The sequence below is a fragment of the Haliotis rubra genome, unplaced genomic scaffold (genome assembly GCF_003918875.1).
Source record: "Haliotis rubra isolate DU_JTF1 unplaced genomic scaffold, ASM391887v1 Scf584, whole genome shotgun sequence".
Lineage (NCBI taxonomy): Eukaryota > Metazoa > Mollusca > Gastropoda > Lepetellida > Haliotidae > Haliotis > Haliotis rubra.
Genome location: NW_025767284.1, coordinates 170098 through 458455, shown reverse-complemented (window position 1 = coordinate 458455; position 288358 = coordinate 170098). Strand labels below are relative to the sequence as shown.

Genomic DNA, 288358 nt, shown 5'->3' with positions numbered 1-288358 from the left:
TCTATGTTTTCACACAACTTCGCTAAAAGAAAAAAAACTCCCACAAAACCGATCGTTACCGGTCCGACAGGGGCAGCTTAGACGCTAGACAAACTCAGACGAGTGCACGACCGACCGACTGACGGACTGATAAATCACGATTGTGAAAACAATTCGTTCTAAACCATTACCAGTGAACTGTGCGCTTGACAGAGTAGAACGATCGGTCTTTATTGCCGAGGCCGTCGATCCCGGACTCAAAGTCTCCGCCAAACACCATGCAGTGAGAGTCAAGTTTTCTTGGTGACTCAACTCTTACATCTTTTTGAATGGTCGACTTTAAAATATAGAATAAAGAAGTTTTGTTATGCACAGATGGAATGAATATCTTCTGCAATAAAAAATATCCTGAGAGCCTTACCGTTTTCAAAGTTTGATTATAAAATAGTACCCAACTTTGTCTCTGAGCAAAATATGGCTTAATTTTTAACTGTAATACATTCACTCAGTCAATCGCTCACTCTCTCACTCACTCAATGGATGTTAGAGAAGGAGAAAAATCCCCCACAAGCTTACCACTAACGCCCTAAGAGAAACAAAATGAAAAATCATTGTAGCAAAATTTTAAATTGATATTGTAGCAAAAATTGATGTTTAAAAGTGCAACGTGACAAAAAGTGAATGAAGCTCTCGAGGAATACGACCGTGGTGCCCTGGCTACGTGGCATGTGTAGGACGATATGTACCAAGGGTATTTTACACGTGTTAATCAAGAGTGAGACAAAAAGAGAAGAAGAATCATCATAACATTAATTTGAACAACTACAGAAGTATGTTATAACAGTAGGCAATGCCCAATATAGTAACAGATGTGATAAAGGGTCCGTCACACCCAGCCCCGTCAGTGGATGCTGTATCGTCAATAGAAATGTACTGCTATTTCCACCATGACGGTCGGTAGGCACTATTTCAGAGCTCCAGATATTCAGCCATATTTTCACTTGGCACAACCGTCGACTCTCAGGCGCGGTTTTTGCTTCTCCGCACGAATCAATTGCTAGTCTTCGATTTCACCGCGTACGGTTACCAATCATCTCGCTCCGTCGCACGTGCAATACAGTGACGTACTACCTTCGACCGTACAAATCGACAGCAGCAGAAGGACTTAATGGTAATTGAACTTAATTCATTTCGCTGACAGGCTGCGTTCAAATAAGGATAATGTGCCATTACCTAAATGGCCGGTATTGGATTTCTGCATGCTGTATCGGAATGCATGAGCATTCCCGTACGTTGGCGGCACTGGAACGAATGGTTAAGTGTTCGCTCTTAACCTTGGACCGGGTTCGAATCTCCCGTGCGTGCAGCTTGTGCTGATTCCAGCTGTGATGGTGTTAGAATGTTGCTCACTCACTCACTCACTCACTCACTCACTCACTCACTCACTCACTCACTCACTCACTCACTCACTCACTCACTCACTCACTCACTCACTCACTCACTCACTCACTCACTCACTCACTCACTCACTCACTTTAAAGTGGTTGAACGATTCAGTGGACATCTGTACGGAGCGGGTACTTCCATAACGTTCGACGTCCTCTGATACTATTGCTGATAATGTACTGTACGCATGCGTACATGATGCCGTGAGTGAGTATGATTTTACGCCGCATTTTTTAAAGTAGCCTAAAAGATACTCAGTGTACAGCAAACGTTGGCTCCATATATGTTCTGAACTTGTATAGTACTGGATTAGAATCAATTATATATAGACCGCTGTCACAAAGATCGAATATTGGTGAGTGCGGCGTCAAATCAGAAACAAAGGAAGCTTTGTATTTCTGGCGATATGGAACGCCTTGACCTTGACGCGCAATCACCCTTACCCACCGCCTCGTCGTTGTCACGACGACACCTCATTCTGTTAAGTGTGTCACACTCTTTTGCATTCATTAGTTTTAGTAATGTGACAATTCCGAGGTATCGGACGACCCGACGCGGACATTGCCACCTCAAGCAGCCACGTCATGGCATCAGGTGCCGGACATGGGAACTTTCACGCATTCCCCAGGAACACGTCTCACGTTGTACTTCCGTGTCAATCACCCTCCGGCTTCACACTTGACACCCAGGCGGCGAATCAATTCACCCAGTCAATGACTTCTGACCTTCACACTTTACCACAATGTGACGCGCCGCATCCATCAATCAATCGGTGTGGACCGGTCGGGCAGATCAAGCGTCAAAACCACAGCTGCAGCCGGTTGATTGTTTCAGTAAGATGAAGATGAATGATGCTGGCATGGACGTCTACAGATTCACCCGTGTAAATAAAAAACAGATTTAATTGGTAAATAATTCCGCAGTAAAACACTCCACGGTGTTGTGGATGTGGTGTCGTGCGTACCTGGAGGCAGAGCGTAGTTGCTGATGCCGTTTCAACTGTATCACTGCAGTCAGATGTACTGCAGGAACCCGTTGAGATCCGGGCTTGGATTGATCTTCAGCGGCCCATGCTTGTCCTGTGAGGCGTATGGGGTGGTCTTTCTTGCTGACTTGGGTGAGTGAGTGAATGAGTGACTTTGGTTTTACGCCGCATTTAAGCAATATTCCAGCAATATCACGAGTTGGACACCAGAAATGGGCTTCACACATTGCACCCATGTGGGTAATCGATCTCGGGTCTTCGGCGTGACGAGCGAACACTTTAACCACTAGGCTACCCACTAGCCCCGACTTGGTCGAAACATATCATCGTGTCGTAGCTGCATAGTTCGACGTTCGCGATGCTAATCAAGCGATTGTCACGTCCAAACTCGCTGTCAAATAGCTGCAATATTGCTGACATGAACCTCACGGCGGAAACCAACCAACCAACACAGCAACCAAACAAACACGGGCCAATGGTGGTCAATATGCTGAGCCATGCCCGCCTCTGCAACCCAGTGTGCGGGAGAAAGGACACAGGCCCGGGATCGGAGTAAGATCAAATGCCGACGAAACAATCGATTTTACTTATATACATATTGAGGATGATATATTTTTTCCATAGATCACTCAGTGAGTGATTAAGCGATCAAGCAATACTTGTTTTAAAAAGGTTAACATAAAATATCAATCCCAGTTTTTCAAAATGGAGATATGAATGAAATACCTGAATGGCATTATAAGTGGAATGCATAATAAAAGCAAGATTTATGGATGTCAAAGTTTTTATTGTGAATAACACCTTATTAAGCTGAAAAGGTGTTATTCAAAATATAGAAGTTGACATCAATAATCTTGCTTTCAATACAGCCAGGGACAACAACTTGAAGAACGACGCTAGATTTTACGTGCGCTTTCACATTTGTAAAGGTGTCGTGTATTCTCACATGGGTACGATTTCTGGTGTCCCCCGCCGTGATATTACTGGAATATTCAAGCGGCGTAAAACCATACTCACTTATTCACTTGATATTCCTACACAGCAGATTAGTCATTAACATTGATCATTAATGAGTCGACAATTCGGGAGGTAGTCCACCAGTAGAATTCCTTCGGAACCACACAACATCGAAGCAATTCAAACGTGTCCACATTTGTGGACTCAGTCAAATGAGTGAATATGGTTTTACGCCGCTTAAATATTCTAGCAACATCACGGCAGGGGACACCAGATATAGGCTTCACACATTGTACCCATGTGGGAAATCGAACCCGGGTCTTTGGCGTGACGTGCGAACGCTTTAACCACTAGGCTACTCCACTATATTTCACGCTGATGGCTGAATTGAATTAAGTTCTTTTTGATGGTCGACTGACAAGCCAGATACTACGCCAACGAAGGCGGATACCCTGTCCAACACAGGAGTACTGACAGTGACCACAGCGATGTTCGTTGTGTGGTCAAAGGTGTTTTTCTGAAAGTCATGTCACCTTGAAGATCCGGGTTAGAATTGATCTTCAGTAACTCAGGCGACTAACGGGATCGGGTGGTCAGGCTTGCTGACTTGGTTGAGACATGTCATCGTATCCCAATTGCGTAGATCGATACTCATGTTGTTGATTACTGGACTGTCCGGTCCAGACTCGATTATTTACTGACCGCCGCCATACAGACGGAATGTTGCCGAACGCGGCGTAAAACTAAACTCACTCACTAACCGAGGTTCATGTAGTGGATTGACAAAAACTGTATTGGTACGGGCAGAACTTAGACATGGCCTTCCGTGACAATAGCGGGTGTCTTCTCTTATTGCCTGCAGTATATTTTGCCTACAGTGTTGTCGAATATAACTTGATGGTTCAGAGAATCCAATAGCAACACCTTCAACCCTATACCGCACTGAACGTATCCACGCAATGTCACTGTCAATGAACAAGGACTAATTTTAGACTTGTAGCCTTGTAGTTTGTTTTATATATATGAACATTATAAAAGATGGATAACAAATATTTAACACTTCTCACAATGTAAATTCCAAGATTTGATCCCCAAACAATCTTATTACACACACACACACATATATATAGTTGATAATGACAAACATTTGACATTTGTAATATCCTCACAATGAAAATAATGAATTCATTTTTATTTAAAGTATTTATCATTGTAAAAGTCTTATAATACTTGTAATACTTGACGCTGGTAAATATACACAAAGGCAAAAGTTAGTGTGATTGACTTGAAGTTTGATATGTGAACTACCAACTGATAGTTTTATTATGAGACTTTTTAATATTGCAAGAAAATCATTCCACAATATTAATAGGATTGCAAATGGCATATTTTAAACTTTCTGGCGGACACATGCTAATGAGCTCGAGGTCACAGTGAGAGAACGGTCAAAATGAAATTCACACAGTTAATAACGTGTATGTCCACCATGAGCATTGATGCATGCTTGACACCTGCGCCACATCCTTCTACGTGGTGGTTAGTGGGTGGTCCGACGTTGTCATGGTGATTCCATGTGCCAGGGAGGAATCATACTGCATCATCCACCCAATTGGTAAATTTTTAATGACTGAAGGGGATAGCTTGGGGAAGATTTGGCGTTTCGTCCACGGCATCGATCCAGGTGCCTTGTACAAGACCCAGCGGCACCAAAGATAAAAAGTCTCACCCAACGGTTCACTTCTGGATCCTCCTGGTAGAAATGTGTCATGGCTAGTCTGTGGACCTTCTTCTATATATGGCCGGGGTTTAGTGGAAGAAGCATCCACCTACATCAGTTTTAGGAAAGATCTCTTGGGCAGCACTGACGGATGCAACTTGAAAGTCCTTTTGGATAAGTTCGAGACTGAGGGCAAGTCCACTATCACTCATGTCAGCTTCCTTCAGTTTCCGCAATAGGTGCGCATATATAGCCTGGCTGCGGTCACATGACGCTAATTTCCGGTCAGGTGACATCTAATCACATGTACCCCAAATTGAAATGGTAGAAATGGATCAGCTTGTGCACAGAGCAGTCATACAGTTTTTGGTCGTCGAGGGCCACCCCGTGAAGCACATTGAAGAGCGATTAATAGCAGTATGACTACTGAGTCCCATGCGGTACTGGGAAACTAGCGACATGTGCTTGTCAATATTACGTTTATGTGAATGATATATACCATTTTGCTATACCACTCGGTTGTTTTTATGATGCATATATCAGAAGTATTTTAAGCTCAAAACTGTTCGATAGCCCCTCGTGGCGGGTTGTATATTGGAGGAATAAGTAAAACATGGTGCATGCCTTACAGATTTTCTAACTCGCGAAACCCAAGAGTGCTGCATGAAGCATAACCAGGACAAACTGGGGTTCGAACCAAGAATCAAAGATTGCTGGCATGCAAAGGGGATGCCAAGGTCACCAGGGTACGCATGTGCAGGAGTTATGCCAAGGGGATGCCAAGGGGATGCCAGGGTCACCAGGGTACGCGTGTGCAGGAGTTATGCCAAGGGGATGCCAAGGGGGTGCCAAGGTCACCAGGGTACGCATGTGCAGGAGCTATGCCAAGGGGATGCCAAGGGGATGCCAAGGTCACCAGGGTACGCGTGTGCAGGGGTTATGCCAAGGGGATGCCAAGGGGATGCCTAGGTCACCAGGGTACGCGTGTGCAGGAGTTGTGTGTATCTATTGTCTGGTGCTCAGTCAATTTCAGTCGCGCCCCGGTGTTCCGCCATTTTGTATAGCTTCTTCTCGCCACAAACCGAGACTGAAGGGTTTGTGCCGGTCCGTCTAGACAGTCACGCGTCACAAACACTGTGTGTGTGAGTAAGGGATAGAACGGGTTGAATGTACATATGCTCCTGTTTACAAACACTGTGTGTGAGAGTGAAGGGTAGAACGGCTGGAATGTACATATACTCCTGTTCACAAACCCTGCAATGAGGGAGACAAAGAAAGCGGGGGTAAAATCTCGAATTTTTATCGCTGTTTCTTACTGCTTAATACCTACATGAAACAACATCTACGGCGTCGTGCACTCTACCGCTACACACAGATCTCAGGTTATCCCAGGGACTCAACATAAGCCAGTCCTAATATAGCATTCTCAAGCTTTCGGCACTTGTTTCAAGCTGGGGACTCCCACTTTTATAGTTTTAATAAAGTATCGTTTCGATTTTGAAAAGTTGAACAAATGATGATATGTCTACCTGATGGTCAGTATGGTGATAGGTGGGCCTGTGCATAGAGCCGAGGTCACAACTCAGGTGAAGTTAAGCAACGCTGGTTGCGATGAGTCCTTGGATGGGTGACCGTGTTTGGCAGCTTGACTCGTGTGAGTGTCTTGGACTTCAGTCCTGCCCCACAGTGAAGCACACGTGGCACGTGTGGCCTCGTCTTAGGGAAGTTAGTTTGTTCATAATTGGCTCTGTTCACCCAGCAGTGAATGGGTACCCGGTGGTATAAGTCATATGGTTGTAAACCTTGTAGCGCCTCATAGTCAGCTTGGGTTAACCGGACTAATAATGTCTCAGCGCTTTGAGCATGCACCAACTAGTGCGTGGATACAGGCGCTTTAATGTCCATGATTGTTATTAGGTTTTACATGTTAAAAATACATTATTTTTCTTCGCTACTAACTGTCTTGTGTTTGCGCTTAGAGCATGGCCAAGTGTTGTGGGGTCAAGGGCATTAGAAATGATCTACATTATTATGTTTTACAGATTAAAGATGAAAATGCAGCAGTGAGGGTTCGGGTGATGCTGGCACAGTCAGGCTGGTTAGAATCATCATCAGCTCAGGGCCTACACGCAGCCCAGAATGGGACTTCTCCCAGGAAACGCTGCCTAGTCGAACCCACCAAGAACTTTCCGGAAAATATGTAGACTCCCCAACACTGCAGCCTTCTACATTACCCAGAGTGTTATAAGAGCTGTACTCCTCGTGGAGAACCTGGGCACTCTCCTGATCTGTGGTATCTGTGTCTGACGACAGTGCACTTGGAATGCAATCGAGACATTTCAAAGGCTAGGCCAGCATATTTAGCATATCCTGAATCTTGCCAAGGAGTCTTGTCAAAAGGGACAACAAATTCAATGATATAAATAAATTCACTGGGTTTATTAGAAAGGACCAGATCAGGTTTGTTGGCTGGAATTCTTCAAAGACTGTATATGGGCCTATTCCAAAGAAGTTTAAAAGCATCATTTTCCATGACGCCCTGGGCATGTTCAGGGAGGTACCATGGATGGACCTCGGAGTCAAAGCCACAGGCATGAGAAAGACGATAGTAGAAGCAGCGAGCCATGCCATCATGTCGTTTAAGATATGCTGTTTGTGCCAAGAAAGGGCATCCACATCCAAGTGTTATTATTGCTTGAGTGAAGTTTCCACTGCCAATGGGAAGTTTCTTCCTTGGAAAAAAACACGCCACTGAACCGACAACGATTATTTTACATAAATCAGTCTTGAAGCCCGTGTATGTCGTTTGGCATACCTCGTGTTAACCTTTTCGAGTTTTCAAGATTAGAAAACACATTCCGACTGTCACGTTTCCCATGTGGTAAGCGACACTCTGATGAAAGGTCGTCGTGGTGTGACCTGTAATCCAAGCCGTCAGATCTTTGTTCAGCGGTAGTGAGAGCACAGAAGTGAATGTAATTAGATTGTTTTGTCACCAACTTGCAGATGGGGTACCACTGAAACAGATGTCCAATTAGTTGTACATTGCCTTCAAACCGAAGAACTTGATTTCATTTGTATGACCCAGGAAGGTAAAATATAAAGACGGGCGTGAAACAAGGGGTTGCGGTATTTCTGACTCGTGTAAAGAAATTCAAACTTAAGAAAGAAGAAAGTCCGTTTATATTTTCCAATAGAGTCAGGTGCGAATATGCCTATGCTAAAGTCAGCATGTTTAGTTTAGAGTTTTCTAAAAGATATCAGGGACAATACAAAATAAGTTGCGGGGATAAAACACCCAATTGTTCAGGTGGTGTCCAAAATGTCCATTCATGGCCTAATAAGACGAAGCTGTCTCAGCACAACGTCTTCAGTTACTTAACATGGGTGTGCAGTCATCGTGGTATTTAATGACTGGATCAAATCTATTTGCCCAATAACCACCAGAAGCGTATCAAAAACAGTATTTAATACATCACTCTTGGTCATCCCCTTTTGGAACGGTCACGAGTCGAATTGAAGCGGTTGAGTCAATGTCATAATCGAGATATGGTGCTATGGTGGACGTTCAAGTGTCTTGCAATGACAGACTGGAAATCCCCTGCTTCCAAACGTCCAATTGCGGTATTTCGGTCAGTCGCATTCAATCTTTTCATTTTTTATCTCCGTTTACGTCGTAAATTTCGTAATGAAATGATGAATTTGGTTTGGCCTCTACAGTCGATGTCTCTACTCATGTGCCCCGACACATTGCACGTGCATTACATGTAAAGCTTTTTTCTGCATGCACTTTTCATGCATCGTTTTCATTTTTTATGACAACTGTTTACAAACACATTTTGGGATGCGTTTGCGCGCAATACACAACAACCACGACACGAATAAACGGATTCAATCATAGGAGTTGTCTTAATGCGATTGCTCTCAAAATATATCTAAGCGAACTGCTGAAAACGCCAATGTGTTTCTTTATTTTAAAGAGTGTATTAGTAGTATACAGTAAATGAATTGGATAGCCAAGCATTTTAGCTTAAATGTAAACGGCATTAAGAAGTGTCTATGTCGGATTAAGTTGTAGAAATTATATTGTCATGCGCAACGCTTTCCTCATTAATCTGTTTTGACCACCTCCCTGTTTCAGATGACAAATTACGATCGTAGGTATGTCAACCATTGTACATAATATCGGGCTAAAACAGTTTTTGAAATTGTAGACACCTTCATGATGAAGGCTGGTATAACATGTTGATAATCTGTACCTTTAAGGTGTCACTTTACTACGACTGTCCGACTCGTAGGCCCGTCTTCACAAACAATAATAGTCACCTTACTCCGGGTCTACAGTTACAACGGACATCGACAAGAATGGGCGTGCACTGAGACCTAGGTCATGTCTTATTATGTCAATAAAAGAGCGTTCGGAACGTCCGTACTTGGGAGCTGTGTTACCATCGTTACCAAAAATGATGTATACCCTGTATTCATAATCGTTATATATCCATTCCTCACTGTATGTGTCACGTCCTTGGGCTCAATCACGTGTTCTGTCAACATATAAACATATTAAAGACACTCCCATACTCGAAAACTATCATCTCATCCTAGCTTATATTTACTCTCTTATTTTGAAAAACAGAACATCTCCCGGTAGAAACTGATCGTTTGCTTGGTATTGCAAGGTAAAACAGGACATGAACTTTGCAATTCACCAGCAATAGGTGATGAATTTTATTATTTACTTACATGTGAAGCACTTACAGACATTAGATTGAAATATTTACCAACCAGACATACGTACTTCCCCATTTCGTCAACATTTAAGACAATATTTAGTAGCAGAAATTCAAAACAAATAAGAAATCTATCCAAATATTTAATAGTATTAGATACACCCACAGGGAACAACTGTTAAACCTGTACTATTTCAGTTTGTCCTTTCTATAGACAACAAATCATTTAATAGCTCTTGATTGGTGGTACTATTATGTTTCATTTTGAACTGTTCTACCTGTCATTTATGTCATGTTTGTTTATATTTATTTATATGAATGATGTTTGAATTTCTCTTGTGCCACCAATGTGGTTATTTGAGGATAAATTGAACTTGAACTTGGGAGCAATATGGAGTGAGTGAGTGAGTTAAGTTTTACGCCGCACTCAGCAAAATTCCAGCTACGTGGCGGCGGTCTGTAAATAATCGAGTCTGAACCAGACAACCCAGTGATCAACAGCATGAGCATCGATCTGCACAAATGGAAACCGATGACATGTGTCATGGGTTACTGAAGATCAATGTTCTAACTCGGACCTTCACGGACCTTCTGTATAAGTCTGGAGCCTTTGGTCAGTTCACCTATCAGCCGAATCAAACATTTGCACATTATAGGAAATTACCATTTATTAAGAAACATGTCTTTGTGATCGTCATTGGTCAGGGAACAAATCTTTCAATATCTGTTTAACCAGTTTGAAGCATCTCAGATCCTCATTCACATGGGTAATTTGATTTATGTGTATATTTATACTAACACAGTGAACGCATTTGTTTGAGAACGCTTGAACCTGTCAGCTACTCCCGTTCTTGTGCAGTCAGAGGATTCGAACCTGGTAACATAGCGTAATACCCACGTTAGCCAACCTCTAGACATTACAACCCCTGTAGGGGGTGGGATAGTCTTATGGTTAAAGCGTTCACTGATCACGCTGAAGTTTCGGGTTGATTCCCGACATTGGTACAATGGGCCCATTTTTAGATGTCCCCCGCCTTGATGTTGCTGAAATATTGCTAAAAGCGGTGTAAAACTCACTCACTCACTCACTCACTGCCTTTTTAGCCTTGGTGTTATAAGCGATTTGTTTCTGTGTGAGCAGTCGAACAGGGACGTGACGGACGAACACCTTTAGCTTGATCTTGACGCAAGCCTGTATCAGATGGCAGAGAGCGTATCAGCATCGTCAGGAAACAGATTGGTCTGTTCGCTGGTCCTTTGTCGACGAAGACGTGACTTTACACGTCTCAATTCTATAGAGCAAAATGTGTCGTACACGTTGTCGATTCCACAGTCGTCATTGATCCTCTCACGCTTCCCGTGCCCTCCCACTTAATCCCCCTTCCTTCTGCCGCCAAACGATCCATACAATCACGCCAAGAATATTCCTGGCTTGATTCGCGAATTACACCCCCGCTAAACTCCCATTCAAGTTGAAAACCCCTGACACAAGTTCGATCCTGACGTTCGGAGATAAAAGGACGCTAGAGAACGCGTTAGGTTGTTAGATAACTGCACCACGTGACTGCAGAGGCAATAACGCCATCTCCGTCAAAGACGTGAGGGATAAATGCGGAATATCCTTGTGGCATTTCAGTTTCAGTCCTATAAAAAACGTCCATCGTGATTAACACGCTGTGATGCTGAGCAGCATGAAATATAGACACCCCTATCCTGAGGGGTCCGTCAAAAAGCGTGCATCGCTGAAGACCATCTATCACGGGGTCTCTCCACGCTGTGTATCATTAAACGGACATTTTTCACGAACAGCACAAGACATTTAGGGCCCCAGAGCCTGTATCTGGAACACAGAAACTATACGATATCTAAATTTCTATAACCGTGAGTTTTTCTTGGAGTAATGCAGTCTCCTTGGTGTAATCAGGTTATTTAGACTTATCCCGGTAGTTGAAAGGCGGTTTGTAAATAAATCATGAGACAAAATGAAATGAACATATAACCAGTGATCCATGCCATCAACATTTTAGAAACCAAATCACGGCAAGGGATGTCACGATAATCATGGCAATATGCATGTTCCGTATTCACAACTCTAGTTTTGAAACAAATACGTGATTGTTCACGAAACAGTCAATAAGGTCACAAAACACGATGGCTATTATTTTTGCGATTTGTTTATTGGTTGTATGACGCAACACCTAATGCGGTCTGTATTATATTTGAACCTTGACCAGACAAACCCGTGTTTGACTATATGAACATCGATTTGAATAAAATGGCATGTATAAACATCAATCAAGTCGGAGACCCTGACCGCCCGATCCTGTGAATCGCCTGGTGAAGACTGGCGCAAACCCCCATCTTCACGGTTTTACTGTTATGGAGAGGATGTTGTAGCTGATAGCTATTGACCTAGTTTTAGACGGTAGAAACACTATTAATGACCTAGTTTTAGTTAATAGCATCAGGGACCATTTGTCCTACATCCTGAGTTTTCTTAATCAATCGTCAGATGCTGGTATTTCTGTTCCACTCAAATTACCTTTTCGTCATTTAATCATTACATGCAATCTCCATGCGGCACCACAGGGATCGTGCAAGTCACGTGACATGGGACCCACTGTAACAGAGAAGCTGTTGGATTGTTGAATGTAGTTGCACTGTGGCTCGAAATACCTTTAGTCCTATTGCAGGTTGACATAAGTAAATGCAACATTGTTATGAAGTTGCATTACCCTGACTCATTGTTCACAATGGCTGTTATGAAGTTATGTTAACCTACGTCAGTTGACATAATGGCGGTTATGAAGTTATGTTAACCTACGTCAGTTGAGACATGGTTGTTATGAAGTTATGTTAACCTACGTCAGTTGACACAATGGCGGTTATGAAGTTATGTTAACCTACGTCAGTTGAGACATTGTTGTTTTGAAGTTATATTATCATACGTCAGTTGAGACATTGTTGTTTTGAAGTTATGTTAACCTACGTCAGTTGAGGCATTGTTCTTTTGAAGTGATATTAACCTTCATCTGTTGATAGGGCTGTGTATTGCCCCAAATTTCGTGTTGCGATATATTGCAATACACTCTTCTGTATTGCGATACGTATTGCAATATATTGTGAAAGAACAGTATTGAGATCTGTCCACTTGGTAATATTCTTTTACCTTCAAATTGAATCACACTATATGTGAGTAACCATTGTGCATTGTATAGCTTCTTTCAAAGTGAAAAAAAGGAAAATCCAGAACATTCTTCTGTTTATATTATTATTTTAAAACAGCAGGGATCGACACTCACTAAAAACATTAACTGGCCTTCCGGGCTAGTGGATTTTGTGTGTCACTAGTCCTCGCCAAAAATTACTAGCCCTACGCTTCACTATAAAAAGCTTTCAACAAGTCTTTCTTTAATTGTAACTGATGTCCAAAGGAAAGTTAAAGCAGATAAATGTATGATTTCTGAAGTTGTTCAAAGCTTAGGACCTGCTTTTGAGAAACATCTGTCTGCAAATGTCTTTGTCCTCGTACATGGCACAGCTAGTAACTGGGCACTATTAGAACGTAGGGAACGGGAGGGTTGTTGGCACTGGATCAGTTCGTTGATGTATGATGGGCCAATACCGTGAAAAGCTTTGTATACAAGCACAAGAATCTTAAATTCTATCCGTTTGACTATTGGGAGCCAATGCAGATGCATCAGAACTGGAGTTATGTGCTCATATTTGCCGGTTCGAGAGATAACTCTAGCAGCTAAATTTTGTACCCGCTGTAATTTTGCAATTCGTTGTTTTGGTAACCCAACCAAGAGAGCATTGCAATAATCCAGACGGGACAACACGTATGCCTGGATGAGTGATGCAGCCACACATGTGTTTATATACTTCCTTATTAGAGCAATGTTCCTGATATGGAAGTATGCTTGTTTGCAGATTTGGCTGATATGGTCTTCAAGTGAAAAAACAGAGTCCTGAATTACTCCCAGATTGCGAGCCTTTTACTTGGTTCTATGATACTGTCACCAATTTTGAAAGCCGGCAGTGAGAGATGTCTTAAATTGGATTTTTGACTGAAAATGAGGAGCTCTGTCTTGTCATCATTAAGCTTCAAAAAGTTGATAGCCATCCATTCACGGATATCGGAAACACATTTAGATATGACAGCAAAGGAGAATTCAACTGATGGTTTACTTATTGGTCTATAAGATATGTACAATTGGGTGTCATCTGTATACAGATGGAATTGCAGATTATATTTTCGAATGACATCCCCAAGAGGTGAAGTGTACATAGTGAACAGGATCGGACCGAGGACTGATCCCTGTGGAACTCCGAAGAGCAGTTCTTCTTTCTTTCATGTTGTACCATCAATGTGAACGGATTGGTGCCGTCCAGAGATATAGGATTCAATCCAAGATATAGCTTTGTCGGTGATACCAGGTCTCTTTCCCAATGTATGAAGAAGCACTCTGTGGTCGATGGTATCAAAAGCGGAGGAAAGATCTAATAACACAAGAATGGCAGCTCCATCATTCTCTACTGATTGTAGAATGTCGTTTTGAACCCGGACCAATGCAGTCTCGATGCTATGGCCTCGTTTATAGGCTGACTGCATCACCTCGTGACATCTGTTGAGGGTCATGTGATCATAAAGTCTCTTCGCCACACATCGCTCGATTAGTTTTGAAATGAAGGGCAAGTTCGATACTGGCCGATAGTTCTTCATCACTTCAGGGTCGAGCTGAGATTTCTTTAGCAAAGGAGTTACAAGTGTTTCTTTTTTTGGTGGTACAAAACACTCATCAAAAGATTGATTTATGACATGAGTGAGAATTGGAATGACAGACTCTTGGCATTCCTTGAGAATGTGAGTTGACATTGGATCGAGAGCACATGACTTGGGTGGACTCTTCATTATTAGTTGTCTGACTTCTTCTGCTGATGTGGGGCAAAAGCATGTGAGGAATGAAGAACCATTGAATAGCACTTCTGTTGATGTAAAGTTCCTGTTGCTTGCATCAATGTTCAGCAGACATGAACGTATTGTCCTAATCTTCTCAGTGAAGAAATCTGAGAATTGATTCACCATTGTATCCAGTGACTTAGTGCTTGGCAGAGATCTTGTCTTTTGTTTGAAGAGAAGTTGATTAGAAATGTGAAATATCTCTCTCTGACACCCTGCGTTTTCCAAAGCAGCATTGTAATGGCTGGACTTAGCCTGGTGAATAAGCTCATTCACTTGGTTTCTCTGGGCAGCATGCATCTGCTTGTGGACAGTGAGTCCAGTTTGTCGCATCTGCTTCTCAAGCTTCCGAAGCTTGCATCACGGATTTGGTCGTTGTACCATTGTTTGTTCATGTGGGTGAACTGTTACAAGGCGTTTGATTAAGGAGCATGTGAATCTAGGGTTCTGGTCACTGATTGATTAAACAAGTCAACAAATTCACTGACTGTCATGTCCTGATATCCAGTGAAAGAGGCTTCAAGGTCAGACTTAAAATCAGTCCTGTCTATCCCTTTTAATTTTCTGAAGGATAGTTCCCTTCTCTTCCTCATGGGGACAAACACACTGGCAGTAAAAAGAACTGCGAAGTGGTCAGATTTGACGGAAAAGTCTGTTTTTATATTCCTTACATGAAGGTCATCACGCGAAATAACCAAGTCCAGAGTATGACCTCCAATATGGGTAGGCTCCACTACGTGCTGGATCAGGTCACGTGACTCAAGCACCTTCAGGAACTTCTGCGATTCTCTGTCAGTTGCATCACTGACATGGTAGTTAAAATCTCCACAAATGATTAACTTTCCTGGCAGAGTGGTCAATTGATCTAATAGCGTGTCAAACTCACTGAGGAAACATGACTGTCCAGTTCCTTGTGGCAGCCTAGGGGTCTATACACGACTGTGAGTATTGTACATTGTCCATCAGAACTCAATTTCACAGAAAGTGTTTCATAAGAAGTCTGGTCGTTACAGATACTGACTGTAGAACACTTTATGACATCACTGCAAATAACAGCTACACCTCCACCTCGTCTCTTTTCTAGCGACGTGAGAAACATAACCCTATAATAACATAGAAGCCTAGGTTTATCAAGGAAAATACCAGCTCGTGAAACTTTATTGCTATGTCAAACACCATTTAAATCTTTTAGGTCTAATCCAACTGTTGATAAATTCCAAAGGTATGTTTATCATATTATTCAAATAATACAACTTCAACTTAAATAAATTCATTTCTAGTAGCAATACAAATTTACACACTTAAAATGCCCATTATAAACCACGAAGGAGACGTAAACTCCCGCTATTTTTGATTAATTTGTAAGATGCCTTAATATCCTCTTGCCTATTTCTTTTATTTTTTCATTTTTACGTAATCAGAAAACTATTCTAAAAAGATTAATTAAATAATATGTATAGTCGCCTATTTCCCGATAACAGTGGCTTTTCATCCGGTAACATGACACAACATTGGGAAATGCCTCCCGTTTTCGAAGCTCCGTATGAACAACACTCTAGAAGATTCATTTGATGGTGGGTATTGTTCCAAAGCTCTAACCATCAATAATATCACAGTAACCTTGCCAGGAGTATTATCGCAGTTGTAAGAAGCGATATTATTGGATGAAGATTGGTTTCTAATGATGCTTTTTCGCCACAGTCTGCTATAAGGTTCGTTATTGGTAAAAATCATGCTCGTAAGCCAATCATATTTCTTAAAACGAAGCTGCGCAGCTACTAACAACTATTTGAGACCCCGATTAGTTTTATATTACTCAATTAGAAGGATATTCTACAATAACAGTCGATTAGGAACACATTTCGTTTCACCTACATTTTCCCGCATGTGCAGAACTAATGAAATCTGTCAGATCTGGAGGAAAAGCATGTGCTTCGCAGCACAGGGGTCGTATTAATATACAAATTAAATTAATTAAAACAACAAACAAGACTAACATCTGGCAGTTTGATGTGTTCACTTTTTTTACGAGTCGCTTGTTCACTCGAGCTCACAAGTTCACAGACAGGTAGGTGCCTTCTTGAAGGACCATGGTTATCCCACTTGAGGTCTTCGGACGGCGTAGTCACGGTAACAGTTCCTGTAGTCGGTGGCGTACTGGTCGTATCTGTGTGAGACGTCACCTTCCTCGACTTCCTTTGTACGACACTGTCCACTTTAGCCGTCAGTTGTTCAGAGGTTCTCTAAACATAATTCAACACATTTTTGTGTAACTTTCAACTTTGATAAATACAGTATGCCCTACTCCTTTAGTTAGTGAGTGAGTTTAGTTTACGCCGCACTCAGCAATATTCCAGCTATATGGCGGCAGTCTGTAAATAGTCGAGTCTGAACCAGGCAACCCAGTGATCAACAGCATGAGCATCGACCGGCGCAATTGGGAACCAATGAGATGTATCAACCAAGCCAGCGAGTCTGACCACCCGATCCTGTTAGTACTTTAGAGCATAATAAACCAGATTCATGTAATATTAAGGTTAACAAACCATCTATAAAGTTAATGAATCGTGATACAAGTTTGACTCCTCGCTAAGAATCAACTGTGCAGTCTACGTACGCACGTGATAATTTGAACTCCGTCGTGACGTCATCAGTAGAGGCGTAGTTAGTATTTTTTATAAGGTGTCAAACACGTACCTTATAACAACGGATAGCTGATGAGTTGTGTCCAGTTCGCTCGCAGAGCAACTGTTCGTCAAGTCCGGCATCGTAAAGTCGAGTTGCTGTGGTCGCTCTAAGCGAATGTTTGGTATAGAAACCACTGAAGCCTGCAACCTTGCAAAGACGGCTGATGGTTTGGGTGAGAGTGTGCACGCCAATTGGGACGTCAGCAAACCAGACATCTGTCTTAGGCTACCGAAGTGGTCGTAGATAAAACGCCTGGCAAGTACCATTACGTGGCCTGAAAGTGCAGACAAATTGTTTGCTAATGGGTATACAATATTTGTTTAAATAAGGTCAAGGTCGCGACAGATTCCGCTGCAGATAAGGGCAGTGCAAATATCAAAGATGCATGCATGTATTTACCCAAGCAATCATGTCTTAATATTTATATTATACTATATTTATATCAGTGTTCAATATCAGTTATCCATATATATACTGAACGTCATTGAAACGCACCACCTGTATTAGTTTGGATTTCCAAGTGCATAAATGAGCAATCGGTGTAAATTTTACATACTTTTGTAGTCCAATGATTGGTAAAGAAAAAGAAACAAGAACCAATCCAGCAAAACTATGAAGTTTTAATTCAGCTGACCATGAATGAAAGATGGAGTCATATTAGAGAAAGTCAGTAACGTGTATGACCACCGTTAGCAGCAACACAAGCTGTGCAACGTCTCCCTCGTTGAACTAATAAGTCTCTGAATAATGTTTTGAGGCAATGCATTCCACTCTTGTTGCAAGGCATTCTCAAGTTCCTCAAGGTTCTGATCTGTGGGCGACGTGAGAAGCGTTGGCCGATGTAATCCCACAAGTGTTCAATGGGAGACAAATCTGGTGACAATGTAGGCCATGGAAGTAGAGGAATGTTGTTGTTTGCCAGTAACTGTGTTGCAACACGTGCAGTGTGCGCTCCAACATCGTCCTGCTGGAATTTGGGCAGATCTTGATGTTGGTTAAAGAAGGGAACGACGTTGTTCTGAAGAATGGTGTCACGGTAGTAAAGGGCATTCACTCTGCCACGACAAACTACCAGAGCGGTTTTGTGATGATAAATGATTTTGATGTTGGTTAAAGAAGGAACGACGTTGTTCTGAAGAATGGTGTCACGGTAGTAAGGGCATTCACTCTGCCACGACAAACTACCAGAGCGGTTTTGTGATGATAAATGATCTTCCCCACACCATAATGCTGCCTCAACCCCACCGATCTGTTTGCACACCACAGCCCTGATGGTAACGTTCTCCCCCGTCGACGCCATACCCATAGACGCCCGTCAGCATTTCGCAAGTGAAAACGAGAATCGTCGGAGAACACAACACCATGCCAACGTTGTAACAACCACAAACGATGCTGTTCAGCCCACCGTCGGCGTTCACGGCGATGTCTATAAGTCAGGATGGGTCCAACATAAGGGGCGTCGACACCGTAATCCTGCCGCACGGAGACGGCGTCGGACGGTGGAAGCACTGATCAAACCACGTCGGCCTTGAACAGCGTTGGCGGTTCTGGCAGCCGGCAACGTACGATCCCGAATATGACGCCGAACAATGTCTCGATCTTGGCGAGGGGTGGTAACACGTGCCTGGTCTGGACGTTGGCGGTCCCTGATGGTTCCTGTTTATTGGTACCTGTTGGCAAGTCTTATGATGGTGGAATGATGGAAACCAAATCGTCTGGCAATAATCCTGCTTGACGTGCCAACCTGCAACATGCCCAACGCCCGTTCTCGTTCCTCTGATGACAATCTTGGCATTGCAAAATAAACTTTACTTGCGGAGGTACAGCTTTTTTTGCCGACAGTCATTTATACCCCTAATCAGCATGTTTTAAGCATGCAATTTGTGCTTTTCGTGTGTGTTGTGCATGAATTTTGTTGTTGTCATGTGATGTGTTCCATGATGTGTTCGGGCAATCCGTTCTTTACTGTACAGCATTATTTATTGTCTTTTTGTGGTATTTTTCACTCTATTCATTTTCACTCTATTTCACAATCCTATTACCATATTTCAAAATTTACAGGTGGTGCGTTTTCATTGATGTTCAGTATATATTGCAAATGAATAGATCGCTAAAATTAATTGTAAGTGACATATTCATGATATCTTACCTTAGATTCAAGTACATTTCGTATAGACGAACCAAACATCTCTCTGGCCGCTCGTTGTTCTGAGACACCTTCACTACTTTACGTTCGCACTTCCGGTGTTTAAGGCCGCCCCTGTTGGTCTTGGACATGTCCTCGGTGTAAACTAGGAACTTGGACCCTTTATTCACGTTTTTCATTACCTTAAGTTGGGATGTTTCGCCTAACCGCAAAAAATCGATGCTCGTCTCCTGCTCTGAAAATTAAGGCCAATCAAATAGATTAAGGTGTCACTGAGCTGTTGCGGAGAATCGCTTCCTAAAAGAGATCTCGCCCGCAAAATATCCTCTTCTTCCTCTGTCGCTTTGTGATTCCTATGCCCTGTCTAACCGATGCTTTCATTTTGGCATCTTGTATGTTTCTCAGGCCTTCGTAACGGTGCTCAGTAAAGAAGTTTAACGGGATACCATTTCTCCGGATATAGTACTGTAAAGAAGGGAGAATCTCGTACAGAGAGTTCCCGCGGCACTCTGTCCCGTTCTGCTTTCGAACCTCGGTAACAAATATGATTAAAGTTCGATTCAGATCGGATTCATTTCTCGCCAAAGTCAAAAGGTCATGCTATTTAGGAGTTGGGGAATTGTTTTTGTCTTTCTTCACACCAAGAACTGAACAGACGCACTGCCCACATACTCTTGTTTTCAGTTTTTGTCGAAAATGCAGACTTGCTTAGTGTCTCTAACTGACTACCTGGCATTGGAGTTCCGAAACGAAACGTTTCAAGAGCATTGTTTCCTTTATCGGGGTCTTGTGCACGGGGGATTGAATTAATGGGGTCAGACTGCAACTTGTTTTCAATTCTTGACTGGCTAGGAAACGTTCAGTTTCAGATGAATTTTGACCCTCTCCTAAAACATAATTCTCGTTTTCAAATTCCTTCAAAGTAATATCATCGATGTTTGATTTATCCAAATTGATTAAAGTCTCAAATTCATCATTGATTGCAAAATCACCAAGTGTAATGTTATACCGGTCTTGGGTCAAAAACAGATCATCATCAGAATCCATTGTTTACGCTGACAGTGGTGACGAGAAGGTAGTTTCCGTTGTGATTTTCCTTTTTATACGTCACAAGCTGTAGATTATAGCAGCACGAGTATTTATAACGGGTGCGTTTTTCAGAATGTTTAAGTACGTTTGACATCAGTACGTGTTTTGGTGTCCAGTGTCACTGTACATTAGTTCCACACGTGAATGCAATGGTGACTTCGTTTTAAGTTGGAGAAAGTCTTAAATCCGTCGATTATTTTCGCTCGTGAAGCCCGTTCTCGGCCTTAGTTATATTAACCTACGACAGTTGACACAATGATGGTTATGAAGCTATATTAACCTACGTCAGTTGACACAATGGCTGTTATGAAGCTATATTAACCTACGTCAGTTGACACAATGGCTGTTATGAAGCTATATTAACCTACGACAGTTGACACAATGGCTGTTATGAAGCTATATTAACCTACGTCAGTTAACACAATGGCTATTATGAACTTAATAACCTACGTCAGTTGAGACATTGTTGTTATGAAGCTATATTAACCTACGTCAGTTGACACAATGGCTGTTATGAACTTACCCAGATAGTAGCACAACGCCGTTGAGCCAACGTTGGACCAACCATTGCAATAAGTTGGGCCAACGTCAGAATCCACCGTTGGGCCAACGTCTTTTTGCCCAGCTGTCCAACGTTGGCTCAACGTCGCACTCATAATATGTTGGGCCAACGTTGGCAATATGACATTATTCCACTGATGTCCCAACGTTGGGCCAACCTATCAAATAGCAAGAGCATCACCTGTAATCCCCACACACATACAGAATCGTGCCATAAGTGAGGGAACAGTCATGTAATTTCCATATAATTACATGTTAATTTGGTGTAGCATAAATAATTTTATGAATTCAATTCTGGTTGGATCAATGTGAATTTTTGCAGGTAGATTTGAAATCATCCCAGCCCAAAGTGCATAATTTCAATTCAATTATCTGACTAGTAGTTATTCAATTACATCATATTTACCAACATATATGTATGTACGTTTTGTAAAGGCCATGCCCCATAGACAGCCATGTTAAATGATTATATACAACAATGCATATGTTTTGTTGCATTATTGTCAATCGAAATTGAAACGGAAACTCAGATGATTCCTCACAAACATGCAAAGTTTTATGAAGATTCTCTGAAAATTAAATTCATTAAAACTATTTATTCTACACCAAATTAATATGGAAATGTCACCTTTGTTAACTTATGGCACTATACTGTACATATTTCACTTATCCACTCCTGTAACGTTTGTGCTTGTTTATAACAACACTTGTACGTAGATTCTCTCCACAATCTCATTAAAAGCAGATCTTAGACTGGCTCCCAAGGTTCGCTACACAAGATCTGAGGAAGCTTGTATGTGCAGGGTTGTCCGCATGAACACTGTACAGGAAATGATACTAGCTTAGATAACATTTGTATGTTATAAAAAAGTATATCTTTGATTGGTCAGATTACAAGTTTTGCTGGACAAACTACCCTTCTCGAGTTTGCTCAGTATCTTGTGTAGCAAACCAAAGAATTGCAAAGAATATCAGCATCACTCAGCCACTGTATTTCAGTTTGTCTTTTGATGATTGACAACAAAAGTAAAACATGTTTACACAAATTTATTTAAATCACAGCATTATTATCATCATCATCATCATCATCATCATCAGAAGTGTCCATCAGCTGAGACAGTGCCTGTTTTTTTGCCGCGAGTTCCCTCTCTTTCTCTGAAAACAGAGAGACATGTTATGGTATACTATCCAAAATAAGATTTTGAAAACGTAAACGCTTGAAATTGTATTAAGTAACTTCTGTAGAGTCAGGTTTACAGTAGAAATTTGGGAAGTTCAACACACAGTTTGATTTGAATGCTTTCTCTTATGATGACTATTAAGAAATGATATTTGGTGAATTATTCAATTTCAATTTGCATATAATCGAACTACACATCCGATGTACTGCCTGGTCACTGATCTCACTGCAGGGTGCAAAAGCTATACAAAGGCTGAGAAATATGTACCTTTTTGCTTGTCTGCACGCTTCTTGCGCCCTCCAGCCTTGTCTGCTGCATACTTCAGCCAGTTCTTAATATGGATTTCAGTAGCTGATTCCGTGCAGCCGGAAATCTTTGATGCATCTGAATAAAAAAATAAACTTATATAAACAGACAAGACACTGTTATACAAGACAACAAGAAACCCTTATGAAAGATTTTCTTGAATACATAGAGAATCTATTTATCATCCAATATCATTCTTCATTAACTTCGAACGGAAAATATTAATCTTTGAGCACTACACTATACCAGGGGTGGAAATAAATTTAAAATTGCTAGTGTACTCCGGCACAGTTGCACATGTAAAATCACTTGCCCTGATAATTTTTCCACTATACAGGCCTATTTTCTTGTTGATTTCTTAAATAAACAGCATAAGTAACACTGGAAAGTCAAGTACAGCATGATACACATATCTGCTTGCTCGACAGAAAAAACACTGGACTCTGACGTCAGGCAATGGGTTATTTCCATCCCTGCCTTGGCCTCTTCAGAAATGAGGTCACAGCACTACAGCTTTCGCAACACTGACATCAAAAGATTTAGGCTCAGTTCCTTTTCATCTAGTCGATACCTTTGATTATTCTTGCCAGCGAAGTGCTGGCAGGTCCCATCTTGTGGCCCCTCCCTTTCCAATTAAAGGAAGCTGCCAGGCTTGGAGTAAAGAGGGTAGACATTATTCTGTCTACAACCTCTCTTGCCGTGATTCCACCCAAACTACCAATATGACGGACCTATATTAAAAACACTACAAATTAATGTGTGTATAGCAATAAAGTCACTTAAACTGATGTAAAACATGACACTCAAGTAACGGCATTGTATCAGTGCTACACATTATTATTCAAGTATATGGTTATGGCTTGGTGACTATGCTTTTTGGATGCAAAACAAAAACTTTTTCACTTTGATTGAAATGTTGTTAATTGACAAATCTTTCACTTTACAAAACCCATGACATTTATATGCAAACATAGGACCAGGGGCCTATTTATAAAAATTCTAAGAAAATTCTTAATTTTGCTCTAAGATCTACAAAAAAAATATCTTAGCTAAAAGTAACTCTTAAGAATTATTCATAAAGGGTCTAAGTGTAACTTTTAACTAAGAATGGGAGTACAGTCTTAAGAAAATACTAAGTGTTGTTGTCAAGGGAAATCCGGGAATTCCCTGAGGTTATTAATAGCTCATGTAATGTCGATGGCGGCGCTTGCGCTGACATTTAAGAAGAGTTGAATAGCAGACCGAACCGAGTTCAGTTTGTTTACGTTCAGTTACCGGAAGAGGAGCTTCCTGGCAAAAACATTGATTGAAAAGGTAGGTAAATCAAGTAATTTTAATCCAAAAATGTGTTTATAAATAAATCTATATATGTAAAATGTTTTATAAATGTGACTTAAGAAATTCTTAACACTTAAGTGTAAATATCATGGAATTCTAAGAATTTCCTTCATTTAAGAATTCTTAACAATTCTAACAATTTTTATAAATACAGCCCCAGATTGATGTGAGCACATCATCGAAATCTTGAGAAACACTAACAATTTATATCTGTCTTCATGCCAATTTTAAGAAATGTAAACTATTGCAAACAAACACTGTCTTTAGTATTTATTCTTTCAAAGTGTTAGAAAAGCAACCACAAGCACTCTAAGAAAGAGTATAAGAAAAGCGAAAGGGACCATAACCCCGCCACCTTTCAGCAAGTGCACAGGAAACATTAGGTGAATATGGGATAGATGCATATAATCGAACTACACATACACAAGAAGCAGACAGTGCAAAAGGACTCTATGTTAAGGAAAAGTATTCAAATACCTGGATTGATCATAACCTGAAACATTTCGTGGATAAAACAAAACATTCTAAATATGTAAGGACACTGAAATACTACAAACAGGATACTACATATTTCAGGAGTTTATTTGATATTAACAATTCCATGCCCAATGCTCATAACAAAACAAACCCAATCTATTCAAGAAAACCAATTTGTTTAGATTAACTTGCATAAGTGTACTATTGACTATAACATTTTCATAAAATGTATTACGTCCATACTTCCCCCTGAGCGCTACCATTTTTTTGAAAGAGCTACAAAAAAAGAACAACTAAACATTTACTTACCAGTATTGCTTCACTCTCCCTTTCAGATAGCTTTTCTTCAACCTGTGCGAAATCATCCCCAGTTCTCATTGGGAGATGAAAGTTCTCCCGTACAAGATCTGGAGACAAGACCGCACTTTGCTTGGCATGAAGGCTCTTTAGGATCAGCGTATTTTGCCTGACTTGCTCCTGCACCTCACTCACTTTTTCAAGTAATTTTTTCAGTCTGCAAAGTAAGAAAATAAACATACTAACTATACAGAAACAACCCTGATGTCCCATGAAACTTTAGTTAAACTGGTCATGTAACCTAAATATAATATCATCTTAGCACAAACATCTTTACACAATTTATTTCGTATTAAATGCAACAATTTAACGATGATCGTGAATAGAGTGTTTTAAAAGTCATCTTACATGTTTTCATTGGCCATGGTTGCAGAACTGTGAACAAAGAAGTAGAGATAATCACAATACATAACAGAGTCTGTTTTGTTATCATATCCTCAGTGTAAATTTCGTATTAGTGATTGTATTATAGTTACTAGTTAACCAAGTGAAATCTTTATTATTCTAAAAAGTTATAATTTTAAACAAAAATGAATTTAAAATTACATAGAAAAGTATTCATTTACATAAGCACAACAATACAATCAAGTCTCTTTCTGTATTATCATCATTCCTTACCTGGTTGATGGCTTTGGTGATACCGGTAGGCTGTTTGTGTTATATGCAGGTGGCTCAGTGTAACTGGAAAAGAATACAAATCTAACCATGAAAAATTGTTGGACTGCATATTTTTTTTCATAGAAGGAGTGAAGTGTATTAATAATTGTATGCCTCTGCATTGCCAGCAAGCAAATAGTTGATGTTGGACAGGTAAAACTGTTTCCATTGCACAAGTAGAAATAAAGATAAAAACATTGGATGAAAAAACAACAACTAATCTTTAAAAATGTGTATGTCATGGGTCATCCATGGAAATATATATATATATATGCAAATTCAAATGTTTCTACAAAGAGAAAGCAACTAGTTATTGTACAGGAACATAGTAACTAGTGATCTCATCAGTAATTTAGTTAAGTAAAAATGTGTTTCACAACAATGAAAAATTACTAATGTGCAAAATATAAAGAGATGTTTCACACATATTTACCTGAGTTGCTGCCTTGGATGGATTACTGGAAAGGCCGGAACAGAGGGTGGCGAGATCTCAATAGTTCTACTTGAACTAACAACAACAAAGTAATATTCTAAACACACTTGCATTGCAATAATCTCACAAACATGGTTTTGCTCAGGAGATAAACATACTATGTTTCACAAAATGACATTTACATTAAAATATCAGAAAATTCTGTAAGTCAACAAGATGAAATGACAGAATATAACATCATTTTAGAGACTAAATCCAACATTTACAACCATTTCAATTTCAACCAATTTCCTCATGCACCTATGTGTAAGTGTTGCAATTAGTACAAACAGAAAAAAATTCAAACATAATACCCTTTCTTTGACTTCTGAAAAGTCTCACTTGAGGCAGGCCCCTCAGAATCAGATGATGTGATTTGCCTTTAGAAAAATATTGTGCAGCTGAGAACACAATGAAGCATGACTTCCTTTAGCTAAATTATCAGTTAAGCATGTTAGCCAGATTTAATTCAAGCTCAGCACATAGACATTTTCAACTCAAGCACATTTTGTCTTACTATTTACATGCTTGTAATTAATAACATGATCATAATACTACAGCAATAAATTTCATGGCACTGTGACCATGGTGACATACTCAGTTTGTGATCTTTTCTTGCCACGTTCATGTCTAGGCTCATCAACTTCAGCTTCTACCTCAAAGTCACTATCGATGGTAACAGGTTTCCGCCGCCTGAAACAGAAAATTTAGAATTTAAAATTCTGTTGCCAACTTTACCTGGATACTGAATACGTAATATAATGTAAATTGTAACAGTTCTCTGCATCTGATAAATCTAAAAAAAATATGATTGTTTAAAAACTGCAATATTTTACAACTCCAGTCTTCAAACCATATGAGTTTAACTAAATAGTTACCGTTTTTTATCCTCATCTGTAGTGGCAAGATCACTGACACCATCAGCTGCTTTTTTTAATGTCTTCCTTGCTTGAGAAAAGTCATCTGTGAAAAAACAGGAACAGATGACTTAAAACAACACTGCATGTGAAACAGGAAAAGGACAATATTCTTTTACCACAGATTTATACTAAAGCAGTGTCCAATTTTGGACCAAACATCAAGAGGGGGTTTGCCATACACCAAGATTTTTAATGAGAGGAGATTTTCATAATGTTCATGATACTTTCAAGTGAATCACGCGTCCGAGATTGGACACTGTTACAGTAACTTGCCCATGACAGTTTCTAAATTGTAAAACCATAGACATCACAGTCCTGATTAGAAACCCAAACATTTTTCTGTGAATAACTTAATCATACTTAATGTCATGAAGTTAACAATTTACATCATGTATAATATATTTCAAATGCATATCAAACCCTTTTCCTTCAGCAGTATCACATCATAGCTGTCCCATTCAGGGTCGGGCACTTCTTGTTGTTCTATGGCTCTCATCATTTGCTTTCCTTTGTATGGAGGCCAGTAACATTTGCTCTTGTCTTTACCATACAGCCAACATTTTGGCACTGCTTCAACTTCATTTTTCTCGGTGAATAGTACCACTGCATACATTTCCTATAAACTGAACAGCACATAGCATTCCTATGATAACTAAAGAGATCTAACTAAAGAGATAACTTGAAACAACATATTTTCATATTCAAACTGTTAATAATATACAGACATTAATAAACATTCAGGTTTTAAATCTAATGCATGTTCAGTTGAGTTGTCTAATACTACTTCCTAGAGACAATATTATAAACAAGTATTCTAAGTTAACAGTTCTCTAACAAATTTGAGCCTCACAGTCAGTGAAAACACAAATGCAGTATAACAGCATTGGAGTGAGTGAGTTAATATTTAACGTCACATCGGCAATATTTCAGCCATATTGTGACGAGGACATTTGATATTGAAATGAAATATATGTATATTATAAAACACCTGTCGACGAAGGACAGTAAAACAACTAGAATATCACAATTACCACTAAAACTAGTATGGAGAGATAATACTGAAAGCACTATTTGGACAATACAATATAAAAACAAGCTATAGATCACCAAGACTACAGCATTGGAAGTGAAACATATCCTGACTCAAAAGGCATCAGTACAGCTTTGGTAGATATGCTTTCTGGATTAATTTGTTTTAATCGACCTCATAGTTTTTAACAACAGATATTTTAAGGTATTTAGAATCACATGGATACTGAAAGAAGGATTCTACTTGCTCTTTGTATTCCTGACAAACAAGTTTTCGGTGGTTGTTGTGTACCAAAATATTCTTAATGACATATGTTTTGTCACCAACAATGATAGCATTGTCAGGTGCTTTACGGGATAGAAGGTAAGCATTCATTACAATCTGTTCATACTGATCACATGATGAAGCAATATCCTCAGGAATGGGACCTTTTTGGTGCTTTTTTCTGCAGTAAATGTTTGGTGACATTTTTGGAGTTTTCAGAACACCTTTTCTTTCATCCATACGCCGTATAGCCTGTTCAAGTGGCAAGTTGGGTTTGCGGATGAGTTTTTTTATTTTTTGCAAGAAATTTTCAAAAGGAAAGCCGGAGAAATTGTGAAGTGTGCCAAACAACCTACACTGAGAAGCAAGGTGAGTTATTCCATGGATGTTGTAAATGACTGCTTGTTGTCCATAAATGTCACTTACATTCTGTACAAAGACTTTCAGCAACTGCTCTGCATATTCATTAAACAAGTAACAAAACTGTTCACTTGACAGAATCCTGATGCTTACAAACAACAATAAAAAGTTATTGTAGAGAGCTTGTGAAATCTTGCCACGGAGGGCAACTGGGCCAGTATACAACAGAAACGTCCTAAACTCTGTAGCTTTCCATCTTTCAACTTCTGTGAGAGGCCTGCCCTTCCGTATGAACTCGCGCGGCAAAAATCTGCCCAAATTCACAATAGTTTCTGAAATCAGTTTTTTTGCATTACCTCCAATACGCACATGTAGTGGACCACTGGTGAGCAGTACAGTTATTTTCTTAACAACACCTAAGCATACTATATGCATATAGTCATGTGGGAATTGAGTCACTAGACCTATGTTGAGTTGAGATAATACAGATTTATCAAGTTGATGTCCTGTTTCAAGGTACTGCATATCATCAAAAGCAACATCAGCTCTTGCTGGAGCATCAACTTCTGGAAAAGTCATCCTTCTGTCTCTATAAACACCGTGCTGTACACAAAAATCGCACCCCTCGTATCCACAATGGCCTTTTGTTTTCTTTGCAAAGGCACGTGCTGGTGCATCGCAGACAAAATTGAGAATTGTCACACTATAGGTCTTTCCATTCAGTTTGACTCCATTACATTCAATGTCTTTCATTTCATCAACAAATCTTGTCAAAAACTCATTGGAATCTTTTGGTTTTGATTTTCCCACCCACAATGCCACAACAAAGGGTTCTGGTTCCACTTCTTCCTTGATTAATGCCAAAATAGGCCAAAATCCCTCTGTGCTACTCTTAAATAGAGGCAGACCATCAATATTTATCTGTAAGGTAAGTGTGTCACATCCATCAGGATTTAACTGATCCAATTTTGATTTAAGGGTATTAGCCAGTCCAAAATAGTGAAATTTTCCACCAGATACCTCCTCTATGTCAAAATACCGTTTTGTTCCTAACAGTGTACGACTGTCTTTTGGCAAAGATGGAAAAAATGGCCTCAAGATATCCAGCAGTTTATTAGTGTGACACTAAGGTGTCCCACTATCAAGCACCCACTGCTTCAATTTCTCCCTAATGTCGAGCTCTCCATCAGAGTCATGCTCTGAGCTGCTAACACTGGTTTCTCTAAAACTGTCACCATCTTCATCACCATCACCACCTTCATCGTCAGTGTTCATGTGGATATTCCCTCCTTGACAATGTTTATCAAATTCAGAGACATCTTCATGATAATAAATCTCATTATTGGGAACATTCTCGCTGTCGGGTGTACTTTCATAATGTGCAAGTATACGAGCCGTTTGAGATGATGCTCTGCGTCTGATTGTTTTTTGACTAACAATCTTATCCATTTTTCACCTGTGAACAGGGTTAACAAATCATAGTCAATGCATGTCCGGAGGAGACTGTCACGCGTACTCTTCCCTTACCCCTCCATAGAATTAAAAACAAGCAGCTCACATGGTCAAGCTACATCACATGCAACTGGCAAATAGATTTTAATTTGAAGATGTTTATGTATATGGTTGCTCCTAAAAGAATGTTACGGACTGGTGCATAGACCCCATTTTAATACCCCCGAGGGAAAATAACAAACCAAAAAACTAATGCATTAAATGCCAAAAGGGCAATAGAAAAAGGTTCAACGACCTAATAAAACATGTTATGACTGAATAAAAATATTTACTCAAATTAATTTATAAACATGCACTTGTTAGTCTTGTGATAAATTCCCGTTTACTCTATATTTGTCGAAGAAGCAGATCTAAGCTTGTAGATGTTTGTTTAATGAATATAGTGTATATGACACTGTTTAGAGATCATGTTATCATCTAGTCAGAATGGTAAATGTCAGTTGATAAACTCCAGTGTTGTTATACTCAACAAAATACCTTCAGGACAACCCCAATATTCAATAATTAAGTATTATATGGATCGTAACATTACATACTTCAATATTGAAAATTGGGTGGGTACTTCAGTATTTTTGTTTAGCATATTTACCTGAGGCAGAGATAAAAAGAATGTTTAAAACTCTAGTGGCCACAAGTTTAGTTAGTTCAGCCAGCTGATAAGCACACAAAGTTTAGCTGGCTGAACTTAGGTTCAGTTAACATTCATAATCCACATAACCAGATTGTAATCTAACTTGAGCAAAATTATTTTTCAACTCATCATTATAATTAATGATAAACAACTGAGCAAGTAATAAATTCCTAACGATCAATGTTGACTTGCAACGGTCAGCTGATAGAAAGGTAATCATGTCAATATTTTCAGGCTTTCCAAGGGAAGCAACTCTGCTCTCTGGTTGTAGTTGAAAGAAGTTGTGCTAATGAGATTTCAAAACCCCTACCTCAGGTTTAGTGAATAATATGCCGAATGGTACTATTACCCGACAAATATAAGTTATGCATATCCATATACTATACATACGTGGGACCCTATTCTCGCGGTGCTTAATTTCAAAGAAAAAAATCATCGGAAAACAACATCTTGGACAGGAACAGAGTGCCCTAATTTCGCGGTAACGGTATTCAGTGATACCCAAGACAACAACAAATCTTCAAAACATAGCTTCAAAATCGACATTTTCAAGAAGTATATCGAATTTAGAATATCATAAAAGTAATAAAATGGTAAGGTGGTATGAATTGTTGCTGTTTCAGTACTCTGAAAAAAGTTGCCGTTCTCGCCATAATATAATCTACCGGACCATTTTTCAATAGTCTTTTACAACTCACCAAACGATTCAAATTATGTTTTGATTGCATTTCCTCTATTAAATATCTTTGTTAGAAGATACAATATTGATTTGTAGTTCGATGTTTACATGTCACTACCGATAGAATATGGATACATCTCGAGAATAGGAGAGTGAATACTCACTTGCCCGCCACGTCGTCTGCTACGTCGTCTGCTAACAATTTCGCGCGTCCAATTTCGCGCCTAAAGCCAGTTCCTTTTTACAGCGCCCTCTGGTTAGGGAAGATAAACCACTATCATGCTGACCGCGGACCGCTAGTGGCAAACGCTCCGGTTGAAAATTAAAGTTTGAGGCTAGGCGGTATAAATAAATTAAATCATAGTACTTTTTAACTTTAAATATTCATCGTATGTAACCCTGTATACATATCAAATTAAATGTATTTTCATTTTTTAGATATATATCAACTATAGTAAGTACGTAAGGCGCATGAAAGCATGCACATAATTAATTACGATCAACAAAATATGGCAAAGGAAAGTACCGAGCTTGGTAGTATGGTCTGGCACATTTCCTGAAAAGGGATGTAGAATCTATCACATATATGTGTACAGTTTGCGTACGTGTGCATGACAAACCCTGAATACGGTGGCGTGCCAACGTCGAGCCACTGTTGCAAGTGCCACCCTTCAGCCGACCGATTGCCGTGACAATAAGCCAACGTCGGCCCAACGGTTTTTGCCGACTTTACTTATACCGACGTCGGCCCAACGAAGCTGTGTTATCTGGGTAATAACCTACGTCAGTTGAGACATTGTTGTTATGAAGCTATATTAACCTACGTCAGTTGACACAATGGCTGTTATGAAGTTAATAACCTACGTCAGTTGAGACATTGTTGTTATGAAGTTATATTAACCTACGTCAGTTGACACAATGGCTGTTATGAAGTTAATAACCTACGTCAGTTGAGACATTGTTGTTATGAAGTTATATTAACCTACGTCAGTTGACACAATGGTTGTTATGAAGTTATTAACCTACGTCAGTTGAGACATTGTTGTTATGAAGCTTTATTAACCTATGACAGCTGACACTATGGTTGTTATGAAGCTATATTAACCTACGTCAGTTGACGCAGTGGTTGTTATGGAGTTATATTGACCTACGTCAGTTGACGCAATGTTTGTTATGAAGCTATATTAACCTAAGTCAGTTGACACAATGGTTTTTATGGAGTTATGTTAACCCACGTCTGTTAATATAACGTGATAAAGCTGTATCATCGCACTAGATGACACACGGCTAATGTGCTGCAATCTTCATATGCATGCAGTTGTTACTGGAAACTCTATCACGATCTCAGTTTGAGTTAAGTTTTAAAGGCTAATTCATACCCTATCGTCGGCCTCTTCCGATTTCCGTTTCCACGTCACGTGCCAATCAAAACCAAGCGTCTCCTGTAATTATACCTACACGTAACCACAGCCAGGGGTCGTACACACCATAGTCCTGATGGAAGTCTGGAAACAAGGAACCCGCATGACGTTTCCATTTCCACTAGTGTTAATAGTCTTCAAGCGACCAGCACACACTTGGGCTATGTTAGAGTACAACATAATTAAAGTTTTCGATCTTTCTGTCGAGCTATTAACGTTAATCAAAGGCTCTCGGGTCGTCAATGTCAGGGATGAGAGCTCTCTGTGGGCGACTGATGCCGACTATAGTGTTCTTGGGGTTGAAAGTCGGATTGTACAGAAAGGCCAGCATGTCACTCAAAGCACGTCAGCAACGCCTCTAAGAATCAGCTTTCAACCGGGACGTCTTCACGGTTTTTTGGATAAGAAAATCAGTTTCAGTGGCATGGTGTAGTTGGGTGGGTAGTTTGATTCTTGGATGTTTGATTCCCCACATGCAGGAAAACATATGGCGCCCACTAAGGCCACTTGGTTTGTTCAGATGAGGCGCTTGTGGACATCCATAGACGGTCTCGAAAGAACATCGAGTGCACGACAAAGCATTGACTGGTTCGATAATGTTTTAGAGTATGGATTTATTATTATTCAATCCATCTTGTCCACCAGGTTTACTAAATGTCACACCCGCCATTCATCTACTTTCTGACGTTCTTTAATACAGCATGTCCTCCCGAACCTTTTGTCTGAGCTTAAGCTTTTCTTCAATACACTCTGTCCACCTAATGTTTTAATCTCAACTTCTACGTTTCGATTTTATTCAATACAATACAACCGACCCGAAGTAACCTACTGTCTTAACTTCTGCTTTTCGATTTTCTACAATATGATCTGTCCGTTTCAGCTTTATGTCAGCCTGCTTTTTTTTAAGCCCAACTTAAGCTTTTTTCTGTTTCTTCCATACAATCATACATCCCAACGTCTACTGTGTGGCTTAACTATAGTACAACCAGAAATTATTGAGAATTTAAAGACTGTAAATTTTTTTTCACTCATTACTCACGTATTAAATGTGAATATTAGCAGAACATAACTACAGATTCAAAGACAGGTGAACAGTTAGTATTTTGTCAAGTCACCATGGGCAGCAATGCAGGCTTCAATGCGGCGGGGCATACTACTGATCAAAGAAGTTAGAAAGTCGTGGGCCATGCTGTCTAAATATCGGACCACCTCTTCTTTCATTTCAGCAATATTTGTCAGATTTGTCTTATTGACACTTTTCCCAAACATTTTCTATTGGATTTAGGTCAGGGCTATAGCTTGGCCAATCTAATAATGTCACATTTGGGTCCGAAACCAGGCCTGTGAATGCTATGAACGATGTTTTGGGTCGTTGTCCTACTGGAAAATCCAAACATTTCCATAGAACACGTGAGCGGATGGAAGTAAATGTCCCTCGAGAATATCTGTGTACCGCTCACTGTTCATATTCCCTTCAAATACACAGAGGGGGCGTTGCCCCTAACACAGATATGCCACCCCGCACGTTAAGTTTTGGGACTGTACTTTGGGCGCTGATACAAAGGTTTTTCAATTTGTTTGGTCCAGAATTTCAGTGTAGAAACAAGAATACCAAGCCGCCTCCTGTCACCGACAGTTTCTGGGCCTACCTGCGCCTCCCTGGTGCTCAATGCCATATCCATTTGCAATATCTTTCGAAACACGATAAACAGTGGACAAAGGGATGCCTGTTCTACTTGAAATCACTTTAGCTGATCTGATGGCCTTGTTATAATACTCTAAAATCAACTTCCTCTTCTCTAAATCATCCATACTGAGGATCACTGAAAATGTCTGCTAGCTAACTCTTCACAAACTAATGAAAAAGGATTAACGGAGTTGTCTCTCTTGAATGAAACCAAGCACTTGATAGCTGGTCAAGGTTGTTTATACTAGAAATCCAATTAAACATATTCCTAAAATTCTCAATAATCTCAGGTCACACTATACAACCATACAGCAATATAACCTCACCATAATTTATCCCAAGTGTTACCTTTTCAAAATGTCCCATATAACCTTGTCCGTCACATATTTATGCCATCTTAAACAAAACTCGTCATTATTCAACCCATGGGACATTTCCTATCCCTTAGTCGTTCCAATCCGCAACTTACAACATAAAGGTACTAGACAGCATGGGCAGCTCCACCACCCGCATCTACGTCGACAACGTTCAACAAATAGATGACAAAGCAATTACCACACAGACATCGCAGTTGTGTACATTCTTCATCAGCTGAAATACTATTATTCACTGAAACTGTAAGTCGGTAAGGAGATATCCTATGACCCCTGTTTTCGTGAGGTCTGCAACTTGAGCTGGCCTTTATATATTAGACAGCAGGGATAACAGCTCTAATCACGTTATTCTCGCGCCGCTACGAGACGTCAGAGCGAGATTCTGCTGTAAGGGGATACAACTGCTTATTACAGGGAGACGAAAATGTATTTAGAGCTCTGGACATGGCTGGATATTTATAAAGGATTCACCACATCCTGAACTGGACATCACAAACAAAGGTATCAGTTCCTGTTCCGTCGGATGCTGTCATTAGTGGGTGTATGTACTCTTTGACTGCACAGCCATATGATGTACCGTCAACGGCGATGCTGTCTGTCCACACACACACGCACCTGCTTCCCGAGAGTCCTAATGGTAATAATTAAAAGACAATACAATCAATCCAGCTGACAGTAAAGACGTTTTCACATAAGGATCCACGGTCGGTTTAGCCGACTATTAATTTTAAGGCGAAATAACGATACACGGTTCCTGACAAAGATGTGAATCTGGTTATTTATACATGAGATTATTTACTATCGAGGATGGGGCTCCGTCCTCACATATGTCCGGATACTTGCATTTATATAAAGGCCGGAACTACTCTCTTATACATGCAGGGACAATTCTCCGTCCTTGCGAGGGACGATAGGATAGCCTCGTGGGGAATACAAATAATAATAATAATAATAATGTGGTTTTGTATCCCGCTAGATTCCATACACTCGTGTAATCTCAAAGCGGCACATAGTTCAAAAGTCATAGTGTTCACGGAATATGAAGGTCTTTAGTCGGAATGTGAAAGAGTCAAATGAAGGAGGGAGTTTATATGTTTAGAGTCAGATTGTTCCAGAGTCTTGGGGCATATACATAGAATATCACCAAAGCTTGTGAAGTTGAATTGAGGGCTATCACGGGGTAACGACTCAAACCCTGTTTCCATTCCCGGCACAAGGTGTGACCCATCGAAAGTTGCTTAACTGACACGTAAACCAATGCCAACTCACCCACCCCAACCGAATACAAGCTTTTCATATCAGTTTAAAACAATTTCCTCTTGAACACAATTAGCCATACCGGTGTAAACAACTAAATCGATGACAACATCTTGTTTTTGTGCCTGTTGTGACGTTTAGACGTAGTTTATTATTGTGATTAGCTTTCGATGTAAACGTGATAAGGTCTTGTGGGGATAACGCTGTTCTACAGTTATTAGGACGACCCAGAGGATACCAAAGCGTAGAACTATTTTGTGTTGATTCCCAAGTTGATACTAAATTAACAGCGAACTATCGATGTATGAAACCAACAAAAAAAACTCAAAGAAATGTACGGTAATTAACAATCGTATTCTAAAATGAACTAAGATCACACTTCAAATACAAATTAATACAAAAATATCACTATTGAAGTACAAATTAGTGTGGCAGTACACATTCAAAGGCGATACTATTCAACAGCAGTGACTATGGCAATAAAGACATATGAGTAATGCAGAGAACAAGAGTAAAAGAATCATTTCTAGTAACTTAAACTTTGGATGTAGCGATCTTAATGGTCACAGGTTTGACCGTTTTGTTCATTATGTTTCACTGTGTAATGGTCGATATAGCAATGAAGAAGTCTCCACTATATATCTTCTTATGTTTAAAATTATCTATTTAAGATCAAACAGATCCTGTTACACAGATTGCTCTGAATACTGCATTGTATTGTAATTTTAACTTGTCGGAAGATATCTATTTGAAAGACATGTAAACTGTACATGAATTGTTCCCGCTGAGTAAGCTGCTTTGTTTTTATTAATTATGGTTATGCATAACCCGTTACTTAGTGTGTACTATATATATTCCATGATTACACAGTGCCATTTAGAAAGTGGTCAAATGTAACATATGTTATATTTGGGATTACACTTTCTTAGTAAAGTACAGATTCTAGTACTTTTGGGTTGAGCGCCATCCGGGATTCGAACCCACATCCTAAGAGTCAGGCACCTAACCGCCAGCACACAAAGTCAGCCGCCTAACCCGCTCAGCCACGCGACTTCCAGAGTGTATATATGTGTAAATATTGCTGTATATACACTAATCGCCAAAAGATACGTTACCCTCCTACCTTTATGAATTACTTAAACACAAAGATATGTTAGAAGGTATTAGTTTGCAAGAAAGCTTAACAAAACAGCTTTATGCAAATCACAAAAAAAAGTCTCAAATGCATTCATATTTAGGTGAAATTCATCTTTTTCAGAAGAGTTAATTTTTCCTATTTTCGACCATGCCGAAATAAACCAATAACAGCGATCTAGATGTCCAAACGAAAGGTTGAAATACAATTCTGCTTTGAGACAAAAATAAAACATTTAAAGTCACCATTTTGCAACTTTTAAAAAAAACCCTGTTGTGCTGTTGAGTGTGTAAAATTATAAAAGAATCATTCCTATAATTTCACTCTGTTAAAACATTTTCTGCTGATTTCATTTAGTGAAAACAAGTACAACGTGTCTTTGATATTGTGGAAAAGTGTTTAGGAACACCTAAAATTACCTTTGTTAACATTTTTTCCCTGCAAAGTAACATTTTTCCATTTTCTGTTTACATATAGCAATATCAATCGCCAAAACGCAGCAATATTCAAGCAGTATTTCCCTCAATTTTACATTTAGAATGATTCTATAGGGTATGAAGAGAGACTAGAATGCATGATATGATACACAAGTACGAGTAATATGCCACGATTAACAGCTAAAGAGAGAGAAAGAGCCATTGGGATGGAGCAGATGGAGTCGACATACAATGCTGTTGTCAACGCCCTTGGATGCCTCCTGGTTATAAGATTTATTCAGCGCTACAGAAAGACTGGGGTCACCGTAGGCAGACCAAAGAGCGGACATCTACGCATCACAATGCTGCAGAAAGTTTCATCCTTACTTGAGTACATTTTAAGAAATTCATTAAGGAAGGAGGGTAGCGTTTCTTTTGGCGTTTAGTGTTTGTAGATAAGTCTGTTTGTATCTACTTATCCGCAAGCAATTGTTCTACAAACAATTCATGTTATACTGGAAATGACGTTTAGAAAAAATAACTGACTTTGCCTCTTGGCCAATCCATTTTTGTAAATAAAGCTAAATTTATACCAAATACAGGTTTGTTCAGTTTTATCATGACTAACCCTGAAAAAGCAAAAGAACCAGATTGAATTACGTACAGATTTCCGTCAGCTTCCCATAACGACTACATTTGCATTCATTAAATGGATGGTGTGCTTGACGTGTGTAGTAACTCAATAGACATTGAATTTTTAACATCGTAACCCCACTTTATCGTACTAACTTCTTTATAGTAACTCCGCTAAGGCGCCACCTACAGTACGACCAGGCGCCACCTGGTGTCACGTTTAATAATTAGGACAGCGCCATTGATGTCGGAAAATTAGCATTGTTCACAAAATGTAAATCCAGTTTTATATATGGTGTATTTCCGTGACATAATTATCCTTATCTCTTTCTATAGATGTATAACTACAGCAGTGATACGTTGAACGTTTTCCTTAAAATAGGGAGATCGATGGCCCTGTTTGAATGATAAGTTTGATTCGTTCTTGGGATTTGGCCAAATATTGAAATAAAAACTGACGAAAACGAACTAAGTATTTTTTAAGAATATCGATAGGAATAGTCTTCCGTATATCACCGAAACTCAAGCCGTCTTGATGTAGCTAACTTTTAAAATGCACCCACTTAGAATTTTTCTTCCTTTCTTCCAAATTGCAAATTCAATATTTAGATAAGGTGATCGATGACCCTGTATGAATGATCAGTTTGATTCACCATTTGGTGTTGTTCAAATATAGAAATAAAAACTGGCGAAAACAAACCAGGTATACGTATTAATTAAGAGAATGGATACAAACATTCTTTTAAGCATCACCAAAACTCAAGTAGTTCTCTTATATTATTGACTTTTACAAAACACCCACAAAGAAGTTTTCTTGCTTTTTCCCAATTTGCTAATTTAATGTTTAAATTGTGTACCCTGGCTCCCTTCAAATGGAGGTCGTTTGTTAGTTGTTTTCCATCAACATTCTCCATTTTCTGGAGATAAAGTGCTGGTCTATGATGTAATAAATACTTGCAAATGAATATATAATACACACATATGCGTGGTACTCCAAGGGGAAGGTCACGACATTAAACGTCGTCATCGCGTGGTACTCCAAGGTGAAGGTCACGACATTAAACGTCATCGCGTGGTACCCCAAGGGGAAGGTCACGACATTAAACGTTGTCATCGCGTGGTACCCCAAGAGGAAGGTCACGACATTAAACGTCGTCATCGCGTGGTACCCCATGGGGAAGGTCACGACATTAAACGTTGTCATCGCGTGGTACCCCAAGAGGAAGGTCACGACATTAAACGTCGTCATCGCGTGGTACTCCATGGGGAAGGTCACGAGATTAAACGTCGTCGGACCCCAAGGTGAAGGTCACGACATTAAACGTCGTCATCGCGTGGTACCCCAAGGTGAAGGTCACGAGATTAAACGTGGTGCAGTCTAAATATACTGGCACTATTTCCACATTGAACGTGATGCACGGCTGGAAGCACGTATGAGATTCGAACTGTGGACAATTTTCATCTGTAGCCGAACGCCAACTGCATAGAGCCCAGATTCATGACATCGAGTCTTGGGTACGATATATTTTGGCCCGATCATTAATCTTGACAGGTTCCGATGAACATAAACGTTGTTTCAGTGTTTGATGATAAGCGGTTTTTAAGTGGAGAGAATGTACGATCAGTTGAGACCCAAATATCATTCGCAGACTGCAAAATCGGTTTCATCTCGGTCAGTTCCTAATATTACACACGTGTAAACGCAGCTCAAGGCAAACACAGTTAATGGTTCAATATTTCATACCTGTGTTACAAACATGTCTACATCTAGCTAACGATGAACACAATTCACGTGTCACAGCTGCGTCGCACACATGTGTCCAGCCACTTCAAGGTGAACTTTTGTTTCATACCTGTGTCACGAACCCACGTGTAGCAAGCACACAGTAAACACCAGTCAAGGACAGACTTCAGTGCGTCGTGCCAAATTTCATTAATCCCCGGAACGTCAGTTTAGAACTCTCTGAGAAAACCCAATCAAATCCAAATGAAATATGAGTCCATGGGAAGTAACTGCCAATTTACGGATGGTGTATAATGAATGATAATCCACACTGGTCAGACGCCAAATTTCATACACAACAACTCAGCTGTTACCCAAGAATGTTGTCATGCTCCTTTGTGGAAATTGGATTAAGTACGACACTGCTTTGTTTGTGCACGTGTTCTTTTTCACGTGTCTTGAGACAAATGCATATCAACATGATATTGTTAAAGAACATCACGAACATTGTTACACACAAGTTAAAGATAAATATATTTGCTAAAAATACAAGCATTCATGAAAGATAATATCGACCTGATTGTCCACCGAAAGAAGTAGAAGGCAAAGCCAACAAACATTATCCAGATACTGTCAAGAGCTATGTCAAAAGTGCAACATAGGGTCGGTTATTAATGCCTTGCTTGCTATATTTGGTGATGATATATTCAAGTTAAACATCTTGTAGCATTCAAGGTTGCACGTAATGGAATATGTCGAATGATGCCATGAAGCGTAGCGAATGATATAACTAGGCCAACCTTCCGACGTTCTGACTTTCATAGTTTTGTTAAAAATGGATATTGATTAAATTATATATATTCGAAATTTACACACATATTTTTTTCTACACAAATTAAATACGCCTTTGGTCAGTGTCAGTGACTCCAAATGGCGCCAGTACTTATAACATAATGCACCGGACAAACAATATCAGTGGCAAAATGAAATCCGCTGGAATTCTCTAATGGGCTGCACTGTCCTGTATCCCCTAGATTAAGTAAGAGTCTAAGCGCAACAATAAAAACTTATATCTATTTATTCTCACTCGCCTGACTGTAATGTACTCTAACAAGTATCTATACACTTCCTGTTCTGTCAAATCACATCATCTAATGAACCGAATTAGAACTGAAAATGCAATGAAAAAATGGAAATTCAATTAGAAATGCAAGCTATTTCTTGGACGTGGGCACCAAGGATTCCTGAAAGCCTACACCATTCTTCATGTGCCTGGTCTTGGAGGTGGACACTTCTGTTTCCATATTTAAACAATTAACCACATTTTTCTTTATGGCATCATCTATCAGCAGATTTTTCTCATTAGAATAAGAAAGATATTAATACATACACCACCACAATTCTCAGAGGATTATTTATGATGCCACTAACAACACAAGTGAGTGAGTTTAGTTTTGCGCCGCTTTTTAGTAATATTCCAGCAATATCACGCCGGGAGACACCATACATGGGTTTCACACATTACAGTATGACCAGAAGTTATTGAGAATGTTAGGAATATGTTTAATTGGATTTCTAGTATACACAACCTTGACCAGCTATCACGTGCTTGGTTTCATTCAAGAGAGACAAGTCCGTTAATCTTTTTTCATTAGTTTGTGAAGAGTTATCCCCCTTTGTTTACTTGCTAGCAGACGACATTTTCAGTAATTCTCAGTATGGATGATTTAGAGAAGAGGAAGTTGATTTTAGAGTATTATAACAAGGACATCAGATCAGCTAAAGTGATTTCAAGTAGAACAGGCATCCATTTGTCCACTCTTTATCATGTTTTGAAAAATATTGCAAATGGATATGGCATTGAGCACCAGGGAGGCGCAGGTAGGCCCAGAAAATTGAATGTCGGTGACAGGAGGCGGCTTGGTATTCTTGTTTCTAAAAACAAACGAAGGAGTTTAGAAAACTTAAGGCTGGATATGATTGATAGAGGAACTGTGGCTGTCTGTAAGGAGACAATTAGAACTGAGCTGCATGCAATGGGTGGGCAGAAAAGTCGAGAAATTCCATCACCGATCATGAAACCTGAACAAAAGGAGCGAAGGTTGAACTGGTGCTTACAGCATAGAAATTATAACTGGGACAATGTGATTTTCTCAGATGAAAGTTCTGTGTGGCTGTTTCCTAATACACTGAAATTCCGGACCAAACAAATTGAAAAACCTTTGTATCAGAGCCCAAAATACAGTCCGAAACTTAACGTGCGGGGTGGCATATCTGTGTTAGGAGCAACGCCCCTCTGTGTATTTGAAGGGAATATGAACAGTGAGCGGTAAACACATAAAACATCGTTCAAAGCATTCACAGGCCTGGTTTCGGACCCAAAATATGACATTATTAGATTGGCCAAGCTATAGCCCTGATCTACATCCAATAGAAAATGTTTGGGGACTTATGAAGGAAAGTGTCAATAAGACAAATCTGACAAATATTGCTGAAATGAAAGAAGAGGTGGTCCGATATTGGGACAGCATGGACCACGACTTTCTAACTTCTTTGATCAGTAGTATGCCCCGCCGCATTGAAGCCTGCATTGCTGCCCATGGTGACTTGAAACAATACCAACTGTTCACCTGTCTTTGAATCTTGAGTTATGTTCTGCTAATATTCACATTTAATACGTGAGTAATGAGTGAAAAAAATATGAAAAATTACAATCTTTAAATTCTCAATAATTTCTGGTTGTACTGTATAAACAAATTTGCATTGTATGGTGTTGTTTATTGCTTGAAGGACCCATGTTTCTAAATGTTATTGGCCCTCCTGTTTTTTTTGGTAGGTGTATTAACAAGTGTTTTTTGAAACAGCAGTGGTGGAGACAAGCCCATGCAATATACGAAACATTTCCATTTCTAACCGTTGGGAAAATATCGTTTTTCCTTTTCTTGTGAGAAAGTATCAATTTCATCATTAAGTCGCGCGTCTCTCACGTTGCCCACACAACTTTGCATCACATTACGTCATATCATTGCTTCGACGATAATTGATTAAGTAAATTAGTATTTATTTGTGATATCATTGTCACACAGACCATGTTACCGGTGAATGGAACACCGGGTGTCATGCCATCAACAGTCAGGATGTAAGAACAAGTTTACATACCCGTCACAAAAACATCGCACCAAGAACAAACACGCGCATGTCCTTTCTTGTTATTTATAGCCAGTCAGATCGCTGGCCTTTTTTCAGATATCATCGATTTCTGTGTTCTGACGTGTGTTGTTTGCGCACACAATTCAATAAACGTAAAACATACGATAGTTGTCAATCTGGCACGATATCGAAAAATGACGATATTTTGGACTTCTAAAGACACTACCTCTCCAAATACAGCTTCGATTTGTGTACATGTCTCATTTGTAGCTAAATGTATTCACTGCAAATAAGAACACAATCCGACTTGGGACCGTACATATTGTAGCTACTTAGTTTTGCATTACACGCCACTGTCAGCTCGAACCCCATGGAGAAGGACACCCCTCAGTAGTTGATATTTCGACCAAGGACTAGTGACTGAGAGGTAGCTGGAGTTCTACTTACATTAGATCACATTGTGGGATATTCCCCTGCTTCTAATGCTTTACTTCCGATGACTAAGCGAGAAAAGGGAAACGTACGAACTTACACTCTTTCCTTTAGCTGAAACATGTGTTATACACCAATCAATATGTGTTAAAATATGGAGTTAAGGAGGAATCTAACACTGTTTTTTTTTGCTACAAATAAGGAAATCGTAATCAGTATGACACACATACGAGTGCTAAAATGTCTCTGTTAGGCATCACGGTTTTCAACTTTGAGCTGTCCTTTCTGACAATACGCTGATCACCACAGGTGTCGAATAATGTCAATAATCTTCAGCCATGAGGTCGTTCCTAGTCTGTCGTCATTCCAACTACACGTCTCATTAAGAATGGAATGACGTCAACTGTGCCGCTCGCATGACGTAAACAATGCTCTGATAATCTGATCAATTGCACGTGCGATGGTTATCAGCAAACCGTGTTGATAAATATAGACTATAAAGGCAGTTATATGACGAAAATTATGCAATATTTCCTACAAAATACTACAACGTCATGAAAATGGGTACTTTAACAGTTGTACATGATATGGTTAAAGAACATCACTAACATTGTTACACACAAGTTATAGATAAATATATTTGCTCAAAATATAAGCATTTATGCAAGATAATACATATTCTTTATACATAATCTCCCAACACGATCACGCTTATGAACAATTTCAGCTGTGCTCCTAAAGGGTAGATTTAATATTTACTACCATCTTTTGTGTGTTTATATTAAGCTTCACGTCCATCTTCGAAAATTAATATAGGTATTGTTTCTTTAAAGAACATTACTAACATTGTTACATACCCGTTTAAGAGTTATTTAGGTGCTCAAATATAAACAGGGGCGGTTGGATAGCTTAGTGGTTAAAGATCTCGCTCGTCACGCCAAAGACCCGTGTTCGATTCCCCACATGGGTACAATGTGTGAAGCCATATCTGGTGTTCCCCGTCGTGATATTGCTGGAATGTTGCTAAAAGCTGCGTAAACCCAAACCCACTTATTCAATCAAACATAAATATATGACAAGAAAATATACAAGCGTACACAATAATGGGACAGCGCAATGACAATAGACAGAAACAACGTCTTGCTGTGGCGGAAATAAATGCTGTGGGTTGCCCTGAGCAGTTTCCCTAGAGTGACCCCAGCTTAAGGGTAACTTTACCAACATCATTAGGAGATACCTACATGTACGACATACCTGTTAGCAGATGTGTCCACTCTTCACAACAAACATGAGGGTTTGGTTTTACAATGGGTTAAATGTATGAAACCACGTCCACCGTGTTGTTGCTGGAAAAGCACTAAAAGGCATAAAATAGTATCCATCAAATAAACACGGTTCGAACGAAAAAGCAATCACGAAATGCATTTAAAGGAATAAATAACAGTAAAAGATAAAACATAACTGCAATATTAACTCCAAATGCATGTTAATGTCGCCATTATGTTGGACTCGCATTGAGAAGCAATTCAACGTAAAGTTTTAGTTTCTTGTCAACACCGTTGCTATCTTGGCTCATTCAATATGGTGGACGGTAGTTGTATTAAGTAGCAGCGGATTAATCTTGACACTCAAAGCAAGGACTGTTTACTCCCAACAGCTCGACTACCAAAACCCAGCCCAGTTTATCCGATACAGTGACGTCCTAATTACAACCTAGCATGCCCACGAGGGGGACTCCAGCCGTGCTTCACACGCACCTCCTTCCAATTTGGATAATTGTTAAGAGAAGATATGTCTGTTTCATCTGAGACTTATTTAGTCCCGTCAATCTCTCATTCCTCACCCCAGGCTTAGAATCCTTGAGGGTGCGGATTGCATGGTTTCTGTGTGTTGTTTGAAAACCACGGTGATCGGTCGCTAACGGCAGAACATATTGAAGTTCCTCTGGTCAACGTCATACCATTTCTGTATGATTGATGCTGACTTTGAATCAACGATTCATTATCTTCAACTACACCTACACGAGCAATTGTTCCACGTCGAACATCCAGTTCAGTGTCAAGCCACTCTTAGTCCACAAGTGTATGTTAAATGTGTTCTTGGTCGGGTTTCACATCATGTAATGACAGCAAGTAATTTGTCGTCCGCGAGGTGCGAGCGGTTTGCTCCACAGTTGTTTCTTCCTTTGATCTTCATGCTGATCATTTCATGAAATCTCGCCCTGCAGGAAATCACAGCCGTCGGTCAAACAAATTGTTCCAATATCGATAAGGCAACATATTTATTGGTTCTTGTGTTCTTCATGCAGAACGATTATTACATGTTTATGTTCATGAACAACGTATTGCTAAACTTGTGACAATGATGCTAACTTTGCTGGAGACATTCATGATGATTACATGACACATCCACCAGGTTCGCTACATCAGTTAGATCATTAATACCAGATGCATCATCTATATCCATTAGATGGTGCCAGTACAACACAAGTGGGTAAATATATATGTTGATGTAACACAATAGGAAACTAGACATGTAATGCATATGCGAGACAATGACACGCTCTGATTGTCCACCGAAAGAAGTAGAAGGCAAAGCCAACAATCATCAAGATACTGTCAAGAGCTATGTCAAAAGTGCAACTTAGGGTCGGTATTTAATGCCTTGCTTGCTATATTTGGTTTTGATATATTCAGATTAAACATCTTGTAGCATTCAAGGTTGCACATAATGGAATATGTCGAATGATGCCACGAAGCGTAGCGAATGGTATAACTAGGCCAACCTTCCGACGTTCTGACTTTCATAGTTTTGTTAAAAATGGATATTGATTAAATTATATATATTCGAAATTTGCACACATCATTTTTCTACACAAATTAAATACGCCTTTGGTCAGTGCCAGTGACTCCAAATGGCGCCAATACTTATAACATAATGCACCGGACAAACAATATCAGTGGCAAAATGAAATCCACTGGAATTCTCTAATTGGCTGTACTGTCCTGTATCCTCGAGATTATGTAGGAGTACAAACGCAACAATAAAAATTATGTCTATTTATTCTCACTGTCCGGACTGTAATGTACTCTAACTTGTATCTGACTGACTGACTGACTGACTGAGTTTGGTTTTACGCCGCTTTTAGCAATATTCCAGCAGCATCACGGCGGGGGACACCAGAAATGGGCTTGACACATTGTACCCATGTGGGGATTCCAACCCGGGTCTTCGGCGTGACGAACCAACGCTTTAACCATTAGGCTACTCCACCGCCCCAACTTGTATCTATACACTTCCTGTTCTGTCAAATCACATCATCTAATGCACCGAATTAGAACTGAAAATGCAATGAAAAAATGGAATTAGAATCAGAAATGCAAGCCATTTTTTGGACGTGGGCACCAAAGATTCCTGAAAGCCTAAAACCATTCTTCATGTGCCTGGTCTTGGAGGTGGACACTTCTGTTTCCATATTTAAACAATTAAAACCATTTTTCTTAATGGCATCATCTATCAGCAGATTTTTCTCATTAGAATAGAAAAGATATTAATACATCTGCCACCACAGTTCTCAGAGGATTATTTATGATGCCACTAACAACACAAGTGAGTGAGTTTAGTTTTGCGCCGCTTTTAGTAATATTCCAGCAATATCAGGCTGGGAGACACCATACATGGGCTTCACACAGTATAAACAAATTTGCATTGCATGGTGTTCTCTATTGCTTGAAGGACTCATGTTTCTAAATGTTATTGACCCTCCTGTGGTTTTTGGGAGGTGTATTAATAAGCGTTTCTTGAAACAGCAGTGGTGGAGACAAGCCCATACAATTTATGAAACATTTCCATTTCTAACCGTTGGGAAAGGATCGTTTTTCCTTTTCTTGTGAGAAAGTATCAATCTCATCATTAAGTCGCGCGTCTCTCACGTTGCCCACACAACTTTGCATCACATTACGTCATATCATTGCTTCGTCAATGATTGATTAAGTAAATTAGTATTTATTTGTGATATCATTGTCACAAAGACCATGTTACCGGTGAATGGAACACCGGGTGTCATACCATCAACAGTCAGGATGTGAGAACAAGTTTACATACCCGTCACAAAAACATCACGCCAAGAACAAACACGTACATGTCCTTTCTTGTTATTTATAGCCAGTCAGATCGCTGGCCTCTTTTCAGATACCATCGATTTCTGTGTTCTGACGTGTGTTGTTTGCGCACACAATTCAATAAACGTAAAACATACGTTAGTTGTCAATCTGGCACGATATCGAAAAATGACGATATTTTGGACTTCTAAAGACACTACCTCTCCAAATACAGCTTCGATTTGTGTACATGTCTCATTTGTAGCTAAATGTATTCACTGCCAATAAGAACACAATCCGACTTGGGACCGTACATGGTGTAGCTACTTAGTTTTGCGTTACACGCCACTGTCAGCTCGAACCCCATGGAGACGGACACCCCTCAGTAGTTGATGTTTCGACCAGGTACTGGTGACCGAGAGGTAGCTGGAGTTCTACTTACATTAGATCACATTGTGGGATATTCCCCTGCTTCTAATGCTTTACTTCCGATGACTAAGCGAGAAAAGGGAAAACGTACGAACTTACACTCTTTCCTTTAGCTGAAACATGTGTTATACACCAATCAATATGTGTTAAAATATGGAGTTAAGGAGGAATCTAACACTGTTTTTTTGCTAAAAATAAGGAAATCGTTATATCACGTTATCAGTATGACATACATGCGAGTGCTGAATGTCTTTGTTAGGCATCACGGTTTTCAATTTCAGCTGTCCTTTCTGACAATACGCTGATCACGACAGGTGTCGAATAATGTCAATAATCTTCAGCCATGAGGTCGTTCCTAGTCTGTCGTCATTCCAACTACACGTCTCATTAAGAATGGAATGACGTCAACTGTACAGCCCGGATGACGAAAACAATGCTCTGATAATCTGATCAATTGCACGTGCGATGTTTATCAGCAAACCGTGTTGGTAAATATAGACTATAAAGGCAGTTATATGACGAAAATTATGCAATATTTCCTTCAAAATACTACAACATCATGAAAATGGGTACTTTAACAGTTGTACATGATATGGTTAAAGAACATCACTAACATTGTTTCACACAAGTTATAGATAAATATATTTGCTCAAAATAAAAGCATTTATGCAAGATAATACATATTCTTTATACATAATCTCCCAAAACGATCACGCTTATGAACAATTTCAGCTGTGCTCCTAAAGGATAGATTTAATATTTACCATTACTGCTATTTCATGAAAACTACCATCTTTTGTGTGTTAATATTGAGTTTCACGTCCCTCTTCGAAAATTAATATAGGTTTTATTTCTTTTAAGAACATTACGAACATTGTTACACACCCGTTTAAGAGTTATTTAGTTGCTGAAATATAAACAGGGGCAGTGGGGTAGCGTAGTGATTAAAGAGCTCGCTCGTCACGCCTAAGACCCGTGTTTGATTCCCCACATGGGTACAATGTGTGAAGTCCGTTTCTGGTGTCCCCCGCTGTGATATTGCTACAATATTAATATTGCTAAAAGCTGCATAAAACCCAACTCACTCACTCAATCAAATATAAATATTCGACACGAAAATATAAAAGCGTACACAATAATAGGACAGCACAATGACAATAGACAGAAACAACGTCTTGCTGTGGCGGAAATAAGTGCTGTGGGTTGCCCTGAGCAGTTTCCCTAGAGTGACCCCAGCTTTAAGGTAACTTTAACAACATCATTAGGAGATACCTACATGTACGACATACCTGTTAGCAGATGTGTCCACTCTTCACAACAAACATGAGGGTTTGGTTTTACAATGGGTTAAATGTATGAAACCACGTCCACCGTGTTGTTGCTGGAAAAGCACTAAAAGGCATAAAATAGTATCCATCAAATAAACACGGTTCGAACGAAAAAGCAATCACGAAATGCATTTAAAGGAATAAATAACAGTAAAAGATAAAACATAACTGCAATATTAACTCCAAAGACATGTGAATGTCGCAATAATGTTGGACTCGCATTGAGAAGCAATTCAACGTAAAGTTTCAGTTTCATGTCAACACCGTTCCTATCTTGGCTCATTCAATATGGTGGACGGTAGTTGTATTAAGTAGCAGCGGATTAATCTTGACACTCAAAGCAAGGACTGTTTACTCCCAACAGCTCGACTACCAAAACCCAGCCCAGTTTATCCGGTACAGTGACGTCCCAATTACAACCCAGCATGCCCACGAGGGGGACTCCAGCCGTGCTTCACACGCACCTCCTTCCAATTTGGATAATTGTTAGAGAAGATATGTCTGTTTCATCTGAGACTTATTTAGTCCCGTCAATCTCTCATTCCTCACCCCAGGCTTAGAATCCTTGAGGGTGCGGATTGCATGGTTTCTGTGTGTTGTTTGAAAACCACGGTGATCGGTCGCTAACGGCAGAACATATTGAAGTTCCTCTGATCAACGTCATACCATTTCTGTATGATTGATGCTGACTTTGAATCAACGATTCATTATCTTCAACTACACCTACACGAGCAATTGTTCCACGTCGAACATCCAGTTCAGTGTCGAACCACTCTTAGTCCACAAGTGTATGTTAAATGTATTGTTCTTGGTCGGGTTTCACATCATGTAATGACAGCAAGCGTTCTGTCATCCGCGAGGTGCGAGCGTTTTGCTCCACAGTTGTTTCTTCCTTTGATCTTCATGCTGATCATTTCATGAAATCTCGCCCTGCAGGAAATCACAGCCGTCGGTCAAACAAATTGTTCCAATATCGATAAGGCAACATATTTATTGGTTCTTGTGTTCTTCATGCAGCACGATTATTACATGTTTATGTCCACGAACAACGTATTGCTAAACTTGTGACAATAATGACAACTGTGTTGGAGACATTCATGATGATTAAATGTCACACCCACCAGGTTCGCTACATCATTTAGATCATTAATACCAGATACATCATCTATATCCATTAGATGGTGCCAGTACAACACAAGTGGGTAAATATATATGTTGATGTAACACAATAGGAAACTAAACATGTAATACATGCGAGACAATGATACGTTCTGATTGTCCACCGAAACAGATTCCATTTGGCGTAGAAGGCAAAACAGCTTAGATATATAGGGGAGATTTCGTTGGCTATGGCATCTATATGAATGGATCTTTAGAAATCAGTAATAACACCGGCAGTTTTGTGAATGGATCATTAGAAATCAGTACACCGGCTGCTTTGTGAATGGATCATTAGAAATCAGTAACAACACCAACTGTGTTGTGAATGGATCATTAGAAATCAGTAACAACACCAGCTGTGTTGTGAATGGATCATTAGAAATCAGTAATAACACCGGCAGTTTTGTGAATGGATCATTAGAAATCAGTAACAACACCGGCTGTGTTGTGAATGGATCATTAGAAATCAGAACAACAACACCATTAGCTGTGTTGTGAATGGATCATTAGAAATCAGTAACAACACCAGCTGTGTTGTGAATGGATCATTAGAAATCAGTAACAACACCAGCTGTGTTGTGAATGGATCATTAGAAATCAGTAACAACACCAGCTGTGTTGTGAATGGATCATTAGAAATCAGTAACAACACCAGCTGTGTTGTGAATGGATCATTAGAAATCAGATACAACACCAGCTGTGTTGTGAATGGATCATTAGAAATCAGTAACAACACCAGCTGTGTTGTGAATGGATCATTAGAAATCAGTAACAACACCAGCAGTTTTGTGAATGGATCATTAGAAATCAGTAACAACACCAGCTGTGTTTGTGAATGGATCATTAGAAATCAGATACAACACCAGGCTGTGTTGTGAATGGATCATTAGAAATCAGAAACAACACCAGCTGTGTTGTGAATGGATCATTAGAAATCAGATACAACACCAGCTGTGTTGTGAATGGATCATTAGAAATCAGATACAACACCAGCTGTGTTGTGAATGGATCATTAGAAATCAGTAACAACACCAGCTGTGTTGTGAATGGATCATTAGAAATCAGTAACAACACCAGCTGTGTTGTGAATGGATCATTAGAAATCAGTAACAACACCAGCTGTGTTGTGAATGGATCATTAGAAATCAGTAACAACACCAGCTGTGTTGTGAATGGATCATTAGAAATCAGTAACAACACCAGCTACAACACAACACCGGCTGTGTTGTGAATGGATCATTAGAAATCAGTAACAACACCAGCTAACAACACCAGCTGTGTTGTGAATGGATCATTAGAAATCAGATACAACACCGGCTGTGTTGTGAATGGATCATTAGAAATCAGATACAACACCAGCTGTGTTGTGAATGTGAATGGATCATTAGAAATCAGTAACAACACCAGCTGTGTTGTGAATGAATGGATCATTAGAAATCAGTAACAACACCAGCTGTGTTGTGAATGGATCATTAGAAATCAGTAACAACACCAGCTGTGTTGTGAATGGATCATTAGAAATCAGTAACAACACCAGCTGTGTTGTGAATGGATCATTAGAAATCAGTAACAACACCAGCTGTGTTGTGAATGGATCATTAGAAATCAGTAACAACACCGGCTGTGTTGTGAATGGATCATTAGAAATCAGTAACAACACCAGCTGTGTTGTGAATGGATCATTAGAAATCAGATACAACACCAGCTGTGTTGTGAATGGATCATTAGAAATCAGATACAACACCAGCTGTGTTGTGAATGGATCATTAGAAATCAGATACAACACCAGCTGTGTTGTGAATGGATCATTAGAAATCAGTAACAACACCAGCTGTGTTGTGAATGGATCATTAGAAATCAGATACAACACCAACTGTGTTGTGAATGGATCATTAGAAATCAGTAACAACACCAACTGTGTTGTGAATGGATCATTAGAAATCAGTAACAACACCAGCTGTGTTGTGAATGGATCATTAGAAATCAGTAACAACACCAGCTGTGTTGTGAATGGATCATTAGAAATCAGTAACAACACCGGCTGTGTTGTGAATGGATCATTAGAAATCAGTAACAACACCAACTGTGTTGTGAATGGATCATTAGAAATCAGTAACAACACCAACTGTGTTGTGAATGGATCATTAGAAATCAGTAACAACACCAGCTGTGTTGTGAATGGATCATTAGAAATCAGTAACAACACCAGCTGTGTTGTGAATGGATCCAGTAACAACACCGGCTGTGTTGTGAATGGATCATTAGAAATCAGTAACAACACCAGCTGTGTTGTGAATGGATCATTAGAAATCAGTAACAACACCGGCTGAATGGATCATTAGAAATCAGTAACAACACCGGCTGTGTTGTGAATGGATCATTAGAAATCAGTAACAATGGATCATTAGAAATCATCAGTAGAAATCACGTGGCAGTTTCCTTTTTGTGACACCAGTTCTATTATTGAATCATTGTTATTTTGTTCTATTTTAGGGGATGGGGTTAGGAACAAATTATTCAGCCGGCAATATGACATTTAAAATTGTCAGTGATTATCGCTAAAATGGATAGAATTATCATTAAAACGCCCGAATGTTATCAGAAATGAGAGGACCACTATAACTTGATAATGCCCCCAAATTGCTTGACGACGGGTCATTATCATGCCCGTCGTTAGGTGACGTCATAAGGAGCTCAGCTCTTGATGTTCAATAACCTACGGCTCGTTTGAACTTGGGCTCAATATTGACGATATTTGTGACTCACATTCGTTACATGTATATGTGCCATTATGCACCTTTTTGCCGGTACCAACCTTAACAATTGTACCATAAATTACAACATACGGCAATGAACATCGGCTGGAGCTCTAACGTGAACATTGAAAACATTGGTGGCTGGTAGTATGAGCAAATGTCAAGGTCATATGTCAATAGTGACGTCTTCTGTTCTATGACGTTTCCATATTTGTAAAAGGTGTGTCTGTGACCTCCGTCATTTGTTCTGAGCAGTAAATGCTGCAAAGCCCTTGTTTGTTTCTCATTCTATTAAAAACTCTATCCATTTTAGCTATACTAACGGTAACGCTATTTTTCAGGGCATTATCATCTGCAGGAGCAATTGGCCTTGTCAACTGCCTCCTTCCTCGGGGCAGTTAATGAAAGACCTCGGTCTTCTACAAATGATAATGCCCTGAAAAATAGCGTTACCCTTACATTATTCCCACTGAAGGATTCTAACATAAAGACCGTATATTTGTTGATTGGTTCTGATAGCTGCATCATAACATCATTATTACAATATTCCAGAAATATCGGTGAATGGGTACACCAAGGCTTCATTGCAAGAACAAACGTGTCGACTGCCCAAATGAAAAGGTGGGTGTCACCCTAGCCAGTCTTACCTCTTTGTCTCAATGGTCTGTATGTAAATATTATCAAAACACATCATCTCATATTCTGAAAGAGGAAAGTTTGTCTAAATTGTTTTTTAGATGCTATTGAACACCATGTGTTTGTTCCACCTCCACTTAAGGGATGGGTCTGCTTAAGTTAGCAAAGCGAACAATAATTATCCAGATAGTGTCAAGAGCTATGTCAATAGTTCAATATTGTCCCTCATTCAGCATATCATAGGTTTGGTTTTTAATGCCTTGCTTGCTATGTTTGGTGTTGATATATTTAGATTAAAAACCTTGCAGTATAAAAGACTACACAAGACGGAATATGTCGAATGTTACCAGGAGGCGTAGTTTATGGCATAACTAGGTCAACTAACTGGGCTAACCTTTCGACGTTCTCATTCTGAGTTTTTAAATATTGATATAGATGAAATTATATATATTCGAAATTTTCATGCATATTTTGTACACATTATTTTCCAACACAAATTGAAAACATCTTTGGTCAGAGACAGTGACTCCAAATGGCGCCAATCTTTATAATATCATGTACCGGACAAACATTATCAGTGGCAAAATGAAATCCACTGGAATTCTCTAATTGGCTGTACTGTCCTGTATCCTCTAGATTATGTAAGATAAAGAATTCAACTATAAAAATATATATCTATTGATTCTCACTCTCCTGACTGTGATCTGTTCTAACATATATTTATACACTTCCTGTTCTGTCAAATCCACGTCATCTAATGCACCGAATTAGAACTGAAAATGCAAAACAAAATGGAAATTCAATTAGAAATGCAAGCCATTTCTTGGACGTGGGCACCAAGGATTTCTGAAAGCCTACACCATTCTTCATGTGCCTGGTCTTGGAGGTGGACACTTCTGTTTCCATATTTGAACAATTAAACACATGTTTCTTTATGGCATCATCTATCAGCAGATTTTTCTCATTAGAATAGGACAGAGAGTAATACATCTGCCACCACAATTCTCCGAGGATTATTTATGATGCTACTATCAACACAAGTGAGTGAGTTTAGTTTTGCGCCGCTTTTAGTAATATGCCAGCAATATCAAGGCAGGGTACTCCAGCATTGGACTCCACATATTATACACTTGTTGCGAATCGAACCCGGGTCTTTGGCGTGACGGTTACCCCACTGAGCCTAACACCACGCGACCATGGTGTAATTCTACAAACGGTTTCTACACTTCTTCATCATTTACGCATCATCAGTGCTGCAGTTACATCACGGCGTGTCAGTTACACGGGAGGAAATCCCGGAGTCAGGGCGGCCTCTGACTCTGACCACACAGGTGGAACCCACGAGCAAGGTTGTTTTCCTGACCAACCCAGACGCATATAAGGGACGTTCCGGTTTTCAAGCTTGTGAAATGCTGGGACCATCACAATGTAACACATTACCAGATATTACATTGGATACAACTTGCGATGTTAGTTTTTGTTCTTTATTGCTTTCAAGATGAGTCTGCCCATGTTTCAAAGTGCCATTGGCCTTCCCGTTTATCTTGGAGGGGGACTACAAACAAGTATTTCTGAAAACACCAGTGGTGGAGTGAGTGAGTATGGTTTTACGCCGCTTTTAGCAATATTCCAACAATATCACGGCGGGGGACACCAAAAATGGGTCTCACACATGGTGCCATGGGGGAATCGAACCCGGGTCTTCGGCGTGACGAGCGGACGCCTTAACCACTAGGCTACCCCACCGCCCCCTAGTGGTGAAGGCAACCCCATGCCATTTATGAACATTTCCATTATAAAACGTTGGGAAAATATAGTTTTTCCTTCTCTTGTGAGAAAGTATCAATTTCATCATTAATTCGCGTCTCTTACACTGCTCACACAAAATTGCAACCCATTACCTTATATCGTTGCTCTGACAAGAATTGTTTATGTAAAGTACTACAAACTTTTATATCGTTGCCACACAGAATGGACCACCCGGTGTCATATAAGAACCAGTTGGGTTGTCAGAACAAGTTAACATACCGGCCACAAAAACATCGCGCCAAGAACAAAAACATGCATGTTTTTTTTATTGTTATGTTTTACAGATTTAAGATAGTATGCAGCAGAGAGGGTTCGGGTGATCCTGGTTTTTATTATTATTATTATTATTATTATTATTATTATTATTATTATTATTATATATATATTTATTTCCACTTTATGTTTTACATGTTTTATATATGATGCTTTCCAGACATTGATAGGTTCTATTTCATGTTAAAATTCTATACATTGTTTTTTTATTATCATGTATAGCCAGTCAGATAGCTGGGTGTGTCAAGGCCAAGGTCGTTTATGGTGAACGGGGCACAGCCATGGAATTCAGCTGTCAATCTGGCACGATATCGAAAAGCGTACGATATTTTGGGCGTCTAAAGACATTACCTCTCCAAATACTGCTTCGACTTACGTACATGTCTCATTTGTAGCTGAATGTATTCACATCAGAAAAGTGCATCGTCTTTGTAGCACGCTATACGAGTTGGAACTGTACATATTATAGCTACTTAGTATTGCGTTACAGGCCCCTGTCAGCTCGAATCGCCTGGAAAAGGACACCCCTCAGTAGTTCATATTTCGACCAGGGACTATAGACTGAGAGGTAGTTTGAGTTCTGCGTACATTAGATCCCATTATGGGATATTCCCCTGCTTTTAATGCTTTACTTCAGACGACTACACGAGAAAAGAGAAAAGTACAAACTTACACTCTTCTTTCAGCTGAAACCTGTGTCATAGACCTATCAATATGTGTTAAATATGGAGTTATCGAGGAATCTAACACCGGGAGATTTTTTTGCTGAAATTGCACGTGCGATTTTTATTAGCAAACCATGTTGGTAAATATAGACTATAAACGCAGTAATATGACGAAAACGACATTTCCGACAAAATACTACAATACCATGTATAGGTACTCTAACACTTGTACATATTAATTTATGAATTAACAGCTCCATGCTGCATATATGACTGACTGAGTTTGGTTTTACGCCGCTTTCAGCAATAGTCCAGAAACATCACGGCGGGGGACACCAGAAATGGGCTTCACACATTGTGCCCATGTGGAGATTCGAACCCGGGTCTTCGGCGTGACGAGCCAACGCTTTAACCATTAGGCTACCCCACCGCCCCTGCAAATATGAACACAAGTCACCATACATGTATGTGCAGACGTCTCTAAAAAAGATTTCTTATGTTCAAGAATGGTCTCACATTCATTTAATCACATCATGGTTTATTATCGGGTGTTTTTCCCTGTTCAAAGGCGGTACCTTCCAGTTTCAGTTTGATGTGTATTTCGTATTTTTTTATCGTTAGGTTTCATCTTTCCTGCTGTTCGTTAACATTCTACAACAAAACAACTGTAGGCATCCCAGGAGGAAAATGAATGTTGGTCTTACAACCAAGACATATTTCAGCTGGGTTCATGTTGACAAGAACGCGAACTTGTTATGAGCCCTTACAATAAACCTCATCCTCGTAGTCAACCACCAGTGTCTTAAAAATGATCCACATGTCTTCCTGGGAGTAATTGTCTGGCTCAAATTGTAAGAAGTACCGTATGTGTGGTCGGCAAGACAGAATGAGTTCGAGTGGTGTTTGGCTGGCAATAGTGGATAGTGGATACATGGTCATTACATATGAGCTGGATTGGTACGGTGTCGTACTCTATGGGTTAACACGTTCGGAAATCACGCCTAAGACCCGGGGCCAATTGTCCACATGTGTGCAATTTATGAAGGCATTCTCTTGGGTACAATGTGTGAAGCATATTTCTGGTGTTCCCCGCAGGTATATTGGTGGATTACTCGCCAGTGGAAGATACTGCAGTGTAATACCGCTAGACGTATGACGTCATAGTGGTTTACGGTTACGACGTCACAATACTAATACCCCTGTCACAGTGGCATTAGGCCTTGCTTGACTTGCGGAAAGCTGAGAGTCATCACACTGTAGGCAGTTTCTATCAATTTATTTTGGAGAGCAATATACCGAATACTAAAATCGCTTCCGTGAAATACCATTTATATTAAACTATAATTATAATAATAATAATAGGCCATTTATATAGCGCCTTTCCACTCACTTTCGCTCATTTGATACCAAATCATTAACTCGTTTAATAAAAATGGTATTACACGGAAGGTCGTTTAGTATCCTCTATGTATTACTGGTGAAAGCTGCGCAAACCCTCACTCACTCACCTTTAGCATGTTTAGTGAACAAATACTGCCTGCAGCGATGCTAAGTTGCTGCGCTGCTGGGGGTTTGGGCAGCCAAAGCACTACCTTATCTTAATTCCTTGGTAAGGGAGTCTGCTTGAAGTCAGGTATACATATTCACCAGGCCATATGGTTGTTGCTGTGACACATTAAACACTGGTTCTTCGAATGATTGTGATGTTATACACCTAACCGATAAACTTTAGACTAACGCCTAGCCTCTGAATATGTGTGATTTTGATAGAAGCAAACACTTTCTTTTAAATTGAAATGAACCAGAATGAGAAGGGAGATTCAGACCTGAAAATGAGGAAAACTAGACTTGCTTCTTTTTAGGATTTAGCATTGCAGAAAATGATGGGCAGGTGGGAAAATAATGCAGGGATAGGCAGACTAGTGAAACGTGTCCTGTCACCAAGAATCCCTTAGCGTGTGGCTTGGCTAGAGAAGACATCCGTGAAAGAGATATCAGTAATATCATCTATGTCCAAGTCTGTGATAACAAGCTTAGAACAATCAGGCTCTTCCTTCAATATTGCCGCCTCCGTGGTGTGGTGGTTAGAGCGTCCGCCCGGAGAGCGGAAGGTCGCGGGTTCGATCCCCGACCGCGTCATACCAAAAGACGTTAAAATATGGTACTTGTTGGTCCCTGCCTGGCGCTCGGCATTAATGGGTACAACAAAGACTGGTCGGCTCGGAGTCAGTATAATGTGTCTGAGTGGGGTATTCATGCTTCACTGCGGCATGGTATCTCAGTGGGCTAGCACTATAAAACCAGCTTCAGTCTGGGCTAGTACAAGCAGCCGCACATACACATACACACGCATGCACGTCGTCATATGAGAGAAATATTCTCAAGCACGACGTAAAACCCAATTTCATCTCACCTCACCTCCTTCAATGTTACAGTGAATCTAGTTTCGCCGACAACTTTTAGGTCATTATTAATACGGGAGGGGGGAATTTGGGGTGAGGGAGTTGAGAATGGGGATTCAATGGGAAGTTCGATGAAGAAAATGAAGCGGAATTATGAGTGCGATAATGAAAGCTTACACTTTCAAAGTATGCCGACAGACATAACATGAACATTTTAACATCATGCAGTAAAATGACCATTTATATGGGTCACGATAGCTTGTAACGGGATTTGAATAAAAGAGGGTTTGGGTGGTGGTTTGGGTGGGGTGGCATTGATGAATGGTACATAAACTGGTTCGGCCGGCAAAATGTGCAACAATACAAATACCAATGCCAGACAGATCCCAGTCATATCTGACACGTTTTTCAGAAGAGAGGAGTCTTGGTCCTATTGAGCGATCTGGTAGGGGAACTCTAATCACTGCAGCTAGATCATGATTCCTGTCTGGCGGTGGAATTCCGGAACAAATTATCAGAAAAGGATTGCAAGGTGTTTCTTTCCCTTGGACGAGCGTGGAGTCCATTTCTGAGCTGATCATGTGACGCACTTGTTCAGAAACGCCGGTATCAAGGAAGTCATAATATTATCATAATTACCATATGACCGAGATCTGTCACGTGGTTGTACTTGTCCATTCTTCACGTGCGTCACGTGCAGCTAGCTTTGGTGGCAAGTTTACTGGTCAGTCAGCAACAATTGCCTGCAGAATAAATCGATTTCCACGACCATGTGGTTATGCCAAGACAAAGTCCAGTGAGATTCTAAAAGCAAACAATTCAAGATTATCTATTCACATCGTAAAGATTTTTTCTCCGGTACGAAAACGTACATATTTTTTTTTACTTATACTCCAATTAATTTTTTGTTCTGAAATGGCCACAAAATATACTGAGTCAAAAAAGAAACTTCACAAATTGTAATTTGAAAAATAATGAATAATTTTTCTCTGATGATACATCTATGTATCCGAAATGGGATCCCTTTCTTTCGACTCTAGAAAAACGTTAGCAAAACCCACCCAAACCCATCCATTCGTCGTGCAAATGACGTTAGTGCCAAATCAGGTTTTGCAAGTGCAGTCGATCACGTGATCTTCGCATCGAAGTTTTCTTCATATGCACGTGTTTGCATTGGCCTCAAGAATTGAAAAAACACTTTTAAACCACAGTTCTAACGGTTCTTGAAATGCCACGATTGTCAAATGTGCAACGTGAACGTGCCGTTGGCATGTTGCAAGCGGGAAGATCAGTTATTGACGTCGCAAGAGCAATGGGATGCAGCCGTCGTACGGCGTATGACTTGCGAGGTCGTCTACAACAAACTGGCACCACTTCTGATCGCCCAAGGTCGGGTCGTCCACGTGTGACGTCACGAGCAGAAGACCGTCAAATCGTCCTACGTCACCTACGTGACAGATTTCTGCCGGCTACACGAACCAGGGCTGAGATGTTTAGAGGTCGACTGTCCTCACAGACCATTCGAAATCGGTTGCGGGCTGCCAATCTCCATTCTCGACGTCCATATCGTGGGCCAAAATTGACGCCGTTTCATCAACGTCAACGTCTGCTGTGGGGCCAACGTCACCTCCGATGGACTCAGAGAGACTGGAATCGAGTCGTCTTTAGCGATGAATCCAGGTTTACCCTCAGATTCGCGGACGGCAGGCATAGAGTCTGGAGACGACGTCGTGAACGGTATGCCCAATGTTGTGTACAGGAAGTCGACAGATTCGGGGGCGGAAGTTGCATGGTGTGGGGTGCTTTCTGTGGGAACAACCGTTCCCGACTTCTGGTCATCCGTGGAAACCTCACAGCTGCTGCTTACCGCGACCAGGTGCTCACCCCTGAACTCGTTCCTTTCATGGCGGCTCATGGCCCAGGTCTACAGTTCCAGCATGATAATACTCGGCCGCATACCGCGATGTTGACACGAAATTTCCTTCACAACGCTGGAATCAACGTCATGGACTGGCCATCGAGGTCCCCTGACCTGAATCCAATAGAGCACGTTTGGGATGCACTTGGGAGAAGGCTTCGTGGTCTTAGGAACCAACCTCAGAATTTGCAGGAACTTGGCGCTGCCTTGCAAGAGCAATGGCGCAGAATCCCCAACCACGTGTTCACAAGCATCAGGCAGTCGATGAGGAGACGGTGTTTGGCAGTGGTGAATGCGCGGGGCGGCCATACACGATATTGAACTGAGAAATTTCGCATTTTTATTCTTGTGACTTGACATTCTGTATACCCATGTTTTGGAACGTTGTGAATGGATCATTAGAAATCAGATACAACACCGGCTGTGTTGTGAATGGATCATTAGAAATCAGTAACAACACCAGCTGTGTTGTGAATGGATCATTAGAAATCAGTAACAACACCAGCTGTGTTGTGAATGGATCATTAGAAATCAGTAACAACACCAGCTGTGTTGTGAATGGATCATTAGAAATCAGTAACAACACCAGCTGTGTTGTGAATGGATCTTTAGAAATCAGTCACAACACCGGCTGTGTTGTGAATGGATCATTAGAAATCAGTAACAACACCAGCTGTGTTGTGAATGGATCATTAGAAATCAGTAACAACACCGGCTGTGTTGTGAATGGATCATTAGAAAACAGTAACAACACCGGCTGTGTTGTGAATGGATCTTTAGAAATCAGTAACAACACCGGCTGTGTTGTGAATGGATCATTAGAAATCAGTAACAACACCAGCTGTGTTGTGAATGGATCATTAGAAATCAGTAACAACACCAGCAGTTTTGTGAATGGATCATTAGAAATCAGTAACAACACCAGCTGTGTTGTGAATGGATCATTAGAAATCAGATACAACACCGGCTGTGTTGTGAATGGATCATTAGAAATCAGTAACAACACCAACTGTGTTGTGAATGGATCATTAGAAATCAGTAACAACACCAACTGTGTTGTGAATGGATCATTAGAAATCAGATACAACACCAGCTGTGTTGTGAATGGATCATTAGAAATCAGTAACAACACCGGCTGTGTTGTGAATGGATCATTAGAAATCAGTAACAACACCGGCTGTGTTGTGAATGGATCATTAGAAATCAGTAACAGCACCGGCTGTGTTGTGAATGGATCATTAGAAATCAGTAACAACACCGGCTTGTTTCTATGGCAACAGGAATACGTGCAGTTTCCTTTTACATGTATTTTATTTTGTTCTATTATTTGAATCATTGTATTTTAGGGGATGGGGTTAGGAACAAATTATTCAGCCGGCAATATGACATTTAAAATTGTCAGTGATTATCGCTAAAATGGATAGAATTATCATTAAAACGCCCGAATGTTATCAGAAATGAGAGGACCACTATAACTTGATAATGCCCCCAAATTGCTTGACGACGGGTCATTATCATGCCCGTCGTTAGGTGACGTCATAAGGAGCTCAGCTCTTGATGTTCAATAACCTACGGCTCGTTTGAACTTGGGCTCAATATTGACGATATTTGTGACTCACATTCGTTACATGTATATGTGCCATTATGCACCTTTTTGCCGGTACCAACCTTAACAATTGTACCATAAATTACAACATACAGCAATGAAAACATCGGCTGGAGCTCTAACGTGAACATTGAAAACATTGGTGGCTGGTAGTATGAGCAAATGTCAAGGTCATATGTCAATAGTGACGTCTTCTGTTCTATGACGTTTCCATATTTGTAAAAGGTGTGTCTGTGACCTCCGTCATTTGTTCTGAGCAGTAAATGCTGCAAAGCCCTTGTTTGTTTCTCATTCTATTAAAAACTCTATCCATTTTAGCTATACTAACGGTAACGCTATTTTTCAGGGCATTATCATCTGCAGGAGCAATTGGCCTTGTCAACTGCCTCCTTCCTCGGGCAGTTAATGAAAGACCTCGGTCTTCTACAAATGATAATGCCCTGAAAAATAGCGTTACCCTTACATTATTCCCACTGAAGGATTCTAACATAAAGACCGTATATTTGTTGATTGGTTCTGATAGCTGCATCATAACATCATTATTACAATATTCCAGAAATATCGGTGAATGGGTACACCAAGGCTTCATTGCAAGAACAAACGTGTCGACTGCCCAAATGAAAAGGTGGGTGTCACCCTAGCCAGTCTTACCTCTTTGTCTCAATGGTCTGTATGTAAATATTATCAAAACACATCATCTCATATTCTGAAAGAGGAAAGTTTGTCTAAATTGTTTTTTAGATGCTATTGAACACCATGTGTTTGTTCCACCTCCACTTAAGGGATGGGTCTGCTTAAGTTAGCAAAGCGAACAATAATTATCCAGATAGTGTCAAGAGCTATGTCAATAGTTCAATATTGTCCCTCATTCAGCATATCATAGGTTTGGTTTTTAATGCCTTGCTTGCTATGTTTGGTGTTGATATATTTAGATTAAAAACCTTGCAGTATAAAAGACTACACAAGACGGAATATGTCGAATGTTACCAGGAGGCGTAGTTTATGGCATAACTAGGTCAACTAACTGGGCTAACCTTTCGACGTTCTCATTCTGAGTTTTTTTAAATATTGATATAGATGAAATTATATATATTCGAAATTTTCATGCATATTTTGTACACATTATTTTCCAACACAAATTGAAAACATCTTTGGTCAGAGACAGTGACTCCAAATGGCGCCAATCTTTATAATATCATGTACCGGACAAACATTATCAGTGGCAAAATGAAATCCACTGGAATTCTCTAATTGGCTGTACTGTCCTGTATCCTCTAGATTATGTAAGATAAAGAATTCAACTATAAAAATATATATCTATTGATTCTCACTCTCCTGACTGTGATCTGTTCTAACATATATTTATACACTTCCTGTTCTGTCAAATCCACGTCATCTAATGCACCGAATTAGAACTGAAAATGCAAAACAAAATGGAAATTCAATTAGAAATGCAAGCCATTTCTTGGACGTGGGCACCAAGGATTTCTGAAAGCCTACACCATTCTTCATGTGCCTGGTCTTGGAGGTGGACACTTCTGTTTCCATATTTGAACAATTAAACACATGTTTCTTTATGGCATCATCTATCAGCAGATTTTTCTCATTAGAATAGGACAGAGAGTAATACATCTGCCACCACAATTCTCCGAGGATTATTTATGATGCTACTATCAACACAAGTGAGTGAGTTTAGTTTTGCGCCGCTTTTAGTAATATGCCAGCAATATCAAGGCAGGGTACTCCAGCATTGGACTCCACATATTATACACTTGTTGCGAATCGAACCCGGGTCTTTGGCGTGACGGTTACCCCACTGAGCCTAACACCACGCGACCATGGTGTAATTCTACAAACGGTTTCTACACTTCTTCATCATTTACGCATCATCAGTGCTGCAGTTACATCACGGCGTGTCAGTTACACGGGAGGAAATCCCGGAGTCAGGGCGGCCTCTGACTCTGACCACACAGGTGGAACCCACGAGCAAGGTTGTTTTCCTGACCAACCCAGACGCATATAAGGGACGTTCCGGTTTTCAAGCTTGTGAAATGCTGGGACCATCACAATGTAACACATTACCAGATATTACATTGGATACAACTTGCGATGTTAGTTTTTGTTCTTTATTGCTTTCAAGATGAGTCTGCCCATGTTTCAAAGTGCCATTGGCCTTCCCGTTTATCTTGGAGAGGGGGACTACAAACAAGTATTTCTGAAAACACCAGTGGTGGAGTGAGTGAGTATGGTTTTACGCCGCTTTTAGCAATATTCCAACAATATCACGGCGGGGGACACCAAAAATGGGTCTCACACATGGTGCCATGGGGGAATCGAACCCGGGTCTTCGGCGTGACGAGCGGACGCCTTAACCACTAGGCTACCCCACCGCCCCCTAGTGGTGAAGGCAACCCCATGCCATTTATGAACATTTCCATTATAAAACGTTGGGAAAATATAGTTTTTCCTTCTCTTGTGAGAAAGTATCAATTTCATCATTAATTCGCGTCTCTTACACTGCTCACACAAAATTGCAACCCATTACCTTATATCGTTGCTCTGACAAGAATTGTTTATGTAAAGTACTACAAACTTTTATATCGTTGCCACACAGAATGGACCACCCGGTGTCATATAAGAACCAGTTGGGTTGTCAGAACAAGTTAACATACCGGCCACAAAAACATCGCGCCAAGAACAAAAACATGCATGTTTTTTTTATTGTTATGTTTTACAGATTTAAGATAGTATGCAGCAGAGAGTGTTCGGGTGATCCTGGTTTTTATTATTATTATTATTATTATTATTATTATTATTATTATTATATATATATTTATTTCCACTTTATGTTTTACATGTTTTATATATGATGCTTTCCAGACATTGATAGGTTCTATTTCATGTTAAAATTCTATACATTGTTTTTTTATTATCATGTATAGCCAGTCAGATAGCTGGGTGTGTCAAGGCCAAGGTCGTTTATGGTGAACGGGGCACAGCCATGGAATTGCTGAATGAAATTACGTACTCTCATACGTCGCTGGAAGAATGATGATGACCGAGCTGACAGATACCATCGATTTTTCGAGTTCTGTGTTTGTGCACACAATTCAATGAACATGAAAGACGGTACGTCAGCTGTCAATCTGGCACGAAATCGAAAAACGTACGATATTTTGGGCGTCTAAAGACATTACCTCTCCAAATACTGCTTCGATTTACGTACATGTCTCATTTGTAGCTGAATGTATTCACTTCAGAAAAGTGCATCGTCTTTGTAGCACGCTATACGAGTTGGAACTGTACATATTGTAACTAGTTAGTATTGCGTTACAGGCCCCTGTCAGCTCGAATCGCCTGGAAAAGGACACCCCTCAGTAGTTCATTTTTCGACCAGGGACTATAGACTGAGAGGTAGCTTTTTTAGTTCTGCGTACTATAGATCACATTATGGGATATTCCCGTGCTTATAGTGCTTTACTTCAGACGACAACACGAGAAAAGAGAAAAGTACAAACTTACACTCTTCTTTCAGCTGAAACCTGTGTCATAGACCTATCAATATGTGTTACATATGGAGTTATGGAGGAATCTAACAATCTGATTAATTGCACGTGCGATTTTTATCAGCGAACCGTGTTGGTAAATAAAGACTATAAACGCAGTAGTATTACGTAAACGACATTTCCTACAAAATACTACAATACCATGAATAGGTACTCTAACAGTTGTGGGGCGGTGGGGTAGCCTAGTGGTTAAAGCGTTGGCTCGTCACGCCGAAGACCCGGGTTCGAATCCCCACATGGGTACAATGTGTGAAGCCCATTTCTGGTGTTCCCCAGCCGTGATGTAGCTGGAATATTGCTAAAAGCGGCGTAAAACCATACTCAGTAAGACCATCAGTCTAACAGTTGTACATATTAATTCATTAATTAACAGCTCCATGCTGCAAATATGAACACAAGTCACCATACATGTATGTGCAGACGTCTCTAAAAAAAATTTCTTATGTTCAAGAATGGTCTCACATTCATTTAATCACATCATGGTTTATTATCGGGTGTTTTTCCCTGTTCAAAGGCGGTACCTTCCAGTTTCAGTTTGATGTGTATTTCGTATTTTTTTATCGTTAGGTTTCATCTTTCCTGCTGTTCGTTAACATTCTACAACAAAACAACTGTAGGCATCCCAGGAGGAAAATGAATGTTGGTCTTACAACCAAGACATATTTCAGCTGGGTTCATGTTGACAAGAACGCGAACTTGCTATGAGCCCTTACAATAAACCTCATCCTCGTAGTCAACCACCAGTGTCTTAAAAATGATCCACATGTCTTCCTGGGAGTAATTGTCTGGCTCAAATTGTAAGAAGTACCGTATGTGTGGTCGGCAAGACAGAATGAGTTCGACTAGTGTTTGGCTGGCAATAGTAGATAGTGGATACATGGTCATTACATATGAGCTGGATTGGTACGGTGGTGTCGTACTCTATGGGTTAACACGTTCGGAAATCACGCCTAAGACCCGGGCCAATTGTCCACATGGGTGCAATTTATGAAGGCATTCTCTTGGGTACAATGTGTGAAGCATATTTCTGGTGTTCCCCGCAGGTATATTGGTGGATTACTCGCCAGTGGAAGATACTGCAGTGTAATACCGCTAGACGTATGACGTCATAGTGGTTTACGGTTACGACGTCACAATACTAATACCTCTGTCACAGTGGCATTAGGCCTTGCTTGACTTGCGGAAAGCTGAGAGTCATCACACTGTAGGCAGTTTCTATCAATTTATTTTGGAGAGCAATATACCGAATACTAAACTCGCTTCCGTGAAATACCATTTATATTAAACTATAATAATAATAATAATAATAGGCCATTTATATAGCGCCTTTCCACTCACTTTCGCTCATTTGATACCAAATCATTAACTCGTTTAATAAAAATGGTATTACACGGAAGGTCGTTTAGTATCCTCTATGTATTACTGGTGAAAGCTGCGCAAACCCTCACTCACTCACCTTTAGCATGTTTAGTGAACAAATACTGCCTGCAGCGATGCTAAGTTGCTGCGCTGCTGGGGGTTTGGGCAGCCAAAGCACTACCTTATCTTAATTCCTTGGTAAGGGAGTCTGCTTGAAGTCAGGTATACATATTCACCAGGCCATATGGTTGTTGCTGTGACACATTAAACACTGGTCCTTCGAATGATTGTGATGCTATGCACCTAACCGATAAACTTTAGACTAACGCCTGGTCTCCGAATATGTGTGATTTTGATAGAAGCAAACACTTTCTTTTAAATTAAAAGGAAACCGGAATGAGAAGGGAGATTCAGACCTGAAAATGAGGAAATCTAGACTTGCTTCTTTTTATGATTTAGCATTGCAGAAAAAAGGTGGGCAGGTGGGAAAATAATGCAGGGACTGATAGACGGACTAGGGAAACGTGTCCTGTCACCAAGAATCCCTTAGCGTGTGGCTTGGGTAGAGAAGACATCCGTGAAAGAGATATCAGTAATATCACCAATGTCCAAGTCTGTGATAACAAGCTTAGAACAATCAGGCTCTTCCTTCAATATTGCCGCCTCCGTGGTGTAGTGGTTAGAGCGTCCGCCCGGAGAGCGGAAGGTCGCGGGTTCGATCCCCGACCGCGTCATACCAAAAGACGTTAAAATATGGTACTTGTTGGTCCCTGCCTGGCGCTCGGCATTAATGGGTACAACAAGGACTGGTCGGCTCGGAGTCAGTATAATGTGTATGAGTGGGGTATTCATGCTTCACTGCGGCATGGTATCTCAATGGGCTAGCACAATAAAACCAGCTTCAGTCTGGGCTAGTACAAGCAGCCGCACATACACATACACACGCATGCACGTCGTCATATGAGAGAAATATTCTCAAGCACGACGTAAAACCCAATTTCACCTCACCTCACTTCCTCCAATGTTACAGTGAATCTAGTTTCGCCGACAACTTGTAGGTCATTATTAAAACGGGAGGGGGAATTTGGGGTGAGGGAGTTGAGAATGGGGATTCAATGGGAAGTTCGATGAAGAAAATAAGGCGGAATTATGAGTGCGATAATGAAAGTTTACACTTTCAAAGTATGCCAACAGACATAACATGAACATTTTAACATTATGCAGTAAAATGACCATTTATAGGGGTCACGATAGCTTGTAACGGGATTTGAATAAAAGAGGGTTTGGGTGGTGGTTTGGGTGGGGTGTCATTGATGAATGGTACATAAACTGGTCCGGCCGGCAAAATGTGCAACAATACAAATACCAAAGCCAGACAGATCCCAGTCATATCTGACACGTTTTTCAGAAGAGAGGAGTCTTGGTCCTATTGAGCGATCTGGTAGGGGAACTCTAATCACTGCAGCTAGATCATGATTCCTGTCTGGCGGTGGAATTCCGGGACAAATTATCAGAAAAGGATTGCAAGGTGTTTCTTTCCCTTGGACGAGCGTGAAATCCATTTCTGAGCTGATCATTTGACGCACTTGTTCAGAAACGCCGGTATCAAGGAAGTCATAATATTATCATAATTACCATATGACCGAGATCTGTCACGTGGTTGTACTTGTCCATTCTTCACGTGCGTCACGTGCAGCTAGCTTTGGTGGCAGGTTTACTGGTCAGTCAGCAACAATTGCATGCAGAATAAATCGATTTCCACGACCATGTGGTTATGCCAAGACAAAGTCCAGTGAGATTCTAAAAGCAAACAATTCAAGATTATCTATTCACATCGTAAAAAAAAATTCTCCGGTAAGAAAACGTACATATTTTTTTTTACTTATACTCCAATTAATTTTTTGTTCTGAAATGGCCACAAAATATAGTGAGTCAAAAAAGAAACTTCACAAAATGTAATTTGAAAAATAATGAATAATTTTTCTCTGATGATACATCTATGTATCCGAAATGGGATCCCTATCTTTCGACTAGAAAAACGTTAGCAAAACCCACCCAAACCCATCCATTCGTCGTGCAAATGACGTTAGTGCCAAATCAGGTTTTGCAAGTGCAGTCGATCACGTGATCTTCGCATCGAAGTTTTCTTCATATGCACGTGTTTGCATTGGCCTCAAGAATTGAAAAAACACTTTTAAACCACAGTTCTAACGGTACTTGAAATGCCACCATTGTCAAATGTGCAACGTGAACGTGCCGTTGGCATGTTGCAAGCGGGAAGATCAGTTATTGACGTCGCAAGAGCAATGGGATGCAGCCGTCGTACTGTGGATGACTTGCGAGGTCATCTACAACAAACTGGCACCACTTCTGATCGCCCAAGGTCGGGTCGTCCACGTGTGACGTCACGAGCAGAAGACCGTCAAATCGTCCTACGTCACCTACGTGACAGATTTCTGCCGGCTACACGAACCAGGGCTGAGATGTTTAGAGGTCGACTGTCCTCACAGACCATTCGAAATCGGTTGCGGGCTGCAAATCTCCATTCTCGACGTCCATATCGTGGGCCAATATTGACGCCGTTTCATCAACGTCAACGTCTGCTGTAGACCCAACGTCACCTCCGATGGACCCAGAGAGACTGGAATCGAGTCGTCTTTAGCAATGAATCCAGGTTTACCCTCAGATTCGCGGACGGCAGGCATAGAGTCTGGAGACGACGTCGTGAACGGTATGCCCAGTGTTGTGTACAGGAAGTCGACAGATTCGGGGGCGGAAGTTGCATGGTGTGGGGTGCTTTCTGTGGGAACAACCGTTCCCGACTTCTGGTCATCCGTGGAAACCTCACAGCTGCTGCTTACCGCGACCAGGTGCTCACCCCTGAACTCGTTCCTTTCATGGCGGCTCATGGCCCAGGTCTACAGTTCCAGCATGATAATGCTCGGCCGCATACCGCGATGTTGACACGAAATTTCCTTCACAACGCTGGAATCAACGTCATGGACTGGCCATCGAGGTCCCCTGACCTTAATCCAATACAGCACGTTTGGGATGCACTTGGGAGAAGGCTTCGTGGTGTAAGGAACCAACCTGAGAATTTGCAGGAACTTGGCGCTGCCTTGCAAGAGCAATGGCGCAGAATCCCCAACCACGTGTTCACAAGCATCAGGCAGTCGATGAGGAGACGGTGTTTGGCAGTGGTGAATGCGCGGGGCGGCCATACACGATATTGAACTGAGAAATTTCGCATTTTTATTCTTGTGACTTGACATTCTGTATACCCATGTTTTGGAACGGCTGTGTAGCCTAATGGAACTGATTATGGCACTGTCAGTGTATCGAGTACATCACACAGATCTCAGCAATGAAATAATAACAATTTAACCATCTTACCATCTCTTGTTCTTTTATAGTGCCCTGAAGACAGAATGTGAAGTTTCTTTTTTGACTCAGTATCCTTCCTCGACCGTCAGTGGAGTACGCAATCGGCAACAGATAACAGGAATATAAGAACACTTCTCGAGGGATTGCTGGCTAGATTAAACACCCTGCTGCTTGTGGATAAAGGTGACTAAACGGACACTCTCCACTAAATTACCCACGTTTTAAGGGTATTATTAACTTTCCAAAGATTTGCATAATTTGTCACAATTTTTCATGAGTACAACTGAACGTAGGAGTACTATGTTGCGACGATCTAAGCAATATCGTGGCGAGGGACACTCTTAATGAAGATCGAACCCGAGTCGTATGCGCATAGGGCAAACACGTTTCCCACTCGCCCAGCCGACTTACTCAAGAGTACGACTAAGTTTCGACACAATGATGAACATGATATCAATATATTTTGTTACTGAATCATAATATTCTCACCGGGAATGATGTTTGATGTTAACGAGTTTACATATTTGTCTAAACATTCGTCTGCTCGTTTGTTGTTTGACGATGCACTCAGCAATATTCCAATTATACAGCAGCGATCTGTAAATAATCCAGTCTGGACATGAAAATTGACGCAAGTTGAATACGATGGCGAGTGTCAACCAGATCAGCGTGTCTGTCTACCCGATCCCCGTAAGTTGCCTCTTGGGTTGCGGAAGACCAATTCTAACCCGGATCTTCACGGCTAATGGCGTGGAAATAGTGACAGTCAGTTGTATTCTTCTATTTTACGAATAAGATAATGTATACAGCGCGTCGTTGAAATGTGTGCTTTTATAGTCCAGTAATATCACGACGGTGGACACCAGGATCTGATTTCTCAGAAGAGAGTTTTTACTCAAATTTCAACCTGAGTGTAACAAATTGAAACAGTTGAGTTTCTAACTCAGTTGCTCTTCTAAGACCAAACTGCCAGGCAAACTCAAGCAACCTATCTACTAAACTCGAGTAAACCTATCTACTAAACTCAAGTAACCTATCTACTAAACTCAAGTAACCTATCTACTAAACTCAAGTAACCTATCTACTAAACTCACGTAACTTATCTACTAAACTCACGTAACCTATCTACTAAACTCACGTAACCTATCTACTAAACTCAAGTAACCTATCTACTAAACTCAAGTAACCTATCTACCAAACTCAAGTAACCTATCTACCAAACTCAAGTAACCTATCTACCAAACTCAAGTAACCTATCTACCAAACTCAAGTAACCTATCTACTAAACTCAAGTAACCTATCTAACAAACTCAGATTGTCTAATAAGTTTTAGTTCAATATCATTTCAGAAGTGGGTTTAACACATTGTACCTATGTTGATCTTTTAATAGCCGAGTACATATTTCATAATCCTAACGCATAAGCAGACTATATGTTATTCAAGCAGACGTTACATCAATGCATTGTGCTGAACTGTCGTCTCTGGTGACCTCATGACCCTAATTGCATATTTACGGTACCTTAATTATACGTTTAAAGGATCGGTTTGCATATCAATAATAGGATTAACATGGCCTATACAAATACTGACACAATGTGTACAATCCAGGACATATGTACACGTGAATAATTCATGTGTCTCTTCGTTTTGGGGGGATTTTTTTTTTTTTGGTGTGTTTTTGCTATTAATAATTAGCGAGAGTGCTTGTATACATGGACTTTTCATCTAAATAGTCAGTTAAAGCTGCATGTAAATATTTTAATATTTTATCAATTTTCGTCAAGATTTGTTAAAAATGATTGAATCTACTCGTGTTGTATTATCATTCGTGAAATGTTAACATATAAACATGATGGCGATTTGTTCTTGTCTCCTTAACCAAAGCATTAATCCATAAAATGCGATGACAGCTATATTCTTGAAGATTATTCCATGAAAGAGTTCAAAAAGGTGTAACAGAAATCGAAAGTAACAGCTTCACCGACAAGCTATCATTACGCCTATGAACGCTCCCAACGAAAATCTAGTCTTTAACTACCCCTGGCTACCGTAAGGGTCGACTAACGGGATCAATGGTCAGGCTCCTTGGCGTGGTTGATCCATGCAATTGCGTCACAGTTGTATAGATGGAACCACGTGATGTCAAGATTACAAACCCGATTATCTTTACCCTCGTCATAATAAACAGACGTTGTTACGCATAGAAAACGGCGCTATGCGGCTGACACGATACACATTAGTCGGAAACATTTTCTGAAGTGTTATTGCCCAAACAAGCCGAGCAAAGGCAATTAAAGATTTTACAATTACTTTTATTAATCTTAACCCAGAAAAGGCCTTCAAAATGTTTCATCTCGGTCATGTTGAACATACACGGTTTGAGATAACATTAAATATCTCTCGATTATCTGCCGGAACAGATTATATCGGCAAAATCATTCTGGAGAATATGAATAAATCACTGAAACTCATCAGTGACACCAGGTGTCCATGAAAACGGTAGATATGTTTGTGGTATCAGGCTTTTTGGTTGTAATGATTTCAGTTAGGCATATATGACAAAAATCGATCATAGAGGTATTCTCAGGAAATCGCCTGATGACTGTTCCATGCCACGACCAGACCATGATGACCATAGTTGTTGGAACAGTGTAATGCAATGTGGTCACCCTGTTTACTTCGACACCTTCCTTTGTCATCAATGACCATATGACCTCATTCATCAATGACTGCTGGTGGTATAGTTTCAGGGCGTCTTCGACCAAAATCCTTATAATCTAACCAACGGCAGGTTTTTTCCCTTCATGTTCCACATAGGTTCTTCGAACAATCGAGGTGGTTATTGCGACTCCACATGCTGTACACCACAGGGAGGTGAAACGGCAGGTAATAAATTACGAACGTATCGAATGTTTAAGGATGTGTATCGCTGTGAAAGTTAGGTGAGTATGCCCCGTTCTTACCGCTCTGCCTTCTCCAAATTCAGATCAGGTACTGCTCCTCTGCATTTGGAAACCGGCAGATATACAAATGTGGATGTGAATGAGAGGGTATGTTTTCAGTGCAGTGAGAGTGTTGAGGATGAAAGACACGTTCTGTTGTATTGCCCTATGTATGATGATTTGCGTGAAGGTTTATATGAAAATGTCTGTTTTAGCTATCGCAACTTCTTAGATCTCTGTAATGATGATAAATTAGTTTTACTTTTTAAACACCATGTATATTTCAGTGCCAAAACCTTCTTTCATACCTTGCAAAGAAGAAAACATATTTTATTCGGATGGAATTTATACTGTATATAACCATATCATTATTTATTTTTAGTGTTATAATGAATTAACACATTAGTCTTTCATAACACTTAAAGGGTGGCTCACCTATATGTTATATTTTATAAGTATATCTATATATGTATTGTATGTGAGGTGAGACTGAAATAAAATATCTGTCTGTCTGTCTTCTCTTTTTGCCGGCACTTTAATTGGCTATAAGCGGATTAGGAGTAACAGTACAGTGCTTGCACAATTATAGTCTGTTCGAGTAAGTGGAGTTCACTCACCACCAAGTTCACTCACTGACCACTGGTGTTGGGAATTGGTTAAAATCTTATAATTGATGATTGGTTCATTACAACCGATCAATCATCGAAAATAGTTGGTTAGCGTTATTTATCAAATTGTCCTGGTTATGTTTGTTAATGTACGCAAAATAAAGAAAAAAACATGTAGTTCTTTCGGTTGTTTTGGCAAATTTCATGTCTTTAAAGGATGACTAATATGTTAGAAATATGAAGTGCTTATGAAGCGCAACAAACAAAACCAACCTTGTGATAAATATTGTCAATGCAAACAAGTGTTCCAAAATTGTTTGTGTTCGATTATGACAAAATGTGATCGATTGCTTAGTCATTTAGTCATTACGACCAAACTTCGATTATTTCAATCAATTGGACCACCACTACTGACCACACTGAACACAGTTCATAATGATTAGTGAACTCACTCATTATTTCCTGGTGTGATCTAAAATAAAGATAACTACATCTGAAATTTAACACATATATATGTATTTGTTGATGACATTTGCAATAAAATCTTAAAATTACAAATTGCAATATTGTGTATTTGTTGGTCTTACATGCAATATTAGTAAAATTTAAAAATGTCACGATATTTGTGAACTGATTCATATTCATGTATTTATTTACTTGCGGGTGTTATATGCAGCAGTGTGATAAACTTTACCGTTTCTCCTTATTTGCTGGCATACTTGCATTTCTACCACTGACTGTAGCCTTAATCGCCATGGTTCTAAGGATTAGTACGGTCCGCTGATTTTAATCCCTATACAATACCTGCAGGGTACACCCCCACAGGGACGTCGTTACGCCGTTACAACGCTGTTTACATAATACGTTTGTTAAACATCATTAAACTGTGAACATTACACCTGTGGTATAACTGCAGATTGCACATTTGGCGGGGTTAACACGACCTCGAGGTTGTCATTAGAGAGGTAGTCACAAAATAATCGATTGATTATGTGTTTAGTAGCGCCTGTTTCCCCTGAGATTTATATATCTGTGTGTGTGTGTGTGTGTGTGTGTGTGTGTGTGTGTGTGTGTAAATAATAATACTAATAAGAAGTCTTATAATGCGCTAATTTCCACGCAACAAAGCATGCTCTAAACGCTAACACCCTGATTATTATTACCCCGGATAACCCAAGCTGCCTGTTAGGCGCTAGAAGGTTATAGTCACATGACTTTATCCACCGGGTACCCATTTTCTGCTAGGTGAACAGAGGCAATTTTGAACAAACTCACTTGCCTATGGTGAGACTACATGTATCACATGTGCTTCGTTGTGGGTCAGGACGGAAGTCCTAGAAACTCTCAGGAGTCAAGCTGTCAAACACGGTCACCCATCCAAAGACTGTCCTAGCTCGCTGTTGCTTAACTTCAACTGATTCGTGACCTGAGCTCTGTGCACAGGACCACACGCCACCACGTGTGTGTCCCCGTGTGTGTCTGCATGTTTCCGTTTCTATCTCTTACACAAAATAATCACATTACACGAAGAAATTAAAGAATACGTATCTCTCTCTCTCTCTCTCTCTCTCTCTCTCTCTCTCTCTCTCTCTCTCTCTCTCTCTCTCTCTCTCTCTCTCTCTCTCTCTCTCTCTCTGTGTGTGTGTGTGTGTGTGTGTGTGTGTGTGTGTGTGTGTGTGTGTGTGTGTGTGTGTGTGTGTGTTGTGATATTGGGGAAAAGAAAATAAGCCAGACATCGTTACACAAAATATATTGGGGAAAAGACTATGAAACAGATATCGTTAAACATACTCATTTTTGTAAGTTACCAAATAACTACTAGCATGGCGTTGTAACTTGTGTTAGTTGGGGATGTCGCCACTGCGTGCGTTATTTTATTCATATCACAGCTGCCTGGCCAAATATGAGAGACTATGCGAAAGATCAATATTGTTTTAACGAACTAAGACGTAAATAGTTCCGACACACGACTATAGGATTCTGGCACGCCCAAGGAACCCATTAATGCAAAGTGGAAAAGCTATATTGAAGAATATATTTTTTGCGCAATGGTTTATTTCAGTTGGTTAGCCTTATCTATATTAATTTCACGATAAGCGAAAAGAACAGTATTGCAGAGCAAAAGAAATGTAAAAACTTCTACCATGATGTGAAACCGAGCACATGACATCAAAATAAGAAACACCTACACACCTCAGACTTGGCGTCAGGATCAGGTTCTCCTTGTTGCTTCATGTCATTATACCCAAATGGCGTAGTTATAAGGTGCTCATGACGTCAATCATCGGATTGTCTAGTCCAGAATAGATTATTTGCAGGCTGTCGTCATGTAGCTGGAATATTGCTGAATGCGGCGTCGTGCAGTCAACTAACAAACACATAATGCAATCTTAAAAAAATAGAAGAAACCCATAAGCCATTTTAGAAGATTTTTTGCGTTAGTTTAAGATCAATTATTTCATGTACATTGTAATTTCAATGGTGAAAAGGTGCAACTTCTATAGACAAAGACTTCGCCAACACCAGCAGCCTTTATTGTTGTGTTTCTGTTTGCCTGAGCCCACAAGATGTCGTCAAAGTCAGTGATTTGTATGGCCACCATTGGCAGCAATTACTGCTCGGCACCGTCTCGACACAGACAGAATAAGTCGACAAAAATCGTTCTTGCGGAATTCTTCCGCACTTTTCCTGCAACTCGATGCCCGCTTGTGGAAGTGTCTTAGGCGTGTTTTGACGTTGACGTACATGCCGGTGGAGTTCATTCCATAGGTGTTCTATCGGGTTAAGATCGGGTAATCGGGAAGGCCGTGGCAATACACTGAGGTTAGAAATGGCAAGGTAGCGGACCGTGACGCGTGCTGAATGAATTAGTGTTGTCCTACTAGAACAACTCCCTCTTTTTTTTTCTATTTTTGGAAGCATGTGACGTGCAAGGATTTCGTTGATGTACCGATTTGCTGTCAAATTCTCCTGAACCTCCACTAAATCAGATCTTTTGTGTGCTGTATATTACACCCCACACCATGACACTGTCACCACCGAATATGTCGGCCTGTCGAATGCAATTAGTGGTAAAATGTTATTTTGTTCATTTCATGGGTGGTAACTCTTAGACGGCCGCATCTCGGGCGATCTTGGTCTGCAGGAAACAATCCCAAAGGCGATATATGGTGCTCTGATGAACGCTGTAATGTCGGGCAACTGCAGACTGCGACCCCCCAGCTTCAAGGCCGTCCATGGCGATGTGTCGATTGGCGACCCTGAGTCGTGGCATGGTGATTTCCTCTTTTCCAGTCAAACACAAATGACGAAATTAAACACAACGTTTACCTTTGTATAGTGATCGATACTGCATGCTTTTCCGCTTACTTGATCGATACTGCATGCTTCTCCGCTTACTTACACGTGCATTTTGTTGGGGACGTTTTGGCAAATATGTATTTCTTCAAACGCTTCTACAACAAAGGGAAAAGTAAAAAAAAATCTTGTTTTGGTGCTGAAGTTGTTTACAATGCCACAAAGATGACGTTTTGGAAAAAAATAGCATACGTCTATTCTTTTTGCCGCAGCTGCACGATTCCAGTATCTCAAAATCACATATGCGTTTCTTTTCTTGAAGAGTGTATTGAACAAATCGCATACTTTCTTCATGAAAGCGTCTTGTGAACTGTGTAGAATGTTCCACCAGTGTACTGAGTGAGTGAGTGAGTTTAGTTTTACGCCGCACTCAGCAATATCCCAGCTATATGACGGCGGTCTGTAAATAATCGAGTCTGGACCAGACAATCCAGTGATCAACAGCATGAGCATCGATCTGCGCAATTTGGAACCGATGGCATGTGTCAACCAAGTCAGCGAAACTGACCACCCGATCCCGTTAGTCGCCTCTTACGACAAGCATAGTCGCCTTTTATGGCAAGCACATGGGTTGCTATTCTACCCCGGATCTTCACGGGACACCAGTGTAGTGGGGAGGTGGGGTAGCCTATTGGTTATCGCTCGTCACGCTGAAGGCCCGGGTTCGATTCCCCACATGGGTACAATGTGTGAATCCCATTTCTGGTGTCCCCCGCCGTGCTGCTGCTGGAATATAGCTAAAAGCGGCGTAAAACCCAACTCACTCACTCACTCCACCAGGGTAGTGCGGGTGTTTTTGGTGTCATCGGTCTTTTAGCCGGTGAAATCACCCACCCCGGTATTAAGGTCTTGTCTGTATCTGTCTATGACTGTTGCCGCCAAACATCTCAACTCGACTTGTTAAGGCAGCTCAAATCAATAACTGTAAGTTGATCGGTCATCAGCCCAATTGCTATAAGAGAATTGTGTGTAGCTTTCCACTTCCCATGTAGCCTGGGAAAACAGAAGTACAAGAAGTGACGTTACTTTGTCGTCTGCCATGCACTGGAAGGCACGCGACGTATAAAAAGGCGGGAAATCGTTTAACGAGGACCACCTCCCTTGCGCGAGCGCGGCACGAGGCACGCCGGCCGATAGAGTGAAGGAGACCAGATCCCGGAACTACTGGACAAGTCAGTGTCTGTTTGGAGCGACGGAGAACACCACGAAGAGAAGGGCTTCCGCGGGCAGGACATCAGAGAGTAGAGGACAACCGAGGACAGAGGAGAGGACCGGACAGTATCAGCCGCTAAGACAAATACACCCAGACTTTTCTGTGACTTTACCTACACCCGTGTTGACATCACAATCATCATCATCATCATGAGAGCGACTCTTTCCCTACTTATAACTATATGTGTACAACTTCCCGCCGGTCTAACGATACCTGTCAAGGTGAGTCAGCTTCTTTTTATATTATTTTGAAGGTTTACTTTGAAGTTGTGCTTTCCATGGAAACTGGTTTACAGTTTGACGAACTGGTGTCGATAAATGGAATAATAATGTTTTAAAAAGTGCAGCCGTGTTCACCGTTGAGACTTGTAAGATATTGATGTTAGGAAAGAATGTACAGTCGGAAAATCGAAACTAGACGTTCGCCATATTGACGTTGCAGTATTGTCTCATTAGTGATGAAAATTGATTTAGCTTAACGAAATACACTCACATTCACGTAAAAAATAAATAAATCTTCAATTACGGAATTATATAGATGACCATAGTGCGAGCTGATCGTTCGATGATTCAGCATTGTACAGAAACCACTTTGTTACTATCACCGATAAGATAGTGAATCGCGTTTTTTAAGGAGTCACCTTTTTGTATAACCTTATCTACCGTCGTGTGTGCGTATTTGTGCTTGCGTGTGCGCTTAGAAATTGAATGTAATCTACACAGTGATTCAACCGCTCGGAGTCGAGGTCCGGGCTCTGGTTTAGTTCAACAATTTCACAAGCAAGATTAATACGGCCGATAAAGCCAAACACTGGGTATTATCCACAGTTCACCATTACGAGTAACTCTGGGAAATATCGAGACACACGAGCTGTCACTGAGGAAGCCACCATTGACCATCGATGAAGTTTTACCAAAGTCACACGTAGTGAGCGTTATCACAGACAGACTTTATTGTGCAAGCCATGTTGGCCTCTGGTCATACGTATGATATTATAAAATTTAATACATTTTTAGGTGGTGAGGTTAACGATCGACAAATACATTAATTGTTATTTCTTAACTGAAAAGTTTGATATACATATTTACTTAATGAACGCTGAATATTAGTATTTTCTAAAGATAATAATTGTATGCATTAATAAACGGAATAATTTTTACAATAATATGTATTTAAATGAATACATCTCAAATGAGAGTATAGTGGACTTTGAAGTAAAAAGTGAAATTCATCTTCTAATTCTTGAGAATTACAATTTTTACACGATCATTTATCCCTGGGGATTTTCTGCTATTATAACTACCTGCTTCAATTGGTAATGTATGGGATGATAGCCTTAACTTACTTATTGCATATCTGTACGTGTTTAAAATTAAAAACATTAACAGGATACATTTCAAAACCAAATATTTCCTGAAATTGTTTATATAACTGATAGGTAGTAGAATGTCTAATATCACAGCTAATGTGGAGTTGATGGTGTTGAAGATTGAGCAGCACCGGTGACGTCGAGAACACCTGCAGGTGTCCAACACCTTTGTTCGTCATCTTAGGTGTCAAGTGATATCAGTCCGCCATCTTGTGTATTCTTGTTATTTACATGAATGGAAGGGAAAAAAGTAACAGATTGTAAAATTTTATGTCTCACTCATTACGTCTAAATCTGACTTCTATCCGAGATTTATCATTCCACTGACGTGGCAGTGGGTGTAGGAATGGAGATATTTCTGAACCATTGATTTATGATGTGTGAAAAGGTTCTGATTTTTGTGTGAAATATTGTGTCGATCGTGGGCATGATAACCCATTTTGTCATTCATGTCAAAGGAATATATCCAACATACGGAGACGCGTTTATGAACACCCAGGCAATATGTTGGCCCAATACGTGAGCCCCATGACGTCAGATTTGTAAACCTGTAAGCCCAGTTAGTAAGTCCATTGTTTAGTTCTATTGATTGTATGTGGCGGATTCATTAAATCTACCCACATTAGTGTTTAATTGAAGGGATGCCGCTGTGCATAGCTCAGATGTGAATCAAATGATTTTATATATGTTCTCACACCCGGCGCCACACAGTGCCACTGAAAGGGACCACAGCAGTTGTGGAATATATAGAGGATATTATATGAGTGCCTACATGTCATACTATGTTTACGACACCCGTGCCCAAATATTGGTATATCCCTCACTCTCGCTCGGGAAATACCAACATTTGGGCACGGGTGTCGTAAACATAGTATGATATAGGCACGAATATAATATTCTATTTATTACCGAAGTGGTCAAATTGAGGAAAATAAACCAAAATCTACTTTCAAACATAGGCTGCAGGCTACCCGCCGTCGCCGCATGTAGAACGCAACGTCATAGAAGAAACGAGACGTCATAGCATTGTTCATGACGTCACGTCACCACGCAAACTGATATTTTGCCCAAGGGCATCGTATAAAAAATATGAACCCTGATATTTTCGCCGACGTAAGTAAGAAATGATTATACACTCAGTCGTGCGATAATTTGTAGAACGACAAGTGCGATCGGGCAATCAGGGCTCACTACTTGACATTCTGCTATGAGTTATGGGGAGGGCAGGTTAAATGGGAGTGTCTACCCGGAAAAGAATGAGTTCACCGCCAAACCACACGCTCTACCCACCCGGTCACCCGACCCACCCAGTAATACTCAGAGATAAGAATGGGATCTCTTGAAGCACCTGAGGCGAACATTTGTTCAAACAAAATGTCAAGTTGTTTTCGCCAACAGATCTACGTGGTTATATCGTCAAGTCGGGTGGACACGCTTTCATGCTGGAATGTTGTCCAAATACGAGGACGTTAAAAGATGGTAATTATTGCTGCCCTGCCTGTCACTCGGCGTCAAAGGCATTAAATAGGAACGAGGAAAATGCCAGAAATGGCCTTCGTTATGGCCGATTTAACTTGTGTTGAATTTGAGCTTGGTTTGTATTCTCTCGACACATATTTTAACTACAAATGTCGGCATAGTGAGAGATTGGTAAGCATATAACATGGCTTCACAGTGAGATTGAACTAAAACAGCCGACCAGATATGTACAAGCAGCTTCAGACGCGTTAATGAAAAGCAATCTTAAATCCAAAGTTAAACCTCATCTCACCTTTTTCGTTTTAAGCATTATGGACATGGCCGCCGGGTTACGGCAAAACTGGCGAGAAACTGCCTTATTTCTTCCTTGCTTACAGTACAATGAGGTGTCCTTGCAAAAGCAATTTAGACGGCGATGCTTTTTGGGTTTACATAATACATGTTTTTTAATTTAAATTAAAACGGGGCTAGAATGAATCGGTGTAAATGTAGATATTTAATTACTTGCACTAAGCAATGTTTAATTTGCATGTATTTCCGTTGGTAACCTTTTTCACATACGTGAATCAAAGAACACAAACATTTCTAAAGATACCTCTACCACGCACGGAAGTAATATTATCTAGTTGAAGGACGCCAAACACGCACACGTAATCGCTTCTAGTGAAGTTTATGAAGTAAAGATAGAAAGATATTAAAAAGTAGCAGGAAACGAATCCATGGGATCATTTCTAAATGCTGTTCCTGGTTTGGGTTCATCGTCGCTTTAAACAATAAGTTGGAGGACTGCGCCAATTGATGACGCTTTCATATTGGGGGAAACCAACAAGAACTGTGGTGATCACCGATCACAGTCACCGATCAGATCCTGGCCATGCAACGCGAACCACGACGGCGTAAACCCGACAGATTACTGTGTGACTCTTACGTCCACCTGGGTGATGGAGTAGCCCAGTGGTTGAAGCGTTCCCTCATCACGCCGAAGACCCGGGTTCCATTCCCCACATGCACAATGTGTGAAGCCCATTTCTGGTGTCCCCCCGCCGTGATGTTGCTGGAATATTGCTAAAAGCGGCGTTAAACCATACTCACTTACTCATGTACGCACGCGCGCGCACACACACACGCGCGCACGCACACACGCACACGCATACGCACACGCACACGCGCACACCAATAACTAGGCGTCTTTACTTAGGTTGCTAAGAAGCAACAGAGGCATGACCATCTCGTGCCATGCTGTCGTTCTCATATAGCTTACAGTTGTTGGATTGTTTGTTGGTTAACACCACGTTCTGCCAGCTGTAAAATGACTGTCTGTAAGTAATCGAACCTGGGCCAGTCAGTAACGAGTAACGCGTCGCTTGGGGCAACAGAGTTACGATCGCCCGCTTTCAACCAAGCCACCCAGTCTGACCACCCAATCCACCGAGTCGTCCTTTTGATCACCGTATGCACTGTTTAATGGGATAGATTCCAACCCGGAATCACCACGAGGCCTACTGCTGCCATACCAGTAAGGTCTTGGAAGGGAAGTTAGAAGTGATACACATAACCAGGGGACATGTATGGATGTCAAACTGAGGAACTCTCCGTTTCGGAGAATATTGTTACTCCTCCGTCGTATAAAGAAGCTGGCATCCACACCCAACAACCTACACCCAAACCCCACAACCCACAACCCACAACCCACAAGCCACAATCCACAATCCACAACCAAACCCCACACCCCACATGCCACACCCACACCAGACCCCACACACCTCCGCATCGTCTCTAACATCGGGTAAAACGTCCTCTGTTGGCCAGACATGCACTGATTCTTCGAGGTATGCTTCTGAAATGTTCAACTGATGCCATATTGACTCATGTTTTTGTTCTAATCGTCAATGAGAACAGCACTGGTTTCATTGAGAGTGTTTGACGTTCCAGCTCTGTTCATTAGGTGAAAGGTCAGGACTTTGGTGTTGTATTGTTGAAGGAATTGAGTTCAATATCCTGGCAAGTTGCATATGTCCACGTGCATCACGAAAGGTGAAACGTTGCACGACATGCTGACGTAGCGACTACTGCAATGATGTCGTCCCGATTGCATTGCCTTGTCACTCTAATGGACAATATGGAGTGTAGTTCGACGGTCATTGTGATACCACTATACTATTATGGTCCGGTACCAAAAACAACCAGATACGTCCATAAGGCGGCCAGTTAGACGTCCTCAAACTCAATGGCAGTCAAGAGGGAACCATGATCCGTCAGAAAACCTGACCTGAGCCAAGAATCATTCCTCCAAATGCTGACGTTCCCCACACATCTGATTCAATTGGCGTGCCGTATTAAGTTGTGTTGTAACCTGCCCAGACGATGGCATGTCTTCATATACCAGCTGCTTGTTGAAGTAGGTTCCCCATCTGAGTGGCAGTTTGCAACCGATTTCTTAATTCCACCTATCTGACCTGTCTATCCGAGACCGCTGTTGATGCCATTCGGCGTCCAGAAGGGTGTCGACCCTTGACATTACGTGTTTCTTGGCAATCGGTAGGTTGAGAAACATGCAGCATTAAAGCAACAATATTCTGACACGTACTTAAAAGCAACTTATCTTTGACACGTAAACACATTGCAAACGTCAAAAAGATCAGTTGCTTTCTCAGTTGCTTTGGTTCCAAGAAAAGGTTCCTAGAGTCCGCTCACAAACCGAGTATAGCATGCAATCGCATGCGCGTGCTGTCCGAGATGTCTCATCGCTGTCACTGTGTTTGGGAGCTTCATTTCTTCCGACATTTTCTTGGCACATGAACCACTTACATACTTACTGCATGGCTACCAAGAAACCAAAGTTCCCCTACATTTCTTGCAATGTATAAATCATGTCATATGTTATATATGAAGGTATTGTTTTAGTGTCAATCAAATGTGCACGAATATTGTTGGATTCAGTTTGTCATTGTCAAAAGCAGTGATTGCATTTCTGAAGAATAGTCTCATATTTCAACACGTGGTTGGAAACGAATATATTCACGTATCCGCCTGACGTTGATCTGTGTTTTTTTGACAAAAAATAGAGGTACACTGCGCCCACGAGTTTCGAGACAAGGGGGTGTGAATATCAGAGGTTCCTTAACGTCAAAAGAGATCCTTGCCACCTCATTACACCGGTGATAATCCATTTTCAAATCGACAATAATTTCACAAATCGCAATTATTTCTTGATACGATTTTATTATGTTATTTGAATTAGATACGATTCTAGTGGTTCCACAAACCAATGATACGATTCTAAATGGTTTTTTGAAGTAATAATACGAGCTCAGAGGGTATGTGTGCATGGTTTACGTTGTCATTAGCTGGACATTGTTCCCATGCAGGGAATCGAACCCAAGCACACCGTGGCTGAGTCGAGCGAACGCCTAAACTACAAGGCTACCCAGTCGTCCTTCGAAGCATATACAATTATAGCATTATCGCATAAAACATGGGAGGTACCTGACTAATGCTCACGTGTATAGTAGCGATGGGATAGCCAAGTGGTTAAAGGGTTCGCTCGCCACGGCAAAAACCCGGGTTCGATTCCCCAGATAGATAAAATGGCGTCGCCGCTCTTGGTGCGCGGGGACGGTGGGATAGCCTAGTGGTTAAAGCGTCTCTCGTCACGCTGGAGACCCAGGTTCGATTCCCCACATGGGTACAATGTGTGAAGCCCATTTCTAGTGTCCCCCGCCGTGATATCGCTGGAAAATTGCTGAAAACGGCGTAAAACCATACACACACATTCACTCGTGCATATATATATATATATTTGATAAGATTATTTCATGGACTAAACATCCGTGCAGATCCGGGTTAGAATTGATCTTCAGTAACACATGCTTGTCTTGTACGGGTGGTCAGCCTCGCTGACTTGGTTGAGAGATGCCATCGTATCCCAATTGCGTAGATCGATGCTAATAATGTTGTTGATCACTGGATTGTCTGGTCCAGACTCTATTATTTTACAGACCGCCACCATATAGCTATAATATTGCTGAGTGTGGCGTAAAACTAAAATCAGGGGAGTACACGATATTTATTGAAATACTGTTGAAGGAAACTTCAAACAAGAATTCTATCACTCGACCACTGTTACCAGTGGGCAACGTTAACAGGAAGGTAACGATTGCAGTTGTTAGCAACAACATGTATTATTGTCGGGTTCGGAGTGTAGTCACCACAAAATGTGGCTGAAACGTTCTGAGCCGAACTATGATGGACCATATTCCAACATGATCACATCTCAACCCTCTCCCGAGGTCCCCACTTATACCAAAGTTGAGAAATTCGCTGGAAGCAAATGGTCCAATGGTGTAGAAGACTTTCTCCAGATGATATCTTTGCTCCTTCACGACAGGCATTCAGTTAGGAACATTTGCAGAATTCTTGCAGAAAGTTTTGAAAGAGGGAATTTTAATTGCGCGAAAAGTTTAGAAAATGTCCCCCTGAGACATGTGGGTTTGAATCTAAAAACGAATTAGAATCTGTACTTTACTGGATATAGTATACCCCAGATATAGCCTATGTTGCATGTCCACATGACTGAGTTTGGTTTAACGCCGCTTTTAGCAATATTCCAGCAACATCACGGCGGGGGACACCAGAAATGGGCTTCACACATTGTACCCCTGTGGGGATTCGAACCCGGGATCTTCGGCGTGACGAGCTAACGCTTTAACCACTGGGCTACCCCACCGCCCCCGCATGTCCACATGAGTTGGTGTTTCTAGTTGTGAGATTCTGATGAGAAAACATTAGTCAAGTTTGTCTATTGTCGACATCACGTCAGTGACTGCAGTGTTCGTGTATCAACACAGCCTGTGGGTGGGGGAAGTATTTACTTAATTCAAACACTATACTATACTCCTTTTGTAGGAAAGATCAAACTTGTTTTGCCGACCCTCGTATCCCTGCGATCAGGAGGCGATTGAGTACAGACCTCGAGCGCCCCCACATACACAGATAATACAGCTCTGGTTTGAATGAAAAACCATTTGTCACCACGTGCACACTTAGTCTTGTACTAACACTTCAGGCAGATGAGTACTTGCAGCAATACACGATGTAGCTATAGTCGAACAACCCACTGACGATGTGTGATACATTTAACAAAGTCTTAAATCATGCTTTTAATGATGCGACGCTCCAATAAAAACGCGGAAAGTATTGTTTCCGTACAAAACAGATCATCACTGCTATCAATGAAGCAATATGTTATAAAGTTGTGCAATCAAACCTTATTCCCACGCGTTTCGTTCAGACGAATGGATATAGTTAACGCTTACGTGTGTGACGTGTGTTGCCGGGCCCACGGTGTGTCAAATTAACATTTAAACCTCCAAAGTACTCATTTGAACTCCATTGGATGGCGATGAGAAATATTTCAGCTGCAGATATCATAGGGTCACCTCTTTGACGACCTGACAGCTTCAAATGGGAGACATTCCCGAACTGATTCAGATCTTCATCCTGTTTGGGAAACTCTCAAATACTTTGCCGACAAAGAAAGAATCAGGGCAAAATGGAAAACCAAATCACCATAATAAAATCATGTTATACTGAAGGGAAGCAACTCTGCATATGGAGTTATGGTGCCGTGGAAGACTGTGTGGTGGTGGTGGTGGTGGTGGTGGTGGAATTGGGTTTAACGTCGTGCTTGAGAATATTTCGCTCATATGACGACGTGCATGCGTGTGTATGTGTATGAATACCCCACTCAGACACATTATACTGACTCCGAGCCGACCAGTCCTTGTTGTACTCATTAATGCCGAGCGCCAGGCATAGACCAACGTGTTTTGGTATGACGCGGTCGGGGATCGAACCCGCGACCTTCCGCACCCCGGGCGGACGCTCAAACCACTACACCACGGAGGCGGTCGTGGAAGACTGTGTAACCACGATGGTATGACCATGATGAGTTTATTTACTCATATATAGTGCAAGCTGCTATCAAAATTACCAAATTTAGCACAACAGCAGTGCTAAATCATACTGGTGAGGGTGGCACACGACTGTTGAGGACATATGTATCATGATATTGGATTCGAACATACCACCGTCGAATCGTGTAACGGCAATTTGATAACGACTCCTAGCACAAGACGTGTTGAGCGCCCGGAAGCAAACTCACTCACACTTTCTGTTCAGTGCCTACAGCCCAAGTTAATTACGTTACTATATCAACCCACCTACACCGTCATTCTAACACCGAAATTCGCGACGTCTCTTCGTTAGTGCTCCAGGTGATCCAGGATCCAGGAGAGTCAATCCAGCAGTCATCTAGAGAACATAGTCTATGTCCAGTCGACCTTCACCTGCTGTCTTTGGTCACATACTTAGTCAATATATTTTGTTTTCTATGACATTCAAGCCTTTGAAAGAAGTTAACTGATCGTGATAGTCACGCACTGTCAATATAATTTGTTTGTTATAACACGTGATCATGCAATGCTGACGTCATCAGAAGGGTAGGTTACAAAATGTGGGTCATGCTGTCTCCTCCCGTGACAACCGTGACAGTTGACACGGTGTTCAATATCACGCTGTACATCATCGGTGAAGGAGGAGGATGTTCATTATCATGAAGTATTGGTCATACAATCCCGGCTGTCATATATTTGATAGACTCATAGATAAAAATAATACAGATTGGGTAAAAATGATGTATTTATCCACATTTTTGTAATACAGCGAAAGCGTTATGGATATAAACCTTTCTGTTTGATGATTGATACACCCACCACCAGATAGATAGCTAAAACGTGTTTTACAATTGCTGCACAAGTGATATCTAGAATGATACATCCTCTATTTCTGTCAACAATGACCTTCTAGAGAAACTGTTGCTTGTCATCTGAGTTAGTGAGTTTAGTTTTGCGCCGCTTTTAGCAATATCCCAGCAATATCACGGCGGGGGACACCAGAAATGGGCTTCACACATTGTACCCATGTGGGGAATCGAACCCGGTCTTCGGTGTGATGAGTGAACGCTTTATCCACTAGGCTACCTCAACACCCGCTTGACCTTAGTCCTGCTTCAACCTGATCCAGTGATCATCAGTTCGTTGTGTAGACGTGCCAGAATCCTACGATCGTTGGCTCATTATCTGTATGCACCCTTACAGCCAGCCACCAGCAACATCTGAGGTCGTCTCCAAGTCGTCACATCCGGTACACCAGTCCGGAACATTGGTCGCCCACTCAAACTCAAAGACGAGCGGGCTCTGAAGGAATCAAACGTCAGCTTTCTTAAAAAATGTGACTTCATTTCTTTTCTGGATCGATTCGATCACGGACATATCTGTCAAAGAAAATCGCCTAAACATAAACAACCTAATTCCATAGTAACCATTTTGGCCATCACAAACGACAGGATAAACATTTTTAGAACAACATAATTGTATGGCATTTTTTGTTGTTGTCAGAATTTCATACCCAGGGGTATAATTAAGAATTGGGTTTGGATTTTCGTGTGGTTCCCTACGTTAGTGAATTTGCAGTATTCTCTGTTTACCTGGAACTGATATCCGTGGGTTAGAATCCAAGATTTGGCTTGCAAAAATCTTCTCGTCTTGACAGCAAGACACCCACACTCGTAGGTAGCAGCAAAGTTCGCTGAAACCTCAACATAATTTGCAATTCCACGTCATCAAGCAGCCATGCTATTACCTGACTGAAATACTACCCTCACTCACTCATTCCACCCGTCGTTAAATGTACATGATGTTGGAATCCTCGCATTTGAATCGGAAGCGATACATCATGACAATGCCATCCTTTGAGAAGGTGAAGGTCATTCATGACGCGTGACTAGTCTCACATTACCACCGAGGCCTTGATTACTGATTGTTAGTGAGAGGCCTTGATTACTGATTGTGCTCGTAAATCACCGTAGTTACACAGTCAAAGATTTCTGACATATTCATCGACAAACGGAATACATAAGCGCAACAAATACATGGCATTGAACTTAATGAGAAGCCATCATCCGTTTATGAGTGTATACATCACAAATATGACCAACACATGCTCAGATGATATCAACTTCTCTTCAAGGGGATCCTAACGGATCTCTTCCTGCTGTATCAGGGACGCTCCATCAATCATGTTTGATGTATGGACGTTATAATGAATCTCTTTGTATATCCCATTTCCCTGTATTATTATTTTCCGAATATTAAATAAGCGCTTCTGATTGTCAAAGTGATCCTTTCTTGCCGGTCTTGATTCACCACTGTTGTTTCCGAGGTCAGTTTATGTAGAGATGAACAGCATCATATTATCACCCATGGCAATGGCTTTCAGTGGTTCGGTCGGTATTCAAAGGTTTTTTTACAAGGGTCAGCTCTGTATGCTTCCAGCTGATCGTTTAATTTTGTAAACTCGTTAGATCAGGTCGGATATTGGAATGCCACTTCCGTAGGGGCTTACTATATCCATTGAAAAGGAGCTGGTTGATTTACATGAAAGGAAAAATTGATGGCTGTTTGTTGTAAATGGGCGAGTTCTGTAACACTGCACGCCACTCTTTAGAAGTGTAATTGTGTGTGTTATTTGTCAGTGTAGGTTAGTCAGGACAGGTTTAACTTCGAGTCCCGTGAAGATCCGGGTGGTCAGGCTCGCTGACTCGGCTGACACATGTCATCGTATCCCAATTATGTAGATAGATGCTCATGCTGTTGATCACTGGATTGTCTGGTCCAGACTCGAATAATTACAGACCGCCAATACATAGCTGGAATATTACTGAGTGCAGCGTAAAACCACATTCACTCTCTGTAACTTTGAATGTTACATGTCACTCGTTTTATTGATGGGTCTTCGTCATAAGCGGGTGAGCTCTGTTACAAAATCACACTCAGAGCGTCAAAGTTTGACCCCATCTCCCCAGTACTGAAAGAGCTCCATTGGTTGCCAGTTTCATTCCGCATTGACTATAAAATAATGTTGTATGCATTCAAGTGTTTTCACAAAATTTGCTCCACCATACCTCACTGAACTATTCAACATCTATTGTCCTCCGATACCTCTGAGGTCAAGAAAGCCAAGACTTTTCACTATTCCAAAATTTCAGACCTCAACTTTTGGCAAGAGAACATTCAAATATGCAGCTGCAGAAAAATGGAACTGTCTACCAGAAAATCTTAAATCTGCCTCTTCACTTGAATCTTTCAATTCACAATTAAAGACTGTTCTCTTGTCCCAGGTTTTCCTTCCCTTGCTAAGCGCACAGAGCATAGGACTGTGAATGATGCGCTATCTATATTCATGAATTATTATTATATTCTATATAGGCACCTCTTATATACCGCCATGTAATACAACACGATATTTCATTATCTCACACACTTTATAATAGATATTCTATGTAGGCACCTCTCACATGTAGCCAAACAATGCCACGTTATCCGGTCTGTTCCACTATTTGCCCCTGATTGACGACTGGAATTCCCATATTGTCGTGGCAGGAAGTCTTTGAGTAAGTAGGCCCTGGAACGGTTATTGAATCCTCCAAGTTGATATTTGTTTAATATCTCATTGAAAGCACATGGCTCGTTAAGAAGGCTAAGGAACGGGTTTAACGACGCTTGTAGTTCCGCTGCTGAAACACATCGGTATGGATTACCTGAGTTAGAGCTGGCAGGCCGATGACAATACAATGAATGTATTGACAAATTAGACAAGGCATGTCCCGAAGAGAGAAGATGCGTCGGAGGTTTGTTTGCGTTAGACTTATCTAACACTTAGTGCCGCCTAAAGCTGGCAACATGTAACGTCACTCAACGTCGTGCGACTACAACGACGAAAGCAGCCCGTATGTGTTTAAAGTCATTCAGCGTGTGTGTGTTTAACCGATTCCCCGCGGCTCTACAGCACGGGCGAGTCATTGTCGGACGGGCTGGCTGAGGGGCTATTTAATGCTATCGACATACTGTGAATAAGATAGAGGCTTATAGCCACCCCCGCCTGTGTCAGGCCCGATGACCGACAAGGCTCATCTTTTTTCTATATCTGGACAAATGGCTGCGCGACATTAGATGGGGAAGTAGCGCTGTTTGAAATACAATCGGATATAACGGCGTTTCTCTTGACTGGCAGCACATTTTTATAAGTGCTTTTAGTCATTTAAAGGATATATACCGATTTGTGGTCCACAAATAGGAATGAGATTTGTTGGTGGGGTTCTGTTGGTGCTATGGCCATATAAGGATGTTCTACGTAGTATGATGATGACCTCTTGTCTTATTACAGCGATTGTTGGTTATTATATTTCTATATCTAAACCTGCAACAGGTGTTTGTAATCCGGGAGTCGTGGCTAAACTATTGCACTTATCGTTGTTATTCCCCATAAAAATCCAGCGAAATATTGCAAATATTCCATGGATGGTGAGTCATCGACTGTGGGTTGTAGATGGTGAGTTATCGATTGTGGGTTGTAGATGGTGAGTTATCCATTGTGGGTTGTAGATGGTGAGTTATCCATTGTGGGTTGTAGATGGAGAGTTATCCATTGTGGGTTGTAGATTGTGAGTTATCCATTGTGGGTTGTAGATGGAGAGTTATCGATTGTGGGTTGTAGATGGTGAGTTATCCATTGTGGGTTGTAGATGGTGAGTTATCCATTGTGGGTTGTAGATGGAGAGTTATCCATTGTGGGTTGTAGATGGAGAGTTATCCATTGTGGGTTGTAGATGGAGAGTTATCCATTGTGGGTTGTAGATGGTGAGTTATCGATTGTGGGTTGTAGATGGCGAGTTATCGATTGTGGGTTGTAGATGGCGAGTTATCCATTGTGGGTTGTAGATGGTGAGTTATCATTTGTGGGTTGTAGATGGTGATTTATCCATTGTGGGTTGAAGATGATGAGTTATCCATTGTGGGTTGTAGATGGAGAGTTATCGATTGTGGGTTGTAGATTGTGAGTTATCCATTGTGGGTTGTAGATGGTGAGTTATCCATTGTGGGTTGTAGATGGTGAGTTATCCATTGTGGTTTGTAGATGGTGAGTTATCTATTGTGGGTTGTAGAAGGTGAGTTATCCATTGTGGGTTGTGGATGGTGAGTTATCCATTGTGGGTTGTAGATTGTGAGTTATCGATTGTGGGTTGTAGATGGTGAGTTATCCATTGTGGGTTGTAGATGGTGAGTTATCCATTGTGGGTTGTAGATGGTGAGTTATCCATTGTGGTTTGTAGATGGTGAGTTATCTATTGTGGGTTGTAGAAGGTGAGTTATCCATTGTGGGTTGTGGATGGTGAGTTATCCATTGTGGGTTGTAGATTGTGAGTTATCTATTGTGGGTTGTAGAAGGTGAGTTATCCATTGTGGGTTGTGGATGGTGAGTTATCCATTGTGGGTTGTAGATTGTGTGTTGTACATGGTGAGCTACCGACCATAGGTTGTATATGGTTATCTGTCGATGGTGGGCTGTAGATGGTGTGATGTAGTTCTGAGCTATCGACAGAGGGATGTCGGTTGTGAGTTATGGTTGGTGGGTTGTAGATGGTGCGTTGTCAATGGTGGGGTGTGCATGGTGAGATATCGATATTCGGTTGTAGAAGGTGGGCGGTAGACGATGAATTTTTCGATGATGGGTTACAGCTTGGGGGTTTGTTCAATTGGGAGATGCAATAAAGGAGTTGTCGTGAGGAGCTGTGATAGTAGCGGGTTGTAGAAGGGTAGTCGTGAGATTAACAGTCCGCAATTAGATAACTATCACGCAGCGCCCCAATCCAAGTCGATCACAGGAACATATAAAGACTATATTTGATTGGATTAATAACGTTTATGTTTCAGCTTTGACTGCTATATTGAATGTTCGCGATATGGTCACACTAGCCATCGCACACTCTCTCTCACCAGAGTGGACATTCGTGTTACATATCTCCTCAACATCAAATGTCTTTGAAGTCGTTTTGCTTTCTTGTCCTTGACCTGGGTCACTGTCCAAGGTCAACGACAATGCGGACTATCTGAGGACTGTGTTGGTTTGATATTGTGGCTGTCTCAGGTCGTTATGTTGTCAGTGACAGGGTTCGCAGAAATTTCCTTTCCTCTGTATTGCTTCTGAGATTACTTATGATCCGCTTCAGATGATAATGCTTCAGATGATAAAGCTTCAGATGATAATGTTTCAGATGATAATGCTTCAGATGATACTGCTTCAGATGATAAAGCTTCAGATGATAATGTTTCAGATGATAATGCTTCAGGTGATAATGCTTCAGATGATAAAGCTTCAGATGATAATGCTTCAGATGATAAAGCTTCAGATGATAATGTTTCAGATGATAATGCTTCAGATGATAATGCTTCAGATGATAAAGCTTCATATGAAATGTTTCAGATGATAATGCTTCAGATGATAATGCTTCAGATGATAAAGCTTCAGATGATAATGTTTCAGATGATAATGCTTCAGATGATAATGCTTCAGATGATAAAGCTTCAGATGATAATGCTTCAGAGAATAATGCTTCAGATGATAATGTTTCAGATGATAATGCTTCAGATGATAAAGCTTCAGATGATAAAGCTTCAGATGATAATGCTTCAGATGATAATGCTTCAGATGATAATGCTTCAGATGATAATGCTTCAGATAATAATGCTTCAGATGATGATGCTTCAGATACATAATGATGTTATTCAATCAGTGTTTTGTTATTTTATTTTGGCTTTGGTACTTCTTGGAGTTCACAAGATGTAGGTGATACGGAAATGTGGTAGTGTATGTTTACTGAAAGAATTAACAACTATTCTATGCAAGAGTGACATTCTTCCCTTGTTAACAACTGCTCTATGCAAGAGTGACTTTCTTCCCTTGTTAACAACTGTCCTATGCAAGGGTGACTTTCTTCCCTTGTTAACAACTGTTCTATGCAAGGAGTGACTTTCTTCCCTTGTTAACAACTGTTCTATGCAAGAGTGACATTCTTCCCTTGTTAACAACTGTCCTATGCAAGAGTGACTTTCTTCCCTTGTTAACAACTGTTCTATGCAAGGAGTGACTTTCTTCCCTTGTTAACAGCTGTCCTATGCAAGAGTGACTTTCTTCCCTTGTTAACAACTGTTCTATGCAAGAGTGACATTCTTCCCTTGTTAACAACTGTTCTATGCAAGGAGTGACTTTCTTCCCTTGTTAACAACTGTTCTATGCAAGAGTGACATTCTTCCCTTGTTAACAACTGTTCTATGCAAGAGTGACTTTCTTCCCTTGTTAACAACTGTCCTATGCAAGAGTTACATTCTTCCCTTGATGTTCCTTCGCTGTCTTTCCATAATTCTCATAAATCTATGTTGACTTGTGAAATATAATTATCATTGAATATAGTAATACGTTAAACCGGCTGTTCACATCATTTAGATCAAGATGTAATGCACTAGGTATTAAATATATTGACTCTTGTACTGATGATTTTGTGTTATCTAAACACTGTAAACGTATTGAGGATGAAATCCATATTGTTTATACTTGTAACGCTATGAGGACATGTGTCGACGTTTTAACGGCCATGGATATTATTATTCTGTTAGCGTTGTTATGTGAATGAATGAGTGAGTGAGTTAATACTTATCGTCACATTGTTATGTGAAAATAGTTACTCAAATCACTATTGTACCACCTTGTACGATGGCTGTTATGGCCTTTATATAAAATGAACCCGGCTTATTATTATTATTATTCAATCTTATCCACATCTAGTCCCATCTACTTCTGTTAAGCTCTAACTCTTCACTAGTCTACATCTAGTCTTGTCTATATCTGTTCTGGTCCATGGCTAGTCTAGTCTAGTTTACACCTTCTCTGGGCTATACAGTCCCATCTACTTCCGATCAGCGCTACCTCTTTTCTGGTCAACATCTAGTCCCATCTACGTCTGATCAGCACTACCGCTTTTCTGGTCTACATCTAAACCCATCTACTTCCGATCAGCTCTACCTCTTTCCTGGTCTACATCTAGTCCCATCTACTTCCGATCAGCTCTACCTCTTTCCTGGTCTACATCTAGTCCCATCTACTTCCGATCAGCTCTACTTTTTTTCTGATCTATGTCTAGTCCCATCTACTTCCGATCAGCTCTACCTCTTTCCTGGTCTACATCTAGTCCCATCTACTTCCGATCAGCTCTACCTCTTTCCTGGTCTACATCTAGTCCCATCTACTTCCGATCAGCTCTACCTTTTTTCTGATCTATGTCTAGTCCCATCTACTTCTGTTCAGCTCTACTTATTTTCTAGTCTACATCTAGTCTTGCCAATATCTGTTCTGGCCCATGTCTAGTCTGGTCTAGTCTAGTTTACACCTTGTCTGGGCTATATCTAATCTAGTATACATGCACGCCTTGTTTGGTATATGTTCATTGTCAACGTTTAGTCTTTACGTCGATTATGGCTTCGCCAAATCTGGTCTATATCTATTTAGGTTTTATATCGGGTTCAGTCAGTAACTAGTGATGGTTTAAGCTATTCCAATATGTAACGACAAACAACCTAAGCAAACTGCTTCCTCAACGAAGTACATATTAAGGTATTTCATGCATCAACGATATTGTCGACATGGCCTTTCCCAGCATCTCATGTTATGTCCCTTGTTGAGAAACAAATGGTCACATAGCCATAAATCAGACGTCATTGTATTGACGAGTCGTTTAATTCTCGGACCTATGCCGAAAGGAAAGAAAGCAATTCCTGTTCCTGAAAGCAATAATCCCTGAACTGTGCCGCTGCTACCGATGTCAGTCGCTGTCGTGTCTGGGAAGTTGAGAACACGCCAAGGGGCCGTAACTAGTGGTGGTCCAATTGATTGAAATAATCGAAGATTGGTCGTAATGACTAAACGACCAAGCAATCGATCACATTTTCTCATAATCGAACACAAACAATTTTGGAACACTTGTTTGCATTGACAATATTTATCACAAGGTTGGTTTTGTTTGTTGCATTTCATAAGCACTACAAGCTCGTTCCAAGTCATGATTAAAATTTATCTTGACGACTCCAGGAAATTTATGTTCCTAACATATTAGTCATCCTTTAAAGACATGAAATTTGCCAAAACAACCGAAAGAACTACATGTTTTTTTCTTTATTTTGTGTATATTAACAAACATAACCAGGACAATTTGAATAACGCTAACCAACTATTTTCGATGATTGATCGGTTGTAATGAACCAATCATCAATTATAAGATTTTAACCAATTCCCAACACTAGCCGTAACCCAACCAAGGGCAGATAACTCTATGGATCATCGTTCAAGTCGAGAGTTGTGGTAACGGGAACAAATTTATCAGATCGCGTGCGTTACGTGGTGTCCAAGCTGCCTTGCCCCAGTCAGTCACGTCAACTTAGACACTTCGCTGAGACGACGCTAACGTAATTTGTGGTTTCGTCGCTCAGAGCTTGTGATATGGTGCGATCAGTGTCGTTATGTGCGATCTCGCGAGACCATATCATATATGCGGCATAGTTTCTTTCGCGTCACTATATAAATCATTTAACTCATTGATCTATTCGTCCAATGAAATTACAACTTGCATCGAATTACCATCACAATATCCCCGGAGGGTGTCTAAATATGGAATGTCAAAACGTCACGGTCAGTCAGTGCCAGACGCGCTAACGTCCCGTGAGAGTAGAGATGGGAAAGTATCGGTTAAATATCCGAATAAGCTCCTCTTTCTACGGAATCAAAAATGACGATGATGATAATGCTGATGAACATGCTGATGATGATGGTGGCGATGATGACGATGATGATTATTATGATGATGATGATGATGATGATGATGACGACGACGACGACGACGACGACGATGATGATAATGATGATGATGGAATATTTTCCAAATATTGGAAATGAGATAATTGGTATTTAAACAAGATAGATAGTATATTTAACGGGACAGGAACAAGCACATTCGTCTTTGTTTTTGTTGTCTGAATATTCCCCTCGTAGCATCCCCACACCCACCAACATCAGTGGTCATTCCCTTTATCCCCATTCCCCAACCCCGTCATTTCAAACCAAAACAACCCGCCTCCACCCCAAACACTCTCGAATCCACCCCGGCCCTACACCGCCCTCACTCCCAGCTCAGGTCACAAATCACTGGAGGTTAAGCAACGTGAAGAAGCGTGAAGAGCCCTTGGGTGGGTGACCGTGTTTGGCAGCTTGAATCCTGAGAGTTTCTAGCGCTTTAGTCCTCAGTCCTGACCTACACTGAGGCACATGTGATACGTGTGATCTCACCTTAGTCAGCTGAGTTTGTTCAAACTTGCCTCTGTTCACCAGGAGAAAATGGGTACCCGGTGGGATATGTCATGTGACTATGTGTAACCTTTTAGCGCCTCACAGGGGTAATGATTGTCTGCCTTATGAGCATGGTGTCGGTGTGGATTTAGCGCAATATAAATGGACTAATTATACTGAACATCATTGAAAACGCACCAGTCTAAAATTGTCCAATTTTTTAATCAAGATGGATTTCAGGATGACAATGATCAATGAATATAACTAACATGAAGTCGAAGGGCATGTCTACTTGAAAAAATGCTTTAGAAACAAATTCCTGTCCACAGTATGACTCTTAATTCCAAAATGCATCAACATGCAGCCACGCCATGAAAAAAGCGCGAAATTCATTCTGAAATCATACTGACTGTGACATTAAAAGCAGGTGTATGAGGAAACGATTCTCACTGCTTCACTAACGATTGTGAAACGAGGACAGAGATGCCGAGGTTAACACCTCACGAAAGAGAACATGCACTAAGCATGATTCAGGTTGGCACCAGCAGCAGGGATATTGCTCGACAACTTGGACTTGGCCACTCCACCATCGTTAGGCTTCATAGACGACATCAGTAGACAGGCAGCACCCGTGACCTTCAGTGACCTTGGCAACAACGTGTTACGACGCTCCATCAGGATCGCCATATTGACCTTGTCCATGTCAGTGATTGAACACTGCAGACTGCCAGGACTGCTGCACTAGTTCAAGGTTGACGTGGGGGTCATCAGCACTGACTCCATGCGACGCCGTCTACACGCTACAGGGCTCCATGCTCGACGTACTTACGTTGGACCAATTCTGACTGACAGACACCGTAATAAGCGTATACAATGAGCTAGCAGGCATTTCAGTAAAGGTTACAACAATGGCCTGGTGTGGTAGTCACTGACGAGTCACGTCTTCATCTACGTAATGCTGACGGCCGATTATGTGTTTGGCGTAGACGTGGTGAGCGTTATGCTGATGAGTGTGTAGTTCAGACAGACCGTTGGGGGGGTGGAAGTGTCATGGTCTGGGGTGGAATAAATTACAATCACAGGACTGCCTTCATGTCTGTCAAGGGAGGGTTAATGCCCTTTATTACCGTGAGCAGATTCTTCAGAATCACATCGTATCTGTCTTCAATCACCACCAAGATGTCCATACTTTTTCAACAGGACAACGCACGGGCAGACACAACAAGACTTTCCATGCAGTATCTGACCCAGCAACACATCCAGGTTATTCATTGGCTAGCACAGTCGCCATATGTATCCCCCATGGAGCACTTGTGGGACGAAATTGGTCAAAGTCTTTCGCGGCGAAAACATCCGGGAACTTGAGGCTGCACTACTGCAGAAGTGGAGTGCCATCCTTCAGAACTCAATTCGGACGCTTATTGACTCAATGAGGAGACGCTGAACTGCATGTGTCAATGCAAATGGCGGTCACACGCGATATCGATTTGACCCCACGTGTGTTTGATCCTTTCTGACTGTGGAACATTTCAATGAATGAGCGTCTTTTCTGTGTTGTTTTTATGTCAGTCGTCCATCTTTTCTTATCCACTCAAAAAAATATCAATTCCTTACACGTGCTTTTCACAATCTGAACCTTTATAAGTGGTGCGTTTTCAATGATGTTCAGTGTATTATTATATACTATCTTCCAATACCCCAACCCCGACCTGCGCATGGCATGAGGCGACGTCCTTTACACTGATGTTGACGTTGCTGTCCACGCTTCCACGACATCATTGTCCGCTATCCCGCTCAAAGGTCAAATCTGTACGACATGCGCTGTTGTCAGACCCTTGAGTACATCACTGACGTAAATTACTTACCTGTATAACAGTGTTGTTCTTGCAAAGAAGTCATGCATGATGTCTAACGACGTCAGTCACGAATATGTTAGTGTTTAGATGGCTGATATGATTGTTTCTGATGTCAGAGGAATATCGTCTTGTTGGGTTAGTATGGAGAGATAACTGAATTACTGAGTGATCGGTGTGTTGAGACCATTGTTCTCACGTGAGCCCGGTGTATAGAACATATTGATTTCTGGAAGTGCTGAGTGACTGAGATCTTCGTCCACCAGCGAGTCGAGTAGAGATTATATTTTGTAGTTTAGTCAATTGGTCGGTATATCCAGGTGTATGACCTCCAGAGAGTCCAGTAAATTGAGTATACTGTATACCAGTTGGGTCGGTATAGAGAGATTGCCAAAGTGCTGTGTGGCCGGTATATCGAGGTGTATGACCTCCAGGGGGTCCAGTAAATAGAGTATATTGTACACCAGTTGGGTCGGTATGGAGAGATTGCCGAAGTGCTGTGTGGCCGGTATATGGAGGTGAATGACCTCCAGAGAGTCCAGTAAATAGAGTATATTGTACATCAATTGTGTCGTTATGGAGAGATTGCCGAAGTGCTGAGTGGCCGGTAAAACGAGGTGTATGACCTCCAGAGAGTCCAGTAAATAGAGTATATTGTACACCAGTTTGGTCAGTATGGAGAGATTGCCGAAGTGCTGTGTGGCCGGTATATGGAGGTGTATGACCTCCAGGGGGTCCAGTAAATAGAGTATATTGTACACCAGTTGGTTCGGTATGGAGAGATTGCCGAAGTGCTGTGTGGCGGATATATCGAGGTGTATGACCTCCAGAGAGTCCAGTAAATAGAGTATATTGTACACCAGTTGGGTCGGTATGGAGAGATTGCCGAAGTGCTGTGTGGCCGGTATAATGAGGTGTATGACCTCCAAATAATTCAGTAAATAGAGTATATTGTACACCAGTTTGGTCGGTATGGAGAGATTGCCGAAGTGATGAGTGGCCGGTAAAACGAGGAGTATGACCTCCAAATAGTCCAGTAAATAGAGTATATTGTACACCAGTTGGGTCGGTATGGAGAGATTGCCGAAGTGCTGTGTGGCCGGTATAGCGAGGTGTATGACCTCCAGGGGGTCCAGTTAATAGAGTATATTGTACACCAGTTGGGTCAGTATGGAGAGATTCTCGAAGTGCTGTGTGGCCGCCACGATCTTTGTCATGCACCAGAAAGTCGAGTATATTGTTTACCATTAACTTTGCTATTTAGGTCGGTATAGAGGGTTTGGCGAAGTACAGAGCGGCCCTATAACCAGGTCTTCGACTTGGAGTCCATCCTATACGAAACGTATGATGTTCATGAAGTACAGGCCATTAACAACTAATTAACTGATAAGACTCTGAAAAACACTTAGCGTTTGTGAGTCAGCGTCATCTCAAACAACATAGTCAGCATTTATCTTCTTCTTCTAAATCAGTCTCTGGTATATTGTTCGCATTTAAGACACTATGTATAGCGTATAATTCCCTGGAATCACCAAAAAACATAATTGACTTTCTACTTTGGACACCAGTAAGTTGAATTAATTGAGATTTCGTGATTAGTTAGAAGATCCCATTGCAAATATATCTGTTTCTGCTAACATTCCGTGTTTCCACTGACTCTGTTTACCTCCTACAGACGTACACGGAGATAATTAAAGTGGTGTGTGTCCTTCAGGAACATGATTGTAGAAATCTGTAACTGGTCTGATTATTTACACACAGCACTGTTTTACAAAAAAAAAAAAGTTTTGATAAAAGAGTAAGAAATCCGCTTTTCGTACAGGTTGGAGTTTTGCACACCTTTGAACAACGGAGATTGTAAACTGCGCGTGGCTCTGTACCGTGATTGTCAACATAGACAATGAAAACGATACATATGCTGGCACTATATCACAGAAATATACCTTATAAACATCAATTTACAGTGTTTTATGTAGGCTTAGGTTGTGCATATATTGAATCAATGGAGTTTCCATTAATCGATAGTGTTTCCATACAATAGTTATACGTTGGGATTGAAAACTGAATCTGTAAAGCAAGGATATCTCCAATATTTGCTCTGTCTCTTCACAAAGAAATGTGTGGAAATCAATCGTCTCAACGGCAACCTAATGTCGGCGATCAACGGCTATCAAATGTTCTTGATAACGGAAAGCTATGAAAAGCAGTAACGGAGTCTGAATTTGTTTGATGGTGTTAGGAAAGTCACAATTCACATTTAACTATGGTGTAGGAGGAATGTTTGAACAGAAGTGTTAACAGTCAAACCAGTCGATCGTCAAGCATCAAAGAAATCAAACTCGTGTCCCAGTATGACGAGAGCTGTTCAGTCAGGATGTTTCAACACCTATAACAGCCCTCGTTGTCATCACGATAACAATGAGGCTATACAGGATCCGGTTTAACATGGAACGTGAATGGGTTATATTTGAATACTTAGTGAAGTATTAACGACCAGAATCAATTAACCGCTGGTGTTGTAATCTCTCTGTATCTCTGTAGGATACCCTCGTTGTAACAAGTCGTGTGTGTGTGTTGGGGGGGGATAAAGTCGAAGTGGGGTTGGGGGACGGCTAGTTTGACGTCAGCATTTTTCTGTTATTGCAAGGAGCTCAATTACGTTTTACTACATAAGGGGTTTTCAAAAAAAATTGTTTATCAAAATACTGAACTCTGTATTGGACCGCTTTAACATAAGCTGATTCGTTTTCTTACTACAATGCGAGGCGTATGTAATTTGTTTCGGTACAACTGGAGTTCGATTTTTGGTAACTTACGGCCAAAAAAACATTGCTTAGTTTCAGATCAGGTTGGTTTAAATACAACACAAGTAACATTGATACATTGGAACCGATTCTTAAGAAGGAATACATAGGTCATCATGATAGAAATACGTAAGTACAGATTACCATGACGCCACTATATGATGGGCAGAAATGGATTCTTAGGACAGGGATTCATATGTACGGCTTCATAAGACAGGCTTACATAGGTACGCACTGTAAATCACGTAATTTTTGCGAGCATGCTATTTTTTGTGCAAAAACGTCTGTTGGTCGCGTCTCGCAAAAAATATCGTGACGCACACACTTCCCGATTTACAGTATTTATGAAGATAAGATTGCATATAGGTACGGATTCTTAAGACAGGATTATGTAGGTACGGATTCTTACGAATGGTTTCATAGGTACTGGTTCTTAAGATAGGGTTATACAGGTACGGATTCTTTAGATAGAGTTATACAGGTACGGATTCTTAAGATAGGGTTACGTGGGTACGTATTATCAAGGTAGGATTACGTAGTAAGGCGTAATCTAAATAGCAATACAGATCCTTAAGACGAAATTAGGTACGGATTCTTAAGATAGGATACCATAGGTACGGATTCCTATGCAGAATGCTGACGCGGAATGTGGGAGTGAAATGGACCCAGGAGGAAATACATTGTCTTGCTCTATACTTATGCATCTGCGGCAAACTGAATTGCTACATGAAGCTGCCGTATTCGCAAACGAAGCACATCCTGAAAGAGTCATTATAGGAATATGCGTCAGACAGAATTATCACCAATTCAAAGCCAAGGAGAAAGTTTTCCTATACTGATATAGAAACCTGGGAAATGCAAGCAACTCTGTCTTGATACAGATCTAAAGTTCAATACGTCAACACATCAACAACCTACAAGACCGTACTTTGAGTTGGGGCGGTGGCGTAGCCTAGTGGTTAAAGCATTCGCTCGTCACGCCGAAGACCCTGGTTCGATTCCCCACATGGGTGCAATGTGAGAAACCCATTTCTGGTGTCCCCCGCCGTGATATTGCTGGAACATTGCTAAAGCGGCGTAAAACTAAAACTCGCTCACTCATTAAGTGAGTGAGTGAGTGAGTGAGTGAGTGAGTGAGTGAGTGAGTGAGTGAGTGAGTGAGTGAGTGAGTGAGTGAGTGAGTGACATGCTTACACCATCACAGCTGGAAACAGAAGTTGTACGCACGTGAGATTCGAACCCGGTCCAAACTCAAGAGCGAACACTTTAACCACTCGGTCATGTGACGCCATCTTAGGAGAACACTCATGCAGTCCGATACAGCATGCAGAAATCCAATACCCGTCACTTAGGTAAAGGCACATTACCTGTCAGCGAAATGAATTAAGTTCAATTACCATCAAGTCCTTCTGCTGCTGTCGATTTGCACGGTCGAAGGTAGTACGTCACTGTATCGAACGTGCGAGTGAGTGAGTGAGTGAGTGAGTGAGTGAGTGAGTGGATTTAGTTTCTCTTTCAACTGAACTTGGGATATGGTAAATTACGGAATATCTGTGGCATTTGACTCTTGCCCTAACCAACTCAATATGACGTTATACCGGCCGTTAACCCAACCCTCCCATACAGACTGTCGTTCTCAAGTGTGGAGTTCCGTTTTACAACATATACAACGAGGCTTATGAGACCCGGTGACGGACCCACATGTTCGGCTGTGGATGGAGACGGGACTCTTATGTTTCATATCAACATTAATGGACATTTAGCTATGCTGAGCCACGCTCCCTGTATTACCTTTGATGAATGTGCAGGATGTATACAGTTACAATTTAGACATGATGAATCACAGCAGCGTAAGACCATGCATCGAGTCGGATGTTCTCTTCCGTGTATCGCTTCCACCACTAACAGTAAGTTGGAAGCGGTGACCAAACTCACGCGCAGCTACCCTGCCCTCTTTTGACCTTCCGCTGTGAAGGATAGTTCTTGGTTTATGATGATTCTGGGTAATTGCTGGATACTCACAGATATCAACCGGCGAACGTTGGAACGTTTCAGAAGCTATCATAGCGCTGTGGTTAACGCAACTCATATACGTTAGTAGAGACCGTATCGGTATAAGGTCTGTGACGTTGGCAAGGGATTACGGTTATCGTAGCGCTGAGATCACCTGTGCAACAGGCCCCTGTTGGGTAGCCAAGTGGAGGAGGCGTTGACACACTGAAACCACGGTTCTATTCTCCAAAAGCATCAAATATATGCAGTTCGGTCTCCGATATGAACATACTTAAAATTAATTCAGCTTCGAACTCATCCCACACTAGAAAATATGTGCAACCTGATTTCCTTTTTATTGGAAGATTAACACTACGGATCAAAGCATCTGCTAACACAATATTTTATTTTTACATTTAAATTTCAAAAAGAAGCTTTAAAGAAAGACATAAATACAGGGTGCATCGCGACAACAAGTAGAGAGCTTATGATGTTTTCATCTTATGGTGATTGAGATCGTACTTCATAGTTAGGTTGCACCTGTCAGTTGTGGCTTTGCCAACACACTTTCAATCCAGAGCGATGGTGTATTCGGATCCCTGTATTCAGATCCCTGAAATACATATCATACATCTCACACAGACCCGCCGGACACATACCAGCAGCTGTGATCGATCTGGACTGACAACGGTAATAGAGGCACAGTGGAACATCCTGCTTGTCTATTTCCAATGGTGTGCGTTGGACAGGGTCCGGGGTAAAAAATGTCGATATCACCTGTGTATGACAGCCCTCACAAGTGAGGTGTTGAAAACAATATCCTGACCGGGATAGTGCCTGCATTCCTTCCCTTGACGGAAGTAGGACGTGAAGCTGTTGGGGCCATGCAATGATAGGGATTTCGGATGCGATTGCCTAGCACTTTGTCCTCCGTCGTGGGGTAGCCCAATGGTTAGGGTGGTGTCTCGTTAAGCCTTGTATACGCATATACATCGAAACGGATTTATCTCCTATTTCTTGGGTCAGTGGGTAGCCTGGTGATTAAAGCGTTCGCCCGTCACGCCGAAGACACGAATTCGATTCCACTATGAATACAATGTGTGAAGCTCATTCCTGGTGTCCATCGCCGTGATATTGCTAGAATTGTTAAAAGAGGGGTAAAATCATATTCACTCACCCCCAAGTGGAAGTAACCACTCAAAAAACTATGCGAAATCAGTGCAGTAGAGTAGTCCTTACCAAATTAACGCCAGCAGAGTAAGTTTTTAGAGACAGTTTACCACAAAATCTATTTTGAGGTTTAAAGTAGTATTAGATTAATGTACTTTCGTAGCAATAGAATTACGGCTACTATTGGATAAACACCAGTTCGGCGTCCCCGCCTGGAAATTGCTGGATTACTGCTAAGAGCCGCAAAACACTTTATTCACTCACTCACACACCGACTCACTTGAAAAATCCTTACGATGTAACGTAAAGAGTTTATTAGGGTCAGTGTCAAGAAGTTGTGATATGGAGACAACAGAATTCACAACAGGACAAGGAGCTATGCGAATTCTGAAATTTGAAGAAAGAATTCAGCAATATGGAATGAAACGTCCAAACGTAATGAAAAGATATCATTTTATTTCAACTGGTTTAATGTGCTACATGTGACAATATTAACTTGAAAATAAATAAAGACTTGGTTTGATTTGATATTTTGTATATAAAACGCGTGTAGCGCGCAAAAGACGAATTTCACATAAATAGGGTTTTTTCCCTAGGAGGAGTAGAGGAGAATAATTTAAAATTTCCAAATATATATTAGTTTTATTGGATATTTCTCTCTTGTTGTAGTTGCGTGATAATAATGATAATAATGATCTAACTGGTAACACATTACAACCAGTTGGGAGTTTGACAGTAGATGTTAATATCACCAACTGTCTGGAAGGAAAAGTGGATGAGTGAGTAATGTTTTACGCCGCTTTTAGCAATATTCCAGCAATATCACGGCGGGGGACACCAGAAATGGGTTTCACGCATTGCAAGTACAAGTAGTTAACCATGACGTCGCTGAGGTGGTGCGTTGCTGAAGGGGAGCGGTGATGATTCCTACACGGTGGTGATTGACGTTGTCGTCCTGAAAGACGTAACATCGAACAACACAACCAAGGGAGACACTAGGTTGTCCCGATACTACATACCTGTCCTTACACCTTGGTAACAGTGATACCACATCTCGCTCTTCTGGCATGCGGTTCCAGGTTGACAATGACACCACATCTCGCTCTTCTGGCATGCGGTTCCAGGTTGACAGTGACACCACATCTCGCTCTTCTGGCATGCGGTTCCAGGTTGACAGTGACACCACATCTCGCTCTTCTGGCATGCGGTTCCAGGTTGACAGTGACACCACATCTCGCTCTTCTGGCATGCGGTTCCAGGTTGACAGTGACACCACATCTCGCTCTTCTGGCATGTGGTTCCAGGTTGACAGTGACACCACATCTCGCTCTTCTGGCATGTGGTTCCAGGTTTACATTGGTTTGGCGTTCATTAGGACGTCACCAGATCACACCTGTGACGGAAGTGCTAAATACCAACGATTATTTCCCTTGTTTCAAGGTTGTGTACACCGTTGGCGTATCTGGGCAACATGACGTCTTGAATGGCCGTTGAGTATAGAGTAGAGATTCATGTGGACGATTTCTACTACCCTGGGTCCCCATTCACAAAGCGTTCGTAACGCTACGAAATTCGTAAGCTAATGGTAAACTATAGAATTACGACAGGTCTTTACGCTACGAAGCTTTGTGGATCGGCACCCTGACCCGTAACTCGTACTCCAGGAGTTTGAAGAATAGTTGCAGGAACTTGATTCGCAGTTTGAACTCTATTTAATGGGGTCGGGTCTCGGCTTAATCGATCCTGTACCTCTGTCATTGACTTGGGACATCCTTGGGACATCCTTGGGACATTTATTTTGTTGGTGCCTGTTCTTTTGTCTTCTTAAGGCAAACATCGAAACATCGAACACTTTGGCAACTGCACGCTGTCACCTGCGAGAGTCCAGCATGCTGATAGCTCTGAGACGTTCTGCAGATGCACAGAAAATGAAATCATGAAATCAGTTCAATCACAACTGTGCGTCTTTCTTTCAATTTGGCTGTTTTAATGAAACGAAAGTTATGGTAACTTTTGAATAAATACTTGTTTTGATTTGGTTTGGTTTTTTTGCAAAACAGCTTGCAAGCCACACACATGTCGTCAATATAATTATTGGTCATCTTAAAATGAGTCTTTTATATCATCAAAGTGTAGTCGGTGCACGGATATATACCGACTCTGTAAGATTGATATAAATAATGGCCCACAGAGATTAATCGACCTTTCTTAAAAGTGTCGAAATTAGGAATGACAACCAACTCAGATTTTGTTTGTTTGTTTGTTGTTTCACGCCACACAATATTCCAGCTATATGGCGGCTGTCTGTTCATAATCGAGCCTGGACCAGACCATCCGGTGATCAAAATCATAAGCATCGATCTACACAATTGGGATGAGATGACATGTGTCAACCAAGTCAGCCAGCCAGACCACCTGAGCCCGCGAGTCACCTCTTACGACAAGCATGGGTGGCTGACGACCAATTCTAACCCGGATCTTCACGGGAGACAAGCATGGGGGGGCTGACGACCAATTCTAACCCGGATCTTCACGGGTCCCAACTCAGAAGCGCGGCTACTGCATGCGTGGAGTGAGTGAGTTTAGTTTTACGCCGCTTTTAGCAATATTCCAGCAATATCACGACGGGGGACACCAGGAATGGACTTAACACATTGTGCCCATGTTGGGAATCGAACCCGGGTTTTCGGCGTGACGAGCGAACGCCTTAACCACTAGGCTACCCCACCGCCCCACTGCATGCGTGGAAGCGAATAGATGTGCTTTGATGAAAGGTTTTACCGAAAGTTTTACAAAAACATTCCTGTATAGGACATCAGTCGTCAACACGTGAAGCCATGACATCAACGTTAATGTCCCATGATCCGCACGGTTTCAGTACAGCAAGTTCAACCTTGAATCTTTTTTTGTAATCGATTATTTCACCATAACACACTTCACATTTATTGATATGAAATTATATAGTTTGTGTGCTGCTTGTTGGACATTACGCTGTTCGACCACAGTGTCATATAACCAGCACACGGGCGAGTCACTTAAGCATCGTCTTGCAGTAACTCTAGGGTGTTGTTACTGATGAAGTCGTGATGGAGGATGGCAGTTACAGACGCAACAGGTAGTTACCTCATTTGACATCGTCAACTTAATGAAGCCTGCCTTTATTGAATCTTTTTCAGCAGCTTGATAATATATGTCTTCAGCATATATTTTTGACGTCAGCCTCGGTCATTCGGAGTAGGTGAGGCTGTTTGAAACGGGGACATTTGCTGTTAATTCTTAGTGATTGGAAAAAAAATGTAACTGTATTATTGTAATTTTAGGTCAAGGACGCAACACTAGAAAATTAGTCACGCGATATTGATGTGATACGTAAGTCACGTTATAACACGGATGTTAGCGTCAGGGAGTGAATGTGCTTTTACGCCGCATTAACCACCATCCTAGTGGTTAAAGCGTTCGCTCGTCACGACCCGGCTTGCCATAAGCGATTGCGTTTGGGTCAGAAACTGATCCCACTACCTCTTGGCATAGAGCTGGTTCCTGTTTGAAACAAAGAATCCATCATTTTGTTCAAGTTTGGAGGGAATGTGGGGTAGCCTAGTGGTTAAAGTGTTCGCTCGTCACGTTGATCACCCGGGTTCGATTCCCCACATGGGTACAATGTGTGAAGCCCATTTCTGGTTTCCCCCGATACGATATTGCTGGAATATTGCTAAAAGCGGCGTAAAACTAAACTCACTCACTCACTCACTCATATACATTGTGGTGAATCAAACCAGAACATTCTCCCATCCCACCGACCCTATCAGTGAGTGAGTGAGTTTGAACAGTTTCCATTGCTAAAAACGGGGCGTCAGCTTACTGTGCCCAGTGGACAATCCCCATCAATACTCGAGTCTGGACCAGATGAAAAACATGTACAACCATTCTCTCCATATCGGTGTCGTACTGGGGGTGATAGTTGTAACAATGAGAATATTTATAAAGTATCTTTTCCTGTGCTTCGTTGTGGGGGCAGGATTGAAGTCCAAGAAATTCTCAAGAGTCAAGCTGTTTTAGTTACCGACCAACCAACAGCCTCAAGTTAGGAAATGGTATCCTTTGGCATATATCCAAGAGGGGCAAATAATCCGCTGTGACGCGTTTCGAAAAGGTTATTCTGTTAAAGATATTGACATTCTAAGAAAGAAAATTCAAGGTTAAGCGTATGAAATGTCCACCACACTAAGATACTTCACCGAAGACAACCTATTGTTCTGGTAACGGAATACGATCATATTGTTATGTCATGAACAATTGACCAATCAACAAAAGACAATCCCTAAAATGTACAACCGCAAAAATCGGAAAGTTGGCTCTTTGATTCGACCATTAAGGGTAATATCCGTGACTGTGATAGCAGTATATTTGGCAGATCCACCCACAGACCTCCAGTACCGATGGGGCGGTGGGGTAGCCTAATGGTTAAAGCGTTGGCTCGTCACGCCGAAGACCCGGGTTCGAATCCCCACATTGGTACAATGTGTTAAGCCCATTTCTGGTGTCCCCCGCCGTGATGTTGCTGGAATATTGCTAAAAAGCGGCGTAAAACCAAACTCAGTCAGTCAGTCCAGTACCGACAACACATCGGGCTGTGTCTGCCAACAGAGGTATTCCCATGAGGCCAGGGAGAAAAGGGCATCGATTGTCAGTCCAGTTAGTCCAAGTATCGACAGATAGCACCACAACTGTGCCACTGGGTATCCTCTCGGTGGTAAAGGTCTCCGACCAGCTTCACCTTAAACTTCCTTCCCACGTGAATCTGACCATCTCGATTATCTAGTGTGGTGGTTTCTTTCTGTTCTGATAAATATCTTTGAGCCATTGGCCTCCATAGTATCAGTTCGGAAATGACATCACCATCTACATCGCACTTACCTCTTGGACAGCACAGAGAATATTTGTTTTGTTGTCGTGTTACGCCGCGTTCAGCAATATTCCAGCAATATGATATGTGGATATCCGAGTCTGGATCAGACTATCCAGTGACTGGTATCATGTGCATCGATCTACGCAACTGCGATACGATGACGTGTCAAGCAAGTCAGCGAGCCTGACCACCTGTTCACGTTAGTCGCTTCTTGCAACAAGCACCTGTTCCTGGAGATCAATTCCAACCCGGATCTTCACGGGTCTCTCCCCAACTATTGTGGGCCTGCAGGCGGATAATCACGGGTCTCTCCCCAACTATTGTGGGCCTGCAGGCGGATCTTCACGGGTCTCTCAACTATTCTGGGCTCTACGGGTCTCTCCCCAACTATTGTGGGCCTGCAGGCGGATAATCACGGGTCTCTCCCCAGCTATTGTGGGCCTGCAGGCGGATAATCACGGGTCTCTCCCCAACTATTGTGGGCCTGCAGGCGGATAATCACGGGTCTCTCCCCAACTATTGTGGGCCTGCAGGCGGATCTTCACGGGTCTCTCCCCAACTATTGTGGGCCTGCAGGTGGATAATCACGGGTCTTCGCGGGTTGTAGTCGACGATTGCTGTCAGTGACGAGCCTGATATTAGAATACATGAAGAACGTTAGCAAACTTATTCAAAGTACTTATAATAGAATATTGTACGTTATACGATGTTGAATACAGACACGAATGCACTTAATGGTTTTCCATGCCTTCGTGTCAGATTGTTATTATCTGATTGGTGCATGGGATTTCAATAGACACACAACTTAATTATATCACATGGAACTGTGGTTATCAGTCTCTAATTTGAGTACCGATCAAAAAGAGTACCGATCAAGCAATTAAGATAAATGCGCTCTATCACGGGAAATATATACTTGTCCAGTAGTGTAAAACCTGTTGCGGCAAACGTTAACCTCAACTGCAACTAGTGATCCTACTACAACTACAACTACAACTACAACTTCCTCTACAACAGTTCAGGGAATGTCACATCGACGGAAAGGGTGGGGCTTGAGTCCTGGTGTAAAGCACTTCAGACTTGGTGCTGTCTTTGTGGTTAACGAGAGAACATTCGGAGCAGATCAGGCTGTGAAACGGAAGCAATAACTAGATTAAAGAGACCAGGAACAATTATTGCTCCAGAAAATGACAAAACCCTGGAGTTATTGTGCACTTACAAGCCGGGCAAATATATCAGAGGACTTTCAATATTACCACGACAACTGGAGATAAAATTTGTTTATTAATTCTGTCATTAAAACATAGTTCGGATGAACCTCCTCAATCATGAGTTATTTGAGACACGGTCCCATTTTAATCAGGTGTTTGACACGGACGTGGTGCCATTCAGCGGGAGAAGCCATTGACACCTGCAGAAGAGGTTGTGTCAGGCGAGTTTTCTAATCAGCCAAGGGTCGTGAAGGCTATTCTATAATTCACAATAGTGCCGAGCGATTCTTTCAGACAACAATATCAGATGTCTTTATCTCGAAATGAATAAAACTGTTTCCGAATGCAAAAACTATAAAACAAGGATGTATCGTCGTGGATCTTGATCTGCCCTTCGAACTGGCATACACACATAGGGTTTGGATCTTATAAAAGTTTCCTATCCGTATGATCCAAATTTTCAAATAGAGAATGGTAAAGCAATATATTCCTGGTTGGTTCAGGAACATACACGTTTTACCTTCTGATTGGAGGGTCAAGGTTACCCAAAGTTCATCGGACGTGACCTGAAGTAGACGAGTGAGTAAAGTTACGTACAGGAGTAAGAATTCTGATCGTACGGAGATATATTCAAACACACGCGTGTTTGCAGACTGACAATAAGCATTATGGAAAACAATGCTGAGTGTGGCTCATAAAGCTTACTGACACGCCTGCATGGTCCGCGGATAGAGTGTTTCCCCGGCGTGAGGCACTTCGGGGTTCGATCCTCGACCGAGTCAAACAAACTATAGCTGAAGGCTCTTCTTGTGACCCTTATTAGTGTTTGGCGTTAAGGGACAAAACAGAACTCGTCAGATCGGAATCTGGATACTGTATCTGAACTGCAGCGTGGTATTTCAGAGTGCTGGCACTCTATAATCTGCGTTAGCACATATACATACAGGCTGCTCTGCAAGTGTAATAATCCCAAACTCGTTTGCCTCAATTTCAGCCAACCTCGCCTTTAAGCACGTTTAGCAATATTTAAGCCCACCTCGCCTTTAAGCACGTTTAGCAATATTTAAGCCCACCTCGCCTTTAAGCACGTTTAGCAATATTTCAGCATCATGGCGGTGAGAAACACCAGAAATTTCATCACAGAATATTTCCATACAGGGAACCGAACATTGGCATTGAGGGTAACGAGCGAACGCTTTAACCGCTAAGCTCCACAACGCCAAATTGAAGCTTCCTAATGGGGGGCTGATCCTACTCAAGAGGGGATCTGGGTTAGTTTTTTGCCCTGCAATAGCAACTCGTGTATATTAACTATGGATATGTTTGAAGGGTTTGTATGAATGTTAAATAGTTTTAAGCATGTTCTTCGGCTTAAGTTCACATGATCTGCCAGTCGTGTTATTTTTGTTAAATTAATTTCCTTAAAGATGTAGCTGTTAGTAGATGCATATTCCTGGACAGAAATCCGCCCTCATGTATTTACTCCAAGAACGACCGACACTTATCCCGTTATCGAACTCCGTGACTTGAATTCTAACAAGGCTCATATTCGTTTGCGACAGAGAGCCAAACTTCTCCATCTCGGCATTTGGCATTATTCCGTCCACGTCCACGGGTTTACCTAGGGATCCCTACTCCACCTCCGCAAAACAGACAGGGGCTTGAACCGCAAATCTACGTCTTTAACTCTGGGGTCAAATGTCTGTTGATACCAGAACACGTCCGAAAACCGTCAATACATTGTCAGAAAACCTTTTGCTAAAATATTGGATGGTTGATGAGAGTGGCTAGGGGATGGGGAGGAGCTGGGACGGAGGGGTTGGTATTCACCGACTTGGGGGGATACAGGAAAGAAAGGGTGATCTTACAATCAAATGTGTCTCGAAAGCAGAAATCGTGTTCTTGTCAACTTGTCAACGATGCCGGCGGAGAGCGTGGGAGGCCGGATGTGACGTCACGGTTTTCAGGAAAGAAGGAATGACGAAGTACGTCCTTCCTGAAAAGAGAGAATAATTGTTTGGTTTGGCTTCAGGGCTGATGTTGATAGAGCTTCTGTGTATTTTATGGGGCCTCGTACACTGAGGGAAATAAAACACTTCATTGCAAGTATCCTTGACGTTTCATGTTCCTTTTGAAGGCGGCCATTAGTGAAATATAACAGTGTCGTTGACGAGGTGATTGCTGCCTCCTATACAATGTCATGTGTGTTTTCACCGACAGGAAAATGAGGAAGGTGTAATGAAGTCGTGTAAGTTGTGCCTCACGTGCTCTCTTCTGCCTTGGGACACAACTGGTATTGCTCCTGAAGAAAACTGCTGATGTGGTTCTGTTGGTTTTTCAGAATTCTTTTGCGCAGTGTTTATTATGCGGAAATTGCATTAGGCACATGGTTTTACACATGACTAAAAGAGCGGATGCCGTTCACCATGTTGAGAGTGATATCTAAGGACAAAGGACGGAAGCCGTAACAATGTCTGACACGTTGTCAGGAATAACATTACAGGAGCCTCCAACAAAACTATCCCATTGATGGTGCTAAACCAAATATTGTGTTATCCTAATGGTGGTGTCTATTCAAATATTGTCCCGTCTGTGGTGCTTTATCCCGTAAGTGGCGTCTCACCGAACACTCACTAATACCATGGAGGTATCTAACCAAGTACTGCGTAATACCACAGCCAGTGTCTAACTAAATACTACCATTCAAGTAGGCTGTGTCGATCCAAATACTATCATACTAGTAGACTGTGTCTAATTAAAAACTACCTTGCTACCAGTAGGCTGTGTCTGATCAAATACTACCATACCATGAGGCCATGTCTGATCAAATACTACCATTTCAGTAGGCCATGTCTGATCAAATACTACCATACCATGAGGCCATGTCTGATCAAATACTACCATTCCTGTAGGCCATGTCTGATCAAATACTACCATACCAGTAGGCCATGTCTGATCAAATAATACCATACCAGTAGGCCATGTCTGATCAAATACTACCATACCAGTAGGCCATGTCTGATCAAATACTACCATTCCTGTAGGCCATGTCTGATCAAATACTACCATACCAGTAGGCCATGTCTGATCAAATACTACCATACCATGAGGCCATGTCTGATCAAATACTACCATTCCTGTAGGCCATGTCTGATCAAATACTACCATACCAGTAGGCCATGTCTGATCAAATAATACCATACCAGTAGGCCATGTCTGATCAAATACTACCATACCATGAGGCCATGTCTGATCAAATACTACCATACCAGTAGGCCAGGTCTGATCAAATAATACCATACCAGTAGGCCATGTCTGATCAAATAATACCATACCAGTAGGCCATGTCTGATCAAATAATACCATACCAGTAGGCCATGTCTGATCAAATACTACCATACCAGTAGGCCATGTCTGATCAAATAATACCATACCAGTAGGCCATGTCTGATCAAATAATACCATACCAGTAGGCCATGTCTGATCAAATACTACCATAACAGTAGGCCATGTCTGATCAAATAATACCATACCAGTAGGCCATGTCTGATCAAATAATACCATACCAGGAGGCCATGTCTGATCAAATAATACCATACCAGTAGGCCATGTCTGATCAAATACTACCATTCCTGTTGGCCATGTCTGATCAAATACTACCATAACAGTAGGCCATGTCTGATCAAATAATACCATACCAGTAGGCCATGTCTGATCAAATACTACCATTCCTGTAGGCCATGTCTGATCAAATAATACCATACCAGTAGGCCATGTCTGATCAAATAATACCATACCAGTAGGCCATGTCTGATCAAATAATACCATACCAGTAGGCCATGTCTGATCAAATACTACCATAACAGTAGGCCATGTCTGATCAAATAATACCATACCAGTAGGCCATGTCTGATCAAATACTACCATTCCAGTAGGCCATGTCTGATCAAATAATACCATACCAGTAGGCCATGTCTGATCAAATACTACCATTCCTGTAGGCCATGTCTGACCAAATACTACCATAACAGTAGGCCATGTCTGATCAAATAATACCATACCAGTTGGCCATGTCTGATCAAATACTACCATTCCTGTAGGCCATGTCTGACCAAATACTACCATACCAGTAGGTCATGTCTGATCAAATACTACCATACCAGTTGGCCATGTCTGATCAAATACTACCATAACAGTAGGCCATGTCTGATCAAATACTACCATACCAGTAGGCCATGTCTGATCAAATAATACCATACCAGTAGGCCAGGTCTGATCAAATAATACCATACCAGTAGGCCAGGTCTGATCAAATACTACCATTCCAGTAGGCCATGTCTGATCAAATACTACCATAACAGTAGGTCATGTCTGATCAAATACTACCATAACAGTAGGTCATGTCTGATCAAATACTACCATAACAGTAGGTCATGTCTGATCAAATACTACCATAACAGTAGGTCATGTCTGATCAAATACTACCATAACAGTAGGTCATGTCTGATCAAATAATACCATACCAGTAGGCCAGGTCTGATCAAATACTACCATAACAGTAGGCCATGTCTGACCAAATACTACCATACCAGTAGGCCATGTCTGATCAAATAATACCATACCAGTAGGCCATGTCTGATCAAATAATACCATACCAGTAGGTCATGTCTGATCAAATACTACCATACCATGAGGCCATGTCTGATCAAATACTACCATACCAGTAGGCCATGTCTGACCAAATACTACCATACCAGTAGGCCATGTCTGATCAAATACTACCATAACAGTAGGGTGTGTCTAAATAAGAACTACCCTGCTAGTTGGTTGTGTCTAACCAAATACTACCATACCAGTAGGCCATGTCTGATCAAATACTACCATAACAGTAGGGTGTGTCTAAATAAGAACTACCCTGCTAGTTGGTTGTGTCTAACCAAATACTACCATTCCTGTAGGCCATGTCTTATCAAATACTACCATACCAGTAGGTCATGTCTGATCAAATACTACCATGCCAGTAGTTCATGTCTGATCAAATACTACCTTAACAGTAGGCTGTGTCTAAATAAGAACTACCCTGCTAGTTGGTTGTGTCTAACCAAATACTACCATACCAGTAGGCCATGTCTGATCAAATACTACCATACCAGTAGGCCATGTCTGATCAAATACTACCATAACAGTAGGCCATGTCTGATCAAATACTACCATAACAGTAGGCTGTGTCTAACTAAGAACTACCCTGCTAGTTGGTTGTGGCTAACCAAATACTACCATTCAAGTAGGTTGTGTCTACCCAAATATCCGGTGTCTAACCTATTTCTGCGTTATCCCATGGGATATGTCTCACCAGACTCATTGATATCAGACAGGTGGCACTAACCAAAGGCCAAACACCTTATTCAGTGTCTGGCCAATATTGCATTATCCCACAGGTGTTCCACACCTCTAATGAAATACTGTGTGTTCCCCATATGCGGTGCCTCGTGTTATCACCGACGTCTGCCCGCGGCTGGTGCCTTACCATATGTGGCGTTGTCCCTGAAGTCGTGTCTTGGACGCTGTTGCGTTAATAACCAGGTCTATTTAGTAGCTTCCCCGACTTGTGGATATCCATATGTCTCACTAAAACCGGTATGTGACTGACAGGAGCATGTCCATAAGTGAGTGAATATGCTTTTACGCCGCTTTTAGCAATATTCCAGCAATTTCATAGTTTGGACACCAGAAATGGGCTTCACACATTGTACACATGTAGGGAATCGAACCCGGGTCTTCAGCGTGACGAACGGAATTAACCATTAGGCTACCCCACCGCCCCTCCTGTTCATGATGTCTGACTGACTGAGTTTGGTTTTACGCCGCTTTTAGCAATATTCCAGCAACATCACGGCGGGGGACACCAGAAATGGGCTTCACACATTGTGCCCATGCGGGGAATCGAACCCGGGTCTTCGGCGTGACGAGCCAACGCTTTAACAACTAGGCTACCTTACCGCCCTGTTCATGATGTGGAACTGCACACTGTCGTCGTCGTACCAGATATGATACCATGGTGTGTGACTACATATATTGTACAAGGAGTAAAATGCAACCTTGCATCGCATTATATCAATATGCCGACCATACCTCACAGGTGTCGAACCGCATACCAATTATGTACTTATTCCACAGGAGTGGGTCTTGTTGTAAGAGGCGACTAACGGGATCGGGTGGTCAGGTTCGCTGACTAGGTTGACTCGTGTCATTGTATCCGATTTGCGTAGATCGATGCTCATTCCGTTGATCACTGGATTGTCTGGTCCAAACTCGATTATTTACTCTTTAAATTTAAATCTATATAGCTGGAATATTGGTGAGTGTGGCATAAAACATCAAAGCAACCAACCAATTAACCAACCATCGGAGCGGTTTCATCGTGTATCGTTCTGTCTCTCATACGGCGTTTCTAGCATTGACGTATTATTATTATCATTATTATTTTGGTGCGTGTTACTTTGGCAATTAATTAACCTACAAGTGTCTACAATCTAAGTGAGTAAAGGGCATATATACTGGACAAAAATAGTTAGGGATATATGTAAATTTTGAAATTATGAATAATGATGTATTTATTCATTGACACATTGATAAAGTATCCCTCATAAAAATACCAATATCCCTAACTTATTTATGTAACTCTAGTATATGTTGAGTACTACAATATGTAGTGCTATTTAACAGGTGCGCCTCACCAAACTGTTCGCTTCTCTGTACTTGTCGCACACAAAGTAAACTATAAGCAGCGCAGTGACTGCGACTACTACAACGGTGACGTCTCCCACAGGATGACAGCAGAGGGATGTAGGTGGACGTCGGCTGGACATTGTGACGTCCCCTGTCATCCATGGCGTTACGTGATAGCACGCCTCTGTCCCGGACATGGTCATTAGACGGGAACTAAGCACGGGTATCTCTATCCTTGTTGACAGCCGCGTGTCCCTCTGACAATCAGTGGCCATATTTGATCCCTGGTGCTGTCTAACCCCGCTGTCTTGCGACTTGCACTGTATCCGGCCCTGACAGTGCCTCTCCAAGTACGTCATGTCTGTCGGCTGACTTTACTGTGTGTGTAGGGTGTCAAGTAACAGCAGTTTATAGTGTGGTTTCCAGAACACCGCGTCGTTGTTCATGAAGACTTCGGGAAGGATCTTCAGCATCTCGTTATGTGTGTCGCTCTGTCAATGTGAAAGTGATCTCAGTGAAAGTGATTTCGGTGGATGAGAAAAAAGCATGTTAGAAGTATCGCACTGAATGGGACAGCAGGAGTATGAGTGAGTGTGAAAGGGCTAACAGTGAAGGTGAAAGGGCTAACAGTGAATGTGAAAGAGCTATTGAGTCAATGTGAAAGGACTAATAGTGAATGTGAAAGGGCTAAAAGTGAATGTGAAATGTTAACAGTGAATGTGAAAGGGCTAAAAGTGAATGTGAAAGGGCTAACAGTGAATGTGAAGGGGCTAACAGTGAATGTAAGTTTTGGTCAGGCGGGCATATTTTACATCTAACCAGCCCTGTGGTCTGGCATAAAGTTTTCGGAGTTTCATACCCTGGTGAAAGGGGTAACAGTGAATGTGAAAGGGGTAACAGTGAATATGAGAGAACTAACAGTGAATGTGAAAAGGCAAACAGTGAATGTAAAAGGTGCATCAAAGAATGTGAAACTGGTAACAAACAATATTGGTTGGCCACGTGGTAATATTGATGGGCCACGTGGTAACATTGAAGGGCCACGTGGTAACATTGAAGGGCTGGCAGTGAATGGGACAGGGGCAGGAGAGAACATAAAATGGCAACTCGAATGTGGAAACTAAATTTCCAGTGAGCAATTATTTAAATTTATATTCTTTAGACGTATGACTTTAAGATTTGTATTTCCATTGGAACCGATTATTTGTTTAAAAGGCACCCAAAATCAATCGAACCTGCTAAGTATAGGAAATTGTAGTGCTCGGTCCCAAATCATCAAAGTTTGAACTTGTAAACCACGCGATGGTCAAGGTGGTCAAGACAAGACAATTAGTGTCCAAAAGCCTAAGATTCAGATTACACTGAAACTGCATTTATCAGACCGGTAATAATTAGTAATAATGACCACGAATCTCAACCTTTGCTGACAATAATCTTGTCTGATTAAGTCCAACACATATTGGAACGAGCCACATGTGACACGCCATTAGAGGACGAGCCCTTACGGCGGACGCAGTGCAGGTGGAAGTCACGTGTCTGTCCCAGCTCAAGTTCCGCTTATGCTATTGACTGGGCTCCTTGTTTACGATTGGATGTGGGTGGCAGTGGACTTCCACCCGCTGGTCAAGGTTATTTACTTAATCCGCCTCAACCCATAGCTCCATGTTGTATGATATAAACTTGTCCCATTCGTAGTATCTAAATATGGTCAATGTGATTGGCTGATTGGCGACGATAATCCTCTATGCAACGCGTTCACTAATGAACAGGTGCAGGTCAATCCAGTAACGCAATGAGGTCAATCTAAGCTCTGCCTTATCATGGGCTCTATCGACCCTCCAAACTGAACTGAGTGAGTGAATTTAGTTTGACGCATCTTTTAACAATATTCCAGCAAAGTTCCGGCGGGGGACACCAGGAATGAGCTTCACACATTGAACCCATGTGGGGAATGGAACCAGATTCTTCGGCGTGACGAGCTTTAACCGCTTGGGTACCCCACCGCCCCTGAAAACTTAATCAAAATGATGGGTCCTTTGTTTCAAACAGGAACCATCTATATGCCAAGAGGTAGTGGGCAGAATCACTTTTCTGACCCAACCGCACTCACTTTGCCATGTCTCGAAAGACTCGAATCAAAGCGGTAATGGGGCTATGACGTCGCGTCCTAAATTGACGCACGAATATAGGGGTCTGTGACAGTACATGAGTGAGTTTAGTTTTACGCCACACTCAGCAATGTTCCAACTGCATGGCGGAAGAGTATATTGGTTAATCAAATGTTAGTCTTCATTGATAAACGTCCATATATTTTAACAAAATATCAACCGCTGCAAATGGTTCTGCAGGAGCCGATTTTGTTCCAGATTTCAGGTTATCTGAAGGCAATCGTTGAAATCGGTAGTCGGGTATGTACATATCTAAGGGTTGTTTCGTTCACGTGTTTTCTAGACTTTTCATGCCTGAAAACTTAATTTGTATTGTCACTAGAGGGCAGTTATCTCTGAGATTGGCACCTGGTGGTCTGGACTGATTACTTTGTCTAAATCCAGTGGACTAGAATCCAGACTACTAGTGCCAATACCGAGACAGAAACATATACATGGGAGACAGTGTGTGGTAATGTTTAGTGTCGACTGTGCGGATGTTTAGTGTGCAGGTAAGTGTGGATGTTTAGTGTGACAGGGAAGTCTGGATGTTTAGTGTCGACCGTGCGGATGTTTAGTGTGTACATGGAAGTGTGGATGTTTAGTGTGACAGGGAAGTCTGGATGTTTAGTTTGAACAGGAAAGCCTGGATGTTTAGTTTTGGACAGGAAAGTCTGGATGTTTAGTGTGGATAGGAAGTCTGGATGTTTAGTGTCGACCGTGCGGATGTTTAGTGTGTACATGGAAGTGTGGATGTTTAGTGTGACAGGGAAGTCTGGATGTTTAGTTTGGACAGGAAAGCCTGGATGTTTAGTTTGGACAGGGAAGTCTGGATTTTGTGTGGACAGGAAGTCTGGATGTTTAGTGTCGACTGTGCGGATGTTTAGTGTGTACATGGAAGTGTGGATGTTTAGTGTGACAGGGAAGTCTGGATGTTTAGTTTTGGACAGGGAAGTCTGGATGTTTAGTGTGGACAGAAAGTCTGGATGTTTAGTTTGGACAGGGAAGTCTGGGTGTTTAGTGTGTACAGGGAAGTCTGGATGTTTAGTGTGACAGGGAAGTCTGGATGTTTAGTTTGGACAGGAAGTCTGGATGTTTAGTTTGGACAGGGAAGTCTGGATGTTTAGTTTGGACAGGGAAGTCTGGATGTTTAGTGTGGACAGGAAGTCTGGATGTTTAGTTTGGACAGGGAAGTGTGGATGTTTAGTGTGTACAGGGAAGTCTGGATGTTTAGTGTGGACAGGGAAGTCTGGATATTTAGTGTGGACAGGAAGTCTGGATGTTTTGTTTGGACAGGGAAGTCTGGATGTTTAGTGTGGACAGGAAGTCTGGATGTTTAGTGTGTGACAGGGAAGTCTGGGTATTTAGTGTGGACAGGAAGTCTGGATATTTAGTGTGAAGAGGGAAGTTTGAATTTTTAGTATGGACAGGAAGTCTGGATATTTAGTTTGGACAGGGAAGTCTGGGTGTTTAGTGTGTACAGGGAAGTCTGGATGTTTAGTGTGGACAGGAAGTCTGGGTGTTTAGTGTGGACAGGAAGTCTGGATGTTTAGCTGGACAGGGAAGTCTGGGTGTTTAGTGTGTACAGGACAGTCTGGGTGTTTAGTGTGGACAGGAAGTCTGGATGTTTAGTGTGGACAGGAAGTCTGGATGTTTAGCTGGACAGGGAAGTCTGGGTATTTAGTGTGGACAGGAAGTCTGGATATTTAGCTGGACAGGGAAGTCTGGGTATTTAATGTGGACAGGAAGTCTGGATATTTAGTGTGGACAGGAAGTCTGGATATTTAGTGTGGACACGGAAGTCTCGATGTTTAGTGTGTACAGGGAAGTCTCGATGTTTAGTGTGGACAGGGAAGTCTCGATGTTTAGTGTGTACAGGGAAGTCTCGATGTTTACCGTGTACAGGGAAGTCTTGGTGTTTAGTGTGGACAGGGAAGTCTATGTTTAGTGTGGACAGGAAAATCTGGATGTTTAGTGTGGACAGAGATATATGGATGTTTAGTGTGGACATGGAAGTATGGATGTTTAGTGGGCGGATAAACAAGCAAGGAAAGTTGTATTGCCGCAGACGGTGAAGACCTGGACTTCCGGTAATGTTCTCTCTCCACACTTGATATCTCAATGTGACTAAAGACATAAGACAGACAGACAGAATTTATTCAGTTTTCAGACATACACACAGACAGAATTTGTTCAATTTGTACGGTCTCAGGCCCTTAGAACATACATAGGAATTTGGGTACAGATTTATGCATGCATAATAGCAATTGCAATCTGTCTGTAAAGACATCATGTAAAATCTAGTCGGAAGGAAATTGTCGTCGCTACTCTCTGAAGATCAATCAGTGAAATTCGTGTCCAGAAGTCACGGCAGAGCTGCGGGTTAAATTTGTACTATTTGCCCAACGACTTCTCGTAAATCTGATTATAGATCGTCGGACCGTCACCTGTCAGCACTAAATGTCGCTACACTATTCTTCAAACAGCTGTCGGTGAAAATAGCGCTTTGTCAGCACTTATCGGCGATGGTTGGGCAGTAAACTTGTGTTACATGAAGTTATGGTACGCCTAATTCACGGAAATTGTTGTCGAAGGCGTTAGTCCATGTTAAAGCGTCGTATGTCGGGTTTGCGTTGTTGGTCGTTATAATTGGAACACGTCGCACCAGATGAGACGTGAACTCCTTGCCGCGCCGCTGTGAGACTCTGTATCACCGCTTGGTTCCCAGTGCAGTCACTTCTCATGTCAGTCGTGGAGGTTGGTTGGCTGGCTCGTTGGTTGCTAGGTTGGTTGGTGGGTTGGTTGGTTGTTAAACGCCGCACTCAGCAATATTCCAGCTATATGGCGGTGGTCTTCAAATAATCGAGCCTGAACCAGACAATCCATTGATCAACAGCATGAGCATCGACCTATGCAACTGGGATACGATGACATGTGTCTACCAAGTCAGCGAGCCTGACCACGCGATCCCGTTAGTCGCCTCTTACGACAATTACGGGTTACTGAAGACCAATTCTTACCTGGATCCGTGGGGGGTCCGTAGATTTGCAGTTGTGACAAGAGGCTGCCAAACATAAGAGTTTTACGTGGCTTTAAGCATATTCCAGCAATATTACGACGTGGACTCCAGAAATTGGTTTCACTCATTGTCCTCATGTGGGGGATCGAACCCGGGTCTTCGACGTGACGATCACATGCTTTAAGAGCATGACAAGGCTACCTCACTGGGTAAGTGAGAATGGTTTAAGCCGGTTTCGGCAGTAGTGTAGCAATATCAAGGCGGGGTACACAAGGAACAGGCTCTTCTGATATTTGAAATCGAACCGGGTCTTCAGTGTAACGGCGAACGCGTAAAATGGTAACAGTTCACTCCCAGGATACTGCAATGTGATAACAATGCCCTCGCATAATACACGTAGTGCTGTAATGTGGCGACAGTGTTACTCCCAGGATATTGTAAGCATGCGGGATAGTGAAGTTACGAGATCGGGTTTGACTTGGCTTCACAGTAGAAGCCAAGCATTTTTATAGCTCTTTTACTCAATGACATCGAGGGTAGTTATTGGAATCTACGGAGTTGCAAACAAGGTGTTGTACAGAAAAGAGATGTATAATTCATCGGACATTTTAGAGACAGTACACGGAGGCCTTTCAAACCACAGGGGCCACCCCGTCTACTTTCTTTAAAATATACAAGTTAATGGTAATTTAATGGGGGTTTTCAAACACCACCTTGTCTGCTGGCTTAAATATAAGCAATTTGTGGTAATTTAAAGTTGTTCAAACACCACCCCGTCTACTTTCTTGAAACTAAACAAGTTGTGGTAATTTAAAGTTGTTCAAACACCACCCCGTCTACTTTCTTTGAAACTAAACAAGTTGTTGTAATTTAAAGAGTTGTGAAAACACATCACTATCTGCTGGCTCAAGTTTCACGGCGTTTTCCTCTGCACGGTTTCCAACTTACTCTACACACTGACAACCTCTCAACTGTACACTCTCACGACAGACTAGCCAGGTCAGAAATGTTTCTTGGCAGTAGAGGAGCGGATACTAAGCTGATTATCCGCCTGCAGGCCCACATTGGGGGGAATTTTCACGAGGAGAGTTTCACGTGACCCCTCCCACTCATTGGCGAACTGCACATTTGATGCGAAGCTGAATGTATTAAAATTATAATTTGAAAATCATTTGTTCAGATTTAATAGCAATTGATAGCAATGATGTGACAATGTGGATAAATTACATGTTTCTCTCACCGAGCTGTGACAAAGTCTGCTGATGTGGTATTGAACAAAAACCACATATTTCTGGTAAAAGAACTAGTGCAGGTACTTGAAATAGTGTGGGCGAATTACTGTTTTAATTTTTTTTCTGTCAGTTTGTAGCATCAGCATGATGCGGGTTCTGCCATCCGTATGTGAGTGTTTTTACCCGCTTTTCGCAACATTCCAGGAACATCCCGGCGGGGGACACCAGAAATGGCCATGGGCTTCACATATTGTACCCATGAAGAGAATCAAACCCGGGTCTTCGGAGTGACGAACGAACTCTTCACCATTAGGCTACCGTACCCCTCGCATTTATGCTTTTCACCTGTAATTATTTTCTTACAGTCGAGTTCACTACCTTCGTTCGTTGTTTGACGCGACTGTTAGGGGCGACAAATACACATCACCTACTTCGTTGATTTTGTTTCTGAGGTAAACTGGGGCCGGTGGGGTAGCCTAGTGGAACACCAGGTTCGATTCCCCATATGGGTACAATGTGAAACCCATTTTGGTGTCCCCGTGTGCGATATTACTGGAATATTGCTAAAAGTGGCGTAAAACTCATACTCCACTCACTCTAAGGTAAACTGATGTATAAAGGGCGTACACACAGGGTGCTTTGGGACTATTGTCCCCAAACACAATGGCAAATATTTTGAATGATGTTTTGATAGTAGTTGCAAACATTGTGTGCGTATTACCAATTTCCCAAAGAAATAGAACTCGGTTATCACGTTTCTTGGTCTTCCCCCGGGCTTCCTGGTCTTGGACGATCCTTTACTTCAGGGGCGATGGTTAAAGCGTTCGCTTGTCACGCCGAAGATACGGATTAGATTCCCCACATGGGCACAATGTGTGAAGCCCATTTCTGGTGTTCCCCGCCGTGATATTGCTGGGATATTGCTAAAAGCTAAACTCACTCACTGATGTGTATGATAGGTTTACTTCCTCTACACTGGTACACGTGTATGATAGATCTACTTCCTGTAGACAAACGAAGAAGCACAATACTTGTACTTTCTGTACACAAGCAGACATCAAGTCAGTTCCCTGTACGAAGGTTCTTGTCAGCACACACAAGCACAGACTGTGTTTGTACAGGGAAGTCTATGTTTAGTGTGGATAGGAAAATCTGGATGTTTAGTGTGTACTGGAACTTCTGGATGGTTAGTGTGGACATGGAAGTATGGATGTTTAGTGGGCGGATAAACAAGCAAGGAAAGTTGTATTGCCGCAGACGGTGAAGACCTGGACTTCCGGTAATGTTCTCTCTCCTCACTTGATATCTCAATGTGACTAAAGACATAAGACAGACAGACAGAATTTATTCAGTTTTCAGACATACACACAGACAGAATTTGTTCAATTTTGTACGGTCTCAGGCCCTTAGAACATACATAGAATTTGGGTACAGATTTATGCATGCATAATAGCAATTGCAATCTGTCTGTAAAGACATCATGTAAATCTAGTCGGAAGGAAATTGTCGTCGCTACTCTCTGAAGATCAATCAGTGAAATTCGTGTCCAGAAGTCACGGCAGAGCTGCGGTTAAATTTGTACTATTTGCCCAACTTCGTAAAGCCTGATTATAGATCGTCGGACCGTCACCTGTCAGCACTAAATGTCGCTACACTATTCTTCAAACAGCTGTCGGTGAAAATAGCGCTTTGTCAGCACTTATCGGCGATGGTTGGGCAGTAAACTTGTGTTACATGAAGTTATGGTACGCCTAATTCACGGAAATTGTTGTCGAAGGCGTTAGTCCATGTTAAAGCCGTCGTATGTCGGGTTTGCGTTGTTGGTCGTTATAATTGGAACACGTCGCACCAGATGAGACGTGAACTCCTTGCCGCGCCGCTGTGAGACTCTGTATCACTGCTTGGTTCACCAGGTGCAGTCACTTCTCATGTCAGTCGTGGAGGTTGGTTGGCTGACTCGTTGGTTGCTTAAGGTTGGTTGGTGGGTTGGTTGGTTGTTAAACGCCGCACTCAGCAATATTCCAGCTATATGGCGGTGGTCTTCAAATAATCGAGCCTGAACCAGACAATCCATTGATCAACAGCATGAGCATCGACCTATGCAACTGGGATACGATGACATGTGTCTACCAAGTCAGCGAGCCTGACCACGCGATCCCGTTAGTCGCCTCTTACGACAATTACGGGTTACTGAAGACCAATTCTTACCTGGATCCGTGGGGTCCGTAGATTTGCAGTTGTGACAAGAGGCTGCCAAACATAAGAGTTTTTACGTGGCTTTAAGCAATATTCCAGCAATATTACGACGTGGACTCCAGAAATTGGTTTCACTCATTGTCCTCATGTGGGGGATCGAACCCGGGTCTTCGACGTGACGATCACATGCTTTAAGAGCATGACAAGGCTACCTCACTGGGTAAGTGAGAATGGTTTAAAGCCGGTTTCGGCAGTAGTGTAGCAATATCAAGGCGGGTACACAAGGAACAGGCTCTTCTGATATTTGAAATCGAACCGGGTCTTCAGTGTAACGGCGAACGCGTAAAATGGTAACAGTTCACTCCCAGGATACTGCAATGTGATAACAATGCCCTCGCATAATACACGTAGTGCTGTAATGTGGCGACAGTGTTACTCCCAGGATATTGTAAGCATGCGGGATAGTGAAGTTACGAGATCGGGTTTGACTTGGCTTCACAGCAGAAGCCAAGCATTTTTATAGCTCTTTTACTCAATGACATCGAGGCAGTTATTGGAATCTACGGAGTTGCAAACAAGGTGTTGTACGAAAGAGATGTATAATTCATCGGACATTTTAGAGACAGTACACGGAGGCCTTTCAAACACCAGGGGCCACCCCGTCTACTTTCTTTAAAATATACAAGTTGTGGTAATTTAATGGGGGGTTTTCAAACACCACCTTGTCTGCTGGCTTAAATATAAGCAATTTGTGGTAATTTAAAGTTGTTCAAACACCACCCCGTCTACTTTCTTGAAACTAAACAAGTTGTGGTAATTTAAAGTTGTTCAAACACCATCTTGTCTGCTGGCTCAAGTTTCACGGCGTTTTCCTTTCTGAAAGTTCACTATTACTCTAATTACACACTGACAACCTCTCAACTGTACACAAGGCACTCACGACAGACTAGCCAGGTCAGAAATGTTTCTTGGCAGTAGAGGAGCGGATACTAAGCTGATTATCCGCCTGCAGGCCCACATTGGGGGGAATTTTCACGAGGAGAGTTTCACGTGACCCCTCCCACTCATTGGCGAACTGCACATTTGATGCGAAGCTGAATGTATTAAAATTATAATTTGAAAATCATTTGTTCAGATTTAATAGCAATTGATAGCAATGATGTGACAATGTGGATAAATTACATGTTTCTCTCACCGAGCTGTGACAAAGTCTGCTGATGTGGTATTGAACAAAAACCACATATTTCTGGTAAAAGAACTAGTGCAGGTACTTGAAATAGTGTGGGCGAATTACTGTTTTAATTTTTTTTCTGTCAGTTTGTAGCATCAGCATGATGCGGGTTCTGCCATCCGTATGTGAGTGTTTTTACCGCTTTTACAACATTCCAGGAACATCCCGGCGGGGGACACCAGAAATGGCCATGGGCTTCACATATTGTACCCATGAAGAGAATCAAACCCGGGTCTTCGGAGTGACGAACGAACTCTTCACCATTAGGCTACCGTACCCCTCGCATTTATGCTTTTCACCTGTAATTATTTTCTTACAGTCGAGTTCACTACCTTCGTTCGTTGTTTGACGCGACTGTTAGGGCGACAAATACACATCACCTACTTCGTTGATTTTGTTTCTGAGGTAAGCTGGGGCCGGTGGGGTAGCCTAGTGGAACACCGGGTTCGATTCCCCATATGGGTACAATGTGTGAAGCCCATTTTGGTGTCCCCGTCGTGATATTACTGAATATTGCTAAAAGTGGCGTAAAACCATACTCACTCACTCTAAGGTAAACTGATGTATAAAAGGGCGTACACAGGGTGCTTTGGGACTATTGTCCCCAAACACAATGGCAAATATTTTGAATGATGTTTTGATAGTAGTTGCAAACATTGTGTGCGCGATTACCAATTTCCCAAAGAAATAGAACTTCGGTTATCACGTTTCTTGGTCTTCCCGGGCTTCCTGGTCTTGGACGATCCTTTACTTCAGGGCGATGGTTAAAGCGTTAAGCTTGTCACGCCGAAGATACGGATTAGATTCCCCACATGGGCACAATGTGTGAAGCCCATTTCTGGTGTTCCCCGCCGTGATATTGCTGGGATATTGCTAAAAGCTAAACTCACTCACTGATGTGTATGATAGGTTTACTTCCTCTACACTGGTACACGTGTATGATAGATCTACTTCCTGTAGACAAACGAAGAAGCACAATACTTGTACTTTCTGTACACAAGCAGACATCAAGTCAGTTCCCTGTACGAAGGTTCTTGTCAGCACACACAAGCACAGACTGTGTTTGTACAGGGAAGTCTATGTTTAGTGTGGATAGGAAAATCTGGATGTTTAGTGTGTACTGGAACTTCTGGATGGTTAGTGTGGACATGGAAGTATGGATGTTTAGTGGGCGGATAAACAAGCAAGGAAAGTTGTATTGCCGCAGACGGTGAAGACCTGGACTTCCGGTAATGTTCTCTCTCCTCACTTGATATCTCAATGTGACTAAAGACATAAGACAGACAGACAGAATTTATTCAGTTTTCAGACATACACACAGACAGAATTTGTTCAATTTGTACGGTCTCAGGCCCTTAGAACATACATAGGAATTTGGGTACAGATTTATGCATGCATAATAGCAATTGCAATCTGTCTGTAAAGACATCATGTAAATCTAGTCGGAAGGAAATTGTCGTCGCTACTCTCTGAAGATCAATCAGTGAAATTCGTGTCCAGAAGTCACGGCAGAGCTGCGGGTTAAATTTGTACTATTTGCCCAACGACTTCTCGTAAACCTGATTATAGATCGTCGGACCGTCACCTGTCAGCACTAAATGTCGCTACACTATTCTTCAAACAGCTGTCGGTGAAAATAGCGCTTTGTCAGCACTTATCGGCGATGGTTGGGCAGTAAACTTGTGTTACATGAAGTTATGGTACGCCTAATTCACGGAAATTGTTGTCGAAGGCGTTAGTCCATGTTAAAGCGTCGTATGTCGGGTTTGCGTTGTTGGTCGTTATAATTGGAACACGTCGCACCAGATGAGACGTGAACTCCTTGCCGCGCCGCTGTGAGACTCTGTATCACTGCTTGGTTCACCAGGTGCAGTCACTTCTCATGTCAGTCGTGGAGGTTGGTTGGCTGGCTCGTTGGTTGCTAGGTTGGTTGGTGGGTTGGTTGGTTGTTAAACGCCGCACTCAGCAATATTCCAGCTATATGGCGGTGGTCTTCAAATAATCGAGCCTGAACCAGACAATCCATTGATCAACAGCATGAGCATCGACCTATGCAACTGGGATACGATGACATGTGTCTACCAAGTCAGCGAGCCTGACCACGCGATCCCGTTAGTCGCCTCTTACGACAATTACGGGTTACTGAAGACCAATTCTTACCTGGATCCGTGGGGGTCCGTAGATTTGCAGTTGTGACAAGAGGCTGCCAAACATAAGAGTTTTACGTGGCTTTAAGCAATATTCCAGCAATATTACGACGTGGACTCCAGAAATTGGTTTCACTCATTGTCCTCATGTGGGGGATCGAACCCGGGTCTTCGACGTGACGATCACATGCTTTAAGAGCATGACAAGGCTACCTCACTGGGTAAGTGAGAATGGTTTAAGCCGGTTTCGGCAGTAGTGTAGCAATATCAAGGCGGGGTACACAAGGAACAGGCTCTTCTGATATTTGAAATCGAACCGGGTCTTCAGTGTAACGGCGAACGCGTAAAATGGTAACAGTTCACTCCCAGGATACTGCAATGTGATAACAATGCCCTCGCATAATACACGTAGTGCTGTAATGTGGCGACAGTGTTACTCCCAGGATATTGTAAGCATGCGGGATAGTGAAGTTACGAGATCGGGTTTGACTTGGCTTCACAGCAGAAGCCAAGCATTTTTATAGCTCTTTTACTCAATGACATCGAGGCAGTTATTGGAATCTACGGAGTTGCAAACAAGGTGTTGTACGAAAGAGATGTATAATTCATCGGACATTTTAGAGACAGTACACGGAGGCCTTTCAAACACCAGGGGCCACCCCGTCTACTTTCTTTAAAATATACAAGTTGTGGTAATTTAATGGGGGGTTTTCAAACACCACCTTGTCTGCTGGCTTAAATATAAGCAATTTGTGGTAATTTAAAGTTGTTCAAACACCACCCCGTCTACTTTCTTGAAACTAAACAAGTTGTGGTAATTAAAAGTTGTTCAAACACCACCCCGTCTACTTTCTTGAAACTAAACAAGTTGTGGTAATTTAAAGTTGTTCAAACACCATCTTGTCTGCTGGCTCAAGTTTCACGGCGTTTTCCTTTCTGAAAGTTCACTATTACTCTAATTACACACTGACAACCTCTCAACTGTACACAAGGCACTCACGACAGACTAGCCAGGTCAGAAATGTTTCTTGGCAGTAGAGGAGCGGATACTAAGCTGATTATCCGCCTGCAGGCCCACATTGGGGGGAATTTTCACGAGGAGAGTTTCACGTGACCCCTCCCACTCATTGGCGAACTGCACATTTGATGCGAAGCTGAATGTATTAAAATTATAATTTGAAAATCATTTGTTCAGATTTAATAGCAATTGATAGCAATGATGTGACAATGTGGATAAATTACATGTTTCTCTCACCGAGCTGTGACAAAGTCTGCTGATGTGGTACTGAACAAAAACCACATATTTCTGGTAAAAGAACTAGTGCAGGTACTTGAAATAGTGTGGGCGAATTACTGTTTTAATTTTTTTTCTGTCAGTTTGTAGCATCAGCATGATGCGGGTTCTGCCATCTGTATGTGAGTGTTTTTACCCGCTTTTCGCAACATTCCAGGAACATCCCGGCGGGGGACACCAGAAATGGCCATGGGCTTCACATATTGTACCCATGAAGAGAATCAAACCCGGGTCTTCGGAGTGACGAACGAACTCTTAACCATTAGGCTACCGTACCCCTCGCATCATGCTTTTCACCTGTAATTATTTTCTTACAGTCGAGTTCACTACCTTCGTTCGTTGTTTGACGCGACTGTTAGGGGCGACAAATACACATCACCTACTTCGTTGATTTTGTTTCTGAGGTAAACTGGGGCCGGTGGGGTAGCCTAGTGGAACACCCGGGTTCGATTCCCCATATGGGTACAATGTGTGAAGCCCATTTTTGGTGTCCCCCGTCGTGATATTACTGGAATATTGCTAAAAGTGGCGTAAAACCATACTCACTCACTCTAAGGTAAACTGATGTATAAAAGGGCGTACACACAGGGTGCTTTGGGACTATTGTCCCCAAACACAATGGCAAATATTTTGAATGATGTTTTGATAGTAGTTGCAAACATTGTGTGCGTATTACCAATTTCCCAAAGAAATAGAACTCGGTTATCACGTTTCTTGGTCTTCCCCCGGGCTTCCTGGTCTTGGACGATCCTTTACTTCAGGGGCGATGGTTAAAGCGTTCGCTTGTCACGCCGAAGATACGGATTAGATTCCCCACATGGGCACAATGTGTGAAGCCCATTTCTGGTGTTCCCCGCCGTGATATTGCTGGGATATTGCTAAAAGCTAAACTCACTCACTGATGTGTATGATAGGTTTACTTCCTCTACACTGGTACACGTGTATGATAGATCTACTTCCTGTAGACAAACGAAGAAGCACAATACTTGTACTTTCTGTACACAAGCAGACATCAAGTCAGTTCCCTGTACGAAGGTTCTTGTCAGCACACACAAGCACAGACTGTGTTTGTTCTACTTCCCGTACCGAAGATAACCTGTACTCTGTACTTGTTGACTCAGCAATACTACAAGACTGGTCCGTGCATCAACAAACTCTAATCTTTTCTCACTAAAAACAACTTTCGTGAGACCAAAGCTTCCAGCCACTCCGCCGGGCTGGTAATAAGCAGATGAACCAATCACCTGGGTAATGACAGACCCAGCCCCAATGCACTGGAATGAGCTCCCCTTTAATATTAAAGTGGAGAGTGTGCAGGCTGATTTAATTCGCCAGTTCCACCTCAAGTACCAAGAGACGGTTTGTGTCAACAATTGGACGGAAGGTTATTATAGCAATAGTTTAGTTCCAATTATTTGTCTGTTAGCACAAATACATGTCGTCGGGATAATAATATTTCAACGTTTCAAGCACCAGATTGAACAAGTTGTACACATTTTCAGGAAGCATGTTTCTCTAAGATAGCGCCAGGCTATCGATTCCTTAACATGGTGGAATACAGTGGTGCACATTAATTCCACAAAACCTTATTCAAACTGCATTTAACTTTAGTTTAAAGGGTATCCACTGAGACATACACAATCCTCTCCTTGTAGCTATTCCGCATTGGCCGGAACGGAGTGGACCAACCACACTGTCGACAGAAATGTCCCACCAGCTGCCGGATAGGCACGTTCTTTTTTCCGGATTCTGCAGAACCCATGGTTTTCATACGGCTGCGTTCCATCTGTTTTACCCCATGACAGTATTGAATAGGCTCTGGCGTCCCATGCACGGTGGTTGGTTGAGGGTGTGTTCTCGTATCTGGAAGGCGTGAAAGGTTGCTAACAATATTGATCACTGTTCGCCTGGCGTTAACTATCTGGAATATAGCTGGGGGCGACGTTTTACAACAAACAGATACACAAACACTCACGTCCACACACATACGAGCTGTCGATCCATGACCTGCGGGACGGTAGGGGAGCCTAGTGTCACGGCGAAGACTCGGGTTCGATTCCACACATAGGCACAATGTGTGAAACCCATTTCTGGTGTTTCCTGCCGTGGTATTGCTCGATTGTTTAAAATCTAAACTCACTCACTCTATGACCTTCATTGCACCCTGGTCAACACTAGTTGCAGTTACTCCTGGTCATTGTAACAGTCAACGCTTACATATATCATGTACAGAGACAGATAAGCTTTTGTCGGATAAGTGGTGGTGCGTGGTCCTGTGCTCAAAGCTCAGGTCACAAATCGGTGAAGTTAAGCAGCGTCGAGCGCGGAGAGTTCTTGGATGGGTGACCGTGTTTGGCAGCTTAACTCCTGAGAGTTTCGAGGACTTGAGTCCAGACCCACAACGAAGCACATGTGACACATGTGGTCTCACCTTAGGCAAGTGAGTTTATTCAAAATGGTCTTTGTTCACCCTGCAGCAAAATGGGTACCCGGTGGCAAAAGTCATATGACTATAACCTTCTAGCGCCTAACAGGCAGCTTGGGTTATCCGGGGTAATAATGTGCTGTGCCTTGATTGTTAGCGCTATGAGCATACCTAGTGTTGAGTTTGGCGCTATATAAATGGACACATTATTTTATTATTATTAGTTACAATCCTTGGTTTCTTCCGGTAAGGTGACACGGGACTAGGTTTCCCTGCTGATAACCACTCCGTGGTGACTTGATGTTTTCTTCCACCCAACATGGACGTCATCACCTTACAGTACAGTCACAGACTGCCTCTCTTCTCGCGTGACACGAGATATTGACAAATGTAAAACCGAGATGAAATTTGTCAGAAACGAACTTTGACTAATGAACTGACTGAGCTGTGAGGTGATGTACAGTTCAACATGGTGTTATTAACTTATGTAGCAACAGACATGCACGTTCGTGTGTTACTGCTGTAGTTAGGACACATGTCGGTGTATAGTGGAATGTATACTCTCACGGAAACAAACAAGGCCATGTATTCACTCAAGTCCACACTGCTGCGGGCGAGTCTCAGTGACGCACGGGAGGTCAATGTTCTCAGGCGCAGGAGGGTGGATTTCCGGGACGATTAAACATAATCAAAACTCATTCTGTCAAGTATTTTGTTTCCAACACACATAAACGCAAGCAATACAGTACATTCGTATGATTCAGAAACGGATATCTCAGCGGCTCTACTGGCCATCACCTTGCTCGTATTACTACTGCCCAGAGACATGACCAGTAGTTAATTATTTGAAGAAGGTCAAGTGTGATTGTGGACTTCAAATGCCCTTCTCTGGTGTCCCTTGACCACTTAGTGTTGGCGGTTTAAGCCAGGGATTTCAGCTCATCTCAGTCGTCCCGACGTACCCTCCGGCTCCATACATATGAGGCCTCGTCTGTCATCTTATGAATAGGTGAGGCGGTATCTGTGCTCTTATGAATCGATGAGACCCCGTTTGTGCTCTTATGAATAAGTGAGACCGCACCTGTGCTCTTATGAATAGATGAGGCGGTGTATGTGCTCTTATGAATCGGTGAGACAGCGTCTGTGCTCTTATGAATCGATGAGAACGCGTCTGTGATCTTATGAAAAGGCGAGACCGCGTCTCTGCTCTTATGAATCGATGAGACCTCGTTTGTGCTCTTATGAATAGGTGAGACCGCACCTGTGCTCTTATGAATAGGTGAGGCGGTGTCTGTGCTCTTATGAATCGTTGAGACCGCGTCTTTGCTCTTATGGATATGTGAGGCGGTGCCTGTGCTCTCACGAATCGGTGAGACCGCGTCTGTGATCTTATGAATAGGTGAGGCGGAATCTGTGCTCTTATGGATCGGTGAGATCGCGTCTTTGCTCTTATGAATCGGTGAGACCGCATCTGTGCTCCTATGAATCGGTGAGACAGAGTCTGTGCTCTTATGAATAGGTGAGACCGCGTCTGAGCTCTTATGTATAGGTGAGACCGCGTCTGTGCTCTTATGAATAGAGAGCGGAAGGTCGCGGGTTCGATCCCCGACCGCGTCATACCAAAAGACGTTAAAATATGGTACTTGTTGGTCCCTGTCTGGCGCTCGGCATTAATGGGTACAACAAGGACTGGTCGGCTCGGAGTCTGAATGTCTGAGTGGGGTATTCATGCTTCACTGCGGCATGGTATCTCGGTGGGCTAGCACTATAAAACCAGCTTAAGCCTGGACTAGCATAAGCAGCCGCACATACACATACACACGCATGCACGTCGTCATATGAGCGAAATATTCTCAAGCACGACGTTAAACCCAATTTCACCTCACCTCACCTCTTATGAATAGGTGAGACCCCGTCTGTGCTCTTATGAATAGGTGGGGCGGTGTCAATCGGTCAATCAGTGGGAGTTGTATACATGTATACCCCACACAGACATAGTGTAGTGACTCCGAGTCAATCAGTGGGAGTTGTATACATGTATACCACACACAGACATAGCGTAGTGACTCCGAGTCGATCAGTGGGAGTTGTATACATGTATACCCCACACAGACATAGTGTAGTGACTCCGAGTCGATCAGTGGGAGTTGTATACATGTATACCCCACACAGACATAGTGTAGTGACTCCGGGTCAATCAGTCCATGTTCAATCCCTTACTACCGAGCTCCAGGCATGGGAACAAAAAGTATCATTTCTTTCAAATCTTGGTATGACACGACCGGGGAATCAAACACCGGCCTTCAGCTATCTGGCAGATGTTCTGTCTTCTAGGTCACAGTGTATAGTGGTGTTTCATATACTATATCCGATTTCTTCATGTGACCGACTGTCTTTAAGTGTCTTCATAGTGTAGTGACTCCGAGTCGATCAGTGGGAGTTGTATACATGTATACCCCACACAGACATAGTGTAGTGACTCCGAGTCGATCAGTGGGAGTTGTATACATGTATACCCCACACAGACATAGTGTAGTGACTCCGAGTCGATCAGTGGGAGTTGTATACATGTATACCCCACACAGACATAGTGTAGTGACTCCGAGTCGATCAGTGGGAGTTGTATACATGTATACCCCACACAGACATAGCGTAGTGACTCCGAGTCGATCAGTGGGAGTTGTATACATAGTATACTCCCACAGTGGGAGTTGTATACATGTATACCCCACACAGACATAGTGTAGTGACTCCGAGTCGATCAGTGGGAGTTGTATACATGTATACCCCACACAGACATAGTGTAGTGACTCCGAGTCGATCAGTGGGAGTTGTATACATGTATACCCCACACAGAGAGTTGTATACATAGTGTAGTGACTCCGAGTCGATCAGTGGGAGTTGTATACATGTATACCACACACAGACATAGTGTAGTGACTCCGAGTCGATCAGTGGGAGTTGTATACATGTATACCACACACAGACATAGTGTAGTGACTCCGGGTCAATCAGTCCATGTTCAATCCCTTACTACCGAGCTCCAGGCATGGGAACAAAAAGTATCATTTCTTTCAAATCTTGGTATGACACGACCGGGGAATCAAACACCGGCCTTCAGCTATCTGGCAGATGTTCTGTCTTCTAGGTCACAGTGTATAGTGGTGTTTCATATACTATATCCGATTTCTTCATGTGACCGACTGTCTTTAAATCATGTAGTCTGTGTGAGGTGTTCGTTCTGGGTCACCTGGCCGATTGCATGTCGTCGGGTCGGCTGCTCACGTTATCACTCACTGGTTTAACCAAACTATCTCGGAGTTCCCATATGCACCCGGGACGGTGGAGTAGCCTAGTGGTTAATACGACCGCTCGTCCCGCCGAAAACCCGGGTTCGATTCCCCACATGGGTTCAATGTCCCCATTTCTTGTAACCCCGCCGTGGTATTGCTAAAAGCGGCTTAAAACCTTACTCTTTCATCCACTTTATAGGCACATTAAAATCCTATCATTGCGGTTTCGAATCTGGCAGATTGAGGGCCAGACAGGCCTGACTCCGACAAATGTACTCTCATGCTAGGGGCTACCATTTGCTGTTTGAGGTGGCGGACGCTGCGCTGCTGTTGGCTTTTGGACAAAAATGTCAATTTGTTCCAGAATATGCAACATTTCTCTGGGCTAGTTTTCTAAGTTTGTCAGCATCATAGGTCGTGGGTTTCAACACCGGCTTTCCTCCTCCAACACTCCAGAATATCCTAGAACTTGAAATTATGGTTTGTTTTGTCTTGTTAATCTTGGCAGAGGTAAAATATACATTTCAGAAAGATCAAGCGCTTCTTCACTCACTCACTCGCTCACTCACTCAACCAGTCTCACTCACTCACTCAACCACTCACTCAATCAATCACTCAACCAGTCAACAGTTAACTCAACCACTTAACCACCTACTAACTCTTTCAGTATCAACAGACTGTCGTGACACAGATGACTTCAACATTAATTAATGTTTCTTTTTCATCTGGAAAATTTACAGCACCAGTAGTTATCGGACAAAACAGGAAGCTGTAACAACATGCTTTTTCCTTTTATTGTCTTTAATATTTTTCACTACACGGCCATTAGGTGAGGATTATCAACTCCTGTATCTCCTGGTTCAGCTTGTCACTCAGCCAGTCACATCAATTTCACCCTGTTAGTTAAGGCAATGTAAACTCCCAAACGTTCCCCATCAATTACAATATAACAAACAGTGCTCAAAGCATTAAACAGACTTTTTGGGGTTTTATTGTAATTTCTATACACCACAAGCATAGTGGAACGGAAACATGTTAAATGCCAAACAAATATATTTTTTTCCAAATGGGGTATAAAACATGCCCACGTGTAATAACAGAGCTTGTTTATTGCACGTGCGCTTGTAGCGGGTTAGCCAGTTTAGTGGTGCAGAGTTACAGACCTGGAACTCAAGCACCAGCAATCAAACCACGATTCCATGTCTTCTCATCCTTGGTGATTTAATTACACGTAAACAAGCACTTTTATACAAAACAACACCGGCTTGGGGGAAATATGTGGTTGATTCACAAAAACTTTCAGTCTTTGCGTCACGTAGAGTTCTCATCGATCTGATCACCCTCGGCTCCGAGGTCAGCCTCTCCCGAAGGTAATTGATTGATTAATCCAGCTATTTGTAACTTCAGTCAAACACCGAATGCCGTTCAATAAGACAGAGTGTAAAGATCACTGAAGCGAACTCACCCTTGGAAAAGACATTTGGTAAATTTAAAAACGTGCGTTTAATGATACGCCCACGCGACAGCACGGGGGTAAAACACTCCGACTGGGGTTAAAGAGAGAGGTGACGGGGAAACTTTTATTGACGACAGCCAGTTGGTCTTACTGTGAGAACCCGAGAATAAAATGAACACCGAAATACGCGAACAAGTGAGAGGGTCAGCGAGGATCAAGCGAGACAGTGATTAAGTGAGTGACAGTGTATGAGTGAGTGAGTACAGCCATGTCGAAATGCAACACTATTCAATACGATCTATTTGTGATTAAGGTTTCTAAAGTGAGCAAGCAATGCAGATTTAACATGGTGAAGTTGTTTTAAATTTCTGAAGATGAATTACAAATCTTCTGCAGGACGAAGAACCACGATATTAAGAAAGATGTCTGAATGTACAATAGCTTGCTAACATGTTAACACTGTACATGTTGTTCTGTAGTAAACTCGTTTAATTATCTTACAAAATAGGGAATAATCCATTTTAGGGTTATATTATTTGGGAACCAAGTTGTATGATTGTTTATGGATTTAGAAAATGATATTCCATTCACAACGTTTGATGAATTTTGTGAAAATACGTCAATTTCCTCCAAACGTTTTTCATGAACTGCACGTGAACTGCGAAGCGTGTCAGCGTGTTGCTATATATTTCAGTGATAAAAAAACAATCTGAAAGTTGTTCTGATATGATATTGTTTTAGAACTCAATTGTACGGGATTTTAGTACATTCGGCGTCTATCACGACACAAACGGCTAGTGCAACCGGCAATGTTGGAAGTTGGAAAAAGACAAGAGCACGAGCTCTGAACGTTTCACAGTCAGTAGTTTGCAGAATACGTTCACAATATCGACAGACAAATGACGTTGAAGACGGACGTCGATCTGGTTTCGTTTCATCGGAACGATGAATAGTTTTGAATAGCCCATATGTGTAATAGCATTGAATGACTGCCCTCAGGAGGAAGTTTCCATTACCTGGCCGCGTTGTCCTTCCAAATCATAGATCCTGACTAGTACGCAGACACAGACACAGACACGCACACGCATACGCACGCGCGCGCACACACACACAGTACCACATATGTTTTTGACTATGTTGGTACTACACATTGGGTAACCAGTCACTGCTATTCGATTTACTCACCGAATAGTTGACGCTCTGCTGAGATCCACGTGTATGAGACAAACTCTTGTTTCAACATCTTTCCGAAATGTACATTTTATATCTGACTGGATTAGCAAGACAAAACATAATTTCAACTCTGAGAACACCAATTCATGTTCCAGTGTATTCTGGAATGAGTGATTGGGTGAGTGAAAGAGTGAGTGAGTGAAAGAGTGAGTGAGTGAAAGGGTGTGTGAGTTTAGTTTTTAGCATTTAGCAATATCCCAGCAATATTACGGCGAGGGACGCCAGAAATGGGCTTCACACACTATATCCAAGTGGGGAATCGAACCATCATCTTCGGTGTGATGATTGAACGCTTTAACCACTAGACTACCCCACCGCCCCCGAGTGAGTGAGTTACTTTAGTTTTACGCCGGTTTTAACAATATTCCAGCAATATTACGGCGAGGGACGCCAGAAATGGGCTTCACACACTATATCCAAGTGGGGAATCGAACCATCATCTTCGGTGTGATGATTGAACGCTTTAATCACTAGACTACCCCACCGCCCCCGAGTGAGTGCGTGACTTTAGTTTTACGCCGCTTTTAACAATATCCCAGCAATATTACGGCGAGGGACGCCAGAAATGGGCTTCACACACTATATCCAAGTGGGGAATCGAACCATCATCTTCGGTGTGATGATTGAACGCTTTAACCACTAGACTACCCCACCGCCCCCGAGTGAGTGAGTGACCTTAGTTTTACGCCGCTTTTAACAATATTCCAGCAATAGTACGGCAGGGGACACCAGAAATGGGGGGGAGGGGGGGGGGGGGGCAACTGAGAGAAAGATACCTGCAACCATATTACTTTACATACCCAAATTTAACTAAATTTCATTATTGTTACCAAAATAACACGAATGGTAAAGTTCTGCAGGATTTAGCTATGTTCATTTATCATGCCTCCATGTACAGATTAAACATACTTACAACATGCGTCTGCAATCCAGCTGGATGAGCTTTTACAATTCTATTTATATTTTTATACTATGTCTGATTGTATATTTAATGTACTATAGGCCTGTGACCTTATTAAGAACTGAAATAAACATAACATAATAACACTAACAGAACTGGACTTCACACATTGTACCCATGTGGGGAATCGAGCCATCGTCTTCGGCGTGATGATCGAACGTTTTAACCACTAGACTACCCCAACGCCTCTGAGTGAGTGAGTGAGTTTAACGCTGCTTTCAACAGCTTCGATTCACGCCATGACGTGTCAGCTTAATGCCGACGAAAGCGTGACGTGATGAACGGCTACGCTGCGGAAGAACCCGGATTTACTCTTCGTAAAACAAACAGAACTATGACGATCCCTCTTCCACCCAGACATATAATGGTGGCCCTAAAGACATACGAGCCGTGCTTCATTACAGCCCCAGTCGCCCCTGGCCTAACTCCTCTGTAAGGCAATACACATCTCCACCAAAGGGGCTTCGTAATCGAGCTTATATGATGTTGACAAGACGTTTCTATCAGAGCAACGTTGGTGTTTGACGTCGTGGTTGACGACGTTCGCGGTAGGATTAGCTCAACAAACAACAATTAATCGCAGTATGTTTGAAGACGACTTTGGCCCAAAACAAATCTCCTTAAGGCATTCACAACGCATCCTGAGTTTCAAGAATTTCTCCATTATCAAAGACAATTGATGACGAGTCACGCCGTCCCTGTCAGCCACGTGCACGGTCCACGCACTTTCATCCCTTCCTGTCCACAATGGTCAGCTTATTTCCGTATCTTGAGATCACGCATGCTAGCGCGTTAAGTGCCGTTCCAAAACCACGCCACAGATGGTAAACCTCTGGCTTGCTGCTTGAAATGAGCAGTTTGCGACATCTTACGTGACGTCATTACAACTGGGTTTTGTTTACAGTCAGCTGTTTTGTGTATACTGGTGTGATCGTTTTAAAAATCCGACTTTACAGCAAATCCCGGCGCCCTAGGCTTCTGGGACACTCGCTCCTACTCTACCACAGGGAGATGGGACCATGTTTCTTGTCAAATGTTTTCTGTCTTAAACACGAGGACCCAAAGAAAATATCAATTTTCCCCACTCTTACAAAATGCATATCATTGTTTGTTATACTCTCCAATGTATATCATTGCTTGATCAACATTTCCAAATGTATATCATTGTTTAGCCACCCTCTTCAAATGTATATCATTGGTTGTCATACTCTCCAAATGTATATCATTGGTTCATTTGGTTGTCATACTGTCCAATGTCATTGTTTAGTCAGCATCTCCACATTAATATCACTTTCCCCAACCTCTTAAGATGTATATCATTGTCTAGTCAGCATCTCCACATTAATATCACCTTCCCCAACCTCTTAAGATGTATATCATTGTCTAGTCAGCATCTCCACATTAATATCACTTTCCCCAACCTCTTAAGATGTATATCATTGTTGAGTCAGCATCTCCACATTAATATCACTTTCCCCACCCTCTTAAGATGTATATCATTGTCTAGTCAGCATCTCCACATTAATATCACTTTCCCCAACCTCTTAAGATGTATATCATTGTCTAGTCAGCATTTCCACATTAATATCACCTTCCCCAACCTCTTAAGATGTATATCATTGTTGAGTCAGCATCTCCACATTAATATCACTTTCCCCAACCTCTTAAGATGTATATCATTGTCTAGTCAGCATCTCCACATTAATATCACTTTCCCCAACCTCTTAAGATGTATATCATTGTCTAGTCAGCATCTCCACATTAATATCACTTTCCCCAACCTCTTAAGATGTATATCATTGTCTAGTCAGCATCTCCACATTAATATCACTTTCCCCAACCTCTTAAGATCATTGTTGAGTCAGCATCTCCACATTAATATCACTTTCCCCAACCTCTTAAGATGTATATCATTGTCTAGTCAGCATCTCCACATTAATATCACCTTCCCCAACCTCTTAAGATGTATACCATTGTCTAGTCAGCATTTCCACATTAATATCACTTTCCCCAACCTCTTAAGATGTATATCATTGTCTAGTCAGCATCTCCACATTAATATCACTTTCCCCAACCTCTTAAGATGTATATCATTGTCTAGTCAGCATCTCCACATTAATATCACTTTCCCCAACCTCTTAAGATGTATATCATTGTTGAGTCAGCATCTCCACATTAATATCACTTTCCCCACCCTCTTAAAGAACCACTAAACTTTGTTTTTGGTTACTCTTTTAACCATTACATATGAAAGATTTGTGGTTAGTCTTATGCGGAACGCCAAATTTATTCTTTAAAAACTTGTGGTTAATTAATACCGAGCGATTAAAAGTGGCCAAAAAGTCGCCTGCTTCCCTCTCGCCCGCCAACGAAACCACAGACAGGTTACGTAACTCTGTCGCCAGAGCACTGCAGTGACGTCATATGAGGAACGATTTTCAGTTAGTTGTATAGAAAATGTGTAGCACGCTCATCATTTTGATGATTTCTCGACATCAACGATGACATGCCGAATCGTTGCTTTGTCGTCAATTGCTCCTAGGGGTCGGGCGATGGTGTCCCCATGCACAGATTTCCACAGGACCCCGCAGTTCGTGCTAAATCGGTTATGTTTGTGAGTGCGAAGCGAGCGTTGTGGAAGCCTGAAACGATATCTTACTTGTGTTCAGATCGCTTCACTGAAGTTAAAGAATCAAAACTACTTACTAGTTGTTGTAAAATATGCATATGATTGATGACCATAAAGATTTTCTATGACACAACTTGTAACATAACGATTTCTTCCTCGGAAGTGAGGTTGTGGTCGAAGTAACAATAATATTGTAAGTAGTATTATATTGACACCCACCTCGCTGCCAGGAGAGAAATTGTTATGTTATACGCTATGTCATGCAAAATCCTATTGGCCATCAATAAAATACATATTTTACTACCAGTAGAAAGTAGTTTTGATTTTGTAACTCGGTGAAAACAAACCTAAATACCATGTATCCTCAGACTGGCGGATGTTCCCGACAGGGCGCCGCCATTTTTAAAAATAAAAAAATCTGTTAGAATTAATGAGATTATAGTTTGTTTTCATCAAGTTAGATAATCAAGACTACTTTCTACTCGTAGTTAAATATGTATTGGAATCATAACCAAACGGATTTTGCATGACACAACTTATAACATAACGATTTCTTCCACGGAAGCGAGGTGGGGGTCGAAGTCACAATACTGCGCGATAAATTTCTTGCTACATTCCCATGGTTAATGTCCACTCACCAGTATGTAGATACTAGTCAATGTGCGTCTTTATATTTGGTCTTATAATCCTAATTAGTCTATTATCATACTTGTATGCATTTTGAAACTAAATAAAAAGCAGACGATCTGCTGATACTTATAGTGAATTTATAACAGAACTGTAATATCTAGACATTTTATAGTTTGCCAATGTGAATCATAATTCGCACACACACCCTAGTGCATGTTGTCTGACTCATTACACTTCACGGCGAAAACAATGATTCTGTTGAATGCTACGACAAATGAATAAAATCAAAATGCAACTATTAAAATTAAAACAGATTAAAGTTATAGGAACAATATCAGGCCATTACCTGGTTCGAGGAATGTATCCATCAATATCCACAAAACTGTTCCAAATGATGTGTCTTTTAACAGTTTAATATACGAAAAAGTGATAAATCTTTTCAGGTATTGGTGTATAGTCTCATTGGTCACCCAAGATAGCACACCTGGCAACTAATTGCATAATGTCCGCCTTTCTTTAAAAACAGTAATTTAGTTAGCCAATAATCGGCAATCAATCAATGTATTGCCGGTTAATCCTTTGAAAGAAGGACGTTGTTTTTACGCAGACACCGACACGGCAGAGTGTATTCAGTATAGATTAGTAAATCTACATACATAAACACTACCTTTTGACAATTCCGCTGTGTAAGATAAAAGTAATTAATCAATCAGCGTGTTATCGGTTAATCCTTTGATCGATGTTTATAATGTTGAATATTTACTCCAGACACAAGAAATGCCAAATGGGAACCTTTGTCGGGTAATCTAAGTGTGTTACCTCTAATTATACCTGTTATAAATTCATTAACTGACCATCAAGTGAATGATGACAAATAACATGTGTAGGTTTATACCACCTAACACGGGTTACAACAAGGGAGTATTAATTGCTGTATTGCATGTGAAAACTTATGGGCCGACACTGTTTTGAGAATACAAACATATTTTTACATGACATGATTAAATATCGAGGTAAAAACACAGAAATGGGATCGATTTGGATCAGTCATTATACAAATAGGGCCTAACGACACCAATCGATTTTGACAGAATCGTCTATGAAAACAAGTTGTAACTCAGAAACTAGGCAAAGCAGGAGACAAAATTAAATGACAGTAGATTGTGAGAACATATAGCTTTTATTTTCCACAACAATTGTCACGATTTCAGGTTTATACAAGCCTGTAAACAAGATAATTTAACCCCTAAAATGTAGATGAATTCTGCATCGGCCCTCAAAGCTATTCCTCATATGACGTCACAGACGCGCGCCGCTCTGATTGGTTGAAATTTCGTTCGCGGGTGAGAATTGTGCACTGTTGTCAAAAAGGTCGATTTAAGTCAATTAAAGGTCGAAATGAGTAGTTTTAATGACGGGGTTTCATTTATAACGATGCCAGTTAGTGATTTATGTATTTGTACCCCCTAGGGTTTATGTGACCTTTAAGATGTATATCATTGTTGAGTCAGCATCTCCACATTAATATCACTTTCCCCAACCTCTTAAGATGTATATCATTGTCTAGTCAGCATCTCCACATTAATATCACTTTCCCCAACCTCTTAAGATGTATACCATTGTCTAGTCAGCATTTCCACATTAATATCACGTTCCCCAACCTCTTAAGATGTATATCATTGTCTAGTCAGCATCTCCACATTAATATCACTTTCCCCATCCTCTTAAGATGTATATCATTGTCTAGTCAGCATCTCCACATTAATATCACTTTCCCCAACCTCTTAAGATGTATATCATTGTCTAGTCAGCATCTCCACATTAATATCACTTTCCCCAACCTCTTAAGATGTATATCATTGTTGTGTCAGCATCTCCACATTAATATCACTTTCCCCAACCTCTTAAGATGTATATCATTGTCTAGTCAGCATCTCCACATTAATATCACTTTCCCCAACCTCTTAAGATGTATATCATTGTCTAGTCAGCATCTCCACATTAATATCACTTTCCCCAACCTCTTAAGATGTATATCATTGTCTAGTCAGCATTTCCACATTAATATCACCTTCCCCAACCTCTTAAGATGTATATCATTGTCTAGTCAGCATTTCCACATTAATATCACCTTCCCCAACCTCTTAAGATGTATCTCATTGTTGAGTCAGCATCTCCACATTAATATCACTTTCCCCACCCTCTTAAGATGTATATCATTGTCTAGTCAGCATCTCCACATTAATATCACTTTCCCCAACCTCTTAAGATGTATATCATTGTCTAGTCAGCATCTCCACATTAATATCACTTTCCCCAACCTCTTAAGATGTATATCATTGTCTAGTCAGCATCTCCACATTAATATCACTTTCCCCAACCTCTTAAGATGTATATCATTGTCTAGTCAGCATCTCCACATTAATATCACTTTCCCAACCTCTTAAGATGTATATCATTGTTGAGTCAGCATCTCCACATTAATATCACTTTCCCCACCCTCTTAAGATGTATATCATTGTTGTGTCAGCATCTCCACATTAATATCACTTTCCCCAACCTCTTAAGATGTATATCATTGTCTAGTCAGCATCTCCACATTAATATCACTTTCCTCAACCTCTTAAGATGTATATCATTGTCTAGTCAGCATCTCCACATTAATATCACTTTCCCCAACCACTTAAGATGTATATCATTGTCTAGTGAGCATTTCCACATTAATATCAGGTTCCCCAACCTCTTAAGATGTATATCATTGTCTAGTCAGCATTTCCACATTAATATCACCTTCCCCAACCTCTTAAGATGTATATCATTGTTGAGTCAGCATCTCCACATTAATATCACTTTCCCCAACCTCTTAAGATGTATATCATTGTCTAGTCAGCATCTCCACATTAATATCACTTTCCCCAACCTCTTAAGATGTATATCATTGTCTAGTCAGCATCTCCACATTAATATCACTTTCCCCAACCTCTTAAGATGTATATCATTGTTGAGTCAGCATCTCCACATTAATATCACTTTCCCCACCCTCTTAAGATGTATATCATTGTTGTGTCAGCATCTCCACATTAATATCACTTTCCCCAACCTCTTAAGATGTATATCATTGTCTAGTCAGCATCTCCACATTAATATCACTTTCCTCAACCTCTTAAGATGTATATCATTGTCTAGTCAGCATCTCCACATTAATATCACTTTCCCCAACCTCTTAAGATGTATATCATTGTCTAGTGAGCATTTCCACATTAATATCAGGTTCCCCAACCTCTTAAGATGTATATCATTGTCTAGTCAGCATTTCCACATTAATATCACCTTCCCCAACCTCTTAAGATGTATATCATTGTTGAGTCAGCATCTCCACATTAATATCACTTTCCCCAACCTCTTAAGATGTATATCATTGTCTAGTCAGCATCTCCACATTAATATCACTTTCCCCAACCTCTTAAGATGTATATCATTGTCTAGTCAGCATCTCCACATTAATATCACTTTCCCCAACCTCTTAAGATGTATATCATTGTCTAGTCAGCATCTCCACATTAATATCACTTTCCCCAACCTCTTAAGATGTATATCATTGTCTAGTCAGCATCTCCACATTAATATCACTTTCCCCAACATCTTAAGATGTATCTCATTGTTGAGTCAGCATCTCCACATTAATATCACTTTCCCCAACCTCTTAAGATGTATATCATTGTTGAGTCAGCATCTCCACATTAATATCACTTTCCCCAACCTCTTAAGATGTATATCATTGTCTAGTCAGCATCTCCACATTAATATCACTTTCCCCAACCTCTTAAGATGTATATCATTGTCTAGTCAGCATCTCCACATTAATATCACTTTCCCCAACCTCTTAAGATGTATATCATTGTCTAGTCAGCATCTCCACATTAATATCACTTTCCCCAACCTCTTAAGATGTATATCATTGTCTAGTCAGCAGCATCTCCACATTAATATCACTTTCCCCAACCTCTTAAGATGTATATCATTGTCTAGTCAGCATCTCCACATTAATATCACTTTCCCCACCCTCTTAAGATGTATATCATTGTCTAGTCAGCATCTCCACATTAATATCACTTTCCCCAACCTCTTAAGATGTATATCATTGTCTAGTCAGCATCTCCACATTAATATCACTTTCCCCAACCTCTTAAGATGTATATCATTGTCTAGTCAGCATTTCCACATTAATATCACTTTCCCAACCTCTTAAGATGTATATCATTGTCTAGTCAGCATCTCCACATTAATATCACTTTCCCCAACCTCTTAAGATGTATATCATTGTCTGAGTCAGCATCTCCACATTAATATCACTTTCCCCAACCTCTTAAGATGTATATCATTGTCTAGTCAGCATCTCCACATTAATATCACTTTCCCCAACCTCTTAAGATGTATATCATTGTTGTGTCAGCATCTCCACATTAATATCACTTTCCCCAACCTCTTAAGATGTATATCATTGTTGAGTCAGCATCTCCATATTAATATCACTTTCCCCAACCTCTTAAGATGTATATCATTGTCTAGTCAGCATCTCCACATTAATATCACTTTCCCCAACCTCTTAAGATGTATATCATTGTTGAGTCAGCATCTCCACATTAATATCACTTTCCCCAACCTCTTAAGATGTATATCATTGTTGAGTCAGCATCTCCACATTAATATCACTTTCCCCAACCTCTTAAGATGTATATCATTGTCTAGTCAGCATCTCCACATTAATATCACCTTCCCCAACCTCTTAAGATGTATATCATTGTCTAGTCAGCATTTCCACATTAATATCACCTTCCCCAACCTCTTAAGATGTATCTCATTGTTGAGTCAGCATCTCCACATTAATATCACTTTCCCCAACCTCTTAAGATGTATATCATTGTCTAGTCAGCATCTCCACATTAATATCACCTTCCCCAACCTCTTAAGATGTATATCATTGTTGAGTCAGCATCTCCACATTAATATCACTTTCCCCAACCTCTTAAGATGTATATCATTGTCTAGTCAGCATCTCCACATTAATATCACTTTCCTCAACCTCTTAAGATGTATATCATTGTCTAGTCAGCATCTCCACATTAATATCACTTTCCCCAACCTCTTAAGATGTATATCATTGTCTAGTCAGCATCTCCACATTAATATCACCTTCCCCAACCTCTTAAGATGTATATCATTGTCTGAGTCAGCATTTCCACATTAATATCACCTTCCCAACCTCTTAAGATGTATCTCATTGTTGAGTCAGCATCTCCACATTAATATCACTTTCCCCAACCCTCTTAAGATGTATATCATTGTCTAGTCAGCATCTCCACATTAATATCACTTTCCCCAACCTCTTAAGATGTATATCATTGTCTAGTCAGCATCTCCACATTAATATCACTTTCCCCAACCTCTTAAGATGTATATCATTGTCTAGTCAGCATCTCCACATTAATATCACTTTCCCCAACCTCTTAAGATGTATATCATTGTCTAGTCAGCATCTCCACATTAATATCACTTTCCCCAACCTCTTAAGATGTATCTCATTGTTGAGTCAGCATCTCCACATTAATATCACTTTCCCCACCCTCTTAAGATGTATATCATTGTTGAGTCAGCATCTCCACATTAATATCACTTTCCCCAACCTCTTAAGATGTATATCATTGTCTAGTCAGCATCTGCACATTAATATCACTTTCCCCAACCTCTTAAGATGTATATCATTGTCTAGTCAGCATCTCCACATTAATATCACTTTCCCCAACCTCTTAAGATGTATATCATTGTCTAGTCAGCATCTCCACATTAATATCACTTTCCCCAACCTCTTAAGATGTATATCATTGTCTAGTCAGCATCTCCACATTAATATCACTTTCCCCAACATCTTAAGATGTATATCATTGTTGAGTCAGCATCTCCACATTAATATCACTTTCCCCACCCTCTTAAGATGTATATCATTGTTGAGTCAGCATCTCCACATTAATATCACTTTCCCCAACCTCTTAAGATGTATATAATTGTCTAGTCAGCATCTCCACATTAATATCACTTTCCCCAACCTCTTAAGATGTATATCATTGTCTAGTCAGCATTTCCACATTAATATCACGTTCCCCAACCTCTTAAGATGTATATCATTGTCTAGTCAGCATCTCCACATTAATATCACTTTCCCCATCCTCTTAAGATGTATATCATTGTCTAGTCAGCATCTCCACATTAATATCACTTTCCCCAACCTCTTAAGATGTATATCATTGTCTAGTCAGCATCTCCACATTAATATCACTTTCCCCATCCTCTTAAGATGTATATCATTGTTTAGTCAGCATCTCCACATTAATATCACTTTCCCCAACCTCTTAAGATGTATATCATTGTTGAGTCAGCATCTCCATATTAATATCACTTTCCCCAACCTCTTAAGATGTATATCATTGTCTAGTCAGCATCTCCACATTAATATCACTTTCCCCAACCTCTTAAGATGTATATCATTGTTGAGTCAGCATCTCCACATTAATATCACTTTCCCCAACCTCTTAAGATGTATATCATTGTTGTGTCAGCATCTCCACATTAATATCACTTTCCCCAACCTCTTAAGATGTATATCATTGTTGAGTCAGCATCTCCATATTAATATCACTTTCCCCAACCTCTTAAGATGTATATCATTGTCTAGTCAGCATCTCCACATTAATATCACTTTCCCCAACCTCTTAAGATGTATATCATTGTCTAGTCAGCATCTCCACATTAATATCACTTTCCCCATCCTCTTAAGATGTATATCATTGTTGTGTCAGCATCTCCACATTAATATCACTTTCCCCAACCTCTTAAGATGTATATCATTGTTGAGTCAGCATCTCCATATTAATATCACTTTCCCCAACCTCTTAAGATGTATATCATTGTCTAGTCAGCATCTCCACATTAATATCACTTTCCCCAACCTCTTAAGATGTATATCATTGTTGAGTCAGCATCTCCACATTAATATCACTTTCCCCAACCTCTTAAGATGTATATCATTGTTGAGTCAGCATCTCCACATTAATATCACTTTCCCCAACCTCTTAAGATGTATATCATTGTCTAGTCAGCATCTCCACATTGATATCACTTTCCCCACCCTCTTAAGATGTATATCATTGTCTAGTCAGCATCTCCACATTAATATCACTTTCCCCAACCTCTTAAGATGTATATCATTGTTGAGTCAGCATCTCCACATTAATATCACTTTCCCCAACCTCTTAAGATGTATATCATTGTTGAGTCAGCATCTCCACATTAATATCACTTTCCCCAACCTCTTAAGATGTATATCATTGTCTAGTCAGCATCTCCACATTAATATCACTTTCCCCACCCTCTTAAGATGTATATCATTGTCTAGTCAGCATCTCCACATTAATATCACTTTCCCCACCCTCTTAAGATATATATCATTGTCTAGTCAGCATCTCCACATTAATATCACCTTCCCCAACCTCTTAAGATGTAGGCGACTATCTTGTCGTAAGAGGCTACTAACGGGATCGGGTGGTCAGTTTCGCTGACTTGGTTGTCACATGTCATCGGTTCCCAATTGCGCAGATTGATGCTCATGCTGTTGATCACTGGATTTTCTGGTCCAGACTCGATTATTTACAGACCGCCGCCATATAGCTGGAATATTGCTGAGTGCGGCGTAAAACTAAACTCACTCACTCACTCACTCTTAAGATGTATATCATTGTCTAGTCAGCATCTCCACATTAATATCACTTTCCCCAACCTCTTAAGATGTATATCATTGTCTAGTCAGCATTTCCACATTAATATCACGTTCCCCAACCTCTTAAGATGTATATCATTGTCTAGTCAGCATTTCCACATTAATATCACCTTCCCCAACCTCTTAAGATGTATATCATTGTTGAGTCAGCATCTCCACATTAATATCACTTTCCCCACCCTCTTAAGATGTATATCATTGTCTAGTCAGCATCTCCACATTAATATCACTTTCCCCAACCTCTTAAGATGTATATCATTGTTGAGTCAGCATCTCCACATTAATATCACTTTCCCCAACCTCTTAAGATGTATATCATTGTCTAGTCAGCATCTCCACATTAATATCACTTTCCCCAACCTCTTAAGATGTATATCATTGTCTAGTCAGCATCTCCACATTAATATCACTTTCCCCAACCTCTTAAGATGTATATCATTGTCTAGTCACCTTCTTCAAATGAATATTCAGTTGGTGGGGTGACAGAAGTATGACAAACATTGTCAGACTGTGATGAGTTATGACAAAAAACATGGAAGTGGTACACAAGCACTGGGGAGGGTGAGTGAACCTACATGTATAATCCCTCTACAAGCCGCACCCTGAAGATGTTGAACACCATCATGTTTCATGCATCTGTTAAATCTGCTGACGTTGTCATGTCCGTTTACCGATCACTGGATTGTCTGGTCCAGACTCGATTAGCTGGAATATTGCTGAGTGCGGCGTAACACTAAACTCACTCACTCATGTCCGTTTACCATATGGTGGCGACTAGTATTAATCAGTCACACAATTGTGGAAGTTACACAATTGAATCGGAAACTGAAACAAAGATGTAAAAAATATTCCCGATGTAGGTGAGTTCGGCATCTAGTTAGTGACATGTAACCGCCAAAACGGGTCGTTAAGATGAACGCCGTTGTCAGGAACAGCCTGCCTCATCTTCCACGATGTGTCGATACGACGGGGAATTCCGGACACTAACACAAATTGAAGTTTGAACGACTCGTTATTACTGGTCCACTCCTACTGATTTGTCTGTCCTCACACGAGATGCTGACAAGTGATCCCTGGCGGCCTAACGTCAGTTAGATCTGGTCTCTTCTTGACAGCCACGTGGTCTTAGAACAGTATGTGGTACGGTGGGAGTCGTGAGTGTCAGAAACATACAGAAGTATTACACCTGAACACACGTGAAATCGTCTACAGGAATTTTAATAATTTACGTGAATGACGCAGGTGCTGCGAGGTGACTTTAACATCGTGCGTGTGTGCGTGCGTGCGTGTGGACGCTTGTACTCGTCCGGACTCTGCAAGGGCATTTTAATACCAATGTGAGTTAGATTCTGTCGAGAAACACGAGTTTCGGTGTACATACTTACTTCTTTATCAGGTTAAGGGAGCACATGACTAAAGTTGAAAATGGATACCCTTCCCTTAACCGATCGCTATTGTTTTCCTTTTGATCTATCAAGTTACAGCCCATTTGGCTCAAAAGCGGACTGATGAATTGCAATCGAAACTCGAAAACTAATAAACATATTACACTCAATGAAACTCTGATCATAAGCAAAACATCAGACCAACTCGTGAGTGTTGTTGAAGAAGTTATTTAACAAACTATCATTAAAATATTGACACAGTTCACTATTTATTACGAGGGAGGGGTGCAAAGAGACGCAAACTTTGTCATATAAACCCCGCCTGTCTTATTATCAGTTCATTAAAAACAATGGTCAGGTTATGGGTAATGCTTCATCTTATATGGGTCATGTTTCCCAGCTAAACAAATGTAGCTAATTCAATGACACTCACTCACTCACTCACTCACTCACTCACTCACTCACTCACTCACTCACTCACTCACTCACTCAACACTCACTCACTCACTCACTCACTCACTCACTCACTCACTCACTCACTCACTCACTCACTCACTCACTCACTCACTCACTCACTCACTCACTCACTCACTCACTCACTCACTCACTCACTCACTCACTCACTCACTCACTCACTCACTCACTCACTCACTCACTCACTCACTCACTCACTCACTCACTCACTCACTCACTCACTCGAAATCCATTCATCAGTCTAGCGGTCTTTCCAGTCCAGTGTTTCCATGGCCATGACCCGACACTCCCAGTGACTATTACGTGATAGTAATGAAACGGAAGTAATCATGAAGTGAAGTTCAAAGACTACACTGATCTTCAAAGAATGTCGTGTGATGCTTAATAATCCCTTTGTAAACAAGGAACCAAATACGGACAGTAAGGAGCAAGACACTTTGATTTGTTCCGGACACTGGCGTTCCGTGTCTAATTCCGATCATTGTGGTCTCGCGATATTTCACCCTATCTACGTGACGGAATTTGAAATTGGTATAGTTGAAGACAAAGTGATGCTTTACTATTGTTCCGTGGTACTATAATCAAAAGTTACAGAAGAATGATTATATGAGCGACCTGGTTATCTTTACAAGTCAAAACACTGATTACACAACAGTCACCTTTCCTGCTGACTGGGTTCCGTCCTATGGCGCAACTAGTCCAGAATTTGAAACCAACTGTTTCAACTGGATATTAATCAGTATTATTTGATACATCTAATCACTTGTATATTGCAACACTACGCTCATTCTAAACCTTACAAACACGTCGTGCAGCGCACTCTTTCGTACAGCGTGCTCTGACAAACGGAAATCTGGAAATCGTCGAAATCTCAAAACGAGGCTCGGCCGCTAGAAACGTTTGGCGGTCTGGTGCGGACTTGATATTATGTCAATCACATTGTGCGTTACAAAAATACGCTTAAAAAAGCGCAAAGAACACATAACAGGTGTAAACAGTGAGCTAGATGAACTGTGAATCATTGTACGACCTCTTCAAAACAGGGGCTGTCTGTGACGTCTTAGTTAACGACATGCTGTCTGAACCTCGTCATAAAATATAGAAATACGATTTTTTTTTCAATTTTAAAATTAAAATTATCTGTAAATACCATTGTCTCATTAAACAAGAAAGTGGAATTCAGTGTAACCATAGTTGTTTGTAGTGTCTCTTTTTCACTTTCACACGAGAAACTTCGGATTGGCTGAAAAGTAGGTCATCGTCTGAATTGGTTAATGAGACTCGTGTTTACCTTTGCTTAACAGCAGTTTTTTAGGGTTATGTAATTATCAGTATATCAGTATGATGTTATCAAAGTTATCATAGTAAACCAAGACATCGTGGGATATTATCACACACCAGACTGTGAAAATGGGAACAGTGACGCAGACACCGAACACACTCGTTTTAATCGCAGAACTTTAACTAAGAAGAATTAAGGTGCGGTTCTTTGTTTTGGATAATTAGTTCTGGCGTCCAACCTCGCGTCTCTGAAGGCATGTAACACGTGTTGCCGTAGCGATAGGGAAGACAAATGTAAGTTTCATACAGAATTCGTACTGAACATGCAAACCCAAGTCGTCAGTGTATCGTCCTTGTGTGGTACTGGGGCGATGTGGCAGCCTAGTGGTTGAAGCGTTCTTTCGTCACTCCGAAGATCCTGATTCGATTCCCCTCATGGGTACAATGTGTGAAGCCCATTTCTGGTGTCCCCCGCCGTGATATTTGCTGGAATATTGCTAAAAGCGGCGTCCAACCTCACTCACTCTTCATACCTCGGCTAAACGTGTAAGGACTATACCAGCACATTTAACTTACATTATAAAACATTCAGCTAAAGCAACTTCAGTGCAGGGCCTGCTGCTCGCCCTGAATAACTATGTAACTAGACTTCAGGCTGAAGTCCTTCATGCGTACAACTTGGCATAAGCGCGGTATTTCAACATTTAAATGTTTGTCATCACAGTGAGAGTCCTAAGTCTAAGGTAATACAAACTGAACCTATCAATCAAAATGTAATCGCAGTTGTAACACTTGTTACTTTTGATCACTTTGTAGGTTTTGTGTTTTCAGAGATGAATATCGTACATAGAGCAGATTTAAAGGAACACTGTCTCTGGTTGAAATGGGTTTCGTGTTAGTGAAACACGTCCTACCACAGTGCAAGCATTACCAACAGCACAGAATGGTGTTCTGGAGCTCACTGGACACAAACACACACCTGACATTACAAACACTCCTCACCCCACTAAAACACTCCAACCTTCAAAGCATTGATCATATTTCTTATCCAAACTATCATTTAACCAACTAGTGATAACATAAAAAATACAAAAAGACACAAAAGCAAACAAAACAAATACCAACCAAACCACCCCGTAGTTCATAACCCTACAACCTCTGTCAAGTTTCCGAATTCAAACTTCATACCAATTTAATTGTGCAACTCTAACGCCCCCTTCAGGTTGCCATATCTTTCGATCAAACACTAAATGGCCTGGAGGGCTCGTTGAGAAAAAAGCATTATGTCGGAAAGCGTACTTTAAATATCGGAATCGTCGTCGTCGTCATCATCATCAGCAGCAGCAGCATCGAGGCACCCTGATAGCACATGTTCATAGCAAGTCCTGTGATACAATTAGACAAACAGGTGCTTGGCAGGTGCGTGTCCCGTCGTTCAAACAGGGTTGTGTTTATCCACCCACTCAACGTAAATGACGAGAAGCTGCATCAGCGTAACGCTTAGCGGTTGCAATTACCCCGCGCCAATATCTTAAACACGGGCTTAATTCCAACAGCTTGATCTAACCTTGTAACTAAACAAGGAAGTGGGTATAATCCTCTTGTAAAGGGGGTGATCCATTATAAAGATTCCACGGAAAGGAAAATAAGCTTCTTGGATATCATTTAGGGAAGTACGTTATTCTGACTAGAACATAGCCATGGGCCAAGTTACACTCTGCTACAAGAATAGTCAAACTAGAGACAATGGCAGATTGCGTGTTACCTGGTTAACGGTTGCGGGCGGGTTAGTTACAGGGATGTTTCTTGGATATTACATAATGGGGATTATCGGGCTATGTAAGTTACTTACCTTACACAGTCTGTCTCGAGACCATGACACTGACTTTAGTGTTAACGTTAGCGCGATCACTCACTCCTCTTGAGTGGAGTCACGTCCCAAAATATTCCAAGTAAATTTAAACTTACCAGATTTTTAGACGAGGTAATATTTATGATGTAAATGATGGCTAAATCGCCAGCAGATGAAAGAATGATGCAAATCCAACTGTGTTCGATTTTCCAGAAATAATGTCAATATTGAAGAATGTTTTGTGGTAAAATATAATACGCCATGTTCTTCGTAGTTCTCGGCGCTTAATACTCGGTAGTTATCCAATGCTGTTGCCTTACACTCTAGTGTTACACTGATGCTGAAATAAAATGTTTTGTTTCACAAGTGTTTGTGTTACACCTTCATCAGCTGGCGTCCAGCTGCTACAGAACAGACAGACAGACAGGCAGAGAGAGAGACAGGCAGAGAGAGAGAGAGGCAGACAGACAGGCAGACAGACAGATAGATAGATTGTATTCCGGGCTGTTTAAGAAGGGATAACTGTGTCTTCAAATGCAGGAATCCATCAGTGGGTCCACAACACTTTATTCTGGATTCAATATGTATAAATACATTACGTTATCACAAGGGCTAGGCGGCATGATTTGGAGGCGATGGTCAGCCAACCTGCCTAGCCGCTGTCTCAGGGTCAAGTCCCGACTAACACAAAGCATTCTCAATTTATCCCTAAGGGTCGAATGCTGATCAGACTGTCACGTGTCGTTTTTACGACAGATGTGAGGCCAGCCTGCAGTATCCGGCACCTCATCCACAATGTCATGCATAGTGGCCAACCAGCCTTTGTCTAACTTTGATTATATGCAGCTAATGACTCTGTGATGGTGGCCATGGTGACAATGGTCAAGCTGCATTGATTTCATTTCAATTGACAGCATGGTCATTACTTAGAGAGATATTCAATTGCATAACTCAAGGAATATCATAAATATCCCTGATAAACACTGTTCCAAAATGCCTACGACAATTGTTTATTAAAGTCTCACCTCAATATAAAATAGATACAGTACAAAGAAAGCAATAAAATAACAACTATTGGTATAGACTAGTGTTTGGAATTGGTTAAAATCTTATAATTAATGATTGGTTCATTACAACCGATCAATCATCAAAATAGTTGGTTAGCGTTATTTATCAAATTGTCCTGGTTATGTTTATTAATATACACAAAATAAAGAACAAAACATGTAGTTCTTTTGGTTGTTTTCGCAAATTTCATGTCTTTAAAGGATGACTAATAAGTTAGGAACATTAATTTCCTGGAGTCTTCAAGATAAATTTTAATCATGACTTGGAACGAGCTTGTAGTGCTTATGAAACGCAACAAACAAAACCAACCTTGTGATAAATATTGTCAATGCAAACAAGTGTTCCAAAATTGTTTGTGTTCGATTATGACAAAATGTGATCGATTGCTTGGTCGTTTAGTCATTACGACCAATCTTCGATTATTTCAATCAATTGGACCACCACTAGTATACACTTGTCTTGACCAGCGTGAAATGTCAACTAACACCTCCTATTACACTTAGCAAGTCACTATACTACAGTCGCAGCGGCCCCAAATTACCCACGGTCACGCCTACCCCGACTAGCGTGTACCCAGACTAGCGCGTACTGTCCAATAATACCTACTCTTGTGAAGAGCAACGCATATTGTTACAGAGCTCATACGTTACACCCACTGTTACACACACACCGATTGTAACTGTGTTTCCGGGGACATTGCGGACTCATCACTTTACTACAGTCACAGCGGTCCCATATTACCCACGGTCACGCCTACCCCGACTAGTGTGTATTGTCCAATAATACTTACTCTTGTGAAGAGCAACGCATATTGTTACAGAGCTCATACGTTTACACCGACTGTAACTGTGTTTCCGGGACATTGCTGACTCATCACTTTCGGACAAGTCACTAAGCTTCCTTCATCCAAGGAAACGTGAGAGCTTTAATTGTACAACTAGCGCCGAGTGACCCTTGGGGATTTTGTTGGACGTCATTGACTGGAATCAATCCCTAATCTAAGTGTAATCAATGCCGAATCATTGCATCGTTCATACTCTCACCGGACACGGCAATTTGGGATAAATTAGGCTCTAACGTCGGTTGTCCGGAACACTGGTTTGAGACAATGTCGAGACGCTCCCTTTATGAACATATATATAGTACGGAGTATGGAGGCAGGACACTGGTGTGAGACAATGTCGAGTCGCTCTCTTTATGACCATATATATAGTATGGAGTATGGAGGTTGAAAAGAAATTCATAGCGTGTTTCACTACATAAACCTGGCAATTTGCATAATTTGTTGCACTTTTACAGATGATATGGCTTCATTTGGAGTCTTCCGGTCACACATGTACTTGCACACGTCAACTGAAACTGCTTGTAGGAGGATTTTGACAAATGTTATGGATAATAATTTCTTCTATTTCGTGAGTGCGACGCGTCGATACAGATTCTTGTACGTTGTCAAGCAGGAATGTAATATGAAGTGGAATGGACGTATATATACTGCATGTGACAAAGAAAACAACATTATTAACAAAATTAGCTTGGCAGTAAGTCGCTAAAGCCTGTGAGTTAACAAACGGGAAAGGGGTGCAAGACAGGCATATACAAATCAAAGGGGTAGTACTGAAAGGTGGAGATCTTTATACAGTTGATTTGTATCATAAGCGGATGGATTGAAATATCCTTGATCTCGGTTGATGGTTGGCTTTTGGCGTTTGAAGTGAATGGCCTCGGTGGGTTTGATTGCTCGCAAGAATGGTGAGGTCAGGCCAGTTTATTTGGTGATTGGGATATGTTTTGATGTGATTAGAGATGACTGATTTGCTGTGAAGTGGTAACGGGACAGTGATGTTCTCTCACTCGGGCGTTGTTAGGTCGGGATGATTCTCCTAAGTAGCTCTGTCCACAATCACAGGTGATTGTATAAATGAGTATGACACTTTTCGGGTTGTTGTTGGCGGTTGGGGATTTTTCTTCCGTTAGCATAGAGAAGGTTGTTGAGACCTGAGGATGAGTAGAAGGTAGTATCTATGCCTGCTTGTTGTTTTAAGAGTTCATCTTTCAATGGCATTTTAAAAGTTGGGAAGTACAATATGGACCAACTTTATGGACAACAACTTGTTTTATGGTTTTATTAGTTGTATTGTTGTATTTATTGTTGTATGTAGCACGCAATAGCAACAAATGATACTGATCTTCAATGAATCAATGATTGTGACCGTAATAGCGATATGTACAGTTTATTGCAACATTGTTGTAGTGTTTCAATTTTAAGCTTATGACAACACATTCGAATCATTGTCGAAGATTTCCAAATGTGGCTTCACCGTGGGCATTGGGTGTCAGCCCAGCTGTCACTGTCGAGTCTCTGGTTAAGAGCCTTGTTGGTCATTTTCGACCTTCCCTGAGTTGTGTCCCCGAGCCTGGGAACCGTGAAGACCTGGGCTAGAATTGGTCTTCAGTAACCCATGCTTGTCGTAAGAGGCGACAAACGGGATCGGGTGGTCAGACTCGCTGACTTGGTTGCGTAGATCGATGCTCATGATGGTGGTAGCTGGATTGTCTGGTCCACACTCGATTATTTACAGACCGCCGCCATATACAGTAGTTAGCCATATAGAGTGAGTCATCACAAGTGAAATTTCCATGGCGTAAATGTTAATTGACTGTTGCAAGAATAAATTTCATAAATTGAGTAGAAGTCATTTTATTCTGATATTTTGCAAACATCTTTGAAATCATCTTCAGCTACGTGTACATAATTTTCTTTCATCTTTCCGTTGATTAGTTATCGAATGGCACCTGATTATGCATCAAAGGACAACTTTATTTTAATCTATCCCATAGACGGCCATGTTAAACCTGATTGGTATGTCTAATATATGTTGTTTAAATAGTTGCAGTTTTCTTAATAATCATCAGAAAATTGAATGGGGATTATGTATATGTAGCTGAGATGATTCCCAAGCTGGTAGATAAGCATTGAAAGCAATTCGACCGAAACTAAATCTATGAAAATTATTCTTGCAAGAGTTAATTAACATGCAGGCCTATGGGAATTCCACTAATGATGACTCACTTATGGCTACTGTAGCTTGAATATTGCTGAGTGCGGCGTTAAACAACAAACCAACCAGCCAACCACCCGAGCCTGGATAGTGCCTGTGAACCCGGTTGGTGTCTGTTGATGTGGGTAATGTCTCTGGATGTTGGCAGTGTTTGTAAGTCATGCATGTGACCTACGGACCCACTCACTCACTCACATACACTATTATGGAATTATGTTCATCGTTTCCTGATACAAGTGTTCAGGTCTGAGTGTGAGATCCGTTAGGTTCCAAGTAAGGTTTTGTCACCACCAGCCTACGCTTTCATACAATTCAAAAACTACTGAATGTTGCACTCACATACAACACTGGAAGGAGAAACCGACACGTGACTCGCACATGGACTGCAAGGTCAGCGGTGGAATTGTTTGCTGCATGTGTAAATAAATACGCACGGCTGTGGCGCAACTTTAACCAACAGCTGACATGGATATTTTAAGACGCTTCACATGCTATACGCGTTTCTACAAGACGATCACCTATCGTTTAGTGGGAACTGTTTATGTTTGAGTCTGCTCAGATATCCAGGAAATGATAGTAGTGGTAAGTCTGGACATTGGACAACTCTATTTTGTAAGAGCACGGACCAAAATATCAAGGGCCGTCGTGAGATCGAACAAATAACATATTCCCGTGAGACCATGTCACGACATACGATCAAACAGACCATGAACACATTGTGCATTAGTGGTGGTCCAATTGATTGAAATAATCGAAGATTGGTCGTAATGACTAAAAGGCGGAGCAATCGATCACATTTGTCATAATCGAACACAAACAATTTTGGAACACTTGCTTGCATTGACAATATTTGTCACAAGGTTGGTTTTGTTTGTTGCGTTTCATAAGCACTACAAGCTCGTTCCAAGTCATGATTAACATTTATCTTGAAGACTCCAGGAAATTTATGTTCCTAACATATTAGTCATCATTTAAAGACATGAAATTTGCGAAAACAACCAAAAGAACTACATGTTTTTTTCTTTATTTTGTGTACATTAACAAACATAACCAGGACAATTTGATAAATAACGCTAACCAATTATTTTCGATGACTGATCGGTTGTAATGAACCAATCATCAATTATAACATTTTAACCAATCCCGAACACTACTGTTCATATCAGAGCTTTTCGTGATTACTTACAGTAATAGTGCTACCGAGTCACGGGATTTTCTGGTCCGTCACTTGATTCTCTGATTTAATAATGTAATAATGATATTTATATAGGGATACTTCCACATCACTGGGAAACATGCTTAAAGCGCATCATAATATATATACAATATACAATATAGACAACTAGTGGTAACGCATCCTCGATAATCTCCAGGGTATACTATAGTGGAAAGTTATCGTAACATATACCCAGGGCCTAGATTTTCGAAGGTCTGTTAGCGCTAAGATAGTCGTAAGTGCCATACATTAACATTAACTTATGACTCTCTTTGCGCTAAGAGAGCTTCGAAAATCTGGGCCCTGGAGATTATCGAGGATAGTGGTAACGTTGATTTGTTAACAGACCGTTGTCGCCAGGGAACTGTCACGTACATATGTATGGACTGTGTGTGAGTGACGGGTACCATAGGTAGCGCAGGTTATGCTCACCCGAACACCCAGACACCCGGTGTCGTCACTGATTTTCACATAACTTTTGCCGTTATTTGGCTTTTTCGCTCATGGTGTCTGCGGATAATCACCACTGGTTACTCTCTGGCGTTGACATTTTATATGATCTCCGTTGAGTGATGTCTATGGATGATTGCTCATGTATACAAACGATGTTGTTTATTTTCAGAGAGGTGATTTACTGAAGAGACAGTCCGAGACACCAGATGATGGACAACTTGGTAAGTTCAACAAACAGAACCGAGCCAACTAACAAACTCATACACAACCCTGACGCACACCAGAAAATGCATGCTCGCGGAGAAATAATCATTTTTCGTGTATTTTTGCCCGACGGTAACACTCTATTGTCCTAAATGTTTCTGATCATAACTTTTTAACGGATAAAGTGTACAAAACGTTTGGATATTTACTTTCTAGCCAATTAACGAGTGAAAATGATATTATAAAATCCATAGTTTCATTGGGGCAGACTGAGGCCTGGAGTTCGAATCTTCATGTGGGTACACATTGCTAAGCGCTCATCTGGTGATCCTCCTCTCTACCCTAACACACACACACACAAACACACACACACACACACACACACACACAATCACACACACACACACAATCACACACACAATCACAATCACACACACAATCACAATCACATACACAATCACACACACACAATCACACAAACACACACAATCACACACACAATCACACACCACTCACTCACTCACTCACTCACTCACTCACTCACTCTTCTCGTTGCTAGGTTGCATCAGTATGAAGCGGGCTGCCGGGGAGTACTTCTACGTGTCTGACGGGTCAAGCGAGGTGTGCGGGATGTACATGCTCGGCCAGCCGGACACTCTCCTGCAGATTGAGTTCACCCAGTTCACCATTGAGTGTGAGACCGGGGGTCTCGTGGCGGTGAGTACCAATGGTAGACATTCGGGACTTTTCGACTCTTTCCGGAGCAAGACAGCATATTGCGGAAAGAGAGTGATAAGACGAATATCTGACAGTCAGCAACAATCCAAACAGAACCATTCAGTTCTTGGTTAAAGGATTTTGGTTATGAAACTCCAGATTCGATATCGTGTTTGACAAGGTGTTCATATCATTATATTCCTAAGTAACTATAACAGCCTTAATCCCAGCACTGAATACCTGACAATGTGGACAATTATAAGTTTACAATTTGTTGTACAGTCCTGTCTCGGGTCTATGAATACAATACATTGGTTCAAAACACTGTATGTTGTAGAACATATTCTCAGGTTTAAACTATCCGCGAATAGCTGCAAACCTGCTTATGCGGCTTTAAGCAACATTTACTTACTCATTCTCAGGTTTAGCAACACGCAAAATACCCCTGTGCACCGAGGATGGGTGTCACGTTGCTTCTGCTGCCTTGCTGTGCAGCATACATGGCCTTGCTGATGTTTAGAACAAGGAACTGAAAACAACTGTGTCACTTACGCTTCTGTTTTTGGTATCAATGCCATTGCGATTCTGAAACTCTTCGGGTTCATGCAAATGTCTTGTAATGTGACATCATCTTGGATTTTTCTGACACCAACTAATGCAAATTGGGAAAGAATATTAATTCTGGTAATATTATTGTGATAGCTGACACTGACAGCGACATCCGGCGGCTTTTGATTCGACGTATGGAAACCACATGGCGTCGTTGTCATTGAATCAATAAATCACTTGCCAAATATAACATGATTTATTCGCAAGAACAGGGTGGTTAGCCGACTTTCATGTTTCAGTTTGGCATCATTTTCTGTTATGATACATAATTAATGGTTGGAACAATATTGAAGTCACGCTGCAATTCGCTGTACAGAGTTTCATCTCTTCGGCGTAACAGAATTCTGCCATCTTAGATTTTTGGGCCCCGAATATCTGGTCTGAAATTCTGCATGGATTCGCCTTGATCATGTTTCTACGGTTTTTCAGCACCATGAACGTGGGATTCACCAGTGTGTTAAACGCCCACAATCTGCATCCTTCAGGCTCCCCTCTCATGTAAAACTAACATGCTGTGGTATAACTAGAATATTGCCACCTACAAACACGGATCTGTCAATCAGCTACATGCATGAAGATCATTTCTTGTGCACATGATTAGATGATATTGCACGGACTGAGACTGGTAGTGGGACAATGCCCTGTTGTATTTGACACGTGATCTGGTTTAAATTCATTTCCATGCATACTCAGAGACAATTTTACAACGGCAATCTTAAGCTTGTGGATGAATTTTTGGATTTGAACAAGAGAATGTGGGTGTTAGAATGTTCGTAGGAACGCAACCAAGCATTTGTTGTTCGAATTGCAAAAAACTCCAACAAATAATCAATCTTGTTGCGTGGCTTATTTGCATTTGCCAGGTGTGGTGTTTTCATTGAATGTTGGGCGTTACCATACCTCGAAACATACGAGTCAGTCATTTTAAATTACAACTGGTGGACCTTGTGGTGTATGTTACAGCTGGTGGACGGTTGGGAGCTGCAGTCGGAGTTCTTCCCCAACATCCAGGACACGGGGGATACGTTCGAGGCACGATACAAGACATTCTGCGGGGTCAACTCACCGGCGCAAGTTTACGTGGCGTCGCAGAACGTGGCTCTCATCCAGTTCCGGGTCCCTGAGGCAGGTCAGGGCTTCCGGGTACGAATGAGCTACCTCCACAACCCTCAACGTGAGTGCTTCCGTCGTCTACATCGTCTCCAGCAACACTACTGTTTATATACATGTACTAGTATTACCTACTACATGGCGCTGCACTATACTATACCATAACGTCATCTTCATGTTGCTGATATATTGAAATACAGAGGATGGAATGTTAAACTGTCGCTCACTCGGTAGTGGTAGTACTAGTGGTAGTGGTAGTAGTGGTAGTGGTAGTACTAGTGGTAGTGGTAGTAGAAGTGGTAGTGGTAGTAGTAGTAATGGTAGTAGCAGTAGTGGTAGTAGTAGTAGTGGTAGTGGTAGTGGTAGTAGTAGTAGTAGTAGTGGTGGTAGTGGTAGTTGTAGTAGTCGTAGTAGTGGTAGTAGTAGTGGTAGTAGTAGTGGTAGTGGTAGTAGTAGTAGTAGTAGTAGTAGTAGTGGTAGTGGTAGTGGTAGTGGTAGTAGTAGTACCAGTAGTAGTAGTGGTAGTGGTAGTGGTAGTAGTAGTAGAACCAGTAGCAGTAGCAGCAGTAGTAGTAGTTGTAGTAGTAGTAGTAGTGGTAGTAGCAGCAGTAGTAGTAGTAGTGGCAGTAGCAGAAAATACAGCAGTAATAGCAAAATATGCATATGCACCAACATTATTTTTAAATTAGTAGCATTTACAGTAACTTCATTTTCATCATCATCATCATCATTAACGTTAATACTACTTTCATTACAGCGTGTAATGTGATGTTGATGCCGACTGCTGGGGTGGTGACGCTCAAGAACTACGGCGAGAGACGTAACTGCACCGCTTCAATCATCTACCCCGAGAACATCCTCATGCTGTCCGTCGACATCGGCGTCACGTCCCGGGGTACCACGGTCGCCACCGAGAGCGGCCTGTCTGTCAGAGTGAGTGTCCACACCCACAAAACCCTTTCATGATGCCACACCCATCTAGGGGTTCGGGTGACCTGTATCCTTGTATATATGGAAACACTAGCAGCTCTGTATGTTAAAACACATCTATCGAGAGTTAACAGTAGCGGATACACGAGAGCCATGTGTTTAATCCAGTTATCTCCCTTTCAGTGCCACAACGAGGCTGGTGCTGATTACGTGGAGTATCTCTATGGTAACGGTCTGGACGTCAGCTACATGGGACGGAAGAGAGCTTTTTGTGGACTCCGATCAAAAGCAGGTAAGCGGAGAATCTATACAGGGATTCAATTTATGAAGCCGTGAAAGAATTTTCATTTTCCACTTCCACTATCCTCTGACTGCGGAATCCTACAGCTCAGGGCTCAGTACAATAATCTCATGTACACTTTCTCCATCACCTGACAGTGGAAATATCCAAGAATCTTCCAGTCCCTAATCTGTAATCATCTCTTATATCCATTATCCCCAACTGCATATCGCCAGAATACTTTCCACAACTCCGATTGCCATGTCCCCCCCCCCTCTCCCCCCCCACACACATCGGATACTGAACACCAAAGTCAGCTCTCATGCCCAATTTTCCATCTCCAAGTTAACATCCTTCATTCCTCCCTTGAATTCAAGACCTCCACTCCATGACCATGAAATCGCAGTCGAGAAAATCTTGCTTCATCAGCTCCAATCGCCAGCTTCACATCAGGCAGCTTGTTACTGCAACTATTCATTACGTAAAAAAGTAATTTAATGTATTTTAATATTTAAATTATTTGGACGGTAGGTTGAACAAATATATCCATACGAGTGATTGTATAGAATTTCTTAAGTGATTTCGACAAGTAGTTTACTGGTTTGAGAACGTTTAAATGTCAGAAATATATCACCGTTCTGTTTACTTGAAACAGATCCTTAACGGCGGTGGTATGACAAGATGTCATTGTCAGTGTTTCTCACATTTTTTTATCTTTCAGATTATTCATTAACCCCAGTTCATAATTTATTCATATTTATAAAACCAGGTGTAGAAATAGTGTTTTGCTAAAGCTAAAATGAAAATAACACCCAGTGCACCGAGAATATACCGAGGAGCCTGTATTCCCGCTTGTATTAACAGCACACAACAAATGACGGTTTATGTATTTTCTCTACACCGGGATGTCTTTATTCCACATTGTCCTTGTACACCACGCACAGGGCACAACTCAGATAGCATTAAGTAACGTTGGTGGCGTGGAGTAGGTGCATGGATTATCGCTAACAGCAGAACGATTCCTGAGCCTTTCTAGGGCTTTCTAGGGGTGTGTCCCCTCAGTGACGTGACCTCGACTTAAGTTCAGTTTCCTAATTGGTCTTCAGCAACCCATGCTTGTCGTATATATAAGAGGCGACAAATGGGTTCGGGTAGCCAGTCTCGCTGACTTGGTTGACGCGTCATCGTAGTCCCACTTGCGTACATTGATGCTCATGCTGTTTATCACTGGATTGTCCGGTCCTGACTCGATTATTTACAGACCGCCGCCTTATAGCTAGAATATTGCTGAGTGCGGCGTAAACAACAAACCAACCAATCTTGTCTGGAAATGGGTAGAATAAGATGTCAATGCAACTGGAACCTTCAAGCAGCTTTGGCTGTCTCATCCCCATGGAGCTGAGAAGGAAACTCGAGTGTAAACGGATCCATTAGCCGAATGATGATGATGATGATGATGATGATGATGAGTTTTATTATAATTATTATTCAGACCGGCGCAGTGTGACCCTGGGCTGCCAGAACTCTGCCGTGAGACTCGTGTCTAGTGGCCTTTACTACAACTCCATCACATTCTCGCTCTCCAAACCGACGGCCGAGGAGATCGCCGCCTTCAGCCCTCAGTGTTAATATGTCAGGTAGGTTCACAGACTACGCCGGTTTTACTCCGCCTCGGAAACCGTTTCATTTCAGTGAGGTCTGCCATCTTGACTTGAGAGGAATAAACTAAACGTCTTTACGTTAGCACTTTTCTAACACATGAACACGGGCCGGATGTGGTGCTCACAACCAGTATACCTGTTCAGGGACAATCTTAAATTGTTTGATCGGTATTTTAAAAGTTGGTGAGTCAATAATATAGCATGCAACTTTGTGGATGACAACTTCTTGTTTATTTCATAGGGTGACGTTTTGGTGCAGATGCTTACACCGTTATAGAACTAAAAGTGAAGTTCTCTTCTATATAAGTCGTATCCTTCATTTTTTTAATCTTAGGTTTCTATCACACTTAATTTCTGAAAAACATGAACATAGGCGATCGTGCTTCATAGAAATGGAGGTCTAGTCTTTGTGGTCACGACTATGGGCAATGTTTGGAATATATGGATCGGTAGTTCAAATAACACATTCGAAAAAATATTTATCTGCCGGTAAAATACCTGCGTTTTGGTAATACCAACATTGAAAACATCAGCGGCCTAACGTGCAACATAGCTGAATTGCTGTTGAAAAACTGTATTTTATATTGCTTTCCGTGTTTCCTTTATAAAATTCTACAATTTGATAGATTATACATACATGTACATAACTTAACACCTCCTTAACACTTCCCTCTAAAAAAAGTAAAGCTATATTCGGTCAGGGCGCACTCTAAAACTTGATTCTTCTGCCAACCTCAAAGGGTAAGGTAAACTTACGTTGGCTGCGATTGGACGATTCAAAACATAGCAGCCATTGGTCCATGCTATCGAACGAATAGAAATAGCGCACTAAATTATCCCTACAATGAAGCAATTAACATCAGACTCAGAACATCGCAGTAAGTCACAGTTGTACCCCAAAAGTAAGATGAAGTGGTGACATGTCTCCAGCTTTATTTACCTTGGTAATTAAGACCGCTGCGCGAGCACGTCAATAACCAGCTCGTGACCCGGTATAAAGAATCAGGTCAGTGAGACAGCCTGCAGGATGCCCTATCAATGTTCATCCGGAATGGTTCGTTCTCAGGAGCCCTCCGGAAACAATCTCACAAAAAAATGTCAAATATTCTGTTCCGTTAAGCGTGAGAAATCATAAAATATCTCATGTTTACAAGAAAATTAAAGCAATGTGAAAGTACTTACGGGTTTGATTATGCCAACCCCACACTTTAGTGAATCCACGAATACAATTCTATTATTCACTTTTCGTCTCTCGACCACTTGACAGTGTTACCAAATATAGCATGTAAACTGGTTGATATGGAGTTAAATTACTGAATCAATGTTACAATCACACGCATACAAGCAGATTTCTATTCACCGTTAGTCTTTTCACTGTTGAATCTGGCACTGATTATATTTGCGTCCTTTCATCATTGCTGTGTCTTGCATATCGTCTAAATACTGTGTAACTATAGGGTTGATGGGCTCAGGTATCAGCAATATATATATTATAGATTTTAGTTGTCAGCCGTAGTGCCATTGCTGGAGTGCAGTGTAAAACCATGCTCTCCAACACTGTATTAACCGCAATCAAACAGTATGTAGACTTATTACTCACCCGTTGAATATGCCACTGTTTAATAAATCTACAATGTTATTACACGTTGTGTAATAACATCGCGTGATGCCGGGTGTATGACGTCATAATAGTTTGCAATTATGACGTCACAACGCAAATATCTCTGTCACAATGGTATAAGACCTTTCTTGGCTCGCGGAAAGCTGAGAGCCACCACACTCCAGGCAGTTTCTATCAATTTATGTTGGAAAGTAATAAACAGAATACTAAACTCGCTTCCATGAAATATCATTTTTATTAAACTCGTGAATCATTTGGTATCAAACGAACGAAAGCGTTTAATAAAAATGGTATTACACGGAAGATCGTTTAGTATCCTCTATATCTGAAGTGTTATCGACTGGTACGGCTGTGCATTCTAAATTCATCGAGTACAACATTCTTCCTCGTTTCTGTTTCAGAGTCGCTATGTGTTGGCTTCTACATCAGCCGATCTACCAAAAGGAAGTCATACTTTACCGTCCTTGAACCCATTTCACTAGGTGACCTTGACCCTTGGGTCACGTGATTTAAGTGGACGAATGAAGTGATACTATCTGTAAAACTGTCTGATGAGTGTTAAGAACAGTGGCCCCTACAATGCTAATACGATGAAGACCGACATTGACGTGAGTACAAATGGATGATTATTCCTGCACAAGGGATGTCACTTGGATTCTTCTAATCGGCATCATACAGCTCTCACAACGTTTTGACGTCATAAACAGGGGTCAGTGAAATACTCCATGCACTGATGACGTGTGCAAAGCATTATGACGTCAAAATCACCACGACTGTGACGTCACAATAGATTGCTGTAAAATGGACTTATTCTTGTTGTACGATCAGACACATATTGTCTTCTCTGTAGTGTGTTGGCTCACAGTGTTGGGAGTACTTTAATTGTCATTACAATAACAAAATTCGTATCGTTTTCAACTTCGGAGTGCACTGACTGCTAGATTCTAATTATCACGCTCATTTCGTGTCTACTACAACATTGTGTAAACGTCATATAAATATATACATATCGTCAGTAATATTAACTGTGTATCATTGGGAGTCGACTCTGCCCAACAGCCCCCGATGTCATTGTACATTGTACTTCATACTGAACGGAATAAAGTGGATTGTACAAACGTCTCATTCTTGTATTCCTCCGACAGGCAAATGTAGAACCAGCCGACATTTCATGTTCATCAGACGAATTCATTTCAGGAAATCGAGGGATCGAGTCATGCACTAAAGGACCAACAACATTACCAAATTCACACTCATATTGCTTCAATTAAAGGATGGATGATGGATGAATGATGGATGGATGGATGATGGATGGATGGATGGACGTGCCAGACAGTTTGGGCGAAACGGTATATGCCTTCGGTTCGGTATACCGTAATGCAATCAAAAAAATTGGTATTTTAGTTTTTCTTTCCGTCATTTCTATCTTGCCATAAACTGACTGGTTTGTTCATTCAAAATAACAAAGATCATGGTTATTTTTCCATGTTATTAAATAACGTAAGGGTTGGCTCTTGTTGTTAATTTTCTGCATTATGATAATATGTCATATACTAAACTGAAACGGACCGAACCGAAACCGACCGAACCGAAACGGACCGAACCATAACGGACCGACCCGTAACGGACCGAACCGAAACGGACCGAACCGTAACGGACCGACCCGTAACGGACCGAACCATAACGGACCGACCCGTAACGGACCGAACCGAAACGGACCGAACCGTAGGCCTTGTACCGCAATACCGACAGTACCGTGGTAACAGCGTACCGGTTCACCCCTACAGACAGTGTAGTTTACATGGTAGGTCGTATTGTGTTGCGCTGACTTTACCACTGTGTGACCGAGTAGCTGCTCTGGTTAGGAATGAACCGTTTAAAAGTTTGTTTATTTTATTGTAAAATGTTACAAATTATGTAAATAATGTTGGCATGTGTTTGTGTTTACCTGTTCATAATCCATCTGTGTTCTTCTTGTCATAAGCACAAATACTAGGGGCACTTGAGTCATGGCTTCTTCTCTGTGAAACAACTCTTGATTAGGGTGAAACAACCCCTAATATGGGATGAATTGACCTTGTTTGGAATTGGGATGAAACGACACGGGTGAGACGACCCGGGTGAAATTTGGGGTCAAACGCCCCGGAACCATGTGGCAATGCAGAGAACGCACTGAACCTGTTGGGCAGGTTCAACCATAGCGTGGCTGGGTTTCCTGACACTTAACACGAACATAGCATCCTTCCATCCTGGAGCAAGTATACCGAGCTTGACGTAAACATAAAATGAAACAAGCGTTGTTAAATTTGAATACGTCTATTTAATCATCCCTCATTACCGTAAAAGTTGTGTATTTGAAAGTATTTTTTGTTTGTTTTGTTTTAAATCAAATTATATTGACAATGATAGAACTATGCTAAATGTATTCTACGAATGTAAAATACGCGACAGTATAGCTCACATTATAACTACGATAAATTAGGAACAATTTTGCCGAGACTTAGTGCGTAGTCCGGATTATGGAGAAGACCGGATTACAAAGTGTCCGGATTTGACAGATTCCACTGTATATAATATTCCTTAAGGAATGTTCCACTGAAACTCAAACATTCGTCAATTCAACAGATAGGTATAGTTCCTTTAGACACTCAGTTTAAAGGGGAAGTGTACACGATAAAATCACATTTATTCCTATGTGAAACAAAATGAAATATTTTATTATTTTATATCAATGTTTGAAATTATACACTAATTTTTCTTACAATGAAAGTATAACCCTCAAAATAAGTGCTGAAATGTTATGCCATCATGCTGTCCTTGTTTGCCGAGCTAAACAGGTCAGAGTTACCGCCCTTTGATTATGACGTAATTGGTGCCACTTGATTTTAGTCTGGTCCCCTGTCTAGTCCCAAATCAAAATACTGAAATTAATCACGTGAGAAAAGTTTGTGAAAATACGAAAGAAGCACAAGAACTGAAAATGTAAGCAGCAGGACAGTTTGATCGTGTGTATTTTCATTCATAACCTCACGTCAATGACAATACCAAGCGACATTTTCAAAATGGCGTGTTCACTGACACGAGTACGGCGGATTTTTCAACGGGAAATTTCGTTGTTTCAAGCAACGTATATACATAACTGTGATATGTAAGTAGTCAGAAATATTCTGACAACCTGCTGGTTCATATTTTCTTACTGTTTTCATGTGACCGAGGGAAATAGTCAGAATTGAGGAGAACTTCCATCGTCGGTGTGCGTGAATTTTCATGTCATGGCGTCACACTCTCAGAAACTATAATATGTTGTGATGAATCTCGGAAATCATTGGAATACACCTATTTTATTTAACGATCGCTTGCTAGAATACCTTTCCCGTACATGGTCTAAAACTAATGAGCAAGTGTATGCAACAAAAGTAGGCGAACAGATACACAGGCGTACAGAGTGAAATCTGAATTCGACTTTGTTTACATTTCAAACAAGTGGTCCTTTCCCAGTGCGGCATCTGATATATTTCGTTAGATTTCACTGAAACACTTGGTATTGGTGACAAAGACCATTTGACATTTTATTTTGAACTGTATGAGGAATTCAGGAATATGTGTAAGAGTACGTGTGACGTGATTTTATAAACACTCTTCAGTATGGCTGAAAATTCACTTTGACGTTAATTGTGTGTATTTCGTAATGTGTCAAATCTGGCCAGATTTACGATGCATGTAATTTTCAGTATATTTGCCTTACAATGAGCGGATGAAGTCATAGAAAACCGAATTTCAAACCGAATTAAAAACTGTCAATTGCATTTTTCTTCGTGATGTATTTGGATATGGTATCGATAGGTGGGAAGAGTGGAAGAGGTGGGGCATATATTGTACGATTTATGTAGGAATTAAGTAACAGACGTAGAATGCCGACACGTTCACCGATGGCAAGCTAGATGTAGTGCATAAACGTTTTAGTTTTTGTGAAAAACGATACTGTTGAAAGACGACCGACTCAGGTTGAATGTTGTACAATTTGGTTACGTGGTAACACTGTTTGTACAATGTATACGTTTTTTCAAACTGCAACGTCATCACAGCGTGGAACTGACCACATAGCCAACTGACGGCCAGGCAACAGCTGGATTAAAACAGTAGCCTGCGCATCGAGACACTAGAACCACACCTATACCTGCACCACGTGAAATGGGTCTAACAACGTCATACGTTTATCGGTCTGGCACCAATGACGTCATTTCCAAGGGACATAAGCCGAGGTGTGTTTATTGTGGACACTGAACTCTCGGTTATTGTGGAAAATTTGAATCGATATAACGCAAAAAATAGATTAGTTACTTCTGACATATGCACGGGTCTGGATATAAAACTACTTGACAAACACTTTTTATGATGAAAAAGTGCAAGACAAAAAGGTTAATTGTCGTGTACACCTTCCCTTTAATATTGTCACAGTTGTTATCAATAGAGTTCGGTATTGACTGAACGTGATGATATCGTTGCTATGCAACTAATCCAAGCGCCAATAGGGATCTATGTAATCACTGACGTCACACCGACAGCTGAAAGATAAGCTCCTTATGAATTGCGAGTGATGATCAAACTGCCGATGCAAAAGCTCTGTACACATGCGCATCGCCTAGATGATAGCACTTTATTTAGATCAACTCTTAATCTGTCATTTTCTTTCAATTATGGGATAATCTTCCCAGACACAGCTGTTAGATGTGAGGTAAATATGTTGGTATCTAACGTCCTCGGCTTATTTTCGTTATTTTTGCAAACTATTTCCTTATTAAGCAGGAGCCGGGGTTTTTGGACTGTATTGTTTACGGAGTTTATTTTAAAAATATATCATCCGTGTTTAGTGAAGTAAAACCATCATTGGTCTTTAAATACATAGACAGTGATTGCTGCCCCTGAAGAGAGGATGTTGATGATGATGATGATGATGATGATGACGATGATGATGATGGGATATTTCTATAGCGCACATATCCACGCAACTAGTACATGCTCAAGGCGTTGTGACGTAACAGTAGATGTCTCGGACGTGAAACCGTAGGAGCAGGGCTTTTTATAACCTTTCTGCTTATTCCTTTAATGCAAGTAGTATATATTGATAAAACACGGACTTAACCCAAAGATCTGACTGTTGTCGTCAGATAAAGGATCGTCAGGTTTTCGCCACAGCGACCTTGAACGAGAAAAAAACGGAAAATAGGTTCTCACGGGCATTGAGTGAGAGTGTGAGTTAGTGAGTGAGTGAGTGAGTATGGTATTTTAGCTTTATTCGAGCAATTTCACAGCGAGAGACACCATAAAAGGATTTCACACATTGTTACCATGTCGGGAATCGAACCAGGCACTTCGTCTTGGCGAGCGAACGATTGAACCATAGGCTACCCCTCTGCCCCTCATTAAACTGAAAGGTTATCTCATTCTGTTTTACGCTATATCTGTCAGTGCTCGTATCAAAGATTCAGAGACCCCAACAACAACTAAACTAGCCGAATATGAAACAAACACATTTCTGGTGTCCATCGTCGTGATATTGCTGGAATATTGCTAAAAAGCGGCGTAAACCCAAATCACTCACTCACTCTTAAAAACTGTACAAAACCTCTCCAACGTTACAGTAATTGATATATGACTATCTCAGTAACGCTGTCGGAAGAAAGTAAAATCAAATCAAAAAGTCAGACTTATACCAGTCAGACGAGATGTCCATCTGGACGGACCGATATAAGAAACACGAGAAACGTCTACAACAACTACCACGAGAGACGCCAGCCATGTTGGGACGTAAGCACAAGCAAGTGAGACGCCCATATTGACAGACCGATACAAAACCCACGAGAGACGCCAGTCATGTTGGGACGTAAGAACAAGCAAGTGAGACGCCCATATTGACAGACCGATACAAAACCCACGAGAGACGCCAGTCATGTTGGGACGTAAGAACAAGCAAGTGAGACGCCCATATTGATAGACCGATACAAAACCCACGAGAGACGTCAGTCATGTTGGGACGTAAGAACAAGCAAGTGAGACGCCCTTATTGACAGACCAAGCAAGTGAGACGCCCATATTGACAGACCGATACAAAACCCACGAGAGACGTCAGTCATGTTGGGACGTAAGAACAAGCAAGTGAGACGCCCATATTGACAGACCGATACAAAACCCACGAGAGACGTCAGTCATGTTGGGACGTAAGAACAAGCAAGTGAGACGCCAATATTGACAGACCGATACAAAACCCACGAGAGACGTCAGTCATGTTGGGACGTAAGAACAAGCAAGTGAGACGCCCTTATTGACAGACCAAGCAAGTGAGACGCCCATATTGACAGACCGATACAAAACCCACGAGAGACGTCATTCTTGTCACACCAATGCAACCATGTTAGAGCCCGGTCTTATCAGGACAAAACACCCACGAGAGATACCAGTCGTATTACCCATATGGGAAAGAGGCCACATGGTAGTATTTTTCCTGTAAGTCCCTGGGGAGGCTACACCTTTTGGTGAACGTTGATTGGCTGCTTCAGAAAATTAACGATTTCATTGGTTAAAAACAATATGCCGGAACTACTTAATTCATCTTCTCAATTCATTCATGTGTTACACTCAAACTCTCATGTACACGAGAATAAGAAATATAATTACTCAATAAACTCAGTTGTGTTTACTTATAAGTACATCACCGTAAACACTTGGAACAAACCGAAACATGAGTCTCATTAACCTATTCTGACAATGACCTACTTTCCAGCCGATCCGAATTTTCACGTGTGAAAATGAAAAAAGACTTCACAAACAACTATGGTTACACTGAATTCTACTTCCTTGTTTCATAATAAAATGGTACATGTATTTACAAATAAATATTAATTTTAAACTTTAATAACATCGTATTTCTATATTTTATGGCGAGGTGTAGGCAGTATGACCTTAACTAAGCCGTCACAGACTGCCCATGAGGTCGTAAAATGATTCACAATGCATCTGGCTGACTGGTTACACCCTATTATATTTTTTTTTGCGCTTATTCAGTGTAGTTCTGTAACGCAAAAAGCGATTGATATAATATCAATTCCGTACCAGACCGCCAAACTTTTCTAGCGACAGGGCCTCGTTTGGAGATTTCCACGATTTCCAGGTTTCCGTTTGTCAGAGCTCTTTGTACCACAGAACACGCTGCACGACGTGACATATTTGCAAGGATTAGAAGGAGCGTAGTGTTGCAATATACAAGTGCTTAGATGTATGTCAGGAATAAACTCCTCAGACTCGCCAATATTCGCGCGGCTGGTTGAGTCCGAGGCCGTTAGGCCAAGGACCCACCCAGCCGCGCGAATATTGGCGAGTCTGAGGAGTTTATTGCGCTTAAACCTAAAATCATACATATTGGCGCCCTAGTTTCATAACTCTTGCACCCGAACACAGCAATATTAATATTGGCGTCCTACATCTGGGTAGCACGGCATGCACGATACACACGCTATTAACACGCTCTACCGTGCACGTGGCAGCGTATTGGAGGGATACAAAACAAACGAAATATTTTACTGCATCCACTTCACCAGATGTTTTCAATCATGTCAGGCGAATGTGGGTCTTTATGTGATGTCTTTGTCACTCAAAATTAATACATTTTCCGAAGCAATTGAATGGAAGTATTTCGAGTGTCAATTTTGATATCACTCTGCAAGGGGACAGAAATCATGTAGAAACAGTTGGGAATAGTTCTTCAGACAAAACCCACGAGAGACGCCAGTCATGTTGGGACGTAAGAACAAGCAAGTGAGACGCCCATATTGTCAGACCGATACAAAACCCATGAGAGACGCCTGTCATGTTGGGACGTAAGAACAAGCAAGTGAGACGCCCATATTGACAGACCGATACAAAACCCACGAGAGACGCCAGTCATGTTGGGACGTAAGAACAAGTAAGTGAGACTCCCATATTGTCAGACCCATGCATGTCGTAAGAGCAAAGCCAAAACCTAGAACGGGAATTTGACCAAATGAAAAGTTCAGCAGATGATGAACTGATGCTTGCTTCTCAGCAGATAGAAAAAGAAAGTGAACAAACAACTAACAAACGTTTTGGCAACCCTCTCTCAGTTTCTGAATATCAAAGCTTGGAAAATCTCGCAAAAAACAAAAATACAGAAAAGAACATCAGTGGGCAGTGCGGGTTTTCGATTCCTGGCAACGTGAAAGGGATGGGTTTGAATCCCAGTTAGGCAGCAGATTATTAAATAGGTATTTCTGATGAAGATCTGAATAGGACGCTGAGTCTGTTTGTCACAGCAGTAAGGAACCAAAGGAGTGAGTGAGTTTAGTTTTACGCCGCACTCAGCAATATTCCAGCTATATGGCGGCGGTCTGTAAATAATCGCGTCTGGACCTGACAATCCAGTGATCAACAGCATGAACATCGATCTGCGCAATTGGGAACCGATGACATGTGTCAACCAAGTCAGCGAGCCTGACCACCCGATCACGTTAGTCGCCTCTTACAACAAGCATGGGTTACTAACCTAACTAATATTCTAACCCGGACCTTCACGGGTAAGGAACCAAAAGGGAGGTCAACAAGGGCAACATAGTTCACGAGATTTCGATGAGAGATTCTTGCGCCAAAGTGGTCGAGATGTTAACCTAACCACCGACTTTGCTTTTAGGGGTTTAAGAACCATTTTAGACGCTAAAATGTAATCACTGGCACAGTCTGGTTTTGGCATGCGTAGAAGGCTAGGAAAGCTAGCGTCATCACACCACAGGAGGAGGATGCATTGTGGGAGTCGGGTTTGCTTGGGGATGACACCCCGGAGAAAATTGCTTGAAACCGCTTTTTTTTTAATGGGCCGTTGTCTATATAGACTTGACCAAAAGTACATGTCATTGAGGTGAGTGAATAATATGGTGATTACTTAAAATCTTAAAATTAAAAAAAAAATGAAATTCATATCTTTTTAAAAAATAGTTTGTTTAAAAAAAACATGACGACGGCTACAGTGCAGCCTGTATGCAATGTATGTACAACTTGACTGCCGGCCAGTGGGTTGTGATGACTGGGGAATCGAACCCGCGCGGCAGGCACTTTAACCACTAGGCTACCCCACCGCCCATAGACGTAATTAATAAGTGAGGTAGCCTAGTGGTTACAGTGCTTGCGGAGCGGGTTCGATTCCCCGCAAAGGCATAATGTGTAAAGCCCATGCGTTGGGTCCCCCACCGTTATACTGCTGCAATTCAAGTGCTAAAACGGTACACTTCGTTGTGGAACGTAATGGTGCTAAAGTGACATTTGACAAGAAATAAATGGATGAAAACATTGAGTTTGTTTCTGTATTTCAGTAATGGGGGTATTACTGTTTGGATTCAGCGTTAGGACCGGGTCAGTAATAGGGCGCCAGTATTTGAAAGTAGGGCGCCAATAATACACGCGATAAAGTCGCCAATATACGAAGCTAGGTTGCCAATAAACGAAAGATACGGGCTTCCCATTCCATCCTTATTGGAGGGATATGTTGTGTAATTAAGGCAATTTTAGGTTTAACAAATAATACTGATTAATATTTATGTATCCGGTTAAATGAATTGGTCTCAAAATTCTGGACTGGTTATTGTACTAAGTTGCGCAAAAGGACGGGACCCAGTCAACAGAAAACGAGACTGTTGTTTCATCAATGTTTTGACTTGATAACAGTTCCAGAAAAACAAAAAACTCAATGTTGCAAAAGATAATACAATATGTCTGCTTGAAATCGTATGAAACCTAAGAACATAAACGTTATTGGTGATGTCACACCTTGTGACGTCACGTTCCTCTGTTGTCGATGTAAACAAACATGACGTCTTCGTTATCGCCAATAAATGTGAATGACAAAGTGAAGGTTGATGGCAGCATATTGGGAAGAGTTGTAGACATTGTTCAGCCACTGAACATGTTCAGTGTATTTGTTGTGAGGACTGAACAAGGTGAGACGTAACTGCCCAGGTTTCCCATACGTGTTGCGCCTGCGACTGTCACGTCTCGCCTCCAAACGAACTACTCACACACAAATTTGATAAAATACGGTTTTGTTTGGAATTATCAATACACAGTTCAAGCATTCAAGTACAGAAAACACATTTGTATTATTATTTAAGAAACTATCCAGTTGAGAAAACACGTTTCTTAGGGACTATTTAGTCTTGCGTAATACACCCGATTAAGATAGCGGTAATATTATAATTTGATGAAATTCTTGGAAATGAAGCCGCATGGCGCTTGGGGATATTGGGATTCCCCACATCGCGGATTTCCTTAGAGAGAAACTGCTGTTTTCATTTTACAGTTTTTTAGATCGAAAACTGAGATGGGTAATAAAAACAATAACCAACTCGTGACGGGGAATGACAGATTATCTTTCCCTCGTTATATAAATTATTTAACAATTATTCTCTCGCCAAGGCTCGTTATATTAATTATGTAATTAATATAACTCTGGAAAGATAATCTGTCATTCCCCGTCACGATTTAGTTATTGTCTAATTATGGACCATACAAACACAAGAGGCGTCAGACCAATACAACCTTGTTAGACGTCAGTCCGGTAACACTAATAAATCCTTATAGACGCCGCTTTCCTTAATGATGGCAGTTATTAAAGGACATATTAGATGATTTTGTTTCGATAAAAATACTATTCCAAGCAGAATATTATATTTGTACACAATATTCTCGTTCCATCATAGGTAAGGTTGTCGTCACAGCTGACACGATGAAGCCCATCGGCAATGTCACAATTCCTCCACGATGTCCAGTGTGTGACTATCGGCAATACAGTCCCGGGTTTCCAGGAACGTTATAGAATAGAGTATATATATAGTTATAGTATATTCAAACCCCTTGAGTAATGACAATCACGAATGGAAACAATCTGCTAATTTAGCTTCTTTGGATGAAACCAAGAGTAGGTGGAATATGGATCACTTTTAAATATAAACGGTGATTCTCAATCTGTTGATCCATTTTTGGAATCAGAAAAAAATATCTGTTATCTATGTTAAAAATCGATGTTTTTGGCTACAAGGAACGTGCATTTAAACACCTCAAGCTCAATTCGACCATGCATCCCAATACGCCTTTATAGAATAGGAAGTGGCAACATGTGTGCGAGAGATCTTGATTAAACTTCAATAAACACCAGCAGCCTGTGGTTTCGTGTACACAAGCAAGTTTCAAGGGGCGGCGGTGCGTTAATGACTCACTACCAACTGGTAAATCAGGACCCGGTTGTATCAAACTTTAATGAAGCATTAACGTGCCATTAAACGTTCATTAACTAATGTGTCATTAAATTCTGTTGTACCAAGGTTTTAATGACGTCGTGTTGTCATTAGCGCGTCATTAACATAATGAAGGTTCTGGGGTATCATTAGGGCGTCATTACGCCTTTCTTGAAAAGTGAAGGTTGCGTCAGAATTTCATTTGCGCAGCATTCGATCTACCTACAGCTAAAATAGTAAACAGAAATATAGAATCTCAAATTACCTATCCCATAATGTAAACTCAAGTACAAATACTTAGGCTGTTTGAATAATAGACACTGCTATATGTTATCCCGAATTTTGTTATGCGTTAAAATCAGTAAATGTTTCCGCTTTTTATCGTGCATTGATAAAATTACTGTGCTACTATCTGTACGGAAAGTGTAAACGAACAAAATATTGTCTGATATCTGAACGACATAAGTATATATTAAATTAGTTTGTGTGCTTGTATATATTAACGTTATACACACAATCTTAAAACCTACTCGCAATATGTGTTGAAAATGGATTTTCCTCTATGACTTCAACGACAATAAAAAGGTCATACGCTTATAAAGATAAGGGGGCTTCACTCCGCTATGCTTAACACCAAGTCATTGTAACTCTTGGAGAGAATTTGCTGTGGATAAGGACACAATATTTTCGTGATGTTTCGAATTCGTTCACGGAATTATCGAAAACAATTATAGTCAAAACATTTGTGACAAACTCGAATATGGGCAATGATTATACGCCATGGTTTTGTCAATTCAATGAACAAGACAATTCCTTTAAAAGTGCGTGCATTTACATTTCATGAAATAAATAAATCATTGTCATCAATATTGTCAGTTTTAATAAGGTTAAAAATACTAAATGCTGATAATGAAATTAGTTTCATGAAAACATATCTGAATGATACGCAAATTATACATCAATACTAAAAGTGTAATCCGCAGGACAGTGTGATTGTGTTTACTCTTATTCAACCGATTTTCACCTCAAAGACATTGCCAAATATGTTCTACAATGTTGATGACCGATGACCGATTTCTCATGAAATGGCGGCTTCGTGGATGTGGGTGGCCACGATAGTGTATAATGTAAGTAATGGGGAACATTCTGACTATCTGCGTATGGTTATTTGTTTTTTATTGTTTTCATTGACAGAACTGAACTGCCGACTAGTGTTTCGACTCATACTTGACAACGAAAACGTATGGTGTCGACAATTATGTCGTCAAAAACAATTCTTTAAGTCAACATGCAGTTCAAAATGGATGTTGTCTTCAGTTCATTTCCACCCTCTCATATGATGAGATAACATGATCAGCATCGACCTACGCAATAGAGTAGCGATATACCACAGCCTAGTCATCGAGCACCTGATCTGATGGCCGCATCCACGTCGAAATCCTTCTATGTCTGTCAGGTATGGTCGGTATACTGTGTCCGTGTGGTTTATGTATGTTAAACTCTATCTCAGGGGACTGGCGCTTTAGATTCGTTTTCTAAAACAAGTCTCAAATTAGATTGAACAACCACACGCACGTGTTTGTTCGTGTCTAACATGCGTTGTCCTGCACACGCGCAGCCACCTTTCATCTCACGCGTCAATGGCCAATCTTCATTGACAGAAGCGTACGTACAATATTCACAAACTCTGTCATTTTCGATCAAATTGGTTTCTGGAATGCGTGTGTGGTGTTCCTGATGTATCACTGCGGCCAGTAAATTAAATGAGTTTGGACCTGACAATCCAGTGATTCAAGCTATGGACAACGATCCACAACGTCAGGGTTTGTTGTCACGCCGTCAGCCACGGTACCGAGTAGTTTTAACCCGGATTCTCCACAGAACGGTTTTTTTGTCAATATTGGTATTATTTGACGGCTACTGCTGGCAACCAGAAAGGCAACTCAAAGTGTGGACTCCAATGTCAACTGGAAATCAGTCAGTCTGTAAATATATCCCGGTGTGAAACCAAAAAACCAAGACACAGTGATATAATTGACAGTTGTACTCAGTATAAATCAATACACGTGTACCACGATGGCAGCACAGATACATAGGAAGTATAACATATAGCCAGTGATTGTAGCAGGAAAGACAGTGATGAAGACATAGACCTCACTACAGCAAAGGTCGAAGTTAAAAGTAAGCCTGGGTTGGATATCCAGGGTGATCTTCGCACAACTGTTTGTCTTCCATAAATTATCCCAACAGACTCTCTGAACAAGTTCAGGACATAGCCAAGGTACCTATCAGAACGAGTTCAGGACATAGCCAAGGTACCTATCAGAACGAGTTCAGAACGTAGCCAAGGTACCTATCAGAACGATTCCAGGACATAGCCAAGGTACCTATCAGAACGAGTCCAGGACGTAGCCAAGGCACTTATCAGAACGAGTCCAGGACATAGTCAAGGTACCTATCAGAACGAGTCTAGGACATAACCAAGGTACCTATCAGAACGAGTCCAGGACATAGCCAAGGTACCTATCAGAACGAGTCCAAGACATAGTCAAGGTACCTATCAGAACGAGTCCAGGACATAGCCAAGGTACCTATCAGAACGAGTCCAAGACATAGCCAAGGTACCTATCAGAACGAGTCCAGGACATAGCCAAGGTACCTATCAGAACGAGTCCAAGACATAGTCAAGGTACCTATCAGAACGAGTCCAGGACATAGTCAAGGTACCTATCAGAACGAGTCCAGGACATAGTCAAGGTACCTATCAGAACGAGTCCAGGACAAAGCCAAGGTACCTATCAGAACGAGTTCAGGACATAGTCAAGGTACCTATCAGAACGAGTCCAAGACATAGTCAAGGTACCTATCAGAACGAGTCCAGGACATAGTCAAGGTACCTATCAGAACGAGTCCAAGACATAGTCAAGGTACCTATCAGAACGAGTCCAGGACATAGCCAAGGAACTTATCAAAACGAGTCCAGGACATAGCCAAGGTACCTATCAGAACGAGTCCAGGACATAGTCAAGGTACCTATCAGAACGAGTTCAGGACAAAGCCAAGGTACCTATCAGAACGAGTCCAGGACATGGCCAAGGTACCTATCAGAACGAGTCCAGGACATAGCAAAGGAACTTATCAGAATGAGTCCAGGACATAGCCAAGGTACCTATCAGAACGAGTCCAGGACATAGTCAAGGTACCTATCAGAACGAGTCCAGGACATAGCCAAGGTACCTATCAGAACGAGTCCAGGACATAGCCAAGGTACCTATCAGAACGAGTCCAGGACATAGCCAAGGTACCTATCAGAACGAGTCCAGGGCATAGTCATGGTACCTATCAGAACGAGTCCAGGACATAGTCAAGGTACCTATCAGAACGAGTCCAGGACATAGCCAAGGTACCTATCGGAACGAGTCCAGGACAAAGCCAAGGTACCTATCAGAACGAGTCCAGGACATAGTCAAGGTACCTATCAGAACGAGTCCAGGACATAGTCAAGGTACCTATCAGAACGAGTCCAGGACATAGCCAATGTACCTATCAGAACGTGTCCAGGACATAGCCAAGGTACCTATCAGAACGAGTCCGAAACACATTCTAGGTACCTGTCCGAAGGAGTCCGGAACATAACTAAAATACCTGTCTGAACGAGTCCAGAACATACCTTAGGTGTCTGTTTGATGGCGTTCAGACCATAGCACATTGGGAAAGATATTCATTCTGGAATGGCGCTATAAAAGTTATTATTATTATTATTATTATTACATAACCTTGATACCTGTCTGAACGAGTCCAGAAGATAGCCTTGGTACCCGTCTGAACGAGTCCAGAACATTGCCTAAGTACCTGTCTGAACGAGTCCAGAACATATCCTTGGTACCTGTCCTAACCCATCCGTATCGCCAACAAAATACTGCCAAGTGTCCCACAGAACACCCCAAAAAAATACCTGTCTGTACGCCTCAAGAACACAATACGACCTCTGAACTGTCACTAAGCTCTGGACGCTTCCCAGCACCAGCTATCGACCTCTCTGAATGCCTCGTAAACACATCCCATATACCTGCACAGAACACCACCAAGCTAACTGACTGAACTTCATGAAAGCACTTCGTAGTTCCCAAGTCACCGACGGAAACGCCCTAAGAACACATTCCACGTGTAATACTCTCCTGCCCAAGAACACTTCTATCTACCGCTCTGAACGCGCCAGGCTGACTCTTAGCTATTCATTTTAAGTTCCAATAAACCTCAAGCGAACTATCTGGATGCTCCCAGTTAAATCTGCGCTACCTGCCTGAGCGCACACAGAAACATTACCTATTCAGTCGAAAACTTTCTGTTAACCTCCTGTCAAACTATATAGACATTTCCGCAAAACACTGAGCCACCGGTCTGAACAATCTGAAAAGTCTGAACTATTCCAGAACATTCATTGCACAGTTTTAATCATTCTAACAGGTGTCTAAAATGGCGGGAGGTATGTCTGACAATTACCAGTACACCTGATGATCTCAATGTACAACACAAATACTTGACAACTGTTTGAATACCTGTCCAGCCTCAGAAAGAAAAATGCCTTCATAACCTATAAGTCCCCATTGCAGTGTTGCTTCAACTGGATGGAACCGGTCCCCGTTTCGAAAGAGAGGCACTGCATCCCAGTAAAGAGTAAACGATATTTTACGAGCGTTCTATTTAACTGCTGTAAATCACTTCTTTACATCGGGTTTCAACTGAAGTGTGAGAGAGTCTGAAATCATCAGCCTAGAAATTGTGGGGTTTTTTATAAATTGTTGGATGTAAGCCAAGCTCAGTCATTTGAATGATAAACACAAGACCCAAGTGTGGCATTTATCTACTCAGCTCACTGAAATGATCACTGCTCCGACATAAAACCCCACTGTGTATGAAACCTCAGCCTTTACAGTAACAAGTCCAATGGGAAGCATCATCATATCTTCTCAAATCAGTCAGTTAGTGCAATTTCAGTCCAACATTTGAAATACATTGCAGCTGAAATGTCTTACAATGATTTCTGTCAGACTAAGACCAAAGTTTGAAAATCGCAATTATAAATCGATTTCACGGGCATACAAATAAGATTTGGGAAAATATGCTCTTCTGTGAATGAAAACGATTTTTAGCGTGACCCGGTTTAACTTTCATATCATCAAAATTAAATCGAGTTCTGTTTCAATGAACGACGTTATGCTAATGTACATTCCGAAAGCTCCTTACAATTCTTTACATAGAGGCTTGGAAATCTAAATCCACTGGCAATGTGTCGACCTGTAGTTTATCAGTACAGTACAGATACAGACGCTTCAATACACATTCTTACTGAAATGTGTATAGGTTTTACAGAATCTCTCTATATCCAACTCCCTCTAAGCTGGCACTTTCTGCATACCATACTAACTATAGCCGACCCTTCAGTATACCGACCTGATCGAGAACAAACACTCTCTGTATACCAACTACCCTGTAAACAGAAAGCTTCAGTATACCGACCTGATCGAGAACAAACACTCTCTGTATACCAACTACCCTGTAAACAGAAAGATTCTGTATACCGACTTTACTGAAAGGCAATACCTCATGTATACCAACCGCATTGTAAAACGACAATTTATAGATAAGGGTTTTCCGTAAGCGGATTCCTTATGTAACCAAACCTAACTGTTAACTGGAAGTGTTTATACCTGCTTCCATGACTCATTCCTTACTATTAACTAATTTCTATATTACGGCCACTCTATAAACCAACACTTATCATCATCTTTGAATCAAGGCAATGGTATATTTAGATTTCATTTTACTGGTTAAGCTGAAAGTCAGAAACCTATTTTTTTCATTTTGACGGAGGTTGGACATTGTACGTGGGGGCTCCCTGTAACGATCTGACATATATAGTACCACTGTCTAGATACGGTGGTCTGAGAGTAAACTGACACTAAAGTATACTCCGGGTTTACATAATCTCTCTACACCAGCTTTATTGTGTACCATCTCTTTCTTTATGGCAGCCTGACACCTTCTGTATACCACCTTCACTGTAATCGAACTCCACACACTCTGAATACCGACCTCTCTGTAAAACGATACCTTCTATTTAAGAGCTTGTATCAACGATAAATATAAACTAAAAGTATTTGAATACCTCTCTGCAGGAAAAACCTGCCTGCCCGACCGCCCGGGACGCGTTATTTTCAACTCAGACTGCCAGATTCTCAATTTACTGGCCCGAAAGTTAGACAAGAATATTAGTATGTTTTTGTGGGCAGGTCAGGGGTGGCAAGTTTCACATCTAACCACCCCTGTGGTCTGGCTGAAATGTTTGGGAGTTTAATACCCACCTTGCTCTCTGCCGCTGTCTGTCTGTCAGTTTAGTGTTTGTCTGTCTGTCTGTCTGTCTGTCTGTCTGTCTGTCTCTCTCTCTCTCTCTCTCTCTCTCTCTCTCTCTCTCTCTCTCTCTCTCTCACCCAACAATTCTCTTTCTCTCTCTCCCAACAATTTCAGTAAAACGGCTTTTCCCAACTCTTACGTTTATCATAGCACTGCCATAAAGGCAAAAGTAATTTTAGACGTAATTATACTCTTTCTTCTCTAGCGATGTTACAGTATTGTCACAATAATGCACACAATGTATTATGGCTTGTGTACACTTTTCACATATGTTTCCATTATAACGAAGGATCACATCCCATAACCATGGAAACAGTGTCCTCGGTTACAATCTCCTCTGAATGTACATCCTGTTGCCAGCAGATGACGTCATCCGTTGTCATGTCAACTGTATTAAACACATTAACTGCTAAGAACTGGTCCGGTGTTCAATTTCTGTCACTTCCCGTTCTCGGCCGGTAGGTAATCGTGTGGATTAATAGCCAGTGAAAGTAGTGTGCGTGTGCGTGTGCGTGTGCGTGTGCGTGTGCGTGTGCGTGTGTGCACGTCTGTATCATGTGTATGTAAAGGAGGCGGTGATGGGATTGGGTTGAATATAAAGAGGAGACAGTAGCATTAACGACATAGAGCAGAGATAAGAGTGTAAGATAGCAAATTGGGGGCCATTAACACGACCGAATCCTCATGCGTGGGGTAATATCAGCGTTATTGATCACTCACTAATGAGGGTGATGGTCACTCCAATTATGGTAGGTAGATGATAGCAGACCAGGAACAGGGTAATGTCCACTAAAATATCTGCCAGCTGGCATCGTACTCACATGGACCTTCACTATGGAACCTGCTACGGCTCTAACGCCCCCTACCCCACCATTTCACTCTTTCTACTGTATAACCACTTTCTGTCTGTCTCTTTGTTTTGCGCCATGGTATTACGTTCGCACTCTCTCTACCTCTATTGTCTCTCTATAGACTCGGTCTTCGATGCATCAGCTTTATATACGGTGCAGTTAATGTTTCTACTCCTTAACGGAGCTCGTGGACAGAGGCCCCAAATCATGGTTTACGAACAGTAAAGATGGAAAACCAAGCTTCGCCTTCTAGCTGCTTGTAATTGGGGGCTGATTCAGCCATTTTACAAGTATTGCACATTTTCACAATGTTTCGTGACAGTAGGGGTAGGTTCATTTTCACAAAATACATGGCAATTTATTGTTGTAGTTCTTTCGGCCATTTACTTTTAAATTTGTGGATACGGTTGGTGTACTTGGACATATACTCTTCAATAGATATAATGTCCTTAAGGGTTTTCGAAAAAATTTCAATGTTCAATATATTGTTTTTTAAAGTCGTGATATAAATGTATCTTTTAGCTGCTAGAAGAGTGTGATTAAGGAACTTGCGTCCGGTATCAATACCCAACAGTATCTCAAAAATTGAAAAGTTTTCATCGATATTACATGTTCTATGTATGTACTGTTTCAGATTATTCCAAAACTCTTTCACACCTGTACAGGCAACAAAGACATGGATTATTCAGACTGGTTCAGACTTGCAAAAGGAGCAAACATTGCTGTCTACCAAATTCATTCTTAGCCATTTTTTGTGTAAACACACAGTTATAAATAATATATTGAAAATCCAGAAGCTTTGTTTCCTTGGTACATTTTCTGTAGGTTGTGAACATATTTTTCCAAGGGGTATCTATGTTAATATGATTTTCCCATTTAGAGCAGGGCTTCCGCAAATGATTCTCTGGCAGTTTACATAATACGTCGTAGAAGTTCGACAACCTTTCACAGGAGAGATCAACCTCTTTCTCAGGAGAGATCAACCTAAGAGCAGATATATGTAAGGTCAAATTTGCGTAGTTTTGATTCATATTATTTCATGTATCTCTCCAGGATTTCGGAATATTGTGTTTAAGGTGTCAGAAATCTAGGAATGAACCTCTAACTTCATACCTACTTTTAAATTCTTCAAAGGAGAGCAGTCCATTTGAGTTACAGAGGTCTTTTATAAAATGGACATCTTTAGCATATCAGTTTCTTATTAAAAACGAGGACTGTTTAAATTGATGATTCAGCCAAAGTGGTTCAGCTAGAAAATTATCTGAGTTGTTCTGATTAGTGGTGAAATTTGATCTGTACCTTTTCCAAGCAGTGAAAGCATCTTTCCAAAATGGATTTAAAACAGTTGAGAAACTGTCAATATTTGCTCCAAGGGTAATTAAATCTTGAACAGGTACGTTGATAGTTTACTGAAGGTTATTTTACGATAGCTTCTTTTAATAGTTAGAGAGTTAGAGAGTCTACAAAGGTTTTAACATCAGTCATTCTTAAGCCACCTCCACTGAAGTCCCTCAACAAATATTCCCTTTTAATCTTATCTGGTTTATCATTCCATATTAAATTGAAACAGATTCTCTCTATTTCCATATTAAATGATTTGGGAGGGTACGGTAAAGCCGAGAATACATGTACCAAAGTAGAGAGAGCTAATGTTTTTACAACAGTTGCAGTTTACAACAGCCAACTATTGTTAAGTGCCTTTTTCTCCAGTTTCCTAGCAGATTCCGGATTGTCTAAAGTTGCCATCATTCCGGTCTAAAGTTGCCATCATACCAGTCTAAAGTTGCCATCATTCCGGTCTAAAGTTGCCATCATTCCGGTCTAAAGTTGCCATCATACCAGTCTAAAGTTGCCATCATACCGGTCTAAAGTTGCCATCATTCCGGTCTAAAGTTGCCATCATACCAGTCTAAAGTTAATTGTGGAAATAGTCTGATACTGCTGCCAGCCATTTCACCTATCCAAATTGTCTTTGTTTTTTTCTATATTAATTTCTAAACCAGACATTTTGTAAAATGGTGTTAGTGTATCTATGGAGGCTTTAAGACTAAGCTCAGATCCGTCTGGGGAAAGTTGAGTATCGTCAGCATATTGTCCCAACTTCTACTCTTTGTTATGCAGATTAATTCCTTTAACACCTACACTATTTCTAATCATTATACCTAAAATGTCAGCTACAAACAAGAAGAGATATTGGGAAATGGGGTCCCCCTGCCTACATCCTCTTAAATTTGGAAATAAATTAGGTAAATGTCCATTTTGGATAACACAAGAAGATAGATTTTGGGTTAAAATAGATATCCATTTCAATATGAATGGTCCGAAGCCAAATTGTTTCAAGACTAGAGTCACAAGGTTTTTAGATATATCAAAAGGTTTTTCAAAGTCTATTAAAACTAGAAGACCATTTTTCCTTTGAAGTTTTGACTCAAATAGAACATCATACAGTAATCTTATGTTTTCAGTAATACACCTTCCTGGTATAAAACCTGTTTGATTATCATGTATTAGTTGGTCTAGTGGGTTTGTTTTCAATCTATTGCTTATACATGAGCTTATTATTTTGTAAATCGAGTTCAGCAATGAAATAGGGCGCCAGCTTTTAAAAATATTTTCTGTCTTTTCCTTGTTTTGGGATACAGGTAATGACGTCCATGTTCATAGTTAAAGTTCATTGAATTTTCGTAAATGCTTGTTTGATGTGCCTATAGATCGGTCAATACTCCGTGTTTCCTTAGTCTAGATGTATGGTGTCGTCCCAGACAGGCGGTAGTAAAGACGTTCCCACAAACCCATTCCATAGTCCAATCACTCTCACTTCTCTGGCAAACTTCATTCATTCACAATGAAATATTATTTGCATGTTGTTCTGACGCGGTCGAACGTAAAGATTGGAGAAACAGATACACTGCAGTGTTGGCGACTGCTCATTCTAAATTCAATTTATCTATGAATGTCTGAGTGACTGAGACTGTAGAGTTTATCACTGTGGATCATCATCATGGACGACTCTTCTCTGCACCAACGCCGACATCTGTAGCTTCCATGCACTGAATTCCCAAATCATCACTGGCCCTGTGAAGTCATATTGTCGAAGGTAAGTGTAAGTGTAGAATTCTTACCGATTGGGTTTGAGCTCTACACTGGCCCTGATTGCGTGCCCTAGTTATCTAGCATTGCATCTTGGTGTGTGGGTTCACCAGCTAGAATGTCTGCATGGCTTCGGACTTTCATGTCACACGCCAGTACTGAAGTACTGTTCCAAGCGGCATTACACCCTCTCAGTAACCCACTAAGCCGCTTCTAATATTTATGTTTACCCACAGAGCTTTTTATAATTCATCACTGGTCCGCGTGGTCAGGGAATACTGGTTTATAGACTTCAATGTGATACCCACAGAGCTAAGACACATCTCTGGAGTTTGAAACAGATACCTTTGTTTCGTTAACACAGTGACCTAACAGAAACCATTCCCATGTGGTGATGAACATGTACATCTAGATAAGGGCGGTATGTCGGTGTGTGGAGCAGGCCACGCTTGAGCAATGTTCTGTGAGGCTGACTGTAGATAAAAGCTGACCTGTCCTCCCCCTCCTAGGACAACTGAAGATCTAAACTTACACAGTCTCATTCCATTACTGCTGCGGTTATTTACGAGACCCATCATGCAAGTTCACGTTTTTAAGCCGCCAATTGAAATACAATCGATTTCCACTCACTGTGAGCATTGTCCTATCCGGGGATCCTGTCCAGATTGGAGTGTGGGCGGTCTGTACCCCTTGGATGTTTGTGCCCAGGAGATTTTTCACGTTTAGGAAGTGTTTATGAGCAGGTGTTTAACTTTGTTTTCGGACGTTGAGAGAAGCGGCAGATCTTAAGGGTGGGTCTTTGGAGGATGTTGGGTGTTTGCTTTTAGATTGGTTCGTTGTGGAGCGAGGGCGTTCGCCTTTAGGTTAGGTGGTTGAGGGAATGTTCGCCTTTAGTGTGGTCTGGGTGATGATATCAGGTGTTCGCCTTCAGGGTATGGTTCTGGTTGAGAAACAGGATTTTCGCTAATTCGGTTGTGCTTGGAGGAAAGAGTGGGTGATCGTCTATCGTGTGTTGATGGAGCGAAGAATGTTTTTCAAAGTGTGCGGTAATGGAGAGCCCATTTTCGCCTTTACAATGTCGTTAGGCCACCGAATGATAATCTTCATCAATATGGTTTGGTTGAATGGAAATGGAGGATCGCTGGGAGGGAGAAAGGGTGCTCGCCTTTAGGTTGTTAAAAGCGATAGAGATTTTTGAAAAAACACGGTTTGTTCACAATGAAGGAGGAAATTACAGTTCTTGACATTTTCTTTAACTGCGCGGATCGAGAAACAATGTGTCATCCAAATTATGAGAAGGTACATCTGAGGGGAAATGATAAATTATTGAGAGTGTGTTTGTCAGTTGCATTGAGGGAAGACTGACTGTTTTCATACCAAAGAGAGTCAGACGAAGGTGACTGCTGATTTTTAGATGTGTTTCTGATTCTGTGGCCCTGAGGGTTAGGGATAATACGAGGTTTGCCGAAAGAAATATGCTTGTTTCCAATGAATGTGGATTTGTGCAGACGGAATACATTGGGTAATATCATGTTATGGAAGATGTTGCGTCTGGATGGAGACTTTGTGGGGAATCTGGGGCTTTGAGAGACAAGCTAGGGGATGAGTGTGTCTGGTCTGGTAGAAAGATTAATTAATCTGTGCTGACACAATTGAATTGAAGGTTCTGTGCATGTGTTGCGAACATGCACGTGTGTGTTAAGATATGAACCACGGACCTTTGCTTCAGTGCTAGGAGCACCTCACCTACATGAGTAGGAACGTTAACTATACCGCCAGGATCACAAATTAGGTTTCACGTGATGAGCCCAGAAACCATGGCGTCATGCTGAAAAATGAAATCTCGAACCCAAAGCTCAAACGATTCTCTACTAACGGGCAGAAAGTATTCACTCGAAAGTATGATATTTTTGTGATCAGGAAGGGTGAGTTAATTTCGAGGGCACGGGGGTGACACCCGTAGGTGTTGGTGCAGAGTCATCTCGGCTGTGAACCAGAATGATCCGCCCACAACATCTCACTCGGGCAATTCTGATGGAAAATTCAATTTAAAATCATCAATCATCAACACTGCACTGTATTTGTTTCTGAAGTTTCGCATTGTTCAAGCAGAAGCCTAAGCACCTTACATACTATACATGGATGAAGTTTGCCAGAGAAACGTGTGTTTGGACAATTATCGTTCTATCTATTATGTCACTTTCTGTACAAGGATATAGGCATTGCCTGATAAAGACAACTGTTTCAAAATCAGTCAGATATCAAATATATCAATAAGACCAAGTCAGATTTCACACCTTCATATACAAGTCACTTGTCACGTGACGTAAATGCAAGAGACTGCAAGCACTCCTTCCGGTCCATGAGCCATCTTGATCCGGCAACTTCCGGCCAGTGATCAGTCCATTTGAAAACCAGGCTCTAATTGAGCGGTGATAAAGATAAGATCGATGAGCGCTCGGCGGCGTCCAGAAGGCATCATTGAATTCAAGTGAAAAAATTAGTTCTGAACATATCGCTCTCTGTGGTGAGATTATACTACCCACGCCAATCTTACACTTCCATCATGCTTTTATAGGGAGTTTGTTTTTTTCGCATTTCAGGTTAAGGTCTGTGTCAATATGGTAAGGAATCCTCGTCTTTGTTAGTTTCAGGTGCTCCCTAAGATCTTACAGCTGACTGAAGATTCTATGAGTGGACACACACGAGTTACAACCGATTTCCGATATGTTTCAATACCACTCTGTGGTCCTGAATGTTCTAAGTTGGATTTTCTGCTCAAGATGAAACCAAGCTCAGTGCTGCTGTTCCAAGGGCCAATCCAGCTGTGACGAAGACTGGGCAGTCACAGAATGGTGTTCCTTATGATGCTCTCCGCTTGGAGAAGGAAGTTAAAATCACCGAGATCCGTTTGATAAACTGTTGCTAACGAGGAATTCTATTAATTCTTGGTGTTGCTGAAAGCTTACTTTTCTGTCTCATACGATTGTTTATAGTTTTGTGAAACAATGAGTAGTTCTGTGCAAGTTTTATGTTTTTTCCCACACTGGTGTTCTACAGTACCAATCCAGCTGTGAGGGGGATGGGGTGTGTGTGTGTGTGTGTGTGGAGGGCAGTTCCAGAATGGTGTTCCTTAAGGATGTGTTGTCGCAGGAATCGAGGTTTCGGCTTTATCACATGCCCTCAACCCCACAAGCAACTAAATGACCCAGCTTTACAAACAGACAATTATGCCAAAATATAGATTATGTATGAATGTTACAAATACAATAAAAAAGGGTAAAATGTACATTAACAAGATATTTTCACTACACTTTTTAAGAATATTATGACAGGTTTTTGGAGATAAAAACGATACATCTGGACAAGCTAGAATAAAACATCCTCCGGATATACAATTTTCTTTTTATAAAAGACTTATGCATTTAGATAAAAGTTGCAATCGCCCGTCACCATACAAAGGGCAGTGCAATAAAACATGACGACCTTATTGCTGTGAAAACTATGCTTGCATATCTAACCCGTTGACATTGCACTTACAACCAACTAGGAACATTTTTCACATTAATTTTTCAAAAACCATAAATGATCCTTTTATTATACGGTTAAATAAGATATACTCTTTGAGTTCTGAATGTTCAATATTGCTAACTTCAGATATTTTCACATGAAAATCAAACGTCGTAAAATTAAATACCAGGTGTAGGTTCGTTTATCGTATGATAAGATGTATATGTTTAGGTATACAAATTGACAAGAAACAAACAAACAAAAAATACAAGAAAAAATGCAAGATAGCGTGTAAAGTACCAGGTGAATATACCATACATTATGTAAGTTAGAATGCAAATCAAACCAAATGTACGTTGTCATTATGTTGTCAAATATTGTTTGACTTATTCATCTTATTCCTCAATTATTTCGTCAGTATTCACAGTATCCCAGAAACTGTGATATCGTATAACTAGCATCTTGGCAACGAGCGAAAAGGACAGGTGCAAAACGACATGTAAAAAGTGTACCTTTCGTTATCATGGTATTCCGTGACATTTTGTGATGTCCAGAACATTTTACATTTTAACAGAGATTTAAACGCAGTAATATTTTTGCCTTTAGATCAAAACGGTGGACTTACCATCGATTACAGCGGCCATTACTCAGTCATCATTACATAATATGTTCAGTGTGTTACTGTAGAAGAGGCTCCAAGCCTAATGTGAATAATGAAGACATGTAAGGAAGAGACGGTCGGCGTTTGACGTACTTGCCATTTGCTTGGAGTTGTCCTCGACATGCAATTTCCGCCCATCACATAGTCAATGTTGTGATCTTTTTACACAGGCTAATGTCGCCACATATCTGGGATCAGAGAACACTTTGCTTTAAAAACTTCAGCTGAAGACAGAAGAAATTTGAGGATGCAGCGACGTCATGCACGTTTGGGTCGCTCTTACGACGAAAACGACGCAGAAGCCACCAACGTTTTCCTCTCGGAAATCTGCGCATGACGAGACAATGATGGGGAGTTTGCAGAGGGTTATATTCAACACGAGGATCTAACAACCAAGAGCTGCCAGACAACGGTTTAGTGCATAGTGATGTTGGCTAACGAGAAGCCTCCACTACATGGGGCATTTCTGTATGAAATTAGTCTACAATTGAAATTGGAACATAATTTCTTAAATTTATTGTCGTTCTGCTCACAATGACGTGTACGCATGGAAGCTGCTTCCGGCCAGGCCTCTCTCTCACAATGACGTGTACACATGGAAGCTGCCGGTGAAGCCTCTGTCTCACAATGACGTGTACACATGGAAGCTGCCGCCGTTCAATCCTCTCTCTCACAATGACGTGTACACGTGGAAGCTGCCGACGGCCAGGCCTCTCTCTCACAATGACGTGTACACATGGAAGCTGCCGCCGTTCAATCCTCTCTCTCACAATGACGTGTACACAATGAAGCTGCCGCCGGTCAAGCTTCTCTCTCACAATGACGTGTACACATGGAAGCTGCCGCCGGCCAAGCCTCTCTCTCACAATGACGTGTACACATGGAAGCTGCCGCCGTTCAATCCTCTCTCTCACAATGACGTGTACACATGGAAGCTGCCGCCGGCCAGACTTCTCTCTCACAATGACGTGTACACATGGAAGCTGCCGCCGGTCAAGCCTCTCTCTCACAATGACGTGTACACATGGAAGCTGCCGCCGGTAAAGCCTCTCTCACAATGACGTGTACACATGGAAGCTGCCGCCGGCCAAGCCTCTCTCTCACAATGACGTGTACACATGGAAGCTGCCGCCGTTCAATCCTCTCTCTCACAATGACGTGTACACATGGAAGCTGCCGCCGGCCAAGCCTCTCTCTCACAATGACGTGTACACATGGAAGCTGCCGCCGGTCAAGCCTCTCTCTCACAATGACGTGTACACATGGAAGCTGCCGCCGGTCAAGCCTCTCTCTCACAATGACGTGTACACATGGAAGCTGCCGCCGGCCAGACTTCTCTCACAATGACGTGTACACATGGAAGCTGCTGTCGGTCAAGCCTCTCTCTCACAATGACGTGTACACATGGAAGCTGCTGCCGGTCAAGCCTCTCTCTCACAATGACGTGTACACATGGAAGCAGCCGCCGGTCAAGCCTCTCTCTCACAATGACGTGTACACATGGAAGCAGCTGCCGGTCAAGCCTCTCTCTCACAATGACGTGTACACATGGAAGCTGCCGCCGGTAAAGCCTCTCTCACAATGACGTGTACACATGGAAGCTGCCGCCGGTCAAGCCTCTCTCTCACAATGACGTGTACACATGGAAGCTGCCGCCGGTCAAGCCTCTCTCTCACAATGACGTGTACACATGGAAGCAGCCGCCGGTCAAGCCTCTCTCTCACAATGACGTGTACACATGGAAGCTGCCGCCGGTCAAGCCTCTCTCTCACAATGACGTGTACACATGGAAGCAGCCGCCGGTCAAGCCTCTCTCTCACAATGACGTGTACACATGGAAGCTGCAGCCGGTAAAGCCTCTCTCACAATCACGTCTACATTACGGAAGCTGCCGCCGGTCAAGCTTCTCTCTCACAATCAACACACGGAAGCTGCCGCCGGTCAAGTCTCTCACAATGACGTATGGAAGCTGCCGCCGGTCTAAGCCTCTCTCTCACAATGACGTGTACACAATGAAGCTGCTGTCGGTCAAGCCTCTCTCTCACAATGACGTGTACACATGGAAGCAGCCGCCGGTCAAGCTTCTCTCTCACAATCACGTGTACACATGGAAGCTGCCGCAGGTAAAGCCTCTCTCTCACAATGACGTCTACACAATGAAGCTGCTGTCGGTCAAGCCTCTCTCTCACAATGACGTGTACACAAGGAAGCTGCCGCCGGTCAAGCTTCTCTCTCACAATCACGTGTACACATGGAAGCTGCCGCCGGTCAAGCCTCTCTCTCACAATGACGTGTACACAATGAAGCTGCTGCCGGTCAAGCCTCTCTCTCACAATGACGTGTACACATGGAAGCTGCCGCCGGTCAAGCCTCTCTCTCACAATGACGTGTACACATGGAAGCTGCTGCCGGTCAAGCCTCTCTCTCACAATGACGTGTACACATGGAAGCTGCCGCCGGTCAAGCCTCTCTCTCACAATGACGTGTAGACAATGAAGCTGCCGCCGGTAAAGCCTCCCTCTCACAATCACGTGTACACAATGAAGCTGTCGCCGGTCAAGCCCCTCTCTCACAATGACGTGTACACATGGAAGCTGCCGCCGGTCAAGCCTCTCTCACAATGACGTGTACACATGGAAGCTGCTGCCGGTCAAGCCTCTCTCTCACAATGACGTGTACACATGGAAGCTGCCGCCGGTCAAGCCTCTCTCACAATGACGTGTACACATGGAAGCAGCCGCCGGTAAAGCCTCTCTCTCACAATGACGTATACACATGGAAGCTGCCGCCGTCAAGCCTCTCTCACAATGACGTACACATGGAAGCTGCCGCCGGTAAAGCCTCTCTCTCACAATGACGTATACACATGGAAGCTGCTGCCGGTCAAGCCTCTCTCTCACAATGACGTATACACATGGAAGCTGCCGCCGGTCTAGCCTCTCTCACAATGACGTGTACACATGCAAGCTGCTGCCGGACAAGCCTCTCTCTCACAATGACGTGTACACATGCAAGCAGCCGCCGGTCAAGCCTCTCTCTCACAATGGCGTGTACACATGGAAGCTGCTGCCGGTCAAGCCTCTCTCTCACAATGACGTGTACACATGGAAGCAGCCGCTGGTCAAGCCTCTCTCACACAATGACGTGTACACATGGAAGCTGCTGTCGGTCAAGCCTCTCTCACAATGACGTGTACACAATGAATCTGCCACCGGTCAAGCCTCTCTCTCACAATCACGTGTACACATGGAAGCTGCCGCCGGTCAAGCCTCTCTCTCACAATGACGTGTACACATGGAAGCTGCCGCCGGTCAAGCCTCTCTCTCACAATCACGTGTACACATGGAAGCTGCCGCCGGTCAAGCCTCTCTCTCACAATCACGTGTACACATGGAAGCTGCCGCCGGTCAAGCCTCTCTCTCACAATCACGTGTACACATGCATGGAAGCTGCCGCCGGTCAAGCCTCTCTCTCACAATCACGTGTACACATGCATGAAGCTGCCGCCGGTCAAGCCTCTCTCTCACAATCACGTGTACACATGGAAGCTGCCGCCGGTCAAGCCTCTCTCACAATCACGTACACATGCATGGAAGCTGCCGCCGGTCGCCTCTCTCACAATGACGTGTACACATGGAAGCTGCTGCCGGTCAAGCTTCTCTCTCACAATGACGTGTACACATGGAAGCTGCCGCCGGTCAAGCTTCTCTCTCACAATCACGTGTACACATGGAAGCTGCCGCCGGTCAAGCCTCTCTCTCACAATGACGTGTACACATGGAAGCTGCCGCCGGTCAAGCCTCTCTCTCACAATCACGTGTACACAATGAAGCTGCCGCCGGTCAAGCCTCTCTCTCACAATGACGTGTACACAATGAAGCTGCCGCCGGTCAAGCCTCTCTCTCACAATGACGTGTACACATGGAAGCTGCTGCCGGTCAAGCCTCTCTCTCACAATGACGTGTACACATGGAAGCTGCCGCCGGTCAAGCCTCTCTCTCACAATGACGTGTACACATGGAAGCTGCCGCCGGTAAAGCCTCTCTCTCACAATGACGTGTACACATGGAAGCTGCCGCCGGTCAAGCCTCTCTCTCACAATGGAATGGAAGCAGCCGCCGGTAAAGCCTCTCTCTCACAATGACGTGTACACATGGAAGCAGCCGCCGGTCAAGCCTCTCTCACAATGACGTGTACACATGGAAGCTGCCGCCGGTCAAGCCTCTCTCTCACAATGACGTATACACATGGAAGCTGCTGCCGGTCAAGCCTCTCTCTCACAATGACGTGTACATGGAAGCTGCCGCCGGTCAAGCCTCTCTCTCACAATGACGTGTACACATGGAAGCAGCCGCCGGTCAAGCCTCTCTCTCACAATGACGTGTACATGGAAGCAGCCGCCGGTCAAGCCTCTCTCACAATGACGTGTACATGGAAGCTGCCGCCGGTCAAGCCTCTCTCACAATGACGTGTACACATGCAAGCCGCCGGCCGCCTCTCTCACAATGACGTGTACACATGGAAGCTGCCGCCGGTCAAGCCTCTCTCACAATCACGTGTACACATGGAAGCAGCCGCCGGGCAAGCCTCTCTCTCACAATGACGTGTACATGGAAGCTGCCGCCGGCTAAGCCTCTCTCTCACAATGACGTGTACACATGGAAGCCGCCGCCGGTAAAGCCTCTCTTCACAATCACGTATACACATGGAAGCTGCTGCCGGTCGCCTCTCTCTCACAATGACGTATACACATGGAAGCTGCCGCCGGTCTAGCCTCTCTCTCACAATCACGTGTACACATGAAAGCTGCTGCCGGTCAAGCCTCTCTCTCACAATGACGTGTACACATGGAAGCTGCAGCCGGTCAAGCCTCTCTCTCACAATGACGTGTACACATGGAAGCTGCCGCCGGTCAAGCCTCTCTCTCACAATGACGTATACACATGGAAGCTGCTGTCGGTCAAGCCTCTCTCTCACAATCACGTGTACACAATGAAGCTGCCGCCGGTCAAGCCTCTCTCTCACAATCACGTGTACACATGGAAGCTGCCGCCGGTCAAGCCTCTCTCTCACAATGACGTGTACATGCATGGAAGCTGCCGCCGGTCAAGCCTCTCTCTCACAATCACGTGTACACATGCATGGAAGCTGCCGCCGGTCAAGCCTCTCTCTCACAATCACGTGTACACATGCATGGAAGCTGCCGCCGGTCAAGCCTCTCTCTCACAATCACGTGTACACATGCATGGAAGCTGCCGCCGGTCAAGCCTCTCTCACAATCACGTGTACATGCATGGAAGCTGCCGCCGGTCAAGCCTCTCTCTCACAATCACGTGTACATGCATGGAAGCTGCCGCCGGTCAAGACCTCTCTCTCACAATCACGTGTACACACGCATGGAAGCTGCCGCCGGTCAAGCCTCTCTCACAATCACGTGTACACACGCATGGAAGCTGCCGCCGGTCAAGCCTCTCTCACAATGACGTGTACACACGGCATGGAAGCTGCCGCCGGTCAAGCCTCTCTCTCACAATGACGTGTACACACGCATGGAAGCTGCCGCCGGTCAAGCCTCTCTCTCAATGACGTATACACATGGAAGCTGCCGCCGGTCGCCTCTCTCACAATCACGTGTACACAATGGAAGCTGCCGCCGGTCAAGCCTCTCTCACAATCACGTGTACACACGCATGGAAGCTGCCGCCGGTCAAGCCTTCTCTCTCACAATGACGTGTACACATGCATGGAAGCTGCCGCCGGTCAAGCCTCTCTCTCTCACAATCACGTGTACATGCATGGAAGCTGCCGCCGGTCAAGCCTCTCTCAAATCACGTGTACACATGCATGGAAGCTGCCGCCGGTCAAGCCTCTCTCACAATCACGTGTACATGCATGGAAGCTGCCGCCGGTCAAGCCTCTCTCCACAATCACGTGTACACATGCATGGAAGCTGCCGCCGGTCAAGCCTCTCTCACAATCACGTGTACACATGGAAGCTGCCGCCGGTCAGGCCTCTCTCACAATCACGTGTACACATGCATGGAAGCTGCCGCCGGTCAAGCCTCTCTCTCACAATCACGTGTACACATGCATGGAAGCTGCCGCCGGTCAAGCCTCTCTCACAATCACGTGTACACAATGAAGCTGCCGCCGGTCAAGCCTCTCTCTCACAATCACGTGTACACAATGAAGCTGCCGCCGGTCAAGCCTCTCTCTCACAATCACGTGTACACATGGAAGCTGCCGCCGGTCAAGCCTCTCTCACAATGACGTGTACATGGAAGCTGCCGCCGCTGCCGCCGGTCAAGCCTCCGCCGGTCTCTCACAATCACGTGTACACAATGAAGCTGCTGCCGGTCGGCCTCTCTCTCACAATGACGTGTACACATGGAAGCTGCCGCCGGTCAAGCCTCTCTCACAATGACGTGTACACATGGAAGCTGCCGCCGGTCAAGCCTCTCTCACAATCACGTATACACATGGAAGCTGCTGCCGGTCGCCTCTCTCACAATGACGTGTACACATGGGAGCTGCTGCCGGTCAAGCCTCTCTCTCACAATCACGTGTACACATGGAAGCTGCCGCCGGTCAAGCCTCTCTCACAATCACGTGTACATGGAAGCTGCCGCCGGTCAAGCCTCTCTCTCACAATGACGTGTACACATGGAAGCTGCCGCCGGTCAAGCCTCTCTCTCTCACAATGACGTGTACACATGGAAGCTGCCGCCGGTCAAGCCTCTCTCACAATCACGTGTACACATGATGCTGCTGCCGGTCAAGCCTCTCTCTCACAATGACGTGTACACATGGAAGCTGCCGCCGGTCAAGCCTCTCTCACAATGACGTGTACACATGCATGGAAGCTGCCGCCGGTCAAGCCTCTCTCACAATCACGTGTACACATGCATGGAAGCTGCCGCCGGTCAAGCCTCTCTCACAATCACGTGTACATGCATGAATCTGCCGCCGGTCAAGCCTCTCTCACAATCACGTGTACACATGGAAGCTGCCGCCGGTCAAGCCTCTCTCACAATGACGTGTACACATGCATGGAAGCTGCCGCCGGTCAAGCCTCTCTCTCACAATCACGTGTACACATGCATGGAAGCTGCCGCCGGTCAAGCCTCTCTCTCACAATCACGTGTACACATGCATGGAAGCTGCCGCCGGTCAAGCCTCTCACAATCACGTGTACATGCATGGAAGCTGCCGCCGGTCAAGCCTCTCTCTCACAATCACGTGTACACATGCATGGAAGCTGCCGCCGGTCAAGCCTCTCTCTCACAATCACGTGTACACATCGCGTACATGGAAGCTGCCGCCGGTCAAGCCTCTCTCACAATCACGTGTACACATGCATGGAAGCTGCCGCCGGTCAAGCCTCTCTCTCACAATCACGTGTACATGCATGGAAGCTGCCGCCGGTCAAGCCTCTCTCTCACAATCACGTGTACACATGAAGCTGCCGCCGGTCAAGCCTCTCTCTCACAATGACGTGTACATGGAAGCTGCCGCCGGTCAAGCCTCTCTCACAATGACGTGTACATGCATGGAAGCTGCCGCCGGTCAAGCCTCTCTCTCACAATCACGTGTACACATGGAAGCTGCCGCCGGTCGTTTCTCTCTCTCACAATCACGTGTACACAATGAAGCTGCCGCCGGTCAAGCCTCTCTCACAATGACGTGTACACATGGAAGCTGCCGCCGGTCAAGCCTCTCTCTCACAATGGCGTGTACATGGAAGCTGCCGCCGGTCAAGCCTCTCTCACAATCACGTGTACACATGGAAGCTGCCGCCGGTCAAAGCCTCTCTCTCACACAATGACGTGCCGCCGGTACAGCATGGAAGGAAGCAGCCGGTCAAGCTCTCTCACAATGACGTGTACACATGGAAGCTGCCGCCGGTCAAGCCTCTCTCTCACAATGACGTGTACACATGGAAGCTGCCGCCGGTCAAGCCTCTCTCTCACAATGACGTGTACACATGGAAGCTGCCGCCGGTCAAGCCTCTCTCTCACAATGACGTGTACACATGGAAGCTGCCGCCGGTCAAGCCTCTCTCTCACAATGTCTCTGTCTCTAATAAATAAATGTTCTAACTGTCTCTTCATTAATTTATTGCTCTCTCCCTTTATTGAAATTATCTGTCTTTGTATCGAATTAACGCTCTCTTTCTATTTCTGTCTCTTTTTAATAAACACTCTCTCTGTCGCTTTCCCTTTGTCGTTTCTCTCGCCCTCCTTTGAATACATATTCTCTGCATTTCTCTCTATACCTAAGAATTATATCTCTGTCGATGTCTGTCGCGTATGAATAGGTTGTGGAATGAACACTCCTATCTATCAGCTGGGAGTTCAATGCCCTTCATTACATTTCTGTTGCACTTAAAAGGGGCAATTTCTATTATTATTACAAAATAATATTTGTTTTGAAGACATGTGAGTCGACTTACAGCTAATGCAATGAGAAAGATACAACACACTTGAGTGAAGACTTAACTTTACCATCACTCAGATATTGTTGATTGATGTATTGATCATGATATGTTTCTGTGTTCGTCTCCAGACCGGGTTAGAATTGGTCTTCAGCAACCGATGCTTGTCTTAAGAGGCGACTAACGGGATCTGGTGGTCAGGCTCCTGACTTGATTCACACGTCATCGTATCCCAATTACGTAGATCGATGTTCATTTTGTTGATCACTGGAATGTCTGATCCAGACTCGATTATTTCCAGACTGCCGCCCTATAGTTGGAATATTGCGGCGTAAAATTAAACTCACTGACTCGACTCCAGGTCACCTGGCAATGCTGTGTTGTTGTACATCGGGGGACGCAGTATGGCAACTGTTGTTGGTTCACTTTGCAGATTTCTACAACAATTAAACATTTTGATCTATATCTGGACCATTGTTTCTCCACCATAAGAGTGTTCGTGAATGGATAGAGGAACAAAGAGACGGACAGATGAACGGATGACAAAATAATGCATGCACAAACCAAATATCGAAATACATGCATAAAAAATGAATGAGCCAAACAACAATTGCATGAACGCGTGTGAGAAAATATGAACGGAGGAATGAACGAAATACACGAAATAAACGAATCAATCAGTGAATAGATGAAAAAAAGATAAAGAATGAATCATTAATCACTGCATCGATCACTGAATCAATAAATAAATCAAAAGGTAAATATATCAATGAATACATAAATGCATGAAATCAATACCCATTATGACAATCAAAAATGAATGAACGAACAAAACAAACCAAATAATCAACAAACGAATGAATGAAAGTATACAGGAACTAACAACTTACTGAGTAAACAAGAATGTTTTCTGTGAAGTGGGGAAAATGTTGAAAATGCCTGCTTTACAACACGTGAAGATCCGGGATAGATTTGATCTTCAATAACCCATGCTTGTTGCAAAAGGCGACTAACAGGTTCGGGTGGTCAGGCTCACTTACTTGGTTGACACATGTGATCGCATCCCAGTTGCGTAGAATGATGCTCATGATGTTGATCACTGGATTGTCTGATCCAGACTCGATTATTTACAGACCGCCGCCATATTGCTGGAATATTGCTGAGTCCGGCGTCAAACAACCAACAACCAACCTATACTACGTGACACCATACGTCCACATTGGCATACATCTACATAAAGTAAATATATGAACAGTTTCTAGTTTCTAATACGACCATGTGCTCTGCTACATTGAGTATAGTTGGAGTCAATTTATCAACTGACGTCATCCTATCGTTATTTATGAGGTTTCTTCTTTGAGCAATTTGGACTCAATTACGTTGAAAGCCATGACTTTAAATATGTATATGGAGGTAATGCTTCGCTAGTAAGAGGGGTAATTATTCAAGGCCATAGGTCTTATTTAGAATCCTAAATAAGAGATTTTAGTTTTGAACTATATCAACTGATTCGCATCTAAACGTTAATTTTGACTGGTTAAAAGCCATATCATAACGTGAACCGAATCTGAAACAACATACTATTGAAACGTAATATTTACCCTCGTAGCCAGCGGCACAGGTGATAGAGTGGGTATTGGACAGATGGTTTGTGAAAGCCAGGGTCTTCCACTAGAGGCGGTAAGTCGAACATTATTGGAACAGAATTTGAACGTCGTGAGTGAGTGAGTGAGTGCGTGAGCGCGTCCGTGAGTGAGTGAGTTAGTTTAGGTTTACGCAGCAATATTCCAGCTATATGACAGCGTTCTGTAACAAGAAAATAGATACATTATTTTGGTCTCAGGCAGACCAGTTCATATGTGGAACACACCCGAGTCTTTGCCGTTTTGACAAAGCCATCCAAACACCCCGGATTCTTGGACTGGGCACAAAGAGATGCGTTGACCGATATCACAGTGAGGATTATCTGAAATTCACTTCTAACATAAATATATTTCTCAGACGTGACAAGTGAACAAGACCACATGTTCCACTCAAGGAGGATGGGAAATACCTTTCCTCTTGAAACATGCCACACCTCTGTCGATACATCATCAGCATCAGTGAGTTGCATTGGAACCCAGGTAATTAAGCAAATAGTTTGTTTAATTGTATTAGCACCAGTGTAAACTAAAGATGAATCTAAATGCACTTACACTCTGATGGAAGTTTCCCGTCAAGAAAAACCATGCCTGTTTCAGACAGCTCGGCATGGGTGTTGGATACTGGTGATGGATGTAACCTCTGGCCAACTCCTGTCTCATCATGTACTGATTGCCGGGATCTGAAATGTTGTGTCCTCCACGTGCTGATTCCTATTGTGCTACTCCAACATCGACGTGGACGTGAAAGCGATCCCAGAGCGTCGTAAGATGATGTCGATGCATCCTCAAAATTCATCTAATTACAAAATGTATTTTTAAAGTAATGTGTTCTCAAACCCCAACCCTTTGGCTACAATTGTCCGGATCAAAAAATGTACAAGATTGTCAGCGTGGTGGAAATTACATGTCGCGGACAACTTAAAGCATGCGTCAATTACCTCAAATGCCGACTGTATCTTCGCTAGCATTGCATTAATGTTGTTCATTGTTCAAACTTGGCTTGCGAGCCTCTGCTACAATAACATCCTGTCTGTAATGACGGCTGGATAATGGCCGGTGTAATCGATGGTGTGGTGACATCCTGTACTCAACCGCATCGCGTGCTTTAATCTGAAAGTGAAAAATGGCTACATTTCCGGTTCTGTCGAAATAAAGGCATACTGTTGTAAAATGTTCTAAATATCATTGGAGGTCTTGGAAAACCATGAGGATTAAAAGAGGTACACATTTTTATGGATTTTTTTTCAGTTATTTTGTTCCTTCGCTGCAAAGTTAACCTGTCCCAATTTTCTTAATGTTGCATATATACATGGATGAAACGAAATCTGGACTGATTAATGTTGCATATAAACATGGATGAAACCAATCTGGACTGATTAATGTTGCATATAAATATGAATGAAACCAAATCTGGACTGATTAATGTTGCATATATACATGAATGAAACCAAATCTGGACTGATTAATGTTGCATATATACATGAATGAAACCAAATCTGGACTGATTAATGTTGCATATATACATGAATGAAACCAAATCTGGACTGATTAATGTTGCTCAGTGATAATACAAATTACAGGTGACAAGAGAAATATGCTATCTTTCATTTGCATTCCATTATCATATATTTAATGACACATTTACTTAGGTTCATACAACCCAACCAGGTTTTTATAATTCTATTGCCCCAAAACATTTATGTATTGAGTGATGAGAAAACGGAGCAAATATTTCCACAATTAAAATTAATGTAAAACGTTTAGAAAATTGATAAAGATCTGAAAAATATCTTCCTAGTTGACTGTAAATGTGACGTCAATGGGTCAAACATGCATGCAAGGTCTCGGCAATGTGACATGAGTCGCCAAATACATATAGCTATAAGGAGGGAGTGAGGTTAGTTTTACGCCGCACGCAGCAATATTCCAGCTATATGGCGGCGGTCTGTAAATAATCGACTCTGGACCAGACAATCCAGTGATCAACAGCATAGGTACTCAATGAAGTTCAATGTGAACATTTTTATCTTGTTTGTTGTTTAACGTTACACACTGACACATGACTGCGGTTCTTAAATTATTAAGTCGCGACCAGACAATGAGCATCGATCTGCGCAACTGGAAACCGATGACATGTGTCAACTAAGCCAGTGTGCCTGACCACCCTATCCCGTTAGTCGTCTATTACGAGAAGCATGAGTTACTGAAGATCAATTCAAACCCGGATCTTCCCGGGTCAGTTGTAAGGAGGAAATCCTTCCCTGATGGTCAACATGACGTGTTTTTTCTGACTCGGAGAACTTTTGTGATAAAATGTGAACATCGTTGACTGTAAGTACACATCATTGAGTAACACCATTCTGTAACTGTCCCACCTCCGTCAGAGCTGGCTTAGCAATGTGGAACACCAACGTGGAAGAAAATATAAACCGTGCACAGACCACCTAGTTTTCCAGAACACCCATTAACTCTCATTTACGAGAGTAAAGGACGCTTTCCGACGCATTGAGATTTGATATTAAAGTACTATCGGAAATAGAATTGTTTTTTGGTTTTTTTCACACCTATATCTACAATTTAGGCAGTAAATATGTGAAAGTGTGAAATATCTGTTCAACTAAGTTCGGCCTAAGTACAGTCTCAGTGGCAGGGAGAGATGAAAGGTACAAACAGGACTTTGCTTAGGAGAGATTAGTGCAAAAAATAGCAATGCGGTTACCAAAGCGATTTATTTGGAACAGACCATGGCTTCATGCAAATTAGTGTGCGGTGATATTGTGTCACAAAGGACACTTTTTAAATACCCATTTTGAAATTAGACTGAAACTATTAAGGATTTAGGTACCATGGAGTCTCACTATCACCATAAAAGCAAACAGTTAGGAGAGGTCTTCTCAAATGCAAATCCAGAAAGGGGGTCGCAGGCGGATGTTGGGGTCGGGCTGGGGGGATAGAGATATCAGCTAAGATAAAATCCTTGAGGGGAATTAAACTGGGGAACTAAACGGCGTGTCATAACAATTTATAAATAATACCCAATCCTGTCGATCTTGAAGCAGTCATGCCACCTATATATTTTGAGACATTTAATACGATGGCTAATTTAATCCTTTCTGTTGGTATCTCAACATAAACTTTATTTAAGAAAGACACGTAAGATGTTAATTAATAGATGAGGCATATTCAACACACATGAAAAAGCATAGAATATCTTTGAGACGAACGTACCTCTTGTGCCTGTGGGCACCACATGCATTTCATGCCAGGTGAGTCGACGGTCCGTCGTCATACCTGGCTGAGCGACCTAATTGCCATCTATAGTCTGATCTATTGCCCGTTTTTACGAGTAAACATGTTTTTTTCTGGATATCGTATTACGATTCCAACTGAACGCCAAGTTAGGCCCATGTGGGTTATTTCGACATATGATACTTGCAATTGTGTAAATTTTAGGTATACAGAGTAACAGCCTAAAAACTTTTATTTTCCTATTTCCGACAGTACATTAGCATCAGTAGATGAAACTCATCCATTTCAGAGCCCGTCCACAAATCTAACTAACTGAACAAGTGTTTACAGAATGGAATTGAAACACATCGCAGTTTGTTTGTCAGTCATTTTGGTTTGTTTATTAACGAGTGCCGGTACAAATGTATATTTTTTTATTTATATGGTTTAAAAGTCACGCAAATGCAATTATATGACCTACAAGGATCCTCAAAGGAAATACATCATCACGAAAATAACCGATCATGGTCACGGAAATTGCCGATTGTATCGGATGGACTGGTTGTGAGAAGTGTACCGCAATATATCGTATTTGTTCGAATTGCAATATATCGGTAAACCGGTACTGTCGCCCATCCCTACAACTGACATTCACGGAATGTACGGATTCTGAATTCAATAAAGCCAGCGACGCCGCCCAGCGTCCAAGAAATGCATCAATCTGTCTATGATCACCGCCTCATTTCGTGGCTGTGTAGGAGCCTGATCGACTGATGACTGGCCGGAAGTTGCCTGATCAAGATGGTCCGGAAGTAGACCATGCGGTTTCGTGCATCGACGTCACGAGAAAGTAACTTTTGAATGAAGGAGGGAGTGTGAAATTAGACGAAGTCATATTGATCTGCGTGATATCTCAGGACTGCTTTCCAGTTGAAAATGAAACTCTGTTGTCTAGATCGAGGAGAGCTTATATCCCTAAAATGAAATTGCAAATGTTTCTTTGATATTATTATTTCTCCTGCGTTTATGATGTCATCATTCAAAAACGAAGAAGGCATGTTTGAGTTCATTCTTAAAAGAATCGGGGATGATGTTGCCAAGTCCATCCTTTAACTCTAATCTGTTAATGACGTTGAAGGATTAGGTAAAATAGGGACTATGAAACATGCAGAAGATCGGTTAATGACGACGAAGGATGAGGTCAATTGAGGACTATGAAACATGACAGAAGATCTGTTAATGACGTTGAAGGGACGGGTCAAATAGGGACTATGAAACATGGCAGAAGATCTGTTAATGACTTTGAAGGATGAGGTCAAATAGGGACTATGATACATGACAGACGATCTGTTAATGATGTTGAAGGAGAGGGTCAAATAGGGACTATGAAACAGGGCAGAAGATCTGTTAATGATGTTGAAGGAGGGGGTCAAATAGGGACTACGAAACATGGCAGAAGATCTGTTAATGATGTTGAAGGAGGGGGTCAAATAGGGACTACGAAACATGGCAGAAGATCTGTTAATGATGTTGAAGGAGAGGGTCAAATAGGGACTACGAAACATGGCAGAAGATCTGTTAATGACGTTGAAGGAGGGGTCAAATAGGGACTCAAATAGGGACTATGAAACAGGGCAGAAGATCTGTTAATGATGTTGAAGGAGAGGGTCAAATAGGGACTATGAAACATGGCAGAAGATCTGTTAATGATGTTGAAGGAGGGGGTCAAATAGGGACTACGAAACATGGCAGAAGATCTGTTAATGATGTTGAAGGAGGGGGTCAAATAGGGACTATGAAACATGGCAGAAGATCTGTTAATGACGTTGAAGGAGGGGGTCAAATAGGGACTATGAAACAGGGCAGAAGATCTGTTAATGATGTTGAAGGAGGGGGTCAAATAGGGACTATAAAACATGGCAGAAGATCTGTTAATGACGTTGAAGGAGAGGGTGAAATAGGGACTATGAAACATGGCAGAAGATCTGTTAATGACGTTGAAGGAGGGGGTCAAATAGGGACTATGAAACATGGCAGAAGATCTGTTAATGATGTTGAAGGAGAGGGTCAAATAGGGACTATGAAACATGGCAGAAGATCTGTTAATGACGTTGAAGGAGGGGGTCAAATAGGGACTATGAAACATGGCAGAAGTTCTGCTAATGATGTTGAAGGATGGGCTTACAAATGCACGCGCACCTGAAGGCCTACTGATGGTTTGAATAATGGATATTGAAACAAATACACCCCTTTAATTATTTTGGTGATGTATATATGCAGGCAAATTGTCTTCTGTGCAGGGTTTGTTTTTCTATTTCTTAGTCATAGCCTGTGTTTCGGTTTAAGGAAACGTAATGGCAAAGGGAAATGCCAGTCAAATGTCATGGAATCAATTTCACTGTGAGGATATTTCCACTGGACATCAGTCCTCTGATAATACGTAGATCAATAACACCCACGTCACATTTCACACTCCGTCCTTCATATATGCCTCTGGTCACGTGACGAGAATGCAAGAGACTGCATTCAATACTTCCGGTCTATGGGGCCATCTTGATTCTGTGATATCCGGCCAGCAATCAGTCCATTAGTAAACCAGGCTCCAATTGAGCGACGAAAGGAGGTGGTGATATTATAGACATCGATGCATTTCTCGGTAGCTTGGTGGAGTGTGGATGGCGTCACTGAATTCAGGAGAAAGTCAGTTGGCATTACTAGCAAACACTGCGCTGCTGAATAGCTTTATAACATCTCTCTCAGTGGAGACATTAAGCTACACTGGCTCATTCTTACAACAGTATCATCTTTTTATTGAAAGCATTGGGGTTTTCGCATTTCATGGTAAATGAAGGTTTGGTCTGTGTCAACATGGTCCACTTCACAAAATGAATACTGGCATTGTGTTTTGCTTGCGCTTCCTCAGAGTTTACGAGAGTAATAGTAATAGAAATAGTCCGCTTATATGACGCTCATATCCAGGCACATCACCTGCTCATGGCGCTACGTACATTACTATCCCAGGTCATAGGACACTATCGTGCTTTTCGATACTTTTCAACTCCATGGGGAGTTAGGCGCAATGTTAGGCGCAATGAACTAAACACTCACATTGCCAGCCACATCCTCACAGGTACCCGTGTTACAGCTGGGTGAACTGAGACAATGTGGATCTAAGTATCTTGTCCAAGGATACTACGCAAATGTGCCCACCTCAGGACCCGAACCTAGGTGCCTCCACCGCGGATCAAACCCGGGCCTTCAGCGTGGTAGGCAGAAGCCTTACCACTGCACTATTGGGCTCCACGTCATATAACAGGCATAGAATCGTTTTAGCCTCAGTCAGTATGTAAATGTTTTGGTGAACGATCTAGTGGTATCCAACTATGTTTTAGTAAACACATCATATAGAGAGCAAGTTAGAATGCAAAGGAAAGAAATTGCACAATTATGCTGTGTATTGTAACCATGAAACAATAATCTGGGTAGATTTGATATAGTACAATACATAGTACAGAAACAGTGATAGCTCAGCGTCTTAGTATCTGGGCAAAACAGATGAAAGACGACAGGTATAACACATGTGTACCTCTTTTAATGTTGTGGGTTTTCCACAACCTTCTGTGATGTTCAGAGCACTTTAAAACGGTCTGCTTATTTCAATGGAACCAGACACGCGTTTTCACTTTCAGATTAAAGCACACGATGTGGTGGAGTAAAGAGGATGTCACCATACCATCGATTACACCGGCCATTATCCAGCCATCATTACAGACAGGGGCTCAATGTGTTAGTGTAGTATCGGCTCGCAAAATAAACCTCAACTATAGAAATATGAAAGTAACGCTAGTGAAGAATCACTTGGCGTTTGAGGTAATTGACGCATGCTTGAAGTTGTCCACGACACGTAATTTCCTCCAGTCACGCAGACAATCTTGTACTCTTTTTGATCCGATCTAATGCAGCCACAGCGATGAGTTTTTAAGAATACATGCGCTACTTTTGTAATTAGAAGGTGTTTGAAGCTGCAACGATACAAGCTGCGTTCGCTCTACGACCACAACCACGACCACCTTGACGGTGGCGTAAGAAGATGAATGTGAGCATATGGAAGACACGAGCTTTCTGATCTCTGTATGCAATACATGATGGGACATAAAGAAGCTTTGAGGAGTTCGTAAGAGCTTATAACAAGGTATCATACCGACGACATTGTCTGGCAGTCGGTTTTGGTGTTTCTTAAGAAAGAAACCGCCATTCCAGACTGCATTTATCTTACATGCATTCATCGGTCCTGACAAGATGTTTGATGCTGTTTGAATGTGACAGCACTCAACCTATACCCGTTGGAAGACAGACAGGTGGTCACGCACGGTGACATGGTCTATAAATGTCACAGTGTCCCTACTGCGTGAAATTTGATGTCAGCGTGCAAATGTCAGTCACTAAAATTGTCTGGTCAAGTCTCCATTTTTTCGAGACACAGCTAGAATATTGCAGAGTGCAGGGTGTAAAACATCCAAGGAAAGCTTATTGACCAAGCGTTTAAATTTAATACAAACGATATACGGATTTTAAAGGTTTCAAGCTTCCCTCAAATTCCCTGTGGCTGAAACTGACCAGAATGGCATCTTAACATTTCATACCAAGATGGCTGTGATTGGTAATTCATCACTGCTAAAGATCAACTGCATAAGAGTGAGACCAGTCTTCATCTTGAAGCTTACTGCCAATCTGTCTCAAGTCAATTCAATCAGGACGCACATTGTACATGTTTACTGCGTGTTTATAAATCAATCCATCAGGCTTTGTGTCCACGGACGAGCCTTTCTTTAAATCGGCAGTAAATGAGCCAGTTCTGTTCCTGCTTGACGCATCATCTCCCTTTGTCTTGCCCTATCATATGGTACCAGTCTTGTCCCAAGAGATCTGATGATGAGGTTGAAGAATGAAACTTCATCATCGTTTTGTTGATTGGTTGTCAGATGAACTCGAGAATATCAGAAGACCTGTTATTGATGGTACGGGACGAACATATGTGGTGATCTGTTCTATTGCTCAAGTCGGTCTACAAAACATTGTCTAATCGGCTTTTTAGAGATTAAATTAATCAATAATCATTTGTTATTATATTACTATTCACAAGCGACAAATGCTGCAAACCCCCACCCCCAACCCCTATATTATCAATACGATTCCATTCGGTTGACAAACGTTGCCCTTTTACATTTTCGATTTAAGAAAAACATCAAGAAGAAATCGCTAAGAAACTGTCACGGAATCATCTGCATCAATATATATACTTTACTATGAGGATTTAGGCTTCGCTCAGGCAAGATGATGGAAGTCAGAATTTCACCTGAACATCGGTCCTGTGATATTACGTAGATCAATATAACTCCCGCCTACACTCAAAATTCACTTGTCACGTGACGTGGACTCACGTGATTGCATTCAATACTTCCGGTCCATGGGCCATCTTGATCAGGCAACTTCCGGCTAGTAATCAGTACATTACCGACAGGCGCCAATGAAATGAGGCGGTGATCGATGTATTTCTCGGTTGCTTGGCGGCGCGTCGAAGGCATTACTAATTCCAGTTCAGTCAACTTCACCACAGAACTCCAGCTTTCTGAATTCTGAATTGTCTGAACACATCGCTCTTCGTGGGGATATTGAGTTACCCACGCTCATTCTTACACTTGTATTACTTCTTTTTCCTATGTCAACAAAATCATTTCACTAAACGAAATCCATTTTTTGTTGGTTGTCAATGCTCCCCGAGATCATACATCTGACAGGACATTAATTTTTTACGAGACTCAATGAGTGGACACACATGAGTGAAGAAAGCGCTCTGCTATATAATATTTTAATGGCACTCTGTATCTGCAGGAAGAATTCTGGTTAAATACCTGATATTTGCAGACAGCACTTACTGAGCTGTTGATGAACTAATGCTCAGAAACAAATATCAAATCTCAATAATATTGAAAGTTTACTTTTCCATTGTAAATGAGCGTTACTAAGTGTTTTCTGTCACACTGAGCACTTCGGTGCAAGATTTATATTTTCTCCCCAACTGCTGCTAATCCAGCTGGAGTACGCGGCCGTTACAATAACGTGTTGCTGTGTGTATTCCCAGTCATCGATTTCCAGGGTTTATCACAGAGTGAATGGGTGAGTTTAGTTTTACGCCGCACTCAGCAATATTCAAGCTACATAGCGGCAACCTGTAAATAATAGAGTTTGGACCAGACAATTCAGTGATCAACAGCATTAGCATCGACCTACGCGATCTCGTCACGCTGAATACCCGGGTTCAATTCCCAACATTTGTACAATGTGTGAAGCCCATTTCTGGTGTTCCCCAACGTGATATTACTGTAATATTGCTAAAAACTGCGGATAACCATAATCACTCACTCACTCCTTCACCCTTATGAATCTATGGCGACTCATGTCCCCTTGATGTACACCATTTACAGTCAACTAGGAATATATGTCAGTACAGTTATCCTTGTTTATAAACGCGTCGCATCAATGTTTATTCTAAACCTTAATACAGTGTAGATGTACAAACATGTAGATGAAAATTGGACTTGAAAATCAAAGATGTAATAAAATAAGGTATATCTATGTTTGGTGTCGGTCAAAGTATAATTATTGGTTTTGGTCAATAGAGCGGAAGGTATGAACCCAAGCAAATTGTTGTCACCTGTAATTTTACATTTGCTTCACGTATTATTACTGTGAAGCTATCAGGGAAACCGAAAGATGAGCATCTGGGCAACGAGGGAACAAAACAGATGAAAAAAGAGGGTACCACGTTTAAGCCTCAGGGTATTCCATGACCTTCAGTGGTGTTCAGAACAGTTTACAGCGGTTTGCCTCCACATCGACACAACCGGAAACGCCGCCATTTTTTCGCTTTTAGATTAAAGTACTCGATGCAGTGAAGTAAAGAAGACGTCACTATACCATCGATTATACTGGCCATTATCCAGCCGTTATTACAGGCAGTTGTTCAATGTGCTATTGTAGCTGCGGCTTGAAAGCTAAATCAAAAGAATGAGTATCATCAGTGCAATGTAAGCGAAGATACGCTCAGCGTTTGACGTAATTGCCATATGCTTGAAGTTGTCAGCGACACGTAATTTCGACCAATAACACAGACAATCTTGTACTCTTTTTGATCCGGCTCTTGCAGCCACAGGGCTGGAATTAGAGAACACATTACTTTGAAAACTACATTTGTAATTAGAAGAAATCTGAGTCTGCAGCCATGTCATCTTAGTTTGGATCGCTCTCACGACGACGGCAACGTTGAAGCAGCGCAATGGAAATGAGCACGTGGGAGACACGAACCTTGTGATCTCGGCAATCAGAGCATGATGAGACATGGAGTTGGCCAGGGGGTACATCCATCACCAGTAACCAACGTCCATGCCAAGCTGGCTGAAACAGGCATGTTTGCTGATGATGTTTGTTGACTGGGAAACTTCTACTAGAGAGGACTTGCATTTTGATCAGTCTTTTCTGTAGATAGGTGCCAATACAATTAAACAAGCTATAATTTGTTTGATTACGTGGGTTCAAATGTTACTCACTGGTGCTGATGAGGTATCCACAAAGGTGTGGCATGTTTCTAGTGGAAAGGTATTTCCACGTCCTATGCCAACCTGCAATGTACACCCACTGACAAGATACAGAGACTTCTACATCAACTGATGCTAAAATGTGCCCCAGTTTTAACCAAATCTGACCATTAAATGGTTTTGTGGGAACGTCCTTACTACCACCAGTCTGAGACGACATCATGTTACTTGGCCCGGAATATTGCCGAATATATCGCTGATACTGGAACTGCAATACAGGAGCTGACAAATCGACACAAATAAAACACCTCAGACTCATGACAGGCATGAGATTACCACCCGAGCACGTCGCTGTCGGTTGGAATAGACAAACGTATAGAGAGACAATAAAGGAAACGAGGGTGCAGAGATTAGAGCAATAATTCAGGAATATTACTTTTTGATGTGTTTGTTTTAAACATTTGTGCGCGCTTTGAGCATGCCCCTTTGTGGTATGGATTATTGCGCAATATAAGTACCCTTATTATTATTATTATTATTAAAGAGATATAGGGACAGAAAAGGTGTTTACTTAGTAGAGTAGGTGAGGTGAAATTGGGTTTAACGTCGTGCTTGAGAATGTTTCGCTCATACATGTATGGCGACGTGCATGGGTGTGTATGTGCGGCTGCTTGTACTAGCCCAGACTGAAGCTGGTGTTATAGAACTAGCCCACTGAGATACCATGCCGCAGTGAAGCATGAATACCCCATTCAGACACGTTATACTGACTCCGAGACGACCAGTCCTTGTTGTACCCATTAATGCCGAGCCCCAGGCAGGGACCAACAAGTACCATATTTTAACGTCTTTTGGTATGACGCGGTCGGGGATCGAACCCGCGACCTTCCACTCTCCGGGCGGACACTCTAACACTACACCACGGAGGCGGTCACTTAATAGAGTAGGGGCCGAGAAAAACACCTGAGCTGTAGTAGGTTCCACGAGTAAAGGTCCATGTGAGCACGATGCCAGCTGGTAGATATTTAAGTGGACATTACCCTGTTCCTGGTCTGCTATCATCTACCTACCATAATTGGAAGTGACCATCACCCTCATTAGTGAGTGATCAATAACGCTGATAATACCCCACGCATGAGGATTGGGTGGTGTTAATGGCTTCCAATTTGCTATCTTACACAGTTATCTCTACTCTCTGTCGTTAATGCCACTGTGCCTTCCCACAACTCATGCTGCCCACCCTGCCCCCATCAACCTACTCTACACACACGCACACACGCACACGGACGCACACACACACACAGACTCACACGCACACATGCATACAAAAATTACACCAACTAGGGCTATAATATCCGCTAACACTCACATTCTTCTACTTCGCAAGCACGTCCACGAGATGGGTTTTGGCTGCTTTCATTGCCTATATATATCGGAAAGATGTAATGCCTTCGTGATAATGGCGACACACGTGAAACGGTTATCATAATAAACATTGCATAGACTGGCAACGAAATCTGAATGGTCATGTCTAAAAATATTGAATGTAATTATTAAAACATTTTATGGATTTGATTAGATAGATATCAAGTAGTGTTGTGGTACACAATGACAGCAATTACAAAATTGTTAGAGAACAGAAAACGTATTATAGAGAGATGTGACTGTAGAGAATTCTGCCATTACAGCGTGAAATACATGAATTTGATTGGACTATCAATAAAATTAGAAACTATCAATCTGGATTGAAAATGCATCTGCTTTTATGACCGCTTCACTGCCGCACGAATATTCAAACTCAATAATCATGTATATAAACGAACATTAATTAGCTTATCGAAAACCCGTGTACAATCACATCACATTCAGTCCCATATCTTCCTCCACTGGCACTTCAAATTTCAACCTTGTCCAAAATGTAAAAACTGACAGGTCCACCTCTTTCCAATTGGCAATATGCTACGTACCTGTCAACAACTGCTTGGGAGGAATTTCCTTTGACATGAAATGTAGTGAATTCAGTAGGTGCTGAATACATGAAGGATGGAGTGAAATCTGACCTGGTCTTACACAATAGCACATGCTACTGGAAATCTTGAATCCGTGATCTCGATTAATTATAGAAAATATCCTCACAGTGAAATTCTATGCAATTCCTTGACATGTGATTGACATTTTCCGAAGCAAAGATAAGCCACAACTAGTAAATACAATAAACCCGGAAGCGAAGTTCCTCTGAAATCTTCAGACCGTTGTGAAATGTTCATCACAGAAGGCTGTGGAAAACCCATAACAGTTAAAGAGGTACACATACTTTATACCTCTCGTGTTTCATCTCTGTTTTGTCTTCTAGCTGCCCAGATTCTAAGATGCTACGCTGTCACAGTGTCTGTTCTATGCATTCTACTAAATCAAATCTATACGGATTATTGCTTCACGGTGACAATACACATTACATGCAACAGTACGACTGTGCATTTTCTTTCCCTTGCATTCTAAGTTACTATCTATATGAGATGTTTACTGAAACATAACCCGTGAAGGTCCGGGTTAGAATGAACCTTCAGTAACCCATGCTTGTCGTAAGAGGCGACTAACGGGATCGGGTGGTCAGGCTCGCTGGCATGGTTGACACATGTCATCGGTTCCCAATTGCGCAGATCGATGCTCATGCTGTTGATCACTAGATTGTCTGGTCCGGACTCGATTATTTACAGACCGCCACCACATAGCTGGACTATTGCTGAGTGCGGCGTAAAACTGAACTCACTCACTCACTCACTGAAACATAGATGGATACCACCACATGATTGACCAAAACATTTATATACTGACTGAGGCTGAAACGAGTATGTAGCTGATCTCTTCATATTTTTGTTGTTCAATTGCAAATATTCTAAGCGATATTGTCCAGTCAATATTCAATGAGTATGTCTTCACAGTGTTGGATGTTTAACAGAAAATGACGTACAAATTTAGTTGTTGTTTTTTAATATGTGAAAACAATAGCTACTGTAAAAGAAGTGTTAAGCAATGTTTTCACATTAATAAAACACGAGTCACCTTAATATCAATAAGGAGAACATCTTTCACTCACGTGTAGCTACTCACTGACATACTCGCATCAAATACTCTTGTCTATTCTGGGAGACAGCCCCCTTATGGAAGTAGTGAGCAGCAACTTCACCATTAAAGCTGACTGTAAAGCAGGGTCATTTAGTCGGTAGTTGGGACATTGATTACCTCTGTGATAAAGCCGAAACCTTGTTGTCTGTAACTACACATCATTAAGCAACACTATTATGTGACAGGCAGGTTTCGTTACAACTAAATTAGCACCTTGGAAAACCAGTGCGTGAGAAAACATAAAGGTTGCACCGAGCTACCTGTGTACCAGAAGCCAAACATTACATCTCATGTAATAATCTTTCAGCAGCACTGAGGTTTGATATTTGTTTGATTTGTAAATCAGACGCAGCTCAGTAATGCCTCGTCTTCAAATGTCACTCATGTCACTCAAACCTTATCAAGCAAATACACAGTGGTACTGAAACATATGGGAGTTCACTCATGTGTGTCCTCTCGTAAAAGCTTCGGAAGCACAGGCAAATAACAAGGATTCATTTTGCATGTTGACATAGCCCAAACCTTCATTTACCATACAATTCGAAAACCCAACACTTTCAATAAAAAGATGAAAGTATCGTAAAAATGAGTCTGTTCAGCTCAGCTTTTCCACTGACAGTGATGTTATAAGACAATTCAGCAGCGGAGTGTTTGCTAGCAATGCAAACTGACTTTCTGCACCTGAACTGAATGACGCCATCCAAACTCCACCAAGCGACCGAGTAATGCATCGATCTCTTTATTATCACCACCTCCTTTTGTCGCTCTATTGGAGCCTGGTTTACTAATGGACTGAATACTGACCGGATATCGGTGACCAGTGACGTATATAGAGAATACTACACGAGGTCTCATAACATACGAATTATACGAAACGACTGTCCTTCCTATGGTATATGACAGAGCGAAAGCGAGGTCAGAAACCATAGGAAGGTCACGAGTTTCGTAAAAATCGTATGTTATGAGACCGAAAGGTGGTATTTTTTCATTACCCACGTCTTACATGCTTTAAAGTGACAAAATAGCGTATGTTTCTTATTTGTTTGGTTTCAAACCGAAACCGGTTTCATAAAGAGGTTGCGGAAGAATGTTTTTCTTTAATACACTTTTTGCATGACGTCACACTGTAATGACCTCACTACGCCTTGCTCGTCTGCCCCCTGGGTAACCGACGTCACGATGCACGTCAGTTGTCATCGCCTCGTACAGCCTCCTACATTAAACTACTCCGTAGCACCCCGTTTCTTAGTTTGCAGTTGCTTCACTCGGCTAACATCACTGGTGGAAACTTTGCGTTTATGTTTTTCGACGCATATAATGTCTCAGTTCGACTCACAATTAAACTGCGATACGCAATGTTTACATTCCCACAATGCATATAAGTTGTAGAATGAATGACTTCACGTGTTTGTTATGAATGAACAAATAGTTCCGTCACAACGTGACCTAACTGAGAGGTCATCGGTTATCCAATCAAATCGTTAGAATCTCAGGTCAAGTCGTTACGACACAGATCAACGCGATACGACACTCGTGTGACGTACGAGATTAGTATGCAACTACCCATACGTTGACCACGTGAGTAAAGAATATGAAAGACGGAGTGTGAAATGTGACGTGGTTGTTATTGATCTACATAATATCAGAGGACTGATGTCAAGTGGAAATTGAGGGAAATTCCATGACATTTGACTGGCATTTTTCTTTCCCTTTAGGTTTTCCAAAAGCCGAAGCACAGATAGAAAATGGAATAAAGACTGTAAAAAACCCAATGTACCTGTACATTTACATCAGCAAAATAGTTAAATATTGTATTTGTTCCAGTGTCCACCATTGAAAGTCATCAATAACCATTCAGATACGTTTCAAGCTCTTGAAACATGTTTCACAGTCCCTCTTTGACTTCCATGAACCTGTTTCATGGTGATAATACGGACGTACTCCACGAACAGTGTGAATGATGTAATCTGTTGTTGCTACTGACATAGGGTTCTGTTTTGCTCAAACAGATGGACGACACACAAACGAATATGCCTAAGCTGCGGAAACAACACGCGCGCATATGTCCTGATTGAAAACACCGAAACATAGTGGATATAAGGACCTTTCTACTTTAAAGGAGGTCGACGTACACCGTGACCCTCTGTATATCATACACGTCATACATTGTCCTTTATGAGGTTTCTACTTCGGGCATGTACTTGAACCCAATCAAGTTAAAAGCCAGGAACGACTTTAAAGATGTAAAGGACGTATTACTGTGCATGTAAGACTAGTTCTGAGATTATATTTCAATCAATAAGGACATTAGATGATATTTAGAGTCACAAAGACCAGATTTTACGATTGAACTATGTCATTTAATTCGCATCTGATGTGTATTTTAACTGTAACTGTAACAATGTAATGCAATGTTATTCAGTATTGAAAGCCAATGTTTCCCTTTCGAGACACTGAAGCAGGTGATGGATTCAGTGGGCAGGTGGCCAACTGGGAGCGATAAGTTAAAAAGTTACCGTTTTTGGTCTCTTGGGACCCTTCGGCACTCGGTTGTACCTTTTCACGTATCCCAGTTCAGGTCATCATATACCAACCAAGACTTCCTTCTCAGTCCTGTACCTTTTCTTAAACGCTCTGTGTTGGGTGATAGAAGTATACCGCTACACTCTGTGTACGTGAAGGAAAGACTGACTCCGATGTCTTGCTGCCTCACAAGGTTGTGGTCTCAGTGTTGGGCAAAGGGCTCTGAATCAGCTCCCGTCCTACAGCTCCACTGTAAGTGATATATCGGACAATATTTCGTGTTTGCTTAGTCTAGATATATGGTGTCGTCCCAGACAGGCGGTAGTAAAGACGTTTCCACAAACCCATTCCATAGTCCAATCACTCGCTCCTCTGGCAAACTTCATTCATTCCGAATAAAGTATTATTTGTTGGGTGCTCTGAGGAGTTAAGTCTTTAGAAACAGATACAGTGCAGTGTTGGTGACAGCTGGTTCTAAATTGAAATCTCCAATGGACTTGGGAGAGAGAAGGTGGTGAGGTTATCACTCTGGATCATCATTGTAGTGGTGTGTAACCTAACCGCTGTGAAACTCCATTCCAGTCTGGAACAGTGTCTGACGGTATATATTCCTTTGAGCGTGTGTTTGGTTTCAATTTATCTGACTGTGTTACAATGTTTTTTGGTTCAGCAACTGAAACGTACTTTGTCATCTTGACAGCGTACTTAATCTTCGTCGTGTGGGTAAGGTACTCGACACTGACGCAATGGTTGTGGTTCAAGTTTTGCACCGTCACAATGCATCGTTCACTGACATTTTCTGAATCTTCATTTCAACACTCATCTCAGATTTTACATACAGACGAGAAACAAAGAGAACTTCAGTAAAGACCGAAAGAATGCAAAGTCGACCCCAACGTCCTTCATGGATAATCTTCAATATATTTACCGATTTACTGATCCTGTGATTGGCATCATGACCAATGTTCATCACTATCGCTGCACAATGACAAGAATGCCAGACCCATTCAGATATAGGCGCCTGTTTTCACAACACTGATTCCTGGAAAAATAATATGAATATTTGGTTCAGTATTGGTCACCAACAACTCATACCTGCTCTCAGAGGCGACTAACGGGCTTTATGCATGTCAGTGTAACCCAGTAGCTAACGATGTCAGTCACTGAATTGTACTGTCCAGTTTTATTATTTCGGGATAGCTGTCATATAACTGGAATATTGCTAAGTGTGGGGAGTATAAAAACACAAAAACATCAGCATAAAAATACTTGTTGACCAGCCTTAGTACAAATGATATACAGACCCACATGGGTTTATTAACAAATGTTTTCTGTTTCTGAAACTGAATAAACTGAACTTGATCAGACCTTGACATCTAATAACAAAATGGATTACGAATGCCAGTTAAGCACAGCCAGATATTACATCATGTATTGTCAACATGAGTGAGACCAACGCTTCATCGTTAGGCTCAATGTGAACTTCGTTCAAGGCAGTTGAATCTTGACGCACATTTAAGTATTTACGGAGAATATATCCCTCCATCTATCAGGCTTTGTGTCCGGGGAAGTGCTTTTCTTTAAATCAGCAGTAAAACCAGACATTGCTGTCCCTTCTTGAAGCATCTTCTCTCTGTGGGGGAGTTTCAGTCTTGTTGAAAGATGAACTCAAAACATGTCAGGATATCTGTTAAATAGGTCAGCGGATGGACCTTGAAAGATATGTAAAGATCTGTTCATTTCTTGAAATCAGTCGATCCATTGGAGTGGAGACATTATATGGGAAGGTCTGTTGAAGGGTCCGCAACACAATGTCAACGTTACAAGAAAATTTTGATTTGTTGTGATTATTCTACTTCTTTTTTCCATATGCCACAAAAAAAACCAGACGCGGCCTATTTCTATTTTGATTTATGGCAACATGAACGCAGGTAAAATTGCCAATAACATATCACACATTCAATTTGCAATGTCATTTTGAGAATACAAGCTCGCCTCGATCAAGACAACACAAGTTCATTTTTCAATTGGAAATCAGTGATATCATGCAGAGAAATATGACTTCATCTGGTTTCACACTCCCTCCTCCAAATGTTACTTGTCTCACGACGTGCATGCACGAGACTGCATTTACTACTACAGGTCTGTGGACCATCAGACAACTTCCGGCCAGTAACCAGGACCCTCTAGAGCCTTGAAATGAGATGGTGATAATAACAGACAGATGCATTTCTCGGCCGCTTGGCAACGTAGTAGATTAAAGTCAGTCGGCATGACCAGTGACACCTATATTGCTGAATCGTCGTTTATTCACTATTATCACGCTTTTAGTGAAACTGTGGTGGCAATCGGAAAAGCATGATCTTTGTGAACATAGACGTGTTTGTTGGTTTTAGGTGCTCCCCAATGTCTCATAGTTGACTGGAGATTCAATGAGCGGACACACATGACTGACAAGCAAACTGCCATATGTTTCAATATCATTCTGTAAACACTGAAAAATCCAGGTTATGTTAGTGAGACATACAGACGAGCACTTACGACTGGGCTGAATTTGATTTACTGATGCGATGTCGAAACAAATATCAAATCGCAATACTACTAAAAGCTTCCTTCACTTTCATTTCGTAAATGAGAGCCAATGGGTGTCTTCTTGAACACTAAGTAGTCTGTGCAAGGTTTATATTTTCACTGGTGTTCCACAGTGCTAAGCCACCGAGCGGAGTGATTGAGTGAGTGAGTTAAAACGTAACATTACACTGGCACTATTTCAGCCTTATAGTGACCTGATGGAGCGGCACAGTTACAGAATGTTTTTTATTAATGACGTGTATTTACAGTCAACGATGCTAACGTTTTATCACAGAGGATCTCTCTAAATAGAAACCTTTAAGTAAAAGGCTACACGTCATGTTGACCTTGAGTGGAAGATATCCTCCTTTGGACTACATGTCGCCACAAAAGCTGGAAGATTGCTGATTGGGCGTAAAGCAATATTTATACATACATTTGACTACCTGGATATGGAGACTCATGCCACATTGCTCATGATCATGAAGTATTGCTTTGAAAGGATTTAAGGTTTTTAACTGTGAAAATTATAACTTGGTGGATGCACGTTTGTAGACGAAATTTGCAATTGAAAATCCATTTGAAACATGCCACGATATACAAAGAGCTTTAGTTCAATCTGCTCATCATTCAGTGCATCAATGTTTAAGGTCAATACAATTGGTAAAATCAAGGACCAGAAGGTATTAACCTAAATAAACTTTTAACTAAATATATCTATACATCTTATATATGTATATTCCTGAGGTCATCTGAAATTTGTAGTTTCACCATGAAACAATAATGAGTATTGATTTGATATCATAAATTCTGTAAATACAACAGGGCAGAAAAGGTGACAGCTTATGATGAGAGCAGCGAGAGGAAAACAGGTGAAAAAGTGTACTTCTTTTAATCCTCGGGGTTTTCCGTGACCTTCTGTGATGTTCAGAACTTTTTACAACGGTGTTTTTGTTTCGACAGAACCGGAAACGCCGCCATTTTTTTCGTTTTTAAATTAAAGCACGCGATGCGTTGGAGTAAAGAGGACGTCACCACACTATCGATTACACAGGCCATTATCCAGCCATCATTACAGACAGGGGCTAAATGTGTTATTGTAGCAGAGGCTCGCAACCTTAATCTGAACAATGAACAACATTAATGCAATGTTAGCGAAGATACACTCAGCGTTTGACGTAATTGTCGCATGCTTGAAGTTGTCCACGACACGTAATTTCCGCCAATCAGGCAGGCAATTTTGTACATTTTTTGTCCCAGCTCTTGCTGCCAAAGGGCTGGGATTACAGAACACATTACTTTGATAACTACATTTGTAATTAGATGAAATCTGAGGCTACATCCACGTCATTTTAGTTGGAATCGCCATAACGACGACTGCAACGTTGGAACAGCACAATGGAAATGAGCACGTGGAAGATGCGAACTTTCCGATCTCGACAATTAGTGCATGGTGAGACATGGAGTTGGCTAGAGGTTACATCCACCACCGTATACAAAGTCCACGCCAAGCTGTGTGACATATGTTGCTAATGGTGAGACTTTATTTTACACTGCTACCAATACAATTTGAACACGTTTTTCTTATTCATTTATTTCAATTTGTTAATTACTCGGCTTCAAATGCAGCTCATTAATGCTCAAGAGGTGGCATATTTCAAGAGAAAAGATATTTATTGAAGAGGTTATGCTGAGACAGAAACCAGAAAGCTCTGTCAATTTCTTTGGACTGAGGTTAGATGCTTCCTCTGCCGATCTGCAGTGTAATCTTCCACTGCCCAGACACCCGGGCTTCAAGGTAACTTGTGCTTAAATATCAAAATGTTTTAGTTAATTATCTATGCCCGATTCACTCGAATCTGGCTATGACATAAGTTGGTGGGGACGTCTGTACTACTTCCAGTCTGGGACAACAAAATACCTTGATACGAAATATTATAAGTAGTTCACTGGTCTCGAGGGGGATATAGGACCAACCCATGGGCCCAGGGACCAGTGAACAACGTATTTATCTTAACTGTTTGAAGCACGGGTGTCGGATCATAGTATAGAGCATCAGACGACAAGACGACAAGAAAAAAAACAAATTTAGAGTTATCTCCCTTCCATCGATTTGCATTCGCAAAACATCGGTAATTTCCTACATTATTACGTGATTCAATGTTATTCGAGATAAAGAATTACTACTACCAAGTACCAAATGAGTTCGGCATTCCCAGCGGGGTACATAGAACATGTTACTCGCTTGTAAGCTTGTATTATTTTCAATCAGAACACGACATTTATGTGTATTTCAAGATAATGCCCGATGTATTGCTGATACTGGAACTGCAGAACAGGTGCTGATTGAGTTCACTCTACGCGACACAAATAGAATACCCAAAAATTTACGAAAACGTTTGTCTTGTATTGTTTTGTTTCTGTTTAATGCCACAGTCAGGAGGTTCAGGAGCAAACAATCCAGAAGACACAAAGAGCATCGATCCTTGCAGCTGGGATATCAGGGTGACTGACCATCCGATCCCGTTAGTTGTTTCTTGCGACAGGTTAGGGCTGCTGAAGGTCAGTTCTATCCTGGATAGTCGTCGACCCTGGCTGCTCAGTGACCCACTACTCCCCTACTCATTCTCCGGGGATGAACATTAGTTTCAGTAAGAAACAGCATGCATATGTGATATGTTTGCAGGTTCGGATGACGTCACGGATTTTAAACTGATGCGAATCAGTTATAGAGTTTAAAGGTAAAATCACTTATTTAGAATTCAAAATGAGACATGTTCTTCTTGGAATAATTAAAACCACAATGCAGGTCTCACACGCAAGGTATCGCCGCTCTATACATATTCAGGGACGTTTGTAAATTTACTCGAACTATGCTCATTCTAGTGAAGAACAGTGTCTTCCTATAAACTGGTTTCATGTTGGCCATGTGTAGGTTCTTTTAATCTAGACTTGAGGGTGTACTGTAGGTTTTCAACGTTATAGTATGCCTCTGTTCACAGAAAACATTGTTTCTGCATATTTGGTTGTTCGTGAATACTTTCATTCATTCGTAACGCCTCCGTGGTGTAGTGGTTAGAGCGTCTGCCCGGAGAGCGGAAGGTCGCGGGTTCGATCCCCGGCCGCGTCATACCAAAAAGACGTTAAAATGTGTTATTTGTTGGTCCCTGCGTGGCGCTCGGCATTTATGGGTACTACAAGGACTGGCCGGCTCGGAGTCAGTATAATGTGTCTGAGTGGGGTATTCATGTTTCACTGCGGCATTGTATCTCAGTGGGCTAGCACTATAAAACCAGCTTAAGTCTGGGCTAGTGCAAGCAGCTGCACATACACATACACACGCATGTGCTATCGTACTTTTCGATACTTTTCAACTCCCTGGGGATCATACAGCCAGGCGCAATGTTAGGCGCAATGAACTAAACACTCACATTGCCAGCCACATCCTCACAGGTACCCGTTTTACAGCTGGGTGAACTGAGACAATGTGTATCTAAGTATCTTGCCCAAGGACACTACGCAAATGGGCCCACCTCAGGACCCGAACCTAGGTGCCTCCACCGGGGATCAAACCCGGGCCTTCAGCGTGGTAGGCAGACGCCTTACCACTGCACTATTGCGCTCCACTCTTTACCTTTAGAAATCAAACTATGTGAATCTCTCTCAACTTTCAAGTCAAAAGATAAAACTCACCTGTTTCAAAGTGCCTATGACTGACTCTTTTACTCAATTCTTTTCAGCGCATTGAGCATTCATAAGTGTGTGGACATTTGCGCTTTATAAGTGACATTATTATTATTATTATTATTATTATTATTATTATTATTTTTATCTATGTTTCAGTAAACACATCAAATAGAGAGCAAGTTAGAATGCAATGGAAAGTAATTGCACAATTATGCTGTGTATTGTCACCATGAACGATAATCTGGGTAGATTTGATATAGTACAATACATAGAACAGAAACAGTGATAGGTTAGTGTCTTAGTATCTGGGCAAAACAGATGAAAGACGACAGGTATAAAACATGTGTACCTCTTTTAATGTTGTGGGTCTTCCACAACCTTCTGTGATATTCAGAGCACATTTAAAACGGTCTGCTTATTTCAATGGAACCAGACACGCGTTTTCACTTTCAGATTAAAGCACACGATGTGGTGGAGTAAAGAAGATGTCACCATACCATCGATTACACCGGCCATTATCCAGCCATCATTACAGACAGGGGCTCAATGTGTTAGTGTAGTATCGGCTCGCAAAATAAACCTGAACTATAGAAATATGAAAGTAACGCTAGTGAAGAATCACTTGGCGTTTGAGGTAATTGACGCATGCTTGAAGTTGTCCACGACACGTAATTTCCGCCAGTCACGCAGACAATCTTGTACTCTTTTTGATCCGATCTAATGCAGCCACAGCGATGAGTTTTTAAGAATACATGCACTACTTTTGTAATTAGAAGGTGTTTGAAGCTGCAACGATACAAGCTGCGTTCGCTCTACGACCACAACCACGACCACCTTGACGGTGGCGTAAGAAGATGAATGTGAGCATATGGAAGACACGAGCTTTCTGATCTCTGTATGCAATACATGATGGGACAAAAAGAAGCTTTGAGGAGTTCGTAAGAGCTTATAACAAGGACCCATACCGACGACATTGTCTGGCAGTCGGTTTTGGTGTTTCTTAAGAAAGAAACCGCCATTCCAGACTGCATTTATCTTACATGCATTCATCGGTCCTGACAAGATGCTTGATGCTGTTTGAATGTGACAGCACTCAACCTATACCCGTCGGAAAACAGACAGGTGGTCACGCATGGTGACATGGTCTATAAATGTCACAGTGTCCCTACTGCGTGAAATTTGATGTCAGCCTGCAAATGTCAGTCACTAAAATTGTCTGGTCAAGTCTCCATTTTTTCGAGACATAGCTAGACTATTGCTGAGTGCAGGGTGTAAAACACAGAAGTAAACTTTAAGTATAAACCCTGGTTAAGTCTCCATTCTTTCCAGACTTAACTAGAATATTGCTGAGTGCAGGGTGTAAAACACAGAAGGAAAGTATAAACTCTGGTCAGGTCTCCATTGTTTCGAGACATAGCTAGAATATTGCTGAGTGCAGGGTGTAAAACATCCAAGGAAAACTTATTGACCAAGCGTTTAATACAAACGATATACGGATTTTAAAGGTTTCAAGCTTCCCACAAATTCCCTGTGGCTGAAACTGACAAGAATGGCATCTTAACATTTCATACCAAGATGGCTGTGATTGGTAATTCATCACTGCTAAAGATCAACTGCATATGAGTGAGACCAGGCTTCATCGTGAAGCTTACTGCCAATCTGTCTCAAGTCAATTCAATCAGGACGCACATTGTACATGTTTACTGCGTGTTTATAAATCAATCCATCAGGCTTTGTGTCCACGGAAGAGCCTTTCTTTAAATCGGCAGTAAATGAGCCAGTTCTGTTCCTCCTTGACGCATCATCTCCCTTTGTCTTGCCCTATCATAAGGTACCAGTCTTGTCCCAAGAGATCTGATGATGAGGTTGAAGAATGAAACTTCATCATCGTTTTGTTGATTGGTTGTCAGATGAACTCGAGAATATCAGAAGACCTGTTATTAATGGTACGGGACGAACATATGTGGTGATCTGTTCAATTGCTCAAGTCGGTCTACAAAACAATGTCTAATCGGCTTTTTAGAGATTAAATTAATCAATAATCATTTATTATTATATTACTATTCACAAGCGACAAATGCTGCAAACCCCCACCCCCAACCCCTATTTTATCAATACGATTCCATTCGGTTGACAAACGTGGCCCTTTTACATTTTCGATCTATGAAAAACATCAAGAAGAAATCGCTAAGAAACTGTCACGGAATCATCTGCATCAATGTATATACTTTACTATGAGGATTTAGGCTTCGCTCAGGCAAGATGATGGAAGTCAGAATTTCACCTGAACATTGGTCCTGTGATATTACGTAGATCAATATAAGTCCCGCCTACACTCAAAATTCACCTGTCACGTGACGTGGACTCACGTGATTGCATTCAATACTTCCGGTCCGTGGGCCATCTTGATCAGGCAACTTCCGGCTAGTAATCAGTACATTACCGACAGGCGCCAATGAAATGAGGCGGTGATCGATGTATTTCTCGGTCGCTTGGCGGCGCGTCGAAGGCATTACTAATTCCAGTTTTATAAAACGTCAGTCAACTTCACCACAGAACTCCAGCTTTCTGAATTCTGAATTGTCTGAACACATCGCTCTTCGTGGGGATATTGAGTTACCCACGCTCATTCTTACACTTGTATTACTTTTTTTCCCTATGTCAACAAAATCATTTCACTAAACGAATGCCATTGTTTGTTGGTTGTCAATGCTCCCCGAGATCTTACATCTGACAGGACATTAAATTTGTACGAGACTCAATGAGTGGACACACATGAGTGAAGCACGCACTCTGCTATGTAATATTTTAATGGCACTCTGTATCTGCAGGAAGAATTCTTGCTAAATACCTGATATTTGCAGACAGCATTTACTGGGCTGTTGATGAACTAATGCTCAGAAACAAATATCAAATCTCAATAATATTGAAAGTTTACTTTTCCATTGTAAATGAGCGTTACTAAGTGTTTTCTGTCACACTAAGCACTTCGGTGCAAGATTTATATTTTCTCCCCAACTGTTGCTAATCCAGCTGGAGTACGCGGCCGTTACAATAACGTGTTGCTCTGTGTATTCCCAGTCATCGATTTCCAGGGTTTATCACAGAGTGAATGGCTGAGTTTAGTTTTACGCAATATTCCAGCTACATGGCGGCGTCCTGTAAATAATAGAGTTTGGACCAGACAATTCAGTGATCAACAGCATTAGCATCGACCTACGCGATCTCGTCACGCTGAATACCCTGGTTCAATTCCCAACATTTGTACAATGTGTGAAGCCCATTTCTGGTGTTCCCCAACGTGATATTACTGTAATATTGCTCAAACCGGCGGATAACCATAATCACTCACTCACTCCTTCACCCTAATGAATCTATGGCGACTCATGTCCCCTTGATGTACAACATTTACAGTCAACTAGGAATATTTGTCAGTACAGTTATCCTTGTTTATATCGCGTCGCATCAATGTTTATTCTAAACCTTAATACCGTGTAGATGTACAAACATGTAGATGAAAACTGGACTTGAAAATCAAAGATGTAATAAAATAAGGTATATCTATGTTTGGTGTCGGTCAAAGTATAATTATTGGTTTTGGTCAATAGAATTCCTGAATACCAGGAGCTGAAGGTATGAACCCAAGCACATTTTTCAGTAAATCTATCATTTAAGTTTGAAAGCACATTTTGTTGTCACCTGTACTTTACTTTTGCTTCACGTATTATTACTGTGAAACTATCAGGGGAAACCGAAAGATGAGCATCTGCGCAACGAGGGAACAAGACAGATGAAAGAGAGTGTACCACGTTTCAGCCTCAGGGTATTCCATGACCTTCAGTGGTGTTCAGAACAGTTTACAGCGGTTTGCCTCCTCATCGACACAAACGGAAACGCCGCCATTTTTTCGCTTTTAGATTAAAGTACTCGATGCAGTGAAGTAAAGAAGACGTCACTATACCATCGATTACACAGCCATTATTACAGGCAGTTGTTCAATGTGCTATTGTAGCTGCGGCTTGAAAGCTAAATCTAAAGAATGAGTATCATCAGTGCAATGTTAGCAAAGATACGCTCAGCGTTTGACGTAATTGCCATATGCTTGAAGTTGTCAGCGACACGTAATATCCACCAATAACGCAGACAATCTTGTACTCTTTTTGATCCGGCTCTTGCAGCCAAAGCGCTGGAATTAGAGAACACATTACTTTGAAAACTACATTTGTAATTAGAAGAAATCTGAGTCTGCAGCCATGTCATCTTAGGTTGGATCGCTCTCACGATGACGGCAACGTTGAAGCAGCGCAATGGAAATGAGCACGTGGGAGACACGAACCTTGTGATCTCGGCAATCAGAGCATGATGAGACATGGAGATGGCCAGGGGGTACATCCATCACCAGTAACCAACGTCCATGCCAAGCTGGCTAAAACAGGCATGTTTGCTGATGATGCTTGTTGACTGGGAAACTTCTACTAGAGAGGACGTGCATTTTGATCAGTCTTTTGTTTACATAGGTGCCAATACAAATAAACAAGCTATAATTTGTTTGATTACGTGGGTTCAAATGTAACTCAGTGGTGCTGATGAGGTATCGACAAAGGTGTGGTATGTTTCTAGTGGAAAGGTATTTCCACGTCCAATGCCAACCTGCAATGTACACCCACTGTCCAGATACAGAGACGTCTACATCAACTGATGCTAAAATGTGCCCCAGTTTTAACCAAATGTGACCATGAAACGGTTTTGTGGGAACGTCCTTACTACCACCAGTCTGAGACGACATCATGTTACTTGGCCCGGAATATTGCCGAATATATCGCTGATACTCAAACTGCAAAACAGGAGCTGACAAATCGACACAAATAAAACACCTCAGACTCATGACAGGCATGAGATTACAACTGAGCACGTCGCTGTCGGTTGGAATAGACAAACGTATAAAGAGACAATAAAGGAAACGAGGGTGCAGAGATTAGAGCAATAATTCAGGAATATGACTTTTTGATGTGTTTGTTTTAAACATTTGTGCGCGCTTTGAGCATGCCCCTTTGTGGTATGGATTATTGCGCAATATAAGTACCCTTATTATTATTATTATTAAAGAGATATAGGGACAGAAAAGGTGTTTACTTAGTAGAGTAGGTGAGGTGAAATTGGGTTTAACGTCGTGCTTGAGAATATTTCGCTCATACATGTATGACGACGTGCATGAGTGTGTATGTGCGGCTGCTTGTACTAGCCCAGACTGAAGCTGGTGTTATAGTGCCAGCCCAATGAGATACCATGCCGCAGTGAAGCATGAATACCCCATTCAGACACATTATACTGACTCCGACCCGACCAGTCCTTGTTGTACCCATTAATGCCGAGCGCCAGACAGGGACCAACAAGTACCATATTTTAACGTCTTTTGGTATGACGCGGTCGGGTATCGAACCCGCGACCTTCCCCTCTCAGACGCTCTAACCACTACACCACGGAGGCGGTCACTTAATAGAGAAGGGGCCGAGAAAAATACCTGAGCTGTAGCAGGTTCAACGAGTAAAGGTCAATGTGAGCACGATGCCAGCTGGCAGATATTTTAGTGGACATTACCCTGTTCCTGGTCTGCTATCATCTACCTTCCATAATTGGAGTGACCATCACCCTCATTACCAAGTGATCAATAACGCTGATATTACCCCACGCATGAGGATTGGGTGGTGTTAATGGCTTCCAATTTGCTATCTTACACAGTTATCTCTGCTCTCTGTCGTTAATGCCACTGTGCCTTCCCACAACTCATGCTGCCCACCCTTCCCCCATCAACCTACTCTACACACACACACAAATACACACACGCACAAACGCATACGCACGCACACACGCATACAACAAATTATGTGGGGCTATAATATCCGCTAACACTCACATCCTTCTACTTCGAAAGCACGTCCACGAAATGTGCTTGGGCTGCTTTCATTGCCTATATATATCGGAAAGATGTAATGCCTTCGTGATAATGGCGACACACGTGAAACAGTTATCAGAATAAACATGGCATGGACTGGCAAGGGAATCTGAATGGTCATGTCTAAAAATATTGAATGTAATTATTAAAATCTTTGATGGATTTGATAGATTGATATCAAGTAGTGTTGTGGTACACAATGACAGCAATTAAATAATTGTTAGAGAACAGAAAACGTATTATAGAGAGAGGTGACTATAGAGAATTCTGCCATTACAGCGTGAAATACATGAATTTGATTGGACTATCAATAAAATTAAAAACTATCAATCTTGATTGAAAATGCATCGGATTTTATGACCGCTAATCTGATGCACCAATATTCAAACTCAATAATCATGTATATGCCCAAACATAAACAAACAATAATTAGCTTATCGAAAAGCCGTCTACAATCACATCACATTCAGTCCCGTATCTTCCTCCACTGGCGCTTCAAATTTCAACCTTGCCCAAAATGTAAAAACAGGTCCACCTCTTTCCAATAGGCAATATGCTACGTAACTGTCAACAAATGCTTGGGAGAAATTTTCTCTGACATGATATGTAGTGAATTCAGTAGGTGCTGAATACATGAAGGATGGAGTGAAATCTGACCTGGCCTTACACAATAGCACATGCTACTGGAAATCTTGAATCCGTGGTCTCGATTAATTATAGAACATAGCCTCACAGGGAAATTCTATGCAATTTCGTTGACATATGATTGACATTTTCCGAAGCACAGATAAGCCACAACTAGTAAATACAATAAACCTGGAAGCGAAGTTCCTCTGAAATATTCAGACCGTTGTGAAATGTTCATCACAGAAGGCTGTGGAAAACCCATAACAGTTAAAGAGGTACACATACTTTATACCTGTCGTTTTTCATCTCTGTTTTGTCTTCTCGCTGCCCAGATTCTAAGATGCTACGCTGTCACAGTGTCTGTTCTATGCATTCTACTAAATCAAATCTATACGGATTATTGTTTCACGGTTACAATACACAATACATGCAACAGCACGACTGTGCGTTTTCTTTCCTTTGCATTCTAAGATACTATCTAAATGGGATGACTACTGAAACATAACCCGTGAAGGCACGGGTTAAAATGAACCTTCAGCAACCCATGTTGTCGTAAGAGGCGACTAACGGGATCGGGTGGTCAGGCTCGCTGGCTTGGTTGACAGATGTCATTGGTTCCCAATTGCGCAGATCGATGCTCATGCTGTTGATCACTAGATTGTCTGTTCCAGACTCGATTATTTACAGACCGCCGCCAAAAAGCTGGACTATTGCTGAGTGCGGCGTAAAACTGAACTCACTCACTCACTGAAACATAGATGAATACCACCACATGATTGACCAAAACATATATTTACTGACTGAGGCTGAAACGAGTATGTAACTGTTGTATGATCTCTTCATAATTTTTTTGTTCAATTGCAAATATTCTAAGCAATATTGTCCAGTCAGTATTCAATAAGTATATCTTCACAGTGTTGGATGTTTAACAGAAAATGACGTACAAATTTGGTTGTTGTTTTTAATATGTGAAAAAAATAGCTTACTGTAAAAGAGTGTCAAGCAATGTTTTCACATTAATAAAACATGAGACACCTTAATATTCATAAGGAGAACATCTTTCACACACGTGTAGCTACTCACTGACATACTCACATCAAATACTCTTGTCTATTCTGGGAGACAGCCCCCTTATGGAAGTAGTGAGCAGCAACTTCACCATTAAAGCTGGTTGTAAAGCAGGGTCATTTAGTCGGTAGTTGGGACATTGATTACCTCTGTGATAAAGCCGAAACCTCTTTGTCTGTAACTACACATCATTAAGCAACACTATTATGTGACGGGCAGGTTTGGTTACAACTGAATTAGCACCTTGGCAAACCAGCATGGGAGAAAACATAAAGGTTGCACCGAGCTACTTGTGTGCCAGAAGCCAAACATTACATCTCATGTAATAATCTTTCAGCAGCACTGAGGTTTGATATTTGTTTGATTTGTAAATCAGACGCAGCTCAGTAATGTCTCGTCTCCAAATGTCACTCATGTCACTCAAACCTTATCAAGCAAATACACAGTGGCACTGAAACATATGGGAGTTCACTCATGTGTGTCCTCTCGTATCATCTTCGGAAGCACAGGAAAATAACAAGGATTCAGTTTGCAAAGATTCAGTTTGCATGTTGACATAGCCCAAACCTTCATTTACCATAAAATTCGAAAACCCAACACTTTCAATAAGAAGATGATACTACCATACAAATGAGTCTGTTCAGCTCAGCTTTTCCACTGACAGTGATATTATAAGACAATTCAGCAGCGGAGTGTTTGCTAGTAATGCAAACTGACTTTCTGCACCTGAACTGAATGACGCCTTCCAAACTCCACCAAGCGACCGAGAAATGCATCGATCTCTTTATTATCACCACCTCCTTTCGTCGCTGACCGCCTCCGTGGTGTAGTGGTTAGAGCGTCCGCCCAGAGTGCGGAAGGTCGCGGGTTCGATCCCCGACCGCTTCATACCAAAAGACGTTAAAATATGGTACTTGTTGGTCCCTGCCTGGTCCCTGACTGGCGCTCGGCATTAACAAGGACTGGTCGGCTTGGAGTCAGTATAATGTGTCTGAGTGGGGTATTCATGCTTCACTGCGGCATGGTATCTCAGTGAGCTAGCACTATAAAACCAGCTTCAGTCTGGGCTAGTACAAGCAGCCGCACATACACATACACACGCATGCTCGTCGTCATATGAGTGAAATATTCTCCAGCTCGACGTTATACCCAATTCCACCACCACCACCACCTTTCGTCGCTCTATTTGAGCCTGGTTTACTAATGGACTGAATACTGACCGGATATCGGTGACCAGTGACGTATATAGAGAATACTACACGAGGTCTCATTACATACGAATTATACGAAACGAGTGTCCTTCCTATGGTATCTGACCGAGCGAAAGCGAGATCAGAAACCATAGGAAGGTCACGAGTTTCGTATAATTAGTATATTATGAGACCGAGTGTGGTTTTTTATTTATTACCCACGTCTTACATGCTTTAAAGTGACAAAATAGCGTATGTTTGTTATTTTTTATGGTTTCAAACCGAAACCGGTTTCATAAAGAGGTTGCGGGAGAATGTTGTTCTGTAATACACTTTTTGCATGACGTCATACTGTAATGACGTCACTTTGCCTTGCTCGTCTGCCCCCTTGGTAAGTGACGTCACGATGCATTTCAGTTGTCATCGTAGCACCCCGTTTCTTAGTTTGCAGTTGCTTCACTCGGCTAACATCACTGGTGGAAACTTTGCGTTTATGTTTTTCGACGCATATAATGTCTCAGTTCCACTCACAATTAAACGGCGATACGCAATGTTTACATTCCCACAGTGCATATAAGTTGTAGAATGAATGAATTCACGTGTTTGTTATGAATGAACAAGTAGTTCCGTCACAACGTGACCTTACTGAGAGGTCATCGGTTATCCACTCAAATCGTTAGAATCTCAGTCAAGTCGTTACGACACAGATCAACGCGATACGACACTCGTGTGACGTACGAGCTTAGTATGCAACTACCCATACGTTGACCAAATGAGTAAAGAATATGAAGGACGGAGTGTGAAAAGTGACGTGGGTGTTATTGATCTACGTAATATCAGAGGACTGATGTCAAGTGGAAATATCCTCACAGTGAAATTGATTCCATGACATTTGACTGGCATTTTGCTTTCCCTTTAGGTTTCCAAAAGCCGAAGCACAGATAGAAAATGGAATAAAGACTGTGAAAAACCAAATGTACCTGTACATTTACATCAGCAAAATAGTTAAATATTGTATTTGTTCCAATGTCCACCACTGAAAGTCATCAATAACAATTCAGATACGTTTCAAGCTCTTGAAACATGTTTCACAGTCCCTCTTTGACTTCCATGAACTTGTTTCATGGTGATAATACGGACGTACTCCACGAACAGTGTGAATGATGTAATTTGTTGTTGCTACTGGCATAGGGTTCTGTTTTGCTCAAACAGATGGACGACACACAAACGAATATGCCTAAGCTGTGGAAACAATACGCGCGCATATGTCCTAATTGAAAACACCGAAACATAGTGGATATAAGGACCTTTCTCCTTTAAAGGAGGTCGACGTACACCGTGACCCTTTAGTGTATATCATACACGTCATACATTTTCCTTTATGAGGTTTCTACTTCGGGCATGTACTTGGACCCAATCAAGATAAAAGCCAGGAACGACTTTAAAGATGTAAAGGGACGTATTATTGTGCATGTAAGACTAGTTCTGAGATTACATTTCAATCAATAAGGACATTAGATGATATTTAGAGTCACAAAGACCAGATTTTACGATTGAACTATGTTATTTAATTCGCATCTAATGTGTATTTTAACTGTAACTGTAACAATGTAATGCAATTCAGTATTGAAAGCCAATGTTTCCCTTTCGAGACACTGAAGCAGGTGATGGATTCAGTGGGCAGGTGGCCAACTGGGAGCGATAAGTTAAAACGTTACCGTTTTTGGTCTCTTGGAACCCTTCGGCACTCGGTTGTACCTTTTCACGTATCCCTATTCAGGTCATCATATACCAACCAAGACTTCCTTCTCAGTCCTGTACCTTTTCTTAAACACTCTGTGTAGGGTAATAGAAGTATACCGCTACACTCTGTGTACGTGAAGGAAAGACAGACTCCGATGTCTCGCGGCCTCACAACGTTGTGGTCTCAGTGTTGGGCAAAGGGCTCTGAATCAACTCCCGTCCTACAGCTCCACTGTAAGTGATATATCGTACAATATTTCGTGGTTCCTTAGTCTAGATGTATGGTGTAGTCCCAGACAGGCGGTAGTAAAGACGTTCCCACAAACCTATTCCATAGTCCAAACACTCACTCCTCTGGCAAACTTCATTCATTCCGTATGTATTATTTGTTGGGTGCTCTGAGGAGTTAAGTCTTTAGAAACAGATACAGTGCAGTGTTGGTGACAGCTGGTTCTAAATTGAAATCTCCAATGGACTTGGGAGAGAGAAGCTGGTGAGGTTATCACTCTGGATCATCATTGTAGTGGTGTGTAACCTAAACGCTGTGAAACTCCATTCCTGTCTTGAAATTTCGAGTGTCTGACAGTATATATTCCTTTGAGCGTGTGTTTGGTTTCAATTTATCTTTGACTGTGTTACAATGCTTTTTGGTTCAGCAACTGAAACGTACTTTGTCATCTTGGCAGCGTACTTAATCTTCGTCGTGTGGGTAAGGTTCTCGACACTGACGCAATGCTCCGTGGGTCAAATTTTGCACCGTCACAATTCATCGTTCACTGACATTCTCTGAATCTTCATTTCAACACTCATCTCAGATTTTACATACAGACGAGAAACAAAGAGAACTTCATTAAAGACCGAAAGAATGCAAAGTCGACCCCAACGTCCTTCATGGATAATCTTCAATATATTTACCGATTTACTGATCCCGTGATTGTCATCATGACCAATGTTCATCACTATCGCTGCACAATGACAAGAATGCCAGACCCATTCAGATATAGGCGCCTGTTTTCACAACACTGATTCCTGGAAAAATAATATAAATATTTGGTTCAGTATTGGTCACCAACAACTCATACCTGCTCTCAGAGGCGACTAACGGGGCGACTAACGGGCTTTATGCAGGTCAGTGTAACCCAGTAGCTAATGATGTTAGACACTGAATTGTACGGTCCAGTTTTATAATATCGGGATAGCTGTCATATAACTGGAATATTGCTGAGTGTGGGGAGTATAAAAACACAAAAACATCAGCATAAAAATGCTTGTTGACCAGCCTTAGTACAAATGATATACAGACCCACATGGGTTTATTAACAAATGTTTTCTGTTTCTGAAACTGAATAAACTGAACTTGATCAGACCTTGACATCTAATAACAAAATGGATTACGAATGCCAGTTCAGCACAGCCAAATATTACATCATGTATTGTCAACAAGAGTGAGACCAACGCTTCATCGTTAGGCTCAATGTGAACTTCGTTCAAGGCAGTTGAATCTTGACGCACATTTAAGTATTTACGGAGAGTATATCCCTCCATCTATCAGGCTTTGTGTCCGGGGAAGTGCTTTTCTGTAAATCAACAGTAAAATCAGACATTGCTGTCCCTCCTTGAAGCATCTTCTCCCTGTGGGGGAGTTTCAGTCTTGATGAAGGATGGACTCAAAACATGTCAGAATATCTGTTAAATAGGTCATCGGATGGACCTTGAAACATATGTAAAGATCTGTTTATTTCTTGAAGAAAAGACTTTGACAAATATCAATCGATCCATTTGAGTGGAAACATTATATGGGAAGGCCTGTTGAAGGGTCTGCAACACAATGTCAACGTTACAAGAAACTGTTGTTTTGTTGTGATTATTCTATTTCTTTATTCCATGCCACAAAAAACCCCAGACGCGGCCTATTTCTTTTCAGATTTATGGCAACATGACAATAACATATCACACATTCAATTTGCAATTTCATTTTGAGAATACAAGCTCGCCTCGATCAAGACAACACAAGTTCACTTTTCAATTGGAAATCAGTGATATCATGCAGAGAAACTTCATCTGGTTTCACACTCCCTCCTCCAAATGTTACTTGTCTCACGACGTGCATGCACGAGACTGCATTTACTACTACCGGTCCGTGGACCATCAGACCAACTTCCGGCCAGTAACCAGGCCCCTCTATAGCCTTGAAATGAGATGGTGATAATAACAGACAGATGCATTTCTCGGCAGCTTGGCAACGTAGTAGATTAAAGTCAGTCGGCATGACCAGTGACACCTACTTTGCTGAATTATCATTTATTCACTATTATCACGCTTTTAGTGAAACTGTTGTGGCAATCGGAAAAGCATTATCTTTGTGAACATAGACGTGTTTGTTGGTTTAAGGTGCTGCCCATTGTATCATAGTTGACTGGAGATTCAATGAGTGGACACACATGGCTGACAAGCAAACTGCCATATGTTTCAATATCATTTTGTTAACACTGAAAAATCCAGGTTATGTTAGTGAGACATACAGACGAGCACTTACGACTGGGCTGAATTTGATTTACTGATGCGATGTCGAAACAAATATCAAACCGCAATATTACTAAAAGCTTCCTTCACTTTCATTTCGTAAATGAGAGTGAATGGGTGTCTTCTTGAACACTAAGTAGTCTGTGCAAGGTCTATATTTTCACTGGTGTTCCACAGTGCTAAGCCAGCTCTGACGGAGCGGAGTGATTGAGTGAGTGAGTTAAAATTTAACGTCACACTGGCACTGTTTCAGCCTCATAGTGACCGGACGGAGCGGCACAGTTACAGAATGTTTTTTATTAATGACGTGTATTTACAGTCAACGATGCTAACGTTTTATCACAGAGGATCTCTCTAAATAGAAACCTTTAAGTAAAAGGCTACACGTCATGTTGACCTTGAGTGGAAGATATCCTCCTTTTGACTACATGTCGCCACAAAAGCTGGAAGATTGCTGATTGGGCGTAAAGCAATATTTATTCATACATTTGACTACCTGGATATGGAGACTCATGCCACATTGCTCATGATCATGAAACATTGCTTTGAAAGGATTTAAGTTTTTAACTGTGAAAATTATAACTTGGTGGATGCACGCTTGTAGACGAAATTTGCAATTGAAAATCCATTTGAAACATGCTACGATATACAAAGAGCTTTAGTTCAATCTGCTCATCATTCAGTGCATCAATGTTTTAGGTCAATACAATTGTTAAAATCAAGGACCAGAAGGTATTAACCTAAATAAACTTTTCACTAAATATATCTATACATCTTATATTTGTATATTCCTGAGGTCATCTGAAATTTGTAGTTTCACCATGAAACAATAATGAGTATTGATTTGATATCATAAATTCTGTAAATACAACAGGGCAGAAAAAGTGACAGCTTATGATGAGAGCAGCGAGAGGAAAACAGCTAAAAAAGTGTACTTCTTTTAATCCTCGGGGTTTTCCGTGACCTTCTGTGATGTTCACAACATTTTACAACGGTGTTTTTGTTTCGACAGAACCGGAAACGCCGCCTTTTTTTTTCGTTTTTAAATTAAAGCACGCAATGCGGTGGAGTAAAGAGGACGGCACCACACCATCGATTACACCAGCCATTATCCAGCCATCATTACAGACAGGGGCTAGTTGTGTTATAGTAGCAGAGGCTCGCAACCTAAATCTGAACAATGAACAACATTAATGCAATGCTACCGAAGATACACTCAGCGTTTGTCGTAATTGCCGTATGCTTGAAGTTGTCCACGACACGTAATTTCCGCCAATCAGGCAGGCAATTTTGTAATTCTTTGTCCCAGCTCTTGCCGCCAAAGGGCTGGGATTACAGAACACATTACTTTGATAACTACATTTGTAATTAGAAGAAATCTGAGGCTGCATCCACGTCATTTTAGTTGGAATCGCCATAACGACGACGGCAACGTTGGAGCAGCACAATGGAAATGAGCACGTGAAAGATACGAACTTTCTGATCTCGACAATCAGTGCATGATGAGACATGGAGCTGGCTAGAGGTTACATCCACCACCGTATACAAAGTCCATGCCAAGCTGTGTGACAGATTTTGCTAATGGTGAGACTTTATTTTACACTGCTACCAATACAATTTGAACACGTTTTTCTTATTCATTTATTTCAATTTGTTAATTACTCGGCTTCAAATGCAGCTCATTAATGCTTAAGAGGTGGCGTATTTCAAGAGGAAAGATATTTATTGAAGAGGTAATGCTGAGACAAAAATCAGAAAGCTCTGTCAGTGTCTTTGGATTGAGGTTAGATGCTTCCTCTGCCGATCTGCAGTGTAATCTACCACTGCCCAGACACCCGGGCTTCAAGGTAACTTGTGCTTAAATATCAAAATGTTTTAGTTAATTCTCTATGCCCGATTCACTCGAATCTGGCTCGGACATAAGTTGGTGGGGGCGTCTGTGCTACTTCCAGTCTGGGACAACCAAATACTTTGATACGAAATATTATAAGTAGTTCACTGGTCTCGAGGGGGACATAGGACCAACCTATGGGCCCCAGGGACCAGTGAACAACGTATTTATCTTACCGAACACCCCAATGGTAATTTGAAACTGTTTGAATCACGTGTGTCGGATCATAGTATAGAGCATCAGACGACAAGACGACAAGAAAAAAAATAATTTAGAGTTATCTCCCTTCCATCGATTTGCATTCGCAAAACATCGGTAGTTTCCGCACATTATTACGTGATTCAATGTTATTCGAGATAAAGAATTACTACTACGAAGTACCAAATGAGTTCAGCATTCCCAGCGGGGTACATAGAAAATGTTATTCGCTTGTAAGCGGGGTACATTGGCTGAGCGCTCTTCTATTATTTTCAATCAGAAAACGACATTTGTGTGTATTTCAAGATAATGCCTGATGTATTGCTGATACTGGAACTGCAAAACAGGAGCTGATTGAGTTCACTCTATGCGACACAAATAGAATACCCAAGCATGTACGAAAACGTTTGTCTTGTATTGTTTTGTTTCTGTTTAATGCCACAGTCAGGAGGTTCATGAGCAGACAATCCAGAAGACATAAAGAGCATCGATCTTTGCAGCTGGGATGTGATGACATGTGTCAACCAGTCAGGGTGACTGGCCATCCGATCCCGATAGTTGTTTCTTGCGACAGGTTAGGGCTGCTGAAGTTCAGTTCTATCCTGGATAATCGTCGACCCTGGCTGCTCAGTGACCCACTACTCCCCTACTCATTCTCCTGGGTTGAACATTGGTTTCAGTAAGAAACACCTCGCATATGTTATATGTTGCAGGTTCGGATGACGTCACGGCTTTTAAACTGATGCGAATCAGTTAATAGAGTTTAAAGGTAAAATCTCTTATAAAGAATTCAAAATGAGACATGTTCTTCTTGGAATAATTAAAACCGCAATGCGGGTCTCACACGCAAGGTATCGCCGCTCTATACATATTCATGTCGTTCCCGGCTTTTAACTTGAATTGGTCCAAATACTTCCTTAAAGTAGAAATCTCATTAAGAACGATGGGATAACGTCACTGGACGTTTGTAAATTTACTCGAACTATGCTCATTCTAGTGAAGAACAGTGTCTTCCTATAAACTGGTTTCATGTTGGCCATGTGTAGGTTCTTTTAATCTAGACTTGAGGGTGTACTGTAGGTTTTCAACGTTATAGTATGCCTCTGTTCACAGAAAACATTGTTTATGCATATTTGGTTGTTCGTGAATACTTTCATTCATTCGTAACGCCTCCGTGGTGTAGTGGTTAGAGCGTCCGCCCGGAGAGCCGGAAGGTCGCGGTTCGATCCCCGGCCGCCATACCAAAAAGACGTTAAAATGGGTTATTTGTTGGTCCCTGCGTGGCGCTCGGCATTTATGGGTACTACAAGGACTGGCCGGCTCGGAGTCAGTATAATGTGTCTGAGTGGGGTATTCATGCTTCACTGCGGCATTGTATCTCAGTGGGCTAGCACTATAAAACCAGCTTAAGTCTGGGCTAGTGCAAGCAGCTGCACATACACATACACACGCATGTACTATCGTACTTTTCGATACTTTTCAACTCCCTGAGGATCATACAGCCAGGCGCAATGTTAGGCGCAATGAACTAAACACTCACATTGCCAGCCACATCCTCACAGGTACCCGTTTTACAGCTGGGTGAACTGAGACAATGTGTATCTAAGTATCTTGTCCAAGGATACTACGCAAATGGGCCCACCTCGGGACCCGAACCTAGGTGCCTCCACCGGGGATCAAACCCGGGCCTTCAGCGTGGTAGGCAGACGCCTTACCATTGCACTATTGCGCTCCACGTCATATAACAGGCACATAATCGTTTTAGCCTCAGTCAGTATGTAAATGTTTTGGTCAACGATCTAGTGGTATCCATCTATGTTTCAGTAAACACATCAAATAGATAGCAAGTTAGAATGCAATGGAAAGAAATTGCACAATTATGCTGTGTATTGTCACCATGAAACAATAATCTGGGTAGATTTGATATAGTACAATACATAGAACAGAAACAGTGATAGGTTAGTGTCTTAGTATCTGGGCAAAACAGATGAAAGACGACAGGTATAAAACATGTGTACCTCTTTTAATGTTGTGGGTTTTCCACAACCTTCTGTGATATTCAGAGCACTTTAAAACGGTCTGCTTATTTCAATGTAACCAGACACGCATTTTCACTTTTAGATTAAAGCACTCGGTGTGGTGGAGTAAAGAGGACGTCATCACACCATCGATTAGACTGGCCATTATCCAGCCATCATTACAGACAGGGGCTCAATGTGTTAGTGCAGTATCGGCTCGCAAAATAAACCTGAACTATAGAAATATGAAAGTAACGCTAGTGAAGAATCACTTGGCGTTTGAGGTAATTGACGCATGCTTAAAGTTGTCCACGACCCGTAATTTCCTCCAGTCACGCAGACAGTCTTGTACTCTTTTTGATCCGATCTAATGCAGCCACAGCGATGAGTTTTTAAGAATACATGCACTACTTTTGTAATTAGAAGGTGTTTGAAGCTGCAATGATACAAGCTGCGTTCGCTCTACGACCACAACCACGACCACGATGACGGTGGCGTAAGAAGATGTATGTGAGCATATGGAAGACACGAGCTTTCTGATCTCAGTATGCAATACATGATGGGACAAAAAGAAGCTTTGAGGAGTTCGTAAGAGCTTATAACAAGGACCCATACCGACGACATTGTCTGGCAGTCGGTTTTGGTGTTTCTTAAGAAAGACACCGCCATTCCAGACTGCATTTATCTTACATGCATTCCTCGGTCTTGACAAGATGCTTGATGCTGCGTGAGTGTGACAGCACTCACCCTATACCCGTCGGAAGACAGACAGGTGGTCACGCACGGTGACATGGTCTATAAATGTCACAGTGTCCCTACTGCGTGACAATTGATGTCAGGGTGCAAATGTCAGTCACTAAATTGTCTGGTCAGGTCTCCATTGTTTCGAGACATAGCTAGAATATTGCTGAGTGCAGGGTGTAAAACACAGAAGGAAAGTATAAACTCTGGTCAGGTCTCCATTGTTTCGAGACATAGCTAGAATATTGCAGAGTGCAGGGTGTAAAACATCCAAGGAAAGCTTATTGACCAGACGTTTAATACAAACGTTATACGGATTTTAAAGGTTTCAAGCTTCCCACAAATTCCCTGTGGCTGAAACTGACAAAGTTGGCATCTTAACATTTCATACCAAGATGGCTGTCATTGGTAATTCATCACTGCTAAAGATCAACTGCATAAGAGTGAGACCAGGCTTCATCGTGAAGCTTACTGCCAATCTGTCTCAAGTCAATTCAATCAGGACGCACATTTTACATGTTTACTGCGTCTCTATAAATCAATCCATCAGGCTTTGTGTCCACGCCTTTCTTTAAATCGGCAGTAAATGAGCTAATGTTGTTCCTCCTTGACGCATCATCTCCCTTTGTCTTGCCCTATCATATGGTACCAGTCTTGTCCCAAGAGATCTGATGATGAGGTTGAAGAATGAAAGTTCATCATCGTTTTGTTGATTGGTTGTCAGATGAACTTGAGAATATCAGAAGACATGTTATTGATGGTACGGGACGAACATATGTGGTGATCTGTTCAATTGCTCAAGTCGGTCTACAAAACATTGTTTAATCGGCTTTTTAGAGATTAAATTAATCAATAATCATTTATTATTATATTACTATTCACAAGCGACAAATGCTGCAAACCCCCACCCCCAACCCCTATTTTATCAATACGATTCCATTCGGTTGACAAACGTGGCCCTTTTACATTTTCGATTTATGAAAAACATCAAGAAGAAATCGCTAAGAAACTGTCACAGAATCATCTGCATCAATGTATATACTTTAATATGAGGATTTAGGTTTCGCTCAGGCAAGATGATGGAAGTCAGGATTTCACCTGAACATCGGTCCTGTGATATTATGTAGATCAATATAAGTCCCGCCTACACTCAAAATTCACCTGTCACGTGACGTGGACTCACGTGATTGCATTCAATACTTCCGGTCCATGGGCCATCTTGATCAGGCAACTTCCGGGTAGTAATCAGTACATTACCGACAGGCGCCAATGAAATGAGGCGGTGATCGATGTATTTCTCGGTTGCTTGGCGGCGCGTGGAAGGCATTACTAATTCCAGTTTTATAAAACGTCAGTCAACTTCACCACAGAACTCCAGCTTTCTGAATTCTGAATTGTCTGAACACATCGCTCTTCGTGGGGATATTGAGTTACCCACGCTCATTCTTACACTTGTATTACTTCTTTTTCCTATGTCAACAAAATCATTTCACAAAACGAATGCCATTGTTTGTTGGTTGTCAATGCTCCCCGAGAACTTACATCTGACAGGACATTAATTTTTTACGAGACTCAATGAGTGGACACACATGAGTGAAGAACCCACCCTGCTATATAACATTTTAATGGCACTCTGTATCTGCAGGAAGAATTCTGGTTAAATACCTGATATTTGCAGACAGCACTTACTGAGCTGTTGATGAACTAATGCTCAGAAACAAATATCAAATCTCAATAATATTGAAAGTTTACTTTTCCATTGTAAATGAGCGTTACTAAGTGTTTTCTGTAACACTAAGCACTTCGGTGCAAGATTTATATTTTCTCCCCAACTGCTGCTAATCCAGCTGGAGTACGCGGCCGTTACAATAACGTGTTTCTGTGTGTATTCCCAGTCATCGATTTCCAGGGTTTATCACAGAGTGAATGGCTGAGTTTAGTTTTACGCCGCACTCAGCAATATTCCAGCTACATGGCAGCGTCCTGTAAATAATAGAGTTTGGACCAGACAATTCAGTGATCAACAGCATGAGCATCGATCTACGCGATCACGTCACGCTGAATACCCTGGTTCAATTCCCCACATCTGTACAATGTGTGAAGCCCATTTCTGGTGTTCCCCACCGTGGTATTACTGTAATATTGCTCAAACCGGCGGATAACCATATTCACTCACTCACTCCTTCACCCTTATGAATCTATGGCGACTCATGTCCCCTTGATGTACAACATTTACGGTCAACTAGGAATATATGTCAGTACAGTTATCCTTGTTTATAAACGCGTCGCATCAATGTTTATTGCAAACCTTAATACCGTGTAGATGTACAAACATGTAGATGAAAATTAGACTTGAAAATCAAAGATGTAATAAAATGCGTTGCAAGGTATATCTATGTTTGGTGTCGGTCAAAGTATAATTATTGGTTTTGGTCAATAGAATTCCTGAATACCAGGAGCGGAAGGTATGAACCCAAGCAAAGTTTTCAGTTAATATATCATTTAAGTTTGAAAGCACATTTTGTTGTCACCTGTAATTTTACTTTTGCTTCACGTATTATTACTGTGAAACTATCAGGGAAACCGAAAGATGAGCATGTGGGCAACGAGGGAACAAAACAGATGAAAAAGAAATGTACCACGTTTAAGCCTCAGGGTATTCTACGACCTTCAGTGGTGTTCAGAACATTTTACAGCGGTTTGCCTCCACATCGACACAAACGGAAACGCCGCCATTTTTTCGCTTCTAGATTAAAGTACTCGATGCAGTGAAGTAAAGAAGACGTCACTATACCATCGATTACACAGCCATTATCCAGCCATTATTACAGGCAGTTGTTCAATGTGCTATTGTAGCTGCGGCTTGAAAGCTAAATCTAAAGAATGAGTATCATCAGTGCAATGTTAGCAAAGATACGCTCAGCGTTTGACGTAATTGCCATATGCTTGAAGTTGTCAGCGACACGTAATATCCACCAATAACGCAGACAATCTTGTACTCTTTTTGATCCGGCTCTTGCAGGTCTGGAATTAGAGAACACATTACTTTGAAAACTACATTTGTAATTAGAAGAAATCTGAGTCTGCAGCCATGTCATCTTAGGTTGGATCGCTCTCACGATGACGGCAACGTTGAAGCAGCGCAATGGAAATGAGCACGTGGGAGGCACGAACCTTGTGATCTCGGCAATCAGAGCATGATGAGACATGGAGTTGGCCAGGGGGTACATCCATCACCAGTAACCAACGTCCATGACAAGCTGGCTGAAACAGGCATGTATGCTGATGATGTTTGTTGACTGGGAAACTTCTACTAGAGAGGACGTGCATTTTGATCAGTCTTTTGTTTACATAGGTGCCAATACAATTAAACAAGCTATAATTTGTTTGATTACGTGGGTTCAAATGTAACTCACTGGTGCTGATGAGGTATCCACAAAGGTGTGGCATGTTTCTAGTGGAAAGGTATTTCCACGTCCAATGCCAACCTGCACTGTACACAAATAGAACACCTCAGACTCATGACAGGCATGAGATTACCACCCGAGCACGTCGCTGTCGGTTGGAATAGACAAACGTATAAAGAGACAATAAAGAAAACGCGGGTGCAGAGATAAGAGCAATAATTCAGGAAAGAGATATAGGGACAGAAAAGGTGTTTACTTAGAAGAGTAGGTGAGGTGAAATTGGGCTTAATGTCGTGCTTGAGAATATTTCGCTCATACATGTATGACGACGTGCATGCGTGTGTATGTGCGGCTGCTTGTACTAGCCCACACTGAAACTGGTGTTATGGTGCTTCCACTGAGATACCATGCCGCAGTGAAGCATGAATACCCCATTCAGACACATTATACTGACTCCGATCCATTAATACCGAGCGCCAGGCAGGGACCAACAAGTACAATATTTTAACGTCTTTTGGTATGACGCGGTCGGGGATCGAACCCGCGACCTTCCGCTCTCAGGGCAGACGCTCTAACCACTACACCACGGAGGCGGTCACTTAATAGAGTAGGGGCCGAGAAAAATACCTGAGCTGTAGTAGGTTCCACGAGTAAAGGTCAATGTGAGCACGATGCCAGCTGGCAGATATTTTAGTGGACATTACCCTTTTCCTGGTCTGCTATCATCTACCTACCATAATTGGAGTGACCATCACCCTCATTAGTAAGTGATCAATAACGCTGATATTGCCCCACGCGTGAGGATTGGGTTGTGTTAATGGCCTCCAATTTGCTATCTTACACAGTTATCTCTACTCTCTGTCGTTAATGCCACTGTGCCTTCCCACAACTCATGCTGCCCACCCTGCCCCCGTCAACCTACTCTACACACACGCGCGCTCACACGCTCACACGCGCGCTCACACGCTCACACGCGCACGCACACACGCATACAACAAATTACACCAACTGGGGCTATAATATCCGCTAACACTCACATCCTTCTACTTCGAAAGCACGTCCACGAAATGTGCTTGAGCTGCTTTCATTGCCTATATATATCGGAAAGATGTAATGCCTTCGTGATATTGGCGACACACGTGAAACGGTTATCATAATAAACATTGCATTGGCTGGCAAGGGAATCTGAATGGTCATGTCTAAAAATATTGAATGTAATTATTAAAATCTTTGATGTATTTGATAGATTGATATCAAGTAGTGTTGTGGTACACAATGACAGCAAATAAACAAGTGTTAGAGAACAGAAAACGTATTATAGAGAGAGGTGACTATAGAGAATTCTGCCATTACAGCGTGAAATACTTGAATTTGATTGGACTATCAATAAAATTAAAAACTATCAATCTTGATTGAAAATGCATCTGATTTTATGACCGCTAATCTGATGCACCAATATTCAAACTCAATAATCATGTATATGCCCAAACATAAACAAACAATAATTAGCTTATCGAAAAGCCGTGTACAATTACATCACATTCAGTCCCGTATCTTCCTCCACTGGCACTTCAAATTTCAACCTTGCCCAAAATGTAAAAACAGGTCCACCTCTTTCCAATTGGCAATATGCTACGTAACTGTCAACAAATGCTTGGGAGAAATTTTCTCTGACATGATATGTAGTGAATTCAGTAGGTGCTGAATACATGAAGGATGGAGTGAAATCTGACCTGGTCTTACACAATAGCACATGCTACTGGAAATCTTGAATCCGTGATATCTCGATTAATTATAGAACATAGCCTCACAGGGAAATTCTATGCAATTTCGTTGACATATGATTGACATTTTCCGAAGCACAGATAAGCCACAACTAGTAAATACAATAAACCTGGAAGCGAAGTTCCTCTGAAATATTCAGACCGTTGTGAAATGTTCATCACAGAAGGCTGTGGAAAACCCATAACAGTTAAAGAGGTACACATACTTTATACCTGTCGTTTTTCATCTCTGTTTTGTCTTCTCGCTGCCCAGATTCAAAGATGCTACGCTGTCACAGTGTCTGTTCTATGCATTCTACTGAATCAAATCTATACGGATTATTGTTTCACGGTTACAATACACATTACATGCAACAGCACGACTGTGCGTTTTCTTTCCTTTGCATTCTAAGATACTATCTATATGGGATGACTACTGAAACATAACCCGTGAAGGCGCGGGTTAAAATGAACCTTCAGTAACCCATGTTGTCGTAAGAGGCGACTAACGGGATCGGGTGGTCAGGCTCGCTGGCTTGGTTGACAGATGTCATCGGTTCCCAATTGCGCAGATCGATGCTCATGCTGTTGATCACTAGATTGTCTGGTCCAGACTCGATTATTTACAGACCGCCGCCATATAGCTGGACTATTGCTGAGTGCGGCGTAAAACTGAACTCACTCACTCACTGAAACATAGATGAATACCACCACATGATTGACCAAAACATATATATACTGACTGATGCTGAAACGAGTATGTAACTGTTGTATGATCTCTTCATAATTTTTTTGTTCAATTGCAAATATTCTAAGCGATATTGTCCAGTCAGCATTCAATAAGTATATCTTCACAGTGTTGGATGTTTAACAGAAAATGACGTACAAATTTAGTTGTTTTTTTTAATATGTGAAAAAAATAGCTTACTGTAAAAGAGTGTCAAGCAATGTTTTTACATTAATAAAACACGAGTCACCTTAATATTCATAAGGAGAACATCTTTCACACACGTGTAGCTACTCACTGATATAATCGCATCAAATACTCTTGTCTATTCTGGGAGACAGCCCCCTTATGGAAGTAGTGAGCAGCAACTTCACCATTAAAGCTGGTTGTAAAGCAGGGTCATTTAGTCGGTAGTTGGGACATTGATTACCTCTGTGATAAAGCCGAAACCTTTTTGTCTGTAACTACACATCATTAAGCAACATTATTATGTGACGGGCAGGTTTGGTTACAACTGAATTAGCACCTTGGAAAACCAGTGTGGGAAAAAACATTGCACTGGGCTATTTGTGTACCAGAAGCCAAACATTACATCTCATGTAATAATCTTTCAGCAGCACTGAGGTTTGATATTTGTTTGATTTGTAAATCAGACGCAGCTCAGTAATGCCTCGTCTTCAAATACACAGTGGTACTGAAACATATGGGAGTTCACTCACGTGTGTCCTCTCGTAACATCTTCGGAAGCATAGGCAAATAACAAGGATTCAGTTTGCAAAGATTCAGTTTGCATGTTGACATAGCCCAAACCTTCATTTACCATAAAATTCGAAAACCCAACACTTTCAATAAAGAGGTGATACTATCGTAAGAATGAGTCTGTTCAGCTCAGCTTTTCCACTGACAGTGATATTATAAGACAATTCAGCAGCGGAGTGTTTGCTAGTAATGCTAACTGACTTTCTGCACCTGAACTGAATGACGCCTTCCACACTCCACCAAGCGACCGAGAAATGCATCGATCTCTATATTATCACCACCTCCTTTCGTCGCTCTATTGGAGCCTGGTTTACTAATGGACTGAATACTGACCGGATATCGGTGACCAGTGACGTATATAGAGAATACTACACGAGGTCTCATAACATACGAATTATACGAAACGACTGTCCTTCCTATGGTATATGAGAGAGCGAAAGCGAGGTCAGAAACCATAGGAAGGTCACGAGTTTCGTAAAAATCGTATGTGATGAGACCGAAAGGTTGTAGTTTTTTATTACCCACGTCTTACATCTTTTAAAGTGACAAAATAGCGTATGTTTCTTATTTTTTTGGTTTCAAACCGAAACCGGTTTCATAAAGAGGTTGCGGAAGAATGTTGTTCTGTAATACACTTTTTGCATGACGTCACACTGTAATGACGTCACTACGCCTTGCTCGTCTGTCCCCTTGGTAACCGACGTCACGATGCATTTCAGTTGTCATCGCCTCGTACAGCCTCCTACATTAAACTACTCCGTAGCACCCCATTTCTTAGTTTGCAGTTGCTTCACTCGGCTAACATCACTGGTGGAAACTTTGCGTTTATGTTTTTCGACGCATATAATGTTTCAGTTCCACTCACAATTAAACGGCGATACGCATTGTTTACATTCCCACAATGCATATAATTTGTAGAATGAATGAATTCACGTGTTTGTTATGAATGAACAAATAGTTTCGTCACAACGTGACCTAACTGAGAGGTCATCGGTTATCCAATCAAATCGTTAGAATCTCACGTCAAGTCGTTACGACACAGATCAACGCGATACGACACTCGTGTGACGTACGAGATTAGTATGCAACTACCCCTACGTTGACCACGTGGGGAATAAATATGAAGGACGGAGTGTGAAATGTGACGTGGGTGTTATTGATCTACGTAATATCAGAGGACTGATGTCCAGTGGAAATATCCTCACAGTGAAATTGATTCCATGACATTTGACTGGCATTTTTCTTTCCCTTTAGGTTTCCAAGAGCCGAAACACAGATAGAAAATGGAATAAACACTGTGAAAAACCCAATGTACATATACATCAGCAAAATAGTGAAATATTGTATTTGTTCAAATGTTCACCACTGAAAGTCATCAATAACCATTCAGATACGTTTCAAGCTCTTGAAACATGTTTCACAGTCCCACATTGACTTCCATGAACTTGTTTCATGGTGATAATACGGATGTACTCGATGCGCGAAACAGTGTGAATGATGTAATCTGCTGTTGCTGGAGTTTGGAACTGACATAGGGTTCTGTTTTGTTCAAACAGATGGACGACACACAAACGAATATGCCTAAGCTGCGGACACAACACGCGCGCATATGTCCTGATTGAAAACACCGAAACATAGTGGATATAAGGACCTTTCAACTTTATAGGAGGTCGACGTTCACCGTGACCCTCTGTATATCTTGAGTCAATGTATAAACCTACAGTCACGTCATACATTGTCCTTTATGAGGTTTCTACTTCGGGCATGTACTTGGACCTAATCAAGTTAAATCCAGGAACGACTTTAAAGATGTAAAGGGACGTATTACTGTACATGTAAGACTAGTTCTGAGATTTTATTTCAATCAATAAGGACATTAGGTGCTATTTAGAGTCACAAAGACCAGATTTTATGATTGAACTATGTCATTTAATTTGCATCTGATGTGTATTGTAACTGTAACTGTAACTGTAACAATGTAATGCAATGTTATTCGGTATTGAAAGCCAATGTTTCCCTTTCGAGACACTGAAGCAGGTGATGGATTCAGTGGGCAGGTGGCCAACTGGGAGCGATAAGTTAAAAAGTTACCGTTTTTAGTCTCTTGGAACCCTTCGGCACTCGGTTGTACCTTTTCACGTATCCCTGTTCAGGTCATCATATACCAACCAAGACTTCCTTCACAGTCCTGTACCTTTTCTTAAACGCTCTGTGTAGGGTGATAGAAGTATACCGCTACACTCTGTGTACGTGAAGGAAAGACAGACTCCGATGTTTCGCGGCCTCACAGGGTTGTGGTCTCAGTGTTGGGCAAAAGGCTCTGAATCAGCTCCCGTCCTACAGCTCCACTGTAAGTGATATATCGTACAATATTTCGTGGTTCCTTAGTCTAGATGTATGGTGTCGTCCCAGACAGGCGGTAGTAAAGACGTTCCCACAAACCCATTCCATAGTCCAATCACTCACTCCTCTGGCAAACATCATTCATTCCGTATGTATTATTTGTTGGGTGCTCTGAGGAGTTAAGTCTTTAGAAACAGATACAGTGCAGTGATGGTAACAGCTGGTTCTAAATTGAAATCTCCAATGGACTTGGGAGAGAGATGGTTGTGAGGTTATCACTCTGGATCATCATTATAGTGGTGTGTAACCTAACAGCTGTGAACCTCCATTCCAGTCTGGAAGTTCGAGTGTCTGACAGTATATATTCCTTTGAGGGTGTGTTTGGTTTCAATTTATCTTTGACTGTGTTACAATGCTTTTTGGTTCAGCAACTGAAACGTACTTTGTCATCTTGACAGCGTACTTAATCTTCGTCGTGCTGGTAAGGTACTCGACCCTGACGCAATGGTCGTGGTTCAAGTTTTTCACCGTCACAATTCATCGTTCACTGACATTCTCTGAATCTTCATTTCAACACTCATCTCAGATTTTACATACAGACAAGAGAAACAAGGAGAACTTCAGTAAAGACCGAAAGAATGCAAAGTCGATCCCAACGTCCTTCATGGATAATCTTCAATAATTTACCGATTTACTGATCCCGTGATTGGCATCATGACCAATGTTCATCACTATCGCTGCACAATGACAAGAATGCCAGACCCATTCAGATATAGGCGCCTGTTTTCACAACACTGATTCCTTGAAAAATAATACAAATATTTGGTTCAGTATTGGTCACCAACAACTCATACGTGCTATCAGAGGCGACTAACGGGGCGACTAACGGGCTTTATGCATGTCAGTGTAACCCAGTAGCTAATGATGTTAGTCACTGAATTGTACGGTCCAGTTTTATTATTTCGGGATAGCTGTCATATAACTGGAATATTGCTGAGTGTGGGGAGTATAAAAACACAAAAACATCAGCATAAAAATGCTTGTTGACCAGCCTTAGTACAAATGATATACAGACCCACATGGGTTTATTAACAAATGTTTTCTGTTTCTGAAACTGAATAAACTGAACTTGATCAGACCTTGACATCTAATAACAAAATGGATTACGAATGCCAGTTTATCACAGCCAGATATTACATCATGTATTGTCAACAAGAGTGAGACCAACGCTTCATCGTAAGGCTCAATGTGAACTTCGTTCAAGGCAGTTGAATCTTGACGCACATTTAAGTATTTACGGAGAATATATCCCTCAAACTATCAGGCTTTGTGTCCGGGGAAGTGCTTTTCTTTAAATCAGCAGTAAAACCAGACATTTCTGTCCCTTCTTGAAGCATCTTCTCTCTGTGGGGGGAGTTTCAGTCTTGTTGAAAGATGAACTCAAAATATGTCAGGATATCTGTTAAATAGGTCAGCGGATGGACCTTGAAACATATGTAAAGATCTGTTCATTTCTTGAAATCAGTCGATCCCTTGGAGTGGATACATTATATGGGAAGGTCTGTTGAAGGGTCTGCAACACAATGTCAACGTTACAAGAAACTTTTGATTTGTTGTGATTATTCTACTTCTTTTTTCCATATGCCACAAAAAAAAAACAGACGCAGCCTATTTCTTTTTTGATTTATGGCAACATGAACGCAGGAAAAAATGCCAATAACATATCACACATTCAATTTGCAATTTCATTTTGAGAATACAAGCTCGCCTCGAATAAAACAAAACAAGTTCACTTTTCAATTGGAAATCAGTGATATCATGCAGAGAAACTTCATCTGGATTCACACTCCCTCCTCCAAATGTTACTTGTCTCACGACGTGCATGCACGAGACTGCATTTACTACTACCGGTCCGTGGACCATCAGACAACTTCCGGCTTGTAACCAGGCCCCTCTATAGCCTTGAAATGAGGTGGTGATAATAACAGACAGATGCATTTCTCGGCCGCTTGGCAACGCAGTAGATTAAAGTCAGTCGGCAAGACCAGTGACACCTACTTTGCTGAATTGTCATTTATTCACTATTATCACGCTTTTAGTGAAACTGTGGTGGCAATCGGAAAAGCATGATCATTGTGAACATAGACGTTTTTGTTGGTTTTAGGTGCTCCCCAATGTCTCATAGTTGACTGGAGATTCAATGAGTGGACACACATGACTGACAAGCAAACTGCCATATGTTTCAATATCATTCTGTAAACACTGAAAAAACAGGTTATGTTATTGATACATACAGACGAGCACTTACGACTGGGCTGAATTTGATTTACTGATGCGATGTCGAAACAAGTATCAAATCGCAATATTACTAAAAGCTTCCTTCACTTTCATTTCGTATATCAGAGTTAATGGGTGTCTTCTTGAACACTAAGTAGTCTGTGCAAGGTTTATATTTTCACTGGTGTTCCACATTGCTAAGCCAGCTCTGATAGAGCGGAGTGATTGAGTGAGTGAGTTAAAATGTAACGTTACAATGGCACTGTTTCAGCCATATAGTGACCCGACGGAGCAGCACAGTTACAGAATGGTTTTATTAATGACGTGTATTTACAGTCAACGATGCTCACGTTGTATCACAGAGGCTCTCTCTAAACAGAAACCTTTGAGTAAAAGGCTACACGTCATGCTGACCGTGAGTGGAAGAAATCCTCCTTTTGACTACATGTCGCCACAAAAGCTGGAAGATTGCTGATGGGGCGTAAAGCAATATTTATTCATACATTTGACTACCTGGATATGGAGACTCATGCCACATTGCTCATGATCATGAAACATTGCTTTAAAAGGATTTAATTTTTTAACTGTGAAAATTATAACTTGGTGGATGCACGCTTGTAGACGAAATTTGCAATTGAAAATCCATTTGAAACATGCAACGATATACAAAGAGCTTTAGTTCAATCTGCTCATCATTCAGTGCATCAATGTTTTAGGTCAATACAATTGTTAAAATCAAGGACCAGAAGGTATTAACCTAAATAAACTTTTCACTAAATATATCTATACATCTTATATTTGTATATTCCTGAGGTCATCTGAAATTTGTAGTTTCACCATGAAACAATAATGAGTATTGATTTGATATCATAAATTCTGTAAATACAACAGGGCAGAAAAAGTGACAGCTTATAATGAGAGCAGCGAGAGGAAAACAGCTGAAAAAGTGTACTTCTTTTAATCCTCGGGGTTTTCCGTGACCTTTTGTGATGTTCAGAACATTTTACAACGGTGTTTTTGTTTCGACAGAACCGGAAACGCCGCCATTTTTTTCGTTTTTAAATTAAAGCATGCGATGCGGTGGAGTAAAGAGGACGTCACCACACCATCGATTACACCGGCCTTTATCCAGCCATCATTACAGACAGGGGCTAAATGTGTTATTGTAGCAGAGGCTCGCAACCTTAATCTGAACAATGAACAACATTAATGCAATGTTAGCGAAGACACACTCAGCGTTTGACGTAATTGTCGCATTCTTGAAGTTGTCCACGACACGTAATTTCCACCAATCAGGCAGGCAATTTTGTACATTTTTTGTCCCAGCTCTTGCCGCCAAAGGGCTGGGATTACAGAACACATTACTTTGATAACTACATTTGTAATTAGAAGAAATCTGAGACTACATCGACGTCATTTTAGTTGGAATCGCCATAACGACGACTGCAACGTTGGAGCAGCACAATGGAAATGAGCACGTGGAAGATGCGGACTTTCCGATCTCGACAATCAGTGCATGATGAGACATGGAGTTGGCTAGAGGTTACATCCACCACCGTATACAAAGTCCATGCTAAGCTGTGTGACATATTTTGCTAATGGTGAGACTTTATTTTACACTGCTACCAATACAATTTGAACACGTTTTTCTTATTCATATATTTCAATTTGTTAATTACTCGGCTTCAAATGCAGCTCATTAATGCTGAAGAGGTGGCATATTTCAAGAGAAAAGATATTTATTGAAGAGGTTATGCTGAGACAGAAACCAGAAAGCTCTGTCAATTTCTTTGGACTGAGGTTAGATGCTTCCTCTGCCGATCTGCAGTGTAATCTTCCACTGCCCAGACACCCGGGCTTCAAGGTAACTTGTGCTTAAATATCAAAATGTTTTAGTTAATTCTCTATGCCCGATTCACTCGAATCTGGCTATGACATAAGTTGGTGGGGACGTCTGTACACTTCCAGTCTGGGACAACCAAATACCTTGATACGAAATATTATAAGTAGTTCACTGGTCTCGAGGGGATATAGGGACCAACCCATGGGTCCCAGGGACTAGTGAACAACGTATTTATCTTACCGAACACCCCAATGGTAATTTGGAACTGTTTGAAGGACGGGTGTCGGATCATAGTATAGAGCATCAGACGACAAGACGACAAGAAAAAAAACAAATTTAGAGTTATCTCCCTGCCATCGATTTACATTCGCAAAACATCGGTAGTTTCCGTACATCATGACGTGATTCAATGTTATTCGAGATAAAGAAATACTACTACGAAGTACCAAATGAGTTCAGCATTCCCAGCGGGGTACATAGAAAATGTTACTCGCTTGTAAGCGGGGTACATTGGCTGAGCGCTCTTGTATTATTTTCAAGCAGAACACGACATTTATGTGTATTTCAAGATAATGCCTGATGTATTGCTGATACTGGAACTGCAGAACAGGAGCTGATTGAGTTCACTCTACGCGACACAAATAGAATACCCAAGCATGTACGAAAACGTTTGTCTTGTATTGTTTTGTTTCTGTTTAATGCCACAGTCAGGAGGTTCATGAGCAAACAGTCCAGAAGACACAGAGAGCATCGATCTTTGCAGCTAGGATGTGATGACATGTGTCAACCAGTCAGGGTGACTGACCATCCGATCCCGATAGTTGTTTCTTGCGACAAGTTAGGGCTGCTGAAGTTCAATTCTATCCTGGATAATCGTCTACCCTGGCTGCTCAGTGACCCACTACTCCCCTACTCATTCTCCTGGGTTGAACATTGGTTTCAGTAAGAAACACCTCGCATATGTTATATGTTGCAGGTTCGGATGACGTCACGGCTTTTAAACTGATGCGAATTAGTTAATAGAGTTTAAAGGTAAAATCTCTTATAAAGAATTCAAAATGAGACATGTTCTTCTTGAAATAATTAAAACCGCAATGCAGGTCTCACACGCAAGGTATCGCCGCTCTATACATATTCTTGTCGTTCCCGGCTTTTAACTTGATTGGGTCCAAGTACTTCCTTAAAGTAGAAATCCCATTAAGAACGATGGGATAACGTCACTGGACGTTTGTAAATTTACTCCAACTATGCTCATTCTAGCGAAGAACAGTGTCTTCCTATAAACTGGTTTTATGTTGGCCATGTGTAGGTTCTTTTAATCTAGACTTGAGGGTGTACTGTAGGTTTTCAACGTTATAGTATGCCTCTGTTCACAGAAAACATTGTTTATGCATATTTGGTTGTTCGTGAATACTTTCATTCATTCGTGACCGCCTCCGTGGTGTAGTGGTTAGAGCATCCGCCCGGAGTGCGGAAGGTCGCGGGTTCGATCCCCGGCCGCATCATACCAAAAAGACGTTAAAATGTGTTATTTGTTGGTCCCTGGGTGGCTCTCGGCATTTATGGGTACTACAAGGACTGGTCGGCTCGGAGTCAGTATAATGTGTCTGAGTGGGGTATTCATGCTTAACTGCGGCATGGTATTTCAGTGAGCTAGCACTATAACACCAGCTTAAGTCTGGGCTAGTACAAGCAGCTGCACATAGACATACACACGCATGTACGTCGTCATATGAGCGAAATATTCTCAATTACGACGTTAAACCATATGTCACCTCACCTCACCTCACCTCACCTCACCTCACCTCACCTCACCTCACCTCACCTCACCTCACCTCACCTCACCTCACCTCACCTCACCTCACCTCACCTCACCTCACCTCATTCGTTTGTTGTTTGTATGGTGTGTTTTATTCGTTCGATATTCCTGTTGAAATATGCCACACTTTGTTGACAACTAAATAGGCTCCATTACATGTAATAGCAATCATCTATGAACAGCAACAAAACCCACGTAATTAAGAATATTCACTGCTGTTGGATGGTACGTACTGGTGTTGGATGGTACGTACTGGTGTTGGATGGGACGTACTGGTGTTGGATGGTACATACTTGATACTTATGTACTAAAACATTTCCGACCTGTCTCCAACCTTAACTTCATCTCTAAGTTGATTGAAAGAGCAGTTAACATCAGACTGTCATCACACCTGACTCGGAATCGACTATTCGACCAGTTCCAGTCCGCCTACCGACACAGACACAGCACAGAAACAGTTCTCCCGAGGGTGCTCAATGACCTCACATGCTCAGTAGACAGTGGCAATGTTGGATCACTTGTATTGCTAGACTTGAGTGCAGCATTCGACACGATTGATCACAGCATCCTCCTCAAGCTTCTTGAATACCGTTTGGCATTGGGATGGTTTTCATCATATCTGACAGGACGCACTCAGAGAGTCTTGATAAAGCAGTCCTCATCCACAACAGCAGATCTCACATGTGGAGTTCCGCAGGGATCTGCTCTGGGGCCCATCCTCTTCCTCCTTTACATGACATCCTTGACCGACATATCCGACAAGTATGACACTCCTCATCATTCGTTTGCAGACGATACTCAGCTGGTAGACGCTTTTGCTCTGAATCAGATTCACCATTCCCTAGAGAAGACAGCTATCTGCACAAAGTCCATCAAATCCTGGATGTCATCTATGATGCTCAAAATGAACGATGATATGACAGAAGCTATGCTTGTCGCCAATAAACATCGTCTGAACAAAATCACGACTGAGAAAATCACAATAGTTGATGCAGAAATTACTCTAGCTCCATCCGTGAAAGATCTTGGAGTGTTCATAGACCAGGACCTATCACTTGATGCTCAGATCAACCATCTTTCAAGAATCTGCTTCTTCCACCTGAGAGCTATCAGTAACATTCGTCATAATTTAACAACAGATGCAGCCCATTCTCTCGTCAGGTCCCTCGTTCTATCTAGACTGGACTATTCAAACAGCATTCTGTTTGGACTCAGCTCTGCACACTTGACAAAACTCCAGAAAATCCAAAACGTTGCAGCCCGCATTGTATCCCTAACATCTAAAAGATCTCACATAACCCCTGTCCTAAAGTCTCTTTACTGGTTGCCCATCCAAGCCAGAATCGAATTCAAGATCTTGACCATTGTGTTCCAATGTCTACATGACCTAGCGCCTCAGTACCTCTCTGAACTCATCTCAGTGTACACACCACCACGACAGCTGAGATCACACCGACAGTTCCTCCTAACAACACCCCCTGTCCATCTCAAGAACTATGGTCACAGATGATTCAGCTATGCTGCTCCTTCACTGTGGAACAGACTTCCCATAACCATCAAAACAGCAAAATCTCTTGACTTATTCAAATCTTCATTGAAGACCCATCTTTTCAGGAAATATAACGAATGACTTGTACTTGTATTATTATTACTGGTGTTGGATGGTACGTACTGCTGTTGGATGGTACGTACTGCTGTTGGATGGTACGTACTGCTGTTGGATGGTACGTACTTCTGTTGGATGGTACGTACTGCTGTTGATGATAACCCCCTGCGACCTCTCCTCATCGTCTCATCATGCTGATTGCCGGCATGCACAAATTCATGTCTTCCACGTCAGCATTGTCGTAAGGGCGATCCGAATGTGCTTGACTTCAACTTCGTCTGCTGACAACAGAAGTTTTCGAAACTCAGTATGTTATGATCCCAAATCTGTGTCTTTTTTAGCCCGGATCAACAAGAGAACAAGATTGTCTTCATGGATGGTTGAAATTGCGTGTCGTGGACAGTATCAAGCAAATGGCAGTTACGTCAAATGCCGAGCCTACCTTCCTTAGCCTCATTTCTATGTGTTCATTGTTCATTGACATGAGCTTGTGAGCCTTTGCTGCAAAAACATATTGCTGGGTGGATAATGGCCATTGCAAAGGATAAAAAGCCCACCACATCGTGTGTTTTGATCTTTAAGCAAAAATACGGCGCTGTTAAAGTGCAGTTGACCATTCTAAAATGTTCTGAACATCACAAAAGGTCATAGTTTATTATACGAATACAAGAGGTACCCATTTTTTACCTGCCTCTTTTCAACCGTGTTTTGTCCCTTCTGTTCAAGACACCACGCTTTAACAGTTTCTATTGTGTTATATGTACTGATGGATTAATGTTTGTGGCTTAACGCCGCACTCAGCAACATTCCATCTATACGGCGATAGTCTGTAAATAATCGATACTGGACTAACCAATCAAGTGATCAACAGCATGAGCATCGATTTACACAATTGGGACACGATGACATGTGTCAACCAAGTCAGCGAGTGTGACGACCCCATCTCGTTTGTCGCCTCCTACGACAATGACGGATTGCTGAAGACCAGTTCTAACCCAGATCTTCACGGGTTACTGGGGAGCTATATTGAATATTGCTTCAGGATGAAAATTCAAACTGCAGAAGACAACAGAAACGTACATTAGATTTTATTTGCATTCCAACTAACAAATTCAATTATATATTAATAAGTTACATAATTAGTGAAATTGCCGAGTCGGAACTCCAAGTGTACATCTATGCGGTATTATTATTTTTGTTAGTTTGACATAAAACAGTTTTTTTAAACAAACCATGTGAAACATTTCCCACTAAATGTAAATACAAAGTGTGGATATGCAACGTTTTCACAGCAATAAGGCTTATGGCACTATATATTCTTCCACCTAATGCCAACATGACAGGCAGCCATTTACTCTCCGGGCGGCAACAGTCTTATAGTTGTAGTGTCAACGTCAACAATTTCACCATTAAAGCTGTTTGTAAAGCGGGCCATTTAGTCGCTGGTATGTGAGCTGTGGCATTGAGCGCCTCTGGGGAAAAAAACGGAACATCGATTCCAGTAACGCATCAATAAGGTGCTGCGTGTCACAGCTGGATTGACACTGTTGAACACCAGTTTGGGAGAAAATATAAAACTTGCTCATAAACACTCAGATACACAGAAAAGTAAACTTTCAGCAGCACTTACATTTGATATTTTCGTCCTCGTTGGCAACAGTAAATCAAATTCAGCTCAGTCAGGGCTCGTCTGCTCATCTCACTGATACAACCTACATTCTCCAAACACTGAGTGCTATTGAAACATATTGTTTGTCACTCATGTGTGTCCACTCATACAATCTTCAGTCAGCTATAAGATCTCCGGGAGCACCGGCATCCAACAAAGGCGAGTATTCATGAGGTGAAGTTGACACACCTTGACACCTTACCTTCCTTTGCTATGAAACGAGAAACAACAAACTCTCTGCAAAGCATGATGGAAGTGTAGGAATGAGCCTGTGTAGCCTAATGGCACCACTGAGCGACGTGTTCAGACAGATCAGAAAAGAAGGGTTTGCTGGTGATACCAACTGATTTTTTCTCTTGAATTCAATTATGCCTTCGACACTCCACCAAGTGACCGAGAAATTCATCGATCTCTTCATTATCACCGCCTCATTTTGTCGCTCAGATGGAGCCTGGCTTAGTAATGGACTGATTACTAGCCGGATGTCTCTGGATCAAGATGGCCCCATAGACCGGAAGTAGTGAATGCAGTCACCTGCATTCTCGTCACGTGACCAGTGACTTATGTATGAAGGAGGGAGCGTGAAATATGACGTGGTGTTATTGGTCCACATGATACCAGGAGACTAATCTTCAATGGGCACCTTGAATCTGTTTTCTTTATCAAGCAATTCATATATCCCGCTGATAATTACTATATAATACCAGGACATTTGATTGCCATTTCCATTGCATTTATGTTTCCATAAATTGAAGGCCAAGACTAAATTCAGAAATAGCGTATACACTTCAAAAATCCATATTTATCTGTATGACAATAGTGCTAGATCAACTGAACAAATATATATATAGACACTGGGACATACTTAGGCATCAATAAGATGAAAGGGATGTATTTGTGTCTTCCTTATGACCATAGTTGATTATACAGTAGTGAGTGAGTGAGTAGTTTTACGCCGCACTCAGCAATATTCCAGCTATATGGCGGCGTTGTACAGTAGTCGCTCTTGAAAGATGATTGATGTATGACGTGAAATTTGCATGTGTACGATTTTCATTTTCAAACAAAAGCACCGGCTGGAAACAAACATTAAGAACTGTGTGATTCAAGATGATTGTCAAAATTAATGGTCTGCAGTGATTTATCGACATTCCTGAAAACCGCAAAATCAAAAATCACACCGGAAGTCATGCTTTTAAATATTTACTCATTAATGACCAGTGATCTCTGATATGTCCTGACCGGGCCCAGGCCCCGATTTCTCGAAACAAACTTAAGTTTTTACTCAAATTACAAACTGAGTTTGAGATTTTGACTCAGCTGAGTTTCTTACTCAGTTGCGTTTCTCAAAACAAACTCAGTCAAAACTCAGCTGAGTTTATAACTCAGAATTTGAGATCGATCTGAGATTATTTTTTATACGTGGTCGAAGCGGCCATGGCGCGGAAATCAACTTCCGTTTCTAATGTAAACACGGTAGAAGTCGTCTGCTAGCGAAGTTGTCTACCGATAGGAAAACGGCAAATAATGTTGAGAATGACTACCAGCAGGATGGAACCGAAACGTAGGCCGAACTGGACCGAGGAGGAGCGGCTTACGTTAGTTGATGAGGTGCGGAGGAGGGAGGAACGGTTGTTCGGCAAATTTAGGGGTGTGGAGGGAAGAGGGGCGGCGATGAAGGAAGAGAGGCATGGGAAGAGGCAATGGCGGCGCTAAATGCGTAAGTTACTTTTCGTTGAATGCACCCGTAACTAAATTCCCATGAAAAGAATATGATAAATATAACCATACAAAACTTAATCGTGCATGGATGTATCTGACACCTGTGCAAAAACTGAAGGTGAAAAACTAGGTCAGCAGAGTGCCGAATTAGAGTTACCTGCCCCGTACATTGTGACTGCAAGCTTTTGGCCCACGTTAATATTGGGTCACGTTACTCAAAGTTTTGCAGATTTGTGCTTATTCCTAATGTGTTTTTTTTGTCTGGTAAATAATACCACAGTATAGATTTGTAAAAAATCTACTGTGAAAAGTAGTTGTACCAAATTCATAAGCATGAAATATTTTTTACGAATCCAGACTGTTGTATCGACGAGTGGGTGTGACCATGCAGTACCGTGCCAACATGTATATACATGTATAATCAGTCTCACGTTTGTTTTTACAATAGGAAATCGAGTCAAATTAAACGGACGGTAGAGGAAGGGAAGAAACAGTATGCGAACTTGAAGCAAAGAGGTATATCATTATACATTTTCTTTATGAAGTTGCTTAGATATTTAAATAAACATTTTCAAGCCTATTTGATGATTATAATGACATTAATGTCACAAATTAATTCTGTAAGAAATATTTTTTTATATATGTAATGTAAACCGAAATGATTAAAATTTAATATCTTTATCAATACCTTGCAAAATATTTTCAGCAAAAGAAAAGAATGATGCCATCCGTCGACCCAAAACAGGAGGAGGGCCCAAACCAGCTTCCCCAACAATGCCAGAAGCTGCCATCCTGGAGACTATGGGGGGAAGGGCAACTCTGAGTGGTCTAGCAGGAGGCATAGACACTGAAGGTATAACTTATTTCAACTGACTTTGGGCTATGAAAGTGGTATTTGCTGCATTTTGTGTAGTTTTAACAACACATAAACACATAACTCAAAATAGAGCAATAATTTGTATTTCTTAATTGCATTGATTCACATAAAATATTCATAAAGAGTGTATGAAAATAACACAAAAACATCACTAAATCTACATATTACATGAAGAAACATTGTTCCTAATTTCACATTATTCAACAGTTAAAAACTGCAATTTTCCCTCAAATATGACTATATGTGACCAGGCAATGTTACTATTGGAACAGAACACTTTCTTGACCAAAGTTTTTTTCATACTTTAGCAGCACAAAAAACTAAAAATATAAGCCAGTTTGTATATTAACAAGGTGTTATTTGGAAACATAAAACAGTAGCAATGCTTTATTTAGCAATTTAGCTTCATCACATTTTCCTACTGTAAATGCCATTTCATCATAATATTAATAGTAGTAATAATAATGTTCATTTATATGTAGCTCCAAACTCCACATAAGGTATGCCCATAACGCTGACAATGAATAGCACAGCACACCTCAGATAAGTGCATTCAAAAATACTGTTTCACTTTCCTCATGAATGTAATTTCAGATTTTGATGTAATTCCTTGTGTTTCGGAGGAAGAACCAAGTGTGTCCATGGACTTCACTGATACTAATGAGCATGGTTTGTCCACACTTATATACCATTCTTATACTTTATCCATTAAAATAAACTGTCAAATGTGGGACACATTTTTATCGTACCATTACATGTTAATGTACTAAAAGATAATTGTCTCTTTAACCATGACATACTGACCAATCAGACATTGCAATAATAATAAAATGGGACTATTCATCTCCCAATAACTACTGTATTATCTGACAAACAGATGACTATTTACATAAAAAAATATATATTTGACTTATTGTCTCATTTCTAAATTTATATTGTGATTTATATGATTATAATCTGGCATAACTGATATGCTGTTCTATAGCAATTCTTTACAATAATAACTGTTGACAATTATTTATATTACAGTTCTTCAAAGTGCAATAAATTTCCTTGTCATGGAGGACGGAATACTGCAGATCCCAACTATCACCGCTGGTACTCCAAAATCAACCACTGTGACCACTACTACTACTGCTACTCCTATTGCAACTACATCTACATCTACAGCTACAACTGCAACAGCAAATGCCACTAACAATTCCAATCTTCCGCCAAAAAAGAAGCTAAAGCTGCAACAGCAGGAAATACTAACCCTACAGGCAGAGGAATCCAAATTTAAATGTGAAATTGTTAAATTAAAGAAGAAGCAGAATTTTTTCAGGGCAAAGGTAGCATTGATTAAATTAGAACAGGAAAAGCTGAAATTAGAAATGGAAATACTAAGAAAACAGAACCGTATTAGTGAAGAATAATTGTTAGGGGTGCCAAAAATTAAACATACAACTTTATGGATGAAATTTTCTCTTTACTGCATAGAATGATGTTTTGATGTAGTTATCTTGCTAAAAAATGACTCATATTCAGACACACGTAATTGTTAAGCAAGGGAGATAATCTGTCTTAAGTTATTTTCTGATAATGTACATTTCTATTCATTACTTGACCAAATATGTTAAACACAGAATGTTCTCATGAGATATATTGTTTAAGCTGTAATGGAATATCTAACTAAAAACACTGCTGACACAAGTGTTTTTGAACATTGTTACCAGTCAGTCATCAGCTATATGGACACTGACATTTTGATTGGTCTCAATATCAACCTGTTCAACATCTATTATATCTTTTCTATCAATGCCAATATTATGTAGAATGACACAAGCAGTTACTATTTTGCAGGCATTTTGAGGTGTTGTCCTTAATCCACTATGTAAACAAGAAAATCTCCTTTTCAAAATTCCAAAACTCTGCTCAATCAAAACTCTGGTTCTACTGTGACTTCTGTTATATTTCTCTTCAGCATGGGATGATGTGGTTAGGAATGGTGTCATCAAGTAGGACTTGCATGGATATCCTGAGTCTCCCAACAGTAATCCCTTGTAGGTACCTATAACATATAACAAATCACAATCTGTGTGGATGGTTCTGTTGACATTCCTATGTAAATTTGCAAACATGAAATATATGAAAATAAAAAAAGATATCCTACGGCTATTAATATTTCCTTCTGAAGTAAGAGAGAAGTGAGTTTACAATCTTTAACATTGTACTTAAACTGTGGCCAGCTTAGTCTATCAGTGTAAAAATTGAAATGGCCGAGGGCTGGAGCAAAGAGTGTTGTGAGCATGCAGTGTTATTATTACTGTAGGTAAGACTGAGAGTAAAGCTTAGTATTTAGAGCTGGAAGAATAAAATTAAGTAAAAATAGTGGTGGTCCGATTAATTGAAATAATCAAATATTGGTCGCAATGACTAAATGACCAAGCAATCGATGTTTTCTCATAATCAAACATTAACAATTTTGGAACATTTGTTTGCATTAACATTTTTTTTTACAAGGTTGGTTGTGTCTGTTACATTTCATAAGCACTTCCAGCTCGTTTCAAGTCATGACTGAATTTATTATAAAAACTCAAGAAAAATTATGTTCCTAACATACAAGTCATACTTTTAAGATGTGACATTTGCAAATGCATTTTGTGCAATTAGTTAAAAAATGTATAAGAACTACACGTTTTCTACTCTATTTTTTGTGCATTAACAAACATATCCAGGAAAATTTGAATAATGATGCTAACCAAATATTTTTCGATGATGATTGATTGGTTGTAATGAACCAATCATCAGTTAAGAGATTCTAACCAATGCCCAACACTATTAGGAAACATAACTAAGCTTCTACCATTTTATCATATAAAACATACCAAGTGTCTGACAGGTCTTCTTTTTGTTAAATATAGTAAGTAAATGGAAACGATGTCTTACATAGGGATGTCATGATACATAAGTTTCATGAATCGATATGTAACCTGATACCCATGTCATGATTCAATACATAATACAATACCCATTTTCGCGGCATTATTGCTTAAATTTAGTAACATTTTGAACATTAATGTTGAAAAATTGTCCATGAAAAGATCAACATGTTTGATTCTTAGAGATAAAAGTTCCTAATTTCCCATCTATGTGCATGAAATATAATCTTTATAACCCTCATAACATCAAGAAACATGATACAATTGATAAATGTAAATATTTATGATATTTAAAGCAATATTTTAAACATAAATATCAATACAATTGTCAATGTATCGATAATTGTATTGCCTTAGAAAAGTATCGATGCATTGATGTATCAATGTGTCATGGCATCCCAAGTCATACACCTTACTACTTCATATGATGTACCTAATATTGTACCTCATCTTCAGTAAAAGCTATGTTCATATATAAAATGTACCTACTATTAATTAAGAAGAACAGAACCACAATTAATATTTTGTTTGAAAAAACCTCTTCAAGAATTATTAAATAAACTGTGTTCTTCAAACAGTGTCATTTGGTATTTTGTTTGTTTATACAGTGGAAGTTATGTTATTACAGTTGCTCTATGAAGTTATACCATTTTCAAACGCAATGCTGATTCTGCTGTCTCTGAAGATGCGACTATCATGGACACTCCCTGGCCACTTTGCAACACAGTTGATGAATTTGTATCTCGCATCACATATCATCTGAAAAGTGATTGAAATACTATGTCAGCTTAATATAACAATTATTATTTGAAATCAGTAGGTCATTGGTCTTGACTCTTTTGGATTTACATTTGAGCATAAAAGTGACGGAGTTTAGTTTTATGCCAGCGCTTTTTAGCAATATTCGAGCAATATCATGGCAGGGGACAACAGAATTGGGCTTCACACATTCTACCAATGTGGTGAGGAATAGGGCAAAATTCAAATTTGACTTAAGAAGAATTGATATGGTGATATGGTGATTTGGTGGTAACAGCATAGGTAATGAAATATGTTTTTTTTAAAGCTGAAAATAATTTCATGCATTGTACATGAGAAAAGTGGTGATTAGTAAACATAAACATATTACCTGAACATTGAGTGAATGAAAGCCTTTCCTGTTCAAATAGTCTGCTTCATTCTCAGATGGTGCCATTAAACGGATGAATGTTCCATCCACACATCCCAGAACATTGGGAATCCTGAAAAGTACATTTTGCATAATTCACATTTTTGATAAATTCATATATTATACAATTAGTATATAGACATTATTGTATCATTAAGTTTTGGGTGTTTTTTAAAAAGTACATCAAGGAATATTTCTGGTTCTTTTCAAGTTTATAAAAATATATTTTTATCATATCGTATGGGATATGTCTCTAAAGTTTAATTTTTTCCGACATTGTAATATCGTTATGTCAGTGGGTCTTACGGGAATTTTAATACGAGTCTCTTCATTTATGCATGATTACATATCGGTTCATCGAAACTAGAAATGACAAGATTGAGAGTAGCCCCCTTTATTTGACCTAGAATGAGCTTTGCTACGAAAGGAAGGTAAAAGCAATCAAATATACTCACCTGCAATTTGAAAGAACTGTTTCTTGGTCATGTCGGCATCTTGTCCGCTTGGCATACGTATGAAATGCCGGAGATGTTCAATGAGACAAGAGCATACATCCCCTGACTGACCGAAACACAGATGAGGTGGAGATGGTCGCTTATACGTATCGGCGATTAATGAATAAAAAGACCCAGTGGCCAAGAAACGCAGGTGACTAGAACTTGCGTTAAGACAGGTAGTGGGTTGCTTCGGTTTGAACACCGTTCGAGTTTCCCACAAACAAGTGAAACAATAAATAAAAATACTCTCAGCACGGAAACGGAACCGCAGAAAGAGCTCCTCTTGTGACATAACCTCGAGAGGGTTCTGTCTGTCAACTAATGATCTACTCAAAGTGGATTTACGTTTCACTCTACGGCGTCTACGTCTATTTATCAGCGCCATTTTGTGATCACCAAAAACTTAAGTCACCTCCTACCAAACTCAAATTGTCAACTCAGTTTGAGTCCAAAATCGAACTCAGTTTTTAGTTTGAGAAATGCATTTTGCTGAGTTTTCTCAAATTTGAGTAAAAACTCAGACTTAAGTCTGAAAACAGACTTAAGTTTGTTTCGAAAATCAGGGCCAGGTTTCTCGAAAAAACTTAAGTCTGAGTTTTGACTTAAGTTCGAGTTTTCTTACTCAAATCTGAAAAACGCAGGAAATACATTCCACAGAATGAATTGAAATTGGTATTAAACTCAAACTATAGAAGACAATTTGAGTTTGGTGGGTAGATTACTTATGTTGTTTGGGCTTTTATATTTTGAAAATGCATTTGAGTTATAAATTCAGCTGTTTCAAATTGTGAAACTCAGTTTCAGATTTGAGTAAAAACTTAAGTTTGTTTCGAGAAATCCAGGCCAGGTCACATTGCTGTCTAATATCTGAGGGCTTTTTTTTTTTGAGAGTGGAGAAACTAGTTTAAACTAGTAACCACTGTGTTGATGTGAAACTGTTCTTTTCCTTGTTTCATTTGTGCCAGATATTATTATATTTTGTCATGGTTAAAGGTTTTTTTTATTCAAGCTTAATCAAGCATAGTGACGATTATAAGCAGGGTTTTTTTTGTCAAAAAAAACCTTCTTGCAATATATTGCAATACATATCGCAATATATGCTTTCGCATCACAATATATCGCAATGAGAGAATTCTCTGCAATACCCACTCCTACTCCTATCCCCCACCACATGAAGTCAGCCGTCTAACCAACCCAGCCATCGCGGCATCCACACACTTGGAAGTCGGACAACTGGTAGTCTGGAAACCTCATCATTGATTCGTTGACGAGTTGAAGGATGAACTCAAACGTGTCAGAAGATCTGTTAAAGATGTTAGCGGATGGACTTTGGAACATGTGGGAAGATCTTTGATTACCGGTACTCAAAGGTGAAACGGTCTGCAAACAAAGACTATCATGATTATTCTGCTTTTTGATATGTTGATTTACACCAGACGGAATTGCAACCAGCCGCGCCCATTCCATTGAGAAACAACATTCTGCCAGCAGACGTAGCCTATTTCATTCTTGATTTATGGCAATAGAAACACAAGAGTAATTGCCAATAACATATCACATTTGCAATTTCATTTTGAAGATATAAGCTCTCATCGATCAGAACAACACAATCGTAAGCAGATCAATATTACTTCGTCCGATTTCACGCTAGCTCCATCATTCCAAAGTCACTTGTCCTGTCACGGGAATGCATTCACTACTTCCGGTCCATGGGCAATCTTGATCAGGCAACTTCCGGCCAGTAATCAGTCCATTACCAACCAGACTCCTACACAGCCACGAAATGAGGCGGTGATCATAGACAGATTGATGCATTTCTTGGACGCTTGGCGGCGTCGCTGGCTTTATTGAATTCAGAAATCGTGCATTCTGTGAAAGTCAGTTGGCATGACCAGTGAACCATGCATTGCTGAATTGTCTCAAAACACCACGTGAAGTGAAGACATTGGGCTACCAACACTCATTCATTCACAAATATGTCACTGTTGTTGAAAACTAGGTTTCTCGCTACTTGCAGTAAAAAGGCTTGGTCTTTGTGAACCTGGGCATCTTCTGAAATCAATATCTGTCTTTGTAGGTTATCAGTGCCCACCAATGTTATGCAGCTGACTGGATATTCCATGTGTGGAGACACATGACCGACAAACAAACTGCAATACATTTCAGTACCATTCTGTAAACGCTGAAGAATTCGGGTTACGTTAATGAGATATGCAGATGAGCACTTGCTGGGATGAATTTGATTTACTGATGCTAACTTTGGAACTAATATTAAATGTCAATACTACTAAAAGCTTCCTTTACTTTTATTTTCGCAAATGAGAGTTAATGGGTGTTTTCTTGAACACTAAGTAGTTTGTGCAGGTTTTACGGTTTCTCCAAAACTCTTGTCACAGAGGCTGTCCGAGTCACAAAAAGCAAAATGTGACTAAGTGATGCTATATGGTAAATGTATTGCTTTAAATCCTCATGGTTTTCATTGATCTTCTGTTATCTTCAGAACATTTTACAATGGTCTGTCTTTACATCGACAGTACCGAAAATGTAGCCATTTTTTCACTTTCAGATTAAAGCACGCGATGCGGTGGAGCAAAGAGGACGTCACCACACCATCAATTACACCGGCCATTATCCAGCCATCATTACAGACAGTGGTTCAGTGTGGTATTGTAGCAGAGTTTAAATTTGAACAAAGAGCAGCATTAATGCAATGCTTGGGAAGATACACTCGGTATTTGACGTAACTGGCGTGTGGTCCTGTGCATAGAGCTCAGGTCACAAATCAGTTGAAGTTAAGCAACGTTGAGCGCGGAGAGTCCTTGGATGGGTGACCGTGTTTGGCAGCTTGACTCCTGAAATTTTCTAGGGCTACGGTCCTGCCCAACAACGAAGCACATGCCACACATGTGGTCTCACCTTAGGCAAGTGAGTTTGTTCAAAACTGCCTCTGTTCACCCAGGAGAAAGTGGGTATGTGACTAATGACCATTTAGCGCCTCGTAGGCAGCTTGGGTTATCCTGGGTAAAAATGAGTTAGCGCTTTGAGCATACACGAGTGTGTGGAAAAGGCGAGGTATATATGGCCATTATTATTATTGAAGGAAAACCAAGTTCTATGGATAGACAACTTCTTTTTCGCAATGGGTGCGACGTTTCGGTGTAGGTACTAACACCGTTATCAAGCAAGTAACGGTATTAGTACTTACACCGAAACGTCGCACCCATTGCCATAAGTAAGTTGTCTATCCATAGAACTTGGTTTTCCTTCACCTTTCCAACTTCTAAAATGCCTCTCAAAGACATTATCATTATTATAATTGCCATATGCTTGAAGTTGTCCACGACACATAATATCTACCAATCACGCAGACAATCTTGTATAATTTTCATCCGGCCTATTGTAGCCACGAGGCATTAGAGAACACATTACTTTGAAAATACATTTTGTAATTAGATTAATTATGAGACTGCAGCGACATCATCTTACTACGCTCTGGGATCGCTCTCACGTCGACGTCAACGTTGGACTAGCACAATGGGAATCAGCACGTGGAAGACACAACATTTCTGATCCCGGCAATCAGTACATGATGAGACAGGAGTTGGCCAGAGGTTACATCCATCACCAGTATCCAACACCCATGCTAAGCTGTCTGAAACAGGCATGTTTGCTGATGGAGCCTGCTGATAAAGTAATTTCACCAGAGATTAAGTGCATTTAGATGAGTCTTTAGTTTACACTGGAACCAAAACCACTTTAACAAGGTAGCGTCTTAATTAAATAGGTTCAAATACATCTGGGGCATATGAGATATATACTCACACGCAAAAGTAACGCAAGTCAAGTATAAAGCAGATATGTATGTAATTTTCAACATTAAACACAAGAAATGCAAACAGGGTCTGATAGACAAAAAGATTGAGTGAAGACATTTCATTGGCTACTAAGACTGATGACATCATTAAGTTTTCGAAAGGTAAATGGGTTGACAAGAGTGGATCTCGCTGGTGTTTATGGGTAATGTGCCGATCTAGTCGAGGGTTTGTGATCCTTGGACGACCGCTCCGAGGAAGGTCTTCTGTGGTCTTTGTGGCGTGGTATCGATGCTGGAGACGGTAGATAGTGGTTATGTTTACGTCGAAATGACGGGCACCATTTTGGGCAGACACTCCAGCTTCCGAACGTCTGAGAGCCTGGTTTCTTTCAATTTGAGTTAAGCGTGGCATTGTTGAACCATGTGTAATAGACCTAATGTTTGTGCAGTCTTATACCCACTAATGGTGGTGACAATTCGTGCATGTTGGATTTTATGAGAAGTGTGTGTATGATACCTACATGTTCATTGGTAAGGTGCGTTTTGGTGATTCCTTCTGTTGATATGTTTTTGCTTGGGCCTTCCAGTCTGGCTGGAACTCGGCACTATTTAAATATATTATAATAATAATAAAAGAAAGTCTTGACCGAACGCGCAAAACGTGTCAAAACCTTGATCAAAATGTGAGACACGTGAGGGAACACATCAGAACGCGACAGGGCGGGAGGAAACGTCATGACATCCGTAGTGGACTGCGTAAGTAATCGAGTTTGGACTAGACAATCCAGTGATTGACATAATCATCATTAATCTTCACAGTTGGGACAAGACGACCTGTGTCAACAATCAGCAAGACTGACCATCCGATCCTGTTAGTCGCCCCTTAAAACAAGCCAGTGTTGCAGTAGCTCAGTGCCATCAAGGATATGTTCAACTTAAAATGTTCGCCTCCCGTGTAGCTATGTACTTTATAACCTCTACTCCATCACCTGTTCCGCTGGCTCTGATGGTATATACTGGGTTTCAATATGATACATTAATTAATTTGGTTGAAGGGTCGGTTTATGTCATGGCTTTAAACAAGTCAAAACTGAACGTTAAGATGTGAATCGGTTGGTGTAATAGTAAACTCTCTTATATATGATTTTAAAGAAGACCTATGGTAAATTACTTACTGATAAATTGAATACTCAAAGTAGATCTTACTTGCAAATTAATGCCTCCACATACATATTCAAAATCCGTTTCCAGCTTTTAACTTGATTGCGTCCAAGTACTTCCTTGAAGGAGAACCCAATAAAGAACGATGGAATGACGTCACCGGAGGTTTATACATGGACTCCAACTATAATCAATGTTCTGGAGCACATCGTCTTCTCAGAACTCGAAAATGTTTTCTACTGACTATATGTTGGTGTTTTCCGTCTGTTGTGATTCGGTAACGTAGGCATTTTCAACATTTTGATGCCCCCCTCTATTCACAGAAAACGTTCTCGTTTACTCATTTGGTTGTACGTTTGTGCATAATGTAATTTGTTTGATGTTTGTTTTGTGTTTTTGTTCGGTCGTTCATTAATTTACCTTTTCTTTCAATATCGGTTCATATTTACTTTTTTATTTATTCATTCATGCATGCATATATTTAATGATTCTGTGACTGATTCCGTTTTGTTTTTCTTCTCAATGGATTCACTTCGTGTGTTTCGATCGTTCCTCTGTTCATTTATTTTTCCACTCGTTCATTCAGTTGTTGGTTGTTTCATTCATCCATCCCTTCTCTCTCTATATATTATTTCAGCATTCAATTCATGGTTGGATTTTGCGTGCCCGCATTATTTTCTCATCCATCCATCCATCCATCCATCATCCATCGATCCATCCATCGATCCATCCATCCATCCATCCATCTATCTATTCACAAGCACCGTTATGGTTAAGAAACAGTAATCCAGCTAGACTGACTGAGTTTGGTTTTACGCCGCTTTTAGCAATATTCCAGCAACATCACGGCGGGGGACATCAGAAATGGGCTTCACACATTGTACCCATGTGGGGATTCGAACCCGGGTCTTCGGCGTGACGAGCCAACGCTTTAACCACTAGGCTACCCAACTGCCCTAATCCAGTTAGAGAGTTGGACGACTTTAAATGCTTTAAAAACCTGCACCAGTTGGTTCACTTAAGCCCCATGTGTCCAAGGAGTTGCCTCAGAGAGCATTGCTCCAACACGCCAAGCATGGCCTGCTCCACACATCGAACTACCGTCTATATAATGAAGTGTGTCCGAGCTCACCTGGCTTGTGAAGGAGTTCGCGTTCAACACCACCTGGAAAAATGATTCTGTTATGTCACAGGGTGTTAACAACCGCAATATCCGTTTCGAACTCCAGAGAGGTGCCTTTGCTTCACGGGTAAACAAAAACTACAGTGCATGTTTAACTCCAGAGACGCGTCAAGGATTCACCGGGAAACAAACATATAACCTCTAAAAGAGGTTTAGTAAGTTACTGGTGCAATATTACTGTGCGGTATCTGTGCGGTATTTCAGTCATATGACTGTAGTGACAGTTTGATGTGACATGGTCTGAAGTCATGCAGACATTTGAGGTTTCAGCTGATGAGATGGTAGACTGGCATACACTCAGGGCGAATGTGGTGTGTCAAGGATCGGGGGTTCAGGTCATGTTGGGCACACACGTCGTTGCTGTGACTCCTGTGACCTCTCGCCTGTAATGATGGCACATGTGCACATATCACTTTTGCCTAACAACCATTGTTTCTGTCTTTCGTCGTCTGTGACGTCATTAAGCAATTGAACGTGACGTCAATTAACAGGGCCGTCACACTTGCTTACCGTGTTTACTCCACAAATGTACATGAAAAAAAATGGATAATAAATTAAAGTAATTATTACACTCGAGCAAGTGTGCCATACCACTTATATGAAACTCGTGCAAAATTATGTACACAAAATTTCACACTCGTTTCGTATAAGTGGTATGGCACACTTGCTCGTGCAATGATCTCTATTTAAAACACGTTTTACTCTGAATGAAACTAAATGAAAACTGATATTGAAATTTGGTAACAAGTTACTTGCATTCTGAGAGCTCACAAAAAGGGGCATATCAACAATGCAGGAAAGTATGGTCACCATGACTACGCCACCAATCTGATTGTCAAACAGTTCTCACATAATGATTGTTGAGATTGTAGGAACCATCAATGACTACTACATCAGTTCCTTGTGTAGCCATGCACCTCTCGCATGGATAACATGCTTTCCAACCCTATCCAGCTAACGGCGCATATGTTCACAGCACAAGATGTTTGGAACCTGGTTTTAATTACCTGTTTGGGCTGGAATTGGCTAATAGTATCCACGCCTCTCGTGAGTCTGACGGGCGCAGGTGATCACACACGGTGACGTAGTTTATGCATCTCGCATTATCCTAATTGCGTACGATGTTGCTCATTGGCGGGGGCGTAGCCTGGTCGTTGAAGCGTTGGCTCATCACGCCGAAGACCCGGGTTCGATTCCCCACATAGGTACAATGTGTGAAGCCCATTTCTGGGTCCCCCGCCGTTATATTGCTGCAATATTGCTAAAAGCGGCACTAAACTCACTCACCAACTCGCCGGGTCGTTGCTGATGATGCCCGAGACGAATATCAGTCACTGAATTGTCTGGTTCAGTTTCGATTACACCTGTCACATGACTGGAGGGCGCCTTATTAAAATTATGTATGTATTAAAAAACTCGTTGACTGGGCGCCTTATTAAAATTATGTATGGACTTAAAACGTTTTAGGATGAAACTGACTGTGGAACTGATCAGACCTTGAGAACTTACAGCAAAATTACTGCAAAGGGTAATTTATCACAGCTAAATATTAACTGAAGCATCGTCACCAAGAGAGAGGCCAAAGCTTTATCGTTATGCTGACTGACGGCTTGGCTTATGGCATTTGACTTACGGAGCCACATTGTAAGAGTTTAGAGCTATTGCATCTTTAATCTATCAGGCGTTGTGTCTCTGGGACCGTGTTTCTTTAACTCAGCAGTACAATCAGTTAGCGTCAGTTAAAAAGCACGTACAATTTTAAATGACAGCACTCATGTCCTATTTCCTGAATTTCAATTTCTTCCGTCTGGCCGACGACTGCACATGCCGGGCTCGAAATTATTTTATCCCAGAAAGCATCAGCGTTGTAAATGGATTTTTTTAATGTTTGTTAATCATAAAATACTTTATCAATTGTTTTAAACTGCTATATTAATATTCTTTTGGTGCCAATGTTCCTCGGCATAATTTTAATGTCTCCACTATAGCTCTAAGTCTTAAATATATGATTTATTCCTCATTTATCTTTACCTCATATAGTGGGCGTTGTTGTCAGCTAGTTTAGCTATAGTTAACATCTGTGTGGGTGTTTTGTTGCCTAATGTTTATGCATCTGTTGTTGTATTGTATGTGTTTTCAATGTTAACAGTGTACAGCAAATTTCCTTCGGGATAATAAAGCATTATCTTATTATCTATTATAGCTAAAATGGATAGAATTATCATTAAATCGCCCGCACGTTATCAGAAATGAGCTGGCCACTGTAACTTGATAATGCCCGCAAAATGCTTGACGACGGGCTATTATCAAGCCCGTTGTTAGGTGACGTCATAAGTAGCTGAGCTGTTGATGTTCAATCACCTTCGGCTCGTTTGAACTTGGGTTCAATATTGACTCACATTCGTCACATGTACCTGGGCCTTTATGCACTTTCTTGCCGGTGCCAACCTCGGAAGATTTGCCGATGGCGTTCATAGTGTTAAACCAAACATGACGCAAATACCACGCCCTTTCTGTTGGGGAACACCATTCCATTAGCACGTGACTTTTTCTTTTCTGATTTATGGAAGACAAACGCAGCAAAGAATGCAAATAAAATCTCATGACTTGCAGTGTATGCATTTCATCAAGACGATATAAGATTTGCTGAATCAGGTCAACGGAATTTGTAGATCAGCTCTGTGATATAACGTAAATCAATGAAACTTCGCCTGGTTTCACACTCCCTCCTTCATACCATAGTCACTTGTCACGTGACGAGAATGCACGAGATTGCATTCCCTACTTCCGGTCCATGGGCCATCTTGATCCGGCAACTTCCGGCCAGTAATCAGTCCATTACCGACCAAGCTCCAATAGAGGGACGAAATGATGCTGTGGTAATGAAGAGATCGATGCATTTCTCGGCCGCTTGGCGGCGCGCCGAAAGCATCATTGAATTCAGGAGGAGACCGTCAGTCGGCGTCACCAGCGAACCCTGCGTCGCTAAATTGTCTAAACCCATCGCTCACACTGGAGACATTGAACTACCCACGCTCATTCTTATACCACCATCACGCTTTCAGTGAAAGAATTCATTTTCGCATTTCATGATAAATACAGGTTTTGTCTTTGTCCACATAATCGATTGCACAAAACGACTACCTGTTTCTGCTGGTTGCTGGTGCTCTGAGATCTCACAGCTGACTAGAGATTTAATGAGGGGTCACACATGAGTGACAACGTACTCTGAAATGTGTTCATACCTCTCTGTATGTCCTTGAATATCTCTATACGATCTGTACACGAACATTCACTGGGCTGAGTTTGATTTACAGAAGCTAACGAGGAAACAAATATCAAATCTTAATGTTGCCGAAAGTTTACATACAATTTTCTTCTGTAAATGAGCATTGACGGGCCTCTTCTGGAAGACTAGGTAGTTCGGGTTCATATTTCCCCCTAAACTGGTGTTTCACTAGGCCAATCCAGCTGAGACTATTTTGGTAGGGAAGTTACAGAGTGGTGTTGTCAACGATTTCCTTTTTATCTCAAAAGCTTACTGAATAACCAGCAACAAATTCACCAACTGTACACACAGCTTTAAAAGTAAACTCGCTGGTACCTATTACAACCTCAATAACCTGGTTACCGATTCCCAAAATAGACTACTGGCATTTGATGCGAGATATGAGTAAATGGCAAAATATTGACTTTGTGAGATAATATATGGCGACTCATGTACGTCGCATTGCTGCGAAGCATTGCATGCATATTTAACCCCTTGACGTTATCGGTCTGGTAGGACAGTCCTTTTAATAATTATAATAAATCTATTTTGATGACGTTTTTCATCAGATTAAGCAAAAGCATAATGCCATATAGATCTTTAGGGCTGATTGAGTTTGTCCGTTTGTTATTTAACGCCGCACTTGCATTATTCTAGCTCTATGGACGCCAGAACAGTTCATTTCTCACATTATCGCTATCGCTAAGATATTTTCAACAGAAAATCAAACTTATGCTAACATAAACAAAGATATATAGTTTAATTTGCTTCTCAGGCAATATTGATGACTTTGTTCAGTTAAAATGTTACGCAATTAGGTCCGACTGGTAAATGTGAAATACACATTGTCATTTAGAAAGTGGTCAAATGTAACAAACACGTCACAATTTAATTCTGGACTCACAAAAGTCCAGAAACTCTCCGCACTGTGGGCACTTCCTGACAAGGGATTCGACAAAATAAAACATGCAGTTGTTATGAATATATGCTAAGGATGAAAAAATGAAAAAACATTTTTTCGAAAACTCAGAATTTAAACTCGCTCGAGAATGTTTAATTTCGCTCAGAATTCATGTTTTGGAGGTTGTAAATGAATGAGTGTATGCTTAAAAGAATCATGACACAAATTTCGACTCATATGTTATATTTGGGATTACACTTTCTTAGTAAAGAACAGATTCTAGTACTTTTGTTGTGTTGAGTCCCATCCGAGTCAGGCACTTAATCGCCAGCACAAAAAGGCAGACGCCTAGACCGCTCAGCCACCGCGGCCACCGCGGCTTCCACTTAACTCTGAGGGTGTGGGTTCGAATCCCGAATGGGACTCAACCCAACAAAAGTACTAGAATCTGTACTTTACTAAGACAGTGTAATCCCAAATATAACATATATGACGACTGGTAAATGGTTGACTGAATATATCATATATAAATGAAGGTAGAATGAAATGGGAAGAAACAGCACATTTCCGTTGAAACAGCATGAATTCATATCTGTGGTATACGTCATCTTCGTAGAACATTGATCAGGGTTGACGTAATTTCATTCATCAATGCATACAAAAATAGAGAAACTGTGATACCTTGCTGTCCCATCTAGCGAGGGCACGAAACAGGTAAAAAGTGCGTATCTCTATTAATCCTCTTGGCATTCCGTGATCTTCTGTGATGTTCCACATTCCACAACGGTCTACCGTGTCCCAAAAGAACCGGAAACGCCGCCATTTTTTCACTTTTAGATTAAAGCACGCGATGCGGTGGAGTACAGAGGATGTCACCACACCATCGATTACACCGGCCATTATCCAGCCATCATTACAGACAGGGGCTCAATGTGTTATTGTAGCAGAGGCTCGCAAGCCAAATCTGAACAATGAACAACATTAATGCAATGCTAGCGAAGATACACTCAGCATTTGACGTAATTGCCGTATGCTTGAAGTTGTCCACGACACGAAATTTCCTCCAATCACGCAGACAATCTTGTCCTCTTTTTGAACCCGCCTAATGCAGGCACAGGACTGGGATTAGAGAACACTTTGCTCTAAAAAGGTCAGCTGTTATTTGAAGATGTTGAGGCTACAATTATTGATTGAGTGGGTTTAATCACAGTTTACTAAAGCCTTATACATGTTGTTTTTACGACAGGGTGTGGCACGTTTCCTGAATTGAGCTGACTTCTGGTGTCTTCCGCCAGATGATGACGTCGTCTTCGTTGTGGCTCTTTTTAGTATTATTATTCCTGTCATCGTCGTCGTCATCATCAGCAGCAGCATCAACATCTGCAGCATCGCTGTCGTCGTCATCATTTGTATTATTGGTATCGTAATCAACAATAGATATTAATATTTTAAGTTATGGGTATGAGTGATTTCATTTATAACTATTAATTACTTAAATCATAAGTTTTAATACTTAAATTATAGTAATTAATAATTTGGTATTTATGTAGCAACCAATTGTCTTGAAGTTCGACGTCTTTCGGGATATTTTAAAAGAATAATATTTTAGGTTTTGGAACAAGTTGAATTTGATCCTGGTTCCTCAATTACATCACATTGGTCATGTTGTATGTATATATCATAATTATGACTTCTCAATACATCACACAACGATTTGTCAGTGTTGGACCAGTGGATGTCTCACTGTCCATACTAACCTCTGACTCGGCGGCTCGGAGTAAATACCATCACATATCCCCTCTATCGTCTCTATTTCGCTCCATTCCATACCAGCTAGAACTAACAAGACGGCGACTATAACCGCCTACAGCTCGCTTTGCCTTGTGTTGTCAAATCACGTCTAATAATTGCCGAAATTATTGCCATTCAATGTAAGCCCATTGGAAGCCTTGAGGGCTGCCGGAGAGACCAGTCGATATAATTCTATATCGATCTCAATCTGTGACCTCCGCTTGAAGAAACGTCATGATGTTACGCTAAACGACTCTCGTGCATTCCAAGCATGGCTGTACCCAGTTAGTGGTACTAAGTGTCGGGGGTGGCCACGTGACTCCCGTGCAGGGAATGGTGACGAGCTGGAAGTAGCGACACACAGGCACGTCTCCCTACCACTAGGTGTTGGTGGTGGAACTTTTGGTTTTGGGCTTGAGAAGTTAGACAGTTACCTTGTCAGTAGCCATCCTGGTTTTATAAGCTATTAATCTATGGAGCAGCGTCGTCGACAACATGAACTTCGTTCTTATTAGATTAACCTAACTGTATCATCGATAATCTCTGGATAACTGTCAACTGTCAACGTAGTCATATCAAAGCCATGTATGGACGAAAATGACCGACACTGATCCATATGTGTCTACAAAGCATGAAACAAGTTTGACAACATTGTCTCATTGAATGATGCTTGTGATAATCTCCAGCAGAGATAATCTCCAACAGAGGTACTCTTCATCAGATCTGATCTTCATCAGATCTACTCAACATCAGTTTAAGCTATATCAGAAGCTTGCACTTTGCCCTTCCTGCTTGATGATCTTCAAATGTGTCACCAAACCTTGAATGAAGATCTGTGCTCACGTCAAATCGAACATGGCCAAGGACCTGATCCAGTCGCGTCATATCATCCACATGGGTATGCTTATTCAAATACCGGAGTTGGTTTTGCACGACGGTATAATTGATTGATCAAATGATTGAAATCCTTATCGAACCGTTGAGAGGTGATTACACCCATCCAACAGCAACGTTCCCGGGGGCGCTGAGGAAAGATGCGGCACACACTGAATATTGGAACCCGATTTATAAAGCTAGTATCCTTACTTCCGATTCTAGTGTATACTCAGTGGTTTAACAAGTCATTATGATAATGAAAATCCATTAGTTTGATGACCAATGTGTGGACCAGCTCCTAACATGTATATCACCATCACGTGTTGACTTATCAAGAGGTAACCTTCTGACCAGACACAGTCCGTCCTAATCGTTCCAGGACGTCTACTGATGCCAATCAGTGGTCAATCGCTGATTGAAGTGAAGCATTCACCGGGTTTACAAACCACCTCACTAATCTTCAAATGGATGTCTTATATTGCTCAAGGCACAGCACATGCACAAAGAATGTAATGTGTCTCTGACGTGATGAATGAGATACGTCGTGTGGATACGTATGCTCGGTAGACAGCTTGACTGTGCCGGAAGGTTGTTTACAAGTAATGAACTAAAGACGCGGATGGTTCAATTGGAGGCAATACGTTTCGACTGAGGTTTTAACAAAATGACACCAACCTGTCTGAGCACATTTGCCACGGAGGAGAATCCGATCGATCAAAATAAACATAAACCAACGGAGCAAGCGGCTGTTTTTAAAAACCAGTAATATGTATGTGTGAAGCTACCGGATACAAAAACATATCCTGATTTTTGTGTGAAACACTCTACAGTTGTGTTGCCATCCCACAACATAGTCTTCCCCTGATGAGATCAGTGTCTGACAGGTGCCCGTGTTATTGACGATCCTAATGTATGGCTTGTCCACGCGAGTGATCTCCTGAAGAGTTGAGCCTACGGATTCGAGTTAAACATCAACAAATATCAAACATATAAACAAATTTGTCGCATCGTATATAGAGTGCGTGGGAGCGTTATGTGATTATGTGACTTCCTGATGTACCATGGGATTCGCAAACGTCATTCAATCATGTCAATCATTGGGAGTCCACAGTGGGAGGACAGATGACCGACGACATTAACAGCGATCACGTCGACGTCTCCATTGCGTTGGTTTGCGACGTCAACGCTTTCGATGTGGCAATTGAATTTTCGGCAGGTCAACTGCAGTGCGTGTCATGTTTGGATTGTACGTAAACTTATTACTGGACATGATATTTGTAATGGTCACGATAGTATACGAACATTCGCTTGACGTAGTGTTGTAAGGGGCTTTCTTCAGAGACATTAACTGTTCAGCACAGGACATTAGGTATGTCATTGTACGGACGTTGACTTGTCAGAGGTTTGTTATATTGGGCAAAATATTGTACGGACGTTCACTTGTCAGAGCTTTGATGCATTTGGCAAGGTATTGTACGGCAAGGATAAAAGTTTATATTGATCAAAATATTTCACGATTTTATTCAGCGTTTGGATATAATGGTCACTTTATTGCATGGACTTTGGCCATTTAGCATGGGTACATAATGATCAACTCATTTCCTATCAAGATATTGTGCGGATGTTTCAAAGAAGGGAATTAGTGGTCATTCCCCCATCCATACATGTGCTGCTCACTGAGTGGACACAACGCAGATATCGACTGGTCAGTATTGGATCCAATGGACACTAAGCTCAGATATACTTAGTATACACTGATAGTGAATATCGATTACAGGTGCTAGGATTAAGCTTTTATCATTTATTCAATAACAAGCGGATATGACGGTTACTGCCCATTGCCAAGGCCCAACATGTGGATATTAATATTAGGGTTATTTATACAAGTAGAAGTGTTGTACATTGTATAAAACTCCCCAAAAGCCTAGTAGATATTAGTGTAAATATAGGGACGTTGTACACTTGCGTTTTAGATGCTCATATTGTTGTTCTGAACACCGGGTGTCTCCTATAGTTGACATTAACCACCGGTGCCATCTTTGGATGCCATCAGAACCGACTGTTGTCAATTGCTGTTGATCACCGGTTGTCGTTACTTTTCAGATGGAGTACCATCACTGTTACTCTTAACACCAAATGTCTCGGTTGGTCTCTGTCAACACAGGGTGTCTCGTGTTTTTTGTCTATTACCACTAGTTTCCGCAGGTTGTCAATAAGACACGCCATATACAGCATTTCTTAAAGAACAAATAAAAGCGCATTGACATATTGCACTGATTGGAAATAATCACCTTTTTCCTTAGCTGTGTACAGTGCTTGACAATTGTCCCATAAGACGAGAATTCAAAAGATCGGAATCTTCACAAGAAACAAAACTACCGTTGTGAGAAGGTTCAACCGCCGTCATCGATGATGGATTAGGGTTTGATGGTTTGGTATCACGCGCATGACAGGAGTCACAAGTCACTTAATATCCGCCAGTTCAGGACAAAGGACAGCCTGAGACGTGAACTTGGCTGAAGTTAAATCTGACCCAAAAGATCGGAACCACAAACATTGTGCACGCTCACTCATGGTCATCACACACACTCGGCGACATATCTCGCCCGCAGAGCCGTGATCCATACTGACTGACCACGAAGGCTGACAAGAAAGTTGTGAGAGTAAAGACGAGAAGCCGTTATCGACAAGTAGCGGTATGGATACTTTAAGCTGGTGTATTTGCTAGGAAGCTTCAATCAGCCTCCCCAC

General features: G+C 41.4%; 5 protein-coding genes across 8 annotated transcripts; 2 read left to right on the top strand and 3 right to left on the bottom strand.

Moving 5' to 3' along the window:
* Positions 1-22294: 22294 nt before the first annotated feature.
* LOC124254830 lies at positions 22295-32181 on the bottom strand. 4 transcript variants are annotated; one of them, XM_046688678.1, is made up of 12 exons: positions 31610-32181; positions 27390-27592; positions 26928-27012; positions 26647-26742; positions 26364-26429; positions 26011-26085; positions 25539-25601; positions 25269-25295; positions 24873-25077; positions 23320-23479; positions 22710-22826; positions 22295-22416 (listed from the first exon to the last, which is right to left on the bottom strand). In XM_046688678.1, the coding sequence occupies exons 2-12, from the start codon at positions 27580-27582 to the stop codon at positions 22313-22315; spliced, it is 1191 nt and encodes a 396-aa protein (XP_046544634.1). In that variant the 5' UTR covers positions 27583-27592; positions 31610-32181; the 3' UTR covers positions 22295-22312. The 4 variants fall into 4 exon arrangements, with proteins under 4 accessions (XP_046544634.1, XP_046544635.1, XP_046544633.1 ...); XM_046688679.1 differs by lacking the exons at positions 23320-23479; positions 31610-32181 and adding an exon at positions 24564-24579 and having other exon boundaries at positions 27390-27946; XM_046688677.1 differs by lacking the exon at positions 31610-32181 and having other exon boundaries at positions 27390-27945.
* LOC124254829 lies at positions 27983-31323 on the bottom strand. Its single transcript, XM_046688676.1, has one exon. The coding sequence runs from the start codon at positions 29374-29376 to the stop codon at positions 28165-28167; it is 1212 nt and encodes a 403-aa protein (XP_046544632.1). The 5' UTR covers positions 29377-31323; the 3' UTR covers positions 27983-28164.
* A 46899-nt stretch (positions 32182-79080) lies between the features above and the next one.
* On the top strand, positions 79081-171758 carry LOC124254833 (corticotropin-releasing factor-binding protein-like). The gene is made up of 8 exons (XM_046688683.1): positions 79081-79407; positions 163674-163725; positions 164268-164425; positions 165998-166208; positions 166902-167077; positions 167258-167366; positions 168847-168991; positions 171038-171758. Exons 1-7 carry the CDS (start codon positions 79336-79338, stop codon positions 168981-168983), a joined length of 915 nt encoding a protein of 304 aa, XP_046544639.1. The 5' UTR covers positions 79081-79335; the 3' UTR covers positions 168984-168991; positions 171038-171758.
* Positions 171759-266964: 95206 nt separating this feature from the next.
* Positions 266965-269442, top strand: LOC124254826. The gene is given in 6 exon segments (XM_046688672.1): positions 266965-267073; positions 267076-267148; positions 267536-267666; positions 267857-268003; positions 268622-268696; positions 269057-269442. Coding segments are annotated over 6 exon segments (921 nt in total).
* A 300-nt stretch (positions 269443-269742) lies between these two features.
* On the bottom strand, positions 269743-273815 carry LOC124254825 (putative nuclease HARBI1). Its single transcript, XM_046688671.1, has 4 exons — positions 273808-273815; positions 272078-272189; positions 271596-271707; positions 269743-270077 (listed from the first exon to the last, which is right to left on the bottom strand). The coding sequence occupies exons 1-4, from the start codon at positions 273813-273815 to the stop codon at positions 269743-269745; spliced, it is 567 nt and encodes a 188-aa protein (XP_046544627.1).
* Positions 273816-288358: the final 14543 nt, after the last annotated feature.

Bases quoted from the DNA above. Each gene is read 5' to 3' on its own strand.
- LOC124254825 (XM_046688671.1), bottom strand. The intron at 271,708-272,077 runs GTAATATGTTTA...ATCACTTTTCAG, and splicing joins TTCATTCACTCAATGTTCAG to ATGATATGTGATGCGAGATA. The intron at 270,078-271,595 runs GTATAACTTCAT...TATATGTTATAG, and splicing joins CAGCATTGCGTTTGAAAATG to GTACCTACAAGGGATTACTG.
- LOC124254830 (XM_046688678.1), bottom strand. From the start codon at position 27,582: ATGTATGCAGTGGTACTATTCACCGAGAAAAATGAAGTTGAAGCAGTG. The intron at 27,013-27,389 runs GTTTGATATGCA...GTTTTTTCACAG, and splicing joins GATACTGCTGAAGGAAAAGG to ATGACTTTTCTCAAGCAAGG. The intron at 25,296-25,538 runs GTAAGGAATGAT...CTTTGTTCACAG, and splicing joins TCACCAAAGCCATCAACCAG to TTCTGCAACCATGGCCAATG.
- LOC124254833 (XM_046688683.1), top strand. From the start codon at position 79,336: ATGAGAGCGACTCTTTCCCTACTTATAACTATATGTGTACAACTTCCC. The intron at 164,426-165,997 runs GTGAGTACCAAT...TGTATGTTACAG, and splicing joins AGACCGGGGGTCTCGTGGCG to CTGGTGGACGGTTGGGAGCT. The intron at 167,367-168,846 runs GTAAGCGGAGAA...ATTATTATTCAG, and splicing joins TGGACTCCGATCAAAAGCAG to ACCGGCGCAGTGTGACCCTG.
- LOC124254829 (XM_046688676.1), bottom strand. From the start codon at position 29,376: ATGAAAGACATTGAATGTAATGGAGTCAAACTGAATGGAAAGACCTAT.